Source organism: Panthera pardus, unplaced genomic scaffold, assembly GCF_024362965.1.
Source record: "Panthera pardus isolate Hobbes unplaced genomic scaffold, ASM2436296v1 HiC_scaffold_11, whole genome shotgun sequence".
Taxonomy (NCBI): domain Eukaryota; kingdom Metazoa; phylum Chordata; class Mammalia; order Carnivora; family Felidae; genus Panthera; species Panthera pardus.
The window spans coordinates 75286017-75561712 of NW_026526666.1; the positions used below are offsets into that span (position 1 = coordinate 75286017).

The 275696-nt window shown below is 42.6% G+C and overlaps 7 protein-coding genes, 1 long non-coding RNA gene and 1 pseudogene across 25 annotated transcripts; 1 reads left to right on the forward strand and 8 right to left on the reverse strand.

The window, feature by feature from the left end:
• Window positions 1-26387: 26387 nt before the first annotated feature.
• LOC109254865 (zinc finger protein 214-like) lies at window positions 26388-78181 on the reverse strand. 8 transcript variants are annotated; one of them, XR_008420186.1, is made up of 5 exons: window positions 56775-57371; window positions 56214-56272; window positions 44402-44525; window positions 31302-32614; window positions 26388-27718 (listed from the first exon to the last, which is right to left on the reverse strand). XR_008420186.1 is itself a non-coding variant. In XM_053896938.1 (4 exons), exons 3-4 carry the CDS (start codon window positions 44496-44498, stop codon window positions 32268-32270), a joined length of 444 nt encoding a protein of 147 aa, XP_053752913.1. In that variant the 5' UTR covers window positions 44499-44525; window positions 72855-72981; window positions 78052-78181; the 3' UTR covers window positions 30508-32267. The 8 variants fall into 8 exon arrangements, 3 of the variants coding, with proteins under 3 accessions (XP_053752913.1, XP_053752916.1, XP_053752900.1); XR_008420185.1 differs by lacking the exon at window positions 26388-27718 and adding an exon at window positions 28362-28880; XR_008420187.1 differs by lacking the exon at window positions 26388-27718 and having other exon boundaries at window positions 30508-31571; window positions 32205-32614; window positions 56775-57372.
• On the reverse strand, window positions 67541-77164 carry LOC128775937 (zinc finger protein 684-like; annotated as a pseudogene).
• A 6145-nt stretch (window positions 78182-84326) lies between the features above and the next one.
• Window positions 84327-113899, reverse strand: LOC109254863 (zinc finger protein 684). Of its 2 annotated transcripts, none has more exons than XM_019429125.2 (5): window positions 113796-113899; window positions 97590-97628; window positions 92037-92163; window positions 91611-91706; window positions 84327-86096 (listed from the first exon to the last, which is right to left on the reverse strand). In XM_019429125.2, the coding sequence occupies exons 2-5, from the start codon at window positions 97602-97604 to the stop codon at window positions 85192-85194; spliced, it is 1143 nt and encodes a 380-aa protein (XP_019284670.1). In that variant the 5' UTR covers window positions 97605-97628; window positions 113796-113899; the 3' UTR covers window positions 84327-85191. The 2 variants fall into 2 exon arrangements, with proteins under 2 accessions (XP_019284670.1, XP_019284672.1); XM_019429127.2 differs by lacking the exon at window positions 113796-113899 and adding an exon at window positions 99354-99510.
• On the reverse strand, window positions 108839-114540 carry EXO5 (exonuclease 5). Of its 2 annotated transcripts, XM_019429130.2 has the most exons (3): window positions 114508-114540; window positions 113885-113965; window positions 108839-110353 (listed from the first exon to the last, which is right to left on the reverse strand). In XM_019429130.2, the coding sequence occupies exon 3, from the start codon at window positions 110340-110342 to the stop codon at window positions 109221-109223; it is 1122 nt and encodes a 373-aa protein (XP_019284675.2). In that variant the 5' UTR covers window positions 110343-110353; window positions 113885-113965; window positions 114508-114540; the 3' UTR covers window positions 108839-109220. The 2 variants fall into 2 exon arrangements, with proteins under 2 accessions (XP_019284675.2, XP_019284674.2); XM_019429129.2 differs by lacking the exon at window positions 114508-114540 and having other exon boundaries at window positions 113796-113903.
• An 8781-nt stretch (window positions 114541-123321) lies between these two features.
• On the reverse strand, window positions 123322-139346 carry ZFP69 (ZFP69 zinc finger protein). Of its 6 annotated transcripts, none has more exons than XM_019429120.2 (6): window positions 138698-139346; window positions 137110-137268; window positions 135713-135798; window positions 130107-130233; window positions 129685-129783; window positions 123322-124642 (listed from the first exon to the last, which is right to left on the reverse strand). In XM_019429120.2, exons 2-6 carry the CDS (start codon window positions 137234-137236, stop codon window positions 123510-123512), a joined length of 1572 nt encoding a protein of 523 aa, XP_019284665.2. In that variant the 5' UTR covers window positions 137237-137268; window positions 138698-139346; the 3' UTR covers window positions 123322-123509. The 6 variants fall into 6 exon arrangements, with proteins under 6 accessions (XP_019284665.2, XP_019284666.2, XP_019284663.2 ...); XM_019429121.2 differs by having other exon boundaries at window positions 129685-129780; window positions 137110-137592; XM_019429118.2 differs by having other exon boundaries at window positions 137110-137592.
• Window positions 139347-145300: 5954 nt separating this feature from the next.
• Window positions 145301-158045, reverse strand: ZFP69B (ZFP69 zinc finger protein B). 3 transcript variants are annotated; one of them, XM_019429114.2, is made up of 6 exons: window positions 157915-158042; window positions 156980-157405; window positions 154188-154273; window positions 152341-152467; window positions 151992-152087; window positions 145301-147431 (listed from the first exon to the last, which is right to left on the reverse strand). In XM_019429114.2, exons 2-6 carry the CDS (start codon window positions 157104-157106, stop codon window positions 146266-146268), a joined length of 1602 nt encoding a protein of 533 aa, XP_019284659.1. In that variant the 5' UTR covers window positions 157107-157405; window positions 157915-158042; the 3' UTR covers window positions 145301-146265. The 3 variants fall into 3 exon arrangements, with proteins under 3 accessions (XP_019284659.1, XP_019284660.1, XP_019284662.1); XM_019429115.2 differs by lacking the exon at window positions 151992-152087 and having other exon boundaries at window positions 157915-158045; XM_019429117.2 differs by lacking the exons at window positions 154188-154273; window positions 157915-158042 and having other exon boundaries at window positions 156980-157087.
• A 20457-nt stretch (window positions 158046-178502) lies between these two features.
• Window positions 178503-226518, reverse strand: SMAP2 (small ArfGAP2). Of its 2 annotated transcripts, none has more exons than XM_019429113.2 (10): window positions 225987-226518; window positions 195010-195143; window positions 193655-193740; window positions 192602-192680; window positions 189093-189179; window positions 187976-188057; window positions 186617-186726; window positions 185647-185812; window positions 184872-185188; window positions 178503-179882 (listed from the first exon to the last, which is right to left on the reverse strand). In XM_019429113.2, the coding sequence occupies exons 1-10, from the start codon at window positions 226087-226089 to the stop codon at window positions 179757-179759; spliced, it is 1290 nt and encodes a 429-aa protein (XP_019284658.1). In that variant the 5' UTR covers window positions 226090-226518; the 3' UTR covers window positions 178503-179756. The 2 variants fall into 2 exon arrangements, with proteins under 2 accessions (XP_019284658.1, XP_053752889.1); XM_053896914.1 differs by lacking the exon at window positions 225987-226518 and adding an exon at window positions 216457-216471.
• Window positions 226519-243076: 16558 nt separating this feature from the next.
• LOC109254859 (uncharacterized) lies at window positions 243077-271445 on the reverse strand. Its single transcript, XR_002074998.2, has 5 exons — window positions 271037-271445; window positions 270836-270940; window positions 267452-267587; window positions 251389-252074; window positions 243077-244435 (listed from the first exon to the last, which is right to left on the reverse strand). It is a non-coding gene; the product is annotated as an uncharacterized LOC109254859 (long non-coding RNA).
• On the forward strand, window positions 259202-274677 carry COL9A2 (collagen type IX alpha 2 chain). The gene is made up of 32 exons (XM_053896867.1): window positions 259202-259369; window positions 260567-260641; window positions 261859-261894; window positions 261981-262043; window positions 263071-263124; window positions 263237-263272; window positions 263375-263398; window positions 263721-263774; window positions 264126-264179; window positions 264286-264333; window positions 264519-264575; window positions 264658-264711; window positions 265016-265069; window positions 265408-265461; window positions 265559-265612; window positions 265734-265787; window positions 267379-267432; window positions 267849-267902; window positions 268136-268189; window positions 269166-269210; window positions 269571-269624; window positions 270230-270283; window positions 270597-270650; window positions 270740-270811; window positions 271064-271099; window positions 271202-271246; window positions 271353-271385; window positions 271601-271747; window positions 271989-272043; window positions 272366-272554; window positions 273355-273432; window positions 273885-274677. Exons 1-32 carry the CDS (start codon window positions 259298-259300, stop codon window positions 274082-274084), a joined length of 2067 nt encoding a protein of 688 aa, XP_053752842.1. The 5' UTR covers window positions 259202-259297; the 3' UTR covers window positions 274085-274677.
• Window positions 274678-275696: the final 1019 nt, after the last annotated feature.

Below are 275696 nucleotides of genomic sequence, written 5' to 3' on the forward strand. Positions count from 1 at the left end.
TAATGAAGGGTAGATTTGGAGTTGAGAGGCAACAAATTGATAACTGTCACACCTAGCAACAAGTGCAATGGAAAAACAATTTGATGTATTAATATAATGGGATCCCGTTCGGCACTAACTAGAATGAACTACTGATAGACAAAATAACATCGATGAATGGCAAAAACAGCATACGGAGTGAATGAAATCAGACATGAAAGGGTAAATCCCGTTATATGAAATTCCTGACCACACAAGACTAATCTACAGGGATAGAATGCCAATCAATGTTTCCTGAGGATTTGGGGTGGATGGTATTGACTGCAAAGGGTCATAAAAACATTTGGGGGCGATCCTATATCTGGATGTGGTAGTGATTCCCTAGGCATACACCTTTAGCAATGCTACCTTGTACATTTCAGGGTGAGGGCCACTTGAAAAGATCATGGCTTTGATACAAACATTGTAAACCTTCCCTCTTCCTGCAAAAGGTGCGTTCTCAGCATGTGAAAGCCTTGGTGGTCACAGAGGACTTTTCTGGATTTTTCCGGGATACAGATGAGATGGTGCACCTGGAAGGAAGTTACCCAGGACCCCCCATCCATGGTCTCTCTGAGGGCAGGCCCCTGCATTCTTTCCGGCTCGGCCATCACCAGTCCCGCATCTTCCATGGTTTAGCCATAAGCCCAGGTGGTATAAGAGGACAGTTACCGGGGCGCCTGGGTGGCTCAGTCGGTTAAGCGGCCGACTTCGGCTCAGGTCACGATCTCGCGGTCCGTGAGTTCGAGCCCCGCGTCGGGCTCTGTGCTGACAGCTCAGAGCCTGGAGCCTGTTTCAGATTCTGTGTCTCCCTCTCTCTGACCCTCCCCCATTCATGCTCTGTCTCTCTCTGTCTCAAAAATAAATAAACGTTAAAAAAAATTAAAAAAAAAAAAAAAGAGGACAGTTACCAAGGGAGACTGGCCAACCAACCAGACAAGGATTAGGGACACAGGGAAAGTAATCTGCTTGAGGAAAAGGAACTTACCAAAGATCCCAACAGCTTCTGAAAGTGTGAGGCATTATGGACTGGCATAGAGCAGCAACTACTGTAATTAGTAATACTCAAAATTACAAGAACAAATGGCAAAGACGTTGCAGAAGATGTCCAACAAGCAGTTCTTTTTTTTTTTTTTTTTTTTTTAATTTTTTTTTTCAACGTTTATTTATTTTTGGGACAGAGAGAGACAGAGCATGAACGGGGGAGGGGCAGAGAGAGAGGGAGACACAGAATCGGAAACAGGCTCCAGGCTCTGAGCCATCAGCCCAGAGCCTGACGCGGGGCTCGAACTCACGGACCGCGAGATCGTGACCTGGCTGAAGTCGGACGCTTAACCGACTGCGCCACCCAGGCGCCCCAAGCAGTTCTTTTGTAAATAAAGGCCAACAATGAGGCATTGACCCATAGCTAATGTTGGCCAGTGCTGGCGGTCAAGTAGAGTGTCTACAGTCTTGATTCATATGCGTGTGCACTTGCCTCGAAACTCCAGAAACTGATTAAAAAAAAAAAAACCCATCACCTGAGATCCAGGAAAATTTGTGAAATGTAGGCTGGTTATTAAAGGCCAAAAGTCATCTTATAGGTTTGATAAAATCATTTCACTTCCTAGGTCTTGGGCATAGATGGCTCAGAAGGAGTTTACTGAACTCACTTTATGAATAACATTAAATGAACAGTTTCTCATCCCAACAAGAACACTTGTTTGTGAATGATGGAAGATGAGGCTCTTTAACTCAGTGCTCTCAGTGCTGGGCACCCATCCCTGAGAACTCTCACATGGCGTCACAAGGGGGCCTATACAAGGACGGTTGGTTTGGAATTGTCCACAGTGGTGAAGAGTCAGAGCGTTGGGGGTGTGTGACTGTCCCTGGGGAAATGGATGAGCGTCCTCTGGGGGAGAAGCTCGGCAGGAGACAGTGCAGAAGTTAGAAGCAGAGATCACACACACACACACACACACGTAGGCACATCCTGAAAATAGAGTGCTGGGTGAAAGCAAACAGAATGAAACCTAGTGCCTAATCTCATGTATGAAAATTAAAAATACAGCTCACAAAATAACACCACAGATTTTGTGAGAATACATACACATACCTGTCAAAATATTTTGAGCAGTGTTTACATGAGGAAAGAAGTGAGAAATGGGCATAAAAGTGAATAAACAGAACACGAGAGGGGCCTTTCTCAGGCCAATGATACAAGCATGTTGGGAACCCAAGAGAATGATTAACTCAGCTGACTCTGCTCCTGGTGTTAAAAAAAAAAAAAAAAAAAAAAGGTTCCTCAGAACACCTGGGTGGCTCAGTTGGTTAAGTGTCTGACTCTTGATTTTGGCTCAGTTCATGATCTCATGGTTCTTGGGATTGAGCCCTGTGATGGGCTCAGGGCCAGCTTGGGATTCTCTCTCTCTCTCTCTCTCTCTCTCTCTTTCTCTCTCTCTCTCTGCCTCTCTGCCTCTCTAAACAAACAAACAAACAAACAAACAAACTTGAAAACAGAGTTTCCTTATCCCAGGAGAAAGGTCTTCTATGACCAAATGGACCTCAACCAATCAACATGATACAGAAGCAAACTGAGAGATCAGAACCAAGTTTTTCAGACTGCGTAAAAGGGCTGGAAAACAGAGCATCTCGGAACATTCCATTCACACCATCATCAGGCCAAAGCTGCCTGGACCTCCCGTGCTGATCTCTGGTGACCTGGACCTGGGGGTGTGCACAGATACCTGTGTGTGTGTGGGTGTCCGTGACTTAAGTGTTGAGATGAACAACGACCATCAGAATTCAGCAATCTTCCCCAAGCTCTATTCCCTGCGGAGTCTCTTAAGTAAAAATAATAAGATCCTCATTTTTATATGATGTAAGGAATGGATATGGAGGCATTTGCTATCCTCAGGCAGCAAGATAACCAGGACATGGGGGAAAGAGACCTTTACCTGAGGGAAGTGCCCCTCCTGGTTGTGTGCCTGCTGGTCATCATCCAGTGCCCCCCATGTTCACCATGTCACCAGGATGCTGGACATCACCTTCCCAGGAGTTCTGGGAGGGACGCGAGGCTTCCATGATGGAGTGTGGGAATCATCAGGCCTGGTGAGGGCTGGTTGGGGGCAGATGTCCTAGCAGGAGCAGGGGAGGCCTATCTGGGCCCAAGGCCCATGAAGGTGGGGGAAGAAGTAGGGTGAGGAGGAGGGGCAGGGGTAACGGGAGAGGGGTGGAAGGAGAGGGGGGCCAGTCGGAAGGGGCGGCGGATGCAGGTGACAGAGAGAGGGGGGAGGCGGGTGGTGGGAGGAGCAGGGGGGCAGGCAAGGGTGGAAGGGCCCCAGGCAGGGAACTGGGAAGGGGTGAAACCCGTTAGAGGAGGCAGGTGGTCTGGGCATGAGGTAGGAAGAGAACCAGGTTGGTCTGAGTAACTGGTGACCGAGGCAGGCATAGGCTGGAGAGGCAGGGAAGTCACAGGGACAAGAGGTGGGACAAGGGGCAGGGAGGGGGCAGGATGAGTGCGATGAAGAGGACGCTGAGCAGGAGTGAGGCCAGGCAGCTTCTTCTGCATGGCTCGCAGTTGAGAAATGAGGGTCTGTATGATGGCCTCAGCGTTCTGTATTCTTTCTTTGCTTGATTCCATTGTGACTCCGACTCCGTCAAAAGAGAGTCCAAGATTCTACAACATTTTGACTTGGAAGGCACTTTTGAGATCCTCGAGTACAGCTTTCTCCACCTGACAAATTAAGAACCAAAGGCCCAGAGGGTTGTCCCAAATCACCCACCAGTCAGTTAGAGACATGGTGTGGGCAGAACCCAATCCAGAGCTCATAAAACCAGTTCTAGGCAGACTGGCAGTGGGTCATAGGACAGGGCTCTCCAGGGAGTGGCGGGGGGCCCCTCTGCCCATTAGGGTCCGCCCTAGGTGGCCCACAAGGGAGGTGGCCACTCTCTATCATCCTGGAAGGAGCCTTGACAGGCGCCTTCTGCTCCTGTCCAGGCATTGCCGGAATTTAGAAGAAGCCCCTTACCTCCCTACCATGAGAAAGCCTGGTGCATATGCCAAGGAAAGAGATTGAACATGAAATGAAAAGCAATACTGACCCACTCACCGAGAAACCACTGAGCTCCCATCCAGGCCTGGGTATGGGGAGCCGGGGAAGAAGGTCCTGGAACAGAAGAAGGAATGAAGGAGAGTTTAGAGCTTCCCTCTGGTCATTGCATTAGCTGTTCCCATACTTTTCTCACTCTGTCCCACTAGAATGTCACAGGGCAGGCGTGTTACCTCCATTTTAAGGAAGAAGAAACTATGCCCAGAGAGAGATAGACAGCTGCCCAGGGCCACACGGCCTTGGAACAGTCCCAGAACCAGAATCCGGACACCTGGTTCTGTGCTCTTGTCATTAAATGACCACTTGGGGAAATGGGAAGGGCATATAAGGGGACGTGGATGTAATGACAGAAGCCACAACCACCCCTTCTGTCTCCGTTGTGCCTCTTTCTTTTATGATTTTAGAATTCCTCAAATGTGTGGGATTCTCATGTACTCATCTTTGTCGCTGATGTGTCCCTGTTAGCCAATCTAGCTCTGGCTTTCAGGGATTCCTAATCGTCTCTGGTCCATCAAGGAAACCCCTTCTTGGTTCCCAGTATTATAATAGATTTAAAAAAAATTTTTTTTTTAAGTTTTTGAGAGAGACAGAGACAGCACAAGTAGGGGAGGGGCAGAGAGAGAGGAGACAGAGAATCCCAAGCAGGCTCTGTGCTGCCAGATGGTGCCTGATGCGGGGCTTGAACTCACGAAACCGTGAGATTATGACCTGAGCCCCAACCAAGAGCCAGAGGCTTAACCGACTGAGCCACCCAGGTGCCCCTGAGCACCTCTTCTTTAAACCAAGATACCAATAGTAGCCATTTCTGAGGGTCTTCCAGAGGAAGAAAGGCCGGATGGCTCAGGCAGTTAAGCCTCTGGCTCTTGGTTGGGGCTCAGGTCATGATCTCGCGGTTCGTGAGATCAAACCCCTCGTCAGGCTCTGTGCTGATGGTGCAGTCTTCTTGGGATTCTCTCTCTCTCTCCCTCCTTCTCTCTCTGCCCTCCTCCACTTGTGCTTGCTCTCTCTTTCCCCCACAATAAATAAATAAAAACTTTAAAAAAATATTTTTTTCTTTTATTCCTCTGATTCAGGGCAGAAGCGGGAGGTGATAGGAGTACTAAGCCTCCCACCTTGGAGCAGAACCTCTGCTTTATCAGTGAACCCTGTCCTATTTCTGTCTGTATGTGTGTGCATGAACTCCTGAACTCCTAATAGACCGTATTCATCATGGCTCTCCAGAAAAACAGAGCCAGCAGGACAACAGCCCTCTGTGGTCGCAAAATGGTTACCATCTGACGGGACACGAGCAAAAGGTCATCAGAAACCCCTGTGAAAATTGCCGATAGGGGAGGCCCAGGGTGCCATGGAAGCACATAGAAGGGTGCCAAGCCAGACTCGGTGGCTCTGGAAAGAGACAGAGACTTCCCAGGGGACACCTATAAGGAGACTGAGAGCGGGACGCACGTGGCTGGAGTGGAGGCAGCACTGTGGCCAGATCACATCAGGAGTCCTTGCCTGGGCCCCAAAATTAAGGGTGGGGGGGGGGGAGAGAGGTGCAGAATTAGCAGAGCTAAAGACGTGGGGTTGTTATGGCAGCAACATCCGGGGAAAAGAAACGACACAGAAGAAGATCTGGCATCGAGAGAGCACTCTGTAGTGACACGGTCATTGCCAGTGGAGGTTTTAGGGAGTTTCTGCAAGAGAGATGCCGAAGAGCTGAGCTGCGGTCTCTCCTGGTGGGGCTCCGTAAGCCACCTTACAGAGAGTGGACTTTATCCCGTGAAATGTAGGAGGCTCGGAAAGCTTTTGAGAAGGAGAAAGGCATGGCTACAATCACGTTTTAGAAACACTGCTCAGATCCCGCGTGTGGACTACACCGAAGGAGGAAGCAAGGAGTGCAGGGAAGAAGCTATCGCACAGAATCTAGACTGGTCTCCGCTGTGCCGGGGGTGAGGATGGAGGGGGCCATCTGAGATGAATTAAGGAGGCAGAATGGGCAGGACTTACTGACTCGTTGGGAGCGAGATACAGGGAGAGGTAAGCTTAGCACTCGAGTTTCTGGCTTAGGCAGCAGGGTGGATGGGGAAGATTAGAAGAGCAGGTGAGGGGCACCTGGCTGGCTCAGTCGGTTAAGTGTCTGACTTTGGTTTCGGCTCAGGTCACGATCTCACGGTTCGCGAGGTCAAGCCCCACATCGGGCTCCGTGCTGACAGTATGGAGCCTGCTTGGGATTCTCTCTCTGTCCCTCTCTCTCTCTGCCCCTCCCTCTCTCTCTCTCTCTCTCCCAAGAATAAATAAAAATTAAGAAAAAAAAAGAGCAGGTTTGTCTGACGGGACAAAGAATGGGCAGGTGGAGGGTGCTAGCTTTGAGCTATTAAGAATCAAGTGCACTGTAGGACATGGGTTGACATTTGGGTGTCCTCCAGGAGCTCAGAGAGAGAACTGAGCGATGCGTGCCATTTGAGAGGTGTCTGCAAACATATACCCTTCAAAAGGGATATTAAGGGAGGAGGGACAGCACCTAGGAGCAAGGAACAGCATTTATGGCCCCAGACAGACTGAGGAGTCCACCAAGCGGACTGGAGATGAGCACCCTGAGAGGCAGAAGGAAACCCAGGAGCACGGGGTGTCATGGGGCCCACGGCAAGAGAGTGTTTTAAGATGAAAGGAATGATCAGAGAGGTAAAATAGGGACTTTTTGTTTCTTTTTTTTTTTAATGTTTATTTTTGAGAGAGACAGAGACAGAGACAGAGCGTGAACAGGGAGGGACAGAGAGAGGAGACACAGGATCCGAAGCAGGCTCCAGGCTCTGAGCCATCAGCACAGAGCCCCATGCGAGGCTGGAACTTGCGAAATGAGAGATCATGACCTGAGCGGAAGTCAGAAGCTTAACCGACTGAGCCAGCCAGGTGCCCCAAATAGGGACTTTTTGTATCCAAACAGGGGACAGTAGGCAACTTTAGTCGTGTGATTGGAAGCGGTTAGTCAGGGGCTTGGAGTTGACATGCCCATGACTCCTCAGAGCGCCTGCATCTTGTGGCCTTACCCGGGGAGCAGAGGCACCCTGCCTTTCACTTGAACCTAGCCGGCACTGGACAGTTAAAGGAAATGAGTTCAGTGGATTTAAAATAATCCGGTGAGCTCCCACCATCACTGGTATGCTGGGGGAGATTTCACCTGCAATCGAATCAAGGTGATGGAATGATCAGGCCAGAGGTGACCGGACCCAATCAAGGAACTCCCTAAAGGTGGCAAGAAACCCAGGTGTGGTGAGTAGAGCCCTTCTCACTTTTAAGGGAGGCAGCCTGGGGCGGTAGGTGTAACCCTGGCTCAGCCGAGACCGCCCCCCAAGCTTTCAGTCTGCGCAGGTGAGTGCTGGCCTGCCCGCCCCCCCCCCCCTTCCTTTCCTAGAATTCTGCTCACTCCGCACTAGGTTGCTCCTTGCCTGGGGCAGGAGAGGGCACTCGGAGAGCTTATCTTGAATGTAATTTCTCAGCTCCTTCTGGTTTGAATGGCTTTGGATTCGATTTGAACGGAGTCGGAAGGTTTCTCCACGTAGGCCTGAGAAAACCTAGCGGGGCAGGTATCGGAGTTGTGGGGGAGGGGGGTCGTGCCACACGGGCTTTAGGAGCCTCCAGGCGGGATTGCTCTGCCGGCACCCAAAATATAGGCCTGGAACCCGCTAATCCTGGGGGCCTCGACGCCTCCTCCCAGACCACCCAGGTCACGGTGGCTGTCCCCGTGCTGGGGCCGAGATAGCAGGGAGGGTGGCCCCAACCTGGAGGGGGGACTTGTCCCTAAGGGCCTCTACTTTTGTGCCCAAGCGTTTTCTCCTGGTCAGGAGAGACTGGCGGACACGTTAATGAAAAAAAATATTAAAAGGGAGAGCGCGAGCCCATTAGAACTTGCCAGCCGGCAGGCAGAAGACGAAGGCGTCTGGTTGATCAAGCGGGATGAGGCTACAATATAGGGAAATATTGAAGTGACTTACGTGAATTGTACCTCGGGTTTGGATTCCTAATTGTTGCCTAAAAATGGCTTTTGAAGAGATTCCCTTCTGGCAGCAAGCACAGCAGGAAAGTTTACCATAATAATAGCACCAAGAACACTAGCTAACGTTTATGCGCTTGCTGTAAGCTAGGTGCTGTGCTCAGGACTTGACGTTGTTTATTAGGTCATTCTTTTCTCAGTAACCCCATGGCGGAGATGGGGGGCTCTCTCCTTTCTTCCTCCCTCCATTCTGCAGAGCCTGCCGAGGGACGCAGGGTCGAGGAAGGGCTTGGGATTTGTTGTTGTGGTTGTGGTTTTTGTTTGTTTGTTTGGGATCTTGTTCTAAAAGTTCTCTCTGCATGCACTGGAAATGGGGGGGGGGGGTCAAGTCCCTGAAGGGAAACGGGGGTGGCGTCTCGAGCACAGGTTGGGGCGGGGTGGGGGGTCGGCAGGGATAGTTTCAACGGGCAGAGGAAGGAAACAATATCCGCACGGATGCAGGCACGCCGGTAGATTTGGTGGCCGGAAGAGGAGGGCTTCCCTTTCCGGTTGTCTTATTCTTTCGTCAAAGGAGGGAAAGCCCTCAGGAGACAGCGAGGAGTTGCACCTGCTTGCCAGAAAGGGCAGAGAGTAGTAACAGCTGGCACCGAGGGCGCCCTAGACGGCAGGTGGCCTTCTAAGCACTTCGCTAGCGTCCACTCGTTTCACCCTCCTACCGCTGAGAAGTAGGTGCCGTTTTGAGCCCATTCTGCAGATGGGGAAATTAAGGCACGGAGAAGTTAAATAAGTTGCCCGAGGTTAGCCAGCTGCTAAGCGGGCGGAGAGAGCCCTGCATTTCAGGCACCTTTGCCCCGACTCTCCAGTTGTCTTGGAAAGCCGGCAACACGCTGATGGGTGAACTGTAGGATTCCTGTGGGGCGGGGCGGGGAGGGGAGGGCGTGGCTGAGGCCTCTGCTAAGTGAACCCAGTTGTTAAAGTTGAAGTCTTGACTTGGCAACAAGATACAGCTGATGCAAGAGTGAGGGCCCAAGTCGCCCTATGAAGACCTACAAAGAATGTGACCTAAGGATCTTTTCCAGAACTCATACCTTCTGCCAGACAATGGAGGCAGAGAGGAGACGTGTGAAGGGTCTTCTTCAGGGCAATGTTGCCGATGCCAAGCTGAGGGTCCTCCCTCCTCTTTGGCAGCCGAGTGGGAGGATGCCACTCTGGAATCTCAGCCTAGTGAAGGGGGCTTCAAAAGCACCCACCTAAGCCGGGAGCAAAGAGGCTGGGGGGCGCCTGGGAAAAGGGGACGCCCAGTGCAGCGGCCTGTGGATGTGGAAGTCTGGAGGGCTGGAGGGGGTCTGTCTGACGGGCATCTTGCTGCCCTGGGGCAGATCCCATGCCTGAATGTGCCCAGGCAAGAAGATACAAATGTTTCCTGTGCCAGAAGCTAGAGAGGAGCTGTCGTAGTGTTGCCTTGGGTCTCCATCAACGGCACTGTCTAGCGGGATGAGGAGACCTTGGCGGACAGAGGCTGAGACGTGGTGCCAGGGCTGAGGAAGGAATCATAAACGGCCACCTGAACAGAAGTGCGTTCCAGAGTCCAGCTCACCGAAGAAGAAACGTGTCAGTGATGTGAAACCTCTGAGTAACAGAGCACCACAAGAGCATTGGCTTTCTTCATCTACCAGAAGCAACCGGAGAGCCAACTTGCACCCAAGGGCTTGAGACCAGTTTTCAAGAGCACTCATTCACATACTACTTTTATTCCTCCTCCTCTTCCTCCTTCACCTCCTCCTCCGACCTTACACTCTAATGGGTCCCCAACAGTGATTAACGGATAGGGGAGGAGGTGAGCGGGAAGAGAGGAGAGAGCACAGTGATGAAGCCCTTTCCCACCGCAAGCTTCCTACCAGAAGCCGTTCCCACCTGGGGCAGGTGGGAAGGCTCCACGCCAGGTCACGTCTGGACATTCTTGTCACTGTAGCCAGACTGGGTTTGGGACCAAAAATGAGGGTAGGACTGTCTGTTTGCTAAGAGAAGAAAAGTTACAGGTCTGTTGGACTCCCTTCCAGGAAAGGAGATTACCTCCACTAAATATTTAAAGGGATGGTAAGAGGCAAATCGGTTTATGTCGCGTGTGGTACTTACTCCCCACATCTGTAGTCGGGGAGGTAAAGCGAAGGCAGTCATTGTTCTGTGGGCCTTTCTCCGGCACTGATCAGCTGCTTGAGTACAGGCCCAGAAGTCAGAGTTGGGTTTATCAAGGCTGGAGATTTCCTAGATTAGTATGATGGGTGGAGAGGGGAGAGAAAAGGTTGAAGTTCTTCAAAAAGACCGTGGAATCTATGCCGGGAAAGGTAGAAAGTGGAGACAGGAGGGGAAGACTAGTTGGTGGAAAGTCGTGCGTGTCCAGTCCTGGAAATCCCAGTGAGACTGAAGAATTATTAGAATGTGGGTATCAGGGAACCTGAACTAGAAAGACAGGAAGTGGGGGTTAGTGATGCCAAGTAACTACTGTAAGGTCCTAGAACCACCAAGAGGGGAAGCTGGTAACCTGACAGCAGATTGGCCTCTGGTTCATGGTCTCTGTGCTTTTCAGAACCCTTGGAATAACTATGACCTTTCTATCTTCATAGCACTCTTTCTCTCCTAGAAGCCATAGTGTCGGTTTGAATAAATACTATATTGTATACTACAAATTTCCTCGTTTTCTATAGTTTTTTCTAGGGAAATCCTGTCCTTTCCTATCGTAAGCTGCTGAGCTGGGTCTCCATCAGTCTATGACTGAAAGAGGCAACTCCTTGTGAGCACTTCCTGCTGTCACACACTTTCTAAGTAATGTTAATGTCTCTGCCAAATTTTCTACCCGAAACATCCAATGTTGTTTATTCCACATCTGGGATAAATCACCTTAAGTGATTCCTTATTCACTGCTTTAAGTCACAGACCTCTACCTAATTTTCTAGGCCATCCATACTTTATTCTGCTATCCTGAGCGCCTTCCATGAAATCTGAGTTCTAGTCAGTCCTAGAAGATGCATAAAGGAAATCCTGCTTTAAGTGATCTCATTGATGTCTGCAAAAATGACCATTCTTATTGAAATTCCAGAATGCACCAAGTGACCTGCCTCGTGCTTGCCAACCTCAGCTGACTCACAGAGAGGACAGGCGTTTCCAGACCACACAGAGGGGTGCACGGAGGGGGAATGAGTAGGCCAGCCTTTACCCATCAGATTGCCTGGCCCAGGACTGGCACTCCACGAATGCCTCTTACATGCGTGAATGGCTTTCAATGCAGGAACATTTACTAAATATATCCATCCAATTAGACTGTCAAGGACAATTCATGGTTGAATTTAAGTCCATTTGAATGGGTAACTGAAGCTCTGGACATTTTAAGAGCAAGTGCCTAAAGTGGCTCTGAGGACTTTCTGGCTGGGAGGTTAACAATATTTGGAATTAAATGAATATCAGGATCACATAAATTCATTTGGAGGGTTGCAATTCATTTCCCTAGAATAATAGGATTAAATTAAGCAAAGCTTCGCTCAGTATCCCAAATGTAGGGATGTGATAAAATTGTATTTGGAACTGGTGGAGAGGGGGGCGCCTGGGTGGCTCAGTTGGCTGAGCATCTGACTCTTGATTTCAGCTCCGGTCATGATCTCATGGTTCATGAGATCGAGACCCATGCCAGGTTCTGTGCTGAACATGGAGCCTGCTTGAAACTCCCCTTCTCTCTCTCTCTCTCTCTCTCTCTCTCTCTCTCTCTCTCTCTCTCTCAAATTAAAAAAATGTTTAAAAAAAAAGGGAGTGAGGGGAGGCTGGGAGAGAGGGCCAGCTATGTGGTACTACACAAGTTGCTTTCTGTATAGCACTTCCCTCTAATGATACCATTTAAAAAAACTCAGTGCTAACCAAGACAAGTGTAGTCACTGTCACCATACAATGTTATTACGATATTATTGACTATATTCCCTATGTTGTACTTCTCATCTTTACAGCTTATTTATCTAACTGTACGTTTGTACCTCTTAATTCCCTTCACCAATTTCACCCATCCTCCCAACCAGTTTCCCTCTGGCAACCACCAATTTGTTTGCTGTAATTAAGAGTCTTTGGGGTTTTTCTTGTTGCTGTTTGTTTTATTCTTTAGATTCCACATGTAAGTGAAATCATATGGTATTTGTCTTTCTCTGATTTATTTCATTGAGCATAATACCATCTGGGTCCGTTCATGTTGCAAATGGCAAGATTTCATTCTATTTTATGGCTGAGTAATATTCCATTGTGTATATATATACTACATCTTTTTTTATCTGTTCATCTATCCATGGGCACTTGGATTGCTTCCATATCTTGGCTATTGTAAATAACGCTACAATAAATATAGGGATGCACATATCTTTTTGAATTCGTGGTTTTTTAAAAAGTTTATTTATTTTGACAGAAAGCAAGCATGAGCAGGGGAGGGGCAGAGAGAGAGAGAGAGAGAGAGAGAGAGAGAGAGAGAGAGAATCCCAAACAGGCTCCACACTGTCAGCATAGAGCTGGATGTAGGGCCCGAACTCCTGAACTGTGAGATCATGACCTGAGCTGAAATCAAGAGTCAGACACTCAACTGACTGAGCCACCCAGCTGCCCCTTGAATTAGTGTTTGTTTTCTTTAGGTAAATACCCAGTAGTGGAATCACTGGATCATAAGGTATTTCTATTTTTAATTTTTTGAGGAACCTCCATACTGTTTTCCACAGTGGTTGCACCAAAGTACATTCTCAGAGTGTATGAAGATTCTTTCTTCTCTGCCTCCTCAACGACACTTGTATTTCTTGTCTGTTTGATACTAGCTATTCTGACTGGTGGGAGGTGATATCTCATTGTAGTTTTTTTTTTGTTGTTGTTGTTGTTTTTTTTTTTTTTTTTTTTTTACTGTTTTAGTTTTATTTTAGAGAAAGAGAGCATGAGCAGGGGAGGGGCAGAAAGAGGGGGGGGACAGAGGATCTGATAGCAGTGAGCCCGGTATGATGCTTGAACTCATGAACCGTGACATCATGACTTGAGTGGAAGTCAGTTGTTCAACTGACTTAAGCCACCCAGGTGTCCCTCACCGTAGTTTTTTTAAATAGAATGTTTTATTACTTATTTCATGTTTATTTGTTTTGAGAGAGAGGGTGCATATGAGTGAGGAAGGGGCAGAGAGAGAGAGAGAGAGAGAGAGAGAGAGAGAGAGAATCCCAAGCAGGCTCCATGCTTCTAGTGCAGAGCCAGCGTGGGGCTTGATCTCATGAACTGTGAAATCATGACCTGAGCTGAAATCAAGAGTCACATACTTAACTGGCTGAGCTACCCAGGTGCCCCTCATTAGTTTTGATTTGCATTTCTTTGATAATTAGTGATAATGAGTATCTTTTCATGTGTCTGGCCATCTGGATGTCTTCTTGGAACAATGTCTACTCAGGTTCTCTGTCCATCTTTTTTTTTTTTTTTTTTCCAACTTTTTTTTTTAATTTATTTTTGGGACAGAGAGAGACAGAGCATGAACGGGGGAGGGGCAGAGAGAGAGGGAGACACAGAATTGGAAACAGGCTCCAGGCTCCGAGCCATCAGCCCAGAGCCTGACGCGGGGCTCGAACTCACGGACCGCGAGATCGTGACCTGAGCTGAAGTCAGACACTTAACTGACTGAGCCACCCAGGCGCTCCTTTGGTGGAGTTTTTAGGGATGTCTATATATAGTATCATGTCCTCTGCAAATAGTGAAAGTTTTACTTCTTCCTTACCAACTTGGTTGCCTTTTATTTCTTTTTCTTGTCTGATTACTGCAGCTAGAACTTCCAGTACTATGTTAAATAAAAGTGGTGAGAATGGACATCCTTATCTTGTTCCTGATCTTAGGGGCAATGGTTTCAGTTTTTCACCATTGAATATGATGTTAGCTGTAGGCTTGTCATACATGGCCTTTATTATGTTGAGGTATGTTCCCTCTAAATCCACTTTGTCAAGAGCTTTTATCATAAATGGATGTTGTTTTGTCAAATGCTTTTCCTGCATCTATTGAGATGATCATGTGGTTCTTTTCTTTCCTCTTGTTAATGTGATGTATCGTGTTGATTTTGCAAGAATTGAATCACCCTTTCATCCCCAGAATAAATCCTACCTGGTTGTGGTGAATGATCCTTTTAAATATGTTGTTGAATTTGGTTTGCTACTATTGTTGTGTTAAGGATTTTTACATTTATGTTCATCAGGGATATTGGCCTGTAGTTTTCTTTTTTGCAGTGTCTTTGGTATTGGTATCTGGGTAATGCTGGTCTCATAGAATGAATTTAGAAGTTTTCCTTATTCTTCTAGATTTTGGAACAGTTTGAGAAGAATAGGTACTAACTGTTCTTTAAATATTTGGCAGAATTCACCTGTGAAGCCATCTGGTCCTTGACTTTTTGCGGGGAGTGATTGGATTGCCAATTCAATTTTGTTACTAGTAATCAGTCTGTTTAGATTTCCTATTTTTTCCAAATTCAGTTTTGGAAGATTATATGTTTCTAGGAATTTCTTGTTAGGACACCCAATTTTTTGCATATAATTTTATATTAGTGTCATAATTATATTTTGTAGTGTTGCTATTTCTTCATTTCTGATTTTATTGAAGTTCTCTCTCTTTTATTCATTTTTTAAGTTTATTTATTTTGAGAGAGAGCGAGAAAGCGGTGGAGAGACAGAGAGGGAGAGAGAAAGAATCCCAACCAAGCTCCACACTCAGTGCAGAGCCCAATGTGTGGCTCAAACTCATGACCTGAGCCAAAATCAAGAGTTGGACGTTTAACCGACAGAGTCACCTAGGTGCTCCTCTCTCTTTTATTCTTAATTTAAATTTTTTTTTTTTAATTTTAGAGCGCAAGTCGGGGAGGAGGCAGAGGGAGGGAGAGAGAGAGAGAATCTTTCTTTTAAAAAGTTTATTTTTGAGAGAGAGAGAAAGCACAAGTCGGGGAGGGACAGAGAGAGAGAGGGAGACACAGAATCTGAAGCAGGCTCCAGGCTCTGAGCTGTCAGCACAGAGCCCAACACAGGGCTTGAACCCACGAACCGTGAGATCATGACCTGAGCTGAAGTCAGATGTTCAACCAACTGAGCCACCCAGGAAGCCCCAAGAGAGAAAATCTTTGGCAGTCTCCACACTCAGCAAGGAGCTTGACACAGGGCTCGATCCCACAACACTGGGATCATGACCTGAGTCAAAATCAAGAGTTGGACACTCAACTGACTGAGCCACCCAGGTGCCCCTTCTCTCTTTTATTCTTAATGAATCTGGATAAATGTCTATCAATTTTGTTTATCTTTTCAAAGAACTAGTTCTGGTTTCATTGATTTTTTTTTTTTTTTTTTTTTTTTTTGTCTCATTTGTTTCCACCATAATCTTTATTATTTCCTTCTTTTCACTAACTTTGGTTCTGTTTGTTCTGTAAGGTTAGATTATTTGAGATTTTTATTTCTTTATGTAGGCCTGTATTGCTATAACCTTCTCTCTTACAACTACTTTTGCTGTGTTCCAAAGATTTTGGACCTTGTGCTTTCATTTTCGTTGGTCTCCAGGTGTGTGTATTTTTTTTTAAATTTCCTCTTTGACTTCTTCATTGACCCATTGGTTGTTTAGTAGCATGTTGTTTAGTCTCCATGTGTTTGTGTTTTTCCAGTATTTTTTTTCTTGTAATTGTTTTCTAATTTCATATCATTTTGGTCAGCAAATATGCCTGATGCAATTTCAGTCTTTAAATTTATTGAAACTTATTTTGTGGTCTAAAATGTGATCGATCCTGGAGAACGTTCCGTGTGCACTTGAAAAGAATGTGTATGCTGCTGTTTTTATTTATTTACTTATTTATTTAATTTTATTTTTATTTATTTTATTTTTTTAACTTCCATCCAAATTAGTTAGCACATAGTATGCTGCTGTTTTTAGATAGAACGTTCTGTGTATATCAGGTCCATCTGGTCTAATGTGTCTTTCAAAGCCACTGTTTCTTTATTAATTTTCTGTCTGGATCCTCTATCTGTTGATGGAAGTGGAGTGTTAAAGTCCCCTGCTATTGTATTATTGTCAGTTTCTCCCTTTATGTCTGTTACTATTTGCTTTACGTATTTAGGTGCTGCTATGTTGGGTGCATGGATATTTTCAATTGCTATATCTTCTTGCTGAATTGATCCCTTTATTATTATGTAATGTCCTTATTTGTCTCCTGTGACAGTTTTTAAAATCTATTTTTTTCCAATGTAAGTATTGCTACACTGGCTTGCTTTTTCCCCCTGTTGCATGGAATATCTTTTTCCATCCCTTCGCTTTCAGTCCGTATGTGTTTTTAGGTCTGAATTGAGTCTCTTGTAGGCAGCACATATATGGGTCTTGTGTTTTTATTCATTCAGTCACCCTGTATCTTTTGATTAGAGCAATTAGTCCATTTATGTTTTTTAAAACGCTTTTAATGTAATGTTTTCTAAATATACATATACACATACTTATATATGTATGTGTACATGTGTATTTGCATGTATAGTTCATTTACATTTGAAGTTATTAAAATATCTTATTGCCATTTAACTTTTTTGGGAGGGTTGTTTTTGTAGTTTTCTCTTCCTTTCCTCTTGTTCGCCTCTCTTGTGACTTAGTGATAGCCTTAGATTCCTTTCTCTTTATTTTTTTGTGTGTATATATTTTAGGTTTTTAATTGGTGTTACCACTGGATTCATTTATAACACCCTATGTAGATAACAGTCTATAATAAGTTGGCCACTTAAGTTTGAACAACATTCTAAAAGCACTAAAATTTTGCTACCCCATCCATGTTTTATGTATGTCATGCTTTAAATCTTTTTAAAAAATGTTTATTTTGAGAGAAAGAGCAAGAGAGCGAGCGAGAATATGAGTGGGGAAGGGGCAGTAGAGAAGGAGAGAAAATCCCAAGCAGGCTCCATGCTCAGCGCAGAGAGTGATGCAGGGCTCGATCTCAGAACCCCGAGATCATGACCCAAACCAAAATCAAGAGTCGAATGCTTAACTGAATGAGCCACCCAGGTGCCCCATCTTTTTATTTTGTGTACCCCTTGACTAATTTTTGTAGCTATAATTGACTTTACTAATTTTGTGTTTTAACCTCCATACTGGCTTGTAAGTGATGGATCTACTACCTTTACAATATGTTCGCTTTTACCTATGAATTGTTTTCCTTTCATGATTTTCTACTAGTTGTGATCTTGTCTTTCCACTTAAAGATGTTCCTTTAACATTTCTTGTAAGGCTAGCTTGGCAATGATTAACTCCTTTAACTTTTGTCTGGGAAACTCTTTATCTCTCCTTCGATTCTGAATACTAACCTTCTGGAGTCGAGTATTCTTGGTTGCAGATTTTTTACTTTTATAACTTTGAATATATCATGCCAGTATCTTCTGGCCTGTAAAGTTTTTGGTAAAAAATAAGCTGATAGACTTATGGGGTTTCCCTTACATGTAATTGTTTTCCTTTTTCTTGCTGCTTTTAAGATTCTCTTTTTATCACTACTTTTTGCCATTTTAATTATTATGTGTCTTGGCATGTACCTCCTTGGCTTCTTATTAGGGTCTCTGTTTCCTTGACCTGGATGTCTGTTCCCTTCCCCAAATAAGGGAAGTTTTCAGCTATTGTTTCTTCAGATCTACACTATTGTCTCTCTCTTCTCCTTCTGAGATCCTCATATTGTGAATTTTATTATGTTTGATGATGTCACTTATTTTCATTTCTTATTTTTTATTTTTTGCTGTTTGGCTTAGTTGCTTTCTATTACCCTGTCTTCCAGATCACTGATCCATTCTTCTGCATCCTTGAATCTGCTGTTGATTCTCTCTAGTATATTTTTTCATTTCAGCTATTGTATGCTTCAACTCTGGTTCTTTCTTATATTTTTCTATCCCCTCTTTTTTCAAGTCCACGGAGTATCTTTGTGACTATTACTTTGAACTCTTTATTGGGTTTATTGCTTATCTCTAGTCCATTTAGTTCGTCCATGATTTTGTCTTGTGATTTCATTTGAGACCTATTCCTTTGTCTCCTCATTTTGTTTGACACTCTGTGTTTGTTTCTACATACTAGGTAGGTCAGCTACATCTTAGTTTTGAAAGTAGTTCCCATGGTGTCCTGTAGCACAATCCCTTCTGGTCACCAGGACCAGGCTTTCCAGGGGTGTGCCCTGGGTGAGCTGCAGGCACCTTTCTGTTGTGGCCGAGGCATGATTGCCTTCATCTCACCAAGTTGCAATGACCAACTTTGTCTGCTATGGGTGCACTGAGTAGGGTTTACTCACCCTACTGCTGAGAGGCCCAGCTGCTGCCGCCATGGGCTCTTTGGTGGGTGGGGTCAGCACTCAACCTAGTTGTCAGCAATTAGCTTCTCTGCCATAGCTGAAGGTGCATGGAAGGGCAGAAACTACAGATGTACTGGTATCTGGGGTTATCTCCTCCCTTTCCTAGGGCAGGAGTCACTTTGGAGTGCTGCTAGTCCTGGCCAGGCATGCCTGCTAGATGTGGCAGGGCAGAAGCCACTTCAGAAGAATGGTTACCCAGTCAGGCAGGTTGGGTAGGGCGGGTGCGTACAGGAATGCTGGGGCAGGGCATCCAGCACAGGCAAGGTAGCAGTGGATGGAGAGTGTTAGAGCTGGCTTCTATAAGCATCCATCTACCTAGGCTGGGGGAGGGCAGAAAAAAATGGTACCTGCGAGCGATTTTGTTCCTGGAGAAAGCTGCAGATCCTTAGAATCTGGCACACATTCTAAGATGAGTCCATAAATCTCCTTCACCTGTATCCCAGGCACTTTTCAAACTACTGTTTCTGTGCTTTACCCCAGGCTGAGTTACTTAGCTTGCTGGCTCTTTAAAGGAGGGGACTTCATATTATCCTTTTGCTCTCCCTGAATTAAGCTGCACCAATTTCTAAAGCTCCTGGAGTTAAGCCCTACTGATTTCCAAAGCCAGACACGATAGGGAGTCATCTCAGTGTGGGTCCTCAGGTCCAGGGCTTCCCAGTGTACAGTCTGATCCCCTTGTTCCTGTGTTTGTGGTGTCCTTCTCATTTATAGCTAGTCAGGCTGGAGGCTTGGTTCCTGACCACATCTCTGTCCCTTCTACCCTTTTCCACGTGGCTTTCCCTCTACAACTAGCTGTGAAAGATATGTTTGTCAGTCTTCAGGTCATATACAGAGTTAGCTGCATAGATGTAGATGTTGCCCTGGTGTGTCCATGGGACAAGGTGAACGCAAGATTCTCCTAGTCCACCATTTTCCCTGGGAATCCCGTGGCCACTTTCATGATTGCAAATATTTTTATACTTCTGCCATCCACAACCCACTCATCTGTAAGTTCACTGTGTGAACTCTAAGATAAATTCTGCTGAAGCTCTTAACATATTTTTTCACAAATACATAGCATCTCCCCTGTGCGGATTGTCTGAGGTAATCAAAAATCCACACTCGAGCTGAAGCCCTTACCATACCCAAATTTTTGCAGTGTTTTTCTCATTTGTGGCGTGTCTGAATTTGAAGATAAGTGCTACGGGGCTCAGCTAGATTCAAGACATTCATATATATATATATTTTTTTCATATTATATATATATTCATATTCATATATATAATTTAAAATTCATATAGTTATATACAATTCATGTATATATAATAATTTCTATGAATTATTTTATATCCTTTTAAGTTTGAGGTTTTATAAAGGATGTTTCCATGGTTATTACAAATTTAGGACCTCTCTTCTGAGTAAGCTCTTTGGTGCCTATTTATGACAAATTATGATTTTCAGTTGCAAATGTTCTTATACTGATATACATAGAGCGGAATGAGGTTACCTAGTCATTAGGCAATGAAGAGTTTTGCTCTGTAAGCTCAGGCAACAGTTGACCTTGGAGCTTCTCTGAGCAATGGTCTGTGGGAGATGTTCTTTACCCCCCATTTTACTTCTCCTTCAACATTTTTCTGGGTCCCAAAGTAATCTTTGCTGCCTGAAGAATGGATTTTAGTCTTTACTCACATAGGATTTTACACAAGGCCCTGGGTGGGCAGATCTCTATTTTTCAAGGTAGATATTCTTGGTTTTCTAGGTTCTTAGAATCAGCGTGCGGATACTACATGTTTTTGAATCTGCAAGTCCTCCTTCCCGTCTATAATGGGGCAAGATCTTGTTCTATGTTTCTAAAATCCTTCCCCTTGAAGAGTCATAATGTAGTTGTGACTCCCACTTATTTGACTGTCACCTTTCCCTAGATATGCTGGCAAGGAAGCTCTATCTGTAAAATTTCCTAAAGTTACCTGAGGATTTCCTAGACAGTTTTAATTCCAGCCTTCTGTGAGAATCAGTGAGGGCAAGTAAGTCCTCCCTCACTGCCCCCGTCCCCTCATCCCCCAGACTTTAGTATTCCAGAATAGGAAGACAAGAACGTTCAAAGACAGGCCTGGGTTCAAATTCTGAAACTATCACCAAACAGTATAACATGGAACATGGTATGAAATCTCTGTCCCTTGGTTTCCTTTTTCCGTAAAAAAAGGAATAGCAACCTGGTTCCACCACTAGGGCTATAATGAGGATGATAAATGGTTTTGATTATAAAACCTATTGCACCATGGCTGGTACATAAGGAATACTAACAATACCAATTTCCCGTTTGGGTTCTTACATTGCAAAGGAAGCACAGAAGAAGAATTAAGAACATGGCTCTGGGGCCAAGTCTTCCTGATCTCAAATCCTTATTAGCTGTGTTATTTTGTATAACTTCTCCTTGCTTCAGTTTCCTCATTTGTAAAGTGTGCATAATAATGGTCTCTGCCTTTTGGGATTGTTGGGAGGATTAAATTAATTAATACGGGCAAAGCACTTCATTCCTAGTATGTAGTTAGCATGCAATAAATGCAACTGTTATTTTCAACTCTTCACTATTGCCGTCTCTACCCTTTTCTATGTCTATTACAAAAATATATATTCACTTCTCAAATGTCTAGAAGATTAAATCTTTCCCTAGTACAAAATCTCTATGGACTTAAGGAGCCCTCCCTGATGGAATAAAGTTGGTGTCTCACTGGTCCCAGCAAATGTGCTCTGCTTCAGTCAAGGAGAAGTATCTATCTAGGATGTGCAACTGTCCTGGCAGATATTTTTTTTTTGCATGGCCCCTGTCTTTAGAAACAATTTTATTTTTGAGTACATCAACAATTTCATGCGTTCATGTAATGCATGGTGATATACTGATGAAGATTTAGACCAGGTAGAGAAGACGTATTTATTGTTTAGTCAGTGTTTATTGTCTAGTCAGCGCCCATGAAGATTCCTTATAGTGTCTGGGTACGCTCTCTTCCTCTTCAGGTTCAGAAACCATCTCTGTGCTTTTTTTATTGTCAAATATACTATTCCTGGCTAATTTGTATTCAGACTCCTCCCCCTGTCCCTAACCCTAGCAACCACTGATCTGTTCTCTATTGATTTATTTTTGCCTTTTCCAAAATGTCCTATGACCTATACATGAAATCATACAGTATGTAACCTTTGGGGACTGAGTTCTTTCACTTCGAATAATTCATTTGTGACTCATCCATGTTGTTGCATGCATCAGGAGTTCATTTCGTTCTCTTCTGCTGGATAGCGCTGGATACCACAATCTGTTTATCCATTTACCCATTCAGGGACATTTGGACTGGTTCCAGCTTTGGGCGATTATCAATGCTGCTTTATACCTTTGGTACGTGTTTTGTGTGAATGTAAATTTTCATTTTTCTAGGATAAATATCTAGAAGTGGAATTGCCGGGTCACATAGTATATGTTTAACATTTTAGGAAACTCAGTTTTCCAGAGTGGCTGTAACATTCTGCATTCCCACCAGCAGTGTGTGAAAGTGCTGTTGCTTTGCTCCCTTGCTAGCCCTTCGGATTGTCAGTACTTTAAAATTTTAGCTCATCTAAAAGGGGGGGGGGGGTAAGGATGCTTCTCACATGGCTCCCATAGTGTTCATTCTTCCAGATAATCACATCTTTGGATAATCCCCTCCTCTTGAATTTAGGTTGGACCTAATAACTTGCTTCTAACCAACAGAATGAGAAATACTAATGATATTAATTTCCTTTGCATTTTCTTAGACTGAAATGATTATGGCAGCAGTAACGGGGCGGGGGGGGGGGTGGTATTACTTCTGTGATTAGATTACAAAAGAAAAAGACTGTGACTCTTATCTTGCTGACCTTCTCCTTCTGGCTTTTCTTGAGAGAGAAAAATCTCTCCCTGATGGAGAGAGAAAAATCTCTCCCTGATGGAGAGATTCGCCTGGCAAAAAGGATTAAGGCAGCCTTTAGCCAAGAGCCAGCAAGGAACTAAGGCCCAAAGTCCAATAGTCATCAAGTAACTGAATCCTACCTATGGCCATGCGTGGCAGCAGGTCCTTTGCCAGTGGAGCTTCCATTTGAGGCTGCCCCCATCTCTGGCAGAGCCAACATCCTGATTGAAACCTTACAAAAGACTCTAAAAGAGAGGACCCAGTGAAGCTGCGCCAAAAACCATGACCCACAGAAAGTGAGATAAGAAATATATGTTGGTTAGGGGCGCCTGGGTGGTTCAGTTGGTTGAGCGTCCAACTGCGGCTCACGTCATGATCTCGTGGTCTGTGGGTTCGAGCCCCGCGTCGGGCTCTGTGCTGACAGCTTGGAGCCTGGAGCCTGCTTTAGATTCTATGTCTCTCTCTCTCTCTCTCTCTCTCTCTCTCTCTCTCTCTCTCTCTTTCTCTCTCTCTCTCTCTCTCTCTCTCTCTCTCTGCCCCTCCCTTGCTCATACTCTCTCTCTCTCTCTCTCTCTCAAAAATGAATAAACTTAAAAAAATTTTTAAAAAAATGTATGTTGTTTTAAGTTGCTAAATTGGGGGATCATTTGTTATAGCAATAGATGACTAAGACAGTATGTCATAATACCTCATTGTGGTTTTAGTTAGCACTTCCCCAAGGGCTAATAATATTGAGCATCTGTATATTCTCTGCTGTACTGTCCATTCATATTGTTTCTCTTTTTTTTTTTAATTTTTTTTTTTTGTTTCTCTCTTTTTAAATTGAGTTCTTTGGTTGAGTTTTGGGAGGTTTTTTAAAAGATGTATTCTGGATATATCCCTTTATTTATGTGTCATACAAGTGTTTTCTCCCAGTTTGCGATTTTGTCTTTTTATCCTCTTTACAATGTCCTTCCCAGAACAAAAGTTTTAAATTTTGAGGATATCAAGGTTTTTTTCTTGCCTTCTTGCCTTTTTTCTTGCCTTCTTGCTTTTGGTATCCTAAGAACTCTGCTTGACTAAAGGTCATGAAGATTTTCTATGTTTTCTTCTAGGGGTTTTATAAACTTACGCTTTACACTTAGGTCTCTGATCCATATTTAAAAAAAATAGCTTTATTAAAGTATAATTTACACACCATACAACTCACCCATTTAACATGTACATGTAATGTTTAAGATTTTTACTTTATTTTTACTATATTCAAGTTGTGTAATCATCACAACAATCTACTTTTGGAACATTTGCATCCCCACCTCAAAGAACTCCTTGCCCGTTAGCCATCAATCCCCTTCTCCACTTCCCATCCTTAGCCCTAGCAACCACTAATCTATCTTCTGTCTGTATAAATTTGCCTGTTCCGAACACTTCATGTAATTGGAATCATACAATGTATGACTTTTTGTGACTGACTCCTTTTCACTTAGCATATCTTCAAAGTCCGTGTTGTGACATGTATCAGTACTTCATTTCTTTTTATAGCCAAATAATATTCTATCGTACGAATACTCTATGCTTATGTATTCATCAAGGGAGGGGAATGTAAAAGTTGATGAACATTTTGGTTGTTTCAACCCCTTAGCTATGATGAATGCTGCTGCTATGAACATTTGTGTACACATTAAAAAAATTTTTTTAAATGTTTATTTTTGAGAGAGACAGAGACAGGATGCGAGTGGGTTAGGGGCAGAGAGAGACAGGGAGACACAGAATCCGAAGCAGGCTCCAGGCTCTGAGCTGTCAGCACAGAGCCCGACGTGGGGCTAGAACTCACAGACCGCGAGATCATGACCTGAGCCGAAGTCAGACGCTCAACCGACTGAGCCACCCAGGCGCCCCTCGCATTTTTATGTGGACATATATTTTCATTTCTCTTGGATATACCTAGGAGTGGAATTACTGGGTCTTTTGGTAACTAACTTTTTGAAGAACTGACAAACTATTTTCTAAAGTGGAAAACTTTACATTCCACCACGGATATATGAGAATTCCAACCACCATCACTTGACTATTTTGACTATTGCCATGATAGTGGTGGTAAAGTGGTATCTCACGGTGGTTTCATTGTGATCCGTTTTGAGTTAATTTTTGTATAGTGCAACGTGTAGATCAAGATTCATATTTTTGCATATAGATGTCCAGTTCTAGCACCATTTGTTGAAGACTGTCCTTTCTCTGAATTATTATTGTACCTTTGTCAAAAATCAATAGATTCACAGGAATATAATCAATTTCTGGATTTTCTATCCTGTTCCATTATTCTACACTATCCTTCAGCCCATAATACACTGTCTTGACTACTGTAGATCTACAGTATGTCTTACAAATCATATACAGATCCTTCAACTTTGTTCTTCTTCAAAAAGTATCTTGGCTAGGGGCACCTGGGTGGCTCAGACACAGGAGCAGATGACTCTTGATCTTGGGGTTAGTTCAAGCCCCACAGCAGATACAGAGATTACTTTGAAAATTATATCTTTAAAAAAAATTGTCTTGGCTAATCTAGTCCCTTCACCTTCCTATATAGATTTTTTTGTTTGTTTGTTTGGGATTGCATTAAATCTATATATTAGTTTGGGTAGAACCAACATCTTAACTATATTGAGTCTTCCCATCTGTGAACATGATAGGTCTCCATTTTTTAAGTTTTTTTGTCACCTCTCTCATTAACACTTTGTATTTTTTATAGCCTGTAGAACCTACATGTATTTTATTACATACTTAAGTATTTCTCTTTCTCTTTTGGAGCTTTTACAAATGGTAGTTTAAAAATTTTCAGTTTTCACTTGTTCATTGGTATAGAAATACAATAGATTTTGTATATGGATTTTGTATCCTGCAACCCTGATAAACTTATTAGTTCCAGGAGCTTTATAGGTTCCTTGGGATTTTCTACAAAGACAATCGTATCAGCTGCGAATAGTTTTACTTTTCCTTCTCAACCAGAATGCCTTTTATTTTTCGCTAGCCTTATTGCATTTGCTAAGACTTCCAGAGCAATATTCAATAGAAGTGATAGTGGACATTTTTGTCTTAGTTTCCAATCATAGGAAGAAAGCATTCCATCTTTCACTATTAAATATGTTAGCTGTAGTATTTTGCATATGATCTTTACCAGATTGAAGAAGTTCCCTTCTATTCTTAGTCTGCTGAATCTTTATTATGAATGGATGTTAATGCTTTTTCTGCACCTATTGATATAATCATGTGGTTTTTCTTAAGTCTGTGGAGAATTACATTGATTTTCAAGTGTGACACCAATCCTGTATTCCTGGGATAAATACCATTTGGTTGTTTTAATTTTTACATATTGAATTTGATTTGCTAATAATTTGAGGCATTTTTGCATCTATATTAATGGGGGATGTTGGGCTGCAGTTTTCTTGCATTACTCTTTGTCTAGTTTTGATATGAAGGTACTCTTAGCTTTATAAAATGCCTCCTTCTCTTCTGGAAGAGATTTCGAAGGATTGCTAATTCTTCCTTGTATGTTTGGTAGAATTCACTAGTGAAATTATTTGGACCTGGAGTATTCTTTTTTGGAAGCCATGAATTAGATTTAATAGCTTTAGTACTGTTCACTTTATTTCTCCTTGAATGAGTTTTGGTAATTTGTGTCTTTCAAGGAACTGGTCCATTTCATTTAAGTTGTTGCATGTATATGTAGAGTGTTCATAGTATTTCCTTATTCTTTTAATGTTTGTAGAGACAAGGGTAATGTCCTCTCATTTTCGTCAATTTGTCTTTTTTTTCTAGGTCAGTCTGGTTAGACATTTATCAACTCTCTCTTTTTAAAGAATCAACTTTTGGTTTCATTGATTTTTCTCTTTCTGTTTTGGATTTCATTGATTTCTTGCCTTTATTATTTTCTTCTGCTTGCTTTTGAGTATATTTTATATTTGTTTTTATAGGTTATTTGGGTGAACTACCCCATTTTTGAGACTGTAAAACCATAATAACAAATCCTGACTAAAATAAAAACTCAGACAAACCTATAGGTGCAAAACTTATGTATATTTTATTAAAAATAACATAAAATAGGGAAGCTGATGTAATATCAATAAATGCTAAAAGCCATTGGCTTTCATCCAGCATTGTTTTAAAAATACCATGTTCAGGGGCGCCTGGATGGCTCAGTCATTAAGCATCCAACTTCAGCTCCGGTCCTGATCTTGTGGTCTGTGGGTTCAAGCCCCGGGTCAGGCTCTGTGCTGTCCTAACAGCTTCAGATTCTGTGTCTCCCTCTCACTTTCCCCCGCCCCCACTTAGGCTCTATTTCTCTCTCTCTGTCTCTCTAAAAATAAACATTAAAAAATTTTAAATAGCATGTTCAAATAAAAACTATATTTAAAAATACAAAAACAGAAAACCCTCACTCTGACCCCTGGTCCCCAGACAACCATTTCATTAGCCCCTTGTTAATCCTTTCAGTGTGACATTATGCAAATATAAGCAAACATGGATATACTCATTGTTTTTAATAAACTATATTATATGTTTTACACACTATACTTATACATGCATATATGCACCTTGTTCTTCACCTTGTATTCATTTCATATTCTATCTTGGAGATCTTTCCATTTCAGCATGAGACCTTCCTTTTCATTACAGCTGCACACTGTACGTCCACAGAATAGTCTATTAAACCAGTCCTCTATTGGCGGACATTTGTGGTGTTTTCCATTTGTTACTATTGGAAACAATGTCAGATATTTTCAAAGCACACATGCAGGTGTATCGATAAATTCTCAGAAATGGGATATCGGGGGGGGGGGGGGGGAAGGTAAAAGTATCTGTAGTTTTGGTAGACACTATCAAATTCCCCTCCCTAGGAGTTCTATTTTATAATCCCCACAGCAATGCATGAGGATGCCTGTGTCTCTATAGCCTCATTAACAATGAATTTAACTTTTCCATTTTCTGCAAATCTGTTAAGTGAGAAATGGTATCTTAGCATGGTTTAGATTTGCATTTCTCATATTAGAAAAGTCTGACACCTCTGTACATTTTAGAGATAATATAAATGGCCCTTAATAATCTCTTCACATTTTTTAATGCTTTGCTTGATTTCTAAGAGCTCTTCATAAATAGGGAGATGAATCCCTTTGTGATATGGATTGCAAATACTCTCACCAGTTTATAATCTTTACTTAGTTTGGACTCTTCTTCAGGGAATTGGTGAGGGAGAAAATCCTCCTCTTTCCTAAAGCCCTCCGTCCCTTGGGGCCTCTCTTTCCCACTCAATATTCATTCAACCCAGCAATCAATCAGGGGAATTCAACAGAATTCAACGAGTAAAGAATTCACAGCATGAAGGCAGTGGCTGAAAAAAAATAAAACTGTTTCATGATCTTATATGCCCCACTGAATTGACACTCCATAGTAAACCAGTTACTTTTGCTTCATAATATTGTGATATTTGACAACAAAAGAACCAGCATTTTTTGTCAGTAGGGACTGGGAAGCATTAGAGACTGCTTGCAAAATAATGAAAAGCACAAAATAGAAAATAAAAAGCAAACATTTACACTGTTAATATATTAGAGGGAAAAACTTGAAAAATACACTATTTGTGTCTTTACATCTGCTATATTGGGTGCATTTTTCTAAGTCATTAAAAATGACCCAGAATATTTTTCTTGCTGAATACTGCATTGTATAAATCCTTTCCTTTTTAAAAAACAGTAGAAATGAAATGGTAATATATGCCTTTTATATATAATTCATCTGATTATGTCCTTAATATAGATTCTTAGAGGAGCACCTGGGTGGCTCAGCCTGTTAAGCGTCCAACACTTGGTTTTAGCTCAGGTCATGATCTCACAGTTTGTGGGTTTGGGCCCTGTGTCAGGTTCTGTGCTGATGGCAGGGAGCTTGCTTGGGATTGTCTCTCTCTCCCTCTCTCTCTCTCTCTCTCTCTACCCCTCCCCTGTTTGCATGTTCTTTCTCTCAAAATAAATATATTTTTTTAATTAAAAAAATATATATAGATTCTTAGACGTGAAATTTGAGTCGATGGTATAAACACTTTAAAGGCCTTTGACACAGATTGCCAAACTGTGTTCTGGAAAAGATGCTGCCAAGGTATTCACAGGAAATTTAAGTCACTGAAATACAGAAAATATTAGAAAATAAATGCTAAAAATAAATAAGCTCTAAACATGTAACTCAAGCTAGAAAAAATGACAAACCTAAAAGTACAAGGATAGAATTAAAAAAAAAAAAAATAGAAAATAGCACGCAGAAGCACAATATGTCCTGATTAGAAAAAACAGAAGTAAACCCACACCTAGATATATTTCATAAAATGGCAGAACACTTCTCTACTTTTCACGATTTTGCTAAACCTTTTTAAAGATAAAGTAATCTGGGTTGTCTGGATGGCTCAGTTGGTGGTGTGTGTGACTTCTGGTCTTGGGATTGTGAGTTCAAGCCAAATGTTGGGTGTAGAGATTTCTTAAAAAATAAGATCTTAAAAAGGTAACCTGAAAATTGACCAAAGACAGTGTCTCAGAGGGAACAATAAATTGGTTAATTATGGACTTTCTTTATTTATTTTTGTATTTATTTTGGGGAGAGCGCAAGTGGGGAAGGCTCGGAGACAGGGGGACAGAGGATCTGAAGTAGGCTCTGTGCTGACAGGTTGACAACAGTGAGCCCAATGTGGGGCTCGAGCTCACAAACCATGAGATCATGACCTGAGCCAAAGTTGGACATTCAACCGAGCCACCCAGGTGCCCCAATTATGGATTTTAAAAAGCAGCCCCAGAGGCTAAGGCACTGCTAAGTAAAAATAAATGTCAATTTAGAATTCTATGCCTTGCTATGCTATAATTCAAGAGTAAGGGAGAAATAACTTACACTCAGGGAATAATTTACTTCTATAAGAAACTCTTATAACGCTTACTATGGGCCAAGCACTATTGTAACCATTCCACAAATATTAATTCATCTGATCCTTCTAACAACCCCATGAAGTAGATACTATCATCATCCCTATTTTATAAATAGAAAAACTGAGGCACAAAGAGATTCAGTAATCAAAGTCAAAGGTCACAGAGCTCGTGATCAACAACAGAGCTGCATAGCCACCACAGGTCATCTGGCTGCAGAGTCGGTGTTTTTGACCAGTGCACAAGCTGTCTCTGCTCTAGGATGCCGAGGAGTGGAATTCACAAGGAAGGAGGAAATACAAGAACCTGTGGTAAGAAGCTGGCAAATGTGCAGGTTAATCTAAACTTGCACGGTCTACTTACAACAAAATAGTGACATATTACACAACCATAACATGTAAGGAGAAGCAAAGCGAGTGTTCTAGTCTCTACCGTTAATAAAGTTTGCATTAATGCCTCTTCTTAAGTTATGAATGTTAACAGCAAACAAAAAGAGATCAAATGTAACTACTATCTTCTAGAACAAAAGAGAGAATAAATAAAACATAACCCAACGGAAGGAATGAAAAGAAGAAAAAACCCAAAAATCCCAATCTGACAGATTTTTCAAGGACTTTGACAAGCTGATTCTACAACTTACATGAAAGAATAAAGGGCTTTAAATAGCCAGGATGATTTTTATAAAGCTAGATCACTCAAAAATGTATTATTGGCACAGAGGCACACAAATAATGTCTTCGGTAGATCATCTGATAGCTTAGATGACAGAAGCTGAAATCCCTTAATTAGATCTAAAACATCAGCATAAAAAATCTCAAAAATGTAATGCTTGGGGCATAAAGCAAATTGCAAAAAAAAACAAAAACAAAACTAAGATATCATGGACACACAGGTAATTAAAAAAAAAAAAAAAACCCGAACACACACAGAAATAATACACAGCAACTTGAGCATAATGGTTACCTCTGAGCAGGGCTGAGGGAAAAGACAGCATGAGGCTGCAGTTCAATCTGTTTTTTCCTTACCACCCCCCACCCCCCAAAAAAACCTGATGCTAATGTGGCAAAATTTAACATACTATTGTTATATTTTCTGAACTTTTCTGTATGCCTGAAATATTTTATAATTAAAGTAGTTTTTAAATCTAAAAACAGAAAAGAGAAGAAGAGTTGGAGAGGAAAAAGCAAAAAGGAAGAAGGAAAAGAAACTAATATAAATGTGAGTTGTTGGAATTTTATTAATACCCTCATTCAATATTTGAGGGCCTCTCACAAGCCAGTTGCCATTATAGCCCTTGGGCATACCAACACCAGCTCCCAGTGTGAGCCGATGGTCTCTGGTCAGGTCAGCTGACAGTCCTCCTAGAGCCCCAAAGTCTTTCTAATGGTGGATATCCTTCCCCTTGCAATGGCTGCCTAGGGGCACAGAGTACAAAGAATTTAGACAAACCGCTCTCTTCCTTACTCACATTTAATGATGAAGCTGGGTCCCTGACCTCTTCCTAACCTCCACTGGCCCCAGTCTTCCTGCTTCATGGCCAGGCCCTCAGGCTCTGTCTCTGATTAATTTATGCCTCCTGAAGGGAGTCAGCCTTATTACTGCCTTCCTATAGGATCCCTCCTTCCATTGGGCGGTTGATGGTCCCACCTGACTTGGGCCACTTGGGGAAACAATGAAGCATGGAGTTGCTTTCCAAGGCCCTTCACAGCAGCTTTTCCACCTCTGGTCCCAACTGGCCCTAACGCTGATGGGGTCCATCTCTACCCACTACAGCTCACCCTCTACTCAGCTCAGACTACTCAGGGAAAGCCCTGTACTGGGGTCACCACACTTGTTTGAAACTCTGGAGAAGCCTCTGGGCTTTCTACCCCCACCATCCCACAACCTCCCTCCTACGCACCGTTCTTTTTCCTTTCCCTCTAATCATTTCCTTTCAGGCTTGCTTTCCTCTCCTGACCCAGCCCCTTTCTTTAGCTGTCTCTTCTACAGACATCTACTCTGAAGATGCCTTACCTGGAGACTTCTATAATCCATGGTGCAAGGCACCCAGGAGCCTGGTGACACGATGGACGGGGAGATGCTCAATTAGAGCCAGGAGGCTTTCAGTCTAGAAGGGCCTGTGCCAGGTAAGGGGCATCTTTCCAGGAGGAAAACCTTGTTTGGCACGGGTGCTGGGTTACTTATTGGTTATGTCTAACATAAACCTCTTTGTGATGGAATCAACCTTCTGTGGAGCTTGTCAGTCCAGAGCTTGACACATAATTTCATGTCACAGGATTTTTCCTGAATAATACAATAGACACATGTTTTAGCATGAGTTTTGACAAAAGTATTTTTACAATTGATAGTTTAGGGGTGAGAATTCTTAGGTTGAAGGCATATAAATTTACTATAGCGATTTAATAACACGAATATTATCTCAAGTCCATTAGTATATTCATCAGTTTGCCAGGACTTCTCCCCTGCAGGGATTAACTAACGATGAGACCCATGATCTGACTGAAATCTTTACCGTGCAGTATTTCAATGTGTGGACTGTGAGGTCTTTCCTGCACATCACACTTAAAGGGGTTCTCTCCCAAGTGGATCTGCATTCAAGAGATATCTGTTGAATAGCTACTTGTACCAGGCAGTATGTCAGGAGCTGGGGGACAAAATGGCGAGCAAAGCATGTGTAACGAGACGCTCGTGGGGCTCACGGAATTGTTGCAGAAACAGACTCTGGTAAAGGGGGAGGGATGCACTCTAATAGAAGTTCTGACCACACGTTCCACACCTGTAGGGTTTGCCTCCCACGTGGGATCTGATGAAGATAAAGGTAACGAACTCTTACAACATCTATCCTATCTAATGGTTTCTCTGTGTGGATTCTTTGATAAACTTGGAGATCTATGCTCTGACTGAAGAAGTTCTTACCACACACACTCGTAGAGTTTCTCTCCTCTGTGGACTTTCAGATGAGCATATAAGTCTGTGTTTTCAGAGTTTCACGTTTGTGTGGACCCTCTGATGCACTTGGCGATCTACGTTCCGACTGAAGCCCTTACCACATTTATCACATGTGTAGAGTCTCTCTCCAGTGTGGACCCTCTGATGGATGCGAAGGTTGGAGGTCTGAGGGAAGCCCTTGCCGCACTCACACTTAAAAGGTTTCTCTCCTGTGTGAACTCTCCAATGAACACGAAGATTTGTGTTATAACTGAGGCCTTTGCCGCACGTATCACATATGAAAGGTTTCTCTCCAGGGTGAATTCTCTGATGGTAGCGAAGATCTGTGCTTCGACTAAAGCTCTTCCCACATTCAGCACAGTCGTCAAGTTTCTTCGCTGTGTGGAAAAGAGGATGTTTTGAGAAAAAGAAAATGTTAACTAAAAATCTCAATCAAGGCTGCAAGCAATAGGATATCAGACTGGAGAATGTGGAAAACTATCTTAGTTAAAAAACCAACTTGAAGAGTTCTACTAGGATTCAAAGGGAAAGGATCAAGAAAGTGAAATTGTGAAAATGAAATTATGAGAAAAATATTAAGTCGTGAAGGCTAGATCTAGAAGATCTTACAAGTGTGTAGGAGATCCAGAAAGAGAAAACAAATAGAAGAATTCATGAAAGTGTACTTAATCTGAAAGAGACTTTCAATCTAGAAAATCAAATAACCCTCCCCACCCAGTACCATGTAGGAGTTGAAAAAAGGACAAACATATTCACATATCTAGATGAAATTTCTGAATTTCAAGGATCAAGAAAACAAAAGCATATACAACATTTTAAAAAAATAAAACAAGTTACTCCCTTGAAAAGAGAGTAAGATTGGCAGAAGACAATAGTACAAGGTCTCCAGTATCCTGAAGGAAAAAGATGATACTCGATAATTCTAAAACCTCACCTGATGGTTCCTTTACATAGGCAAAAGGAAGATACCCTCAAAAAAGCAAAGACAACCAAAATTAAAATAAAAACTCATGAAGAGGGAAAACACGAAATATAAAAAGTAGAAATAAATAATAAAAATGTAAAAGCTTGGGGTGTCTGGGTGGCTCAGTCGGTTAAGCCTCCAACTTTGGTTTCAGCTCAGGTCATGATTTCATGGTTTGTCAGTATAAGCCCCCCATCAGGGTCTATGCTGACAGCACAGAGCCTGCTTGGGATTCCCTCTCTTCCTCTTTCTCTGTGCCCTGCTCATTCTCGTTCTCTCTCTCGTGCGCAAAATAAATAAACTTAAAAAAAAAAAAGTAAAAGCTTTACCTTCTTTTCACCCAACAAAATCTCATAAAACAATAAGGGGAAACTTCTCTGATCTGAAAGATTCAGAGATGAACAGGCTCAATGACTGGCAAACATGATTACTTAAAAAAAATTTTTTTCACATCTAGATATATTCTGTTAAATTTCAAAATTCCAAGGAGAAAAAGATGAAAGTTCTAAATGTTTTCAGAAGGAAGGGGGAAAAAAAGAACAGGTTAAACAAAAATGAGAGAATTACTAAATGAATGAATCAAATTGGAGTAAGCAATATCAGGAGGTTAAAAACAAAGATAGGATGGCTAAAACATTCTCAGGGAAAAATGATTTTGAATCTAGAGGTCTCTACTCCGCTACACTAGTATCCAAGACTGGGCTGAATATAAATACCCTTACAAACGTAGAGATTCAGAAAGTTTGTTGGCAAATGAAAAATAGATCCAAGCAAAAAACAGATGTGGGATTTAAGAAATTGTGGAAAAAATTAAAGCCACCTTAATCTCTGAAAAAATAAAGACACAATGTAAAACAATTAAGAATCATATCTTGTTTCAACTAAACACAGGCCATGGGGAAAAGGATGTGTGTGTGTGAGAATGCTAAGTGAAAGTTTGTTAATAGGTCTGTATTGTTCTGGAAAGTAGAAGTTATAAAGAACTGTTTAACACTTGCCACTGACAGAAAAATATAACTTTTAAAACCTGTTAAAATCTTAAGGGTAATTAAAGAATAAAAATGGAGGGGAAAAAGGAAAGTAACAATTCATTTAGAACTCCCAAATAAGGGAAGGGGGTGAGGAATTAGAATGCATAAAATGTCAGGAATCAGGGGCACCTGGGTGGCTCAGTCGGTTAAACGTCCGACTTTGGCTCAGGTCACGATCTCACGGACCGTGAGTTCGAGCCCCACATTGGGCTCTGGGCTGATGGCTCAGAGCCTGGAGCCTGCTTCCGAGTCTGTGTCTCCCTCTCTCTCTGCCCCTCCCCCGTTCATGCTCTGTCTCTCTCTGTCTCAAAAATAAATAAAACCTTAAAAAAAAAAAATGTCAGGAATCATTATTACAGTAAATGTAAAAGGACTAAATTCCCCAAGAGTCTTATAGACTCCAAGATTAGGTTTAAAAATACAGCCATTTTCAGCTTGCAAGAGACAAATCTATAGCAGGCAAATGCTAACTAGGAGAACAGAACAACAACATTAATATCTGACAAAGCAGAATTCAAGGCAAAACACACTAGGGGATTTCTGGGGAAGATGGTGGAGTAGGAGGACCCAGTTCACCTCATCCATGGCCACAACTAGATAACACTCATATCAGTATAAGTAACCCAGAAAACAACCCAAAGAATGGCAGAACAAACTCTACAACTCAATGTAAAGAAGAAGCACATCAAAGAGGGTATAAATAATATGGCAGGGAGCTAAACATAAATTGTGGGATACCCGAGGAAGGGAGGGAGCAACAGGCGTGGAGAAGGGGGAAAAAGATGATCACACTAGGGAACCTGTACAGGGTACATCAATCACCATAGCATTTGGCTCTGAAAACTGGAGGGGCCAAATTTTGTGGGTTCTTACAACCAGCAGAACTTGAAGCCTGGAACATCAAAAATCAGCAGGCTTGGGGCGCCTGGGTGGCTCAGTCGGTTGGGCGACCAACTTTGGCTCAGGTCATGATCTCGCAGTCCGTGAGTTCGAGCCCCGCGTCGGGCTCTGTGCTGACAGCTCCGAGCCTGGAGCCTGTTTCGGATTCTGTGTCTCCCTCTCTCTCTGACCTTCCCCCATTCATGCTCTCTGTCTCTAAAATGAATAAACATCAAAAAAAAAAAAAATCAGCAGGCTTTGCTCTGGGAGAGCCCAGAGGGCAATAGGAAATAGAGTCACTGCCATTAAAGAGCTAGCATGACAGACAACCCATGGAGACGCAGTGTAGAAGCAGCAGCTGGAAAAATGTCTGGGGCATATGGGAGGGAGAAAGATATCCAGATCCAGGAGGCACTGAGATCTCCCAACAAAATCAACCCGAGGAGGTTCGCTCCAAGACACAGTTATCAAAATAGCAGAAAGTAGCAATGGAGAATTTTGAAAGCAGCAAAAGAAAAGACAGTTACATACAAGGGAAACCCCATATGGCTATAAGTGGATTTTTCAGTAGAAACTTTGCAGGACAGAAGGGAATGGCATGATATGTTCAAAGTGGTGAAAGAAAAAAAATCTACAGCCAAGAATACTCTATCCACTAAGGCTATCATTGAGAATAAAAGAGAAAGAATTTCCCAAACAGAAGCTAAAGGAGTTCTTGACCACTAAACCAGCCCTACAAGAAATGTTAAAGGGGACTCTGAGTGGAAAGGAAAGATCATAAGAATAAGAAAAGTAGGAAGCACAAAAGCAGTAAAAATAAGTGTATCTGTAAAACTCAGCCAAGGGACTCACAACATAAAAAGATGTAAAGTATGACACCATGTACCTAAAATGTAAGGGGTAGGAAAGAGTAAAGAATGGGCTCAAACTTAAGTGACCACCAACTTAGTATAGACTGCTATATGTGGAACATGTTATATACAAACCTAATGGTAACCACAAATCAAAATCCAGTAATAAATGTGCAGAAAGGAAAGGAATCCAAGTATATCACTATAGAAAGCCAACTTACGGTGAGAGAAGAAAGCAATGGAAAAAAGGAACAGATAAGATCTACAAAAACAACCCTAAAACAACAAAATGGCAACAAAATATCAATAATTTCTTTGAATGTCAATGGACTAAATGCTCCAATAAAAAGATATAGGGTGATGGACTAGATAATAAAAACAAGACCCATCTATATGCTGCCTCCAGGAGACTCATTTCAGATCTATAGGTACATGAAGATTGAAAGCGAGGGGATGGAGGTGCCTGGGTGGCTCAGTTGGTTTAGTGTCTGACTCTTGATTTCAGCTTAGGTCATGATCTCACAACTCATGAGTTCGAGCCCCACATCAGGCTCCATGCTGACAGTGTAGAGCCTGTTTGGGATTTTCTCTCTCCCTCTCTTTCTTCCCCTCTCCCGCTCACACTCTATGTAAGTAAACTTTTTTTTAAAAAACGAGGGGATGGGAAACATTTATCACGCAAATGGATGTGAAAAGAAAGCCAGAGTAGCAATACTTCTATCAGACAAAATAGACTTTAAAACAAAGATTGTAACAAGAGACAAAGAAGGATATTATGTAATCATCAAGGGGACAATCCAACAAGAAGACATAACAATGGTGAATATTTACGCACCCAGCATAGAAGCACCCAAATACATAAAATAATTAATAAACACAAAGAAACTAATTGATAGTAATACAATAGTAGTAGGGGACTTTAAGACCTCACTTACATCAATGGACAGGTTATCTAAAAGGAAAATCAATAAGAAAACAGTGACTTTGAATGACATACTAGACCAGATGGATTTAGTAGATATATTCAGAACATTCCATTCTAAAACATCAGAATACACATTCTTTTCAAGTGAACATGGAACATTGTCCAGAATAGATCACATATTAGGCCACAAAACAAGTATCAACAAATTCAAAAAGATCAAAGTCATACCATACATCTTTTCTGACCACAATGCAATGAAACTGGAAATCAACCACAAGAAAAAATCTGGAAAGAGCACAAATACATGGAGGTTAAATAACGTGTTACTAAACAATGAATGGATCAACCAAAAAATCAAAAAATACATAAAGATAAGCGAAAATGAAAACACAATGATTCAAAATCTTTGGGATGCAGCAAAAGCAATTCTAAGAGGGAAGTTTACAGCAGTACAAGTACCTACCTCAGGAAGCAAGGTTGGGGATAGGGTTAAGGTGAGGGTTACACAACCTAACCTTACACCTATAGGAGCTAGAAAAAGAAGAAAAAACCCAAAACTAGCAGAAGGACAGAAATTATAATAAATATTAGAGCAGAAATAAATGATACAGAAACTAAAAAAAACAATAGAACAGATCAATGAAACCAGGAGCTAGTTCTTTGGGAAGATCAACAAAATCAATAAGCCTCTGGCCAGACTCATCACAAAAAAAGAGGACTCAAATAAAATCAGAAACAAAAGAGGAGAAATAACAACACCACAGAAATACAAAGGATTGTAAGAGAATATTATGAGAAATTATATGCTAACAAATTGGACAACCTAAAAGAAATGGATAAATTCCTAGAAAGCTACCTAGGAATTGCTAGACTGAACTACCTTCAATCTACCAAAATTGAAGCAGGAAGAAATAGAAAATTTGAACAGACCAATTACCAGCAGTGACTTGAATCAGTAACCAAAAAACTCCCAGAAAAAAAAAAATAAAAGCCCAGGACGAGTTGGCTTCACAGATTAATTCTGCCAAACATTTAAAGAAGAGTTAATACCTATTCTTCTCAAACTTTTCCAAAATATAGAAGGGAAAGAAAATTTCCAAATTCATTCTATGAGGCCAGCATTACCCCAATTCCAAAACTAGACAAAGACATCACAAAAAAAGAGAACTATAGGACAATACCTCTGATGAGCACAGATACAAAAATATTAGCAAACCGAATCCAACAATACATGAAAAAATCAATCACTATGATCAAGTGGGATTTATTCCTGGATGGCAAGGGTGGTTCAATTTTCACAAATCAATTCAATGTGACACATCACATCAATAAGAGAAAGGATAAAACCATATGATCATTTCAATAGACACAGAAAAAGCATTTGACAAAGTACAACATCCAGTCATGATAAAAACACTCAACAAAGTAGGTTTAGAGAGAACATATCTCAACATAATAAAAGCCTTATATGAAAAACCCACAGTGAACATCCAATTCAATAGGGGAAAACTGAGAGCTTTCCTCCTAAGGTCAGGAACAAGACAAGGATGTCCACTCTCACCACTTTTATTCAACATAGTGATGGAAGTCCTAGCTGCAGCAATCATACAAGATAAAGGAATAAAAGGCATCTAAGTTGGTAAGGAAGAAGTAAAACTTTCACTCTTTGCAGATGACAAGATACTATATATAGAAAACCCTAAAGACTACACCAAAAAACTATTAGAACTGATACATAAATCCAGTAAAGTTGCAGGATACAAATGCAATATATAGAAATCTGTTGCATTTCTATACACCAATAACAAAGTGTCCGAAACAGAAATTAAGAAAATAATCTCATTTACAATTGCACTAAAATGAATAAAATACCTAGGAATAAGCTTAACCAAGGAGGTGAAAGACCTATACTCTGAAAACTATAAGACATTGATCAGAGAAATTAAAGACAACACAAATAAATGGAAAGATACAGCATGGTCACGGATTGGGAAAACAAGTATTGTTAAAATGTCCATACTATCCAAAGCTTTTAGAATGTTGTTCAAACTGGGATGCCCAGGTGGCTTAGTTGGTTAAGCATCTGACTCTTAATTTTGGCTGAGGTCATGATCTCACGGTTCACGGGATCAAACCCCACGTTGGGCTCTGTACTGACAGCATGGAGCCTCCTTGGGATTCTCTCTCTCCCTCTCTGCCCCACTCACATGCTTTCTCTAAATAAATAAATAAACTTAAAAAAGAATATTGTTTGAACTTAAGTGACCATCAACTTAATATAGATTGCTATAGAGGTGCCCAGGTGGCTCAGTCGGTTGAGCATCCAACTTCGGCTCATGTCATGATCTCACAGTTTATGAGTTCAAGCCCTATTCCAGGCTCTGTGCTGACAGTTCAGAGCCTGGAGCCTGCTTTGGATTCTGTGTCTCCCTCTCTCTGCCCCTCCCCTGCTCGTACTCTGCCTCTCTCAAAAATAAATAAACATTAAAATTTTTTTTTTATCCTCAAAAAACTAAAAATAGAACTACCCTACAACCCAGCAATTGCACTACTAGGCATTTATCCAAGGGATACAGGTGTGCTGTTTCAAAGGGACACATGCACCCCCATGTTTACAGCAGCACTATCAACAATAGCCAAAGTGTGGAAAGAGCCCAAATGTCCATCGATGGATGAATAAAGAAGATGTGGTATATATATACAATGGAGTATTACTCGGCAATCAAAAAGAAGGAATCTTACCATTTGCAACTATGTGGATGGAACTGGAGGGTATTATGTGAAGTGAAATTAGAGAAAGGCAAAAATCATATGACTTCACTCATATGAGGACTCTGAGACAAAACAGATGAACATAAGGGAAAGGAAACAAAATAATATAAAAACAGGGAGGAGGACAAAACAGAAGAGCCTCATAAATATGGAGAACAAACTGAGGGTTACTGGATGGGTTGTGGGAGGAGGGATGGGCTAAATGGGTAAGGGGCACTAAGGAATCTACTCCTGAAATCATTGTTGCACTATATGCTAACTAATTTGGATATAAATTTAAAAAAATAAAAAATAAAACAATAAAAAAAATTTTTAATAAAAAAATAGATTGCTATCTACACAGTCTATGATGATAACCACAAATCAAAAACCTAAAATAAATACACAAAAAATAAAGAGAAAAGAATCCAATCATAATGCTAAAGAAATCCAGTAAGCCACAAAGGAAGAGAGCAAGAGAAGAGGAAAGGAATAGAGAAGAACTATAACCAGAAAAAAAAAAAAAATGGCCATAAGTACATGCTTATCTATAATTACTTTAAATGTAAATAGACTAAATGCTCCAATCAAAAGACAGGGTGACTGAATGGATTAAAAAACAAGACCCATCTATATGCTGCCTATGAGAGACTCACTTCAGACCTAAAGACTCAAAGAGACTGAAAGTGAAGGAATGGAAAACGATACCCATGCAATAAAAAGAGAAAAAGAGCTGGAGTAACAATACTGATATCAGACAAAATAGACGTTAAAACAAAGGCTGTAGCAAGAGACAAATAGGGTAGTACATAATGATAAAGTGATCAATCCAACATGAGGGTACAGCAATTGAAAATATCTATGCACCCAATATAGGAGCACCTAAATACATAAAGCAAATAGTAACAGACATAAAGGGAAAAAATGACACTAACACAGCAATAGCAGGGGACTTTCACACCTCACTTAAATCAATAGATGGATGATCAAGACAGAAAATCATTAAGGAAACAGTGCTTTGGAAGATACATTAGACCAGACAGACCTAAGAGATATATACAGAATGTTCTATCTAAAAACAGCAGTATACACATTCTTTTTGAGTGCACATGGAACATTCTCCAGGATAGATCACGTTAGTTGACAAAATAAGTCTCAATAAATTTAAGGAAGACTGAAATCACATCAAGCATCTTTTCTGACCAAACGATATGAAACTAGAAAACAATACTAAGAAAAAAAAAACACGAAAAAACACAAACACACAGAGGCTAGACAACATGCTACTGAACACCAATGGATCAATGAAGAAATCAAAGAGGAAACAAAAAATACTTGGAGACCAATGAAAATGAAAACATAATGGTCCAAAATCTTTGGAACACAGCAAGAGGAGTTCTAAGAGGGAACGTTATAGAGATGCAGGCCTACCAAAAGAAACAAGAAAAATCTCATATGAACAATCTAACCTTATACCTAAAAGAATTAAAAAAAGAACAAACCCTTGGGTTAGGAGAAAGTAGGAAATAATGGAGTGGAAATATATGATACAGATAAAAAAAAATAGAAAAGATCAATGAAACCAAGAACTGTTCTTTGAAAAGATAAAAAAAAAAAAAAAAAAAGCTGAGAAACCTTTAGCCATACTCATCAGGAATAAAACAGAACTGAAATAAATAAAATCAGAAATGAAATAGGAGAGGTAATAACTGAGACCACAGAAATACAAAGAATTATAAGACACTACTATTAAAAAATTATATGCAAACAAATTGCACATCCTAGGAGAAATGGATAAATTCCTAGAAACACATTCATCCAAAACTAAATCTGAAAGAAATAAAACATCTGAACAGACTGATTACTACTGATTCAATTAACAAAATTGAATTGGTAAATTCCCAACAAATAAAAGTCTGGGACCAGATAGCTTCACAGATAAATCCTGCCAAACATTTAATGAAGAGCTAATACCTGTTCTTAAACTATTCTAGAAAATAGAAGAGGAAAGAAAGCCTCCAAATTCATTCTATGAGACCAGAATTACCTTGATACAAAGATAGACAAGACACTATAAAAAAAGAAAACTCTAGGCCAATATCCCTGATGAACACACATGTAAAAATCCTCAACAAAATAATAAGCAAATCAAATTCAACAATACAATTAAAAGGATCATTCACCATGATCAAGAGGGATTTATTCCAAGGATGCAAAAGTGGTTCAATATTCTCAAATAAGTCAATGTGATACATCACATTGACAAGAGAGAGGATAAAAACCACAGGATTATTTCAATAGATGCAGAAAAGGCATCTGACAAAGTAAAACATCCATTCATGATAAAAACTCTCAACAAAGTAGGTTTAGAGGGAAAATATCTCAACATAATAAAGGCCATAAATGATAAACACAGTGTTAACATCATACTCAATGGTGAAAAACTGAAAGCATTTCTTCAAAGATCAGGAACAAGACAAAGATATCTACTCCCACCACTTTTATTCAACATAGTAGGGGAAGTCTTAGCTGCAACAATTAGACAAGAAAAAGAAATAAAAGGCATCCAAATTGATGAGGAAGTAAAATTGTCACTATTTACAGATGACATGATATGATATGTTTAAAAACGCCACCAAAAAACCCTTCTAGAGCTGATAAATGAATTCAGTAAAGTTGGAGTTTACAAAATTAATATACAGATATCTGCTGCATTTCTTTTTTATCTTTGCATTTCTATACACTAATAATGAAGTAGCAGAAAGAAAAATTAATCCCATTTACAACTGCACCAAAAAGAATACCAAGGAATAAACTTAACCAAAGACATGAAAGATCTATACTCTGAAAATGATAAGACATTGATGAAGGAAACTGAAGACAACATAAACAAATGGAAAGATATACGTGCTCGTGGATTGGAAGAATTAATATTGTTAAAATGCCCACTGTACCCAAAGCAAGCTACCAATGAAATCCTAATCAGAATACCAATACTATTTTTCATGGCAGAACAAATAATCCTAAAATTCATATTGAACCACAAAAGATCTTGAACAGCCAAAGCAATCTTGAGAAAGAAGAATAAAGCTAGAGGTATCACAATCCCAGATTTCAAGATATACTACAAAGCTACAGCAATCAAAACAGTGTGATACTGGCACAAAAATAGACACAAGATCAACAGAATAGGATAGAGAGCCCAGAAACAAACCCACGCCTATATATGGTCAATCTATGACAAAGGAGGCAAAAATATACAACGGGGGAAAGATAGTCTCTTCAATACTGGACAGCTACATGCATAAAAATGAAATTGGACCACTTTCTTATACCATACACAAAAATAAACTGAAAATGGATTAAAGACTTAAATATGAGACCCGAAACCATAAAATTCCTGAAGGAAAACATAGGCAGTAATCTCTTGGATGTTAGCCTTAGCAACGTATTTATGGATATGTCTCCTGAGGCATGGGAAACAAAAGCAAAAATAAACTATTGGGGCTACACCAAAATAAAAAGCTTTTCATAGCAAAGGAAACCATCAACAAAACAAAAAGGCAACCAACTGAATGAGAGAAGATATTTGCAAATGACACATCCGATAAGGGGTTAATATCCAAATATTTAAAAACTTCTACAACTCAACACCAAAAAAACAATCTGATTAAAAAACGGACAGAAGATGCGATTAGACATTGTTCCAAAGAAGACATCCAGATGGCCAACAGACACAGGAAAAGATGTTCAACATCACTCATCATCAGGGAAATCCAAATAAAAACCACAATGAGATATCACCTCATACCGGTCAGAATGGCTAGTACCAAACAGGGAATTAAGTGTTGGCGAGGATCTGGGGAAAAGGGAAGCCTTATGCTCTGTTGGTGAGAATGCAAACTGATGCAACTACTATGGAAAACAGGATGGAGGTTCCTCAAAAATTTAAAAACAGAAATATCATAGGATCCAGTAATTCCACTACTGGATATTTACCCAAAGAAAATGAAAACATTAATTCAAAATGATATATACAGCCCTATGTTCACTGCAGCATTATTTACAATAGCTGAGATATGGAAGTAATCCAAGAGTCCACTGGCAGATGAATGGATAAGGAAAATGAGGTATATACATATACAATGGAATATTACTTAGTCATAAAAAAATAAGATCTTGCAATTTGCAATAGCATGGATGGAGAATACTATGCTAAGTGAAACAAGTCAGACAAGAAAGACAAATACTTTATGATTTCACTTATAGGTGGCATCTAAAAAACAATACAAACGAAGTAACAGTAACAACAACAACAACAACAAAAACCCAGAGAACAGATTCATAAATAGAGAACAAACTGGTGGTTGTCAGAGGGAAGATGGAAAGGGGGATGGGCAACATAGGTGAAGGGGATTAAGAGGTACAGACTTCCAATTACAAAATACATAAGTCATGGAGATGAATACTACAGCATAGGGACAGTCAATAATATTGTAACAACATTGCATAGTGACAGATGGTAAGTGCACTTATCATGGTGATCATTGTGTAATGTATAGAATTGTCAAATCACTATGTTGTGCACCTGAAACCAATACAACATTGTATGTCGACTATATTTCAATAAAAATTTTTTTTAAATAGTGATTTGGATACTCTGATATTTGAATCTCAAGCCCTTACTTAGTTAAAAACTTTAAGAGCCCACAGATTTTAAACACCATGGTAGCAAAAATCCTCCAAAGAGTGGTCGTCCTTACCCACTAAGACCAGGTTGTCATAGATTTCCAGCATCACCTCTTTATGTAGGGCCCTTTGTGTGGGGTCTAGTTGCCTCCACTCCTCAGTGAAGTCCATGGCCACATCCTTGAATGTAACAGGTTCCTAAAATACCAAAGAACAGTAATTCCTCTTAAGCATCTACACCAATGATTGTGGTACAAAAGGCTAAACTTGGGAACACTGACAAAGGTAGACAGAATAAAGAAAACTTCAGAGTTCTGCCCCAAGACATAAGAATAATTAAAAGAGAGGTGCCTGGGTGGCTCAGTTGGTTAAGCGTCCAACTTCAGCTCAGGTCATGATCTTGTGGTTCATGGGTTCAAGCCCCGCGTCGGGCTCTGTGCTGACAGCTCAGAGCCTGGAGCCTGCTTTGGATTCTGTGTTTCCCTCTCTGTCTGCCCCTCCCCTGCTCATGCTCTGTCTCTCTCTCTCTCAGAAATAAACAAACATTAAAAAATTAAAACATTTTAAAAGATAACATCTTATGCAGAGGTTCACTAACCCTAATAATACGAAGAGCTCTTAAAAGTCAATTAGAAGAAAAAATTGGCATTCTCTCTCTCCCTCTCTCTCTGCTCCTTCCCCACTCATACGTGCACTCTCTGAAAATAAATAAACTTAAAAAAAAAAACCGTACAAGTGAAAAGTGATCTGAATAATCTCTAAAAGAAAAATAAATGGCCAATAAACACCAGGTAAAAACTTTGGAGAACAATTTGGCGGTATCTATCAAACATATACTTTGATCTAACATTCCCAATTCTAGAAATTTATCCTCATTAAGATAATCAATGACTTCCTTGCTAATAGATCCAATGGAAAGCTTTCAAGCTTTTTTATGCTTGACTTTTCACATTATTTGGCTCCACCCACATGGTCTTCCTCAAAACTCTCTCCTCCTAGAGCCTGGATATTATAGTAACCCAGTTTTTCTCCTGACTCTCTGATCACTCTTTCTCAATCTCTTTTTCTACTCATCAATGTTGGGGTTCCCAGGCCCTCCTCTCGCTCTCCCTATGTGATCTCATCTATTCTGACAACTTCAAATGCTTTCAAATACTGGCAACTCTCAAATGCACTTTGGCAGCCAAGACCTCAAGCCAGACCTAGAGTTCCAGACCCCATTAGCTACATGATGAACATCCAGTGTGAAGTAGGTAATCTATTAATATCTACCAAATGAAATAAATACCCACCTGCATGTTTCAAAGCCATCTAAATCAACCTGCTCAATTCTGACTTTATCTCCCTTTCCAGATCTGCTTCCCTCCCAATGTTCCCTAATTCAGGCAACCACACCTCCACCACTCAGATGTTCAAGTCAGCAAAAGAGGCACCATCATTTCCTTCCTCTGTGTCCTCTCTCACACCTGCTCCATCACTAAATCTTCCTAAAGATCTCTCTTCTCTCTGCTGACACCACTTTTCTGAGCCACCACCTCACCTAACTAGTTTATACCATCTTGCCTCCCTGCAACATAACCTCTACTCTGGCCCCTCTTATTGTGACCAGTCCTTAAATAGTTGTGTTCCTCAAGGCTTTTCTCTAGTTACCTTCTTTTTCTTCTTTTGTCACATATTGGCTGGATGATCTTAACCAAGCCCATGACTTTAGTCACCACATACATGGTGACAACTCATAAATTTGTATCTTTAACCTGGATCTGTCTCAGACCTTGATATCTTTCTTCTAGACTTCTTTAATTGGATGTCCCAGAGGCACTTCAAAGTGTCTTCTAACTCCCCCTCCACACACACACACGCAAACACACAAGTACATACACATTCCATCTCCTCTGTTTCTTATCACAGTGAAGAGTTCACCATTCACCCAGCCGCCCAAAACTTGTGTTGCAGCCTTAACCAGGCCCCTTTCCCCCACTCCCCACAACTATACACAGACCCATAGTGTTTTATCTGTTTTAGATACAAACTTGAAGATGTCCACATTCTTTATATACTTATTTATCTACACAGCCAGCTTCCATTTCATTTCAAAGTTATAGTTCAACATTAAGTTCACTGAACTCTGCCTAATTAGGCACGCTAACAGATACATTTATTATTAAACAAATCTAAGGATTCCTTGATCTATCATTCTTTTTTGGCAACCCAGCAATTTTAAACACCCTAAGTCTAAGGAATTTTTCACCTTATGAATCTGTGTGTCCTCAAGATAAAAGCCAGAAACTTGCTTGCCAGCATCCCTCGTAGCTTGATCAGCCAACCAGAGGTACTTGCACAAGTTTTTAATTCAGAAGCTAATGGTTGGAAAGAGTAAGGACGGCATCAGAGGCATCTAGTTACAGAAGCAGTCGAAGCAAATGTTCTAGGGGTGGTGTTTGCAGCCCTGGGTCAGCAATGCAAACTGAGTGCCCAGCAGAAGTGGTTGCTCCATTGGGATGGTCCAACTGTGGGATTTGAGCATCGTTCCAAATTGTGTGGCTTCCAGGCCTATCTTTCTGGCCTTTGAAGAGAGTCTGCGAGCTACCAAATATCCCTCAATAAATTCCTTTTAGCTAATGAGGATTTTGGCTATTTGAACAGTTGGCATTAGAAAATCTATTACTTATGTAATCATAGCAAGTGAAAAAGGAAAACTTATGTGATCATCTCACAGGATGGCAAAACAACATTTAATAAAATAAACTTCTGTGTCAACTATACTTCAATTAAAAGAAAGAAAAAAGAAAATAAACGTCCAATTTAAAAACCCTTCTAAAGGACAATGGTTTAGGTAGTTGGGATGCATTGGTGAAATAAACAGAGGAAATATAAACCAAAATGAGAATAACATATCAACATGCGATGATGATTTTTTTTAAAACAACAGCCATTTGCTTAGGAGTTCAAAACCCTTCTGATCATATTGATGATCTTTTGACCCCCATTTTCACAAAATTTATAGTTCTTACTTGACTAGGAAGATATCATTCCTATTTTCAAGCAAACTTATAGATTCTTGAACTATCTTATAGGCTAACTACTGACTGTAAACATAGCTGCATTCATACCCAAATAGAGTGGCTAGGTATTAAAATGCCCTTCATAAGAACTGGCAGTTTGCACAATAGACGAGCATGTGTCCTATGAACTGAAAATGATTTTATGGGATTAATGAAAAGCTAGTGCTTTTCTTCCCAATTACTGTACTATAAAACAACCAATATGAATAAGGATGTGACAGATCTTTTAGTGTGCTTATTTGTATTTATTATGGTTCTAGAAGAAAGATTAAGTTGTACTGTAGGAAGACTCTAAGAATGAAATTCAATGCCTTTTATAAAGATTTAAAATAATTCACTAATGATTTGTCAATCTTGAAATTCAAACATCAGCATCAATAATATTCAGTGTATAATAATCATAACTCATTTTCTAGGACTATGTATTATATGTGACTTAAAGACTGAAAATTAATAAAGGAAACCTCGGTTAGAATGGAGTCAGGAGGCCAGCAGGGGGACTCTCACACACTACCAGCCGATAAACTGCAGACCCAACAGAAGCACCTGTACCTTGCAAGTCCACACTACTTTAGCTACTACTTCGCTATCCCAGCAGAAGGAAGAAAGGTTTCCTCCTTCCCTGACAACAGCCCAGCCAATGAGAGGCTGTCACAACTCAGCCACTATATGGGGCACCTGGGTGGCTCAGTTAAGTGTCTGGCTCTTGATTTTGGCTCAGGTCATAATCTCACAGTTCATGAGATCGAGCCTCACATCAGGCTCTGCACTGATAGCATGGAGCCTGATTGGGATTTTTTTCTCTCTCCTCTCTCTGCTCCTTCCCTGCTTGTGCGTGGGTGCTGTCTCTCGCGCACACGCTCTCTCTCTCTCTCTCTCTCTGAAAATAAATAAATAAACTTTAAAAAGCCACTATTCAAAATTCCTAGTTTACTCCAATGGACTTTTTGTTTATAACAGCCCTCCCAACTTCCCCCACCCCCTTCCTCTATAAAAGAGCATTCCTCTCCTTTGTTCTATAGACTTGACTATGGCTTTGCCTTAGCTTGCTTGTCTCTGGTTGCAATTCTCTGCTATTCTTGAATAAACCCATTTTTTGCTGGCAAAATAAGTGGTAGTTTTAATAAGACATATTTAAGACATATGTTCTAGATAACTAGCCCCTATCTTAATTCTGTTTCTCAATCATCACAAACTTATTTCCTCTATGTCATTTGTTATTCATGCAGTGAATTAATGCAAAATTGCTACATCCAGAGATATAGCAACCTCAGAAACAAAGCTGATCGAAATAAATTCCCAGTAATTAGGCGTGTTCATACAGTAGCCCTCATTTTCTTTCTTTCTCTTTTTAATGTTCATGTAGTTTTGAGAGAGAGCGAGTGCGAGTGGGGGAGGTACAGAGAAAGAGGGGAACAGAGGATCCAAAGCGGGCCCTGCACTGATAGCAGAAAGCCCAATGCGGGGCTAGAACTCACAAACCATGAGACCATGCCTGAGACAAAGTAGGATGCTCAACCAACTGAGCCACCCAGTTGCCCCTGTATCACCCAATTTCAATTCTTAATCATGAGAAGTGTTTGGGAACTCCCTGTAAAAATGAAAATATTCACATTGGTCTTGAATATAGAAACAATGCTAATATTTTGGCTTGGTCTTGAATATCAGGATATTGACAATATTTGTTAAAGAGTCTGTTTTATAAATTTACAAATATAAAATTGGATTTATCTGTAGTCAATAATGAATAATCACATCAGTTACATTTTGTTGTTTTCTAAAATGCGTTCCTAAATATAATAGAGATGTATCATTATAAATGCCTAAAGCCACAGTTTTTAACGCCCAACGCTAGGTTTTATTTCGGCTGTTAAAGAAAAAGTAACATCAAGTGTATATACAGCTGTACCACTACCAAGTATGTGGAAAAACCACTGGCAGTGTTGAAATGTCTCATGTTTATAAAGATCCTACACTCAGTGAGCAGTACTAACACACATAAATTAACTGCTGATATAAATATATAGTCTAAGTCTCTGTTCTGGTTGATCTTATGTAAAGAAAGTACAACCTCTGGTTCTTCTTCATATTCCTTGTTTCTAGAATGTCTGTGCAATACAGCTGTACTACCACTTGGTTGGGGATTTTTTTCTCAATGCTGCGTACTCTCTTTACATATATAAAACCCCACCAATGTAGCTCACTAATTTGGCAGAGTGCTAGCTTGCATTCTAGGCTAGACAACTTAAATTATGACCTCCCCCCCACGCCAGGGTATGTACTAATATAATTACTATTCATATATGGTAAGAAAACTTGATAATAAAACAACAAACATCTCTAATAACCCTCTGCCCCCCAAAAGGGAGTCACATTTCATTTGCTATTTTTTTCTGATAACAAAAGTGCTATAGAAAATAAGAGAAAACTACAGGAAAAAAAAATACAAAATACATAATCGCATTTTCCAAAAGAACTGCTATTTATATTCTGGCATACATATGTAGATTTTTTAATTGGGAATATTCTTTACAGCTTAAAAATAATTTTCTCTTAAAATATCATGAACATTTTCCCTTGTTAGTAACTATTCTTCTACATCTTGTTTGTTTTTTTTTTTAATTTTTTTTTTAACGTTTATTTATTTTTGAGACAGAGAGAGACAGAGCATGAATGGGGGAGGGGCAGAGAGAGAGGGAGACACAGAATTGGAAGCAGGCTCCAGGCTCTGAGCCATCAGCCCAGAGCCCGACACGGGGCTCGAACTCGCGGACCACGAGATCGTGACCTGAGCTGAAGTCGGAGGCTTAACCGACTGAGGCACCCAGGCGCCCCCTTCTACACCTTGTTAATAGCGACAGAGTGGTTCATGTTATGGTTACATCATTATTTACTTAACAATTTCCCTATATTGAACACCTCAACTTCTTCCCAATTTTTATTACTATACTGATACTGCAAGTTTTATCACTGTATTTCAAATGTATTTACTTATCAACTTTTTCCTTTGGGTAGATTCCTAGAAGTAGGATTGCTAGGGCAAAGATATAGGCACTTTAAAGACTTCTGACACATATTTCCCAAAGCCCTCCAAAAAGTTTGTGGCAAAAGGACATTTAATTTAAAAGTATTTGGCAGTCTCAGTTTACCAGAAAGTGTTTTTAAAAAACACATACCTGGAGGCGCCTGGGTGGCTCAGTTAGTTAAGAGTCCAACTCTTGATTTCGGTTCAGGTCATGATCTCATGGTTTGTAAGTTCAAGACCTATGTCAGGCTCTGCGCTGACAGCATGGAGCCTGCTTAGGATTCTCTCTCTCCCTCTCTCTTTCTGCCCCTCCCGCACTTATGTGCGTGCACTTTCTTTCAAATAAATTTTTAAAAAGCACTAAAAAACACCTATCTGCCAATTTGATAGGTGGCAAAAATGCCATTTCATTATATTATAATTAACATTTCTTGGATTACTAGTGAAGTTGAAAAATACTAAACCAGATGTAAAAATATTTATAAGTTCACCACAAAACACCTAGGAATAAACCTATCCAAAGAGGTGCAAAATTTGTACACTGAAACCTATAGAAAGCTATAAAAGAAATTGAAGAAGACATTAAAAAATGGAAAAACATTCCATGTTTATGGATTGAATGACCAAATAATGTTAAAATGTTGATACTACCTAAAGCAATCTCCACATTCAATGCAATTCCTATCAAAATAACATCAGCATTCTTTACAGAGCTAGAAGAAACAATCCTAAAATTTATACAGAACCAGAAAAGATCCCAAATAGCCAAAGCAATCCTAAAAAGAAAACCAAAGCTGGAGGCATCACAATTCCAGACTTCAAGCCATATTACAATGCTGTAATCCTCAAGACAGTATGGTACTGTCACAAAAACAGACACATAGATCAATGGAACAGAATAGAGAACCCAGAAATGGACCACAAAAGTATGGCCAACTAATCTTTGACAAAGCAGGAAAGAATATTCAATGGAAAAAAGACACTCTCTTCAGCAAATAGTATTGGGAAAACTGGACAGTGACATACAGAAGAATAAACTTGGACCACTTTCTCACACCATACATAAAAACAAACTCGAAATGGATGAAAGACCTAAATGTAAGACAGGAAGCCATCAAAATCCTAGAGGAAAAAACAGGCAACAACCTCTTTGACGTTGGCTGCAGCAAATTCTTACTTGACACGTCTCCAGAGGCAAGGGAAACAAAAGCAAAAATGAACTATTGGGACCTCATCAAGATAAAAAGCTTCTTCACAGTGAAGGAAACAATCAGCAAAACTAAAAGGCAACTGATGGAATGGGAGAAGATATTTACAAATGACATATCAGATGAAGGGTTAGTATCCAAAATCTATAAATAACTTATCAAACTCAACACCCCAAAAACAAATAATCCAATGAAGAAATGGGCAAAGACATGCATAGACGGTTTTCCAAAGAAGACATCCAGATAGCTAACAAACACATGAAAAAATGCTCAACATCACTCATCATCGGGGAAATAGAAGTCAAAACCACAATGAGATACCGCCTCATATCTGTCAGAATGGCTAAAATTAACAACTCAGGCAACAACAGATGTTGGTGAAGATGCGGAGAAAGAGGAACACTTTTGCACTGCGGGTGGGAATGCAAACTGGTGCAGGCACTCTGGGAAAACAGTATGGAGGCTCCTCAAAAAATTAAAAATAGAACTACCATACAACCCAGCAATAGCACTACTAGGTATTTGTCCAAGGGATACAGGTGTGCTGTTTCGAAGGAGCACACGCACCCAATGTTTACAGCAGGGCTGTCAACAATAGCCAAAGTAAGGAAAGAGCCCAAATGTCCATCAACTGATGAATGGATAAAGGAGATGTGGTATACATATATATATAATGGAATATTACTCAGTGATAAAAAAGTGAAATCTTGCCATTTGCAACAATGTGGATGGAACTAGAGAGTATTATGCTAAGCGATATCAGTCAGTCAGAGAACGACAAATATATGATTTCACTCATGTGGAATTTAAGATACAAAACAGATGAACATAAGGGAAGGGAAGCAAAAATAATATAAAGACAGGGAGGGAGACAAACCATAAGAGACTCAAATACAGAGAACAAACTGAAGGTTGCCAGAGGGGCGTTGGGTGGCGGGATGGCTAAATGGGCAAAGGGCATTAAGGAGGAGACTTGTGGGGCGCCTGGGTGGCTCAGTCAGCTAAGCGTCTGACTTCAGCTCAGGTCATGATCTCACGGTTTGTGGGTTTGAGCCCCGCGTCGGGCTCTGTGCTGACAGGCTCAGAGCCTGGAGCCTGCTTCCGATTCTGTGTCTCCCTCTCTCTCTGCCCCTCCCCTGCTCGTGCTCTGTCTCTCTCTCTCTCTCTCAAAAACAAATAAACGTTAAAAAAAAAAAAAAAAAAAAAAAAAAGGACACCTGTTGGGATGAGCAATGGGTGTTATATGCAAGTGATGAATCACTAAATTCTATTCCTTAAATCATTGTTAAACTATGTTAACTAAATTGGATTTAAGCTAAAAAATACATATTTGGGAGTTCGACAGGTCAATCACACTATTTTACTGAAACAAGTAATTTCACCTAACTAGAAACGATGAAAAAGGATTCTTCTTTTCCCCCAAAACCGAAAATGAAAACTATAACAAAACCACAGAGTGAGCTGAAATTACAGGGGGAGGCAGCTGGAAGGCATAGGTTTGTCCCACAGAGAGATGCCGACAGCAGCACTATTATGTGACACAGAACCTTGTGCCAGCTGCGGGGTGGGGGGTTTAGACTGACTCTAAGGAACTGGAATCATCCCATGTTAGTAGCATCCTCTAAGCTACTACCAGAAATAGAAGCAAATTCCCTCTGGCGGAAAATTTCTCATAGGACTCATGTATATTAAGATCAATCAGTGAGTTCACAATTTAAGTCACCAAAGGTGAGGGTCAGCAGAAAACAAATTTAGACTACCAACAACTATAGATATTTAAACCACCAGATACGGAATCAGAGCAGCAATACATGAATTAGTTGAAAAAATTAAAAAGGCAACCATAAAACGATCAAGCAAAGAAATTACCTGGAAATCACATTCAACTGTGAAAAAACAACAAATTGAACATCTAAAGAGGGCATTAAAAAGCAACTTCTAGGGGGACCTGGGTGGCTCAGTTGGTTAACCATCTGACTCTTGATTTCAGCTCAGGGCATGATCTCACAGTTAGTGAGATCGAGCCCTGTGTAGGGCTCTGTGCTGACAGTTCGGAACCTGCTTGGGAATCTCTCTCTCCCTCTCTGTCTGCCCCTCCCCTGTGCTCTGTCTCTTTCTCTCTCAAAATAAATAATAAACTTAAAAAAAAAAAAAAAAAGAAACTTCTAAAGAATGGACTTGAGGAAAAAGAAAATTGATCCCAAAAGGCTAAGAAGGAATGGCAAGCAAATAAGTGATAAATATGTACATAAATCCAGACACTGTACAAAATAATAATTCTAATAATATCTAATTTATTAAGTTAAAAAACAGAATTAAAATGCAGAAAATAATAGCTTATAAGTCAAGCAAGGATACAATCAGTAACAAAGAGTTTTAAAGTCTCTGCAATATTCTTAAAGTTGTTTATTACCTTTTTTTTTGAGAGAGAGAGTGAGAGAGTGAGCGGTGAAGGGGCAGAGAGAGAGAGAGGGAAAAGGAGAATCTTAAGTAGGTTCAACACTCAGCACAGAGCCCAACGCGGGGCTCAACCTCACAATCCTGAGATCATGACCTGAGCCAAAAGCAAGAGTTAGATGCTTAACCAACTGAGCCATCCAGGCACCCCTGAAAGTTGTTTAAATGTAGACTAGCAAATATATGGTACAATTTCAAGGATAATCACCAAAAGAACAGATTTAGGTTATAAATTTAAAACAAGAGGGGGGAAAAAAAACCCTTGCCACTTAAAAAAACAATATATAAAAAAATCAAAGGTAAGAAAGGAGGAAAAAAGCAAAAAATGGACAAATATAATTAAAATGTAAGACAGTATAAACACATCAAATATATCAATAACTACACTAAATGTAAATAGACTAAACTTGCCAGTTAAAAAAGCAGAGATGATCAGATTAAGGGGGAGGAGGGAGAATTCAGCTTTAAACTGTTAACAAGAGGGGTGCCTGGATTGCTCAGTTGGTTATGCATCTGACTCTTGATTTCTCCTCAGGTCATTATTTCATGTTCATAGATTCAAGCCTCGAGTCAGGCTCTGTGCTGCCAGTGCAGAGCCTGCTTGGGATTCTCTCTCTCCCCCCCTCTCTCTGCCCCTCCCCAACTCATGCTCGAACTTTCTCTCTCTCTCAAAATAAATAAATAGTTAATAAGAGATATACCTAAAGCATAAGGCCATGAAACAGTTGAAAGTGTGGAAAAAGATAAACCAGGCAAATAACAACCAAAACAAAGAATAGCTATATCAATATCAAACAAAGTAGATTTCTAGACAAAAAGCATCACTAGTGAAATAAAGGTCACTACATAGAGATTTTTTTAAAAATCCAATTCTCCATGAAGATATCACAACTCTAAATTTGTATATACCTCTTAAAACATCCATGAATTACATTTTTTTTAGGTTTTTTTTTTACATTTATTTATTTTTGAGAGACAGAGTGAGACAAAGTGAGAGTGGGGGAGGGGCAGAGAGAGAGGGAGGCACAGGATAGGAAGCAGACTCCAGGCTCTGATCTGTCAGCACAGAGCAGGGCTCAAACCCACAGACCATGAGATCATGACCTGAGCCGAAGTCGGACACTCAACCTACTGACTGAGCCACCCAGGTGCCCCCATGAATTGCATATTTTTAAAGTGTAAATACTGTACAGAGAAACTGACATACCTACTACTCAAAGAAATTCCACACATTTTTTTTTCTCAATTATTGATGGGTCAAGCAAACAAAAATAAATGAACGCATATAGACATTGGCACCTAACATTAGAGAATACATAATTTACTCAAGCACACATGAAATGCTGTAAAAATTGATCATATATTAGGCCATAAGCAATTATCAACAACAAAAAAAGTAAAGACTTGAAAGAGGTATGGAAGTTCATATACTCAAATCTTCTCTTTAAGAAACAAAAGTTCACCGAAGTCTTCCTCGGGCACCCTTCTCTCACACTGATACCACTGACACTTAAATATAGCTTCTTTCATTTTACTTAGTGTATACATGAGTCGTAATCACCACTTTACACATGTATATATAAGTCTCCCTCAAAGAAACCACATACTTTGAAGAACTGTATCTAAGTCAATTTGTCTTGCTCTTACAAATAAAAAGAGCAACCATAACTAAGTGGACAAATGAAGGAGCAACGCGTTAGGTAGAGAACAAACTTAAAAGGAGGGCATCAGGCCAGAAGGGAGCATTCTCTTTGGAGTCCTTAATTTCATGGATTAGACCCAGCCCTTTGGATGTGGACGATTTACCCCCAGTCCATGGATGAGAAGACCTGTCCATTGACAACATGTACAGCAGACACAAGGGACCTAGAGATGAATACTGGCTTCCCCATTTAATAGCTTAGTGAACTTGACAAGTCTCTAAGCCTCACTGGGCCAGTTGATACGTCTGCAAAATGGGAATAATATCCACTTCTCACACCTATTGTGAGAATTAAAAGAAAAGTCAATGTTGAGTGTACCTAGCAGGCAGTAAGTGCTCCATAAAGGTTTCCCTCTCCTTTCCCAAGGGAGAAAGAGGAACTTATGTTCTTCCTCAAGAGTCGGGACTGAAAAAAGGAAAACTGCATCTCACCTGGGAATTGGTCATCTCTTCTTCCTCCTGGGCAAGGTCAGTGAGTTAAGGAGGCAGAGCTGGAGGAGAAAGGAGCCATGAGACATCAAGCCTTCCTTGTAGCTCCCAGAGTGGCCATTGTTTCTGCCTTGCCTGAACCGTTCCCTCAACCATCCTGCCCTATGTTGCTTTCTTTTCTCCACACTGCAGATGGTTCACCATCTCAGCTAACTCGTCTTTCCTCTGTTCTGAGTCAAAACCTCCACGGTCTCTCCCTGTTCTCCGCAAGTGGTCATGTGACCCAAGACTTGCAGCCCCAGCAGCTCCCAAATCCCATCTTCCTCCACACCCCAGTCTTGGCTCAGTTTTGGCAAGGCTCAGGTCACAGGTGTGCCCCCTCAAGGATGGGTTCCAGCTGCTGTGGAGCTGCGGCCTTCATTCATTACAGCATGGCTGGCTCCTACAGCCTGTCCTCGACTGGCATCTATGTCCTGGGCTCCAAATCTCTGTACCCTCCAGCAAGAGTCTCCGGAAACCCAGCCGGGGTCAGAGTTAACGCTAAGCACCTCTCAGGATACATACCTGCAGGAACTCAGGCTAGGGACCACTGGACACAGGAATGGCAAAGCAGGAGACCTGAGGCACCAAAGAGGGGAGGCCCCCGGGGTACACTGCTCTGTGGGGAGACGCGGGATCGCGGGCCAGACCTGGGGGCGCGCTCAGACCCGAGCGGCCGGCACAGGGTCGTGGAGCCAAACTTGGACTCGGAAAGAGAAAGGGGTCCTGGAGCCACTGGGGCGGCAGATGCCACTAACCCCAGTCGGAGATAAGCAGAGCCAGCTGGAGTGCTTTAGAGTACCTGGAAGGTTCCCACCCTCCACAGCCAAATCTCGGCAGCATATTCTTTTCAGGACCATAGCTCCCGAGGCCCCTGATTTGGAGGTTCAAGTCCCTCCATCGCACCCGCACTCCGATCTCCATCTTCCTGCTGACACAGGGTGCCCCTGTGAGCCCCAGTCTCTCCGCGAGAAACCGCGGCGATGTGAAGGACCACCCGGACTCACCAGCCCGCGCCGGCCTGCGCCAAGCCCGCCACCCGGCAGCACTGCGCCTGCGCCGAGCGAGCCCAGGGCACCTCCCACAAGACCCCGCGGCGCACCGCCCCACTGCGGCCTCAGGCCCCGGGTGACCGACCTGCGTGGTCCCAGGGTCTGCGGAGGTTCCTCGGCCAGCCCTGTCGGTGCGGAGGTGGGGGTAGAAAAGTCACTTTAAAAAATATATATATTTATTTGAGAGAGAGAGAGAGCACCAGCAGGGAAGGGAACAGAGGATCTGAAGCGGGCTCTGCCTGGACAGCAGAGAGCCCGATGGGAGGGCTCGAACTCACAAACCTCAGATCATGGCCTGAGCCCAACTCATCTGCTTACCTATTGGAGCCACCCAGGAGCCCTGAAAGTCATTTTTAAATTTCAGTTCCTGGGATCCTGCAATGGAAAAACGGCCTCCCTCCTTCGATGTGGAAGCTAGCCCCGCACCTAGGACCTCGGGGCCCGCGCCTGGCACTTGAGAGTCTGGCTGCTTAGGGGTTGGAGCTAAGAGACGGGGATACTGGTGCCCCTCATTTGGCCGGTGGTCCTATCTGGAATGTCACCGCAAAGGCTCCACTGGGCGGGCAGGTATTCTCAGGGTGGCCCTCCCTCCTGCACGGTTTTCTGATGCGTAGCCCCGCCTAATGTGACCCTTGCTAACCCCTGGGCCCGTCCCCCGCCTCCAGCCAGTACGCTTAAGGTGATGTCCATTTGGCCGGCCCACCTCCTTCCTGATTCTATACAGGCTTCCAATCTCCTTGCAAGCAGTCCCAATCTCCACGTGGAATCTCTTGGAAACCTTCTCACTTGGTTTTTGGAGCCAAACTCGGGAGGCGCGGGGCTGCTTCTCCAAGGCTGATTCGTGGCTGCTGGTTCCCATCCCCACCCCCTCTAACTAATCTTGTCGTTAGGAATTGTCTAACTAATCTTGTAGTGGAAATTGTCAGGTCTGGGAAAATGGTTGAAGATGGAGAAGCCTGTTTGGTCACCTTTTAGTAAGTCCTGGAAGTGGAGAGGTTGTCTGGCCCCCGGTTATTTATGGCTCTTTTTACATTGTAGGGTACTTGATGCCTCACCTCTTAATCCTACTTTCCATCCTGGGCTAAAGGACAAATCCCAGTTAACATCATGTTCTGCACCTGTGACTGTAGTAGTCACAAATATTCTGGATTCCCACTTCTTTCCAGGATGTGGTAGACCTGCAGTTTCCCATCCCTTGGAATTTAGCGGTGACAGTGCGACCTGTTTGGCCGCAAAATACAAGTAGTAATGTATGCCACTTTCAAAAGGAGTCTTTTAAGAGCCAATACACAATTTGTCCTGTTTCTTTTGTCTCTGCCCCCAGAAATTGTAACATTCGATGTGCAGGCAGCCTCTAAAATGGCTCCCTGTGCACTTCATGTCTCTGACACATTTTATTAATTTCACAAAATTTCATACTTGCTCATTATTATATTTGTTACGATAATCTAAGATCGGTGATTACCATTTGCTGAAACCTCAGATGACAATTAGCATTTTTAAGAAAAAAATTTTTAAGTGTATTTATTTATTTTGAGAGAGAGAGTACAAGCCAGGAGAGGGACAGAGAGAAAGGGAGAGAATCCCAAGCAGCCTCTGTGCTGTCAGCATGGAGCCTGACGCGGGACTCAATCTCATGAACCATGAGATCATGACCTGAGTCAAAGTCAAGAGTTGGAAGCTTAACGGACTGAGCCACCCAGGCACCACAAGCAGCATTTTTCAATTAAGGTGTGTATATTGTTAGACATAATGCTATTGCACACTTAATAGACTATAATATACATAGTATATATATACATATACATGCTTATATAGTGTGACATGACTTTTATATGTACTGGAAAACCAGAAAAATTTGACTTGCTTTGTTGCAGCAGTCTGGAACTGAATCTGCAATATTTCCAGCATATACCTATATTTCAATGACAACCCCTATGTCAGTTATAGGAGACTAAACTGCTGTCACAAATAGACTTCCCAATGCATTGGCTCAGCCAAAATAGAAGTTCCTTATTCCTCATTTCACAGTACAAGGCAGGTGGTCCGTGTTGGTGGGCAGCTTCTTTTCCACGTGGTTTTCAGTGACATAGTCCATTAAGGCTGCTATAACAAAATGCCATAGACTGGGTAGCCTATAGGCACAGAAATCTCCCACAGTTCTGAAGGTTGGAAGTCTGAGATCAGGGTGCCAGCATGGTCAAGAGAGGACCTTCTTCAGGCTGTCAGACTTCTTATTTCCTCACACGGCAGAAGGGGCTCGTGAACTCTGTGGGGCCTCTTTTCTAAGGGCACTAATCCCAACCATGAAGTCGCTGCCCTAATGACCTAATCATCTTCCCAAGGCCTCACCTCCTAATACCATCACCGTGGGCATGAGGTTTTCAACAGAGGAATTTTGAGAGGACACAAAAACCCAGACCATAGCAATGATCCAGACTGACAATGGCTCTACCCTCTTCAACACGTTGCTTCCAAGGTTGCTCTGGCTGACACGGTCCAGCCCCCCCAGAGGAGCATCTCCACTCCCAACACCCTAGTCCAAAACACCATCATCTACTGTCTGGGCAATTCCCTCTTACCTGGTCTCCCTATTTGCCCTCTTGCCATCCCTACTGTCTATTCCCCACACACAGCCAGGGAAAAGTTTTCAAAAGTAAATCAGACTATACCACTCTTCTCGAAATCTTCAAAACCTTCCCATCACATTTAGAGTGAAATCTCACATAGTCTGGCACCTATCTAATGCACAGAACTCATCTCCACATCTTTCCTCCAGCCACACTGAACTTGCTGATTTGCAACAGGCTAGACTCAATCTTGCCTCAGGACCCTTGCAGGATCTTTCCAAGGCTCTTCCTTCATTGCATTCAGGTCTCTGTTTAAAGGTTCCTTCTTCTCAGAGGACTTCCTTAGTCACTCCAAATTAGTTTCCTATCATCTTCAATCTCCTTACAGGTTTTAAAAAGTGTTTTGCTTATCGTTACCTAAGATGATCATTTATTTGTTCACTGTTGGGTCGCATGCTGGTATCTTGCCTTTTTTGCTCACTGCTGTATTATCAGTATACAAGAGAACAGGGGTCAGCAATCTACATCAGATCTGGTTTTATGCCTGTTTTTGGAAATAGTTTTATTAGAATACAGTCACACTCATTTGTGTACACGTCTTCAGCTGCTTTCATGCTACAGCAACAGAGTAGTTGTACCAGACTGAATTGCCCACAAAGCCCAAGATAATTAATATCTAGCCCTTTACAGGAAAAGTTTAGCAACCCCTGATCTATAGCAATTATTGATATATCAGCTTTCTATTATTTGCTGAGTTGATCTTGTACCATTCCTTTATTTTCTAACCTTTCTGAATGACTTGGTTTCAATCTTGTATGCAGCTTATATTTGGATTTTAAAACACAATCTGATAGTCTCTGCTTTGGAAAAATATGGATTTTCAGGCCTTTCTTTTGCTAAGACAAAAGATGGAGGAATAAAAAGTATCTCCTTCTCCCTCTTGATTAAAATGGAACAAACTGGGGCGCCTGGGCGACTCAGTCGGTTAAACAACCGACTTCGGCTCAGGTCATGATCTCACAGTGTGTGAATTCAAGCCCTGCATTGGGCTCTGTGCTGACAGCTCAGAGCCTGGAGCCTGCTTCAGATTCTGTGTCTCCCTCTCTCTCTACCCCTCCCACTCCCCTGCTCATGCTCTGTCTGTCTCTCTCTCAAAAATAAATAAACATTAAAAAAAAATTTTTTTTAATGCAGCAAAGATGGAGAACCTGATGTAAAGAAAACAGTAATTCCTACCTTAAAGACATTTGTACTGCTGCTGTGTGAAGGGCCTAGCTCAAAAATCAGACTACATTAATCCTTTCTCTGCCCAACATAAAGATAACTCTTAAACTAATTAAACGTGCTTACTGCTTTATTAGCTATAACTAATTTCTAGAATTGAAAAAAATTATTTGAATAAAACATTTCGTGTTACAAGAGATAGTATTCGTTCATGAAATAAATCAATCACATCACCAATTTACCTTCTTTCTTCCTTTTCTCCAAAAAGGTATCAGCTTGATTGATTGATTGGGGTTTTTTGTTGCTTTTTTTTAGTTAATTTTTTTTTTTTGCTTTTTTAATATGAAATTTATTGTCAAATTTGTTTCCATACAACACCCAGTGCGCATCCCAGCAGGTGCCCTCCTCAATGCCCATCACCCACCTTCCCCTCCCTCCCACCCCCCATCAACCCTCAGTTTATTCTCAGTTTTTAAGAGTCTCTTATGGTTTGGCTCCCTCCCTCTCTTTTTTTTTTTCTTCCCCTCCCCCATGGTCTTCTGTTAAGTTTCTCAGGATCCACATAAGAGTGAAAACATATGGTATCTGTCTTTCTCCGTATGACTTATTTCACTTAGCATAACACTCTCCAGTTCCATCCACGTTGCAACAAAAGGCCATATTTAATTCTTTCTCATTGCCACATAGTATTCCATTGTGTATATAAACCACAATTTCTTGATCCATTCATCCGTTGATGGACATTTAGGCTCTTTCCATAATTTGGCTATTTTTGAAAGTGCTGCTATAAACATTGGGGTACAAGTGCCCCTGTGCATCAGCACTCCAGTATCCCTTGGGTAAATTCCTAGCGGTGCTATTGCTGGGTCATAGGGTAGATTTATTTATTTAGTTAGTTGTTATTTTTTGGAGAGCACCTAATTATCTCCCTTTTGCAACATAAGTTTTAAAGTGTTTCTGACGTGTTAAAAAACTAACCCTAAAATATAACAGACTTTATTATTCCTCAGGATAAGTGATTCAATCCATTTGCCTTTCTTGTGATTAGTGATATACTTGGACACATCCCTGAGTTCTGCCTTCTATTCACTGTGCCTTTCCTTTGTTGCTTTAGTTTTCCTTTCCTGTGTTCTACTGCATTTATAGTTCTCTTTATTCCCTTTCCTCTCCCTAGTGACTTGTGACATAGTCTGTTTCTTTTAGTGGGTAGCCTTCAGTTTTTGTCATGCATCTTCAGTAAGGTATGAATTTAATATCTATCCCAGAACACGGACTTTAAAAGACTTTAACCCTGATTCCTCCCACTTTTCTAATGTTATTATGTATAATATTCATTTCACCTTATTTCTAGCCCTCTCCCAAATTAATCCTTATTTAAATTACTCAGACCCAACATAAATTCAGATTTAGCAACATGTTTACAATTTGTTTGTTCACCAGTGCCTCTTGCATTCTATTCCCCCCAGTGGCCTGATGTTAATGAAGGTTTTCTCAGAAAAATGAGATTCCAGGTGGTATTTTATTAAATAATTTTTTTTTGTATTTTATATATATATTTTTTAAACGTCTATTTTTGAGAGAGAGAGAGAGAGGCACAGAGTGTGAACAGGGGAGGGGCAAAGAGAGAGGGAGACACAGAATCCGAAGCAGGCTCCAGGCTCTGAGCTGTCAGCACAGAGCCCAATGCAGGGCCCGAACTCACGAGCTGTGAGATCATGACCTGAGCCAAAGTCAGACACCCAACCAACTGAGCCACCCAGGCACCCCTGTATTTTATATATATATATATATATATATATATATATATATATTTTTTTTTTTTTTTTTTTTTTTTTTTTTTCTAATGAGGTACATCTGGGTGGCTCAGTTAAGCATCCGACTTCAGCTCAGGTCACGATCTCACAGTTCATGAATTCAAGCCCCGTATCAGGCTCTGTGCTGACAGCTCAGGGCCTGGAGCCTGCTTTGGATTCTGTGTGTCCCTCTCTCTCTGCCCCTCCTCCACTTGCTCTCTGTCTCCCTTTCTCTCAAAAATAAAAGTAAACATTAAAAAAATATTTTTTAATAAGCAGGTACTATATAAGTATAAAAAAATAAATCTATCTTCATACTGGAAAAAAAAATAAGCCTAACGTCTGCGTGTAAATGCTAAGCAAGGAAAAAAGTAGCATATCTGAGTGTTCTTGTCAAAGGGGGAAAAAAGTAAAAGTAAACATATCTCCACGTGTAACATTCTGGAGGGAAGGTGAGTGTGAAAAAGGATATTCTGCTAACATTATACATGACCATTTCAGAAATAGTTGACAACCAGGTAAAGGTGCAGACTTCAAATAAAGAAAAAATGGGCTTCTGGGGCATCTAAGATCATGTTTGAGTGGAGTGTAAATAGCATTTTGGTTTTCTTCTTGCCAAAATCATGTTCTGGGATTGAGGTTATAAAGGAAAAGAATGAGGGGCACCTGGTGGCTTGGTTGGTTGAGTGTGTCTGACTCTTGGTTACGGCTCAGGTCACGATCTCGTGGTTTATGAGTTCGAGCTTTGCATCAGTTCTGTGCTGACAGCGTGGAGCCTGCTTGGGATTCTCTCCCTGCCCCCCCCTCTACCCCTCCCCCACTGGGACGCTGTCCCTATCTCTCTAAAAATAAATAAAAAAACTTAAAAAAAATTTTTTTAAAAGGAAAACAATGAGGTCAATGGTACAAAGCTCCCCATATAGCAACATGTATGTGTCTAGTACTCGAATACGAGGTATCAAAGAAGTCTGGAAATGTGGGGAAGTGATTTTTTTTTTCAGGTTAATGGTCTACTTATAACTTTAAATATAGAAGTACTTTGCCCACAAATGTGTCTGAGATTGAAAGAAAACACATTAAACATATCACTTGAAAATACAACTAGTTACCGTGTGAAACTTTTCTTGCAGCATGATTTATAATAACCATGACACAGAAGCAGCCCAAGTGTTCATTGGTGGATAAGTGCACAAAGAAGATGCCATGCACACACACATACAGTGGAACTGTTATTCAGCAAGAAAGAAATCTTGCCATTTGCAACAACATGGATGGAACTTGAGGGTATTATGCTAAATAAAATAAGTCGGACAGAGAAAGACAAACACCATACGAAGCTAGTTCTTTGCAGAATCTAAAAAAGACCCTGAACTCATAAAGAGGACAGACTGGTGTCTTCCAGAGGCACGGGTCAGGAGGTGGGGAAAACGGGTGAAGGGGGTCAAAAGGTGCAAAGTTCCAGCTATAAAATAAGTAAGTCCTAGAGATGTAACGTAGAGCATGGTGACTATAGTTAACAATACTGTGTTGTATATTTGAAAGTTGCTGAGAGATCAATCTTAAAAGTTCCCATCACAAGAAAAAAATGTTTACCTATGTGTGGTGATGGATATTCACTAGGCTTATTGTGGTGAACAGTTCATAGCATATATGAGTATCAAATCATGTTGTACATCTAGAACGTAACGTTATATGTCAGTTCTTTTTTTTTTTTTTTAACATTTATTTTTTATATTATTGAGAGAGAAAGAGACAGAACATGAGTGCGGGAGGGGCAGAGAAAGACGGAGACACACAATCCGAAGCAGGCTGCAGGCTCCGAGCTGTCAGCACAGAGCCCGACGAGGGGCTCAAACTCACAAACTGGGAGATCGTGACCTGAGCTGAAGTCAGATGCTTAACCGACTGAGCCACCCAGGCGCCCGTGTTATACGTCAGTTCTATATCTCAATTTTTTTTAAAAGATAAATTTAGCAACATATATTTTTAAAAACATATTCAAGAAAGTAAACACTACAATAACACGTGATCACACAAATCATTAACAACAAACAGTCTTGTCTTAGATGAGAGTCTTCCAATTCAGTATAAATACCTAGTGCTCCTTGTAACCCTAAACATGATGCTTTAAAAAAGAACCTTAAGTTCGCTCCATTTTACTTAAACATAGTTTGCATACTTGATTAATGGACATGACGTTCTGCAGGCCTCACAATTAATCTCAAAATGTTGCTAATTTATGCACTTACCTATTTGTACCACAGTGGGACCCAGTTTCCCCTTCTCAAACATGAGCTCTGGCCCCATGAAATGCATCAGAAATAGCGGGATTCATGACTTTTAGTGCCTGACAATGACTTGGTTTAAATAGGAAAAAAAAGCGGGGCGCCTGGGTGGCGCAGTCGGTTAGGCGTCCGACTTCAGCCAGGTCACGATCTCGCGGTCTGTGAGTTCGAGCCCCGCGTCAGGCTTTGGACTGATGGCTCGGAGCCTGGAGCCTGTTTCCGATTCTGTGTCTCCCTCTCTCTCTGCCCCTCCCCCGTTCATGCTATGTCTCTCTCTGTCCCAAAAATAAATAAAAAACGTTGAAAAAAAAATAAATAAATAAATAGGAAAAAAAAATTTTTTTTTCTGTTTCAACTTTTCAAACACCTCTTTGATTTTGGTTCATACCTAGCTAATTCTTTCACTCTATTAATTCCAGCATTTAAGGAAGGGAGCAAACAGTTTAGTTCATGGAGCTCAGGCGGTAACGTCAAATAACACTCCCAGGCTCCTTGTCCTCAGTTGGCCACCCTGATGCGCAAGACGGACTCTTAGGGGTCTCACATCCTTCTAGAGGCAATGACACACTCCACATCCCTAAGGGAATCTTCTTGCTGTCTTAAAGTTTGGGTTTGTTCAGATGCTATTACTGCTAAGGACAGGAGCTGAAAAAGAACTAGGAGGGGAAGAGTAATGTTAAATAAAGCGAAGTGACAGCTTTAAAGAGGAAATGAGAGACAAGGCAGGGGAACTTGAGAAAAACTCCCTGAGTTTATAACTAGTTTACATATACACCTTTGTGGTTTGCCAAGAGGTCTGGAGTGGCTGCCTGTTTAACTAGCATGGAGTCTTAGTATTGGAAACTTTGCGAGACACGGCTTAACTTTAGATCTGATGGATATTCAGAAAATCACTTAGGTATAGTAAGTCTTCACCCATCATCACCCTGCAAAAATGCTCGTGACATTAAAACAATTCCAAGTTCACACATTTAATCCAATAACTTTGCTTGCAAGAGAAAACCTGATTTGGTGAATTTAGGTTCAAGTCCAATGCTGTCTGTACCTAAGCCTCACAACCACTGAAAGGCTTGAAGACTTTTTTACATTATCAAGTAACACTTAAACTGAAATAAAAAATTTCCACTTAAATCACTGTTGGTTCACGTGTTTCTAAAAGGAAAACACAAAATTTACACAATGTCAAATTATACAAGAGCTGGTAAGCAGCTCAAGAAAGCAGAAAAGCTTTTCAAAGAGCTGGATTTGACACCTGTGCTAGTCACCTGGAAACTTCCAACCAGGCCTGAGAGACCTCTGAATCAATTTCCACAACAAAAAAGTACTAATTTTCTTCCAGAAGTTTCTGCAAAGTATCACGATGCCTAATTTTTCCAAACAAAGTACCCCAGTTACATGCTGCTTGAGCTAGGTTCTGTCCCACTAAGGTAGCCGTGCCAGTTAAATAGGATGGCTTTTATTTACATGACTATTTACCTGAAGAAATGCCTCTCTTCCCGTACTAAGTGCTCAGAGTATTACAAAACACAGCTGATTTCTTTCTTCAGTATCCAGTTAATCAGGATTAAATACACACATACACACACGCTTTGGTGTTCTGCACAGACAAGAAAACATATTACCCAATGTCTTCAGCTCAGCAGAGGCAGTGCAAGATTTCATCACTGTCCCTGACTTCTATTATTTAAAAGGAGGCTCCAGAAGGCTCAGTAAAAACCTCCACTACTATTCACAGGTGCCAAGAAATGGTCAGAGATAAAATTCATAGTACTGAACTTCATTCTACATAATAAGGCACTGATTTCACTTATAATTAGCAATTCTGCATATGGTGATTTTAGATTTGAAGAGACAATGACGGTGTTTACCAGACATTTTACCAGACATAGTTTTGGTTTTAAGTTTTATTTATATGTTTTTTCTTGCAATAAAATATACACACCATAAAATGTACTATTTTAACCATTTTAAGTAATTCATGGCATTAAGTACAATCACAATGCTGTGCAACCATCGTCATAACAGATATAATTTCGTGTAATGTGCGTAGCACATATTTCAAACCTATGGTTATACAAATTTCTTAAGCAATGCACTTGTATAACGTATAAAAATCATAAATTGGGGCAATACATATATGTAATTACAGTCAGCTTGATGCTTTGATTTTGAAATTGTTTACAACTTCTTCAGTTTTATGCTATGCAGTAAAATTCTCAACTTGTAAACTCAAAATCTTCTGTTATCTTCTCAATAAAATTAGCAGTACCACTTACAGAATATGAATTTCAGAACATGTTTTTCCACATTCATCCAATTGGTGGGGTTTTTTTCTCATTATTAATTCTTTGCTGCTTTATTAAAAGGCTAACTGCACGTTCTCCCACATTCACAAAGCTCCCATGTGTTTATGAGTTCTTTGATGGACAGTGAGATGTGTCTTCCGGTTAAAACATGCTCTGCTGTAGGAGTTAAGTAATGTTTAAGATGTGACTTCTTGATGAGGGCTTTTCCACAGTTCGTACACCCGTGGGGTCTCTCGCCTGTATGAATCCTCTGATGCTTGACAAGCACTGAGGCTTTGCCACATTCTCTACATCTGTAGGACTTCTCTCCTGTATGAAATCTAGAACGTTTATAAAGGGATAAACTGTACTCAAAGGTTTTCTCGCATTCCTTACATTCAAACGAGTTCTCGAGTGCATGAGATTTCACGTGTTGGGTAAAGGAAGAGTTGTGAGTGAACAACTTCCCGCACGGATGGCATTCATAAGGCTTCTCTCTAGTGTGAAGTCTCTGGGGGACCGACCACCAGTTGTGCTTCGTGCACAAATGCTTTCCCACAATCACTGCACGCAAAGGATCTCTCTCCACTATGAATTTTTTGATGGGCTACAAGGTGCCCCTTACTGTTAAAGGCTTTCCCACAGTCACTGAATTCAAAGGGTTTTTTTCTCTTGTATGCTTTTTTTCATGTCTAACAAGATGAGACCTCTTTTGGAAGGCTTTCCCACATTCAGTGCAGCCAAAGTTTTTTTTTCCTTCTGTGCTTTTTTCTCATGTCTAATAAGACAACTTGTTTTTGAAGGCTTTTCCACAGTCCTTGTATTCATAAGAATTTTCTCCGGTATAACTTTTATTATAACTAAGCCAGTGTGAATTAGGTTGCAGACTCTTTCCATTTGACTCACATTTATGTTGTGTTTGTCTTGAAGAAATACATTTTATACTCAGGTTACAATTTTGGACTCTCTTCACGGTCAGTGTTTCCTTGAAGGTGAACATATCTTGATTCAAAAAATTGTCTTTGCTTCCCTCCTGTCTCTCTAGTGCATCATCAAGTAAGCAGATAACTTCTAAAAAGGTATAAAATTAAACATTCCCAGTTACTCTTTCCAATCTCATGTTAGGAAAAGAAAAATTTTAAAGTCTATAATATCAACAAGGATGCCTATTCTGACCACTTCTATTCAACATAGTCCTAAAGCCCTAGCTAGACCAATTAGGTAAGAAAAAGAAATAAAGGCACCCAAACTGGAAAGGGAGGCATAAAGTATCTCTGTTCACAGATGACATGATCTTATATGTAGAAAACCCTAAAGAACACACACACACACACACACACACACACACCTATTTAGAACTAATACACAAATTTGGCAAAGTTGCAGGATGCAAAGTCAATATACAAAAATCAGTTGTGTTTCCATACACTAAAACAAATAATCCAAAAAGGAAATTGAGAAAACGATCCTATAACAGCATCAGAAAGAATTAATTAGGAATAAACTTAACCAAGGAAGTGAAAGACTTGTATATGGACAACTACAAAATACTGCTGAAACTAAAGACAAGTAAACTGACTTCACAGACTAGAAGACTTAATATTGTTAAAAATGTCCATACTTCCCGAAGCAATCTACAGATTCAATACAATCCCAGGGGTATTTTTTGCAGAAATACAAAAAAACAATTCTAGAATTCATATGGAACCACAAAGGACTCAAATCGTTAAAACATTCTTAAGAAAGGGAACAAAGCAGGAGACTTCATCCTTCCTGACTTGAAACCATTACTTCAAAATTACATTAATCAAAATAGTATAGTACTGGCATAAAGACAGGCAGGCACCTAGACCAATGGAACAGAAGAGAGAGCCCAGAAACAAACGCACGCATATATGGTCTTCAACAAGGGAGCCAAGACTACACAATGGGGAAAGGATGGTCTCTTCAACAAAGAGTGCTAGGAAAACCAGATATCCACATGTAAAAGAGTGAAATTGGACCCTAATCTTACACCACACGCAAAAATCAACTCAAAATGTATTAGAGACTTAAATGTGAGACCTGAAACTGTAAAACTCCTAGAAGAAAACACAGGGGGAAAGCTTTGTAAGGTTGGTCTTGGCAAGAGTTGTTGAATGACTCCAAAAGCGTTGGCAACAAAAGCAAACAGACAACTGGAACCACATCAAATCCAAAGGCTTCTGTGCAGCAAAGGAGACAACCAACAAAGTGAAAAGGCAACCTACAGAATGGGAGAAAAAAAATGTTTAAAAAACACTTGCCAGGTAAGAGGTTAATATCTCAAATCTGTAAGGAACCCCCACAACTCAATAGCAAAAAATGGGCAAAGGACGTTAATAGACCTGTCTCCAAAGAAGACATACAAATAAATGGTCAACAAGTACATGAAAAGATGCTCAACATCATTAATCATCAGGGAAATGCAAGTCAAAACCACAATAAGAGAACACCTCACATCTGTTAGGATGTGTATTATAAACAACAACAACAACAGAAAATAACCAGTATTGGCACAAACACATGGAGATAATGGGACCTTGTGCACTGTTTGTGGGAATGTAAAATGGTACAACCACTGTGGGAAACACTATGGAGTTTCCTCAAAATACCAAAAAGGGAACCAACATATGATCCAGAAATCCCACTTCTGGACATTTATCAAAACAACTGAAAACAGGATTTCTAGAGATGTTTACACTCCCGTGTTCACTGCAGCATTGTTCACAATAGCCAAGAGTTAGAAACAATCTAATGTCAATTAAAAGGTAAAGGGATATGGGGCACCTGGGTGGCTCAGTAGGTTAAGCGGCTGACTTCGGCTCAGGTGATCTATCTCATAGTTTGTGGGTTTGAGCCCCGCGTCGGACTCTGTGCTGACAGCTCAGAGCCTAGAGCCTGCTTCACATTCTGTGTCTCCCTCACTCTCTGTCCCTCCCTGTCTCGCGCTCTGTCTCTCTCTCAAAAATGAATAAACATTAAAAAAAAATTTTTTTAAGGTAAAGGGATAAAGAAAATGTAGTATCTACATACATACTATTTAAAAAAAGAAGGAAATTGTATCATAAGCTACAACATGGATGAACCCTGAGGGCATTAGGCCAAGTGAAATAAACCAGTCACAGAAGGATAAATACCGCAAGATTCCACTCATATGAGGAATTTAAAATAGTCAAACACGTAGATATAGAAGGTAGAACGGTGGTTGCCAGGGGCTGGGAGGGGTGGGGAGATGGGGAGTTGTCATTCAGGAGGTACAAAGTTTCAGTCACGAAAGATGAAAAGGCTCTAGAGATCTGCTGTTCAACGATGTGCGAACAGTTAACAAAATTGTACTGTACACATAAAAATCTGTCCAGAGGGTAGATCTCATATTCTGTGTTTTTTTACCACACACACACACAAATCTCTCTTGGAGTCTACTTCCCCATTCTGGACAGCAAAACAAAAGAAATTTGTATTTGCCCTGCCCCTGGGCTTTAAGAACAAATTGCTGAAATGGGGTCTTGTGGAAAACAATAATGACAAATAGCTTTTTCTTTCTTTTTTTTTTTTTTTTTAATTTTTTATTTTTTTAACGTTTATTTATTTTTGAGACAGAGAGAGACAGAGCATGAATGGGGGAGGGGCAGAGAGAGAGGGAGACACAGAATCGGAAGCAGGCTCCAGGCTCTGAGCCATCAGCCCAGAGCCCGATGTGGGGCTCGAACTCGCGGACCGCGAGATCGTGACCTGAGCCGAAGTCGGACGCCCAACCGACTGAGCCACCCAGGCACCCCGACAAATAGCTTTTTCTATTTATAAACAAGACTTTCCAACCTGTGGAAGACGGTGAAACGGGAACAAGGTAAAGTTATAATGACAAAGGATGATGTTAGAAAGCACTCTTAACAAGGACACAAAGTTTTGAGCTCTGAGAACAGAAGAGCCATGTCAGAGAAATGAAAGGGTAATCAGAGGAGCAAGGCATAAAAGTAGCATGGGGAAATGAGAAGATGTGGATTGGTTTGGAGAAGCTTAATAAGAGTCAAGGCCAACAACATCTAAAAACTAGATTATCCTGGGGGCCCCTGGGTGACTCAGTCGGTTAAGCGACTGACTTCAGCTCAGGTCACGATCTCGCAGTTCGTGAGTTTGAACCCTGTGTCTGGCTCTTATGCTGACAGCTCAGAGCCTGGAGCCTGCTTTGGATTCTGTGTCTCCCTCTTTGCCCCTCCCCCATGCTCTCTCTCTCTTTCTCTTTGTCAATAATAAATAAACATTACATTAAAAGAAACAAGATTATCCTGTTAGGATCTTCCTAATTTCCTTCATACAACTCTCTTTCTCCTTCCCCTGCACACAACCACCAAATGACTATGAAACCATTAACTCCCTTTTATCCGTAAGCACACTCCTATATCCTCTCAAATCATCCAAATCATGGCTGAGGCCTCTGTGTATAAAACTGTCCAACTCCACTTCCAGCTAGGATTCAGCCCCCAAAGCCTGCATATACCCAGGAACACAGGGAGGGGCCCAGAGGAACATTTGAGAGACCAGCCATAAATTTTTGTTTGCGTGTATCATCAGCTATTTCTACCACTTTTCATGACTTTGTCCTGAAAATTAACTGCTTTTTACAACCTCTTTCAATTTCCTAGATACAACACTCTCCAGAACCCTGCTTTGCCCATGACACCACACCCTTCAACTCAAAGTTTCCATTTTGGTTTCCACACTTATGATTTCTATTAACTTTGGGGACCTGAAACACAAGGCTTCTAGTTTATAGCAACATTTGCCTTTATATATTTTGAGGTCAAGGTCAATTCTGATGGTTACCATGAAGTCAATGTAACCTTGTCCGATGTAACAAAATCAATGCCAAGCTCAAATCCCTACAAGGCTAAGTCCGCTGATAATAATAATGTTAGGGAAATGGGGAGAAGATGGTTCTTCACTATTTCTGAGATTTGATTCCCTTCCATCAAGATGGAGTATTATTAGTGCAACACTCTAGACTCTTACCTCATTCCTTGTTTCTGAAAACCACACAATCTGACTACACTGTAAGAGCCAGATACACAGAAAATATCTGCGATCACATTTAGGAAGGAAGAAGAATGAGGATTTGGAGAATTAAGAGAACAAAGCAAGGACCTACATAAAACAGGCAGCGTAGGAGCCCGGGCAGAGAGGAGAGGAGGGAGGTGGAAGCATAAACACACATCCTCTGTTTATGCTTCATCTCAAAGGGGATCAAGAGTCTGTGACCACTGACATTCAGGGCCAAACTCCGTAATGCTTTAGAATGTCCACACGTCCCACAGGAAGGGCACTATGAGTACATGCTCAGTTACAGTGAAGAGTTAGTTACCACCCACTGTCCTTACCCACTGCGGTGAGGTTTCTAAAGTTCTCCAGCATCACATCCCAATACAAGGTTCTCTGATCACAGTCCAGCAGCTGCCACTCTTCTGGGGTGAAGTCCACAGCCACATCCTGGAATGTCACCGATCCCTGTAACGGCACATTTGTCTTTAACCTGTAGTGAGTACCGCTGGGGGACGTGGAGGGGATTCAGAGCAATTGCTCTGATTATGTTCATTGTTCTCAGTCTGCAATAAGTTATACAGGGTAACTAAAAACTACTATGTACTAGACTCAGAATTAAAATTTGTGAGAGAACAAAATCATATTCAAATTGCCCCACTACATACACATATACACACATGTATATACACACACACATATATATATACATTCATATATAATGGGGAGGTACAGAGGAAGAGAAGGAAAAAGAGAAAATATTAAGTTCACTGAGCATGGCCTTGGCCTCATGTATGTTTAGATAAAAAGGACACCAAAAATGGTCATATGAAAACCCCTACCGCATTTATAACAAATCTCCTACATAATAAACACTTATCAAATTTTTTCTTTCATAGTACATGCGAGGCAAACCTTATCTATGGAATTGTTATGCCTTATTCTCTAGGACAAGGCCAATAATTCATTGATTGGCTATGTTTTTTCTGACTGATTAATCACACATTTGCATTCAACATTAGTGTGCAGACCCTATGACCTTCATATCAGCTTTCTAAGTGTGTGTTCAATTTAAATTTCTATCTATATTTTTCCTGTTTCTTATATATTTATACTTTCCCATTGCAGTATATGGATTCTTGTAAGTCACTGCAAATTCACGAGGAAACAAAGTGAAATTTGAATGAATAAATGGATGAACAGGTGGACGGATGGATAAGTGTCTTGCCTAGAAATTGGTCATTTTCTGATGCTCATGGGAAAGGACGCAGATCTATGAAAACAAGACTAGGGGGATTTCTCTGCTTTTCCAGCCTAGAAATAAGTACAGTACTCATATGCCTGCTAGAATAGGCTACTGAAGAATGAAATGAATGATTATTCAAACAAGTAACACAAGTCCACATTCTGGAAGCACCAACTTGTCCACTTTTTTTTTTTTTTTAATTTTTTAATGTTTATTTATTTTTGAGACAATGCGAGAGACAGAGTGCAAGCAGTGGAGGGGCAGACAGAGGGAGACACAGAATCCGAAGCAGGCTCCAGGCTCTGAGTTGTCAGCCCAGAGCCCGACGCGGGGCTCAAACTCACGAGCCGTGAGACCATGACCTGAGCCGAAGTCGGACACTTAACTGACTGAGCCACTCAGGCGCCCCACCAACTTGTCCACTTTTAATTCTGCTATGATCATAGGAAAGTTGGACAAGGATGTGCTCTCTTGGGTAGATGTATACATTTCTTTCCATTGATATATTACAACTTATTGTTAATTTCTTATCTAAGGATTTCTTTTCACCCAGAAATTTATCCTAAAGAAATAAAAACGGACGGATACAAAGATTAAAGTTTGGGCTCTGGAGCCAGGCAGCCTGGGTTCAAATTCAGCTACTCCTCTTACTAGCAGTGTGACCCTGATAGAGTTACCTTAACCACTCTGTATCTCACTTCTCTTATCTGCAAAATGCTGGTAATAATAATACACGTCATAGGATTTTTATGACGATTAACTAAGTCAATACATGTAAAGCATTAAGAACAATATATGGCACATGGTAAGCACTCAATAAAATTGTAATTATTTTTAAAAATAAAAAAGGCAAGGAGAGATAAAAAGTAATGTTTTCACATCATTGCTTACAATATGAAAACACTGACAACAGCTTAAATGTCCGTTAATATGGTGTTGATTTTTCTAAAAATGCTATAGAAAGATATTGTTATGGAAAGAGTTTCCATTTATATTTGTAGGTGAAAAAAGTACATTAAAGTACATAATATGATCCTTCCCTGTGTTTTTTTTTTTTAAATATGCACCCAGAGACACACAACCTTGGCGGTCCTATATCAAAATGTAAATAATTATTATTTATGGTTGTAAAAACAGCAGGATCATAACTTTTATACTTGTACTTTCTAAATTTTTTATGAAGCATTACTTTTTCAGATACACATACATATATACACATACACATAAGAAATAGATATGCATATACAATTTACAAATATACATATAAACTTTAAGCCAAGGTCTATAAGTCCCTACACCATTTTGGTTCCACCTCTTCTAATCTCATCTACTTTAAAAAAATTAATTAGGGGCACCTGGGTGGCTCAGTCGGTTGGGCGACCGACTTCGGCTCAGGTCACGATCTCGCGGTCCGTGAGTTCGAGCCCCGCGTCGGGCTCTGGGCTGATGGCTCAGAGCCTGGAGCCTGCTTCCGATTCTGTGTCTCCCTCTCTCTCTGCCCCTCCCCCATTCATGCTCTGTCTCTCTCTGTCTCAAAAATAAATTAAAAAAAAAACGTTAAAAAAAAAATTTAAAAAAAATTAATTAATTAATTTTTTATTTTAGAGAGAGAGTGAGTGAGCAAGCCTGGGAGAGGGGCAGAGAGAGAATCTTAAGCAGGCTCCACACTCAGCGTGGAGCCCCACGCAGGGCTCGATCCACAACCCTGGGATCATGACCTGAGCAGAAATCAAGAGTCAGATGCTCAACCAACTAAGCCATCCAGGTGCCCCTAATCTCTTTTACTTTAATCTTTCAATCACTCTCTGACAGGTCATCCTATCAGACTTTACGTTTTCTTGCTGTTCCTCCAAAATACCAAGGTTGATTACTCACGATCTCTGTACATTTCTTCTACTTGGACTGTTCTTTCCCTGGAAAAACTCGGATACTGCACAGCTCACTCTCTAAATTCTTAAATTATTATTTTTTTTAATGTTTTTTTTTTAATTTTTTTTTAACGTTTATTTATTTTTGAGACAGAGAGAGACAGAGCACGAACGGGGGAGGGTCAGAGAGAGGGAGACACAGAATCTGAAACAGGCTCCAGGCTCCGAGCTGTCAGCACAGAGCCCGATGTGGGGCTCGAACTCACGGACCGCGAGATCATGACCTGAGCCAAAGTCGGCCGCTTAACCGACTGAGCCACCCAGGCACCCCAAATTATTTATTTTTTAATGTTTACTGTAGTGTGTTGTTTTGAGAGACAGAGTATGAGTGGGGGAGGGGCAGAGAGACACAGAATCCGAAGCAGGCTCCAGGCTCTGAGCTGTCAGCACAGAGCTCGACGCTGGGCTCGAACTTGTGAACTGCGAGATCATGACCTGAGCCAAAGTCAGATGCTTAACCGACTGAGCCACTTAGGCATCCCTCACTCTCTAAATTCTTTTAGGTCCCTGCCTACATGTCACTTAGCAGTGAAGCTTTTCTTGACCCCCTCATATAACACAGCTTCTCTCACTGTCACCATCAGGCCATACACCCTTACTCCTTTTCCTCATACCACTTGCCACCAGGTGACAGGTTATTTGGTTTTTGCTTATTTCCTTCCACGAAAAGAGACTCTGTTTTGCTCAGTGTGGACTCTGTTTTGCTCACCAAGCAACAGAACCGTGTTCGGCTCACATCAGATACTTAGCAAATGTTTGCCAAATGCATTAATGGATGAACCGCTTTTAGTGCTGGTTCTCTCCTTGCTACGCATTTTCAAAAGAAACTTATTAAGCAACTTTGGCCCAAATGAACTGTGGGGCAGGAAAAAGTCAATGATCTGGGAATCAGAGACTGGACTGGCACCTGACTTAGCCACTAACAAGCCGTTTAGTTCCAGGCACTCAATTGCGATCTCCGGGCTAGTTTCATTCCTCCTTAAAATGAGGAAGCAGAACTAGAAGTTGCCTAAAAAAATCTTCTGGCGCTACCAGTCTGTGATTACTCTGTAAACTCTTTCTGCATTTAGGCAAGGGGACAGAGGGAATCAGTACACCAAAAGGCAAATGTAACAACTCCAACAGTATGGAACCAGCCTTGAAAGAACCAGTGGACCAATAGGAAATGAAAGGGATGCACTGGTGCTAATGTGTGTTTGTGAGAGCCCAGAGAGGGAGAGAGAAGGGGAGAAAGAAGGACAGGCTGGGGCAGGCAGATGGGGAGGGGAGGAGAGAAGGTGTTTAGGAAAGAAACAATGTATTCTGTAGCAGTTCTTGATTCTTCCTTCCCTTGATCATACCCTCAATTTCCTCCTGTGAGTTTCCTTCTCCTGTGGAGCCAACCACATACACCCAACTCTCCATTTTTCTGTAATTCTCAGCTCTCTCCTCAAACACTTAGGACAACACCTCTGAAGGCACTCACTTGTAATGCCATGAGTCAAGCTCTACTCTCACCAGATAGGTGGAATGAAAGACGATTCCTGTCTCTCCTGAAATGGGATAAAAAGTCCCAGGTCAGGAGAGTCTTCCCAGGATTAATCTCTTTCTTCTTTCCTTCTTCTAGAAAAGATGGACTGGAGGACAGAGAAGCAACTGGAACCTTCACCCTGGACCCCAAGACTGTAAACTCACAATCATCTGTGGCCCTAGGTTGGCCTTGTGTAGATTTTAACCAGGGCTGCTGGAAACTGAAACAGGCAGGTACATGCAAGAAGGACCCACAGGTTCAATTACAGTCTTCCTGCAGAGACACTAAGGGTTCTCTCAAAAACAAACAAACAAACAAACAAAAAACAATGATCACAGGTCGAAATTCACTTAACATTCACTCCTCTGAAAGAATACAAACTAACTTTATTGTTTCAGAGTACTATGCTGCAAAAAGGAATGAAATTTCAGGTAAAACTGCTCTGGGTTTGAACACCATCTCCTCCACTTACTACCAGCTGTGCGCTTTGAAGCAGGTAACTCCACATCTCTCTGTGAAATGATGAGGACACTTAACAACGCTGAGTAACCATGATAAATAAATGCACTTTGAAAAGTGTTTAACAGTGTTTGGCTCTCGATGTGTTGGCTCTCGTCTCCGCCACCTTGAGGGGGTTCACTGCAGTTTGAGAGTCAAAAGGCTCCTAGAATAAGGTGAGGGGCAGTTCAACGCCCAGGCGTGGGCTCCCTACGCAGTGCACAGCACCTACAACACGGCGACGCAAACAGATCCGCCGCACCCCAGCCAGACCTGGGCTCCACCCCAGGGCAGCGGGAGCCTCGTCCTTCCTCGGCTTTCTGAGTCACATGCTACCGTGCAGCGGGGTTACCTACAATTTTTACTTCCTTTGCATGAACCAACACGCCGGTCTTTGCCCTTCAACTGTCCCTGCAGCCCTTCACGATCACTAGCAGCTCAGCACCCAAGCACGCCGAGGAACATAAGCCACTTCCGGAGGGCCCTCCTGCGCGTGCGCGGGAATAACAATCCGCCGAGAGTTCGCAGGGTCTTCCCGGCAATGCCACCTGAGACTACATTTCCCACAAGGCTCGTGGAATTTATGTCGGCAAAGCCTTAGGGGTTTCCCCTTCACCTGGTGGAAATTTCTAGTTTGGTGGCACTTGAGCTTCAAGGAGCGCTCTGGTTATATTGAAGAGAAACGTGTATGTAATTTTGAGTTATTTATATAGAGATGACATATGGAAAATATATAGCATATCGACATGGCAAATAGGAAACAGTAATTAATTTGAAAGGAAAATGTATCATGGCCAAATATGATTTCTTCTTTCATTTTCTTTTTAAAAACAAACTTATTTTAGCAACACAGGAATAACATAAATATGTTTTTATTTTAAATAATTTTTAAATATTAACTGTTTAATGTATTAGAGCCCTGCTAAAAAGGTTCTTTACTTTAGACAGCCTAATTATGAGTAAGTTTCAGTCTTTTTTATTACGGTCTTGCTGTAAAGTAACATTGGCAGGAGTCCAATTTCAAGTTTCACTCAGGGAAAAGACTTTATAAAAGGAAAAGAGAAGGATTACCTAATCATTTTTGGCTAGCTACAAAGAGGAGAGTGTATCTCTCAGGAATCAAGGTGGGGAAATGACTAGTTTCTAGACCAAGTCTTTTTAATTTTTAATTTTTTATTTTTTAACGTTTATTTATTTTTGAGACAGAGAGAAACACAGCATGAACAGGGGAGGGTCAGAGAGAGGGAGACACAGAATCAGAAACAGGCTCCAGGCTCTGAGCTGTCAGCACGGAGCCCGACGCGGGACGCGGGGCTGGAACTCACAGACCACGAGATCATGACCGGAGCCAAAGTCGGCCGCTTAACTGACTGAGCCACCCAGGCGCCCCTCTAGACCAAGTTTTAATCAATGAAAGCCATTTTAAAATTTCTTATTAGGAATGATAGTTTCTCCCAGAATTGTACCAGAATGATAATTTTCCCCATGAATTATAGTGTGCAAAACAAAAACAAAACCCTTTTGCCCAGAGTGGGTTTGAGACACTTTCTCTTTTACATGGTTTTTTATTTGTTTGTTTTTTGTTTTTTGCAGATCTTTTTACCTCAATCCTCTGCCCCCACCCTTTAAAATAAAATGTGTGGAGGCACCTGGCTGGCTCAGTCCGTTAAGCCTCCAACTTTGGCTCAGGTCATGATCTCACTGTTCATGAGGTTGAGCCCTGAGTGAGACTGCACACTGACATCACGGAGCCTGCTTGGGATTCTCTCTCTCTCTCTCTCTCTCTCTCTCTCTCTCTCTGCCCCTCCCCCATTCATACTCTCTCAAAAATAAATAAACATAAAATAAAATGTGTGTATACTATCAGGCCTTATTGTAAGCATATATCTAATATTCATTCAACAAAAACATGTTGATCAAGCTCATGTTATGTACCAGGCATTGATTTAGGTGTGTACTAATGAACAAAACAGATGAAAATACCAGCCCTCATGGAGCACTTGTTGTATTTTATTTGATACTAATAAATTTTTGATGAAAAACAGGATATTTCTCCTACAAATTACTTAATTACAAAGGAAAAAAATGGTAATTTTGCAATGGAGAAACCTGGTAGATGCCACCTTAACCAAGTGATCAAAGTTAAAATTACCAGTAATGAAACAAGTCAACATTGTGCCTCCTGTCCTGAAATGCTGAGAATATCACTTATGTAATATACTTGCCGAAAATGCATTCCTTGAATCTAATTATGAGAAAACATCAGACCAACTGAACACGAGGGACATTCAACAAAATAACTGGCTTGTACTTTCCAAAAATAACAAAGTCATGAAAGATGTTGAAAGGATGAGGAATTATTTCAGATTAAGGGAATCTAAAGAAATGCAGTGGGAAAAGACCCTGAATAGCCAAAGTAATGTTGAAAAAGAAAATCGAAGTTGGAGGCATCACAATCCCGGACTTTAGCCTGTACTACAAAGCCGTAATCATCAAGACAGTATGGTATTGGCACAGAAACAGACACATAGACCAATCAAACAGAATAGAGAACCCAGAATGGGACCAAAAAATGTATGGCCAACTAATCTTTCATAGCAGGAAAGAGTATCCAATGGAAAAAAGACAGTCTCTTTAGCAAATGGTGCTGGGAAAACTGGACAGCAACATGCAAAGGAATGAAACTGGACCACTTTCTTATACCAGACACAAAAATAAACTCAAAATAGATGAAAGACCTAAATATGAGACAGGAAGCCATCAAAATGCTATAGGGGAAAACAGTCAACAACCTCTGACCTCAGCTGCAGCAACTTCTTACTCAACGCGTCTCCAGAGGCAAGAGAAATAAAAGCAAAAATAAACTATTGGGAATTCATCAAGATAAAAAGCTTCTGCACAGCAAGGGAAACAATGAAACTAAAAGGCAACCAACGGAATGGGAGACGATATTTGCAAATGACGTATTGAATAAAAGGTTATAATCCAAAATCTATAAAGAACTTATCAAACTCAACACCTGAGAAACAAATAATCCAATGAAGAAATGGGCAGGAGACATGAATAGACACTTTTCAAAAGAAGAACATCCAGATGGCTAACAGACACATGAAAAGACGTTCAACATCACTCATCATCAAGGAAATACAAATCAAAACCACATTGAGATACCACTGCACCGGTCAGAGTGGCTAAAATGAACAACTCAGGCAATAATAGATGTTGGCAAGGATGTGGAGAAAGGGGAACCCTCTTGCACTGTTGGTGGGAATGCAAACTGGTGCAGCCACTCTGAAAAACAGTGTGGAGGCTCCTCAAAAAAATTAAAAATAGAACCACCCTATGACCCAGCAGTAACACTACTAGGAATACACTACTAGGAATGTATCCAAAGGATACAGGAGTGCTGATTCATAGCCCCAATGTTTATAGCAGGGCTATTAATAATAGCCTAAGTATGGAAAGAGCCCAGATGTCCATCAACTGATGAATGGATCAAGATGATGTGGTATATATATATACAATGGAATACTACTTGGCAATGAAAAAAAAATGAAATCTTCACATTTGCAACAATGTGGATGGAACTGAAGGGTATTATGCTAAGTGAAATAAGTCAGTCAGAGAAAGATCTATGTTCTCACTAATACGTGGAATTTGAGAAACTTAATAGAAGACCATGGCGGAAGGGAAAGAAAAAAAATAGTCTGAGAGGAAAAAAAACTGAGAGGGAGTCAAATCACAAGACTCTTAAATACAGAGAACAAATTGAGGGTTGACGGCGGGGCCGGGAGGGAAAATGGTAATGAGCATTGAGGAGGGCACTTGTTGGGATAAGGACTGAGTGTTATATATATAAGTGATGAATCATGGGAATCTACTCCCGAAGCTAAGAGCACACTGTATACTCTGTGTGTTAGCTAACTTGACAATAAATTATATTTAAAAAAAATTTAAAAAAAGTTATGCTACTAAAGAAATAAATTAAATAAATCCATAAATCCATATGGTCTTTGTGAGAGAAAGAAAGAAGAAAGAAAGAAAGAAAGAAAGAAAGAAAGAAAGAAAGAAAGAAAGAAAAAGAAAAGAAAGAAAAGGAAAAAAGACATGCAATGGTAATCCTGGTTTGGATCCTGGACTGGAAAAAAAAAATTTGTTAAAAAGAACATTGTTGGTTTAAATACAATGTGGTATCTTGGATTGGATCGTAGAACAGAAAAAGGACATTTGTGGGGAAAGTAGTGAAATATGAATAAAGTGTAGAGTTTTTCTGCACTTTTCACTTTCCCTGATCTCTGTTGGATATATTAAGTTCTCATTATTCCTCTCTTCAGATTTGTAAGTTACATATTCTATTTCTATGCTTTTCTACTCTTAATTTTTTACATCTTAGAAGGCCTAAATGTTCTCCTTTTTTCTAGAACATGAGGACTCCTAAACTCAGATTTCCCTTTCCATTTTTTGTTTTCTCATTACATTTTTCATATTTGATTCTTAAAAATTACCATATATAATCAGAAAAATGAACAGTTTCATTGGGGGGGAAATGCCAATACACCACCTATGTATAAATAAAAGAGAGAAAAGGCATTTTGAATTATCTTTTTATAGAGTAAAACAAACAAACAACAAACCCCCGGAAAATCTCAAGGTATGACAAACTGTAAAGAGGTGGTAAAAATCAAGGGATTTCTCACCTAAATTGTGCGTGGCTGTCTCAGCCACAGAGCACAAATAGACTAGGGAGTTCTGGGAATCCAAGATGTTTAGATGAGTCCAAGCATAGTTCTGTTTTTCTTCTTGCCAAAATTTTGTACAGCCTGACAATGAGGTCAGTGGCAAAAGCTGTCTAGGAGGCAGTTTATATCTGTCCAGTACTGGAAATATTTTTTTCTACTAGTGCATTCCTACTTCCACTTACAGAAGGGAGCAAAATAATTTATGAACCCCAGATTACATGCTTCCTGATATATTACAATTAAAACTCCCTTGTTTTATTCCCTTATCCCCAGAGCAGATCACCGCACACTTCTTGCCACGTTGACCCACACAGCTGCTCTTTCAAGGGGCCTCACATCATGCTGGCAACAGTAGAGCCCCCTACCGCCTCTCTCCCTAACTACTACCTTTAAGTAGTTTGGAGTTTCTCAGATGAGAGATAAGGGCTTGGGAAAGGGAGACAGGATGGGAATGGTAAAACTAAGTAGGACAAAATGAGGATCTCATGTAGGAAGTGAGAAAAACGTTGAGCTGAAAAAAAGGCAAGTCCTGTGACTATAAATACCTAAAGAATTTCCGGCATGGCTATCAAACTGATTCTGAAAGACAATTCCAAAAGAAAGGGGTTCCAGACATTTTTGGAACTACGAGAGTAAAACCAGCCTGTAGCCTCCGGAAACACTTGGGGAGTATGAAAGAAAGAAGATATTCGGGGCATCTGGGTGGCTCAGTCGGTTGAGGGTCCGACTTCAGCTCAGGTCATGATCTCGCGGTTCCTGAGTTTGAGCCCCGCATCGGGCTCTGTGCTGACAGTTCGGAGCCTGGAGCCTGCTTTGAATTGTGTCTCCGTCTCTCTGCCCCTCCCCCGCTTGCGCTTTCTCGAAAATAAAAATTAAAAAAAGAAAGAAGATATTCAAGGTCACTTGTTAAAGATGGCAAGACAGGACCATTGCAATAGGTATAAGGACCACTGTATTGAGATTTCAATTGGGTAGAGAGATTGGTCTTAACTCTGAATACAGCATGGGCAAGTGGGAATTTATAGCAAAGGAGCAAGGTGGGAATCAGTGGGTGGAAAATCAGAGGTAAGGAGGATTCTGGCTAAATCGACCTAACAAACGCGACTGTTGCTGAAGACAGGCCAGGGTGATGGATGGTAGAGGATGAGGAGTCTGATCAAATACCAAGGGTAGGGAGTTCTGGTTAAACTGACTCCATGAGATTCTTGCTAAAACCATTTTACAAGGAAGTGCACAGAAGAGAAGGCCTAGAAGGTGCAGGCGACTGATAAAAGTTTGGTCAAGCGAAGAATTCTTGTCAGTAGACAAGATTTAACTTAGTTCCATAAGTTCTTCTGTGCTTGTTCAAAAAAGTACTATCTCTCACAATCATTACTCAATGTTACTCTTCAAAAAATGGCTAATGAAAGAAAAACAATGCAACAGTTATAACTCAGCTTAAACTTGAAAAGGCTTGATTTCCAAATTTAGGTTCAGGTTGTTTTGTCACTACTCAGGAAAAGGCATAAAGTTTTTTTGACATTATCAAGGAACACTGTGGACAGCAATTAAAAACTCCAGCTTAAATAATGGGTGGTTCATCCTTTTTAAGGGACTATGCATAACTTACATAATATCACATTCCAAAGTGAAGTTGCTAAGGAGGGAGACGCTCTCTGCAACTTAACGCCGCCTATGCTGTCACAAGGACAACTCCAGGCACCCGTAAGAGCTAAGCCTGTCTCAATTTCTTACAAGAAAACAAAAACAGACACAAAAACTCACTCCCCCAAAGTTGCAAAGTATCAGGACACCCTAGTCTATTAAAATCAAATACAGATGGTACCTCAGTTAAACATTACTTGAGCTGTGCTTACACCTTATGTAGATACACCAGTGAAAAAGAACAGGAATGTGTGAAGGGCAAATGTTTTATTTACAAACTTATTTTCAACTGAATGCTTACCGTAATACAGAATACAAATGCTTTTCCCTCTCAATTGGTATATTGTTTTGCTGCTTACATACACAGGAAAACATCTTTTTAACAAGTTTTATAATTAAATTTTTTTTTTAACGTTTATTTATTTTTGAGACAGAGAGACAGAGCATGAACAGGAGAGGAGCAGAGAGAGGGAGACACAGAATCCGAAACAGGCTCCAGGCTCTGAGCTGTCAGCACAGAGCCCGACGCAGGGCTCGAACTCACAGACCGTGAGATCATGACACGAGCCGAAGTCGGACGCCCAACCGACGAGCCACCCAGGCGCCCCAACAAGTTTTATAATTAAAGAGGAGACTGAGACTCAGTAACACTGCCTTGCCCATTAAAAGTGCCAAATGGATGAAAATATTACTGAAATTCATACTTCGTATTAAACCACATTTTTTCACTTGCAGGTTTTTAGGATTGGAAGAAAAAATGATATGTGCTTCACTCTTAACAGATATAATTTAATACGTAAACCTTTTATACTCACACTTGCATATTTGATAATTTGTTATAAAAATAAAAATCAGAGACGGTAAATGTAGTTTTCACTAATTCCTTCATTAATTTATGCTACTTTTTAAGCTCCATGCTCTATTATTTATAAATCAATGTTTTCTGTGATCTTTTTAACACTTTATTATCACTTTCAGAACATGACTGGCATTATTTTTTTATGGGAATCTACTTTGCCAAATCCAAATTGGTGGATTTCTCTTCACCATGAATTTTCGATTTAATAAGATTTATCTAATATTTAAGGCTTTGTCATATTCACAGCATGAATATTATGTATGAGTTTTCTGATGTACAATAAGATTTGACTTCTGGGAAAAAGCTTTCCCACATTTGTTACATTGATAGGGCTTTTCTCCTGTGTGAGTTATCTGATGTCTAAGGAGATGTGACTTCTTGATGAAGGCTTTGCCACATTCAATACACCCATATGGTTTCTCTCCTGTATGAATTCTTTGATGCGTAACAAGCACAGATGTGTTACCAAAGGCTTTGCCACATATGATACATCGGTAGGGTTTCTCTCCTGTATGAAATCTAGAATGTTTATAAAGGGATGAGCTATACCTGAAGGTTTTCCCACATTCTTTACATTCAAACGAGTTTTCGAGTGTATGAGATTTCACATGTTGGGTAAAGGAAGAGTTCCAAGTGAATGACTTCCCACACTGATGGCATTCATAAGGCTTCTCTCCAGTGTGAAGTCTCTGGTGGACCACCAGTTGTGCTCTGTACATAAATGCTTTCCCACAATCACTGCACACAAAGGCTCCCTCTCCATTATGGATTTTCTGATGAGATGTAAGGTGAGACTTCCTGCTATAGGCTTTCCCACAGTCGTTGCATTCAAAGGGCTTTTTCCTCGTATGATTTTTTTCATGTCTAATGAAATGAAACTTCTTTTTGAAGGTTTTCCCACATTGAGTGCATTCATAAGAGTTTTCTCCAGTATAGTATGTATTATAATTAAGTAAATCTAAAGTAGACTGCAAACTCTTCCCATATGATTTACATTCATATGGTTTTTTTCTTGTAGGATTAAGGCTTGTGCTCATGTTATAACCATGGTGTCTCTCCGTAGTCAGAATTTTATTGAAGGTGAACAAAACTGAATTCAAAAAATTGTCTTTGCTTTCTTGGTTCTTCTCTGATTCATCAACAAGCAGCCAATCAGCTTCTAAAAAGGAGTACAATAAGACATGCCTCGTTAATTTTTTCCATCAACAGTTATTGAAAGAAACATGATTTCAAATCTAGTATCTAATTCTGAAATAAATCCTGTATTTGCCTTGCTCTTGAGCTTTAAGAATAAAACTGCTGAAGAGGAAATGGGAGATGAATGACAATGAGAACAGATGGCTTATCTTGTGACCTATGGAAGACAGTTAAATAGGCACAAGTTACAGTGAGTAGGGCACAAAGGAAGTCAAAAGGTTGCTCAACAATTGATGCATGGTTATCTCACAGAATGGAGACCTATTGCAGGGATCTACCCATGGATGAGTGACCAGAGGAACAAGAGACTCTGGAGTTAAGGGAAAATATCAGAGGAAAAACCAGATCTGGAGGCAGCAGATCAGAATCAGAGTCCCCACCACCCCGGTCCTAGATTACCCTGGTAGGACAGCTCCCCGTTTCCCTCATTCACATCTCTTTCTCCTCTTAATCACCTGGCACAATGGCAGTTACCTTCAAGAACATTCTTACATCTCCAGTCCTCTAACTCCATCCAAATCACAGGTGAGACACGTCTGCAGAGGGCACCAATCTACAACAGCTGGGATTCATTCTCCTGTGTCCTTGGAAGCCCAGGCACAGATTCTGTCTGCTTGCTATTGCTTTTATTCTGGTTGGGTTTCTATATACGACAACTATTTGTTGTATTTGTATTTGACAAGTACAGTTTTTACATTTTCTTTCAATCTACCCAACAACCTAGTCCTTAGAAAGCGGAAGTCACATTTTTTCATTCCTATCCTCAAGACACTACAAATCTCCAGTCGATCTCTCCACTAAAAAGGGGGGGACCGGGTGCCTGACTGGCTCAGTCGGAGGAGCACATGGCTCTTGATCTCGGGGTCATGAGTTTGAGCCTCATATTGTGTGTAGAAACTGCTTAAAAAAATAAACTTAAAAAAAGAGGGAGAAGGGGTTAAAACCCCCCTCCTGAATTTCTCTCCTTGTGGAGTGTTAGTACAACACCCCAGCTTCTAACCTCATGCCTTCTTCTCTGTGGAGCTGCTCCAAGCAGTGGGCTATAGCCACCAGTACACATTTTTTTTTTTTAATTTTCTTAACATTTATTCATTTTTGAGAGACAGAGAGAGACAGAGTGTGAGCGGGGGAGGGGCAGAGAGAGAGGGAGACAGAATCCGAAGCAGGCTCCGGGCTCCGAGCTGTCAGCACAGAGCCCGATGTGAGGCTCGAACTCACCAGCAGAGAGATCATGACCTGAGCTGAAGTCGGACACTCAACCGACTAAGCCACCCAGGCACCCCTTCGGTACACATTTCTTTATGCAGAGTGAAGTTCCTGTCTTCTTTCCTCACTGCTTCAACTAATGGGAAGCAGCAGCGTCCTGGGTTCCCTCAACTAATAGTAACCAACTGAAATATCCAGGGCAATCAGCCTGGTGAACAAAACTATACATTATAATGAATTCATTCATGGTATCTAAGCACGCATTTTTCTAGTCCTGAACAAATACCTTCTGTTCCAAGAATTCTAGACTCTAAATAATTACAATATTTTGCTCATGTTCCTTTCCCATCTTAACTTGCTCTACCTCATCACCTCTCACCCTATTTAGTACTTACATATTCTTTAGGGAGGAGCCATTGTTCCATAATCTCAAAAAATGACTCCTCTCATCTTTGCATACTTTAACTTTAAGCTCCATTTTCTCTGAACTTCCAGGACAGTCCCACTGCTGCCCGAAACCACTCATTCTGACAATTAGCTAGAAAAAAACTGCAATGTTATTGTACATCCAACAAATCTTCCACACTCATAAAATTTTAAAATATCTGATATGGCTGTTTTGCCTCTCAACTACAATTTTCACACCTTGGAAAATGGTAATGGGTTTTTTTGCTTTCTTTGAATCCTCCTCAGGAAACGTAACAAAAGCTTCACTGAAAGAATAAGAAGCATCCCACAGTGCCTGACTTTACAACAGTAAATTAATGAAATGTTCGTTAAATATCCAGTGTGTGCTCAGCAATGGTATAAAAACAAAAAATGATATAGGACTTTCTCTTCAGGGCATTATCATGAGAAAAGATGCCTTAAAAGCACACAGGGTTTTAAAAAAAAAATGTTTTTTAACATTTATTTATTGTTGAGAGACAGAGAGAGAGCACGAGCAGGAAAAGGGCAAAAGAGAGAGGGAGACACAGAATCCAAAGCAGGCTCCAGGCTCTGAGCTGTCAGCACAGAGCCCAACGCAGGGCTTGAACCCACGAACCATGAGATCATGACCTGAGCCGAAGTTGGACACATAACCAATTGAGCCACCCAGGTGCCCCATGAGCATACAGGGTTTTAAACTGGTGCAGACACCCTGGAAAATAGTATGGAGGTTCTTTAAAAAATTAAAAATAGAACTACCCTACGACCCAGCAGTTACACTACTAAGTACTTAGCCAAAGGATACAGGTGTACTGTTTCAAAGGGGGCACATACACCCCAATGTTTACAGCAGTGCTATTGACAATAGCCAAAGTATGGAAAAGGCCCAAATGTCCATGGACAGATGAATGGATAAAGATGTGGTATATATATATACAATGAAGTATTACTCAGCAATCAAAAAGAATGAAATCTTGCCATTTGCAACTATGTGGATGGAACTAGAGGGTATTATGCTAAGCGAAATTAGTCAGAGAAAGACAAGTATCATATGACTTCACTCATATGAGGACTTTAAGACACAGAACAGATGAACATAAGGGAAGGGAAGCAAAAATAATATAAAAACAGGGAGGGGTCAAAACATAAGAGACTCTTAAATACAGAGAACAAACTGAGGGCTGCTGGAGGGGTTGTAGGTGGGGGAATGGGCTAAATGGGCAAAGGGCATTAAGGCACACACTTGTTGGGATGAGCACTGGGTGTTATACACAGGGGATGAATCACTGGAATCTACTCCTGAAATCATTATTGCACTATATGCTAACTTGGATGTAAATTTTAAAAAATAATAATAAATAAATAAATAAAGTTTTAAAAAAATCTAAAAGAATATATGTCAAGTTTTCATGAAAGAGCCATAGTAGAGCTGGGACGGAGCTTCAAATAGGTAGAGATTAACACAGGCTGGAGTTATCATGAAAGAGGAGAACACTGAATTCAGACTTAGTAGCATGCTGGTTTTAGAGCACACCAGTATCAAAAGAACTGACACACAGAAGAAAATCGTGTACAAAGTTCACTAAAGAGCCCAACTGCCATGGAATAGGGAAAAGATGGACCGTTCCAGATAAACAGAATGGGATCACATTAAAGAGACCTTAAAAGCCATTTAAGTATCACTTAATAAATGTTATAAAGGAATAACTCCTGCTAATTTGTCAGAAGAGTGACTCAGAAAATGAAATGATTTGGATAAATCTTGCACGAACATCTAATATAAAACAGAAAATAGAACAGAATTGGCAACATAGAATCATGAATGGCCTAGACACCATAGCAGGAGTTAAAATTCACTTGGTTTGTATTAGAAGTTGGGGTCCCAGGAATGTAAAATACACTTAATTGGTGTCTTAATCATTTGAAACATACTTCTTTTACGGGCTCTGTGGAAAAAGAAAATTTTATTTTAAATCAGTCTTGGATAACCTAATAATTGAAATCACCAGTAATAAGTCTAACAGTATTTAAGGAAACACTCGTGACACAGAAAAGCTAAGTTGCTTACCACAGTGATTCAGAGACTGCAAAGCAGCAGGCCAGTCATTATCCTTGATTATAATTTAAAGAGAAAGGTGAAGGTTGAAGCATATTAAATATTGGTTACTATGAATAAACGGAGATTAAAGCCAGGTGGGGAAAATTACGGGAATGGGAAGTTGGTGAGGCACAGAGAGCACAAAGAAAATCATGCAAGTTCTTCAGAGGGATGCAGTTTCTGAAGGAGTTACTGTGGGAGAAGTTCTGGAGAGAGACACGAAGGCAAGAAACAAAGGTGGATAAGCAGGAAGTGAGGGTGAGGGCAGATTAGCGAGGAACCAACTCAAATGAAGCTGGAGAATTTCCAAATGACATCAGTATCACCAAGTGAAGCGGACAGATGCACTATAAGGTAGATACCCCAAGTCAGCAGTGAGATGAAAGATGAGCAAGGTGGGGTACAGAGATGGGGTATATGCTATAAGAAAAGGTTTTTTGGGTTTTTTTTTTTTTGAAAAGAGGAATAATTAGAGCATAAGTTCCTGTAAGTTTTAAAATAAAAATCTCTTTAAAAAATTAAACAAAAAAAATAAAAATAAAAATAGCCAACATATACTGAACTCTTACTATCTGCCAACTACTTGAACGGGTTTGCATGTAGTAACTCACATAATCTTTAAAAGAAACCTGAAGTGAGGATTAATATTATCCCTGTTTTATAAATAAAGTTGTGCTACAAAATAATTAGGTTAGACAGTGACTGGTGGAGTAAGACTTCAAATCTACATGATCTGACTACAGTGTAAGAATTAGACGTATAGGGGCGCCTGGTTGGCTCAGTCAGCTGAGCTTCTGACCTCAGCTCAGGTCATGATCTCACAGCTCATGAGTTCGAGCTCCGTGTTGGGCTCTATGCTGACAGCTCAGAGCCTGGAGCCTGCTTCAGATTCTGTGTCTCCCTCTCTCTCTGCCCCTTCCCCGCTCATGCTCTGCCTCTCTCTGTCTCTCAAAAATGAATAAACGTGGGGCACCTGGGTGGCTCAGTCGGTTAAGCGTCCAACTTCGGCTCAGGTCATGATCTCGCGGTCCGTGAGGTCGAGCCCCATGTCAGGCTCTGTGCTGACAACTCAGAGCCTGGAGCCTGTTTTGGATTCTGTGTCTCCCTCTCTCTGACCCTCCCCCATTCATGCTCTGTTTCTCTCTGTCTCAAAAATAAATAAACGTTAAAAAAAAATTTAAAAAAAAATGAATAAACGTTAAAAAAACAAAAAACTAAAAAAAAAAAAAAAAAGAATTAGATGTATAAAAAAAGATCTGGGATCATTTTTTAGTTTTGTTTTGTTTTACAAAGTAGGCTCCATGCCCAGTGTGGAGCCCAATGCGAGGCTTGAACTCACGACCCTGAGATCAAGACCTGACCTGAGATCAAGAATCGGTTGGTTAACTAAGCCACCCAGGCACCCCAATCTATGATCATGATGAGGAAAAAAGAAGAATGAGGACTTGGGGAATTAAGAGAACAAAGCAAGGACCTACATAAAACAGGAAGCATAGGGAGCCTGGGCAGAGAGGAAAGGGACATTCCTCCATATAAGAGCTGAGCAAAGACAAAAAACAGCTACGTGGGCCGAGTGAGTGAAGGTGTCATCTGCGGATCTGACAATGAATTGGTAGGTCAAGCATACCCAGTCACTTCCAAAGGTGTGGCTTTTAAGAGGTGCTTCAAAGGTACCTGTCCCTCACTGACCAACTGGAATCTCAGTTCCAAAGACTCCCATCTGCCTAGCTTTCTCTCACTCACCTGGATAGCGCCAACATGGGTTCTCCCCCTCCACCATCCATGACTCCTGTCCTTGCTCCTCCTTGAAGATCACTTTTGTTTTGGTAACTGGACCCCCTGTTCGTGGGAAACAACACAGAACTGGAGACAAAGTGCGAGACACAAACAACTACCTCACAATTCAGGTCTGCCTCCTTGAATCTCAGAGCCTGGAAAGGATGACAGACTTTAGAACAAAAAAGACCTTTCTCCGCCATTTGGAAGGTGGAAGCATAAACACACATTCTCTGTTTATGCTTCATCTCAAAGGGGATCAAGAGTCTGTGACCACTGACATTCAGGGCCAAACTCCGTAATGCTTTAGAATGTCCACACGTCCCACAGGAAGGGCACTATGAGTACATGCTCAGTTCCAGTGAAGAGTTAGTTACCACCCACTGTCCTTACCCACTGCGGTGAGGTTTCTAAAGTTCTCCAGCATCACATCCCAATACAAGGTTCTCTGATCACAGTCCAGCAGCTGCCACTCTTCTGGGGTGAAGTCCACAGCCACATCCTGGAATGTCACCGATCCCTGTAACGGCACATTCATCTTCAAACTAAAGTGTGCATTATCTGTTGGTGGGAATGCAAACTAGTGCAGCTGCTCTGGAAAACAGTGTGGAGGTTCCTCAAAAAATTAAAAATAGAACTACCTTATGACCCAGCAATAGCGCCATTAGGAATTTACCCAAGGGATACAGGAGTGCTGATACATAGGGGCACATGTAACCCAATGTTTATAGCAGCACTTTCAACAGTAGCCAAATTATGGAAAGAGCCTAAGTGTCCATCAACTGATGAATGGATAAAGAAGCTATGGTTTATATATACAATGGAATACTACTTGGCAATGAGAAAGAATGAAATCATGCCATTTGCAGCAATGTGGACGGAACTGGAAGGTATTAAGCTAAGTAAAATAAGTCAGTCAGAAAAGGAAGATATCATGTTTTCACTCATATGTAGATCTTGAGAAAATTAACAGAAGACCATGAGGGAAGGGAAGGGGAAAAAATAGTTACAAACAGAGAGGGAGGAAGGCAAACCACAAGAGACTCTTATATACAGAGAACAAACTGAGGGTGGATGGGGGCATTGGGGAGAGGGGAAAATGGGTGATGGGCATTGAGGAGGGCACTTGTTGGGATGAGAACTGGGTATTGTATGTAAGCCAATTTGACAATAAGTTATGTTAAAAAAAAATAAAACAAAGTGTACATTATTTGGGAACTTGCAGGAGAATCATGGGAGCCTCTTATGATCATATATTCATTGTTAAGTTTTCATAAAGTTATATATGATAACTACTGTATGCTTGACTCAGAAATATACTTTGTGTGAGAAACAAAAATCACATTAAAAATATTCACTAGTGTCGGGACAATTAAATCGAGTAAAGATCAGTCTCTTTAATAAGTGGTGTTGGGACTAGATATCCACATGCAAAAGAATGAAGCTGGACCGCCTTAAACGCACATAAACACCTCACATCATATATAAAAATGAACTAAAAATGGGGGCGCCTGGGTGGCTCAGTCGTTGAGTGTCTGACTTCGGCTCAGGTCATGATCTCACAGTCTGTGAGTTCGAGCCCCGCGTCGGGCTCTGTGCTGACAGCTCAGAGCCTGGAGCCTGCTTCGGATTCTGTGTCTCCCTCTTTCTCTGTCCCTCCCCAGCTCACGCTCCGTCCCTCTGTCAAAAATAAATAAACATTTAAAAAAAAAATTTAAAAATGAACTAAAAATGGATCAAAGACGTAAATGTAAGAACTAAAATTATAAAATTCTTAGAAGAAAACATTGGAGTAAATCTTCATGAGCTTGGATTAGGCCATGGTTTCTTAGATATGAAAGGAAAAGTGTAAGTGACAAAAGAAAAAAATAGATAAAATGGAAATCACTAAAATTTAAAATATGTGCTTCAAAGGACACCATCAAGAACGTGAAAAGACAACCCACAGAATGGGATGAAATACATGTAAATCATATATTTTGGTAAGAAATTTGTGCCTAGGATATAAAAAGAACTCTTACAATACAACAGTGAAAAGACAACCCAATTTAAAAATGGACAAAGGATTTGAACAGATTTTCTCCAAAGACATAGACACTCATATGAGCATGAAGCACATGAAAAGATGCTCAACATCATTAGTAAATAGAAATCAAAGCCACAATGAGATATTGCCTCACACCCACAAGGGTTGTTAAAATCAAAGACAAACAATGACAAGTTGTGACAAGGATGTAGAGAAACTGGAACTGTCATACACTGCTGGTGGGGTTGTAAAATGGTGCAACAACTATGGAAAATAGTTTTATAGTTCCTCAAAATGTTAAACATTGAATTAACCATATTACCCAGCAATCCCTCCTAAATATATACCTAAGAGAACTAAAAATATAAAACCTGTAGACAAATGTTCATAGAGAAGTATTCATTAATAGCCAAAAGTGAAAACAATATGGGTATCCGTCATCTGATGAATAGATGGAATAACAAAATGAGGTATATCCATATAATGCAATATTATTTGACATACGTGTAACATTGATGACCCTTGAAAATACTGTTACTAGGTGAAAGAAGCTAGTCAAAAAAGATCACATATTATATTGTCTTAGTTACATAAAGTGTTCAGAAAAGGCAAATCCATAGAAACAGAAAATAAATTAGAGCTAGGGGATAGGACAAATAGGGAATGACTGCCAATATGGGGTTTCTTTTGAGGGTAATGAAAATATTCTAAAATTAGATTGTAGAGATGGTTTTACAATTCATGGACAGACTAAAAACCACGGAGTTGTATATATCTTAAATGGGTCAATCTGTAATATGTGATTATGTCTCAATAAAATTATTTAAAATACTGCTTATATGTTCTTCATTCATTCATTCATTCATTCAGACAATGTCTAATGAGGACCTACCAGACACTGTATTAGTGATACAAAAAAGAATAAAAATGTTACTGGTCTCAGAGATCTTACAATCTATTACATACTACAAAGTAAATATATATAAGTTAGAAGGGCTATGAGGTTAACACGTCAGATTCACCTGACCATAATAAAATAGAATATAAGACCTTTTTTTACATAATAAAATATATCCTCTCAACTGTAATGTTAAAATCATGTTTAACTAACTTAAGCTGAAATTAAAAAGGCATGTGGCTACATGTCTACCACAAAGACATAGTTAAAACCATATAGAACAGGGGTCAGCAAACTACAACCCATACCCCGGCCTGATGTTTCTGTAAATAAAGTGTTACTGGAATATTTATACCCACTCATTTGCTTCAGATGCAAAGTTAAAATTGAGTAGTTGCCACAGAGGCTGTATGGCCTTCAAGCCTAAAATATTTACCATCTGGCCCTTTAAAAAGTTAGAAGACTAGGTAGGATTTATCCCATGAATGCACAGATAGTTCAATATTGAGAAATATATTAGAAATTCTCTGAATTCCTATATTAAAGATAAAACATTATTTTACCAACAGGTATTTTATTTACTTATCTATTTTTTTAATTTTTTAAATGTTTTATTTATTTTTGAGAGAGTGCAAGCAGGGGCGGGGCAGAGGATCTGACAGCAGTGAGCCTGATGTGGGGCTTGAACTCAGGAACCATGAGATCATGACCTGAGCCGAAGTTGGACACTCAACTGAATGAGCTATCCAGGTGCCCCAACCAACACATATTTTTAAAAAAACATATAAGAAAAAAGGTTTCCACTTGATGAAAACAATGTTCACAAGCTAAAAATCTTTAACTTGATTAAAAACAAGAAAACAAAAAACAAAACAAAACTATTTACCAAAATACAAGAGGAAACAATGAAACACTGGAAACATTCCCATTAAAATTGGAACAGAAAGATACTCGCTAGCAATTTATAGTTCCTGGGGCACCTGGGTGGCTCAGTCAGTTGAGCATCCAACTCGATTTCAGTTCAGGTCATGATCTCACAGTTTGTGAGATTGAGTCCCAGGTTGGGCTCTGTGATGGAGGCACTGAGCCCGCCTGGAATTCTCTCTCTTCCTCTCTCTCTCTCTCTGGCCCTCCCCTGCTCACACATGTACACTCTCTCAAAACAAATAAACATTTTTAAAAAATTATAGTTCCCAAAAAACCTTGTCCATTGCAATAAGACAAGAAAAAACATGAAGACATACATACTGAGCAGTAAGGAACAAACTCCATTTGAAGAGTGTATGATTGTCTACCTAGAAAACCTAATAATCAACTAAAAAAATCTTGAACTTAATAAGAGTTCTGCAACATTAAAAAAAAATTTTTTTTTAATTTTTAAAGAAGAAACAGGGGGAACCCGGGTGGCTCAGTTGGTTGAGTGTCTGACTTTCGGCTCAGGTCATGATCTCGCGGTTTGTGAGTTCGAGCCCCGCATCAAGCTCTATGTGGACAGCTCAGAGCCTGGACCCTGCTTCGGATTCTGTGTCTCCCTCTCTCTCTGCCCCTCCCTTGCTTGCACTCTGTCTCTCAAAAGTAAATCAACATTTAAAAAAAATTTTTTTTAATTAAAAAAAATTAGTTCTGTAAGTTGACATAAAGTCAAATAGATAAATGCATACTTTCCTATACACCAAAATAACCAATTAGAAAATACAATGAAAAAAGATCCATCCCATTCTCAACAGCAACTTAAACCATACGTAAGAATAAATATTACAAGAAATTCTTATACGAGAAATGTATAAGAATTATAATAACAAACCTATAAAAATGTAAAGGACCTATATGAAACATTAGAGAATACATTATTGAAAACTAATGAATTTTCTACAAATTAATGGAAACATATACTGCAATCACAATAAAAATACCTAAAATACTCCTTTATAGACCCTGACAAGCTAATTCTAAAGTCCACATGGAACAGGGCCCATGGGTGGCTCAGTTGGTTGGGCATCTGACTTTGGCTCAAGTCATGATCTTCCGGTTCTTGAATTCAAGCCCTGAATCGGGCGCACTGCTGTCAGCACAGAGCCTGCTTTGGATCTTCTGCCCTCCTCTCTCTCTGCCCCTCCCCTGCTCACTCTCTCTTTCAAAAATAAATAACATTTTAAAAAATACTAAAATAAAATAAAATTCACATAGAAGAGAAAATGCTCAAGAATACTAGCAGACACTGGAAAAGATATAAGATTTACTTATGGTTCCAGAAGAATATTAAAAAAGATATGTACCTGAACTTACAAACTGAGTTCGCATAGTGCTGCTTATTGGCACTAAGCTCTTTGCTTACTCTAGGAAACATTTTAAGAAATACAGCATGCTATATAAAATGTGATGTTATATTTATCACAGAGTTGTTGCTATGAATGTTATTTCTCTTTTTTTTAAACTTTTTTCCCCAAGTTTATTTATTTGAGAGAGAGAGAGAGAACAAACACGAACAGGAGAGGGGCAGATTAAGGGAGAGACAGAATCCCAAGCAGGCTCCACCTACAGTGGAGTGTCAGCAGTGCAGAGCCCAACACAAGGCTCAAACCCACAAACCACAACATCACGACCTGAGCTGAAATCAAGAGTCAGAGCTTAACCAACTGAGCCACCTGGGCACCCCTGTGAATATTATTTCTACCATTATCTCCATGAAAACCCATTATAAGATATTTTCTTCAGAGAACTGCATCAGGAAAATCTGTACTTCTCTAAGGGATTGTTTCCTTTATCTTTGTGGACAATACCAATACGTTAACTGGTTGACTATCCATTTTCTGTGATTGCTATAAAGACTGGGTACACATATGCAGCTCAAATTTATTCCAACTATGTACAGACCCTGTGACGTGGATATCAACTGATCAATTTTCTAAATTTTCTTTTGCACCTGATCTATTCAATCTATATTTTCCCTATACATGTCTATACATGTCCTTTTTATATAGATTTTTGAGAGTTTTAAATGACTCAATAAATGGATACCTACCTGGAAGTTGATCATTTTCTGGAGCTCTTACACACAGATCTATGAAAGTAAAAATAGGAAAAAGAATAGAAAGACATGAAAAACCAAAACGCAATGTAGAAAAGAAAAGAGGCACTATTAGAAAAGAACTCTTGGGGTGCTTGGGTGGCTCAGTTAGCCAAGCGTCTGAATCTTAATTTCGGCTCAGGTCATGATCGCAGGGTTGTGAGATTGAGCCCCACATCAGGCTCTGTGCTGAGCATGGAACCTGCTTAAGATATTCTCTCTCTCTCTCTCTCTCTCTCCCCCTATCCCTCTCCCTGCACCTCCCCCCATGTTCTCTCTCTCACGCAAAAAAAAAAAAAAAAAGTTAGAAAAGAAAGACTCACATTGCAGCTTCAGTAAATGTCACCTAGTGAGAGAATGACGATTCTAGGAGATGTCAGGAAAGTCCATATTTTATAAGTGCCGAACTCTACTGGTGGATCTGTTATGAATCTATGAAATTTAGGTAAGTATGTTGTACATTTTTGTCCTACTGATCTAATGGCAAGTTGTTAATCTTAGAACTAGTGACATTTTTTTCTTCCCAAAATTTTATCCTAAGAAAAAAAATAATAAATAAGTCTAAAAACTAACTAAAACCCTGGTTTCTGAAACTCTGAAACTCAGTATATCTCTGGAGTCAGTCCTTCCTGTGACTCTCTGGTCTCTGCTCTGAAGCTGGGAGAAGAGAGCTCAAATTAGGTTGGGTTTTCTTGAGAAGGCTGGATTGAGGGATCCAGGAATTTTTTTTTTTTTTTTTTTTTTTAAAGACAGAGCCTTCAGTTTAAATTCTAAATCTGTCTCTCTCTCTTTCTTTGGAAATTCACCGTCTTCTATGAGCCAGTATAGTTTTTTAAGAATTTAAACCAGCAAAGTTGGGGCCATAGAAAGGCTAAAATATGCAAGAGGGACAGCTTTATTTACACAGTCTTCACTGGAAGATCTGCAAATTCACCAAAGACTATTAACAACACCAACAAAAGACTACAAATCAAAATTTATTCTGCATTCATTGCTCAAATATTTCAAAAGGAGAATAAATACAACTCTTTTTTTTGCAGGGTCCTAACTACACTTGTGGCGATCATAGCACAAGGTAAAACTTGTCAAATCACTAAGTTGTACAGCAGAAACTAATGTAAGATTGCGTGTCAACTATACTCAAAAACAAACAAACAAAACGCCAGAGTAAAATTCGGTAAAACTCGTCTGGTTCGACTCTCAGCTCTTCCACTTATTGTCAGTATAAGCAAGTAACTTAACCTCTCTCTCAGCTTCAGTTAATTCATATGCAAAATGGAGAGAACACTTACTTCAGACAATTGTGAGAATATACTGAGAACATGGCAAGTTTCTCTAGAAATACTTCCTAGATCCCTTGGAATGGTTTAATATTGCCTTTTGCGGGCTCTGGTAGGGCCAGCGATGTTCTTGTAACCAGGAAAGGTAAAGCCTGAAGCACATATTCCTGCACTGTGATCTCTACCTACAAGGTCAGGAATACAAACTGAGCCTGCCCCATCCCTACTCGGGATCCGGGAACCCACTTGAGTGGCAGTTAGCCCCTTCTCTTGCTTTCTCTGAACTCCAGAATTGGACAGGACCCACACATCCAAACACTAAATCGCTGCACGTGGGGGTTGTGAAGTTTTACCTTCCTTTGGGTACGCCAATAAAAAGGTGCCTATCTTTCTCCCCGCCCTTCCCTTACGTCCCCAAGCTCCGCAGAGTCATACCTACCAGTCTTTCACCACCACACTCCCATCTTTGGTTCTAAAAGATCAGATTACAGAGATCTCCCACAGGCTCTCGGGGAGAAAACCCCGTTCCCCCTTCACCCGGCGCAGGTTGGAAGATTACTGAACACCGGCTACCGCCCCACTGCGCGTGTGCGGAAGTAACTGCCGCCCAGGTTCCCAGGTCCCCCCGCGGTGCAGGCTATTCTTAGGGGACTACATTTCCCATAGGCCTGTGGAGCTCGTTTCCGGAAGGCTTCAGAGGCCTCTGCCTCTTTGTAGGGAGAGTCCTGGGTTGGTATCTCTGGGACTTCCATGAGAGCCAAGCTCATTTATAAGAGGGAAGTGTATATATCATTTTCGTTTAAAAATACAAGACACCAGAATTTTTAAATACTAGAAAATCTAAATCAGCACTATAAGATAATAATCTACCCTTAGTTCAGTTTCTTTTAGCAATGCACTAGCTTAGGTCCCAAAAAGGTGAAGCGGAGGACCCAACAAAGAAGACTGAGAAGGGATAAGGTGTGAGACAGATGTAAAAGTAGAAGAGTTTGGTTCTGCAAAATCAAGGGAAGAAAATGTTTCAAGAAGTGGGGAATAATCCAGCAGTATTAAATGCTGCTAATTAGTTAAGTAGGATGATCACTAAGAATTGACCATTGGATTTAACATTGTGGAGGCTGTAGAAATATCCCATTTTGGCGTAGTGGTAGAATTTCAATAAAATCTGATAAGAATTTGATAAGAGTGGAATGAGTGGAATTTGATAAGAGTGGGAAGAGAGGAAGTGTGAAAAGCAAGTACAGGCAGTACCTTTAAGAAGTTTGGCTTTTTTAAGATGAGTAGAAAAAGAAAGCTGTCGTTGCATATAGATTTGGGGTCCAGAATTTTTTTTAAGATGGAAGAAATTATAGTATGCATGCTAATTAAAATTATACAGTAGAGGGAGAATACAGGAGAAATGGGATAGTTGCAGGAAGAAAAGTCCTTCTGGAGAAAAGGGATGGGATTCAGTACACTGTGGAAGGATCAGTTGTGAATGTGGACGATTCATCCATTAAAATAAAAAGGGAGACAGAATTTACAGGTACAGGTGAGATACAGATTTAGTGGTGGGAGAATGAGCCTATCTTCTTCTGAATGCTTGTATTTTCTTAGTTAAATAGGAAGCTGAAAGTGAAGGAAGGGAGAAGGTATTGGAGATTTGAGGAGAGAAAAGTAATACTGTATGACATTGATTCTAATATACACTTTTTTCATATTTGAGCATCTGCAAAACTGGTATTTTACAAATGATGGCATGCTATAGTTTAACTGGCAGCATGTTTTTTCTCTTTGAAAGTATGTGAAATAATTATGCATCTTATAATCAATGGCATCTGAGATTCTAATGTTATTTAGGAATGTGTAAGAGTGGGGGCACCTGGGTGGCTCATCGGTTGGTGTCTGACTTTGGCTCAGGTCATGATCTCATGGTTCATGGGTTTGAGTCCCCTGTTGGGCTCTGTGCTGACAGCTCGGAGCTTGGAGCCTGCTTCTGTGTCTCCCTCTCTCTGCACCTCCTGTTCCACACTTGTGAGCCCTCTCTCTCTCAAAAATAAACGTTAAGGTGCGGGGGGGAAAGAATGTGGAAGAGTGAATGGATTAAGGAAATACAGTACTATTGCTTGGTAGCATTAACAGCCCACTTGATATTAGTAGCAACTGTATTCATTGGCATTTTCAATGTCATAAAAATGTTTTTTTATATCTTAAAAAAAAAAAAAATCCTTTCTTGGAGCGCCTGGCTGGCTCAGTCGGTTAAGCGTCCAACTTCAGCTCAGGTCATGATCTCGCGGTCCGTGAGTTCAAGCCCCGTGTGGGGCTCTGTGCTGACTGCTCAGAGCCTGGAGCCTGTTTCAGATTCTGTGTGTGTCTCTCTCTCTGACCCTCCCCCGTTCATGCTCTGTCTCTCTCTGTCTCAAAAATAAATAAACGTTAAAAAAAAAATTAAAAAAAAAATCCTTTCTTAACCTGTAGCCCATTTGAACAACTGCACCATTTCCTAACTTTCCTTCATAGAAAAATCTTTCTAAAGAGCTGCCTCTTGTTGCTGTCTACATCTTCACACCTCCAATTCTCTCTGCAGTCCACTCTAATAGCTTCTTTACTCTACTCTCCTAAAACTGATCTTGTCAAGTTACCAATTAAATTCCAATTCTGTCCTCATTACATTTGACCTCAACAGCATTCAACACAATTAAAATACGTCCTTACCTTGGTTTCTAGGACATCTCATAAAAGCTAGTTTCTCCACTTCACTCAGACTACTTCTGTATTTCCTTTACTAAAACTCTGTTCCTCTGTTCCTCCTCCAAATGTTGGAACACTCAAGGGTTTGACCTTCGGCCTTTGCTTTCTGAAATTGTCCTCTAAATGATCTCATTCAGTCCCATGGCTTGAAATACCATTTATGTGATGATGAGTGAGTGATGACTGAAAATCTGTATTTCCATCTTTCATTTCTCCCCTGAACAGCAGACCCCTAATTCCTTATGCCTACCTGAAATCTCCCCTTAAAAATCTAAACATCACCTCCAACTTCACACTTCCAAGCCAATTAATCCCTGCCTTCTCCCACCCCCAATCTAGCACTTCTAGTTCAATAAATGCACCATCACCACCTCATTACTCAAGCAAAAATTTAGGAGCCATCCTTGATTTCTCTTATTCCTTTTCTTTTTCTCATAGTATATATGTTTATGAAAGCACATATTTTTGTTTGGCAATACTGTGATTTATAATAAGAAATATATATTTGATCTTCATCCCTGTTTTTGGTTCAGAGCTCCTAAAAGTCTTGGAATTTCCTAAGTGATGAGAGCAATAGCGGTGTCTTTTGTTATATTACTGAAGTGATTTTGTACTGTACCTAAGCATGGGGGCTGGCTGCCAGGAGAACCAATCATATGATTGGAGATTAGAGAGTTGAAACTTTCAGTCCCAACTCCCTGGCTTCTGGGGAGGGGAAGAGAGGCTGGAGGTTGAATCAATTGCCAGTGGCCAATAACTTAATCAATTGTGCCTATGTAATGAAGCCTCCATAAAAACTCAAAGGACGGGGCTCACAGACTTTGTGGGTTGGTGAACACACGTAGGTACAGAGAGAGTGTTGGCCCAGAAAGGGCATGGAAACTCTTTTCCCTTTCCCCATACCTTGCCCTATGCATCTCTTCCATATGGCTGTCCCTGAGTTATATATCCTTTTATAATAAACTGGTAATCTAGAAAATAAAAATGTTTCTCCAAGCTTTGTGAGCTGCCTAGCAAATTAGTCAAACCTAAGGAAGGGGTTGTTGGAACCTCCATTCTACAGCTAGCAAGTCAAAAGCACAGATGACAATCTGGACTCGTGATGGGCATCTGAAGTGGGGGGAAAAGGGTAAGCTTGTAGGACTGAACCCTCAACCTGTGGGATCTAACACTATCATCAAGTAGTATCAGAGGATTGTTTGGTGGTGGGGGAAAGCCCACACATTGGAATTTGTGTGAGTAGAACCCGGCACATAATAGGTGCTAAATAAATATTTGCAATACTGAATATACAATTGTCCATAGTTTTATCTCCATTAAATGTGTCATAGAACTTGTTTCCCATATCTATGAGTCTATTTCTGTTGTTCTATTTGTTCATTTGTTTTGTTTTCCAGATTCCACATATAGGTGAAGTTATTTGATATTTGTCTTTATCTGATTGATTTCACTTAGCACAATACTGTCTAGGTCCATTCATGTTGTCACAAATGGTAAGATTTCATTCTTTTACGGCTGAATAATATTCCCTATTCCTGTGTGTGTGTGTGTATGTGTGTGTACACACATCACATTTTCTTTACCCATTCATCTATTGATGGGCACTAAGATTACTTCCATATCTTGACTATTGTAAATAATGCTGCAGTGAATATGGTGGTGCATATATCTCTTCAAATTGGTGTTTGTGTTTTGGCTTTTTTGTTTTGGATAAATACCTGGATGTGGTATTGCTAGATCACCTGGCAGTTCTATTCTTAATTTTTTGAGGAATTTCCATATGTTTTTCCATTGTGGTTGCACCACTTTACATTCCCACCAATGGTGTATAAGGAAGGGTTCCCTTTTCTCCACATCCTTGCCAACACTTGTACTTGTTCTTTTTTTTTTTTCTTTCTTTCTTTCTTTCTTTCTTTCTTTCTTTCTTTCTTTCTTTCTTTCTTTCCTTTCTTTCTTTCTTTCTTTCTTTCTTTCTTTCTTTCTTTCTTTTTTTCTTTTTTTTGATAATAGCCAATCTGACAGGTGTAAGGTGATCTCATTGTGGTTTTGATTTGCATTTTCCCTGTTGATAGCTGACGTTGAGCATCTATTCGTGCACCTGTTTGCCTCACGAGTGTATAAGTGTTCCTTCCTCTTCAATGTTTTGGAATAACTTGAAAAGAAGAAGTACTAACTCATCATTAAATGTTTGGCAGATTTCACCTATGAAGCTGTCTGGTCCTAGGCTTTTTGTTTTTGGAGTTTTTAAAAATATTGATTCAATTTCATCGCTTGTATTGGTCTATTCAGATTTTTTTTATGTTTTTTATTTTGAGAGACAGAGAGACAGAGCGAGAGAGAGAGAGAGAGAGAGAGAGAGAGCAAGCAAGCAAGGGAGGGGAGAGAGAGGGGGGAGAGAGAATCCCAAGCAAGCAAGGGGCAGAGAGAGGGGGGAGAGAGAATCCTAACCAGGCTCCATGCCATCAGTACAGATTGAGCAGGGGCTCAACTCATGAAGTGTGAGATCATGACCTGAGCCAAAATCAAGAGTCAGACAGGTAACCAACTGAGCCAACCAGGCACCCTGGTCTATCGAATTTTCTATTTCTTTGTAAATCAGTTTCGGAAAGTTATATGTTCCTAGGAATCTATCCATTTCTTCTAGGTTTTCCAATTTGTTGGCATATAATTGTTCTTTGTGGTTTCTTATGATCCTTTGTATTTCTGTAGTGTCAGTTGTAACTTCTCCTTTTTCATTCCTGGTCTTATTTAGGCCCCCTCTCTTTTTGTCTTGATGAGTGGGCCTAGAGTTTATCAATTATGTTTATCTTTTCAAAGAACTCATTGATCTTTGCTATGGTTATTTATTATTTTAAAAGTTTATTTGAGAGGGAGGGAGAGAGAGAGTTCAAGTGGGGAAGGAGCAGAGAGAGAGAGAGAGAGAGAGAGAGAGAGAGAGAGAGAATTGCAAGCAGGCTCCGCGCTGTCAGTGCAGAGCCTAAAGCAGGGCTCAATCTCACAAACCGTGAGATCATGACCTGACCTGAGATCAAGAGTCAGATGCTTAACCAACTGAGTCAACCAGGCACCCCTTTGCTATTGTTTTTAAAATCTCTATTTCACCTATTTCTGCTCTTATCTCCTTTGTTCTACTAACTTTGGGCTTTGCTTACTCTTCTGTTTCTAGTTCCTTTAGGTATAAAGGTATTTATTTTGGATTTTTCTTGTTTCTTGAGGTAGGTAGGCCTATATCAATATAAACTTCCCTCTTAGAACTGCTTTTGCTACATCCCATAGATTTTGGAATGTTGTATGCCCATTTTCGTTTGCCTCAACGTGATTTTAACTTCATCTTTGATTTATTCATTGCCCCATTAGCTGTTTAGCAGCAGGTGTTTAGTCTCCATGTGTTTGTGTTTTTTTCCAGTTTTATTCTTGTAATTGATTTCTAATTTCATACCACAGTAGTTGCAACAGATGCTTGATAGGATTTCAATCTTGAATTTAGAGACTCATCTTGTGGCCTAACCTGTGATGTATCCTACGGGATGTCTCATGTGCTCTTAAATGAAAGTAATATAATAGTATGGGGCTTTAATACCCCACTTACCTCAATGGATAGATCATCTAGACAGAAAGTCAATAAGGATACATTGGCCTTATGACACCTATCAGATGGATTTAATAGGTGTCATAAGGCCAATGTATCCTTATTGACTTTCTGTCTAGATGATCTATCCATTGAGGTAAATGGGGTATTAAAGCCCCATACTATTTTGTATTACTTTCATTTTTATGGACTCTCTCTCCTATATGTCCTGTGCAATGAATGTGAATACCTGTGCTGTGACTGAAAACGTTGGTACATTCTTGACTTTCATAGGTCCCTATGTGTGAAAAGATTATTTTGATCATCTAAGCTTTGACCAAAGCTCCTTAAACTCCTCTGCGATGTACTTTCTGATGAATATGAAGACTTGAGCTCTGAAGGCCTCAGCACAATTACCACAAAGTTTTTCTCCGGTGTGGACTGTGATGTACATGAAGAAATATTTGCATTTTGGCTGAAGCTCTTACCACGCACAACACACTTCTTTGGTTCCTCTCCTACTATACTCTAATAGATGTTATGTTTTGAGCTATCACTAAAACCTCTATCTCTCTTCACACCTTTATGGGGCCTTTCTCTCATATAATCTCTCTGAAGAACTTGAAGGCCTATATTCTACCTGTGGCTCTTGTCACACTCACCACACCAGCAGGGTTTCTAAACATATGGATTCTCTGATGAATATCAGAGAATCAAAACAAAACAAAACAAAACAAAACAAAGAAGCAATAACCAAAGCAATAGTTGAAAAATGTTAAAGGAAGTAACTTATTCCTTACATTTTAATGTACTTTTATAAGCATGTATTATTTAATCAGAAAATTCCACCATGGGGGAGCCTGGGTGGCTCAGTTGGTTAAACGTCTGACTTCGGCTCAGGTCATGATCTCATGGTCCGTGAGTTCGAGCCCTGCATCGGGCCCTGTGCTGGCAGCTCAGACCCTGGAACCGGCTTCATATTCTGTGTCTCCCTCTCTCTCTGCCCACCCCCCTCCCTTGTGCTCTGTTTCTCTCTCAAAAACTAAACAGTGAAAAATTTTTTTTTAATTAAAAAAAAAAAAAAAAGAATGGGGTGCTTGGGTGGCTCAGTTGGTTACGCGTCCAACTTCAGCTCAGGTCATGATCTCGCAGTTTGAGGGTTCGAGCCCTGTGTTGGGCTCTGTGCTGACAGCTCAGAGCCCCTCCTCTGCTTCGGATTCTGTCTGTCTGTCTCTCTCTGCCCCTCCCCTGCTCATGCTCTGTCTCTCTCTGCCTCTCAAAACTAAATAAATGTTAAAAAAAAAAAAAAAGAAAAAAGAAAAATCCACCATGGAGAAAATTAAAAGACATGCAACAAACTGGCCTTTAAGAATAATTTTAAAAGATTAAACTCCTCATTAAAAATAAGCAGAGGGATGCAAATTTAATAAGATTAAATTATTTACTAAAGGAAGCAAATTTTAAAAAATCAAGAAATAGCTTTGTTATGATATCTCTTTTCATTTAACTGCTCACTGAATATTCAAGAGGTCCATAATTTTGAGTTCAGATACCTTTAGGCAGAATTTGCAAGGAAAAGATGACATTATTAGCTATGTGGAGGCTGCAAACCCGGGAAGCATTTGTTGTAGAGAAGAGCATCAATGATCCTGGGGTGACCCCAACTACAGATGTCTCAACTTACCTTGTGAGAAACCATAAAGTGATGACTAGGAGATGTTAACTTAAAATAAAGATCTGAGGTGCTCCTGGGTGGCTCAGTCGGATGGGCATCTGACTTCAACTCAGGTCACGATCTTGCGGTCTGTGAGTTCAAGTCCCGCATGGGGCCCTGTGCTGACAGCTCAGAACCCGGAGCCTGCTTCAGATTCTGTGTCTCCCTCTCTCTGCTCCTCCCCTGCTCACACTCTGTCTCTCTCTCAAAAATAAATAAACATTAAAAAATAATAAGGATTTGAGAGCTCAGGGTATCACTGAATTACAGAACTACTGAATTCTGACAATGTCACTGTCTGAAACCAACTTATTTTTCTTTTCCCTCTTTTTAAACCTTCTAGTATATCCAACATGATGCCATCAGAACCCTGACAAGCTGTTTTCTTGAAGACTGTTAGCTTAATACTCTTGATCCTATAAAGTCCAGTTTATTTACTATGCCCCCAATTTGATTCCAAACTTCCTAGGGCCTAGAATAAGATACCATGTAGGGGGCTTAACAACAGCAAGAAATACTTTACAGCATAATGGTTAAGAACATAAGCACTGCAGTCAGACATATCTAGGCTGGAGTCTACCACTTTCAAACTGTGTTTTATAACCCTTCTAAGCCTCAATTCCCTCATCAGGGATAATTAATGGATATATAGATTTAATCATCAAAGTGCTAAGCATGATGCCTGGCACATAATATTTATTCAGTAAATGAGAGTTATTACCCCAAGATTCCCATTGTCCATAAGAAACGTTGTGTGTAGCTCAAAACACCTCCACAGGTAATCTACTGTAACTCCAAAAATGTCCAGGTTTTACCAGTTCACATAGGACATGGAGTCACATTGGGGCACCTGGGTGGCTCAGTTGGTTAAGCGTCCAACTTTGGCTCAGGTCATGATCTCGCAGTTCATGAGTTCAAGCCCTGCATTGGGCTCTGTGCTGACACTTCAGAGCCTGCAGCCTGCTTCAGATTCTGTGTCTTCCTCACTCTCTGCCCCTCCCTCGTTCATGCTCTGTCTCTCACTCTCTCTCAAAAATAAAGATTTAAAAAATTAAATTAAAAAAAAAAAAAAGAACATGGAGTCACATTAACAATATTCACCATGTTCTGCTGCCTCTTGACCTTCTAGTTCATATAGAAACTCCACTCCCGGGGCACCTAGATGGCTCAGTCAGTTATGTGTCCAACTCTTGATTTCAGCTCAGGTCATGATCTCGGGGTTGTGAGATCAAGCCCCACGTTATGCTCCACACTGAGCATGGAGTCTGCTTAAGATCCTCTCTCTCTGCCCCTCCCTGCTCACACACTCTTTCTAAAATTTAAAAAAAAAAAAAAAAAAAAAAAAAAAGTAAATAATAAGAATAAAATAAAGAATAAACAAAATAAAAAATAAACTCAACCCCTGCCAACTCTTCTCCCCCTTCCACCTATATATGCAAATTCTCCAGTAGTGACTGCATAAACAAGCCTTTTCCTTCCAGGTGATGTCCATATCGTTCTTTCCTCTGGCCTCTTTGGTGATGTTCGCAATCAAGAGCTCCACTATCTTCTAAAATGCACTGAGATTCCTCTTCACTATCTTCACAATTTCCTTAAAATGTGTTTAATTTTTTGGTTCTCCCTTTATAAAAAGGGCACCATACTGTATGTAACCTTTGGGGACTTTTCACTTAACTGTGCTAACCACACTGTTGTGTGTCATTGTGGCTCATTTCTTTTGGTTGCTGTACACCGTCCACACTCTTCTGATGATGGGGACCTGGACAGTTTCTAGGGTTAGGTTTTGCTATTGTGAAAGTACTATGAAGCATATGCTTGTTCATATTTTCTGTTTTACACATGTAAGACACAACTATTTATTGTGGTCATTTTTGAAGGATTGAGATTATGAAAAAAAATCAGTTCGACTGACTTGGACAGCATTTCATTCTATTTTATTATATAAAATGTAGAAAGTGTTAACTAAGAAAAAACAGGGAAGGGACTTAACAGAAAGTTTAGGATCTTCTTAGGAAAGCAATGATTGCTGAAGGATGCCCTTTGCTCCAGCCATGATGAGCAACTGTCTTCTTGGCAATTCACAGCAAAGTTCCAGGGACCTATAACCTCAGATTCCTCCCACTCACCCCTGAAACTTGGTCTTGACTTGAGTGGTTAGAGTTTGAGAAAATATGAAAAGAACCAAAATAAGAATATTCTCCATGAAAGCTAAGTTCAAAAATTGGTCCTCTTTTCCTCTGCTGAGTACATTAGAAGCAGGGAGGCTGAAAGTTCCTGAAGGCATGCCCTTCTGTTCATTTCACTTTTTTGGCTAGGGGCTCTAGAATGGAGCTGGGCACCCCACCACCCCTCCTCCATTCACAGATATCTGCATAGTTGCATGTCCGGCACTTCCAAGCCTCCTCCACATCAACCCCTTGAGGCTCTCGGTGGCCCATCCAGTAGGCCATATAGTGCTGCACCTTGCCTCTCACCTCCTTCTCTTCAAAGGCCACAATCTCTGTACCCAGCACTGTGGCAGTCTCTTGGTGGATGTACTCAATCTTTAGGATATCAATAACTGGGAGGTCAGACAGTGTTAGAGACAAGAAGACTAGCTCCATGAGGTCACCCAAGGACTTTACAGAGAAGCCTCCCTGCCGGGCATGCCTCAGCACTGAAGGTCCCAGTGGCTTGTCTGGACACAATTTTGTGTGGTGGATTAGGCTAGCACTGGTCACTTTCCCTTGAACCATGGCATCAAAGATATATTTGTATAGGCTGATTTGAAAACAGTCTTTTTTCTTCTGAGCTTCCAAAGGGAGCATAGGGCGCCTGCGTGTCTTAAGTTCAGCCAGTTCCAGTTCCCCCTTGGGGGTATAGTGCAGCTCATCAATTACTCCAACAAGCAGCACACCCTCCACTTCTCCAAACACTGGAAACTCTCTGATGCGTCCTTCTGACTGCAGGACAGGAATCATTGATAATATATTCAAAAACTTAACTGCCCAAGCATCTTCTTTAGTGGTGGTGGGGACAGTCACAAGATCATGAACTTCTAGTTCTCTAGCTAGGTGGATGCTGGCACCGGTGTCCAAAACAGCTGCCTTCTCAGGAGCCAAGAAACCAGGAAGCTCCTTCCCATATACCATTTGCTGTTCACACCAGTCTTGAGTAGACAAGTCAGTGACATACAAATGTTTAAGGTGGAATCGCTCCATAGGTGATGAGACATCCAATCCTCTTTTCCATTTTGGTAAGCTTGTGAGCTTGTCATCCTTCCCGGGGAGTTCAGAAGAAGGACCAGGCTTGCTAAGTGATGCACTTGACTCCTGAGTATCTTCCAGGTCCAGATACTCTAGCAACTCTGAGTCACTCAAGTCTGAGAACCCTGAGGCCTCTACTGACCCCATCTCCTCTTCCCCATTCTCTGCCATGGCACAAGGCCCTGCAATATCATGTTAAAGAAATGTATTATCCAAATAACAAATTTATCCAAAGCACTTTCAAATTCTAATAAGGTAAAAGGAATCACGACTATTTATTTACATTCTTTAAGAAGCCTAGCTATTTACGACCAACTAGTAACACAACAGAATTGCATTGGCCTCGATTTCTTCATTTAAAAGGAGATTTGAGGTTTGCTTTTTCTGCTTCAAAGTTCTACTGACTTGGAATATTATTTCATTATTTAGAAATGTATAGGTCTTTGTAAATGTTGGAGCAATGTTGGTAAAAACATGGCCACTTTTATGATTCTTCTAATACAAAATCCTTGACTAAGAAAATGAAACTCAATTACAAACTATTCCTTGAGAAAAATCAGTTCTACGATGACTGTTTTACAATGTAGTTTTCAGGAACATAGTATAGCAAAATTCAAAGACTAACTATAGACAAATACCAATAGATCTGCTCATACACAAAGTAATAGCATACAGCGTGCCCAGGTAGCTTGGTCAGTTGGGCATCTGGCTCTTGGTTTCAGCTCAGGTCATGATCTTACGGTTTGTGGGTTCGGGCCCCATGTCAGGCTCCGCACGGAGCCTACTTGGAATTCTCTCTCTCCCTTTCTCTCTCTGCCCCTCCCCTGCTATCACTTTCCCAAAATAAATAAACTTATAAAAAAAGGTAATAGCATGAAGTCATGAGAGTGGACGTTCACAGCAACATGTGGAAATCAGTTGCTTTCAAGATTTGAAATATACTAAGGAAATGGCAAGGAGGAAAAGCTCTTGGTGGGTTTTACTTTATCCTTACTGACTTTATAAATTATCCTAACAGAAATTGGTGTTTCCCACTAAGTTTATTTTTTCTCTCCACAAGAAATTAGCTTATGATGGAAAATATCTGTCAATAAGCACTAATAAAATACTACAGTATTTGCTATAATATTGAATATTGTGCAGTTATTGAGTGCTAGACATTGAGCCAAGTGCTTCACATCCAATATCTCACTACTCTACTGTGGGACAGGTACTCTTTTTTTTTTTTTTTTTTTTTTTTAATTTTTACTACAAAAAAAATTCACACAAAGAAATAGAACAATGAACATCTATATATATACACAACACCTAGATAAACAACTGTTGACATGCTGCTGTATTTGCATTTTTCATGTGTGCATTTTTGGCTATTTTAAAGTAAACTATAGATCTAACACTTCAGATATAAATGCTTCAGCATTCATTTCCAGATAAAGACATTCTCCTACATTAACTACATTACTGTTATCACAACTAACAAAATCAATAATTCCCTAATACTCCCCTCCTTATTCAAATTTCCCCAGCGGCCCTAAAATGTCTTAAATAGCTTTTCTTTAAATCAGGAAACAAAGACCACACGTTATGTTTGATTTGTTTTGTCTCTCAAACATTTTTAATCCTAAGAAACTAGGCAAACTATTTTGTAAAGATACTCTTTTTAAGCCTTCTTCCTAATCTCACATATCTAACCTAGCATAGGTTAGAAACAAAACAAAACAAGGTATGACCAGTCCACCAGTATTGGACTTTGGGTGCCAGGAAAATAATCTGACACAGAATTTAAACTGATTGAGGTAACTATGAACTAAATTTCCTCTTTGCTATTAAGCAATGAAGAAACTGAATGCACCAAATTCCATATTAAAAACTTAAGAACTGATATATTGAAAATGGTATTAATATTTGCTATGGTTGTACTTAACTCATTTTTAAATAGTCTAAATGTCCCTAATGAAAGAAAACATATACAGCTGGCAGAGAAGTTATTTGCAATGAACAAAAGTAATGCAATGCTAAGATTTCTGCTTATATCCTATAAAGTTATTGTTTTAGAGGATACTTCAATAGTAATAAAACACAGAAGACGCACATTTACCTAAGTGTCTCAAATTATAAATGTGCCTTGGATGATGACAGTTTCAAAATGAGTAATGTTATTTGGACCATGAAGTCCCTGAAAGTTGGAAAGAATCTTCATCTTCTGTCAAGAAAATGAAGTTAAATGGCAATTAACATGTACACTTTGGGTGTTTTTCCCCGCTGGGGGAGGGCACTAAATCTAAATCTAAATCAACTGACCTTGAAAACATTTTATTTCAAATATATAGATCTGGGCTGGCCAATATGTAGCCACCAGCCACATACAGTTACTTAAATTTAAATTAACTAAAATAAAATAAAATTTAAAACTCAATTTCTCTGCTGCATTAGGCACATTTCCAGTAATTAGTAGCTATATGTGGCTAGGGGGTATCACATTATAAGGCAAAGACATAGAACATTCCTCTGACTATAGAAATGTTCTTTTTGGACAGTAGTGATTTAGATTATTCTATGTGTCTGTACTAACTCCCTGGGGTGGGGGGGGGGGGGGGGGGGAGAGAAGGAGAGGCAGAGAGAGAGTAAGCTCCTGAAAGTTATGAACTTTGTTACTCGTTTTACATACTGAGAATAGGGTAGCCCTGAACAGGTTAAGCAAAATGTTCTGTAGAGAAGAAACAAAAAGGAGGCATTCTCTGTGAAACTGTTCATCTAAAGGAAGAAAACAATACACTGGGGATGAGCAAATTAGACTCAGATGTGTTGCCTGGACTTTCCTGCACAGAAAAATTCCAGCCAAGGGCATAATACAGCACATTGTCTCCGAATGCAGTTTGTATTTTTCTGACATGAGATGATTTCACATGGTTCACATGAGATGATTTCAAACGATTTCAACATTTTTAGACACATCTTAGCATATAAAGCTATATTCAAATGCATAAATCCAATGCATCATTTCATGGAGAGTGTTTCTTAGGACAAGTGTGGTCTTTAAATAAATGAAATTAAAAAATTTTAAACATGAAAATAACAACACAGGTAGTACACAGGAATGGCAACAATCCTCAGGTGGTAAATGAATGTAATGTTTGGGAAATACCAGCATAGTGTCAAGAGTCTGGGGGTCGTGGGGATCTAGATTCTAAACCTAATCCTGACTAGGTCAGTAGTATTCAGTAATATGCCACTTGCCTTATGAGTGCTCTTGAGCAAGTTCTTCATTTTCCTGATGCTACTGACACAGTATCCCCTCCAACTGTCCTCAGCTACTCAAAACAGTGATAAAACAAAACAAACATACTAGCATTCAACAAATGTGGATCTCCTTCCCCTACCCAAGGAAGAGACGGGATAGCATTTCTATTCCTTTTGACAAATTGAGTTTAAACTTTAGGAGAGAAGAAACTTCTACTCCCCTGGGACTTGGCTGATCTTTCCCCTTACCAGGAAGTGCAGAATGCTGAAATGACAGGGGTCGGGGAGGAGAAAGGAGCTCTGAAAAACCAGGTCTGCACTGAAGAATCCAGATTAGCAACTCTGTGCCTTGCTGTGGTAGAATGGGGACTTTTCCTTTCTCACCTGTCCAGTCCCTCACATTGTGGCATTTCCTCCTCTCTGATCCACACTGCACAGGCTGTTGTCCATCCCAGAAGCTAGGTAACGCTTGCCTCTCTCCTGGATCAAATCCTCCAAGACTTCTTCGTTTTCTCCACACTCCGGATGTAGTTACTTAATTCAATCCTCGCTCCCTGCAAACAAGAGAATCAAAAATAGCCAAAGTCCCCCAGGAGCTCCAAGACCAGTTCCCTCTTCCAGCCCCAAACCTCAGCCCAGGTGCTGAGCAAAGACCCCAGGTGAGAGGTTTTTCTTCTCTAATGGGTTCCTGCTGCCTGTGGCACTGCCACTACCTTCACCCTCTACGTTCTGACTTGTGCGGTGCAGCCCGGACTTGTGGGCTCCGACAGCGCTTGCCTTCAGCCAGGACCTTTCCACCGGCCCCAGCCCACTGTCGCCCCAGCAATTCCAAGCCCGTCCTAAAGTTTACTGAGCACTCCCTACAATGGCTTGGAGGAGCCGGAAATGACAGCAAGGGGTCGCCGGCCTCGGGAAGAGGTCCCAGCGGACCTCCACGAACGGGCCAGAACCCACAGGAGTCCGGCCTGCGAAGGCAGACACGACAAGCCGCTGCCCGGGGGCCGCTCCCGCCCGGGGATCGCGGCAACCGCGGGAACAGACCCCAGGGCTCCACACCGCAGCCGCTCAGCCACCCATTCGCCGGCCTGATCCTAACCTTGGCTACTCCTCCGAAACCCGGGCTCTCCCCGGCTCCGCCGCGGCCTCGTTACTGCTCCCGGGCTCCACCGCGGACCTGCAGGGGGAGCTTGAGCACAAAGCTCTCCGCTACGGGGTGGTGCGCACTGACGCGGCTGGAGCGCTGGCCCAGAATGCCCAGCGGCCGCCCGAGGCCCGCCCCCTCCCAGAGGCCGCGGCGGCGCAGCACGCTTCTCGAGTCCACTGCGGGGCGGACTCCCTCTAGCGGCGGGGCGAGCAGGGCGCTAAAGGCGAGCGGCAGCCTTTGGGCGGGCTGTCCCCGCGGACGGCTGGCTGTGCGTGTGGCTTATCTCCGGACGGAACTGCGCTGTCACCTGTCCCAGAAGCTCTCACTGCGGCCCCTCCAAGCGGGGGTCCGGGAGCGTCGTGGGCGCGTCCCTGTCCCCGGTGCACCCGCTGCGTCTTGGCTTTGCCTCTTTTGGACTCCGCACCCGCTCTGCCCCTCGCGCCAGCTTTCCCAGCTGAGAACAACCACAAACTCCCTTTGCAAAGATGCTGGCGCCCGTCTTAGCCTTTTTATTGGGAAGTATAACAGCTCTATTCTGAAATAGGAAACAAAGGCAAATAAAAGTATTGAAAAGATAGGTCACCGTTAGATCAAAAGCAGAAAAGTGACAAGCCCTTTTCAAATACACTCCCATGCCTCCTTCCCGAGGAAACTACTAGCCTGATTTTTATGACAGTCACTTCCTTGCTTTTCTTTATGTTTTTATCACATACGAGACACTTGATTTACGATTAAGGTAGCATCGCATAGCAACGGAGAAAAGATGGTCTTTCAATGAAGGTTCTGTGACCGCAGGGTATCCTTATGAAAAAAATCTATAAAATGATACCTCTTATCTCACTTCCTCACAAAAATCAATTCCAGGAGTATTAAAGTCCTAAATGTGAAAAGCTAAACTATAAAGCTTTTAGAATATAATACAGTATTGTTTGGACTTCAAAATAGGGAAAAGATTTCTTTTTTTTAATTTTTTGAATGTTTTATTTTTATTTTGAGACAGAGCGCAAGTTGGGGAGGAGCAGAGAGAGAGAGAGAGGGAGACACAGAATCCAAAGCATGTTCCAGGCTCTGAGCTGTCAACACAAAGCTGGACTTGGGACTGGAACCCACTAACCACAAGATCATGACCTGAGCCAAAGTCCCACACAACCAACTGAGCCACCCAGGCGCCCCAGGATCTCTTAAAAGTAAAATAGAAAATACTAGAAAGGATAATTAGGGAAATTAAATGTGACTTGTATATTAGATAATAGTATCTATCAATTATAAGCATCTTGGTATGATAGTGATTTTGTGGTTGGGTAGGAAAACATCCTTGATCTAAGAAATATGAAAGTTGAGAGAAATCTTTTTAATTAAGTGAAATGAGTAGGTGTTGCTGGACTGAGGCTGGAGGTTTCTGCCTCCTCCCCACTATAACCTTCTGTAGCCAAAATGTAACTTCCAATGCCAGGCAAGCCTTTTTGCAACCCTTTCCCACATGCACCTATCTTCAAATGAAGTTTGGGGGAGGGGTGATGCAGAGGGGAGTGAAACGGAAGAGATTCCCAAGACAGTAGGACCATGTTACCCAAAGCTTTCATTCTCAACACTGAGGGACTCAAATTTAACAATGCCATGCCCTTTCCCCAAAAGGCTATCCTAAGAAGTGCGGGCATGTCATTACATATACATTGTATACACTGTATACAATGTATACGCTGTGTATACATTGTGTTCCTCACAGGTGCTAGAAGAGGCAAAATTTGTACCTCCCAACATAGCCCTGATTACAGTCTACCATGTAAGAGTCTATAGGATAAAAGTGTTTATCTGTATGATTACTCTCTAGAGCTGCACTGGCCAATGAAGTAACCACCAATCACATGCGGCTCTTGAGCGCTGGTAATGTGGCTAGTCCAAAATGAGATGACTTAATACCAGATTTTGAAAACTTAGTACCCCCCCAAATGAAAATAACACATTAATTTTTTATATTGGTTACATGTTGAACTTGTAATATTCTGGAAATATTGGGTTAAATGAATATATTATAAAATTAATTTTCCTTATTGCCTTTTATTGTATTACTGTGGCTGCCCAGAAAATTTTAAATTGCATATATGGATCACATTTGTGTTGTGGCTCACATTATATTTCTCTTGGACAGCACTCCTCTAGGGCATCAGAGTCTAAGGGCAGGGAATTTATTTTGCTCAAGTTTGTGTTCCTCACAGGTGCTAGAACAATAATTGACAGAATTTTTATATGTTCAAGAGAAGCCCACTGGCAATATTCTGTATTTGAGAATCTTTTCTTCCACATATTAAGATCAGCCTCTCAAAAAACAAAACAAAACAAAAAAGATCAGCCTCTCTTCAGCCAAACACCTATTTCTGATCATTGAAAAGGGCATTGCTTACTTGGAGAAAGCCAGAGGAGATAGCCCTAAGGAAGTTGAGGGAGTTGGAAATGAGCCAAGGATATAAGACTGAGGCCTTTTTCTAAACACAGGCAGCTTCAGATGTAGGACATTTGAAGACTTCAATCAATTAGAGTTTATTCATTTTTAAGAGATTCAAAAACCAGGGGCTCTACCTTCAGGTGAGGCTTGATCCAGGGTCAAATAGTGTGATGGGATTTAAATTTTCTGTTCATTTCTTGGATCAGTTTCCTCTGTGTTTGCTCATTTCTAAGCAACCTCCCTCCTTTTATACTGCCGGTAGCTTCCAGGGATATAGCCTTCCAGATTTGTATCTAGTGGGGAAAAAGGAAGTCTATTTCCCTAATACCTCAAAAACAAATCCAAAAATTCTCCCTTCTTCCTGATTAATCCAACTGGGGTTATAACTTGTCTTAGCCAGAGTCTTCCAGAAAACAGAGCCTAAAGCAAAGATTAGATGTTTTTTTTTTTTCTTTTTCTTTTTGAAAGTGCAAACCCATGGTAGCAAGGATAAGAAAAGAAAGTTAAGCAAGCAACAACTTGAAGCAAATTGAAGTGGTGCACTATTTTATGGATATTGTTTCATGTTGACCCCATAGTCTTACACACTGATTCCAGAATAATATTATAAAGTTAAAACCCCATGGTGTCATTCTCTGATTAAAAAAAAAATCCTTGAATATAAAGCCTATCACTTTATTTAGTAAATTCAGCCAAGAATTCCAAGTGCTCCTCCAAGAAGACATAATTTTGTATAGTAGTCCCTGATGACGTGACACAAGTCACATCTGGGAGGATGGGGAGCTAACTGAACAAAGAAATTAGGCAGAAGGAAGAAAAATAGCACAGCTGAGGACCAGAAACCATGCAATAGTATGGAACATTTGCAGGACCATGAGATCCTTATGGCTGGAGCAAAGTATGCTTGAGGGGAAATTTGGAAGACGCTGCCAGAAAAATAGGCACTGCTCTATACCAAGTGTTCTGTATTAAGAAGAATACAGAAGATGAAGTTTATCTTCAAGTCATGAGAACCCATTGGGGGATTTTAAGCCATGTAATTAGATTAATTTCGACTGAATATGTTTTAGAATGATCATGTTAGCAGCAGTGGGGAATATAGAAAGATGAGTCCAAGTCTGGAGGTGAGGCAGAACTCCGGGAAGGTTATCACTTCTTGGATCTGCTCTGAGATGGTTGCCAACAAATCAGAAAGCTTACTGCCTGCTGGCTGCCGGCATGGAGAGGCTGTAACCAAGAGTTTGCTCCAACTTCAGAACTGTGTGGACCATCTCCTCATGTTTTTGCACATCTCTCTCAATCTCTTTACTGATCTTCAGGCACTCTGCCACAGGAGCGGTAAGCAGTGAGTCAAATGTTTGCACATATGGAGCACTGTCTCCATAACCACAGTGCATGTCAGAGGCATGAGATACTGCCTCCAGGCGGCCCACTGCCCTCTCCAATCTTTCTACCAGATTTTGCATGTCAGCCATAACGGACGACCTGCTGAAAGAAACCAAATGTCACTTAAAAAAAGTTTTTTTAATTTGTTTTGAGAGTGTGTGCAGCACGAGTGGGGGAGGGGCAGAGAGAGAGGGAGAAAGAAAATCCCAAGCAGGCTCAGTACTGTCAGCACATGAAGCCGAGGCAGGGCTCAATCTCATGTACTGTGAGATCATGACCTGAACTGAAATTAAGAGTTGGATGCTTAACCAACTGAGCCACCCAGGGGCCCCCAAATGTCACTTGTTTTAATAGCACATAGCTCTAATAGTTTAGTGGAAGCAAGCATTGAGAGAAAAGTGTAAGATTTAATCCCAGCTTCTTTTGGAGCTTGGATTAATACCATTTTTTTTTTTTTCCCAGAATGAATTCCCAGTCCCTGAGCAGTTGAAGACCCTATGGAACGGGCAGAAGTTGGTCACCACAGTGACAGAAATTGCTGGATAAGCGAAGTGCCACTGGGTTCTTTGCCCTCTCCCTTACACCGTGGGATAAATCTGTATCAAGATGGTTCTTTTCTAGATTTCCTCTACCTTTCTGCTCTTAAACCGCTTCTCTGCTCTGAGAAGCACAGCTACCTGCCTTCACTGAAATATACCTCAGGCTGAGATTTGGGTGGGAGAGCAGGTCAGTTGATCTTCTGCGGGAAGGTGCGGCTTTTCCCTGTCAGCTCAACCACACCACCAGTCCATTCTTAAGGAACTGCACACCAGGACTGCTGTGTTTTAGCTTTCAGCCTTTGGGGGTTATTTGACCAACAAACAGTCATTGGGGAAGAATAAAGCGGTCCCCAGGAAGCAACAGATCAGAATGTTCACACAAGTTCATCTTTTTCTAACAATGCCCACGAAGGTAGCAGAGGCTGGTGTGATTCTAGCTGGTTCTTCTAACCAAACTAACTTTTCACTGTTGACAGGCGAGGCAGGGGTCGCGCTGGACCAAAGGCTGAAGCCTGGCCATCTAGCATTCCGAGCAAAATTGATTCCTGTAGGCATTCCTTTTATTCTGCATTCCATCCTGGGTCTGCCTGAACCTGAGAGAGTAGGTTGTCCTGTATCGGCCGCTGGGCAGAGCCCTGCACCCAGGCCAGTTAAAGGAGTCTTGGACCCTTTCTCTCACTGGGATCCCTGCCCAGCACCTTCCTACAGAGACGACTTAAACAAAAACAAAACAAGACAAAACAAACAAACAAGGAAACTACACCATTCCAAGGAATCTGGAATTCCTTCCTTCTTCCATGCTAGGTGCCTGCCCTCCGTCTTCACTGCCTCCTTTGCCCTGTCATGCCCAACTGCTTTTGGTTTCTGTCCAGGCACCTGAACAAAGGACTAAAATCTCCACTGCAGCCTGGTTTTAGGTCTTGTGTAAGAATCTTGCACAGCATTGCTAATGTAAATTACAGTTTTTCTCTCTAGGACACTTACCAAAATATGCAACTTTTTTTGGTGGGAAGAGAGATTGTCCTGTGACTTCTACCCATTTCCTGAGGCCCGTGGAAATAAACCTTTATGCACTTAAAGTTATACAGAAAATAGAATAAAATTAATACCAAACTTGAAAAAAAAAAAAAAAAGAGTCCAGATTAGATATAGAAATACCAGTTGGAACCCTATTTAGGACGTGCTAACAGTCTAATTAGAGAGCTGACGAAGGAAATACAGAGGAAGATATAGAGTGAACAGATCCCAAATAGGATATATAGGACTTGGTGACTGGGGGAAGGTGATGGATGAGAAGAGGAAGTCTAAACTGGAGAATTGGGTGGAGGGTGGTACTATTTACTGTATTAAGGACACAGATTTTATTGAAAAGATTGAGTTGGGTTTTGGACATACTTTGAGAGGACTGTAGTATATGCAAATAGAGATATTAAGCACAATGTTGAATATAATGTTCTAGAGCTCAAGAGAGACTCCTAAGATATAGATGCAGATTTAAAAAGTGTTGAGAGGTTAACAAGATCAGTTAAACAAACTGTGTAGCTTGAGAAAACAACATGGCTAAGGACACAGTCCTGAGGCACAGCATTTACGTGATTAGCAGAGGAAGTGCCAGTAAGATAACCAGAATGAAGGAACAGGCAATGATAATAGGCAAAACCAATGGGTAAGCTCGAAAATCACAAAGGCCTTCTGAAGCAGTAGCAGATCTAAGAAGAAAAACTTGAAAAGAACAGCTTTGTGTAGCCATTAACGGCAGGTGCTTGGAAAACTAGGCTAAACCTGGAGAAAAAATGCTCAGAAACAACTCAAGTGAAGGACAGGAATAATCATAGAAGGGGACTCTCCATTTCTTCATCTACAAAGTGGCGAATTCTAAATAGGTGGATTCCTAGACCCTTTCCAGTTCTAAAATTCTGATCCTATGAGCTGGTGTTGAAGATTGAGCAGGATCTGGGGTGCCTGGGTGGCTCAGTCAGTCAAGCATCGGACTTCAGCTCAGGTCATAATCTCACAGCTCGTGAGTTTGAGCCCCACGTGGGGCTCTGTGCTGACAACCCAAAGCCTGGAGCCTGCTTCAGATTCTGTCTCTCCCTCTCTCTCTGCCCCTCCTCCCTTTGATCTCTCTCAAAAATAAACATTAAAAAATGTTTTTTAAAAAGAGTGGGTAGGATCTGGAGTTTCAAGAACAGTAACCCTTTCTGCTCTCTTGCCCCTCCAGCCACACAGCACCCTCCCCCTGCATTCACACCAACCACATGGTTCCCACAGTTCTCTTTCTACAATTGACTTTAGAGGTGCGTACCTCACTGGACTGGGCCAATGAGACCTTTCCCAGGATTTAAAGATTGGAAGTGAGAAAGACATTTGTCTTTTTATGTTTTTATTAGAGAGAGAGAGAGAGAGAGAGAGAGAGAGAGGAGGGGAGGGGCAGAGAGAGGGGGAGACAGAATCTGAAGCAGGCTCCAGGCTCCGAGATGTCAGCACAGAGCCTGATGTGGGGCTTGAACCCACGAACCGTGAGATCATGACCTGAGCTGAAGTCGGACGCCCAACCGACTGAGCCACCCAGCCAGGCGCCCCAGGAAAGTCATTTTTTTTCCTTTTTTCTGGGTGACGGAAAGAATATATGTGAAATCTGGAGCTGATGGTAACTGATTTGTAATGAGGTGCTAAAAAACAAACAAACAAACAAACAAACAAAAAACAACAACGAAGACACAAGCAAAGGTGAGAGATGGAGAGAAAGCTGCCTGGGTTTTCTAAAGTGCTTCAGGTCCTAAGCCGAGTCTGCTGTTTGAATGTATTGCAACCCATGAATTACAGGATACCCCAATATCCCTCTAATAACACCCCCACATTGAGGCTTAAAAAGCCCCAACTGATTTGTTATTTGACCAAAGAGTCTCAACTAATCTACTGTGTTTAGACAGAGCCCATATAGGAAGGAGGAAAATGGGACATGGAACTATAAAGTAGCAATAGCTATAATGGAAAATCTAAGTGCCAGGCTTTGGTTTATAACCTTAGTGGATGGAGGTGAGGGTAAATCGATTAACATTTCACAGAATTACTCACTAAAACTTTAATAAACATTTACCAGATTGAAAAATGAGCATGTACAAAACCATGTGGCCCCGATCGTGGTGCTCAGCTTTCACAACATAAGCAATGTTAATTTTTTCATTGATCAATGCTTATTAGACAGTCATGCCCTACCTCTTTTCTCTCTTCCTCCATGTATTAACTATAACTTGCTAACTTAACCATCCGGTAAAATGCTGTGGTTGATCATCCATAGTACACCCTGCCATCTTAAGTCTCCTGACTCAATTATCAGTGTTCCTCCATTCCATCAGAGGGGTTGCGGCCAAGATTTGACTTACTAAGATAGGTGGGTTGGTCTCTTTAAAGGGACTCTCATTGATCAGGCAGCTCCAGCCTAGAGGTCAAGGACTGGAGCAGCTGGTGGAAAGAGGGCTTCTCCTTTTCCAGCTGAGATTTTGGTAGGCTTGGCTATTGTTCAGTAAGATGCAGACTCCTCTCTGGCTCCAGGAATGGCAAGCAGCGCTTCTTCTGGGGATGCAGCTCAGCTGGTACTTCCACACTAGTTATTGAGACAAATGGATACTTCTTTGATGACTAACAGGGCTGTGGGTCCAGGACATGCTTCAGCGTCAGGTGGCTCCTAGTCCTCTTGCTGGTGGGAAAGTAAATTGGCCCAACCTCTATGAAGGCCAGTTTGGCACTATCCATCATACAAGTGCACATACCCTCTAGTATAGAGACTCCAGTTCTTGGAATTTACCCTACACAAACACATGTGTAAGAAAGAAAAATGCGTAAGACTATTCATTGCAACAAAAGATTAGAAATCCAAAAGTCCATCATAGTGAACTGGCTAAATAAATTAAAGTACATTCAAACCACAGGATACCATGCAGTTATAAAAAAGAATGAGTAGGCACTTTATCTACTAATATGGAATGACCTCCATGATATATGGTTAAGTAATAAAAGTAATGTGCAGATGTGTTTACATAGGAAGCTGCCATTTATGCTTAAAAAGAACTCTGCATATTCTCTTGGATACAAATAAAAAAGATCTCTTGAAGGGTGCATAGAAAGTTATAAAAATGGTTGCCTCTAAGGTAGAATTTGGTGGTGGATGTAGGAAAAGGATTTTCACTTATACAACTATAAGTCTATAGTCTATAAGTTTCACTTATCAGATTTGTAAGTTTCCTCATTTAAAAAAAGTAAGTTACTTAAAAAACAGGGGTGATTTTTTTCAACAGTACTTCCCAAATGTTAGTCTATAAATCAGAGAATGCCCATGGAGAATAATTCACCCTCCATGAAATCAGGTAACAATTATGTGTGCATCACAATCCTGAATTTAATTTAATCCTTATTCTTAAGTACTTTGTATGGAGGTGTTAGTAGATAATAGTTATCAATGTACTATTTACACAACAGGCAATATTAAAGGCTGGTATCATTATATCAATTCCTCAAATTTGGAATCCTGGAATTTAAAAGCACTGATTTAGTTAGCTTTTGTTCTCATGTTGAATAATCTATTTTTACACATTATTTCGAAAGGCATTCCTCCTGTGTATTTCATGATGTCGACTAAGTGATGAATTATAGCTGAAGGCTTTTCCACATTCATTACATTCATAAGGCTTTTCTCCAGTATGGTGTCTCTGATGTTTCTTAAAGGATGAATCATGCCTGTAGGCTTTTCCACAGCGGTTGCATTCATATGCTTTCACTCCTGTATGAACAGTTTTATGGTTGCTAAGGTGTATCCTCTGTCTAAAGGCTTTCCCACATTCCTTACATTTGTAGGGTCTCTCCCCAGTATGGATTCTCTGGTGATGCGTTAGATACGCTCTATGACTAAAGGTTTTACAACACGCAGTGCACGCATAGGGCTTCTCCCCAGTGTGAATTCTTATATGTTCACTAAGGTGTCTAATCTGTCGGAAGGTTTTCCCACATTCATTGCACGTAAAGGGTTTCTCTCCAGAATGAGTTCTCAAATGCTGGATCAAGCTAATGTTCTGGCTGAAAGCTTTCTGACATTTATCACATACATAGGGTTTCTCTCCAGTGTGAGTTCTATGATGCTGATTAAGAGATGAGCGATGCCTAAAGGCTTTGCCACATTCTTCACATTCAAAGGGTTTCTCGCCAGTATGGATCCTCTGGTGTGTAGTAAGGGATGCACTTTGGCTAAACGCTCTTCCACATTCCTTACATCTGAAAGGTTTTTCACCAGTATGAATTCTCATGTGTTCAGTAAGATGAATGGGTTGTTTGAAGTTTTTTTCACATATATTACATTCATAGGTTTTTGTTCTTATGTAACTCGGATGATTTATCAAGTCTAATTTGTATTTATTCCTCTTTCTAGGTGTATCACATTTACGGTGCCTCTGTTCTATCGTAACATTTGAACTGACAATATTTTCCCCGAATTTGTTAGTTTCCTGGTCACTCTTCTTGTGGGTCAGGATGGCGTGTCTTATATCTCTTCCATGGGATTCCTGGTGCTCTTCTAACTCGCCATCATATTTAGAGACTTTTCTCAATGTGGAATAAATGACATCATCTCTCAGGAACCCTTCCATCATAATGCCATGATATAAGTGTTCCTGTAAAATATCATTCTTTGAAGCTGATGTACTGGTTTCTGTTTTATTTTTCAAATCTGAAAGAAATGGAAAAAATGCACATAACTCACATTCATTATGCTTCAAAAAATCAATTACTATAGTGGATATGGAATAGAGATTTAGACAACTACACATATAAAACACATGAGACTTTGATTACATTTGACCCTTGCACAACATGGGGGTTGGGATATCAACCTCAACACAGTAAAAAAAATCCATGTATAACTTCTGATTCCCACCGAAACTTAACTACTAATAGCTTACTGTTGACTAGAAGCCTCACCAGTAAATCAATTAACACTTACTTTTTATGTTATGTGTATCATATACTAGATTCTTACAATAAAGAGAAAAGAAAATGCACTGTAAAAAATCCACATATGGGGTGCCTGCGTAGCTCAGTTGGTTAAATGTTTGACTCTCGATTTTGGCTCATATCATGATCTCACAGTTCAAGAGATCGAGTCCTGTGTCGGGCTCTGCACTGACAGCATGGAGCTTGCTTGGAAGTCTCTCTCTCCCTCTGTCCCCACACACCCCCCCACCCCCACTTGTGTTCTCTCTCTCTCAAAATAAATAAACATTAAAAAAAGTTGACAAATCATTTCATTAAAAAGAAAAACTCCAGGGGTGCCTAAGTGGCTCAGTCTGTTGAGCGTCCAACTTTGGCTCAGGTCATGATCTCATGATTGATGGGTTTGAGCCCCACATCAGGCTCTGCGCTGACAGCATGGAGCCTGCTTCGGATTTTCTGTCTCCCTTGCTCTCTGCCCCTCCCCCACTCACCCCCTCCCTTTCTAAAATAAACATTAAAAAAAATCCACATATAATAGGTGGACGCATGCAGTTCAAACCAGTGTTGTTCAAGGTCAATTGCACATGTAAAAATGGTTATGCAACATGGGGAGGTAATGGGAAGTTAAGAAACAGTAAATAAGGTAAATGTGTGATTTTATACAGAGAGTAAAATTTGAGCACTTCAGACATGCTCTAATACTAAATAATGAAATTTCAGAGCTATGTCTTAAGAATATCTTTTCTTGACAACTACTTTTAGAAAACAATCTCAGAAAGATAAAAAGATGTCCCTCTCCCCACACCAGCAGGAGATGCTCATTCAAAAACTAAGGTCTGAACTAAGAACTTTCATGAAAACATTAAGCTGTCTTTTATCGAAACTTGTATTAACATTTGCTTTGTTCTATTTCCTGTGGTTATTAATCTGTCCCTAGAAATGTTATTTATACAAAGGAGACTTGTAAGAAACCCAAACTGCTGTATTACTATTATTGCTATGTTCTCTGAAAATATCTTTTAATCTCTACAGTTTTGACTGGGTTTTTTGATAATCTGTTATACCCATTACTAATATTTCAACTGATACATCTTCTTTCTTGAAAAGTATAACTTTTTGTAAGATTTTTCGGTCAACACAAAAGGATCAATAATACTTCCAAATTCTTAATGAGTTAAAGGCAATAATAGAGTCTATGTTGTGTAGGCTTCTGATTCTGGTCCTGAAAATGGGAGGTGGAAGAAAAGAAGACAGAGCAAGAGAGAAGAAGCCTTCTATGTCATGTCCCCTTTCCCAATTCAATATCCAGGCCTGAAGGACCAAACTACAGAAGAAGAGATTTTTAACATTTTTTTAAAAACGTTTATTTCTTTAAAAAAATTTTTTTAACTTTTATTTATTCTTGAGAGAGAGACAGAGTACAAGCCAGGGAGGGGGAGAGAGAGAGAGGGAGACACAGAATCTGAAGCAGGCTCCAGGCTCTGAGCTGACAGCACAGAGTCTGATGCGGGGCTCAAACTCATGAATTGTGAGATCATGACCTGAGCCGAAGTTAGACGCTTAGCTGAGTGAGCCACCCAGGTGCCCCAAAATGTTGATTTACTTTGAGAGAGAAAACACACGCATGATGGGGGACTGTCAGAGAGAGAGACGGAGAGAGAATCTCAAGCGGGCTCTGCGTGGACAGGGCTCAATCTCACAAACTATGAGATCATGAATTGAGCAGAAATCAAAAAGTCCAATGGATAACCAACTGAACCAGCCAGGCGTTCCAAGAATTTAACTTTGAATGAAGTTGTGAGTTTTTGTTATTGCAGTAAACTAAAATGTTTTAGTAAAATCAAACTGTTCTTATTATTTAAAGCGACTGGAAAATCTAAATGAAATTCATGGTAGCTCTTATTTTCATTATTATAAGCTGAAAAAGAGAAAACCCAAGAGAATATATAAACAAATTATTGGAATTAATAATGGAATGAAACAAGATGGCTAGCTATAGGATCAATATACAAATCCAACTGTTCTATTATTATACACCAGCAACAAACAGAAAACATAATTTAAAAATATATACCATCAAAATAGCAAAATAAAAGGTCTTCAAGATGAATCTAACAAAAGAGATGCAATAGGGACAAGACCTTTATACGGAAAATTCTGAAACTTTATTAAAAAAAAAAAAGTTAGGAAATACTAATGAATGCAGCAATATTCCCTGTTTCTAGATAGTAAAAAAAAAAAAGTTAGGAAATACTAATGAATGCAGCAATATACCCTGTTTCTAGATAGTAACACTCAATATCATAACATTAATTCTCCCTAAAGTTGATCTATAAATTCAATTCTCTTCCAATCAAAACACCACCAGAGTATTTGCATGTGTGTGGGTGTGTGTGAAATTTCATGCATTCATTATATAATTTGCATGGAAGAGCAAGGGGCTAATAATGAGGACAATTTTGAAGAACAAAGTGGGAGAACTACCTTGACCACATATGAGTTTCACTATGAAATACAGTGATTACAACAGCTTGGCATTACAGTAGGGCTAGAAGAGAAAAATGGAACAGAATACAGTGCCCAGAACAGACACAAGTATATAAGGAAACTTGATAGGTAACAGAGTGGTATTAACTATTAAATAAATGGTTCCTGGACTGATTATCCATGTGGAAAAGGCACCTCACACTACACATAAAATAATTCTAGGTGAATTAACTCTAAATATGAAAAGCCAAACTTAAGAATATAAGATGATATATACATCCTTTCTATAGATCAAGAAAAAAAAACAGAACTGGCAAAGTAATTTACGTAAGAGAAATCTAGATGGTCAATAGCCATGAAAAGTATGCTCCTCTTGCTGATAATGAGGAAAATGAAAGAAACGGTAAGATACCATATTCACCCACAAATTTACAATAATTTTAAAGTTTGACAAAGCCAAGTGTTGACAAAGATGCTGCACTCTGGAAAGTCTTAAGGCTTGCCGAGGGGAGGTACATATTGGTGCAACTGCTTTGAAGAGCAAGTTGGTAATATCAAGCAAAAGGAAGGTGCATACACTCCATGACCCAACAGTTTTGCTTCCACATCGCAGAGAAATACTTGCATGTGTACACAAGAAGACACGTACAGGAAGACTTACTGCATCTTGGTAACCCCCAAATTTAGAAACAATATGTCTATTAACAGGAAAATAGATAAATAAATTTATTTATTTATTAGTTCAACAGAAATAACTAGAAGAAGATGGATAAATATCAATTGTGTTGACTGAGAAAAGCAAGTAGAAGTATATACACCATTTATTTAAAGAATAAAAACATGAAGGGGCACCTGGGTGGCTCAGTCGGTTGGGCGTCTGACTTCAGCTCAGGTCACGATCTCATAGTTCATGGATTCGAGCCCCACACTAGACTCTGTGCTGACAGCTCAGAGCCTGGAGCCTGCTTCAGATTCTGTGCCTCCCTCTCTCTCTTTGCCCCTCTCCTGCTTGTGCTCTCTCTCTCTCTCAAAAATAAATAAATAAACTTAAAAAAAAAAACCCATGCAAAATAATACCAAATATTGTTCCAGGATATACACACGCAGTGAAAGTATGAAGACATATAGGAGAATGACAATATTTAAACTCTGAAAAGTTGGTTATTTAAAAAAAAATTTTTTAATCTTTGTTTATTAAAAAAAAAAATTTTTTTAACGTTTTATTTATTTTTGAGACAGAGAGAGACAGAGCATGAACGGGGGATGGGCAGAGAGAGACGGAGACACAGAATCAGAAGCAGGCTCCAGGCTCTGAGCCATCAGCCCAGAGCCTGACGCGGGGCTCGAACTCACAGACCGCGAGATCGTGACCTGAGCTGAAGTCAGACGCTTAACCGACTGAGCCACCCAGGCGCTCCAATCTTTATTTATTTTTGAGAGAGAGAGAGACAGAGCACGAGCAGGGAAGAAATAGAGACAGGGATAAACAGAATCCGAAGTAGGTTCCAGCTTCTGAGCTGTCAGCACAGAGCCCAACATGGAGCTCAAACTCATGAACTGTGAGATCATGACCTGAGCCAAAGTTGGATGCTCAACTGACTGAGTCACCTAGTTGTCCCCGAAAAATTGGTTATTTTAAAAGGTAAAGGGGGAATAGCAGGACTTCAACTCTTTTTTCTTAACCTAGGTGGAAGCTACATAGAAATTTGTTATAATGTTCTCTATGCCTTTCTGAACACCTAAAATATTTCATAATAAAGCAAAGTTTAAGGAGATGGTTAAAGACCACTTAATTGTCCTGTGGCAATTTCTCTTGCAAGAATTTTCATACAGTTGTTACAAAAAATACAAAAGGTAGATAAATAAGTTAAAAAGAGAGTGAGAATCAAAGCTGAAATTGTAAAATGAAAATTGGTGGAAAGTGGAAACAGAATGTAAGAGAGAAAATTAAAGATCTGTCGAATGCAGTGAGCCCTGAAAAAGAGATGTGTTTTCCGTGAAGAGAGACCATGTACATCTGACTGCTCAGAGAAAGGCGCTTTCGATTTGCAGAGTTCAGGATACTGAAGAAAAGAGGAAAAGTCGAGTTCAACCTAAATTAAGACAAGACTCCCTGCCCTCCAACTCCAGAGAGACTTTTGCAAGGTGAGGTGAAGGAAAGGGATGATGGAGGGAGGGGTGACGTCAGGTTTAGTGCATGCCCTGTCCACTGACTTCAGCCTTCCCCACAGCCTGGGAGACTTCGGGGACTCTGGCCTACATATTAAAAGGTACTATCTGACTTGGTCTCACCTGATCTGGGATCTCCTGGGCCTTCTTTCTCTGTCATCCATGGCTCTTGTCCTTTCTCCAACTGGGATATCACACTAGGTTTAGAAAGTTGATATCCTGCTTATAAAGTAAAAAAAACAAAAACAAAAACCAAACAAACAAAAAAAAAACCAGAGTATGAATGTTTACACTGAGTTCTAAGAACATCCCCAGAATTCTTTCTAGTCCTCTGGCAGTCAGGGTCTCTGAAGATGGAAAGGGACACCACAGAATGTCTTTCTATTCTCGCTCTAACAAGTAAAGCGGTTCCCCCAAGGAATGAGACATCTCTAATACAGAACTCAAGGCCAAGCTCGAAGGCATCCACAACATTTGATAATTTGGAATTAATGACTTTCCTGTAACAGACAGGTTTTCTGGGTGAATGTTCCGCCCATCCTTACCCACTGACAGCAGGTTCCCATAGTTCTCCAGCATCACCTCCCGGTATAGATTCCGGTGAGCAAGGGGCAGTTGTCCCCACTCCTCCTGGGTAAAGTCCACAGATATGTCCTTGAAAGTCAGCAGTTCCTAGAATATCAAATATATTCCTTTTCAGACAAAGACCACCTCCATCAAGGTCCAAGGAGTTCTGACAGTATTCTAAGTTCTGAGAGATTTTAAACTAGTTTTACTGGCAGCCTCCTCTGGATGTGTCTGAAGACCCTCCGGAGATTACCATAAATACATAGAAAAACAGAAGGTCATATGGGCCTTAGAAAAAATGAAGCAGGATAAGGAGGAAACAGGGAGAACCACATGAAGGTAGCGGAGGATCTTTTATGCAAGGTGGTTGGGGAAGGTCTCTCTAAAAGGGTGAGATTTGACCACAGACATGAATTCAGTGAGGGAGACCTATGTGGAAATCTGAGGGAAGAGCATTCCAGGCAGGTACAAAGGACCTAAAGTGAGAGCATCCTTGGCTTATCTGAGGAACAGGAGAGTGAACAGCATCACTGGTGGCAGGTTGGTGAAGGGAACAGGAGGAGAGGAGGACAGAGGGGCCAGAGGGAGAGACAGAGAGGCTTTCAGCAATTATTGTCACAAAGCCAATGTATTGCTACTGAGCTTAAATCCTGGGGCTCATTGAACTGGAGTTCAATGCAAAGATGAACAAAACTGGAACTGTAGTCTAACCCCATCCTAGCTCAAATACTTGAAGAGATAATAAAGATCAGCCCCCCAGCAGTGGTGGCATGGGTGTTTGTAGTTGGGTTAGTCAGAAGTGAACTCAATCAAATAAAAGCTGTGTCTCAGCCAGAGCTCAGCCACAGCTCTAGGGAGAATATGAATAATCAGTCCCTCACTTTAACCACCAGACAGAGGAAAGGACTTAGTCTTTTGTAAATAAACAAACGACACACATATGTGTATACACACACACACACACACACACGTGTATGTATACATATATATGTGTGTACATATGGATGTGCGCACATATATAGTTCCTCCCCCACTATTTTTTTTTTTTTAAGTTTATTTTGAGAGAGAGTGCGTGTGTGTATGAACAGGGGCGGGGAAGAGAGAGGAGAGAGAGAATCCAAAGCAGGTTTTGTGTGCACTGTCAGCACAGAGCCTGATGTGGGACTCAACCTCATGAACTGTGAGATCATGACCTGAGCTGAAATCAAGTGTCCCTCCCACACCTGACTGACTGAGCCACCCAGGTACCCCTCCCCACTGTTCTTCAATACCCAATATCTCAACTACTAGAAAAAACTGTTACACATGTGAAGAAGGAGGAAAATGTGACCTATAATTAAGAAAATAAAAAGGCACCTGGGTGGCTCAGTCGGTTAAGCGTCCGACTTCAGCTCAGGTCATGATCTCACGGTTTGTGAGTTCGAGCCCCGCGTCAGGCTCTGTGCTGACAGTTCAGAGCCTGGAGCCTCCTTCGGATTCTGTGTCTCCTTCTCTCTCTGCCCCTCCCCCCTCACACTCTGTCTCTCTCTCAAGAATAAATAAACATTAAAAAAATTAAAAAAAAAAAAAAAGAAAAGAAAAATCAATAGAAGCAAGCCCACAGGTGACTAAGTCTTTGGAATTAGCAGACAAGAAGTTTAAAGAAATTATTAAAATGTTAAAAAATTTACAATAAAATATGAATACAGTAAGTGAAAACATGGGGGTAACTAAGAGGAGAGAGTGAGAGAAATACTAAAGAACTATATGAAAATTCTACAAATGAAAAATACAGTATCAGAAAAATCCACTAAATGGACTTAATGGCAGCAGAATGGCCTGAATGGCCCGATGAAGACAAGATCCGTGAAACTTAAGATAGGTCAATAGATATTATTCAAATTGAAGCACCAAGAGGGAAAAAAACCAAACCTGGGATAATACCAAGTGGTTTAATAATATATATAATTAGAATCTCAGAAGAAGATAAAAGAATGGGCAGAAAAAATATTTGGAGAAATAAAGGCTGAAAATTTTCCAAATTTGATGGAAAAAAATCAAGCCACAGACCTAAGCTCAGCAAACCCCCAAAATACTAAATTCAAAAAAAACCAGCCCTACACACATCACAGTAAAACTGCTGAAGAGCAACGACAAAAGATCATGAAGGTAGCCAAAAGAAGGTAGGAAAGGAGGAACAAAAAAAACCCACAAGTTGGTATAAAACAAACAGAAAGGCAGGTCGCCTATAGGGAAATAATAGTAACAGCTGACTTCTCATTCCAAACGATACAAGCTAAAAGATCATGGAACACTTGTAAAGTGCTTCAAAGAAAAAAGTCACCCTAGAGCTCTCTATCCAGTAAAAGATCCTCAAATAGAAGACAACAGAAAGACGTCTTTAGATCAGCAAAAGCTGTGAGAATTCGTCAGAACACCCACACTACAAGAAACGTTGAACGACTTTCTTCTGGTTGAAGGGAAATGATGCCAGGCAGAAACTTGGAATTAAAAGAAGGAATGAAGACTGCAAATTGGTAATTATGTGATGGTTATGAAAAGAACTTTTTTTTTTTGTTTTCTTAATTGCTTAAAAACTATTTACTGCTAAAAACAAAAATAAGAACAGGGGCACCTAGGTGGCTCAGTTGGTTAAGCATCTGACTCTTGATTTCAGCTCAGGTCAGGATCTCTCGGTTTATGAGTTCGAGCCCCAAGTCAGGCTCCTCACTGAGTGTGGAGCCTGCCTGGGATATTCTCTCTCTCTCTTTCTTCTTTTCTCTCTCTCTCTCTCTCTCTCTCTCTCTCTCTCTCCCTCCCTCCCTCCCTCTCTCTGCCCCTCCCCTGCTCATGCTTGCTTTCTCTCACAAAATAAGTGAACTTTTAAAAAACAAAAAACAAAAATAGGAACAATGTACTGTGGGGTTTTAATGTGTAAAGTGAAATATATGATGACAATATACAAACAATGGGGAAGAGTAAATGGAAATACGGGGCTTCCATGCCACATGGGAAACAGTATAATATTAATTCAACTGTGATATGTTAAAAACACATATTATAACGGTCAGAGCAACCACCACAAGCAAATAAAACAAGTATAGCTAAAAAGTCATTAGAGGGCATAAAGTAGAATACTAAAACACCATGCAATCCAAGAGGAAGCAGAAGAGGAACAAAGAAACAAAAATGTGTGAACAGCAAAGAGTAAGAATATACATTTAAATCCCACTGTATCGATGATTATGGTAACTGTAAATGCACTAAACAAGCAAGACACAGCTATATCTAAGGCCATACTTTAAATATAAAGATACAGATAGGTCAAAAGTAAAAGAACTGAAAAAGCTATACCATACAAATAATAACTTAAACAACAGTGGAGGAACTATAATAAATCAGACAAAAGTGGGCTTAGGAGAAGGTATATTACTTGCCATAAAGAAGAGACATCTCATGATGATAAAGTGTCAGTTCATCAAGAAGACAACAATACTACTTGTTAATGTATCTCATAACAGAACTCGAAATAGAGCAGAACTGACAGAACTGAAGGAAGATACATACAAAACCACAACAGATTTCAACATTCCTTTCTCAGTAACTGATACAAGCGGACAATAATGCATCAAGGATACAGATTTGAACCATCTATCTGTCAACTTAATGGACATTTATAGAACACTATACCTATCAACTGCAGAATATACATTCTGTTTTAAACTTTTTATTTTGAGGTCATTATAGATTCCCATGCACTTATAAGAAATAACAAAGAGAGGCGCCTGGGTGGTTCAGTCGGATAAGCATCTGACTTCAGCCCAGGTCATGATTTCACGGTTCCTGGGTTCGGATTCTGTGTCTCCCTCTCTCTCTGCCCCTCCCCGGCTTGCTCGTGTGTGCTCTCTCTCGCTCTCTCTCTCTCTCTCTCAAAAGTAAATAAACATTAAAAGAAAGAAAGAAAAAAAGAAAGAAAGAAAGAAAAGAAAAGAAAAGAAAAGAAAAGAAAAGAAAAGAAAAGAAAAGAAAAGAAAAATAACAAAGAGAAGCCATGTACCCTCTACTGGGAGCAAAGCAAAGTTCTGATTGGAAAGGAGCCGGAGGGAACTTTCTGAGATGGTGGAAATGGTGTATATTTTGGTTACATGGTATATACACATGTCAAAATAGAACTACACATTTTCGGGGTGCCCAGGTGGCTCAGTTGGTTGAGTGTCTGACTCTTGATCTGAGCTCATGTCATTATCTCACGGTTCTTGGATTGAATCCCACATCGGGTTCTATGCTGACAGCACAGAACTGGTCCCTTCTTGGGATTCTCTCTCTGCCCCTCCCCCACTCATGCTCACTTGCTTGCTCTCTCTCTCAAGATAAATAAAAAAACTTAAAAAAAAAAAAAAAAACTATACAGGGGTGCCTGGGTGGCTCAGTTGGTTAAGCATCCGTCTTCGGTTCAGGACATGACCTCACAGTTCATTGGTTTGAGCCTCATGTCGGGCTCTGTGCTGACAGCTCTGAGCCTGGAGCCTGCTTTCGATTCTGTGTCTCCCTCTCTCTCTGCCCCTCTCCCGCTCACACACTCTCTCTCTCAAAAATAAACATTAAAAATTAAAAAAAAATTTAATTTCTTTTCCCAGCAGTAAGAATACCATCAGTTTTTGATACATGTCAAGAAATGAGGAATTCCAGATAAGTGGAATATAGAGAGAACTCTTTAAATAGACTATTACTCCTTATTCTTATTGCTTCTTCCTTATTACTGTAAATAACTTTGAAAAGCATTCAATCCTAGAAAAATATTAGCATCTGAATCAGCGGAGGAAACTGGGATTGTAAACAGCTGAAAAAAATTGCCCCATTACCAAGCAAGTAAATACTTAGAGATAATTTCAGATCCTGTACCATCTAATTACAGAACCCAAGTCCTTTTCACTTAAAACTCTCCTGCCGTCGGATAATATTTCATTTTGAATAGTCTTCCTTTCTCACTCATTCTACAATTTTTCTCCTGTCTTCCCTATGCTTCCAGTCGACAGTGAGGACACCCTGTAATAACTGTCCATTTGTCTAACGTGTGTGTGCTATGTGGCCACACCATTTCTTCCCCACTCACTTCTCCTTTGGTTTGATCTCTACTCCTAATACTATACGAAGGGTTACCACATGAAGTCCACCAGCGAAATGGGTACATCGCCTAAGAATGTCAGAAGGTTCTTGTCACTTTACGAAGTTTGTTTTTTGAGTAAAAATACTCAAAAAAGAAAGTTGACGTGTATCTGAGACCCCAAGTGGCATCTATTTGTTTTTAGGGGCTGGAATTCTAGCATTCATTTCTCTTTCTCTACAGAAATTAGCATAATGTTAAATCAAGATGTTGGCCACAAACAAGAGTTGCAAGGAGGGAAGCCACCATGAGTAGGGGAATCGCCACCACTACAGCCCAGTTTTCTGTACAAGAGCAACTTGCACAGTTCCCTATGTTGAATCTGTTAGCCCCACACTAACAAACACCTCCAAACTCCTCACACTCAAAAAAAAAAAGGCGAGTTATAGCCTTGAAAACCAAGCAGCAGGTCCAAGAAAATGAAAGGAAAACCCAACCCACCTGGGATTCTGCTGCTGGAGGTCCAGAGGTGACTTCAGCCTTCAAACTTTCTCCCTGGGTCTCCTCAGCATCCTGAGAGAGCAGAGCTAAAGAAGGAAAAGAGCCATGAGGTTTATATCTCCCCAAATCCCCCAAATAGAAAAACTGCCTGCAGACCTGCTGAACAGGCTCCTCTCTCAAAACATTCACAGAGAGGGACATTTCGAGCAACTCAGAGCAGAGTGGGGGGCCTCCTTAATAAGCAGGGTCTGCAGTGCACTGCTTTGAGCACTAATACTTCCCAAAGGGCAACACTGGTCCAAAAGCTCAGACCAGGCCACTCCTCTGTTCAAATGTTTCTGGTTAAGAAAGAAAATCCAAACCTTTCCCATGGACATCAGGCCCTCTACAACTCGCCTAAAACACATTTCCCCAAGTGTTCGTTTTCACTAGCCACCATCCTTTATCCATTGTACACATACACTGACCACATTCTTAGCCCTCAGACTCGACTGGTTCCCATTCTCTGAACCACTCTTCGAGGCACTCATTTCTGTATCCTTTTCCCAAATCTTCTACAAAAAAAATGGAAGACCTCTTTCAAGGCCCAATTCAGTGCTATCTGCTTTGTGAAAATTTCTCCAATAAATGTAATCAGAAGAATGTTTCCAGTCTTTTGGCTTCCCAAAGAAATTTACCATAGCACTTTCTTAGGCTACCTTCTATTATTTTGCTCGGGGTATGCGTCTGTCTCCATCAATTAATAATAAGCACTGGAGACCATTATTCATTTTTCCATCGGTCAAGACGCTTTAGCAAAATCCCTGCCTCACGCCGCTAGCTTCCATACCGGCTGAACTTGAAATGTTAAAGGTGTGACCTACGAGATCATGTGAGACACGCGAATTCCTCTGTCCATCTATCTATCTATCCAACCAGACCACCAGATAATGTATAATCTTGGACGTTTCCCCCTGACCTCCTGGAAATCGAGAGTCATCAAGTAGGTCATTCCTTCCTCTCAGAACTACTTGTGGAAAACACTGGCTTTGGGCCAAAATGCCCAAAACTTATGAAGGAAAACCTTGGGGGGGCTTTAAGGAGTAGAAGCCTTTGACCCCACTGTCTGTGACAATCACAATACCTGGGAGCCGCTGGTGGGGAACACTGTATTGTCCTCCTGTTTCGTGCTTTATCCGGGAACTGGAGATGGGGGCAGCACGGAGCACATGGCACAAGGAGCTGAGAACCCAACATCTGCCCTCATAGCTATCCTCGTCCCAAAAGGCACAAGCACGAACCCCAGAGACCTGCTTTCCTCCAATTTTCTCCCCAAGAGACACCTCAATGAAATGGGTACCTATCCTTTCACACACGAATTGAGAATTCTGCTTTCCCTGCCATCAGTCTACTCTCACCTCCTCCTTCAAACATCTTCGTTACATCCTCCCACAGGGGTGCCCCCTCCTTGGCCTTCTTTGGATGGCGCAACTTCACCCAGGTGCTGGCCTCCGTGGGCAGGGTGATCAGGAGCTGCTGTAGCATGATGATGCCCACCCAACCGGGCGTGTCCACTTCTGGTGACGAAAGTGCCAGAATCTCTGCTGAGAGGCTTCACAGGTATGCGGTCTCCTCTGACCACAATCTCCCGCCCCCAGAACTTTGTTGTGTCCCTGCAGCACCAGAACCCGGGGGTTCCTAGAGGCTGATGTGACCTTAACAACTCTGAAAAACTGACTTCTCTCTTAAATTAAGGAGTGCCTTCTTGGGAGGCAGCCAGTTGAGCAGTTTGGAGTGCATGCCTCTATAGTCTTCTAGAGGAGCAAAAGACAGAAGAGGAGGGATCCAGAAGCACCGACCACACATCCAGAACTCCAGAACTTGAGGAAATATATTTTAAACTGCAAAAGATCCGAAAATAAAGATTTGGCATCAACGTGGGAATAAGTATAATCAGTCTTCTTGGATGTGGCTGTCTCCCAGTTCCATACACACATCCATAAACAGCCAAAAAGGTATAAAAACAAGCATAGACCCTCTCTTGACTTCCCTCCCAGTAAGCTGCACCCATCTTCTGCCTGGATACAGACTTAGTGGAGTTAAGAGGGCAAGCTTTGAATTCAGTTTAGGTGAGAATCCTGACACTTGTACTTAAAAGCTCTAAGACACTTCAACTCTCTGGAGCTTCAGTTTCTTCATCTATAAAATGGGAATAACAATTGTACTTTATAGGGCTGTAACATTAATTGAAACAATGTCAAGCATACAGAAAACCCTTAGTAATAAATATTGCTATACAATTTTTGCTTTACCACAGCATTACCTTTTCCAGCTACTTTTAAAAACAATTAGAGATCTACATTTAAAGTTCATTTCAAGTGTCAGAAGTGATGGAATAATCACACAGCTGCATTTTCACCTGACCAAACAGCAACAGGTACATTCCCCAACCACGCAGATGCCCAGCAGCGGGCAAGTCCTTTTGGCCTGTGAAGATGCCTCCTGGTTTCAGAAATGTTAAAACTGGGGGAGGGGGAGGGGTTCAGATGGAGGAAATACAGCACTTCGAGTATCATGAGGACTACTGCACAAGTGTTTGCAACAGGGAAATCCGGAAACAACTCAAATCTATCATCTCATCCAAAGCCCCCCGCATCTGAGCAGGTGCCTCCACAGCCACCTGGTCCAGCGTAACTGGGGCCCCGCGCACAGACCGAGCTCCGTATAAAGGGAGCTGGCCCAACTTTTTGAAGTTTGCAAGGGAGGGTATGTAGCTTACGGGCTCCCCCCACCGGGCCCCAAGCTGTGCCCGCTGCAGAGAAAGGAGCTGCATCCTGCAGGATGGAGCATGTGGAAATATCCTGCCCCCGGAATACATAAAAGTAAACGTCTAGTTACCAAAGTGGGGAAACTTTCGAAGCAGCATTTGGAAGCTGCCGCTCCTCACCGCTCCCGGCCGTGCCTTCCCGGGACGGAGGCTGCACACCCGCGCATCCTCCCACTCACCAGCTCGGCCCCGGACGCTGCTGGGACCAAGGACGCGGCCGCGAGAGCGCTCGCTCCCGAGGCTTTCGGCGCCACAGGGTGTCTCTTCAGAGGACCGGGCGGTAGCGGATTTTGTTCTTCCCCCGCCTTCGTAGACCGCATGCCCCGCTCACCGACGATTCTCCAAAGCACGCCCAGCGTTCCCGCAGGCTTCCTTCGGGAGCCCGCGGACCTCGGCCTCCGCCCCGGATGCGGGGCTTTTCCCGGTCCCCCCGGGGAGCCTGTCTAGGGCCGGCCGCCGCACCGCATCTCACCGCCGCCCTCCCAGGCGGCCTTCCTCGGCCGCGCTCCGGGGCGCGGGGCTCCGCGGGCCGCAGTGGGAGGGCTGTCCTGACCCCGCTTCCCGCAGACGCGCGCGAGGATACACCTCGCGGGCACTCGCTCTGACGCCGGCCCGGCGGCGGCGGCAGCCGGCTCCACCCGCCGCCCCGCCTCGTGGGCCGCAGCCCGGCGTCGCCCGGGGCCTCCGTCCTCCCGCCGCGCCCCGCCGTCGCCCACGCCTCAGGTCGCCCCCCGCGCCGCCGGGCCCGCCCCGGGTCCGGCCACCCCACGCGGCCGCGCAGCCCCCCGCCCAGCGCGCGCGCCTTCCGGCGGCCCGCACGCCCAGCTGCCGACTCCGCCCACGAGGGGCCGCCCCGTGCCCGCCCCCTCCCGGGAAGCCGGCGCACCCGAAAACCCGGCGCTGGAGCGGCGGAGCGCGCGCGGGCGCCCAGACCCCGGGGGCAGCCGCCAACCGGCCCACCGCGTGCGGGGCCAGGCGGCCTCTGGAGAGACCACTTGGCCCTCCAACTCTTCCGTGGGGAAACCCCTTGTCATTCAGTCATTCATTCCTTCAGCAAGTATCTTGAGTGCGTGTCGTCCGTCCTACATTGTTACAGGCTCTAAGCATATGGCAGTTACCAGAATGGTCCCTGCTTTTTTGGATCTTAATGCATGGGGAATTAAATAGATAATGTTACACAACAAAAATTCAGCCCAGTACAGTTGAAGATCTAATTCGCTTTATTGATTCACGGAATGGGGTAGCATCCCCATCTGGCAAGTGGAAGGGAGCACTAGGTAGTTGTATAAAATAGGTTTTTATAGGAGGGAGGGTGGGACAAGGAAGTTATTAGCAAAAGAAAAGAAAGGATTGGTCCCGGTAAGGTCACCTTACCTTAGGGACTAGGGCCCAGGGTCTAACTGGGGGGATTAACTCATTTTCCTTTGGGGGTTGGGGAGGGCCCATGTGACATACTAGCTCATTTGTGCTAGATCAGGAATCTCCTGATTGACTTGTTAAGACTACATTTCTGGGGGTGGTTGGAACTACAATTAGCTTAGGTATTAAGCCCCGGTATAACGGGTCCATTTGGAGCCTGTGGTTTTTCTTTTTAACAGTAATAAATTTACAAAACAGGTAGCACCCCAGATGATGATGAGGGCTATGAGGAAAGGGAAAGCAGTGTGTGAAAATGGGATAATGACTGGAGTTTCTCTTCTTGGAATAGTGGAGCTAAGATATTTATATCAAGCCACCTCAGAAAACAAGAAACACTAAAGTCTGGAATATTTATTTTTAATGTTCTTAGAGGAGTGCATTAGTTTGCTAGGGCTGCCGCAATAAAATACCACAGACTGGGTGGCTTAAACAACAGTAATTTATTTTCTCACGGGTCTGGAGGCTAGAAGTCCAGGATCCAGGTCTCAGCAGAGTTAGGGAAACTGAATGGACTCTATTTTAGACAGGCTTCATCTCTGCTATTTCTCTGCCAGGCCCCATTTACTTCTGTTCTGTATTTCACCTTGCATCTGAGTAAACCAAGGAAGGTATGTTCCCACTCCAAGGGGGGAAGCAAGAAAGTTATTCATTCTCTGAGTTTCATCCTAGGCCCCCATGTACCTGATAACATCTAAGAAGAACCAGATCTCGAGCTCCAGGACATTAGGTTTGAACAAACTTCCATTGACACTGGCACCCATAATCCCTATCTTCAGTGACTTATAGAATAACAGCTATTGTCCACCTGACAGTCCTTTGATCAGACCTAGATTCCTAAAAGAACACATACCCTGGACCGCTTACCCCCAGCAACAGGCAGACTCACTTCTCCCTTTACGAGTCTCTCAGATACTCTGCCTACTATGCTCTATCACTTATGCTACTCAGTAAACTCTGCTCTCACTTCCTCCTGGCTTGAGTTTCATTTCTATCCTGTGCAAAGCCAAGGACCCTCTTGGCTGGTCCTGCAGTAACCCCTCCATCCCCTGCCCTCTGCCCTGATCCTCAGACCAGGCCTGCCTATGTCAGCAGAGTTGGTTTCTCCCGAAGCTCTACTTACTCCTTGGCTTACTAATGGCTGCCTTCACTCTATGTCCTCATATGGTCTTTCCTCTGTGTGCTTGCAGGCCCCTGGTATCTCTCTGCGTGCAAATTTCCTCTTCTTATAAGGACACTGGTCAGGTTGGGTTAGAGCATACCCCAATGACTCATTTATCTTAATCGCTTCTTTAAAGTAATTAATAAATGTGATCACTTAAATATGGGATTAAATACAGCCACATTCTCAGGTACTAGAGGTGAAGGTTAGGGTTTCAACATATGAATTTGGCAGGGGGCAGGGCAGTGGGGAGGACGCAATTCTGCCCATAACACAATTCTGCCCATGTTATGGTGCCCATAACATAATGTCATAGACAAGGCATCTAAGAGATGGCAAGACAGTAGGAAATTACCAGACCAAAAGACAGAAAGTCAGGATCCAGGAAGTAATCCAACTTGTAAAATGCTCTTGCCCCGAGTAAAGGCGTTAACAATAAACATATATGGAGTGGAGGGTGTTTGCTCCTGCATCACTAAAAGCTGCATAGGGAGAGAAGGGAGGACATGACCAGTAAAGGGAGTGAAGACGTGATATGGCATTGGTACAAGTGGGTTGGAAGAATTTTTCAAACTGGGTACTAGAATGTGTTTGCTGTAGAGACATACATACAAAAATTGTGTGTGTGTGTGTGTGTGGTAAAAAAAACACAAAACACAAAACAAAAACAAACGTAACATAAAATTTACCATCTAACCTCCTTTAAGTGTACAGTTCAATAGTTTTAACTGTATTCATATTGTGAAACAGACTTCCAGAACTTTTTCATCTTGCAAATCTGAAACTCTATGCCCATTAAACAAGAACTCCCCTTTTCCCTCTCCACCTAGTACCTGGGAACCACTAGTCTACTTTCTGTTTCACTGAGTTTCATACTTTTGATACTTTATATAAATGGAACCAGACAATGTTGTCTTTTTCCATCAACATTTTAACATTGGTAATATCTAGGTTCTGTCATGTTTGTTTTCTTTACACATCTCTGTGTTTTCATAAATGAGCATTTACTTTATAACAAGGAGAAAACACACAAAATGCAATATTAATGGTTTGTTTCTGAATGATTAGGTGTACCTAGCATAATAAATGTGTTGTGTAGTGCCTATTAAAAATGCCTCTTGACAGGGGTGCCTGGGTGGCTCAGTTGGTTGAGCGTCCGACTTCAGCTCAGGTCATGATCTCATAGCTCATGAGTTCGAGCCCCGTGTTGGGCTCTGTGCTGACAGCTTGGAACCTGCTTCGGGTTCTGTGCCTCCCTCTCTCTCTGCCCCAACCCACTTGCATTCTGTCTCTGTCTCTCTCAAAAGTAAATAAACATTAAAAAAATTTTTTTAAAATGCCTCTTGACAGATGAAAAAATAAGTTTGACTAAGATCACAAAGTTAGGGGGTGGTAGAGTTGGAATTTGAATACATATTTTTAGGATTTCTGAATGCAAACTCTTCACCACTCTGCTATGAAGGCTTAGGATCTGAGCACAACCTAATGTTCAGTGAAAAACAATTGCAGTTCAAAAGACAGCTAACCCATGATTCTAATTAGGCAAAAGCACACACAAAGAGGACTCAAAATAACAAAAATAATCCTCTATGTTATCCCTGTAATGAAGGACAGGGAAACGTTATTTTAGCTCTATAGTATTAGGTACTGAATTGCCCAGGCTGGTGCTCTCCTCCCACCTCCAAACACCACCCATGAGTAAGTATTACATCTTCAATATTCTGAGAAAATTAGTGAAAACAGTGACCAAAGAGTTAAGGGGACTAATTGCAGCTGCAGAGTAATAAACTCAACTGCAACTTTTTACCCTTTTTGTTTGCCTTTAAACCTCCCTGTCTCTCCTTGGAGAAGATGATTTAAGATTTGCCCTCCCATTTCCTTATTTTACTGCCTCTCGAATAAACCCTTTCCTTGCTGCATACTCCATTATCTGATCGTCTTTGTCGCCCATCCCATGGATAAATTTGCGTTCGGTTACAAACTTGGGGAGCCATCCAGGAGCTCTTTGCCCATGGTCATCGGCCCTCAGCCTATAACAGGAATCCAGCGATGAGCCCAAGCAGTACCTAGGCTCTTTGTCCTGGGGACTGTCCCCAGGCTCCAGTCCACCCTGTAAAAAGGAGACAATTGGAAATTGGGCCTTTCAGCTTTTGTTTGCATCTTGTTCATGTACTTGTTTCTGTGTCCATGAATGTTACGTGAGATGTTTTCTGTACCTCCCAATGGTATTGCTAAAATTAATTTGTAAAAGAGCTCTATTTAGTTGGTTTAAAGATAAGTGCTTGTAAGAATTGGGCATTAAGCAAGGAGAGCACACACAGGTGGGGGAGAGGAGCAGAGGGTGAAGGAGAGAAAGAGGGAGAGAGAGAGAGAGAGAGAGAGAGAGAGAGAGAGAGAGAGAGAGAGAATTCCAAGCAGGCTCCACGCCCAGTGCACAGCCCAACTTAGGGCTCAATCCCACAACATTGGGACCATGACCTGAGCCAAAATCAAGAGTCAGATGTTCAACTGACTGAGCCATCCAGGCGCCCCAAGAATTGAGCATTCTAAAACTCAAAGATAGAAACTAACCCAATGTTTTACAAGTTCACATGATCTTGTATTAGGTATTTAATTAGGTCTTAATTAGATCTTTAATTAGGTATTAAAGCTTATTAATTTAAGGTTGTTGGTTTAATCAAATGGATATGTCTTTAGAATTTCTGCATTAAATGTAAAACTTTTATTCTATGTTTACTGAAATTCAAATAAGTTCATGTTATCTCCATTGCAAAATTTGTCAGGAAAGGGGGGAAAAAACCCTTAGAACTCTAATGCCTCATGAATTTTATGGGTAATCTAAGAACAAACAGATGTAATTCAAGGAAAGCAAGACTGTTTATTTAAAAAGGAAAAACTTAGATCAAAATCTGAATGTAAAAAGGAAAGCCTGTATGTTTGTGAGAAGGGAATCTTCGTTAAGAAATTTTGTGTGCGGTTAGGACTACGGTTGTGGAGATTAATGTGTAAAAAAGTTTATTAGGGAGTGACCAACGCCTGGAGAAGGGAGAGTAAGAGAGCAAGATTAGGCAGAAGTTGAATGATCATACAATATCAACACAAGACTCCATTGATTCTCTGAGGAGTTCCAAAAGTTGGATTACCCTTCAGAATCACTCTAAATTAGGGCAAAAGGGCTGGACTTTTATAAGTCATTGTTTGCGACAACCTGGGAAGAGGGTATGCCTTGGCAAGGCAGCTGTCTTCAGTTAAGGTGACCCCTCATGGCATGTGAGAGTTGAGGACTGTTGGCCACGATCTCTACAGCTGAGAGTCCTTTATTCCTGATGGGGATTCTGGTCAGCACATCACAGCTCCCACCACAAAAACTCAGATCCATGCAGCACCCTGGATGTCCTTGTCTCAAAATGTATGTATCAACATGGGAGATGCTAGGGAGGAAAAAGGAAGGACTGATTTACTTATTCTTAAAAATTCACCTTGTTGAAATAAATGAGTCTTAATATGGAAGTACACCAGTATAAGATTGGAATTTGGTTTTTCTTTGTTAAAATGTCAGTTTTCTTAGATCTATGTTGTAAACAAAGATCTTTGTAAACAAAGATTATTCTATATCTTTAACCGGCCTGGAAAAAATTTCTGTTTTGTTTTTAAAGTTGAATTTTTTCAACGTTAAGCTAAATTTTAACAACTATGTAATCCTCTGCATTTTCCTTTCTTATTGCCACCTTATGGCATAATAAGATTTCCAATCTTATTGCCACCTTGGCTAAATAGATAATTATTATAATTATTAAGTTTTAAAATGATCTATAATCTTATTTAGACACATGCTTTAAAACCTTCTGATATTTCAAACTTCCCAAAATTCAACTTCTAAATGAAGTCTTTTTGACAAGTTAGGCTTATTTGATAGGTCACATCATAGGGGAAGCATTGTCAAATAAGTGATGATAAACTTCCTTAGGCCCTATTATATGTTTGAGTGCTAGAGCTGTTTGAGAGATTATATAAAATTTCTAACCTTTTGATATGACATTATAGAAGGACATATCAAAAGTTCCAGAATCAGATAAAAAAAAAAATAACACTACTCAACCCATATTCTTGCTGTGCTTATTCAGGGGCAAGAGTGGGGATAGTCATTTATGTACTCTATAGCAGGAACAGTAAACTACAGCTCTCGGGCTAAATGCAACCCAACACCAGTTTTTTAAATGAAGTTTATTGGAACAGAGCTACACCTATTCATTTATGCCCATGGTTCTCAAGTACTTCACAAGTACAATCTTGACCCCCAGGGCACCTCTAGCAATATTGGGAGATGTTTTTGGTTGTTACAATGGGTGGGGGGACTATTGGCATCTAGTTACTGGCATTTTGTGGCCAGAGATACTGCTAAACCCACTACAGTGCATAGGACAGCTTCCCAAAACAAAGCATCTGGCCCCAAATATCAGAAGAGCCAAGGTTGAGATATTCTGATGTATGTATTTCTTTAGATGTTTTTACACTAAAATGGTAGAGTTGAGTGGTTCTGGCAGAGCTCATATGGCCCACAATGTCTAACATATTTAATATCTGGCTCTTTATAAAAGCTTGCCAATTCTCTACAAGAAACCATAAAATATACTTAAGTATCCCTTGTAATAGTAGGTTATCTATCAATTCTGGAAAGCTTCCTTTAATATTATTTCTTGTAGAAATGAGCCAGGCAGTTATTTTTATCTATGCCTCTTCTAGCCATATAAAGGGCTATAGTAAAAAGTTATACTATATTTTAGTCTGATTATTTAAGAGATACTTAAAAGTGATTCTCAAAAGCCAATCCAAGTTATCAGTAACTTGCCACGATGAACCTTCCATTGGCCCATAATGAAATGAGAAAAATAAGGACAAATTTGGGGGATTTTCATAAGGCTAACTTAATTCAATGTTAAGGGCTATTCCTACTGAATATCCCTCCTACATTTTAAAATATTAAAATGCCCTTTCTTTTCTGAAACGATGTTGATGACAGGTAGTTTCTTTAATATGGCAAAACTGATAGTGGTAACACCGCATCAAGTCATTAAAAAAAATCATTGCTTCTTGAAACCAAAAAGTCAAAAAGCCTCTGATTTAGAGGCTTTTGCTCCATTAGGAGGAGTCTTTGATGTTGCACATATGTCACATATCACTGCTGAAGGTATTTCTTAAATGTGTTTTGCAATGTCTAATAAGTGATGAACTACAGCTGAAGGCTTTTCCACATTCATTACAATCATAAGGTTTTTCTCCAGTATGAATTCTCTGATGTTTAGCAAAGGATGAATCATGCCTAAAGGCTTTCCCACAATGACTGCATTCATAAGGCTTCACTCCCGTGTGGACTCTCTGATGAATAGAAAGATGAATTCTCTGGCTAAAGGCTTTCCCACATTCCTTACATTTATATGGTCTTTCCCCAGTATGAGTTCTCTGGTGTTGAGTTAGGTATGTGCTATGGCTGAAGGTTTTATTGCATACATTACAAATGTAGGGTTTCACACCAGTATGAATAATCTCATGTTGCCTAAGGTGTCTAATCTGGAAAAATGCTTTTCCACAGTCTTTGCATGTAAAAGGTTTCTCTCTAACATGAGTTCTCAGATGCTGGATCAGCCCAATGCTCTGGCTGAATGCTTTCTCACATACCCCACATTCGTAGGGCTTCTCCCCAGTATGAATTCTAACATGTTGAGTAAGAGATGATGGGTGTCTGAAGGTTTTTCCACATTCCTTACATTCATAGGGTTTCTCACCAGTATGGATTCTCTGATGTGGAATAAGGGATGAACTTTGGCTAAAAGCTTTTCCACATTCTTTACATCGGAAAGGTTTCTCTCCAGTATGAATTCTCATGTGTTCTGTAAGGTGAATGAGCTGTTTGAAGATTTTTTCGCAAATATTACATTCAAAGGTTTTCAATCTGGTATAACTCCTTGAATGATTAATCAAATCTAAATTGTATCTACTTCGCTTTCTAGATACACCATATTTATGGTCTTTTTTTCTCGGAGAAATTTCTGGTCCCGGAATAACTTTTGAGCTCACATTAATACTTTTCTCAAATCTATTAGATTCTCGGCCTCTTTCCTGAGTGAGTACTTTGTGGATCAAGGGGATTTGCCCCTCACCCATTCCTTGGTTTTCCTGGTGGTTTTCTAACTGATCACATTTGGAGATTCTTCCCAATGTGGAATATAAGGTGCTTCCTCTTGTGGACTGTTCCTTCATTAGGCCATGGTGTAATTCTTCCCAAGAAGTATCATTCTTTACGGCTGACTCCTTGGTTTCTGCTTTACTCTCCAAGTCTGAAAGAAATCCCAAAATACAAATGACCCATATTCAGTGTACTTTAAAAAATAAGTGGCCATAGTGAGAATAGGAGGGGGGAAAATGAACATGTACTAGGCATAGAAACCTTGGACTATCTTCAAATGTAATTCTGCCCCCTAGAGAGCTAATATAAAAGGAAATGAAGAAATCAAAGGAAAGAAGCTGTTAGGGTATGTGAGGGGACTTTAAGGAACTGGGAGGAGTTCATCCATGTGAATTCGAGGAAGTGCACTAAGAAGAGAGCATTGTTGTAAGGGCAAATATCAAGAGATAAGATTAAGGAACACAGTATTCTAGCACCATATCATCTCAAGCCCGTATTTCTATGACAAAATTGTCCCTATTAAAAAAAGTTTTTTTCAAGTATTAATCCATACTTTCTACATATTAAAACGTTAAATAATCTAGGAACTCATTCACTAAAGAGGGATAGCCTCTCTCAATTTCATCCCCATTCCCTCTACTCTCTTAGGATTTTGGAAAGCATCCATTCAGACATTCCCAACAATATGTATATGTGAATGTGTGTATTTATGTATGGTCATAAATATACATTTGCACAAAAAAGGGATCATAGTATACATATAGCTCTGCATCTGTTTTTTTTTTCTGCATCTGTTTTTTTTTAAGTATTTTTTAAGTTTATTTATTTTAAGAGAGAGAGAGCCGAGGAGGGGCAGAGAGAAAGAGAGAAGAGAATCGCAAGCAGGCTCTGTGCTGTCAGTGCAGAGCCCAACATGTGTCCCAAAACCATGAACCATCAGATAATGACCTGAGCCAAAACCAAGGGTCAGACGCTTAACCAACTGAGCTACCTAGGTGCATCTGTTTTGTATTTTAACTCAACTTTATCTTGTAGGCTCCCTCCCATCTCTGTACATTTAGATTAATCTCATTATTTAAAAAAAAAAAGTTTATTTATGTTGAGAGAAAGAGTGAGTGTGAGCAGGGAGAGGGGTAGAGAGAGAGGGAGAGAGAGAATCCCAAGCAGGCTCCGTGCTGTCAGCGCACAGCCTGACATGGGGCTCAATGTCATGAACCATGAGATCATGACCTGAGCCGAAATCAAGAGTCAGACACTTAACCAACTGAGCCACCCACGAACCCCTATCTTATTCTTTTTAACAAGTGCAATACATACCACTGCATTGATATTGATATTCCATTGATGGACATATCATAACTTGACTCTTCTCTACTGAAAAATATTTAGGTTGTCTCCAGTTTCTCATGTTACCATCATGCATACATTTGCGTACACTCCTGTCAATATTTCATAGGCTTTACTAAAGAGGAATTATTGGGTTCTGGGTATGTGTGCTCTCGGTAAACATGGGTGCCCTTCCCTACAAGTTCACTGGATCTTTATCAATCTTCATAATTTTTGCCTGTATCTGTACATAAGAGGTGAAAAATGGGCTTCTTATTTGTAACACATTATTAGCTATACTGTAAAATCTTAAAGGACAGAGACTATATGGACTATGCATGGTATACATGGGACAGTTTGGGGTGAAGGAAATTCTCTTTCTATTCGCTTCCATCCATTTGGACCCTGCCATCCTAAAGCACCAATATTTCCTGTCTACAACAAACTCTTATTCCCCAGGATTTCTAACCTCACCTTAGTAACAGCACATACAAAGTGCTCAGGAATAGCTGGGTAAATTTTGGAGTGGACTTAGAAAGCCAGCAGAGATGTTGACATCACTTATTACAGGGGATAAAGAGTTACTTAACTTTTCTTTTCAGGGTAAGAACAAAATAAATGTCACATTTCAAGAGGTCAACTCTGATAGTAACATGCAAAATGATTCAGAAAAATAATAAAATATCAACAAATACAACTAAAAATCAGAGTAACAGGCATGAGATGATGGGAACTTGGCTTAGCACTGCATCAGCACATATGAAGAGGAGAAGTGGATCTAGCAGGTACTATCAGAGAAGAAACCATGAGGAATGAGGGAAGAACTGAGAGTAGAAAAACATAACGCATTCTTGCTGATATCATGATTTCTGGTCTTTGAGAATGAAAGAATAGGAGGAGTCAGGATGAGAAATTTGGGAGAGAAAATGGTTTCTGTTTTTGAATGTATTGGGCTTGAAGTGACGACAGTGCATCTAGACAGAGATGTCCTAAATACCAGGGATATGTGGGAATCGATAAAAATAGGGAGAATACAGGTCTCAAGGGACAACTGAAACCATCACAACGCATTTGTGGACATTTGTGCAGCTACAGAATAGCAGCGTGCAAGACAGAGACCCCTCAGGGATTGCAGCAGGAATTGCCGGATATGCACCAAATCTGTTCTTCCCATTTTTGGACACACACCTACATCTTCCTTGATTTGGATTTCAGCGAAGTGACAAAGGTTTCTCCTGTAAGTGAACCAGAGTGAAAGTCATGTGAACCACTCCAGGAGGCTGCCCCGTAAAAACCTCCTAGATGTGGGATGCCTGAGTGTTTCAGTCTGTTAAGCCTCTGACTTTGGCTCAGATCATGATCTCACAGCTCGTGAGTTCGAGCCCCAGGTCAGGCTCTGTGCTGACAGCTCAGAGCCTGGAGCCTACTTCGGATTCTGTCTCCCCCTCGCTCTGCTCGTGCCCCGCTCACGCTCTGTCTCTCTCTCCTTCAAAAATAAATAAACATTGGGGCGCCTGGGTGGCTCAGTTGGTTAAGCGTCCGACTTCAGCTCAGGTCACAATCTCGCGGTCCGCGAGTTCGAGCCCCGCATCGGGCTCTGGGCTGATGGCTCAGAGCCTGGAGCTTGCTTCCAATTCTGTGTCTCCCTCTCTCTCTGCCCCTCCCCCGTTCATGCTGTGTCTCTCTCTGTCTCAAAAAAAAAATAAACGTTAAAAAAAAAAAAATTAAATAAATAAATAAATAAACATTAAATTAAAAAAAAAAAAAAACCATCCCAGATGAGCTCCTTGTGTGCCCTCGTTCTGCTGCTGGCTATACTTAGATGATGAGGAGGCCCTAGCGAATGACAGAGCCACCATGTAGAAGAAATCTCAATCCCAGATGCGTGAGGTGGAAAAGAACTGTCCATTGAACTAAACAGTTCCCCCAGACCAGCGTACAAGCAAGATTTCTGGCTATTCTGTTCGAGCCACATTTTAGAGTCTATTTGCTATAGTAGTGTAGCCTGTCCTAACAGAAGTGGAAACGATGTATCTGCATTAGAAAAGATATTGATGAGGGCAGCTGGGTGGCTCAGTCGGTTAAACATCCGACTTCGGCTCAGGTCATGATCTCATGGTTTGTGGGTTCAAACCCCACATCAGGCTCTGTGCTGACAGCTCGGAGCCTAGATCCTGCTTCGGATTCTGTGTCTCCCTCTCTCTCTGCCCCTCCCCTGCTTGTACTCTGTCTCTCTTTCTCTCTCTCAAAAATAAACATAAAAAAAAAAAAAAAAAAGGATATTGATGAGAAGCATTGAAAAAGCAGTAAGAGATATGTAGGAGATAAAAACTGTGGAGGAAAGGTAGCAAGGTCTAGAAACCTAATGCTGCCATGTAGAATCGTGCCATAAGAACACAAAATGTGGAGTCAGAAGGATTGGAATTCAAATACTGGGGGCGCCTGGGTGGCGCAGTCGCTTAAGCGTCCGACTTCAGCCAGGTCACGATCTCGCGGTCCGTGAGTTCGAGCCCCGCGTCAGGCTCTGGGCTGATGGCTCGGAGCCTGGAGCCTGTTTCCGATTCTGTGTCTCCCTTTCTCTCTGCCCCTCCCCCGTTCATGCTCTGTCTCTCTCTGTCCCAAAAATAAATAAAAAACGTTGAAAAAAAAAATTAAAAAAAAAAAAAACAAATACTGACTCCACCGACCAGTAGCTAAGTGATGCTGGACAAATTTCTTAACCTATGAGCCTTCTTTTCCTCCTCTGTAAGATGGGGCTAATGTATGCACAGGACTCACAGAGGCCAGCCTGATGAAAAGCTGTCATTATTACTGTTCTTAGATGAAGAAGGTTGTTAAAAGCTATCTGATTTGGTCAGAAGGAATTCTGTGGTGATTTTTCACAGAGGCATAAGTTATCTGAAATAAAAATCTAAATTACACAAGTTAAAAAGAGAATCAGAATTGAAGCTATGATCACAGAATAAGATTTAGGAAGAAGTTTTAACCAGAACCATGAAAGAGTAAAATCCATAATAAAATTACATAGGAATCCGGTGAAGAGTGCTGTACTTAATGAGGGGAGATCCACGAATACCTGAATGTACAGGAGAAAGAAGCTATCATCAGGGCAAGGTTTGAAATGCTGGAGAAAACAAGAAAATCATGCAACTGGGTCAGGAGAATTAGTTAAGGAAACTAACCCTGATAAGAAAGGCATCTCTTTTCCTCTGACTCCAGAGAAACTAACAAGAAAAGGCAAGTTCAGGAAAGGGGTAACAGGGTGGTAATCAGGTTTCAGGTCAGGTCCCATCCAGATGGCATGGGCTTCCCCACAATCTGGAGAAGGCTTCAAGTGGAGCTTTCTAGCAAACATGACAAAAGACCCCAACTGCCTTGCTCTTACCTGAACGTGGACCTCCTGAAACCTCTCTCTCGATCAGCCATGGCTCTTCTCCTTTCTCCAACTGGGAAATCACACCAGGTTTGGAGAGCTGATATCCTGCTCATGAAGAAGAAAAGACTGCATGTGCTGAGGTCATCCAAAGAATTTAAAGACAGTTTTTTGGTATTCAGGCCTGCTGAAGGGTAGAGTAGAAAGACCAGGGCAGAAAAGACCACAGCAATGCTGACTTGCTATTGAGAAGGAACTAGAAAACTCCAACACAACCCAGAGCCCAAGCTAACACTTCGGTTAGAAATAAAGATTTTTTTCCAAAAGGCAGGTTCTAGTTATAAGGGGAACTCATCCTTACCCACTGAGACCAGGTTCCCATAGTTCTCCAGCATCACCTCCCGGTATAGACTCCGGTGAGCAGGGGCCAGTTGTCCCCACTCCTCCTGGGTGAAGTCCACAGATATGTCCTTGAAGGTCAACAGTTCCTAGAACATCAAGTATGTCCCTTTTCAGCCAGAGTTTGGGAGGTTGTTCTAACACTGTCTACATGCTAAGAGATTCTATCTGAATTTTCCTGGATACTCTTGAAAACTGGTTGGCTGATTCTCTGCTACACGTTACAACACAATGCACAAAGCGTGTAAGCTGTCTTTTATAACTTACAATTTGGCTAAAGGAGAAATACTCATGAAATATTAAAGAAGGTCTCAGAACAGTGTATAATAATTTAGATTAAGGACAATAAAGATCAGGAATATTTGAAGAAGGTGAGAGTTGAAAAGAGGCCAAGGCCACAAGAGAAGCCAGGGACCTTTGTTGGGCTGAAAGAATTTGTTAAAACAAGAACATTTCAGCATGGGTAATATACCCTTAACTGAGTACTTCGGTTAGTAAGAAAAGTATGTGAGAACAGGTTTCTGTAGGGAGCATGAATTCTGCCTACTAAAGGAAGATCCCTTGACCAAAGCAGACACTGTGTGGTGAAGTACAAGAGCCTGTCATGTATGATCTACAAAATTAAATAACCATTTTGTAATTATTTTAAAAAATATTACCAAATGCAAAGAGCACCCAGAAGCCAGAAGGCTGAGATAAAAACACATTCCTTATGTATGGAGACAATTCTAATGCTTTTTTTTTTTAAATTTTTTAACGTTTATTCATTTTTGAGAGACAGAGACAGAGCATGAGCGGGGGAGGGGCAGAGAGAGGGAGACACAGAATCTGAAGCAGGCTCCAGGCTCCGAGTTGTCAGCACAGAGCCAGACGCGGGGCTCGAACCCGTGAACGGCGAGATCATGACCTGAGCCGAAGTCAGATGCTTAACCGACTGAGCCACCCAGGCGCCCCTCTAATGCTTTTTATATATTGTAAATAATTCTGGAAGGCACTTGAGGCCTATTGGGCTGACAACAGCATCCACGTGAGAAAACTGAATTTGAGGAATGTTAAGGATATGGGATTAAACCCTGTGCCATGTTATCTTGGAAGCTAAGAGCATGCCACTACAAAACTCTTCTGGTTTCTAGGAAGATCTCCTTCTATATTGATTTTCTCTGATTACTGTAGAATTTTCTTGAGTTTCCCTACGCTTCTGGGGTTTGGTAGCACAGAGCTCTGCCCATTGCCAGTGCCGCTGGTTTTCTGATTAGCTCGTTTACGATACACAGAAACTATTAAACTGCTCTTGGAAGTTTTCCTTCCTTTTCCAGTCAGCCTATTTAGTTTGTGCCCTTTGTGACCTGCCAGCAACTTCTCATTTCCCTTTTCATCTACAATTCTGCTCCAAAACATGACCAGAAATCATCTTTTAAAGCTCATTAGTGAAGTGTATACATCTCCAAGAATATCAGAACTGCATTCTATTAATTTTCAAATGTTGCTTAAAATGTTTTACAATGTTTGTCTTTCCCCCAGATGACATCTGTGAGGTTTCAGGGCAAGAACTATATTACATACTTTCACACACACACAAACACACGCCAGCACAAGTTTTAAATGTGTTGGATAAATGGCCAGAGGTTTGCTTGAAATAAGAAGGTTCCCGAGGAAGGTTACTACCGGTGGGACAATCACCTGTGAAATCAATCAGTGTGGCCTGATTTAGAACAGGCTAAGAAAATCCAATCCAGCAAGCTGAGTCAAAGAAAATCAAAGTCCAGGGCTCAAACAATTTTAAGAAAGTGACAGGAAACTCCAACCCACCTGGGATTCTACTGTCAGTGGCCTAGAGGTCACTTCATCCTCGAAACTTTCTCCCTGGGTCTCATCAGCATCCTTAGAGAGCAAAACTGAGGAAGGAAAAGAGGCATGAGGTTTGCATCTCCCAGACCTAGAAAAATGGCTTGCAGACCAGACCTCCTGAATATGGCTCCTCTCTTAAAACATTCACAGAGAGGGAGATTAGAGCATTTCAGAGCAGACCGGAGACTCCTTAATGAAAAGGATCTAAGGTGCACTGCTTTGGGCATTAATACTTCCCAATGGGCAATGTTGGTCCGTTAGCACAGATCTACCGGCCACTCCTCTGTTCAAAAATCCTCAAAGCTTCCCCACTGACAAGAAAGAAAAATCCGAACACTTTACCGTGGATTTCAAGATCCTCCACAACCAGTCCGTCACTGCTTCTCTCCTTCTTTATCCATGATCTCCTTCTAAACATCCTCCTTCAACCACTGGACACACCCACCCACATAATCCCAGTCACCATTCTTTGAACATACCTGCATAGTACCCACCTCAGTATTTTCCCAAGTCCTACTCAGTGAAAACCTGAGATATCCTTCTGGATCAGTTCAAGTGAAGTTTTCTCAAACACTCTTAATGAGAAGAAAGCTTCCTCTTCTCTGTATTCTTCCAAAGCTTATTTTTATCTCTATTCTGTTATCTATCTCAGACTGCCTATCATATTTATTTGTATAATTATCTCCCTCAATTGAATATTAGCATGAGTATATGGGTAGAAAGTTTTTTTATTTCCGTCTGGCTCATTTTTTCCCATCTCCTAAAGCGTTAAGCGTAACACCCTGCCAGGTTGCTAGAATTCCAACCTGAATTTGAAGTATTAAAACCTGGCTGAATTTGAGGTATTAAAAATATGAACTAGGAACTGAGGTACATGAATTGTTGTCCTTGTATTTTTCCCCAACTTTTCATCATGAATATTGAACATGCATATATCCACCACCTGTATTCAGTGATTGTTAACATTTGCCATATTTGCTTCATCTATATTTTTTTCTGAACCACTTCAAAGTTGCAGACATCATGATACTTTGTCCCTAAATACCTCAAATAAGGATCTTCTCCTGCATAACCACAATACCATTTATCACACCTAAGCAAATTAACAATAATTCTGTATTCACGGGAACCTGGGTGGCTCAGTTGGTTAAATGTCAGACTCTTGATTTTGGCTCGGGTCATGATATCCCAGTTCGTGAGTCTGAGCCCTACATCACGCTCTGTGCTGACAGTGCACAGCCTGCTTGAGATTCTCTCTCTCTCTTTCTCTGTCTGCCCCTCCCCTGCACATGCACGCAATCTCTCAAAAATAAATAAACACTTGAAAACAATAATTCCATATTCAGATTTCCTCAGATCTTCTCAAACTGTCTTTTATTCTGGATTTCTTCTCAACCCAGGAGCCAACCAAGGTTCACACATTCAAAGCGGTTATCTTTAGTCTCTCTAGAATAGTACTCCCCTGCCTTTTTAAATTTTTATTTATTTTTGAGAGACAGAAAGAACATGAGCAGGAGAGGGGCAGAGAGAAGGAGACACAGAATCTGAAGCAGGCTCCAGGCTTCGAGTTGTCAGCACAAGCCAGACGTGGGGCTCAAACCCGTGAACCGTGAGATCATTACCTGAGCCGAAGTCAGATGATCTACCAACTGAACCACCCAGGTGCCACACTTCCCCTTTTTTCATGGCACTGGCTTCTTATGAGACCAACACAGTCTGACTGTGCTAGGGTTTACCTTATTTCTCTGTTCCCTGTATTTTCTTTAAACCAGAAGTTCAGCCTTTAAGCTCAATTTAGGATCAGATGAAACATTTTGGCAGGAATTCCTCATGGGTGATACCATGTGCTTTATAATACATTACCCAGAAGGTACAAAATGTGAGGTTATCCCATCATTGTCACACTTGATTAAGACAGTGGCCACCACATATCGCCATCGGAAAAACGTGCTCTTTCCTTGGCTTTTAGCAATTTGTGGGGGCAATACTTTGGCACCCTGTGAATACCCTGTTCCTCATCAACTTTTCAATTACTTCATTTATAGTAATATAGTCTATCGTTCCTTCCACTTCTTTATCGGCAGATATTTTCTGTAAAAAGCTTTCCCTCAACAAACGGAAATGATCTTTTAAAAAGCAAGATGAATGTATTCTTCACTCTGATAATAATTTATTTTCAAGGTAAGGAATCAGTGTAGGAATCACCACCAGTGTTGGCAAGTAAGTTTTTCCCCTTTCTCTATTTTAAGTGCCATCATGAACTTACGGAATTTTATTTATTCAAAGTGTTACAATCAATCTGGATATTTAAACAGTCCTAAGTTTGTCCAAACTTGCCATCCTGCTGACATGCATCTTTGCACTCGTCCTTGCTTTCTAGCGCGAGACACTCCAGGCTCACCTGGTACTTTCCCTGCTGCCTTTTACTTCTGGCCTAGCCACCAAGTGCCTAGACTGGTCTCTCAGTTGATTCAAATTTCCTCACTGTAAAATACAGAAAATCAGGCAAGTCTTCCCTGCCCCACACGCCCATGGGGGAAATGAAAAGAGGTAACATACACAGTCATGACACTTACATACTGGTTTCAGGTTGAAATGACCATTACTGAAAACGCAGGCCAGGAGCCATAATCAAGAACCCCAGAAATCTTTTCCCCAATTGCCTACCCAAGGGGTGCTTTAGCTCAGGTGTCTACCTTCCTTCTCAAACTAGATGCTGCTGCTTTTCCTCCTTCCCGCCAGTCTATTCTCACCTTCTCCTTCAAACATCTTAGTCACGTCCTCCCACAGGGATGCCCCCTCGGTGGCCTTCTTTGGATGGCGCAACTTCACCCAGGTGCTGGCCTCCATGGGCAGGGTGATCAGGAGCTGCTGTAGCATGATGACTTCAGCACTCCTTTCTAGGGCTCTCTGCCTCAGCCCACGAGGCAGAAGGTCCTATCTGGACCTGTCCACTTTTGATAAAGACACTGCTGGAAACTCGGGCTTCACAGTTGTGCTGGAGTCCTCTACTCTCAGGAACCAGGGGGAACATACAGTACCAAAATCCAGAATCTGGACCTTTTCATGTCCAAGTTCACAAGGAACATCCCATCTGGAGCTCCGTCTGTCTCCTCAGCAGGCAGCTGTTTGGCTCCAGGTGTTTTCTACGCAACCACCGCTACGGTCCCCTGATGATGCTGGATAGAAAACATTAGAGTCAAAAAAAAAAAAAAGAAAAGAAAACATTAGAGTCAGCAAAAGGATCTACAGTGCTCAGTCGCACGGTCAGAATTCTAGAACTTAACGCCAATCATCAAAAAATTTTTACAAAAGGTATATGGAGACGGTGGATATACACAGCCCACGCGGTCCAAGCCACTGTGCTGGTGTCACGAAGCACAAAGAGACGAATAAAACCCAATTTACTATGGTTAAATTAGCCTTGAGATTTGGAATCACAAAGGAGCTGGGTTTGAATCCCACCGGCTCCTTCTCTTGGCTGTGGCAAATCACGGATGCCTTCCAACCCCGTCCCTTCCTCCCAGAACCGAGAGGCTAAACCTTTCTCCAGGCCCGGACCTCGCTGCCTTTGTCCGAGCGCGACCCCGGGCTCCTGGGCACATCACGCGCCACGGGGAACCTCGGGCGGTGTCTCGCCGGCGCCTCCCGAGGTCCCCGCCCCAGACCCCGCACCGCTCCCGCTCACCCCGCTCGCTGGCTCGCCCGGCTCGCCCCTGCCCTCTCGCCCGGCCGGCGGCTCCCTACGTAGCGCCGAGATGCCTCCGCGTAGCGCAGCCCTGGCCGATGCGCCTGCGCGGCAGCGGCCTCCGCGCGTGGTTCCCAGCGTCCTCCGGGGCAGCCTCCCGCTCGCGGCGCCTCCCGAGATGCTCGCCCGGCGGCCCCGTCACTGTGGGTTCCCTGCGGCCCGGGGTCCCAACCCCGGGGAAAGCAGCCCCGCTTCTGCGGCGGGAGCCGGAGCCGGTGCTCTTGTCCCCAACCCCCACTCCAAACTACCCGTCTCCCCTCTGCCGGGAAGAGGCACGTGAATGTTTCCATTGGGAGGTTTGGAAACCCTTGGCAAAAGGGAAGCATCTGTGTCACTTTTTTGTCCCGACAACATTGGTATAAACGAATCCATACCGCTTTCCCTTCACATGTACATGGAAAAGGCTGAAAGTGGAATGGAATCTTGTTTTATTAAAAGAATACCACGATCCATAAATCCAATACATTCTTACGGTGGTTGCTTTCCTTGCATTTCTGAAATGCCAGAAAATAACTACACAAAAGCAAAATAATTACCTCTTAGAATCCCATCAAGCAGAGATAACCATTGTTAACATTTGGTACACAGACTTACCTACACACACCCCCACACACATCCCATCTGGGTTTTTTTTAAATGCATTTTTATGCATTTTCTGCAAAAAATGATTAACTGTCATGCTCTTTTATTCGTGGGTTTGCTCTCCTCAAAAACATAGGAGTACATCATTCCAAATACGCTTCTATATCAATAGCTTACAAAAACAACAATTTAGAAAATAAAATGAAACTATGTACTTGCTGTTGTGGACTGAATAGTTGTGTCTCCCCACAACTCTCGGCAATTTCCTATGAAGCCCTAACCCCCTACGGTAGAGCTTTATGTGGAGTAAGGAAGTAATTATGATTAAATGAAGCCATAAGGGTGGGGCCCCAGTCCTATAGGATTAGTGTCCTTATAAGAAGAGACACCGGAGGGCTCACTCACTCTCTGAAGTTCAGGCCGTGAAGAAAGGTCATGTGCGGATTTAGCAAGAAGGTGTCATCTACCTGCCAGAAAGAGTTCTCACCTTAAACTGACCCTGCCAGACCTTGATCTGGAACTGGTAGCCTCACATAGGCTAGAAGAAAATAAATGAGAAATAAGTGAGAAAATAAATTTCTGTTGGTTAAGCCACGCAGGCTATGATGTTTAGTTATAGTAGCCCCCATAGATTAGTGTACTTGACATACAGTATTTACAGAGCATGAGTCTTTGTTCTCAGTGCATTACATATTTTAACTGATTTAGGCCTCATACCAACCCCTTGTGGCAGTTCCCAGTTTGCAGATAAGAAAGCACATTTGGAGAAGTTAATCAACTTGCCTTGCATTATTCACTTTGCAGGTGGTGAACCCAGGCAGTCTATGCTCTCATTTGCTACCCCCCCCCCCAAAAAAAAACCCACAGTAAAATAGAGTAAAATGTTAATGGTAGAGTCTAGGTGGTGATGCATGGATGTACACTGTAAAATTATTCGACTTTTCTGTATGTTTGAATATTTTCATAATAAAATGGGAAAATATAGCTAAACAAAAATTACGTGGGACATTATAAATAAAACTACAGGGGTGCCTGGGTGGCTTAGTCTGTTGAGTGTCTGACTCTTTATTTCTGTTCAGGTCATGATCACACGGTTGTGGGATCAAGCCTCACATCAGGCTCCATGCTCTGCTTAAGATTCTCTCTGCCTCTCTCCTTTCCTCCCTCTCTCCCACTGTCCCTCTCCCCCACTTCCACTCTCTTTCAAATAAAACAACAACAACAACAACAAACTACAAAAGTTACTGACTCAAATAGAGAGAATAGTAACAAGCACCATATTCAGGGTTTGAAACAGCATTTTAGATATGTCACCTTCCCTTCACTTGAATGTTCCCACACTAAAGCTCAACTTTTCTTTTTCCTAAATTAAATGATTCTAAAGCTTACTTGGAATGGTAGGTATTCTCGAATGGCCGGTAAAATTGTGCAACAATAATAAAGTCAGACTTGCCCTACCAATATAATTGGTATAAATTGCCCTACCAATATGATACAAGAAAGGGACAATTATCAAAGTAAGATAAAACCAGTGCCAAAAATATACTCATAGATTAGTGAATTGAATTGGGAAGCCCAGAAACAGACCTGACAATTTATTTAAATTTAATATATTATAAAAGTGACATTTCAGAATAGTGGGGTAATGATGGATTATTCAAAAAGTGGCATTAGGTCCCTAGTTTGCTATCTGCGGGAACTGTATTAGTCTGCTTGAGCTGCTTTAACAAAATGCTATAGACTGGATGGCTTAAACAGCAGAAATTTGTTCTTTTGCAGTTGTGGAGGCTGGGAAGTCCAAGGTCAAGGTACTGGCAAGGTAGGTTGCAATCTGAGGCCTCTTCTCTTGGTTTGAAGATGGGTGCCATCTCAGTGTGTGGTCACGTGACCTCTTCTCTTGTGTGGATGGGAAGAGAAAAGGAGCTCGTTGGCATTTTTTTCTAATAAAGGCACTGACCCTATCCTTATGACCTCACTCAACCGTAAATACTTCCATAAAGGCCCTATCTCTAATTATAGTCACTTTGGGGCTTCAACATAAATTTGAATTTGGCTGGGACGCCAAACACTCTTCCATAACAGGAACAAATCAAATGAGGTTTCTATTGCACGTGTTACACAGTATGTAATTTTGGAAAAGTTAAGCTTTGGCTTAAAGCAAAAGCAAAACTATTGAAATATTCGAAGAAAGGCGACTCTATACACAGTTTTGTGATTAAGTCTCTTTTATTTGCAAGCAACAAGTTCACCAGAATTGCTTTCTAAGTTAAAGAGATGGTGGCGGTGGTGATGGTGGTGGTGATGGTGATAACTATTGGAAGGATTCTGGAGTGTCTTTGGGAGTCCAAGGAAGAAGTGATTGGCCCAGTCTGTGGAAGTTTAGGAACCAGTGTATCTCTGACCATCGCAAAGTAAAGTGCCCAGAGGGATGCCTCTGAGCCACCCCGCTTAATATGGTTCAGTTGTAGCAACTCCCAGTGTCTGTTGCCCAATTCAAAATTCTAGATCTTGGCAAGATCATTTAATCAGGGAGCTGTGACCAGGTTGGCAGGCAGTGTCCTAGTAGACCTAGTTTCTGGGCTCTCACGTGAGTAAGGGGCAGTTCTCAACAAAGGAGTGTTCTAGACTAAGAAAAAAGATGTATGTTCCTTGATTCACTTAATGACACAAAAAACTTCAATGCTAAAACATGGTTTTTTAAGTACAAAAGAACAAATAGATAAATTTATGAGTTCATTGCAAATTTTCTAAATAAAATGTTAACAGGTAGAACCAGAAATGCACTAAAGACATAATATATATGACCAAGCAAAGTTTTCCCATGGTGTTTCAATACCAGGAAATATATTCACACAATCCATAAGGTCAAGAGGAGAACTGTATGATCATGTCAATAGTCACTGAAAAGGGCATTAAAAACCTTCAGCATTAATATACCTTTATTTGTTTAACAAGTAGTCATCGAGCACTTGCTCTTTGTCAAGTACTGTTTTAATTAATATACTGAAAACTCAAAGTAAAATGGGAATAGAAGGACACTACTTGAATCTAACAAAGACTATTTATAAAAGACCATAGCAAATAGTATTCTAAATGGTTGCAATACTAAAACCATTTTGATTAAAATCAGAAACTTGCCAGCACGTTACTTCTTAACATTGTCTTGAAGGATTTATCAAATACAATAATATAAGGAAACTAGCAAAAATTTTGGAAAAGAACAGTTAGAGCTATATATATCCTTATGCTGATAATATGATGGACCATCTAGAAAAACCTAAGTCTCATATAAAAACTTCTAAAATTAATAGGGGACATTCATGTGAGGAACTTACCTCATCAGAAATACATATAAAATAAGTATCTTTCTTGCTCTAGAAACGAGCATCTAGAATGGAATATATATGAAAAAAGTGAAAACAAAAAGTGTTAAAAGCCATAAAACAAGATTTGAATGGCTGTAAAAGCCTATTATACTTGAGGAAGGTTTAATATCATACCTGTCAAATAATATAAAACTTCATTGCGGTTCCTATTAGAATTCCAACAGGATTTCACTTTGATTTCTGAACTAGATAAAAAGATCTTAAGATTCATATGCAACAATAAGGTCCAAGAAGACACGAACAAAAAAAAAAAAAAAAAGTGAGGAAAAGAACGGTGATGAAGGGCTTGCCTTCCAGATACTACAAGGCACTGAGAAGTCGTTATAGCTATGTAATTATGATACTGGTGAGAAATGACAAAGAAAACAATGTAACAGACTAGGGAATCCAAAAATAGATTCTGGATTCTGTGAGATTTTCTTAAATGACAAATATGGTAGTTTAATGAATGAAACCTATCAAATTTAAATATTTAGCAACCTGAAAGAAAATAAAAATGGATCTCTGTCTTAAACCATATTAAGAAATAATTCCAGCTGCATTAAATCCTTACATGTAAAAACAGAACAAAAATCTTGCAAGAAAATCAAAGATAGTGAGGGAAATGCTTTTAACCAAGTCTGGGAACCTAATCAACATGCTTGACTATATAAAAATTAAAACGTTTGTAAGTAAAAATGCCTGAAACAAAGTCAATTTGACACAGAATATATTTGTTTTAAATTTTTTTTAACGTTTTATTTATTTTTGAGACAGGGAGAGACAGAGCATGAACAGGGGAGGGTCAGAGAGAGGGAGACACAGAATCTGAAACAGGCTCCAGGCTCTGAGCTGTCAGCAGAGCCTGAGTGGGGCTCGAACTCACGGACTGCGAGATCACGACCTGAGCCAAAGTCGGCCGCTTAACCGACTGAGCCACCCAGGCGCCCCGACACAGAATATATTTGTAAGGCCGATGGCAGACAAAACATGTATTTGATTGACTCCAAAATACCATTTATGTTAAAATACACCATTATGTATGTACCACTAATACAGAAAAATTCTGCAATTAAAGTAATGCACAATGCTTTTTTATAGCTCAGAATTTTATGTTATACTTAATGAAAGAGCTCTTTAGACTATTTTTAGACACTGATTTTTATCACATCTGATGCTGCTGTGTTTCTGTGCCTTTATGAACATGATAGTTGTTTTTTTTTTAATTTATTTTTAAGACAGAGAGAGACAGAGCATGAGTAGGGATGGGGCAGAGAGAGAGGGAGACACAGAATCCGAAGCAGGCTCCCGGCTCTGAGCTGTCAGCACAGAGCCCGACGAGGGGCTCGAACTCACAAACTGTGAGATCATGACCTGGGCCGAAGTCGGACGCTCAACCAACTGAGCCATCCGGGCGCCCCAAACATGATAGCTTTTTTCATTGTAATGCCAAATCACTTTGTAACTTAAGACATTTAGAATAGTACTCAAATTCAACACATCTAATACCAATAATGCACATAACTGATGCCTGGGCAATCACAGTCGATGACAATATCTTAACTACTGATTTCAGTTTAGCTTCAGGCCGCTAAAAGAGGTGGAAGCAGGAGGAGAAAAAATAACCTGATAGGACAATGGGCAAAGGATATAATTAGATAATCCACAGAAGAGAAATCCAAATAGCAAGCATATGGAAAATAGCCAAACATGCAAGTTAAAAGTAATAACGAGATACCACTTTATACCCAAGTTGGTCAAAAATAAGAACGCTTAACCTACTGAGCCACCCAGGTGCCCCAAGCTGGCAATATCTCTTAAAATAAAAAAATATAGACTCCTTTTTTTTTTTAACGTTTATTTATTTTTGAGAGAGAGAGAGCATGAGAAGGGGGAGGGGCAGAAAGAGAGGGGAACAGAGGATATGAAGCAGGTTCTTTGCTAACAGCAGAGAGCTCCACGCAGGGATTGAACTCGTGAACCGTGAGATCATGACCTGAGCTGAAGTCAAGCCACCCAGGTGCCTCTAGACTTCTTTTGACAAAGCATTCCCACTCCTGAGGATCTATCCCTTGAAAGCAAAAGCGCTGTTACAAAGGACAACTGCAGAACTGTTTCCATACGCAGAAAATAGGAAAGTAAATGCCGACGACTACAGAAACGGCTGAATGATAATACACCCACACATCAAGGCCTTCGACAAGAATTAATTAGAGCTATACATCACTTGGCAGGATTTCCATGAAGTAGTTTTAAGTGAGACAGTATTAGATTAAACCATATGAACTTCCTGATATTTAATCATTTTTAACATACAGAAAGGCAATTTCATATGTTTTAGCCTAATAATTATCCCATAAATATGTATATTCGTGTGTGTGTGTATATACGCACATACATGTTAGTGAGGATTATCTGAATATAGAGAAAAATACATACTAAGTTGTTAACATGTACAAATGAAACAAAAGGCATATAACATGATCTAAAAAAAGCAGGCTAGTATCTCATAACACTGAGCTTGAACTGGGGACTTATGCCAAACGATGTTGGCTGTATCATATTGAAGGTCTCAAATCCCTTTAAAAAAAAAATTTTTTTTTTAAGTAGGTTCCATGCCCAACATGGGGCTTGAACTCGTGATCCAGGATCAAGAATCAGATGCTCTCTACCCACAGAGCCTGCCAGGTGCCCCTCAAATCCCTTTTTTATTTCAACAAATGTATTAAAAAAAGAGAACAAACTTGTCTACTGTAAATAGGAAAGCAGCAGTGTCACAAAATATGATAAAAATATTAAATCCAATACATTAAATTTTTAAATAAAACAATGAAAATAAGTGATGATAAATCCAATTTCTAAAGTACATATCTGAAAATAAGTCTCAATGCAAAGAATAGAATCGTTTTTCAACTTAAAAGGGGAGATATATTTAGGTTGCTGCCACTTACTTAAAAAAAAAGTTTGGGCTTTTGTATTAATAAGAGGTTTCCATTTTTCAGTATGGATATGAGCCAGCACTGGAAATCCATGCATAGTTTATAAGGGCAAGATACTCAACTGTATTCTCTGATGGAGCTCGACACTCACCAAAATTATTAGAAATTTTTGTTTAATAAACTATTATTTCCATAAGACATCTAATACAATATCTAGAATTGGTTCTTCAAACTATGCCAGGCTATTTGCTTATGTATACAAAGATGCTAGGGAAAGGACTCATCTATTCCTGCCATTAGATTCAGAAAACCCTTATGACGACACCTTATTAAGTCTTTCCAAAGTCTCTTCGAATCTTCAAAATACAGACTCAAGGAGTAGTTCAGAGGAGTTGGTAACCTTATCATCCAAAGAAAAGGCCCCAGCTCACCCTTTTAAAGAGGTATGCCCCACAACTCCGGTTACACAACCTTAATACACTTGATCTCTCAAGTGGAAAACAGGTTTAAATCTTCCCTTGCAGGACTGGATTTCGATTGTTTGCACTGGCAACATTCTGAAAGGAAAAAATAAGCAGTTCAGCCAGCGAAATCGAGTTGACTTGGGAATAGCAGAAAAACTGTAATTCAGGACAAGCAAACTGTGGTGAACCACAGGCGAGTCCAAAGTACAAAGGAGGAGAGAGCGTCCTTTTACGGAGGCAAGAAGGAAGCCGGGAGGGGTTGTTTTGAACAAAAGTTCACTGGAGGAAAATGAGAGTTCTAGCGGTGGTACCTTCTCACTGACTTGCAGGAGGCGGAAGTGGTTACGACCTCTCACTGACTGCTTGCTGTTGCCAGGCCACAAGGAGATCTTCCTTCTTCCTGCTGGACGATGCAAGCTGTGACTAGGGGTGCTCAAGTAAGAGCCCTCCCCTCCTGGCCTCTCAACTCCACTTTTTGAGTTAGGTTTCCTTAACGCATTTTCACAAAGTGATACGTGGATCTTGAGCCAGTGCTGTTATGCACGTGCTCTCACAGAAGTGCATGTGTTCCAGAAAGATGAAGCCATTTCATCATCCCGATGAGACAAACGGGGGATTCTTCAGCAGAAAAACCAATGAGCTTCTGAATGAAACAGAAACTGTTTGAAATCATTGCCCATCTCTTAACGGAACTGAGAAAAAGGGAGAATTCAGTGACCCACTCTCATATAAACTGACCACCTGAACAGCCTCATCAGGTATTTGTCACAAATGTTCGTCCTCAGGTTCTCCTCATGCATAGTCAGTATATTTTCTTCAAGCCACCATAACTGTTCATGTTTTCATTCCAATTTTCAGTCTTTTAGAAATACCTTTTTTTTTTTTTTTAACCCCAGATTTATGATAGGGTCACGAGGAAATTAACATTATCAATACAGAGTCAGGCTCAATTCCAATCGACAATTATAGAGTCTTCTACGCATTATTGGTAGCAAATGATTGTCAATTTCCAGCAGGAGAACGTTGAAGAGAATGCAGAAAAAATCCATGTTGGCACTCAGCATCATCTGTGCTCTCCATGCTTCCAAGCATTTAGGATGGAAAACGTAGTTACGGTAGCTAATGCTGTTGGTGTCCTGTGCATGTCCTTCAGACCTTCCAGTGTGCTCCAGTGGACGTCAGCTGCCAATGTCTGCACCTCTGCGCCTGAAGCTGGGCTGCCTCAAATGTCCGGGACTGACACTGACTCCACCCCCCCCCCCCCACCCCCCCCCCCCGCCTCAAACCATGACTCTTGGTAGTTGGTAAGAGAATGCCCAGTCTGCTCACCACTAGGTGGCATCATTCTGAGCTTTGTATTTTGCAGTCCCAGAGTTTCAGTGAGACTGAGCTCCAGTCTCCTACAGTGGTAACCGGCTTAATAGTACGCACTTGACTGGCTCTCTTCCTTTGCCTGTATTGTTTCTTCTACTTGCCTACAGGTATTTCCTGTATCCCCTAAATAAACTGCTTGCACATCAATCCTCGCTTCAGAGTCTGCCTTGGAGCGGCCCCAGATGGAAGCATGAACAACGATCCTGGAAGTTATACAGTCCTTGTAAGGTGAATTATCGTGCCCTACCAGACTATGTTAGCCTCATCCCAAGCAATATTAATCTTAAAATTCCGTGTTTGATGTCCCAGTTATGGTTCTTCAAATACAAAGTAAAAGTAGATACCTAGCCACTTCATCAAGCTGTCTACATTTATCGTTTGTGTACTTTCCTCTAGGTAGGATACACTTCAATCAAACAGTTAAAAAGATGAATACATAACTACTAGAATTGCCTTTCCAAGCCGCAGTCACCCCTGGCTCTGAGCTTCTACTTCCAGTGAATTCATTCAGTTTATAAATTATCTCACCACTCCACTTAAATAATCCAGAATTTTGCTGGAGTCCTTCTTTCTGCTCGGGGAACAACCTTCACTAACACATGAGAGTGCAGAGCAGTTATTCTCTCTTCTCTGGAAGAAGCTCCAGAGTTTTGTGTTTCTTTACAACTACTGGTTTCACTAGGGGTGGGTTCTCAATACTATTTAATGCCCCTTCTCCATTCTGGGAAACCATAGTATAGAGCAAAGCCATCTTCATTTTGCTTTTCTTAAGCCTCCACAAAATGAGTAAGTCAGACACTATAGTTTTGTGACACTTTTTATGGGAGAGTCAGAAAACTTCAGAACTCAGTTTGTAATTAACTTGAACTCTCGTAAAGAGAACGTACTTGACAACATGGGACTTTTCAAAGACTGTGGTCACAACCCACATCCTACAGGTGCCTCTAAGTTTGCAATTCCCTCCCCTGAAAAAACGACACACCTTCACAAAAAAGGGTCTCACCCCTGGCCTTTCTGCTTTCCCAGCCTTTGTCTTCTGGTCTTACAGGCTAGTTAAAGGGAACAGATGAAATGCCCCACTCCCTCCTCACAAGACCCCATCATAACACAGAGAAAGGGATTTGAAAACAAAGCCATAAACTCACAGGGACAAACTGAATAGAGGGAAAAAAAAAACCAATAAAATTTTGGAAACTAGAAAATGGATGAATGATGACAGACTTGTGAGTTTTGCAAAGGCTGGATCCTGCACGAGCAGTGGAGAAAGCCAAGAAGCAATCCAGTATATATCACAGAATCCCAAAAAGAAAAAAAAAAATTGGTTGCCTGGGGAACCTCTGAAAATGGGGAGTGAAAGTGAGGCTAAAAAAAAGAATATTGATTGCAAATCTGCTGCAGGAGCAGTTAGATTTCCAGCACCCCCCACAGTATCTAGTCAAGTGACTGTCCTTCTTTTAGCTTTTTGCGGGAGAGTGGAAGACTAGTCTCAGGAGAGGGTAAAACAGAGAAGACTCTGAACTGAAGGACACCAGGCACAGTGGAAGCAGTGGAAGAGGAAAGGGTAAGGACACATGAAAATGTACACATTGAACTTAAGACTCCCAACCTTCTTTCCAGAATGCTTCCAACCAGGTCCATACTCCCTGGGCAACACATGTGAAAAAAGACTTCTCCAGTGACTCCAATTGGCTTATGAGAAAAAGATCTAAGTAGATTGACACTGATGGTTTCCCAAGGATATGGCCCAGGCAGACCACCACTCAGTTCATGATGGGTAGCTGCGGTCCCATGGCACCTAGGGTCTCATGATCTGGGATTCAATGCCAACCAGAGCCAGGTAGGAACATAATTACTTGCCCAAGAGGGCGTAGCTTTGAAAACCATAGTTGCCTCCTTGGTGGTTCTTTCATTGGAACTGGAAGAGTCCCCACGCAGAATCCTGATCTGCTACTGATGTACAGAATCTTAAGGGCCAAGGGCAGAGCTGCCTAGAGCCTGAACTAGGAGAAACCTCTTTTATTCTGGGCTCTTTTCGGGAGGCCACTTTTCAGGTCAGTCCAATAATTGGCTGGGCCAATACACCCAACACAATATATGTGCTAACAAATCCAAAGAGACTCACCAAGTACTGTACTTCTCTTTTGATACAGAGGATAGAGAGTTCAGGACTTTAAAAGGGTTATCCCTTGGAAACCAAGTTGACAATACATTTCACATTAAAAAAAAAAAATCAAAGGGTTATCCCTGAGGCGCCTGGGTGGCTCAGTCAGTTAAGCATCCGACTTCTGCTCAGGTCATGATCTCGTAGTTCATGAGTTCGAGCCCTGTGTCAGGCTCTGTGCTGACAGCTCAGAGCCTGGAGCCTGCTTCGGATTCTGTGTTTCCCTATCTCTGTGCCCCTCCCCCACTCATGCTCTGTCTCTTTCTCTCTCAAAAATAAATAAAAAAATAATAAAAGGGTTATCCCAACATGCCTCAAATGATTTATTGATGTAGCTGGATTCCCTATATATTAGATTATATTACAGATTGCCTATTACTTCCTGCTTAAAACAACAAGAATCATGTACTATCTCTCATAGTTCCCATGAATCAGGAATTTAGACAGGGTGCACAGTGAAGGCAGTTTGTCTTTGCTCTGTGACATTGGGGTCCTAACAGAGAAACTCGAAGGCAAAGAGCTGGAATCATCTAAAGGTGTATTCATTACCAAATATGGTGTCTGGGTTTGAAGGAAAAGAGTCCTGAGTGGGGTGAGGAGTGGTAAGCCATGGTGCCCTTTTATAACCTAGCATCAGAAGTCATACTGGGTCATATCTGCTGCCTTCTATTGGTCAAGGCAGTTATAAAGGTCTACTCATTCAAGGGGAGAAGAAATAACCCCACCTTTCAATAGAAGAATTCCAATCTCACCTTATAAGATAAACATGTGGAATGGGATACGCATTGGTGCGACCATCTCTGGAAAATACAATCTACCATAGTGATGGAGTCCAAGCCTCTATAGACTAGATTATGGCAGAGATCCGCCATATTCCCCATCTGCTGGACCAGCTAGACTGACAAGTTAAAAATGAACATGTAATAGGAAGCATCACTGCTGCATCTGTTATGCCTCTCTGGTCACACTCATCTCTACAGTTCCCCTGGGCATGTAGTACTGCCACTGACTCATTATTTTGGTAGGGAGAAGCTCTGGGAAAAGCGTCCTCTTCTCCATTCATTTCTTAACAGTTCTTACTTCACAGGCCAGCAGAACAGTGTGTGAATTCCATCAATTGCTAAAGACAGCTTTTCCCACTAGAGACTCAGGAACTTAGGGGAACTACTATAGGAGGCGGTTAAGGTTCCACTAGGCCTATGATGAGGTTGACTTGGGTCCAAACTCCATTACCTGATCCCCACGGGCTCCCACCCTAACATGCGGACAGTGACATTCTGGGCAGTTAGGAATTAGTGATAGCTAACAGCCAGTACCCAGATATTGTCCAAGTTTTTGTATAGTTTCCCCAGTGTAGTTACCCAGATCAAATGGTAATGGGTCCCTTTGGGGAAAGCCAGGAGTAAGATACACATTATGGACTTACAGAGCTCTTACTAAGCTTCCTCCTCAAGCAAACCTGGCCTCCACATTATTCAGTAGGCTCTATGGCAGGTCTAACAATAGAATGCAGGGCTCCATTTCTACCGTGATGACCTCTGTCACCAAACGTGGAGAAATTTCAGCCATATAGTCATATAGGACTATAGTGTACTGCCATTTATCTGGGACTCTATCCTCAATTAATCACCTCCAAAGATCTTGGTATCCATTCTGCAACCATAAATTGCAGGCCAGTCACTGTTGAAGACTTCTATTTTGGAATATCCCAACTCCACCAAAAATAGGAACTACACATTGCTAGCATTCTTGACCTACAGGGAACATCTACTAAGTCATGTTTTAATGATTCTAGTACTTCTATAACAAAATATGCCTCATGCCTTTGGTAAAGGGAAGGTCTTCAGGGTTCTTCCAGGGACAGTTTGGGGGAAAGGGGTGACATATTTGGTAATTCACTTCAGAATCCTTGAGTCTTGGATTCTTTTCTCCATATTATACAAAGAAATTCCATCCTCTCAGCTTTTTGGGATTGGTCAATATTATGTTTAGTTTTGTCTACTAAAAACATGCCCAGATGCTAGATGAAGGGCATTATTTTGTTTGTTTGTTTTTTTGTTTTTAATATATGAAATTTATTGTCAAATTGGTTTCCATACAACACCCAGTGCTCATCCCAACAGGTGTCCTCCTCAATACCCATCACCCACCCTCCCCTCCCTCCCACCCCCCATCAACCCTCAGTTTGTTCTCAGTTTTTAAGAGTCTCTTATGCTTTGGCTCTCTCCCACTCTAACCTCCTTTTTTATTTTTTCCTTCCCCTCCCCCATGGGTTCCTGTTAAGTTTCTCAGGATCCACATAAGAGTGAACACATATGGTATCTGTCTTTCTCTGTATGGCTTATTTCACTTAGCATAACACTCTCCAGTTCCATCCACGTTGCTATAAAGGGCCATATTTCATTCTTTCTCATTGCCACGTAGTACTCCATTGTGTATATAAACCACAATTTCTTTATCCAAGAAGGGCATTAAATCTAAAATCTATGGTGCATCCATATCAGTACATACCACTATACTATAAATTATATCTTTCTCTTCTTGATTGAACACCCTTAATATTTTCATATTAATGCATCTTATTTTTGCCAATTACTGTATAAGCCCCTTCTGGGTATCTTTTGCTCCCTGGAGTGATAAGATGTACCCCAAATAAACTATGAGATATTCCTGCCAACATATTTAACCTGAATCTAATTGGTCCTCTAGACCTAGTTTCCAGTTTCCAGGTAGATAAATAATGTAGAAATTTTTGGGTGCCTGGGTGGCTCATTTGGTTAAACATCCAACTCTTGATTTCAGTTCAGGTTATGATTTCATGGTTTGTGAGATGGAGCCCAGTGTCAGGCTCTGTGCTGACATCCCAGAGCCTGCTTCGGATTCTCTCTCCCCTTCTCTATCTGCCCCTCCCCTGTGCTCTCTCCCTCAAAATAAATAAACAAGCTTTCTTTAAAAAAAAAATGTAGAACTTTTCAACAATTGGATTGAGTCCTTCAAAAAGGCAATGGCTTGGGGGGGGGGGAGAAGTTGACACGGCTTCAAACTAAAAGAAATCAAGTAGACATAGTAATCAAATGCAATGGTTAAAAAAAAAAAGCAACAAAGGACATTCTTGGGATAAGTGGCAAAAGTTGAAAATGGACTGAATTTTAGGTGATACAGAATTATTAATTTACAATGGTATGAAAATGGCATTGTGGTTAGATAGATAGGAGACTATATCATTCTTAGGAAGTGCATGCTCAGATATTTAGGGGGGAAGCATCACTACGTCTGCACCATACTTGCAAATAAAATAGTGAAAAATGTGTTCAGTGTTAAGTTTGTGAGATTCCTCTATGTGGTTATATAGAACTGTAGTTCGATAATATCCACTGCTGTTTAGTATTCTATTGTATGAGTATACCCCAGTGTATTCATTTTTCTGCGGATGGACGTTTGGGTAGTTGTATCCATTTATACTCCCACCAACTGTGCAGGAGAGTTCCCCTTGCCCACGTTCTTGTCAACACTTGGATTACCTTTTTCCATTTTAGCCATTCTGGTAGGTGTTCAGTAATGTCTCATTATGGTCTTATTTGTATTTTCCTAATTACTCGTGAGATTGGGCATCTCTTCATATATTTGTTAGTTATTTGGATATCCCCTTGAAGTGGCCAATCAGGTCTCCATTCCCTAGTTTTTGCTAGGTTGTCTGTCTCTTTCTAATTTTGTAGGAGTTCTTCATATACTCTGGATACAAGTCCTTAATCATGCGTTTCAAATATATTCTTATTCTGTGGCAAGCCTTTCCACTGGCTTAATGGAATCTTTTGACAAACAGTTCTTAGTTTTAATCTAGTCAACTGTATAAACCTCGTTATGATTAGTGCTATTCAGTTTTTTCCTTCTACCACAAATAGATATTCTCTCATATGACCTTTTCGGAGCTTTATCATTTTGCACTTCACATTTAGATGTGCAATCCACCTAGAGTTCATTTTTGTTATGGTGTGAGGTAGAGGGTCAACTTTCACTTTTTTCTAAATGTATATCTAATGTCCCAGCATCCTTTATTTGAACAACTTTCCTTTCACTACTCTGCATTGCTGCTTTCGTAAATCAACGTGCCTGGGGCTGTTACTGGGCTCTATATTCAACTGTGTTGATCTATCTATTCCGCACCAATTCCACACTTACTCTAGTTTCAGAATAAATCTTAAAATCTGGTAGTGTAATCTCTCCAAATGTTTGTTCTTTTTCCAAAATTATCATGCTATTCTAGGTCCTTTGCAATTCCAGATAAATTTTAGAATCAGACTGTCAGTTTCTACAAAAAAGCCTGATGGAGATTGTTTTATGCGCTGATGGTAGATCATCTCTTTCCCCTTGAAGTTCTATAAATGTCTACTTTATTTTGAGGCTGTTAAAAATGCATACTGGTTTAGAATTATATTTTCCTTGTGAATTGAACTGTTAGTTATTACAGAAATCCTCTGTTTCTAATACTGCTTTCTGCCTTAAAGTCTATTTTGTCAATATATTGACCTCTGCTCACTTTTGATTATTTGCTTGATCTTTCTTTTTCCATTCTTTCATTTTAAACATTTTCCTGTCCTTATGCTTCTGGCAAGACTCAAAAAGACCTTCACTAAAGGAACTTCCAAAGGATACACTTCAGTTTAAGGCAGGTGGTCTTAGAAGAAAAAAGGTCTAAAAAGCAAGAGAATGGATTTTAATTATCCAATCTGACAATCTCAATATTTTGAATATTCCATTTATTGTATTATTAATTCTATTCTACCTTTCTATTTTTACTTTTTATTCTTAGTTCGTCTTAAGCTTACAGACTCGATATTTTTATTTATTTGCATTTTCTTATTCCAAAGTTTCCCTCTTTATTGGTTTGTGATTTACATACCCTATTTCTATTCTTTTAAATTATTATTTTTTATTTTTATAATGTTTATTTTTGAGAGAGAGAGAGAGAGAGAGAGAGAGTGTGTGTGGGAGAGGGTCAGAGAGAGAGGGAGACACAGAATCGGAAGCAGGCTCCAGGCTCTGAGTTGTCAGCACAGAGCTCGACGCGGGGCTCGAACCCACAAACCGTGAGTTCATGACCTGAACCGAAGTCGGACGCTCAACCGACTGAGCCAGCCAGGTGCCCCCCCTATTTATATTCTTAAGAGTAATCATTAGGGACACCTGGGTGGCTCAGTCGGTTAAACGTCCAAATTTGGCTCAGGTCATGATCTCGCTGTTCGTGGGTTCAAGCCCTGTACGGGGCTCAGTGCTGACAACTCAGAGCCTGGAGCCTGCTTCGGATTCTGTGTCTCCCTCGCTCTCTGCCCCTCCTCCGCTTGTGCTCTGTGTCTCTCTCAAAAATAAACATTAAAAAAACCTAAAAACAAAAAAGAGAAACCCTTAAAGCTTACCACGTACTGAACAGAGCTTGTTTCTCTACTTTTTCAGCTCCTTCAATTCATTCCCCAGCCCACCATACTCTGGCTTCTGGCCCCACCATTCCACAAAACTGTTTCTGCATTAAGCTTCCAAATGCTGAATTAAATAGTCCTTTTATCAATCCATTATCTCACTGAATTTTCCTGCTAATTTGATATTTGTGATCATCTCTCCTTCTTGATATTCTTGTCCCTAAGGCTTCTTGACATTGCACTTTCTTGGACTCGTTTTGTTTTGCCAGGGGCGCCTGAATGGCTCACTCAATTAGGCACTGGACTGTGGACTGCAGCTCAGGTCCTCATGAGCTCAAGCCCTGCATCCGGTGAACTCTGCTTCTCTCTCCCTCCCTGCCCCTCATGGGATTCTCTTTCTGCCCCTTGCTCACTTGTGCCCCTTCGCTCTGAAAGAAAGAAAGAAAGAAAGAAAGAAAGAAAGAAAGAAAGAAAGAAAAGAAAAGAAAAAAAGAAAAAGAAAGAAAGAAAAAGAAAGAAAGAAAGAAAGAAAGAAAGAAAGAAAGAAAGAAAGAAAGAAAGAAATGGAGATAGAGAGAGGGAGGGAGGGAGGAAGAAAGAAAAAGTCATAATTCCCCCAAGATTCTGTGCCCAGCCCACTGCTCTTATTTTTTTTTTAAGTTTATTTATTTATTTCGAGAGAGACAGAGAGAGAGAGAGAGACGAGAGAGAGAGAGAGAGAGAGAGCGCGCATGAGCAGGGGAGGGGCAGAGAGAGAGAGAGAGAGAGAGAGAGAATCCCAAGCAGGTTTCACACTGTCAGTGTGGAACCCGCCAATTGCGAGATCATGACCTGAGCCAAAACCAAGAGTTGGATGCTTAACTGACTAAGCCACCCAGATGCTCCTGCTCTTATTTAAAAAAAAAAAATCCATCCTGTATGATCCCCTCCAATCCCATGTCATCGATTACCACCTCCATGGGGCTGACTCTCAAGTTCATTTCTCCATCTTAGCTTCTTCCTTGAACAAACCTCAGACTCAAATCCATTTCCAGCTGGTCAACCAGACCTGAATATACCACAGGCATTGCAAATTCACCATGCCTAAAACCAAACTTCTAATTTTCTGTAGCTGCCCTCTGAGAGGGAAAAGCCAGCTTTTCCTCCTATTAATTCTCTCGAACAAGCTAGAAACGTGGGAGATTTGATTCCTTCTCTCCCTCCATCCCACATCTCATCCATTACTGAGACCTCCCAATTCTCATTCCTAAGATATTTTTTTCTGGTTGTTTTCCCCAAGTAATATTCTATGGTTATTAGATATTCCAGATAAAAAATGGATTTCACGAAAAAAATAAGTCTTGGTAAATGCTAGAAAAACACGAAAAAAAGGTCTTACTCAAGAAAATGAAAAGACAAGCCACAGACTGGGAAAAACTACTTGCAAAAGAACACCTCTGAAAAAGGACTGTTATCCAAAGTACACAAAGAACTCTTAAGACACAACACTAAGAAAACAACCTGATTTTTAAAATCGGCAAAGACCTGAACAGACGCCTCACCAAGGAAGGCATATGGATACCAAGTAAGCATCTGAAAATGTTTTCGACACCACGTCAGTAGGGGATTACAAATTAAAACAATGAGATACCACCATACCCCTAGTAGAATGGCCATGATAGAAAACACCGACAACACCAAACGCTGACGAGCATGTGGCACAACAGGGACACTCATTCATTGTTGATGGGAATGCAGCATGGTTCAGCCACTTTGGAAGAGTTTTGGCAGTTTCTTACAAAAGTAATCATACTCTTATCATATGACCCAGCAATTATACTCCACGCTATTTACTCAAATGAATTAGAAACTTATGTCCACACAAAAACCTGCACATGGGTATTTACAGCAATTTTATTCATCCTTGTCAAAACTTGGAAGCAACCAAGATGTCCTTCAGCAAGTGAACTGATAAGTAAACTGTGGGACATCCAGACAATGAAATATTATTTAGTGCTAAAAAGAAATGAGCTCTCAAGCCATGAGAGACATGGAAGAATCTTTTTTTAAAAATGTTTATTTATTTTTGGGCGCCTGGGTGGCTCAGTTGTTTGAGCGTCTGACTTCAGCTCAGGTCATGATCTCACAGCTTGTGAGTTCGAACCCCACGTTGGACTCTGTGCTGACAGCTTGGAACCTGGAGCCTGCTTCAGATTCTGTGTCTTCCTCTCTCTCTATCCCTAACCCACTCACATTCTATCGCTGTCTCTCTCAAAAATAAATAAACATTAAAAATTTAAAAAAAATGTTTATTTTTGAGAGAGACAGAGACAGAGCGTGAGTGGGGGAGGGGCAGAGAGCGAGGGAAACAGAATCCGAAACAGGATCCAGGCTCTGAGCTGTCAGCACAGAGCCCAGTGTGGGGCTTGAACTCACAAACGGTGAGATCATCACCTGGGCCGAAGTCAGAGGCTTGACCAACTGAGCCACCCAGGCGCCCTGGCCTATTGATTTTTTTTTTTTTTTAAGTCTTTACCACAGGACTTTTCAGAGCCATTACTATGTGGATATTATATTCTAGATGCACAAGAGGCGATATAACATGAGGTCTTTCCCAAACTTATTTCGGTGTTGTGGGACACCTTTTAGCATCTCACATGCCTCATACGCAGTTCATGAAATGCTGCTCTCACTCCATTCTCCCCTACCCCCACCTACCATGGCCTGGGTTCAGCTTTCGCCATCTCTCTGGTCCACTAGATCTGGTCTCGTTCCCTCGAACACATTGTTCTCAGCAGTGGAAGAGTGAGCAGCCTCAAACGCAACTCTGTGTCACTCCACCCTTTACAACACTAAGGCTAACTCCTTCCTAGGGCATAGGAAGCCCCCATGATCTGGCTTGGCCATACCTCAGTCTCACTCCTCCCCGTACCGACTCACATCAGACCATACAATGAACTGCTTGTGCTTCCCCAAATGTTCTTGCTCTTTATCTTTGTTCACAGGGTGCTGTCTTTTATACTTTTCTCCCCGCTCACATCCAACCTGCTGGTTAACTCCTACCTCCCCTGTAAGACTAGTTCTGACACCCTGATCCTTAGAGAGGTATCCCTGACTGGGCTAGGAGCCCCTGAGCTCCCGTAATATACCGTATAAGCAATTCTAAATCTGTTGTGCCATGAGACTGTGAACTTAAGAGCAGAAACTATGTCAGATTCATTTTTGCTCATCTGTTCTTCCCAAATTCTACAAGCTGATGGGTCCCAAGGCTCAGTCCTCTTCTCTCCATGCTTTCTCCTTAGGTACTTCATCTGGTCTCACGGCTTCACACACCATCCATACCCTGATGACTCCCAAACCAATACCTCCAGCCAAACAATTTCCAAGGCAGACATTTACGCTTGCTCTATTGTCTTTCCAAATCTCCACAGAAGTGGCTGCTTATTCAGGTCTCAGTTCAAATGTAACTTCCTGACTACTCACTCCATCTTGGTGATCACGCACCCACTCTCTCCTCTTGACTTGTCCTACCTTGTACTGTTACTATCTGAAATTAAACAGTCTATTTACTTGTTTTCTGTCTCTCCTGCCACACTTATCCCATGAAATTGAGGAGTATTGATTCATTGCTTAGTGTTTGGCATATTGCGAAAACACTTATGAAATATTTGCTGAATGAGTTAATGCCCAGCATAGGCCTGGCACACGATCCTTGTTAACATTTGAATGCTCAGGGTCCAATACCGCGCAGAATGTACCACAGGAATTGCTTCATTTGACCATTGGGTCCACTTTACACTGAGACCCAGGGGTTCGGTAGCTTGCCCAGGAGGGGATATGAATATTGGCAGCCTGATCCAGAGCTTACTTTCTTCGCCACTGTGCTATCCTCTCATTACCTCTGAAGGTATTTAGAAGGTGTCCTCAAAGGAAAGAAGGGAGGGCGGCAGGAAGGGAGGTGGCTCTCGGCTTCTCTATCTGTTGGGGAGTAAAGGACTTCTGGGTTCCGTGTTCTGTGGCTCTAGCGGGAGCGGATAAGCACGGTTCCCTCAGCTCACGCCTCCAGACACCACTGGACAAAGGACAAAGCTCCCCTCTCTGACCACCGGAGCCTGGGCCCTGTCCTTGGGGCATGCCCAGTATAGAATTTTTTTAGAATCCAGGAAGTGGGGGAACTGCGCTTGGAAAGCAGAAAACCTAGGTGCGGCTCCCCCTCCTCCGTGAGTGATACACAGCAAGAGCCAAGCAAATGGTCCTTCCCTGCAATATTTATTAAGGAATTTACACATACACAGGAGAAAGGCAACCAGGAATTGTGGTTCCCACAGGTGAAATCTTTTAAGCAAAGTTTTCTCGTTTTAATTTTCACGTAGGGTGAATAATGACCGAGAGGAAAGCTCCAGGCTCTCTGCCTCACACACCTGGAGAAGGTGGGGAAACAGCAGCCTGGGATACCATAGGCATGAGAGAGTGACTGGCGGATTGGGAGAGAAGGGGGAGGAGGAAGAGAGCGATCTGTGAGACTGCAATTTTTTTAAACTATAAGAAAAAGTGGCAACAGTTTTAGGCTGTTGATAAATTAACTCCTCTCTGTGTAAACCTAAAACAAAACAAAACACCCAGAGCAGATGGGGAGAGGATCCACGCGCACACACGCGCGCACGCACACACACACACACACACACACACACACACACACACGCAGTACACACATTAAGCTCTGCATTCCCGCTGGAGGGGCTGGTCCTCCAGCCATACAGCCAGATCCCACTGCAGGTAGCATGGAGGCGGGGCAGGGTATGTGTTCTCGTGTGGGACCTTCGTAAAGTCTTTGGTGCTAATAAATGCTGACTGAAGCGGCGAGTCCTGAAGCCTCGATTCAGGGCAAAGCAGAGTAGTATTTTTGCTCATCCCTACAGCAGGGTGTTTGCCTCAGCTCAGGGCTAGGGCCAACCTGACCTAAGACGCAAGGGGTATTTAATTTGATTTCAGTACTTCTTCTTTCCCATAAATTATGGGAGCATGATGCCTCCCTCTTCAACCAAAAATTTAAACATGCAGAAATAGCTTAGCAACACATACGGAAGTACCTCTACACCTTCCCCTCTTTGCCTAAAAGACAACACCTACAGACCTTCCTGAGAGTCTGATAGGAGGTTTAACCTCACGGGAAAGGTACTCAAAGGTGTGCACTTTTCTCCCACAGTTTAAGTGCCTTCTGCCAACAATTCCTAAGGTGCTGGTGCCAGGAGAGGACTGGGGCTGAGGCTGCAGAGGAAGGCGGGATGGCGAGGGGACATGTTCGTCATAAAGCAACAGAGAGGCCTGCGTGTCCGGGAAGTGGCTGGGCTGGGCAGAATGCCAACCCCCAAACGACAGATTGAGTAATTTCTAAACCAAACAGAGAGGTAGGAAAGGGGGATGGGGTGGGAGGAGTTGGGGAAAGAGGAAAAGTGGGGGAGAGAGGGCTGAGGAGAATGGTAGCCATACAGGTGTTTTGTTTTTTATTTCCACATCTGAGGGCTGAGAGTCTGATTTGCTGCCTGTCCATTTCCGCCGTTCATCGACTGTCCATAGCTCAGCATGCCATGGGCTCCACAGAAGTTCATCCCAGCCATCTGCTGGGTCATCTGAAAGGGAGAGAGGAGACTTTCAGACCAGGCTGTGGGCATGCAGCCAATTACTGCAAAAAGACAGGGTAGGAGTCCTTCTGTCTGCGGGGAGGGGGCAATGAGACAAGGGAAACTGTTATGGGACAGATCTGCCCTGAACCTTAACAGATCATTTTGAGGGCTCCAGATCACGTAAATGAAGGACTTTTCAGAAAAGAGATGTTGACAGAGACGAGTGCTCAGGGAAGGAAAGGAATCCTAGGGCTAGTCAACATAAAAGCATCGTGAGAAGCTGTTCTCTTTATTCCTTTCTAATCTTTCATCCTAAAAAGAAGGGGCCTATTGTTAACTTGCCGGCCCCGAGAGTTACAGAGGAGCCCCGGACCAGCACTCCTGTCCTATCTCCAGCAGAGTTATTACTGTCAGTGTCAGAGAAAAAGAAAGAGAAACTGGACTGTTCAGAATGAACAAAGGAAGGCAAAAAAAAAAAAAAAAAGAAAGAAAGAAAGAAAAAAAGACCAACGTGTCTTCAGTGTGTGAGAAGGGAAGTTGCTGGGTGAAAAGAACCAGTGGAATAAGGTCTGGGTGGGGCTGAGGCCTCTTTATGAATGAGACTGAAAGACTGGCCTCTGGAAGTGAACAGAAGAAACTACTTATCAAGAAAAATGCCTTAAATTTCCCAAGCCTGGTACATTTCTGTACAAGTGTTTTTCTTGAGAAGTTCTATTTTTCTCCCACCAATATTTTTTAAAGAAAACCTCAAGCTTATAGAAAAGCTGAAAGAATATAACAAAACCGATATATCCTTCCTTAAATTCACAATTGTTAACACCTTGCCATATTTTCTCTCTGAGATAGATATATCTTGTGTGGGATCTTCATATATATATATATATATATATATATATATATACACACACACACACACACACACACACACATATATATATATATATGAATTTTTGATGAGCATTGAAAATTACAGAACATAACATTTCATCTCTTAGTAAGTTAGGAGGCATCTCATAAGAAAGAACACTTTCCTAGAACCACAATACAAGAAATTTGATATGAATACAATAATATATGTTACAGTTCATTTTCATGTCTCTTGTCTCCTTTAATATAGAATAATTCCCCCACCACTTTTTCTTTCTTGACACCGTTTTAGGAATCCAGGCCGTTATTTTGCAGTAAATCCTCTGATTTGGATTCACCTTACATTTTCTCATGATTGGATCCAAGTTAAATACTTTTGGCAAGATTTCTATAGAAGTGATATTGTGTCCTTCTTGGTACAAGATACCAGGAGGCACATGATGTTAATTTGTCCCATTGTTGCTAATCTGATGTTTGAGCACTTGGCTAGGGTAGTATCCACTGTGTTTTTTTTCCACTGTAATGTGTATGTAATCTAAAGGGTATTTCTTGGAGAATATGTGAATACCCTATTCTTTCTACAATTACTAGATGCCATAAGGCATCTAGGCACTGTAAATCTAAGGCACTGTAAATAAGGCTTTCCCTCCCTCTCTCTTGCACACCCATTTAAAAATATGAGGGGCGCCTGGGTGGCTCAGTCGGTTGAGCGGCCGACTTCAGCTCAGGTCACGATCTCACGGTCCGTGAGTTCGAGCCCCGCGTCGGGCTCTGGGCTGATGGCTCAGAGCCTGGAGCCTGCTTCCGATTCTGTGTCTCCCTCTCTCTCTGCCCCTCCCCAGTTCATGCTCTGTCTCTCTCTGTCCCAAAAATAAATAAACGTTAAAAAAAAAATATGAATCACTATGGACTCATGGATTTTTGTTTTCCCTTCAGTGTTATAATCCATCAGTATGACTCTTTTGTATGTTCACACTATCCCACGTTTGGACAGTGGGAGCCTCTGGAAGTTGGCTCATATGTCCTCTTGACATGTCCTAATCAGTTTCACAGCACTTCATTACTTATACAAATAAACATGAAGGACTGAAAATAGGCAAATTAAAATCCCACCTATGAAAGCTAGAAAAAGAAAAGCAAACGTGAATCAAAAGACAGCATAAGAAGGAAACAATAGAGATAAACCAGAAATTGAAGTCAAAAACAAACAAACAAAAACTTGTGGAATAAATAAAACAAAATCCTGTGGGTTTTAAAAAATATATATATAATTAACAAAATAGACCACCAGTTAACCTAATTGAAAGCAAGGGCAAAGGGAAAGGAGAACACAAACATACAAAATAGGAAATGACAAGGGAGAAATAACTACTGAAACAGGAAACTAAAAAGTCATGAGACAGACTGCTTGGTATAATCTTTGATAAATGAATTTGAAGCCCTAGGTTCACTGGCTAATCTAGGCACCTAGAGTTTTCCACAGCTGACTTTCATAGAACAGAGAAAGCTATCAAAGAATTAGTACACACAAAAAAAGCAAAAGGCCCACACAGTGGCACACGGGAATTCCAAATTCCACCCCATCTCCAAAGACCAATACTATATAGATGATTCCAGACTCCAGAAAAAGGAAAGCACGAAGACAGTTTTTATAAAGCAGTTAAACATCGCCTCCTAAACTTGAGAAAGATAGCAAGGGCATGCGTATGTGTGGACATGCACGCACGCTGCTCCACCGATACTCCTTCGCCCATCTCTTTGCTTTCAGACTTGGAATCACTCTTGTTTCAGTTGGGTTTCTTTGTATCTAGTGTAAAATCAGCCATTGCTCTGTGAGCCAATTTAAACATCTTTTTCTTTTCATAGAAGAGCTACCTATTGATATGACTGATGTGTTTGGTCTTAATTTTATCACATTACATTTTTGCTGTGTTTATTATATTTGCTGTACTTCATAGTCTATGCATTCCATTTTCTTCTAAAATATTTGCTTGGCATTTATAAAGTTTCATTTTTGTTCTAGTGGTTACCTTTATGCTAATACTTTCTTTTGCTTGCTTTAGTCTGTACTCAAGCTTCTACCATTTGGTTTGTCAGCTTATTTCACCCTTGGACTTCCACCTATTTCCTAACAATCAGTTTATTCTACTTCCCCCTTCTCACTTTCTCCTCCCATTATGTTCAGTTGCATTGTTTGTTCAGAATACAATATATATTCTTCTACCCTTATCATTACCTTAATTTTAGATTCTCAATTAAATATTTAATCACCATCGGTCCTTCTGCCAAAATGTCCTCAGTCATCTCTTAAATGGATGAAGCTTGTCTTCTGGTATACTCCTCAGGAAAGACTTATAAGTCTTGACTTCTTACATATTTAAGATTTTTTTAAAGATTTTTTTAATAGCTTCAATCCTTGAAGGATGATAGCTTGTCTAGCTATAAAATACCTGTCTCATGTGTACGTGAGTACCTTGAAAACCCTACTCCCATTGTTGTTGTTTTGTCTGTTGCTGTTATAAGTCTGTTCCTTTTGCTTTATAGATGGCAGATCTTGGGGGTTGGGTGGTGGTAAGGAGAGGGTTGGACCCCTGAGAATTTTTCTTGTTCCATAAAGTCTCAAAGTTTACTGAGATGTATGTTAGAGTTGACCATTCTGGATCAACTTTTCCATACACAGTAGGCTCTTTCAATATTGTATTCAAGTCTTTTATTTATAGGAAGTTTTCTTGTATTACAGATTTAAATATATTAATTCTGCTCCACTATATTGTTTTTCTTCTTTGGCAGTCTCCAAATATATTTATGTTAGGCCTTCTTTGCTTAATTTCTGTATCACTTTCTCTTGGATTTATTTTCCTGCTTTCTATATTTAGTTTCCATTCTCTTACCTGTTTCATGACTTTCTTCAATGCCAAATGTATTTTCAGTTGAATCTATTCTCCTCTGGGTAACCTGTAATTCAGTCTTTATTTCTATGATAATTGTCTTTTTTCAATTTACTTCCTGAATTTAGTAGTTTCATTTCACAACTTCCAGTTTTTTGTCGATTTTGGTTCTAAGCTTTTAAATTTCTGATTCAAGCTGTTTTGTCTTCCAGTATTAAAGGGCATTTCCTTCAGGCTGGTGGTTTGTGTAACAGTTTTCTTCTGTTCATGGCGGTTTTGGGGAGGAGAATTTTCATTTATTGAAATGTTTTGATTTTCATTTTCTAGTTTCTTCCCATAGGAGTTCTGTATAAATGTCACCTGCCACCTTCTGTTTATCTTGTAGTGCCTTGTTCTTCTGAATCAGCAATACTACAGCCAGGTGTGAGGGTTTGGGGAGGCTTGCTAGAGTTCTTAGTTCAAGAGTGCCCTCTTCTGTCACTATAGTGAAATGATTATTTGGATGGGGGGGAGAGGATGGTTTATCTTCTCATCTTGTAATTCCTTCTTTCCACTTCTCATTTGTTACTTTCCCTTCACGACCAGGTCCCCAAAGAGCACCTCTTCCTTCTAAGTCACCTCCATTACCCTAGAAGCAATACTTTTCCAGAGCTACCATGTATTACCCTGTATATTTCAAGCCCCTCATTTTCGATTCTCCACGTAACCAGAGTTCTAGTTGCTAAGTCTCAGACCTCTTCTCAATGTGCCCCTGATTGAGATACATCTTTCTCTTTCTAGGGGATGATTTTATCTATGTTCTGTCACCTCTAGCCCCCTGCACCTTCTAGTCTTTCCACACAAGTCTCTCTGATGACGGCTCTGCTGGATTTGGTTGATCACCACCATGTAACTTGAAGTTTGGAGTATTCTGTCTACTGGATGTGGTAGTCATGGGTTATGAGTGGTTTTATTTGCACTCCTTGTTTATCTGTATAGGTTGTTTCTGCTATTGTTTTAATATAAGTGTGGAGAAATTTAGACTTAGGCAGTTGCCCTCATTTTACAGTAACCCGGAACTCCTCAGAAAATCTGCCATTGGGCAGATCTGGAAAAGAAAAGGGCGTGGCAAACCTAAGAAGGTCTCCGCATTATCTATCTCATCTACACTGTAAAGGTTCAAAGAATAAGGAAGAGACAAAATGAGATGGCCTTGAGGAAGGCTCAAAAACCCTCGTCCCAAGTAAATGGGGTAGCTTACCTGAGTAAGGTTCCACTGCAGCTGCTGAGCTGGCTGAACCCCATACATTGTCTGGGGCACAGCTGCCATGCCTGCCATGTAGCCAGCTTGCTGGGTGGTCATCATTCCATTTGGCACACCCATCATTGAAGCCTGCATGCCACCCATATAGCCTGCAGGCATGGCCATGGGGGCAACCATCCCAGAAGCTCCTGGCTGAGCTACCATGCCTACTGGAGGGGGCATCATGCTCCCCATTATGCTGTTAGGAGGTGTGACCCCAGGGAAGCTGGGGTAGGCTGTGGGATACGCCATCTGAGCTGGAGCCATGAACATTGCTGCCAAGAAAACACACACACAGATCGGTTTAAGAGGAAAGTGCACAAAGTCAATCTAAATTCTCACTGGCTACTCCTTTCCAGCTAGAATTTCTCAGTAGCATTTCTACTCAACTCAGAATGCTCGTTTACATAGCAAAGTAGATTCCCTACAAGGCTTGCGACAGCTTACCAGTGGGCTGCCGACTTAGCCACTTTCTTTTTAGGGTCCAGGTCCAGACCTTGAGTCAGACTTCACACAAGTGTGACACCAGACCCCACAGGAGTATGGCTCTGAGTTACATTACTACCCATCTGCTGACACTTCGTAGCTTCACAAAAAAATGTCAGGTTCAGGTTTGTTTGCAGTATAACGTCCTGGCCCCCAAAGCAATTGCTCTCTGTTACAACAAATAATTCTTGCATAGAAGTCCTCTTGTCTCTATCTGGCATTTTGCCACCACCCCCATGAAATCTACCTTGGGCAGGCATTTGAGGTGTCTGGGATCCATACAGTGAAAGGATGGAGTCTTTTGAGAGCTGTTTCTTGCCTGTTTCTTCTGATTTGCTCCCTGGCTCTGGAAACAGGTTCAGGTTTTCAGGAACAGAGCCAGCACTCCCTGAAGTTGGCATGGAACCTACAACCTTAGGGCAAAGAGGGGAGGGGGAGAATTGGAATGGTCCTCACAGGGGTCTCGGTAAGGACCTCCCTCATCTCTCTGCCGCTTCTAACATCTGCAATAAGAATTCACGGCTCAAGTGAATAGCTTCCTAACATTCCTACCATACAAATATGTGAAAACACCGGATAGTTAAGTTCTGGTACAATTCTTTGATCTACAGAACAAATCTACAGATTTGGTGAAAAACAAACAAATAAAAACAACCTACAAATGACGCAGCCACAGAGAACGGAGTTTAGGTCCCAGCACAGCCATTTACTAGTCGCATAATGAGAGGCTAGTCACATAACCTTTCTGAATTCATGTTTCCTCATCAATAAACTACCTGTTTTGTAGGGTTGTGGTAAATATTTTAAATTATAAAAGAAATATGCAAGCTGGTATACAAAATCCCCTAGCACTGTGCCTGGTCCTAAGCAGGCATTTCCACAGATGGTGGTCATTAACAGTTTCAAGTCTTTCAAGCCTGCAAATTCTCTGGCAGTAACTCACGCTGAGGAGCTGACCTAAAGTAGCAGCCTTTATAAGGTGACACACCTTCAACAGAAGCCCACTCAAAGGACTCACTCTTTTGGGGCAGGAGACAAAATGGAATGAATAGTAATCTTGGGCTGTAACAGAGATGACAATATTAAGGGAAGAATCAAGAAATCAAGAAAACCGAAGTCCAATTCCACCAAGGAAGTATGACTTGGCTCCATTACCAAGTTATCAAAATTACCCTTTTCAAAATGCTCTTTAATTCGGAGGAGCCCACGTGACTCACCTTTCTGGAAACTGAAGAAGAGGGGGATGGAACAGAAGCCAAAAGATCTAAATCCTTCTCTAGAGTATTGCTGGTCTTACTATTTGCAATGGAGCAGGACACAGGAGCATCTGGAAAGAGAGATGAAAGCTAACCTGTAGCACTGCTCATTAAGTCCATGTCTTTCTTCTATTCTAGACGCGAAGCAGACAGAGTAGGCCTATGCTCCATCAGGGCCCTGGAAATCTAGGCTTCTGAAACCACCCAGCTTGGATGGGACCTCTCAAAAAAGACCTCACCCTATGTTCCCAGGAGCATGCCGGAGAAGCCTGCAGCCCAGCTATCAGGCACAGGGCAGCAGAAACCCAGGCCTGAAGGCTATATTAGCGCCACAGCAAACGGGCTGGCTGGCTCCCTTCCAGCTATGTGAGGGGTAAAGCTGTGTAGCTTTTATCTCTTTTTCAGAGATAAATGAAAATGAAAGGTACAGAAATTATAAACCTAAATAGCCAATAACCTAAATCAGCAGAAATGTACTAAAGTATAGCCATCAGATCTGTGAAAGGTAAAGAGTACTCTATTTCTGAAAGGGGCAGAACTGCTAGTTCAGGGTTTCAAAGGTTTGGAGAAAAATAAACACAGGTAATAATAGGCCATCTCAGAAACAGGCTGCACCTGAAAAATGAGAGGGCTGGGGCATGGCTCACAGGGGCTGCTTTAGTGAAGCCTGCTGACCTTTACTGAATGATTAGTATGTGCCAGGTAAGAGGCTAAGAGCTTGAGAGGCACTATCTCATTTAATCCTTCCAGCACTTTTGAAGTAGAGACTCTTATCGTCTTTGCAGACACAGATTAGGAAAGTACTGTTCAGAGGTTAAGCAAACTACCCAGGGTCACATAGATAGCAAGTGGAGAGATGGACCTCTGACTCCAAAGGCCATGCTCTTAAACCACGACACTATACTGTCATTCTGAAAAGTGTAAACACTTCTTAGAACAACTGCTCAGACGTAAAACAACAGGAAAAACACGAGAGAACAATCTAAATGATGAAGACACAAACTGAAGAATCCCATCTCCACCTATCTTCCCAGGGTGACTGAGAACTCATCATAATTTGTTAAGATTATGGGAGTGGAAAAGTCTGACTTTTTTTAAAAGTTTATTTATTTATTTTGAGAGAGAAAGAAAGTGTGAGTAGTATAGTAATCTTGGGCTGGAGGGGGGGGTGGAGGGGTGGAGAGAGGGAGAGCTCTGTACTGCCAGCACAGAGCCCCATGTGGGGCTTGAACCCACAAACCACGAGATCATGGCCTGAGCCGAAGTCAGATGCTTAAACGGACTGAGCCACTCAGGCGCCCCGAAAAGTCCGACTCTTACCAAGGCCCAACAAATCCATGACAGGTGCTGAGGATTTCGGGGAGCTTTTCCGAGGTAGCTGTGGATCTTCTTTTTTCTGTGGCTAAGGTGAAAATATGTTAAAGAAAGAAATAAGTAGGTGTTTTTGAAATGCTTTTTTTCCCCCTCTTCACTGTAAAGCCACAGGTATTCTTGTGGTATGGCTGCTGTTATTCAAAGGGTTACCAAAGAAACAAAACTCAGGAAGTGTCAGGTGAAAGAATCAAGTCAGGAAGTACGAGTGCATGAACCAAGCCTAAAGTGAAAAAAATATCGTCTGTGCTTGTTTGGCTTTCTGAAACCAAGACAACCACAGACCAGGAGGTCCAACCAAAACAGCAGGTTTGGGTCCCAGGAAAAGCCAAGAACAAAGGTGTCTGATGGTGTAAGAGCCAAGAGCCAACAAATCTCCCAGTGATTAGAAAACCTTTGATACCAAAAGGGAGATCAGTTTAAAGATTACCTAATTCACTCTGCCAATATCATTAATGACTATGTTCTGCAGGCAGTGCGACTCAGAGTGATGATAAAAGACTCTTCCTTAAGCAAATAGTAAAAAGTCCTCTCTCCCAAGATTCCAAGCTCTTACATTAGGGTATCTACTACTACAGCCACAACGTCCTGTGAAAAAAGAAAGGTGTCTACTTCAATATGACAGAGCAAGAATACAAGAAGGAGTGCAATGGATTAGTACGGCCAGGCTTCTGGACTGTTCTTAACTGCAACAGGAAAATGAGGCAGAGAGGGTCTAAAGAGAGAAGGATTAATGTAGCATCTGCTCAGAAGGTATCACATAGCCTAGGCATTCCGGCATGGAACGTGCCTCCTGCTCAGAAGGGCAGATGCAGTTCCCAAACTCCCAACCAGCCCCAAGGAGAAGAGTCACGGAGCAGCTGAGGCAGCAAGAAGGCAATGGGAAAGCAGCAGAAATGGCAGCAGGCAACTAATGTAAATGTGGAGCCCTTGGGCCCCAGGAAGAGTGGTGCAGTATGCTATCAACCGCACCCCACCCACCAGAAGGCCACCCTCCAGAGGCCCTCCCTTCCACATGTAAACACACCTGAGGTCATCCACCCAGTGCAAAGACTTTCCCACTTACCATTTTAACTTTCTCAAAAACAACAGGTTCCATTTTTTTCTCTGGAGCTGGTTCACTCCCTCTTTTCCACTTGTCATCTTTTTCTTTCTATAATGATTTAACAAAACAAGACAAAGAACACACGTGACTAATAGTTTGAAAATTATAATTCCAAATGTGCAAAAAGGACACAAAATATTTCTGTTGAACGGATGCAGAGTCTGACAAACTTGGGGGTTTCTTCATATGGGGCATGAGAGCTGGCCTCTTCCACATTAGCCTTAGTGCTGTAAGAGACATCTTTCACATGCCATTAAGTACCTCCTCATTCTGTCTAACTCATTTGTGACTCCTGAACTGTGAGTCTAGGCTATCTATAGAAGTTAAAAACGTTTTACCAGTTTGCTGCCCCTTTGTGACTCAAGTTTAACTTGCTCATGCTTGGAGGGGAGCTGCCTCACCTTGGTACAACAGTGAATAAGTTCATGTTCATCTTACTTGACATATATCCTTTGTGATTTTATTTTTTTTTAATGTTCATTTATTTTTTAGAGAGAAACAGAACACAAGTGGAGAAGGGACAGAGAGAGAGGGGGACACAGAATCCGAAGCAGGCTCCAAGCTCCAAGCTGTCAGCATAGAGCCTGACGCAGGGCTCAAACCCACGAACTGTGAGATCATGAACTGAGCCAAAGTCGGATGCTTAAACAATTGAGCTACCCAGGCACTCTCTCCCTTGTGTTTTTAAATTCAATCATAAGTCTTCCCAGTCTTTATCTCCTTTTTTAAAAGTCAGGAAATAAACTGTAATTTCAAGCTTAAGGATTTTTAAATTCAATCATAAGTCTTCTCAGTCTTTATCTCCTTTTTTAAAAGTCAGGAAATAAACTGTAATTTCAAGCTTAAGGATTAGGGACACAAAAATCAAGGAAATAAGGCAAAAAAAAAAAAAAGAGCAAAAGGATTAAAGTATCCCTTTTAGGGTGTCCTGAATAAAACCAAAAGCACTTCAAAAATAAAAGATCAGAATGTCTCAGTTTCTGTTACTTCCAGAGGCAGTTTCATAATGCTTTCATAGACTATAATGTTATTAGTCACATTTTTAACAGCAAATAAATGTTGTCACATTTTTAACATTTAAATGCAAAAAAACAAAAACAAAAACAAAAAAAACCACAGAGTAAACTTAAGACAGGCGTATAAAAGGAAGTACATTTAAAAAAATGTTCAGCCTTGCCTGTGATCAAAAAATGAAGTTTAAAATACTTTTTTGAGAGGAGAAAGATCTCAGTAATACCTAATGTTGATATGGATGAACTAGCCCTCTTACATGACGCTGAGAACAGAGTATAAAACAGTACAACTTCTGGAAAGTATACTAGCAAAAGGAGGAAGAGACAAATACTGAAGCCCTTCAACCTAGATAATACCATATCTTGTAACGTATCTTAAGAAAATAATCTAAAATATGGAAATATAACTCTATGCAGCAAGAAGTTCACCCCAGAATTATCTATGCTGAAGGAAAATTTAAACGATCTCTCTTGTCTCCTATATTGTCTCTTCCACAGAAGGAAAATGGTAAAATATACTGTGAGCTCGTTACTCACTGAAGGATGTAACAATTAAAAGCTATGAACACTATATAAGTACATAAAAACATATGATATGCTAAATTGAATGAAAATAGTAGACAATCTATATAACTATTATAATTAGGCCTCCAGAAAGTAACTACATAGGAAAAAGGAGGGAACACACCAAGGTGATAATCATTGGTAAAGATAAGAGTAGGCATAGATGTTCCACTTCAATTTTCATATTATCTGTAATATGATATTTTAATCACAAAAGAACACGTGTGGCTATGTCTGTTCCATACATACACATGCACACATACATGGTGCAATGTTTTAATACAGAACACTTAATTTCTCAAAGTTAAAAATGCTTTCTCTGTCCATTTAAAAATAATACTCTTTAATTAACAGAACCACTTTCTTTTCAACTTGATACTGTCTTCACTTAGCAAATATTAATTCTTGGCATATAAATCTTCACAAGGATATTTTTAAAACTAAGTACATCAAATAAAAAATTTTTGGAAGAGATTTTTGGTAAACAGGAGGTATTTCCTTCCTAAGTGAAAACATTCCGTGATTAAAACGGGCTGTTTACATGGGTACAGTACAGCAGCAACATAATTATGAATGAACACTATCTTCATACGGCCACTCTTCCCTCCTCCCCCATCTTCTGGATTGTCTCAGATACTCTTTTCTGACCTTGTATGATTTCTTATCTTTTGGTACAATTAACAGAGTTAAGCAGACCATAGTTTTCTACAAATAAAAGGAGATGTGTGTGTTTTGGTTCCAAACTCTTTTTGATGATGCCATCCAAGCTGTGGCTATACACTGGGTTAATTCTTTCTTGAAACAGTTAGGATAAATTCCAGGTTCCTTTTCTGGATGACCACAAGTAAGAGTCCCTCACACTGAGTTCAGAAGGAATCATCTTTACCCAACTAAATGTATTACCTTGCACTTCCCTGCCTACATTGAAACTCACCTACAAGTTGATGGCCCTTTTCACACAAACCCAAAACATCAATCTGGAGTATGTTCCAATTAGTTTGACTTTAAATTGCCTGGAAGGACTTAGACCCCTGTGAAAATTTAAGTGATTTCACAGGCTAGTACATCCCCCATTAAAATGCAAAACTAGATAGATGATAGATAGATAGATAGATAGACAGACAGACAGACAGACAGGCAGACAGACACAGACAGGGCTCGTGCGTGCGAGAGCTGGAGAATCCCATACTCTCTTCTCTATACTTCTGCAAAGAAATAGTCAATTATTCCTAAGCAAATTTACTGTAGAATCTTGTCAAAAGTTTTTTTAGGTCTAAATAATTATATTGGTTCTCCTTTAGCTGTCATTAGTCAGACCTATCTTCTTCTTCCAGAAACCATGCTGTATTTCCTCTTGTATATTATACTTGCCCTAGCTGTCAGACATCGTATTTGATTCTAACCACATGCCTAGGATGGAAAGCGAGCTTGGCAACCAGAAGTTTCCTCCTAAAACCCTTCTCAGGAACAGGGTCCCACTGGCAATTAGCCCATCAACACACTGGAAATACATGCTGGCCAAACTGAAGAAAAACTCGTGATTTCATTAATTTTGTTGACGTCATTTACAGAAAAAAATGCATATATACACACACATGTTTACACATATTATTGTTTGATCTAGTATGCCTAATATGTCCATTTGAAGAAACAATTTGGAAGTAGGAATCACTAACACCTAAATACAGATCAAGGCAAAGAACTCACTAATGATTTGCCCTATCTGTCCCTGATGCAGAAGTCTGCTCCATATTTCATGGTCTTGACCCAATAATTGGTTTTTTTTCTACTTTTTAAAAATGGCTTTGGAGTATTTCAGTGGCTCTTCTCAAATTCTTCCCTGGCCTGATTAATAAGCACACTACTCATTATGAACAAAGCTTGATAACCAACCCTAAAGGCATTGATGTCCAAACTTCGGTCCATGTATTTCTTCTTCTCATATTTATCTCGAATAAATCCCTCGACAGCTCTGCAGAAAGCTTATTAAGGATAAGTCAAACAAATCCTTCCTACAGTATGACTACAATAGGTCAATCTGTATTCAGTGTAATGTTGTTCTCCCCCTCTCCCTCCTGCCTGGTTTCTCCATATGGTTCCTGTTTCTTCACATGCAGTTTCCCTGACCAAAACCTTACAATGCCTCCTTCACCGTTACTGCCATTTCCTATGACTTTCCTTCAGGGTAATGATAGCAGCAAATGGGATTATTCTTCACATGGACATCAGAGGAACCTGTGGCTCTTCTAGAATACTGGTACAGCAGTCAATTATCTATTTTAAAACGCTTAGGTCAATAGGCCTTAAATAAAGGCAACTGAGTGCCCTTAAAGCTATTAACTCTTGTGCCCCACTACCAGATTCTGCTGCATATCTTTTGCAGGGCCCCAAATCTACATTTTAACAGGTTCCTACTGCACCCAACAAAAGGAAAAATTCTAGCGAGACAGTCTACAAACCACATTTGAGAAGCACTGCCTTTAGGGGGTTTGGTGTTGTGAGTAGGGTGCTATCCCCTGTTGACAGGGGAAGAAGGTTATTGATTAGCTGGTCAGTAACAGTTAATTCTTTCACATAGGACACAGAAAAGGCATTTACAAATGAATGGTAGTTTTACTGATTCAATACAGCACAGTAATCTACTCTTTTCAGCACACAATAGTTTCAGAGATGCCAAGACTATCAGAGATGTCACTTTGTGGGAGAATTCAGTGAACTACTGCAGTCTTAATTCTTGAATGAATCTTCCCCATGTGACGGCACCATTCCGACATCAGAAAGTACACATATGCTTTTTGTATGTGTTGGTGGCAGGAGAGAAGAAAGAAAGACTTTGACTAAACCACATGGAGACGGCCCAGTCAGATCACGGGGCTTGAGTCTTGTGTGACTTTCCCCAAACACCAAAATACCACTCAGCCTTCTAAGTTGCTCCAAAAAAGATACGGGTCTATTTGAGGTCGCCGAAAAGTCTCAGGAAGATAGGCTTCATAGAGTCGGTTTGCCTTTCCATTCCCCATCTCTTGCATGCACTGCAATCAAAGAGATGGGGACACATGGAATGTCAGATGAGAAAAGAACTGGAAAACTCACCCAACTGCAGCATTTTACAACTGAAGGACCAACCAAACAATGGCAGAACCAAGATCTACGTGCATACCTGATTTCCAGAACACCATTCTCTCCACTGCCAACCATTTGCCCCCATGGTTGTCGTTCCCACCTCCCTCCCTGAGTTCTTTTTCTTGAAAGATTCATCTGACAAGATGCATTTAATTCAGTAATAATTCAAGATCCCATTTGAGGGCCCAAGACACATTAACTACCAATCAAAATGTCTACTTGATAGGCAATAATCAGTACCGAATCAGGCAGGCAATAATTGGGCAATAACTACAATTCTGAGTTTATACTATTAATTAATCTATTCAGCTTTATTACCAATAAATGTGTTTCCCATGAGGCCTTTGAAATAGATTCCTTAGCACTTGTGAGGGACAAATCCCAAGAGTTTTTAAATCTTCAAATTCCCAAATACCTCTATGGCATGTAATTTCCTCCATAAGATAAAATAAAGTGTAACTGAAAAATACAACTAATCTTTTAGACTTTTACTGAATCAATAAAAGCAGTCTAATTTCTAAAGCCATTTTCTGGTTAAGAATAACCTCTTATTTCTATTGCCAACTTTAGCAACTGTTTTCTTTAGATCCTTTCTCCACCCCCCAAAAAAGAAAAAACAATTTAATTACGTTTAAAAGTTTCAAAGCAGGAAGAAAATAGACAACAATGAAGCCATATCACGGTGCAGATCTTAAGCCATCTAGTCTCACTAACTTAAGTATCTCATCCCCAGCCCAACAACCTAACAGCAAGCAAGATTTGCATAGACATTTTAGCAATAAAATATTGTAAGTCTAGAAGTTGGAGGGTGTGTGTGTGTGTGTGTGTGTGTGTGTGTGTGTGTGTGTGACTATCTAAAACTACAAATGTTAGATCTGCAAATGCTAGGGGTCTCATAAAATAATCCAAAGATCCCCTTTATACCTTGGGGATATACCCATGGGATCCTAGACCATAGACTATGTTTTGAAGAAAGTAAAATATAAGTAGAATAACTTGTATCTTAACTATAAAGATTACAAATTTCTCTATTAAGGTATAAGAATTTGACATATGTGTTTGACAACTAAATTTTCCTTTATTTTCACCTTTGTGCCCAGTCTGACTGAAATTCATCTGGAACTGCTCTTACATGGAAATATGAGAGCAGCTGACATACTGTTGGGCTATTTAAGTACCTGAATCTGCTCTTGAGTCCACTGGTCGAGGTTAACTGATTTTACCCTGGATATGTGCACCCCCAGATTCCTGTGGATTCCAGCACATCGAATGCAGATGAATACGCCAATGTTCCAGGAGGCCCATCGTGGCCCTGTGAAGGTCGAGAACAGGGCATTAAAATACAAATTAAAACAACATTCAAGGCCCAAGCTGGAATATTTAGATTATCAGACATTTCTGCTAGAACATAAATGAGAGAATTGTTACCACATTCACCTTTTTTTATTGATTTTGTTCACTTCTCCATGGATCGACACTTTTTTTTTAAGTTTAGTTTAAATTTAAGGGTACAGTACAGTGTTTTTTTAGTACATTCACACAGTTGTGCAACCATCACCACTATTTAATTCCAGAGCATTTCAATCATCCAAAAAGAAATAAACTCCTTAACAGGCACTCCCCATTTCCTCTCAACTCCTCCCGCCCCCCCCGCCCCTCCCCCCCCCCCCCCCCCCCCCCCCCGCCAGACCCCTGGCAACCACAAATCTCTTTCTGTCTCTATAGATCTGCCAATTCTGGATATATTATATAAGTGGAATTATACAATATGTGGGCATTTGTGTATGGAGTGGCTTTGTACAGTGTCTGAGAACATGACTGTTTGAATGCAGAGTTACTATACTGTTACTTATATAAAAAATATCCCAGGGGAAAAGTGCAAATTCATGTCACATTCTATTTAGTAGCTTACATGAATAACCTTCTCTCAAGAAACATTTCAATGGTGGTGGGGCCTGGATTCAATTTTCCTACTAGGAAAAAAGATACAGGCATGCCATGCCAGCCCAAGTCTCAACCTGAAATTTAAAACTTTATTATCTTCCCTTCCCCACCAGGCCTATAAAATATGCATCCTGATTAACTTAATAGCATCCTTTCCCTTCGAGCTGATGTCCCTACTTTACCCAACTACACAATTATCTCAATTCAAGACTGTCAAATAATAAAGATGCTTATTGCAATAAAAAAGAAATCTCAGATATAAATTTTAATAAAAAGAACTTGCCAACTTTGCTCATCCTAATAATCACTCTGGAAAATCATCAAACTCCTCTTTATAATTTTTATACAGGAAAGAAACAACTTGCTTTTATATGATACCCGCCAAAAAAATTACTGAAAGTCACTAATATTTCTTTCTCCGTCATTCCACTAGAAGAAATTTGCCACATAAAATAAGCACGCTATCCCAGTTAGAGGTTGCATTGAAGAGTGAAAAGACACCCACTGATTTTTTACAGAGATAAATGGGGCCTGTGTTTGGAAGAACCAAGGGCACCAGACTTCAATTCTGCCAGACACAATCACTTGGTTGGTCTGCAGGTTTTGACAGCAGGGTTAAAAAAAGAATTTTTTTTAATATTTATTTATTTTTGAGAGAGAGAGAGACAGAGTGCAAGCGGGGAAGGGTCAGAGAGAGAGGGAGACACAGAATCTGAAGCAGGCTCCAGGCTCTGAGCTGTCAGCACAGAGCCCATCATGGCTGGAACTCAAAAATCATGAGATCATGACCTAAGCCGAAGACGGATGCTTAACTGACTGAGCCACCCAGGCGCCCCTGACAGCAGTTTTAATGAAGCAATGCTAGAATCGTATGGCAGAAAATTATTCTTAGAAATCTGAATTCACCATTATTATAAATAAGAATGTAATTTCTTTATAGCATTCAGACATTCTGAAAAATACTACAAATGCAGAAAGCTCAAATCCTCCCTATAACCACCAGGTGGTGTTCTCTGCCTGAGATTTTATCCCAATAACGTCTTACTGCTATTATCTTGATAGGCTCAGATTGATCTTCAGCCCCTTGAAACCCCTAGATTGATTTGCATAGTAGGCCTGCCATATAGTTAACACACACAAATCATTAACACACATCTTTCAGTGGCAGGGAGCTATATAAAAACAAAATGAAAAGCCTAAACAGATGTGAATGTGGTTTCTTAAGGGTGTGGTGTGTCTACTTTGGGCTATAGTTTTCATAAAGGAATTCAGATAAAACTTAAGTTATATAGGATTAAAAATGGGACCAAGGGTGCTTGGGTGACTCAGTCAGTTGAGCATCTGGCTCTTGATTTGGGCTCAGGTAATGATCTAAGGGCGGTGAGATCAAGCCCTGCGTCGACTTTGCACATGCACCCACTTTCTCTCTCTCAAAAAAAAAAACCAACAAAAAAAAAAAAAGAAAAAAAAAGAAAAAAAAAACAAAGAAAAAAAACAAAGAAAAAGAAAAGAAAAAGGGGGACCAAAAGCTAACATTTCATGTTTCTTTACCATTTTCTCTTTGCTCTAGATTCTAGAACTAATGACGAGATAGTTAAAATATATTTGTTTCCTAACACAATCAAAAGCCACAACACTAATTAAAAGTTAGCTGTGGAATGTTCTGCCGTTTGCTTCCTGGCTCTAAGTCCAGAGGGTGATTCCCAATCATCTAAGTCACTGCCACTGCTGTGGACTTTCTCCAGCTCTCATTCCAGAGTACGTAAAGTCCTTTTGCCTCTGAGGAATACATTACCGAGACCTGATACTCTGGAGCCACTGACGAGGCCTCAGTACAGAGACAATAATAATTAATGCAGGCAATAATATTTTCATGAAAGTCAGAGGACAGCCTCCTCTTCTCCCCTCCCACATCTCTCCATAACCTTTTCCCAATGAAATAGTAACAGTTCTAACTTGGCCACTCAGCATCCTTTAGTGTTCAGCCACTAGATTTACTAATCAATAACTGCATGCTCCATAAAAGATTATGAAATTGCAGAAGAGGAAAAGACAAAAGACAAAAGTTACTTTATATGGCTGAAAATGTAGGGGAAAGGTGTCGTTATTAAAAGTACAATCTATACAGCCAGAAAAAACTTTGGTTTGAATGTCAGCTCCATCAATTATTAGCTGTGCAGCCTTCAGAGATATTTAAATTTTTTAAGCCTCAGTTTCTTCATCTGTAAAATGTGTATCTCACAGAATACAGACGGACAATATGAGAGAGCCCCACGTAATAACATGGTACAGAATGAGATTTCCAGAACCCATCTCCCACTCATCTTCACTGTAAAGGCTGGTTAACTCATTCGTATACATATACGAACACTATGCCCCATCACAGAATGCTTCTTTTTAGACAGGAATATGAGTTCCAGTCCTAAAATGTCAGAACCAAAATTGACTGACTAAATACCCCAAAGAAGAAATCTACCCTGGATCCCATTTCAAATCTTCTAAAACACATGAAATTTTAACCAGCTTCATCTCCCTGAAAATATTCTTTGAAAATACGCTATCTAAACCCCCACCTATTCCCCTTCTCTGCTTGACTCCCCCACTCTGCCTTTGTGCCCACACATGTCTTCATGATACATGCAAAGGCCCAAAACTGTCAACCCGACACGCTTGGATTGCACAGTACCTGGTACTGGTGCTACCAAGGCCTGCCTACTTAAATCTGGTAAACTTCATTGTTCGATACACACTGGTCATGGCAATGAAGGAGAAAATACAAAAGATACCACTCCGAAGCTGAAAATGGAGAGAGACTCTGAGAGGCAATATTCGGAACTATTTTGAAAACAAACAAAATAGAAAAGCAATATAAATTGATAGTAATTAGCACAACACAAGAACAAGGTCATGGATAAGTGAACATATTCCACAGGTGCTTCACAGCAGACTCTGGAAGCATTAAACAGTGTTAAAATTAAATGCAATCACTCTGCAATAAGCAATCATGAAAATTTAAAAAGTATATGAATTTGGTTGATCTACCAAGAATTTGACTGTAGTTGGTACTAGGCCAGTATCAGGGAAATCTAGGTTTACACTGACTAGTTGCATGTGTTTTGACAAGTCTCTCTAGGGCTTATGTTTCCATTTGTAAAATGTAAAGCATGTAATTAAATACTATTTACGTTCAACTACTGGACAGGTTCTACATACCAACTACTGCTGCCCTGCTGTAAATTTCTTTTGCTACTCCAACTTCCCCCGCCACCAAAGCTGCTAGCCTTAGTGGGTTCTGGGCTTGAGAAGTCAGCAGAGAGAAGAAAACTAGAATTACAGATAGCTTGAAGCTACTATTATGATAATTACAGCTTGTTGATCTCTAACCTATAGAGTTCCAAACAAATAAATATTGAGCAAAAGAAAAACACACTGAGTGCTTGGGTGGCTCAGTTGTTAAGCATCTGACTTGGGCTTAGGTCATGATCTCACGGTTCATGAGTTCAAGTCCCACATCAGGTGAGCACAAGCCCCACTTCGGGTGACCCACACTTCTCTCTCTCTGCCCCTCATGCGATTCTCTCTCTCTCTGCCTCCCCCCCCCCAAAAAAAAAGAAAAACACACTAATAAATTGATGGCTACCCATAGGGAGACTTGTCAGCATCATGGAACTGTTGAAAAGCTCTTCAACAGGAAGGGTCAAGGAAAAGAAAATCTCTTTCATCTTACTCCATCCAAGCCCTGTTGAATCTACCCTGGAAACTCCCTGAATCTATCAATCTCTACCTAAACCTATAAGCATTCATTCTTGGAGCATTATTTGCTGAGTACCTACTATGTGCCAAACACTCTGCCTACCTAAGTACTAGGGATACAAAGGCAGAGACAGTACAGATGAGATCCCCAGATTCAAAGAGCTCACAGACTAATTGGTCTCCAGCCTCCCGCCAGAATAAACTTTCTTTAAAAAAAAAAAATGTTTATTTATTTATTTTGAGAGAGTCCTTATTTTGAACATTCCTCCCCACCTCCTTGCAAACGAGCAGGGGAGGGGCAGAAGAGAGAGGAAGACGGAATGTGCTGTCAGCGCAGAGCCGGACTGGGCTCTAAATCATGAACTGTGAGATCATGACCTGAGCCAAAATCAAGAGTTGGATGCTTAACGGACTGAGCCACCAGGCACCCCAGAATCTTTCTAAAACTTAAACCTGTACAGATCAGAAGCCCGAATATTAACTTTACACGTGTCTCATATATAGGTGTGAAAATGTTAACTGGTGCAAATTTTCTGAATGGCATATTCCAAACTGAGCTCTCAGTCTTGACACAAAACCTGCTCTTCCTCCATCCTTCTTAGGGTCTTAGTCAGTTACACCTCCACCCATTCAATTGCATCAGTCAGAAATGTACACTTTTCTCCTTCTATCCCCATATCTACATCATCACCAAGATCAAAATATCTTTCAGTTCAGTATCCCTTCTCTTCATCGGCAACCCTATTTCTCTAATACAAAGTCTCCAGACTGCCTGGACTGGTGCAATAACCTCCTGATGCCTCCCCACTTTTATGTTCTCTTCTCCTCCAGCCCCAAACCAAAACCATTCTCCACAAAACAGCCAGCTTGAACTCTTAGAGAAGCAAAAGGGACCTTTTGTAAAGGGCCACGTAAAACCCTTCTGTGAAAGGCTTCCCTCTCTCACTGTGGGATTAAACAACAAAATCCTTAACATGGTCTCCAAAGTCCACGTGATCTGGCCCACGCCTACTTCCCCAGTCTGTCAACTCCAATACCAGTCTTCTTTCATTTCCTCAAAGCACCAATACATTCCTTACGTGGCTTTTGGCCTTTACACACTGACCCCAGTGCCTAAAAAGCTCTCTCCCCAACCACCATCTGCCACTTATAGCCCGGTCAACTCCTGTATCTATCAAAGATCTCAGCTGAAAAGTTTCTTCCTCAAAGGAACTCCTCGGCCTCCCAATCAAAACCAGAGAATAATCTCTCTTCCATCTTTTCTTCTGGTTTTTGCATTTTATTACAGACAGTGTCAAACACACAAAAGCAGAGTATAATTAACCACCACCTTCTGCAATTATCAACCTCTGGCCAATGTCTTTTCAGTTATACTCCCACACACTTTCCCTTTCTCCCAACCGTGGAACATTTTGAAGCAAATCTCAAATATTATACCATTTGATCTGTACATGATTTGGTGTAAGTCAGTAAAAGATAAGGACTTTTTAAAGATTATAAACCTTCATTTACCCTTTAGTTTCTTAAGCTGTACAACATTTTGTCATGTTTTTATTTGTGCAGCTGTGTACCACCTCTTTTCCACTAGACTGTAAGTGCCACAAGAGCAGACAGCAGATAATATTTTAATTTTAATATTTTAATATGTAAAATACCAAAAGATATTTTTTTCTGGGGAGTAGCGTTGTGAAATATCTATTTCCTTCTCTATATTTTTATGTACTTGCTGAATGGTTTGCAATGAACCTGTGTTACTTCTGTGATGAGAAAGAACAGTACAGGTATTTTAAAAACAGCACAGCCATCCATGCCTCCTTATTGGCTGCAAGAGAGGTTGAAACTCCTTAACATGACAGATAAAGCCCTCTAAAAGCCTGTGCTTTATACATGCTGAGGAAATCATCATTCTGAAATTTGCCACGCGCTCACACCTGTTTGCCTACACCATTCTTCCTACCTGGAATGGCTTTCTTCTCATTCCCTGCTTCACAAACTTCAAATCCAGTCCAATGCCACCTCCTCTGTGAAGCTCTCTAATGGAATAAATCTCGACCTTATTTATGGCTAATAGTGTCTATGTACTTTGCTCTTCTAATACTCAATATCTTATTATAGCTAGTTGCTTACGGTCTCTCTTGCCCTAAATAGAATGTGAGCTCTAAAAGGCAAGGACCACACGCCTTCATCATTTACCCCAAATACTTAGCACAATGCAAGCAACCAGTGTATCCAAAACTAATATTTTTTTAAATGAAGTCATCAATAAGATAAAAGTAATATAATTTTTTTTCCTGTTTTGCAAAATGAAGGGAGCTGTTTTCAAACACCTTAAAGGTGAAGCTACCACACAGAAAAGGGATTAAGTTACTTTGGTGAGGCTCCAAAGGCAGGGCTAGCACCAGTGAGTAGAAGTGGATTTTAGCACACTCTGGGGAAGAGTTCTGAAACAATTAAGGCTGTGTGAAAACAAATGCAGCCTATCCTGAAATGGCAGAATCCAGTTAAGTGCAGGTGTTCAAGCAGAGGCTGGATGATCCTTTCTCAGGGACGGCAGAGACATGATCCCTGCATGATCTCTTCTACTATCATAGTTCTATTAGCTGATTTGTAGGTAACGGTGGGGTTCCTTCCTGCTTGGCATTCAATGGTTCTGAAGATGCAACATGAGACAATCAATTTATGAAGATGTTAAGGCTCGATGAACTTAAAGAACTGAGTCAAATTCAGTTCACGGAGCTTGTGACCGGCACTGAAAACTGGTTTGAATGTGATACACACGTGAGGAAGAAGCCAAATCAACAAACTCTGGATTGAAAACAGGTTATTTCTCTTTGACTTGGCCTGTCATTAACTCCAACATGAAATTTGGGAGGCAAAGTGATGAAGATGCAGTGATTGTTTTAAGAACAATTCTAATGATAGTTACCTCATTTCCACTCACCATATCCCTTCACCCCCTGTTTCACTACGAAGAAGAATACACAGAAAGGCCAGTGCTTCTTGGAGAAATTAAGTAAGTCTGCTGAGAGGTATGTCTACCAGCCTATTTTCACCTATACAAGAGAGAATTCACTTAGTTCCTTGTTCCAAAATAACAATAAACAGTAACTTTGAACTTCTGTAAGCACGAACATTTTAAGGAACCAGCACATCAGAACAAGGGCTTACTCAATCAACCTCTGCTCTCAGAATGTTCTGCAAGAGAAGTTCCTTTCCATCTGGTCTCTCTTGCAAGAATGTTATTTCCTTTTTTCAAAATGAGACACCATTCACATTCATATATTTGAAAGAAAAACGGAAGTTAAGCTTTTTAAATGTTTGAGACAAAGCAAATTTAAACATTTCTGAGCAATTAGAGAATAAAGGTAAATAGTCCCCAAGAAATGTTAATTTGGGAAATCCGAGGTAGAAAGAACCTCAGAAGTCACTAAGTCTAAGCCCTCACTGAATGTGGGCAATCCTTCTTCAGGTGACCACCTGGGTCATCCTTGAACAACTCCAGTGCTAAGTCAGTTATATACCATTTCAAAAGACAGTCACTTTTACTGTTAGATGGCACTCATTATTAGAGATGCCTTATACTGAGTCCCATTATTCTGCATTTTTATCTCCTGGTGCTACATCTACACTCCTCTCATATTTACATAAAATAACACGGTATGCAAGATAAAGACGTGCAAGATATGGGGCGCCCGGGTGGCTCAGTCAGTTAAGCATCTGACTTCCGCTCAGGTCATGATCTCACAACTCGTGAGTTCGAGCCCCATGTCAGGCTCTGTGCCGACAGCTCAGAGCCTGGAGCCTGCTTTGGATTCTGTGTCTCCCTCTCTTCTGCCCCTCCCCTACTCCCACTCTGTCTCTCTCCATCAAAAATAAATAAACATTGAAAAAAAAGACACGCAAAATAAAGACGGAAGTTTGGAGATTCTAGTAGAAGATAGCAGCTGTCATACACTCAACCAAAATATGAGATAAGTGAACCAACTCAACTCAGGACATCAGTGATAAAACAGAGACAGCAATCAGCTTGCTATGACATCAGTGGAGATGAAGCAGAGCAACATTATCCTCCTACCAGGTAACCAGAAAAAGGTTAGTGAAGTACAACACTGCTAAGTACTCACTGATGAAATGATTGGTCAACTTAAAATGGCTTTTCTCTAAAGACATTAAAGCTAAGAAATCAGTAGGGAAGCAGACACTCTTCATCTTTCTGTACGTGTCAGCAGTGCTTACAGACCTGGATTTGCCTGGACTTTGCTCAGCCCTGGGCAAGGGAGGACCAAAAAATTAAATACAACTGAAAAAGAGCCTATAGGAATTACATAGCCAAAGGGCCCAAAACAGGGCACATGTCTATAGCTGAGTGCAGCAACTTTCCTCAGCAACTCTATACAGTGGCTATTCATTTCCTTTAAATCCTAGCAAAAACAGTAATTGCTCTGAACTAGTCCAAAACATGCTTGTACATATCTCATGTTATTTACTTAGCCCCTGCTATCCACAGAGCTAAAAATATCGGTTATCTAAGCTGTACCACAAAATCAGCTGTTTGACTTCAGGCAAGTCAATTCACTTCTCCAAGAGTCAATTTCCTTACCTAGATTAGAGTATCTCTGAAATCTACCTCTTCTAAAATGTAGTAACAGTATCTCTAAAATTCACTGAACTACTCTGAAAAGACTATACTCTGAAAAGTATACTCAGATTATACTCTGAAAAGACTATAGGAAGGGCAGTTAACTTTTAGTAAATGTAGGTTCAAGGTCCACCCCAGTCTTATTTTCCTGGTCCATAGTAGGTAGGGATTCACTGTAGGTTAGGCTATATAACTCATCCTATCTGCCAGTAGATAACTAGTGCATACTTAGGTGATCTTACTGGTAATAAAGAACTACCAAATCAACCAACCGGTACCATTATTATTCAACTCTTCAGAACAATTCAGAAGGGAAAGGGCAGGGTCCTAGTTTGGCCTTTTTCCTGCCCCCCCTCCGAAAAGGACATTCTGGCAAGGTATGTTCTGATGATGTCATTACCCCGTTCAAAGACATGTAACTGGACCTTCGTGGTCAAGTGAACTCCAAAATCCTAAGTGTGGCTTAAATTCTTGCCTGATCGGGGCCCTTCTAGAATCAATTCTTATTACCCCTCTCTTCACCTATATATGCCAATGAAGACATCACTCCCCCCTTAAAACCATATACACAGGTGCCAGCTGCTATGTTCCAGCCTCACAGAGAAATGTTGGAGGGTCAATCCTACCCATAGACACCCAGAGGCCTTTTTCACACTCAGGGACAGGACACAGACAGAGGGACTCCTGGGCGTGGTAAGTCCCTGATTCCAAACAGAGGGCCTCCTGACTGCCACAAAGTGTCTTTCCAGCCAGTCCTGGACCAGCTGTTCTTGGTGGTGCTGTCTGAAAGCTTGAGACAAGGCCCAAGTCTCTTGGGGTTTCCCTGGGAGGTTCTGGTATGTGCTGCTATGACTGTTTTTATAGTAAAGAACAAACATATTTTAAGGAGAGGAAAAGAGTTAGTCAAAAGATTTTCTGCCCGGGGTTGAAGAATCTCATAAAGTCAAGGAGAAGATTAGGCTGATTGCACAAGCTGATGGCTCCAGTGGAGGCTAGTCTTCTGATATTATAAACACAGAGTATGACAAAAAATACAAATCTAAATATATCCACCTCTTCACTTTAACACACAATAGGCTTTCTCAAAAAAAGAATAGAAAAGTGAGCCCCCTAAACTTTCATTTCATGCAGTGATGACAGCTTGCCTTCGAGGACACACACGGTCACTCAAAGATACATTGAAATCTCTCCAATTCCTAGAGACTGGTGCCAAAACACTAAGAGCATCTCAGAAGAATGTAGAACAACTTCAGAGGGAAAGAACGGATGGTGTGGTTGAAAACACGCATCTTCAGGAAAGCCTAGAGTTGCTTTTCCAAGAAACCGCAGGACGGAAGCAGAGTACGGGAACGGGAGGAAAAAAAAAATGTTTGAAAACTCAAAGACGCAAATGAAATAAGTTGTAAATGATACAGAGAGCCAGCTAAAAATCTATGACTGAAGTGTGCTGGAAATGATAAACCTGCCTGCTCTCTAGAGAATATTATGCGAATGACAGCAATTTGGGATTAGACAAAGAGAGTGGATCAGAAAATGGAGACCACCTAGACTATGAGTCCAAAGGCAATTTGAAGAAACTCATCCATGCCGTTACCTTAAATGTCCCTTTCAAAAGGCTTGAAGGAGAAAAGCCAGGAACATTTAAACAATTATGTGAAGAAAGTCAAACGAAAACAAGAGCCTGCAGGTCCAGTGAAATTTCCAAACGGACAGGCAACTACAGCAAGAACATATAATGAAACATGCAGAAGGTTCATTAACAAGGTAACTTACTGCTTAGAAATAAAGAAACTTCCCAAAGTGTACAAAACATCAGCAGTGTATAACAGAAGTGCAACTCCTACAGAAAGAGGGCCAAAGACCTTGAGAGAGAACTGGAAAGAAATATTTTTCCTCTGCCAAAGATGGATTATGTTCCATGAGAAAAAAGCTCAACAAAGTTGGTTGGCATCCCTGTCGACTGGGAGGAAAGCTCAATGAGCCAAGAAAAGAAAATGGTCCCAGCAGACAAATACTGGCTCACAGAAAGTTTAAATTCCAACTTCTCCCAAGTGGCTAATTCATCAAGCAGAAGCCTGAGAGGGTCAGGGCACGCTTTCCCTTCATCAGGTTTCCCAGGAATGAAGAGGGTTAAACTGTGAGGCCTGAGGGTCACATGCAAATTTGATTTAGCTTCAACAGCAGTTGCCTCCTGAGCATCCACAACCACAGCAGGACATTTGCCTATTTCTCTCTTTAAAAGTAATTTCGATTTACCTCTTTTTTAGGAAATGGCTGTTATTTAATTGATACTACATTTGCTCTCATTATAATTCCTGAGCCAGTGCTTAATAGAATTCTTAGGAACACGTTATTACCAATTAATTGGACTCTCTAGAATTGGGCAGTATAACTGTTGCACTTTGACAGTAATAAAATATCCACTATTACTTAAGCCATTAATTGAAGTTTGACACAACCAGGTAGAGACACTTGAAACAATACAGAAAATGCAATGAGCTAGTATTTAAAAATCTACAAAAGTAACTTAATATTTATCCAAACAAATTTTGATTTGTTTTTTAAGTTTTACTTATTTTTTTTTTTTTTAGTAATCTGTACACCTGACGTGGGGCTCGAACTCATGACCCTGAGACCAGGTGTCGCACGCTCCACTGACTGAGCCAGCCAGGTGCCCCGTAAATTTTGATTGATTGGTCTTAAAAACCATGCAATACAAACAAAAAGTAAACAGCAACACCCCCAGCTAAATTTAGTAATATTTATATCCATTTACTTCTAACTTCATAGATTAGGGGAACTGACATTTTACAATTATTTGTTTCTTAATTGTTAAATTTCTTTATAACCTTTGTTATTTTGTTTAGAATGTGCTTTGTGGGGCACCTGGGTGGCTCAGTCGATTAAGTGTCTGACTCCTGATTTTAGCTTAGGTCATGATCTCATGTTTTGTGAGATCGAGCTATGCTGACAGTGTGGAGCCTGCTTGGGATTCTCTCTCTCCCTCTCTCTCTGTCCCTCTCCTGCTCGAGCAGATGTGCACTCTCTCTCTCTCAAAAATAAATAAACTTTAGAATGTGCTTTGTTGTAGGGGCGCCTGGGTGGCTCAATTGGTCGGGCGTCTGACTTCAGCTCAGGTCATGGTCTCACAGCTCGTTAGTTCGAGCCCCGCATCGGGCTCTGTGCTGATGGCTCAGAGCCTGGAGCCTGCTTCAGATTCTGTGTCTCCCTCTCTCTCTGCCCCTCCCCAACTCATGTTCTGTCTCTCTCTGTCTCAAAAATGAATAATAAAAACATCAAAAAAAAAAAAAAAGAATGTGTTTTGCTGTTAAAAAGAAGAAGAGGGGCACCTGGGTGGCTCAGTCGGATAAACATTTGACTTCAGCTCAGGTCATGATCTCATGGTTCGTTGCTTCAAGCCCCGCGTCAGGCTCTGTGCTAACAGCTCAGAGCCTGGAGCCTGCTTGGGATTCTATGCCTCCCGTGCTCTCTGTCCCTCTCCCGCTCGCACTCGATCTGTCTCTCTCCTTCAAAAATAAATACAAATTTTTTTAAAAAGAAGAAAAAGATGAAGAAGAAAGAAAGGAAGAAAAGAATGTGCTTTTGTATTTAACTGTTTTTAAATTTCATGCAGCCAAATAAAAGTTTCCCTTCTAAAAAAAAAAAAAACCCCAGTGTGTACACAGTTCTTGTTAAATAAATGCTCCCTGAGAAAGCAGTACAAGTTGTGGCATATGCTGCTGGGCCTCCAAGTGGAAAGCCCCACTCTTTCTGGAGAGTGTTGAATTTAACCCGGAGGATGAGGTCTCCTATGTCAACAACCTCAGGAAGAGGCCTGGATGCCTATCTACTAAGAAACGAGTAAAAGAGCCCTAAGTGAGCAGCAGCACAAGGCTACTTTGGCTTTTATCTCTAGGTCAAGTTCTCTAGAGCATAAACTCCTGCGTGGTGGGTCCTTAGACAGCACCTTTCACAAGGAGGAGAGCCTGGTGCTGAGCAAAAAAAGAAATCAAGCAAGGTAATCAAGAAGCTGGTCCCATAAAGCTAAGGCACAGAGACCTCAGAATTGGGAAGCAGAACAGGGACTAGAAACAAGCCAAGGTAGGATCAGCAATTAAACTTTGAAAGGGCGACTATTTTTTAGTTTCGTATATATTTTGTAAGAAAGTCCCTTTTTTATTCTCCCTTTGTACTCAAAGTTCTAAACAGTCTTTTTTTTTTCTTTTCTTTTTTGAGATGGAGAGGGAGAGGGAGAGGGAGAGGGAGGGCGAGGGAGGGAGAGGGAGGGAGAGGGAGGGAGAGGGAGGGAGAGGGAGAGGGAGGGAGAGGGAGGGGGAGGGAGAGGGAGGGAGAGGGAGGGAGAGGGAGGGAGGGAGAGGGAGGGAGGGAGAAAGGGAGGGAGGGAGAGAGGGTGGGAGGGAGGGAGGGAGAGAGAGAGGGAGAAAATAAATCTTAAGCAGGCTGGAGCAGGGCTCAATCTCACCGCTATGAATGAGATAATGAGCTGAGCCAAATCAAGAGCCAGATGCTTCACTGACCGAGCCACCCAGGCACCCCAAAGTTCCAAACAGTGTTAACAGGGCTAAGGGGAAAGAATGAGAGGAAGTGACTGTGTCTCTATGTGAGCCAGAGCTTTAGAGTAGACGTGGCAACATGTGAAAGCACTGATAATCCAGAAGAAGCTACCCAAATTGGGAAAGAGAAACAGGACACACTGGAGTTCCCTGGGATTCTCTCCCTGAATTCATATTCTGGAGATTCTAAAGTTTGGGCATAAGGAAAACTGGATTACTCATACTTTCTGATCAACTTAAGATCTCTCACAAATAGCTGTATCTGGGCTATTACTTGTATTTACAAAACATCATTTTATGAAAATCTTGCTCCATCCACTTTCCCAATCGAGCCTCTTCTCCTTCCTGCCCTGATTCCCACAGCATCTTATTGTTGTCCTGTGGCACTCATCTACGGTTGTTTTGTGGTTCAGTTTTATTTTTAGTTTTGGTTATTTCTGTGAGCTCCTTTAGGTAACAACGGCCCAATTTAGTATACTGTTAAAAAACCTAGTATTTTTCTTATGTGGACTTGAGGTTTAAATCACTTATTACTCAGAAAAATCACACAAAGGTAATTTAAATATTCCTACACAGAAAGTTGGGGAAAGGGTGTCCTTACTGCTCTTTGTCTCCTAGTTAGCCCATGATATTTTGGCTCTAGCCAATTTCCTCTGCACAAAGACCCTGCTTAAAGCATTTATGAATACGATAGAAGAGTGGGGGCTGAGATACAGCGTCTCCAAAAAGGGAGGGAGGAAATAAAAAATAGCTGCTTTCATTGGGGGCAGGAAGGAGATTGTTTCATTAGGAGCTAAACAGTGAGACTATCTCAGTACAAACAATTGTTTGGCTTGAAGGCTCTATGTGGGCAATTACTCCAGCAAAAGCTCAGCTGGGATGGAACATAGAGCCTGCCAGGACCGAGGGATAGGGACCAACACAGGCTTAAGCATTTAAATCATGGCTTTGGGATCCCACAGCATCCCAGCAAGGATGGTCACGAAACACACTCTACCCCAGTCAGCCAACAGCATCATTCTGTACCCAACCTAGTCAAGACTGTAGATTTATAAGAAATGAGGAAAAGATGGCACTGGGGGCAAATGCAAAATCATTCAACCAAAACCCAACATATTATAGCAAAAATAACAAGTATTAAAATTAGGTCTCATAAGGGAACTAGTACATTTCAATCACTACCTCAATGGTGTGAGGGAGGAGGTGGGGAGGAGGTATGTAGGGGAGGGATGGCTGAGCTAACAGCTAGGCAATCATTTCAAAGTCTGCAAGGTGGGGGCACCTGGCTGGCTCAGTCAGCAGAGCACTGGACTTTCAATCTCAGGGTTGTAAGTTCAAGCCCCATGGTGGGTATAGAGACGACTTAAAAATAAAATCTTAAACAAACAAACAAACCCCCAAATCTCCCAGGTGGACCTGATATTTCAACATTTGATATTATGATTAAACTATCACTCATGACTTCACTTTAGGCAGCAACAGCTAACTTGATCCACTAGAAGTCACAGTCTTCACTCCCTGGGGACACTTACTTCTTTACATTTTTTAGGTTGTTTCAGGTTAAAGCCTTAACTTCCTCTTTGCAACAACCAGTATCTACTCATATCCTAAAAATAATTCTGAAGATCCAAACCGAGCCCACTGGCTGGGAAATGCATATTTCTTCTTCTTTGGAAGAATTTCTTTAGTAGCTAAAGAAGAGTGATATAGCTCTTGACCAATGAGGTTGCTCTTCATTCACCACCCCCAGGATAGGTAATAAGCAGAAGAGGAACAAAATGAAAATAGATATTAAGAATAGCCCACATTCAATGAACTACTGGGACCTCCTCAAAATAAAAAGCTTCTGCACAGTGAAGGAAACAATCAGCAAAACTAAAAGGCAACCGACAGAATGGGAGAAGATATTTGCAAATGACATATCAGATAAAGGGTTAGTATCCAAAATCTATAAAGAACTTCCTAAACTCAACACCCAAAAAACAAATAATCTAGTGAAAAAATGGGCAAAAGACATGAATAGACGCTTCTCCAAAGAAGACATCCAGATGGCCAACCGACACATGAAAAAATACTCAACATCACTCATCATCAGGGAAATACAAATCAAAACCACAATGAGATACCACCTCACACCTGTCAGAATGGCTAACATTAACAACTCAGGCAACTACAGATGTTGGCGAGGATGCGAAGAAAGAGGATCTCTTTTGCATTGTTGGTGGGAATGCCAGCTGGTGCAGCCACTCTGGAAAACAATATGGAGGTTCCTCAAAAAAACTAAAAATAGAACTACCCTATGACCCAGCAATTGCACTACTAGGCATTTATCCACGGGATATAGGTGTGCTGTTTCAAAGGGACACATGCACCCCCATGTTTATAGCAGCACTATCAACAATAGCCAAAGTATGGAAAGAGCCCAAATGTCCATGGATGGATAAATGGATAAAGAAAATGTGTTATATATACATATATACACACACACACACACACACACACACACACACACACACACACAATGGAGTATTACTCGGCAATCAAAAAGAATGAAATCTTGCCATTTGCAACTACGTGGATGGAACTGGAGGGTATTATGCTAAGTGAAATTAGTCAGAGAAAGACAAAACTCATATGCCTTCACTCATATGAGGACTTTAAAAGACAAAACAGATGAACATAAGGGAAGGGAAACAAAAATAATATAAAAACAGGGAGGGGGACAAAACAGAAGAGACTCATAAATATGGAGAACTGAGGGTGACTGGAGGGGTTGGGGGAGGGGGGATGGGCTAAATGGGTAAGGGGCACTAAGGAATCTACTCCTGAAATCATTGTTGCACTGTATGCTAACTAATTTAGATGTAAATTTTAAAAAATAAAAAATAAAATTAAAAAAAAAGAAAGAAGAGCCCACATTCAAACAGTACCACTCTTTGCCCTCAGAGCAGTGCTTCTCAACTGTAGCAACTTCCCCCCAAGAGGCAATGTCAATGTCTGGAGACATTTTTAGTTGTCACGATTGGCAGGGGGTGGGGACTGTCATGACTGGCATCTAGTGGGCAAGGCCAGGGAAGCTGGTAAACATCCTACAAGGCACAGGACAATCTCTCAACAAAGAAGTAGCCAAAATATCAATAGGGCTGATATTGAGAAGTTCTTCTCTACAGGAATTATTTCTAGGCCATTTAGTCTGAAGCACGTGAGATTTAAGAATATATCAATTCTGTGAAAAAGCCTTCTCTCTTGTTCGGTAACAAACAGATAAACATTAAGTACAGAAAGAACCATAAGGATTGTCTAGTCCAAGCACAGATGGAGAAACCAAGACCCAGAGAGGTCAAGTCATTTACCCAACTTCATAGAAGAAATCACCAGCTGGGCTGGAGCCAGAATCATCTTTCTATACCCCCAAAAGTGTGTTACACATAGATGCTCAATAATGGTTGCTAAATTGATACCCTGTTCTTTAGATGTTCTTTTCTATTACAACATACAATTCACTCTCTGCTACTGGGATGCCCAACAACTGAGACTGTGTGTGAAGGCTTATTCACACCTCTTCCTACCCACATTCCTCTTCCTCAAAAGAAGCCCAAAAGTGGAGAAGAGTGGAACATACCAGGGCTCCAGAACAAGTGGCCAGGCAGAATATGCCTTTCCATTATTTGAAGGGAAGCTCGTGCCTTTCACCCAGAAGGAGGCTTTACACAAAATCTGAGTCAACAAACAAACCCTTGTGTAAGACCATGACACATGGCCTTCTCTCTGCAACGGTGTGCAGCAGCTTTCCTAACACATCACTGGATCCCCAACCAATGGCAAACAGACGGAAAATCAGGTCCAGTTTAACTGAATCACAGTTGTATCCAAACAAGCTAGAGAACTTTCATTTTCAAACAAACAGCATACTAGAAATGAATTCTGGGATCAAAGTACAGACAGTCCAGTGGCAAGGTGAATGTTAGTCATCTAAACAGTCCTGGCTTAAGGGAGGAGAGCAAAAGGTAGAGATTTGCCCTTTCAAAAAGAAAACACTCACTACCATGTTTCAAAACTCTATGTTTCAGAATTGGGCATAATGAGATACGGGTCAGAAAGTGTGGGGCAATGGGGTGAGGCAAATGTCAACGGTGTGGACAGAAAGATCCTGCAAAAGGAACAGTGTGTAGAGGAACCCAGGGCAGGCCTCTAGGAAAAAAAATCGCAGCTTCAAAACAGCTAAAGCAGGGTTCTCCCAATTAAGTAAACCTGTTCCAGTGGGTATAAGAAGAGCTTCTAAAACTGCTGCAAGGTTATTATTAATTTCTGTAGCACCTGAGAGCAGTGTCTAAACATTTACTCCCATCCCACAAAAAGGCTAAAGGAGTGCTTTTTCAGCCTCCTGTTTCACACCCCATGCTACATTTCTCCCAAGATGATGTGTCACACGAAAACCTCCCACTGAGAGGGCAGAGTACTGGCTTCGTGACTGGCTCCCTCTTTCAAGGCGGCACAGATGCCAGAAGCACAAAAAAGAAAGAGATGGCGCAAAGAAGTAACCACAATAAAGCAACCACGAAATTCACCTGCTCGGCTTCCTGGACTGTCACAGGTCTTCAAACATCAGAGTTAACTGCATGAGGATGACTTTCAAAAGCCAAAACAAAAAAAGCATATGATCCGAACACACATTAACAGAATAATAGTGTTCGTGGTGGAGACATGGCCAATGTGCGCCAGATGCTGTGCATTAGGTATACAGACATACATGGAACACACAGTCCCTGTCCTTGTGGAATTTACAGTCCAAGGAAAGCTCTTAAAACAGAACCAAAAAAATCTACCGCAAAACAAACAAAAAATGCAACAGTATCACCCCCTTTCTACCAATGGAGGACTTCTAATCTACCTTCCCAGTGGACTGGTTAAGTGAAGGAGGGCTGTATGAACAACAAAAGATGCTCATCAATGAACAGCAACATGTCCATATATCAAGCATATAATGTGGAAGACTATGCATAAAATAAGAATATATCTTGGGGGGCACCTTGGTGGCTCAGTTAAGTGTCCAACTCTTGGTTTTGGATCAGGTCATAATCTCATGGTTTGTGGTGAGTTCGACCTCTGAGTCAAGCTCCACACTGACAGTGAGGAGCCTGCCTTGGGATTCTCTCTTTTCCTCTCTCTCTCTCTCTCTGCCCCTCTCCTCCTTGTGTGTGTGCTCTCTCTCTCAAAATAAATAAATAAAACTTAAAAAAAAAAAAGAATGTATCTTGGCCCATCTTGCTGTGATCATGTCCCATAAATTTGTTCTTTATGGTTAAGCCAGGATTCTCTGCAGCTCTCCACTCCTCACTTCAACAGATGTCTACTGCAGTGAAGCAGTTCACAATGACAACCCCACAGCAAGGCCATCTCTGCATGGGCTCAGCCAAGAGAACTCCCTGACAACATTTTAAAATTAGAGGGCCCACGTGACCACTCAACTCTGAACACACAAATAACCCATGAGTCTAACAACAACACAAAAATTTACATTATACCATTATTTATAATACTGAATAACTAAAAACCCAAATGTTCAACAATTGGGCAAGAACTAAATAAGCAATGACATATTCAAATGATGGAATACAGTAAAGGTACGTAAATGTTTTTAATGTCATGAAATACGCTTATGATAAGTGTTAAGCAAAACAATGATATAAAATTATTATGGAATAATTTCAAGTAAAACAATGGGTGATAGGGATTATGTGAAATATCTTCTGCATCATTACCCTTTTTCATACTTCCCAATCATTTTTTTTCACAAATATGAGTAATTTTCAAAAGCAGAAAAAAAAATAAAGTTTGTTTTTTAAAGAAAATAACATTTAAAGATGTTTAACTAATAGGCATAAGGACCTTCCTGCTTCCCCACTCCCCAATATCCCACAATACAAAAAATAATTGGTCTATGGTGATGTATTTTTTCTTTTCCTTAAATGCATTAAGAAGTCTAATGAGGGGTGTCTGGATGGTTCGGTTGGTTAAGCATCCGACTTCAGCTCAGGTCATGATCTCAGTTTGTGGGTTTGAGCCGTGCATTGGGCTCTGTGCTGATGGCTCAGAGCCTGGAACCTGATTCAGATTCTGTGTCTCCTTCTCTCTCTGCCCCTCCCCCACTCACGCTCTCTGTCTTTCAAAAAAGTGAATAAACATTAAAAAAATTAAAAAAGAAAAAAAGAAGTCTATTGAAACTGAGCCCTATTTTTACTCTGCCCACAATATGGGCCTTTGATTTGACTCACTCGTATCAGACAAACCAGCTTCAGAACCTAGTCAGAAGGCTCAGAGGAACTGCTCTGGAATCTTCCTTCCAATGCTGCATTGAATGATTTTTCCTTCTCTCACATACAAGCTGGGATGTTCACACAGCACTCACACTACAGGAAAGTTTTTCTCACAATTCTCCTCTAGTCTAAGACAGTTCCTCTAACCAAACTCCTCAGGCCTACCTTCAGAGGGACAGGGCCCCCAGTTTCAAACAGCTGTTCTTTCAATACAAATGCTTTCAACATAGCAGAAGAGCCTAAATCTTTTTCACTCTTTCTTTCTCAAATCAGCTGCCACACATAAATTGGTTTCCACTAACCGCTGCTTATCGCTACTTTGAACAAAAGCATCCTGGTAAGAGCACGGAATGTCCTTCCTATTATTCATCGAAGAGCTTGTGTCAATTATAAGGCAAGTGGCAAAGTATCAGCAAGAAGACACTGACACCCTCTCCTTCACGATCTTTAGATTGCAGCATAAGATGTTACCAGTTCACACAGAAAATTCTGTAACAAATTATTTTTTGAAGGCAGAAGAAGAAAAGCAACCATCTAAACAATATTAAGACAAAATGTTTAACTCAAGGCTTGAAATTCTAGAGAATTCATTTCTAAATCTATACATTGGGGGACTTCCAGTAAGGCAAGGAAAGAGGAAGAAGCTTAATAAAATTAACTTTGAGTGTACTTCAGTAAGTTACGTTGCAGGATTAATGTGCAGGCCTTAAAGATGTAAGCCAGGCGGCCCCAGTAAAGGCTTGGGGATTTTACGGTCTTTCCATCACTAGCTGTGAAAGACAGCATGCTAATTTAAAAAAAAAAAAAAAAAAGGAAAAGAGAAGGTGCTCTATTTTCTCAAATCATTACGGTAGGCCAGGCTTATGAGCTAGAGCTGAGAGTAGGCCTCCTTTACTCCTGTATTCGCTTTATTATTTTCAACGCATCATAAAATGAGAACATTACACATTTGTTTTTTGGGTGAGGAGAAATGAAATGGTGCCTGAGGGATCCAGTTCTCAGTCTTTCAGATTAAGAAATTTCTTTTTGAAAGTTCTGACTTGAAATTAAGAAAAAAAAAATCAACAAAGTATTCTCCAGTTGGGCTTATGAAATCCAATACTTTCTAAATAAACCATATCCTATATGCATTCAAAAGCAAACCGGAATACCCATAAGAAATATACAAACTGGGTGGGGAAAAGAGGGCTATGGTCAACAAAAACAGTCAGAGAACTATTTAACATTACTTGAAAACGAAAAGCAGCAGCGGTATTAAAATCTTATTACTACCCAGTGACATGTTACAAAGGCGGGATTCCAGGGCAAGTTTCAGCCACACACGAGGGAGGATGGGGGGAGGGGGAGCAAGGGAGAGGAGTGCTGGACAAACTGAAGACAACCGCCAGGCAACCTTACACTGATGGATGGCCACAGCTGAAGGTAGATTTGGCTCATCTCTGGGGTTTTCCACTGGGAAGGGACCTGCAGTTCAGCCATCAATGGACCAGCATCCACAAAGCCTGTGGGGAAATACAGGAGCCAGAAGAGTGGGGTAGGGAAGGAGAAAGTTTGGAAAATGGAAGAGTCAAATACAGTAGCAAAGTGTTGTAATTATTAAACATGAGGCTTCAAAAAATGCATAGATGTACCTCATAAATCGAAATGGACTGGCTGAAAAGAACTGGTACTTTGGGAAGCAGTCTGATACGCTTTTTAGAATACCAAATTACACTTTAATTACATCTGTGAATTGTACCTGCCAAGAGGAAATTAATTTTGGGAGGAAAGAGAAGAACAATGAAATCTGCAATTTTTATAGACGGTAACTTTACTCAGAGTCCCTTACCCCGTCACCTCTGTGGAAAATAACAGCCTGAAGAGAAATATACTCACACTCTACTGAAAACCTTTGCTGGCCTAGTTCCACCAATTCCATTAATGTAGCAGGGGCCCAAAGGCAGGTGACCTGATTGACAAAAAAAGCCCTTCTAGAAAGTGCCAAACTTCTATCTTGTAACTCATTAAACATTTTATAATCAAGAAGAAAACTACTAGCAGTACCTTGGAAAGCTCTGCCTTTAAATGGAACAGCAGCAACCTTCCTTAGAAGACAAAAAAATACTTTTCAGGTCCAGTATAGAAGAAAGTGGATCAGGTGATCTCACCTCCCTCCCCCAGTGCTAACCTATCTGAAGCTGTGGGGGGAAAACCCCAGACGAACCAATAACACTAGTTAAAATGGTGTGTAGCACAAGGAAAATTAGCTCCACTGCAATTACTTTAACTGTCAAGGAAAGTCTCATCTGCACCATGTTAGAAGGCTGAAATCCTTAAAACTTTCTTTGTACATCTTACGTGTTATTGACTCAAGTCTTTCAGTTGTAGATGAGACAAGCTTAGTGTATGTGTATACACACACACACACACACACACACACACACACACATACACACACACACACACACACACAATCATGCCCAACACTTCCCAGGATTGACGGGGTGGGAACTTATTTTCTGAGTACCCAAACTGATAAACTGCTCCTAGAGCAAAAAATAGTGAAATACAGATTCAACAGAAGCCAATTTTCCTGGTCACACATCCTAATTATATAGGATGCCAGCTCAATAACTGAGTTGTTACGTTACTTCCTGGGACTAATTATTTTTTCAGCAACCCTTAAGATTCTTTAGAAGCACACAAGGTCGTATCTGCCTGAAAACACTTATCTCTTGTCCAAAATAACTCAACTCTTTACCTATAAAGAGAAAGAATAACATCATGGAGATTTTTTTTAAGTGTCCCTGTGCCTTGCCTGTTTCCACTTGGATCCTACCCCTGCTCCACTCTGTCAGTGGGACCTACATCTCCCAGGCTCCCTTGCCAACCGATTTCTGGGTAAGTTCCATCAATGGGAGGCACCGATGAGGATAAGAGGAAGGAGGAAGAGGGAAGCCAGGGTAATGCTCTCTTACAGGGTCACAGTTCCAGCTGTACCACACAGCTTTGCTTTCTGTGCGTCTAGCTTACACCAGATAGCTCAGACTTCTGGCCTTTGGTGACACGAGCACCTTGTCATTTCCTTAGGGTCACAGTAGCTCCCAGGTGTTGCTCATATCTGGGTTGCCTCACCAGCCCATTTGCCTGCTAAGCTTTTACATCATCCATTACGTATGTTCCTATTACGTATGTTAGATCCCCTCTGCTTGTACTACCTACAGTGGTTTCTGTTTCCCTGACAGGTCCCGGACTTTAAAATATATTTTAAAACTTAACTTTCTTAAGAATTAAACAACTATTCAGATAATCTGTAAAAGATTTCTTCTAGTAAGAAACAAAGGATTTATAATGACAAGATCAATTCATTCCTTCAAACAAATATTTACTAAGAGCTACATCTATGCCTGCCCCTGTAGAGCTTACATTCTAGTGGACATGTTAATTGTGGCACATTATAATTTTTTTAAGTGTATCAATATAGGAATATTTCTTTAACAGTAGAGGAATTTGGTAAAAGTGAATTAACTTTAAAGTGTTCTACTCTACATAGATTGGTTCCTACCTTTTCAGTGTGGTAAGCTGAACTGTCACATTCCAGGGCCAATACAGAACTTCTTCAAAATTAGTATCTACATAAACTGGCCACTTGCTCAAACAGAAGTACAACTGTGATAAGGATTTAAGCAGACACAATAACAGAAGTTAGGCACTGTATGCTCAGAATGTAACACATGTGTGTGTGTTATGCAGATTCTTTCTTGGCATCTTTATTACGAGGGGATATCATTTGAAGGAATTGAGTCTGAGTCCATTTAACAAGTCACTTTATCCCTTGTCTATGGCGTAGGTAGGTTCCATCAACATAACATACAGAGCAAACTGCAATGTGCATAATGAGTAAAGTGTTGCAGTCACCAACTGCATGACATCATTTCCAAGAGGGAATTTTCAGGCAGAAGAATAGGAACAGACAATGACTCATGTGGTGAACAGTTATATAGACAACTGTGCCCAAGAAAGCTGCCACCTACATATCATAATGACATCACATGAAAAATGCAGAAAGAAAGTAATTTTCTGGTTTATTGGAAAGCAATATGTTTGCTGAAAAGTGCACTGAGAGATCAGGCTGCAAGCTACCTGCTTACACCTCCTAAGCACTCAGCAACCAAGAGCACACATCAAATATTCAGCACTCTTAAACCGCTTGAGTATCTAAGCATGCTCAGCCTCAAAATCAACGTCGTCAACTCCAGAAATGACATAGTATCTACTGCTGGCATTTCACTAGACTTTTCTAAGATCATTTAATGTACTCGTGACGGCACACTTCCATACTGATCTTGTGGGCACAATATTGAGACCTTTCTTACTACTCATCAATTAGAAAACATTTCATGTCTGCAATACTTATTATTCCATTTGAGTAGCAGGTAGACTTCCAATAGTATGGGCTTCTTACACAGCAGAGGGTCTAAAGCATATCCATAATCTCAATACTATACACCAAATCAACTACAGGGCTAGGATTTTAACCTTATTGGCCCCTGACTACCTGTCAAAAACTTTATCCCTTGCCACTCTCCAACATGTAGTCAAAATATACTAGAGAATCAATCTCTCTCTCTCTCTCTCTCTCTCTCTCACACACACACACACACACACACACACACACACACACTACTTTGGAAACTTTGGACATTCCATTTTCCTCTGCTTAGAATGCAAAGTCCCCTAAATTCACCTAGCAAAGTCATGCTTATCATTCAAGACACAGCCTACACAGCCTTTGAAGTCATGACTTCCTGAGGCGGACTTGTTTGCTTTCTCCAGTCTTTCCTTTCTCCCTGCACACAGTGCCATCATGATAATACTACATTGCATCATTATCAGTTTACACATCTGCTTCCCCATTCAACTGTGTAATCCTTCAGACCAAAGGCCCTAGCTCTGAATCTACCACATATCCTGATACAGTGTCTGACGCAAAGTAAGTGCTGAGAAATATTTTCAGAAAGAATATATATGGTGTGGATTTGAGGCTTGCAGAGTTCCGCTTAAATGATAAGGTATTTTGTACCCTATCCCACTGCCACAGAATGTTATTTAAAGGACAAGGAGAACAAATAGGAAAGCATCTCCCAGGGAACAGGCTTAACAAGTTGATATTAAAAGACAGTCTAATGAGGATTTTGATAAATTACTTTCAGTGTAACTGTGTCAACCCAGCCATGACTGTTAGAGTTAAGGTGCATTTGCTGTAAAAACCCAGAAACTTATTTGATCTTGGCCGGAGAAGAGTGTTTAACAACTAGAGATGGACACAAAACTTCTTCTGTTGTCTAGATTTGATGGAATTTTTTTAACCTCTCAAAAGGTGTCACAAATATAGGTAAAATAATTAAAAACTGATAGGAAAGTTCATGTTCTAAAAAATGTTACTTAACACGCAATGACTTAACTACCAACACAAAACAAATATAAAGCAAAGCCAGAGATTAATTTACTGGAGTTAAAATTTAGGACTACTTTAGAAAATCTCTACATAAAGTTCCCTGGTCTAATCTTTCATACAATTTTGAAGAGTGAGGAAAAAATCAGAGACCATCCTCAAGGGTACCATAAAGTACATTTGCAAAAATGCCAGAACCCCCATATATAGGAAATGGTTTTGGCTTAAAGACTAGGGAATTATTGAGTGAGTCATTCTAACCATGGCTTCCAGTTACCAGAGTATTTAAGGGCATAAAATCAGAAAGTGAAACAACTAAAACCAAGGCCGCATCAATCAGACCAGCGATGGTGATAAGCAAGTGATGCTTACATTTGTGGAACATTTATTTTACAAGGCACTTTCATTTTTCAAATGAGGAAAATTCAGGGCAGTGCTGAAGGCCACAAAGCTAAAATAAGAGTGAAGGAGTTTCATTGGATGTTTCAACATCAAGTCTGCAGCCCCTTCCATTCCTATACTTCTTTACCACCTGAAATGTGGTAAATATGTGCTATGGACAGACCTAGGACATTTTCTAAAATGACTTCAACAAGAGCAGATGTTTCCAAATCACTTAGGCATATCTTTGAACTTAATCAAAATATCCTAGGTATCACCTTAGAAAACACCTGGAGAGAATGAAGAAGCTCCTGAATGAATGTGCATGGACAGAGCACCTGCATGCTGTCCATATTATACTACTGATTGAAAATGCAAGGTGCTATGAACTGTAATATTACTCCCTGCATGAAAGCACTGAAAAAGCATATAATTAAATGTAGTTGCTTGTAGGGTGCTTGGCTGGCTCAGTCAGAAGAGCTTGTGACTCTTGATCTTGGGGTTGTAGGTTCAAGCTCCACACTAGGTACAGAGATTACTAAAAGAAGTACACTTTCAAAAAAGTAGTTGTTTGTGTATATATCATCTCTCAAAAATCACATAAGGTATTACCAAAAGTGGTTACTTCGAGGAAGGGAAATGTGGCTAAGGGATCAGGGATTATCTATTTTTCATTTTTTTAACATTTATTTATTTTTGAGAGATGGAGAGAGATAGAACAGGAGCAGGGGAGGGGCACAGATAGAGGGAGACACAGAATCTGAAGCAGGCTCCAGGTTCTGAGCTGTCAGCACAGAGCCCGACGTGGGGCTAGAACTCATGAACTTCGGCTCATGATTAGAGCCGAAGTCAGTGCTTAACTGGCTGAACTGCCCCCCCACCCCAGGTGCCCCAAGGGATCAGGAATTCGAATACAACTTTTCCTGTCTATGGCCACACCACCCTGAATGCACCTGGATCTAGTCTGATCTCAGAAGCTAACCAGGGTTGGGCCTAGTTAGTAGTTGGATCGAAGAATACAACTTTTTCTTGTACATATTTGCCTTTGAAGCTTTTACATTTTGAACCACATGACAGTGATATCTCTTACATTTAAAAGTATAGGGGCTTCTGGGTGGCTCGGTCGGTTGAGCTTCCAACTCTCAATTTCAGCTCAGGTCATGATCCCAGGGTTGTGGGATCGAGCCCTGAGTTGGGCTCCACGTTGAGCGTGGAGCCTGCTTAAGATTCTCTTTCTCCCTCTGCCCCTCTTCCCCGCTTACACTCTCTTTCTCTCACAAAAACACAAAATTTTAAAAATAAAATAAATTTAAGAACATATAATGGAAACTGGAACAGAAGCAATTGTTAGGTAATTCAAGGTAAAACATTTCAGAGACAGGATGCAGCAGAAGGGGAAAGTACCAAATATTACAAAGTTTCCGTCAAACTCCAGAATTCCATGTGGTATTTCACAGTCTGTAGTAAATATTCCACAAGACCATCAAATCTCTTCCATTTTAATTCTCTGCTCATTAAAAAGCTCTGAATTTTTTTTAAAAATTTGATACTGAGAGAGTAACGTCCCATTAGTGGAAACAGGTATTCAGGTCATGATGAAGATCCTTACATGGTAAGTAAGATAGTGTCTAGTTTAAACCAGTCTCTGAAGAGGTTGATTAGTAGGAGTCATTCCAGGGCCACTGACTATGGAACTGCAGAGTTAAGATTAAGCCTTGGACTAGTACAACCCCACAAGGTTCTATCCAAAAATGGGACCCAGCCTCAACTGAGTAGAGCTACCTTTGGCATATCTGGAATTTTTAGTAAGCTTGTCCTTTGTTCTATCACTACTTAAATCAGTCCAAAAATTTACCCAAAAGGTCACAATATCCTTGGGTGATGAGGAAACCATATCTTTGGACCTAAAAGTAAGTCAAAGCACTTTTTAAAAGGTAGTAACAAAAGTAACAAAGCAGCTTCCTTTGCCACACAGGAATCACTTCAGTGCCTTAGAAGTCCCAGAAACTGGTGAGTCTTGTGTTCAAGAGAGTTAAAAATCCCAGGACCAACAAAGCTCATACTACGTAAAGAACACACATGCTTGTTTTCTACTCTGGTGTTCACATTACATATCTAAAGATAGTAACACCCTTAAGCAAGTATAAGATTTTAAACAGAAGAGCCATTACCAAAGGGTTGTTTTAGAACATCACAAAAATACCTGCTCATAGGTCTGCAGCCCAGGGCTATATTATGTGATTTAATATTAATGGATTAGTAATCACTCACCAAGTTCTGTATAGTTAGATCTCAATTTCTAAGTAAGAAACAACATGAGACATAGGGATAAATAAACTCAGATCTGAATCTCATTTTCCAAACCCAATAGTTTTTAAATACCTCCTCCCACTACATGTATTTTTTACCAGAGCTAACAGGTAACTTAATCTCCTGATATAAGTGTCTCTTCCATGGACACTTCCATGGAAGGGTCAACTTCCATGACCCGGTAGTTGTCTACATGATCATTATGGAAACCAAAATTAGGAAAGAGGAGGAAAATGAGTGACAAAGATTGAAAGAGTGGAAGGAGCTAGATTATTCACAAAATGGATAAGCTGAGGCTTCATCAATGTGTAATTAAACTGAATTGAGAGATGACTTGGGGCACCTGGGTGGCTCAGTCAGTTAAATATCCGACTTTGGCTCAGGTCACGATCTCAGAGTCTGAGTTCAAGCCCTGCATCGGGCTCTGTGCTGACAGCTCAGAGCCTGGAGCCTGCTTCAGATTCTGTGTCTCCCTCTCTCTCTGCCCCTCACCTGCTTGCACTCTGTCTCTCACTTTCAAAAATAAATAAATATTTTAAAAAATTAGAAAGATGACTGACACCTTGTCATTACATGTCTACTACAATGGCCAAGTCACTGAAGCCACTAAGCCAAAATGTGAAGCTAATTTGTGGTAAGAAATCATTTCAGGAGGCAGAATTCTACCATTAATAGCAGTTAAGAAAGTTCACAAGCCAGTAGTTACTAGTTCTCATTAAGAATTAACTAATATTTCATTACCTGATTCCCAGTAATGCTATTAAGAAAGAGCAGTGGAAAGTTTGGGGGAAAGAAGTGATGAATCGCGCTCTCTCTTCCATATGCTATATTTCATTGGAATATGAGTAAGTATGAGTAGTAGGAGAAATGGGGGGTTGAAAGCAGTACTAATCATCAAAATGGCATCTGACTCCCCAAATGTAGCAATGCTCACTCTCGTGGGTTGCTTCACTGTGACTCCAGATCTGTCAACTAAGGACATAAGGGAATGTGAGTAAAGCCAGGAGATACACTCCTAAATTTTAAACTGAATCTTCCAGTAGATCTAAGACAAGATTTAACAAGAGTCAACTATAAGAAATTAACCTACTCAATATAAATTGACTCTAAAATACTTTTTTTTAAAGTTTATTTATGTTTTGAGAGAGAAAGCACCAGCAGAGGAAGGCAGTGAGAGAGGGGGAAGAGAGGATTCAAAGCTGGCTCTGCATTGATAGCAGAGAGCCTAATGTGGGTCTTAAACCCATGAACTGGGAGATCATGACCTGAGCCGAAGTCCACCGCTCAACCAACTGAGCCACCCAGGCTCCCTGATTCTAAAATACTTTTTAAAGCAAATTCTTGCTACAGCAAAAATTCAGGAAAGAAGTCTGGGGACCTTTTTCCTAAGAGCACATGCCATTTATCTATTAGCAGAGGGCATTAAAATATACTACTAGGTATTTAAATCTACGTGTCCCTGTTCTCCTTTCATAACCTCATTTTCTAAAATAAAAGGTAATTACCTAAAGGTATGAATTAGGCATGTCCTTCCTTTCTCGATATTGATAAATACAAATACATTTGAATCTTTCTTGTATACTGTGTGCCCAATATGCTATATGGCAAAGGACTGTGGTAAATCCACTGCATTATGAACAGAAGCAAATTAACAATAGCTCCCCAAATAGAACTATCCCCTTCTCCCCAAAGGGAAAAGTATTTTCCCAACTTCTCCAATTGTATTCCAAAGAATTCAGAAGGAAAATAAGGAAACAAAATATTTACAGAATCTTGCATCTATACATTTTGGGTGCATATAACCAAGCTTTCACTTATAACCAAGCTTTCCTATCATACTGATTTTTAATGGGATCAAATCATGAATCTTTGAGGACACAGAAAACAAAGACTAAATGGCTTTGCCCATTTACAATGATCGCATTTCACCTTTGGAAGGGTAAGCATCATGGAACAACATATTTGATGCATCCACTGCTTCCTTCTCTCCACTGACTAAACAGGATCCTGCACTTCAACCACAATGTGCCAGTTTCTGCCACCACACACACACACACACACACACACACACACACACACACACATACATTAGTCCTCCAACGCACTCCACGGCCAGGGCCAGGCTGTCTAGAAATCCGCACTGTGTCACTGCATAAGGCAGGTACCCACTTCACATATCCAGAAAGAAAGCTACCCATGCACTCTGACAGAGTTCAGCAAGGCTGTAAAATGACAGAAGGAGCTGCTACGCAAGTAGCGGGCAGCAACAATCACCACCTTAAAAAATTATTTAAGCAGTTTTTCTACCGTCATGTCACTTCCCTCCTCCCCCTCCCTCCCTCTCTTCCTCCCCCGCTCTCTGCCTCTCCGCCCCCCCACCGTCTCCACACACACACACACACACACACACACTGCAGTTCCTCCTCCTCCCCCCCCCCCCCCCGCTCCCGCCCCCAGCTTTGCAAGTGGAAGGCGGTGAGCTCTGGGCTGCCTCTAAATGACAGTCGGCCCAGAACTCCTTCGGAGCCCTGGCATACAGACATTCTCACCTGCACACACCACGCCACTTCCACCCCCATCATCACCGGCCCTCCCAGGCACTCACACTCGCCCTCGCAGCCTCTCCCCACACCATCCCGGCGCCGCAGAACACGCGGCAGCCTCATCAGTAAGAGTAGCACGCCTTACCATTTAACGTGATTCGGGCGGCCTAAGCTCCAGAAACCCCCTCCCCACACAGGCCACCTCCCAGGCGCGGCCGGAGGCTAGCTGCACCCCGTGCCCGCCAGGAGGGATGCGCTACCTTTGGACTGGCAGTCGGCACAGAACTTGTTATCCTCCTCCAGCAGCAGGTTGGCCAGGACCGCCTGGTACCGATCCACGTCCTTCACCGACTTGCCCGTCATGGCCAGGGTGCCGGCGGGGGCAGAGGGCGAAGCGCCCTCCTCGCCCCCAGGAACCCCTGCCTCAGTTCGGAGGTGAGGACTCCGGGTCCCCCGCCCAGGGGCACCTCCTGAGCGGGGGGAAAAGCCCTCCCCCTCGGGCCGGACCGGGCGCCCCCTTCTCTTGTCAGCCGCGCCCGCCCCCCACTCTGCAGCCCCCTCAGTGCGGCGCCCCCTGGCGGGCTCAGGGAAAGGCCCGAGTCCAGAGGAGGCTGCCGGACCAGAGACCCTCAGCCCAGGCAAACGGGGCACTCCTGGGCGCGCAGAGACGCCGCCTGGCCTGCCTGTCTGCGGGCCGTGCGTCCCGCGCCTCGGTTTCCCTGGCAGCTGCCGCCTGCTCTGCCACCACCTCGGCCGCCTACTTCCGGCAGCTCTTCCTCTCCACCTCCACCCAGCCCAGCCCGCGCATGCGCCCCGCCCTTACCGCGTCGCCCTGGGCTCTTCCCTCGGCTCCGCCTCTCAAGAACCAAGCCAGGCAGGAGTGAGGGGCGGAGCTTGTGGTGGGCGGAGAGAGGACAGGGCACGCCCCCTAAGTGTCCTTGGAAAAGAATGAATGGAGCCTGGCAGAAAGCTAGTGGAGGGAGTGGAAGAAAGTGAAGAGAAACAATTAACATTTGCTGAGTTCTTACTATGTGCCAGGCTCTGTGCTAAGTGCTTTATATGAATTATCCCAATATAATCCTCAAAACAAACGTCTCTATGAGTTAAATATTTATCATTCTTATGTAACCTGAGGGTTGTGGCTACTCCAAAGTCGTCCAGCTTATTCTTTTCTTCAACAGCCAAATGGAGGGCCAAGCCCCTAATCCACCATAAGGGGGACAGCACATCTTCCCCCACATTTTCAGAGGATTCTGGTCACCTCTCACTGGTCCCACTGAATTCTGGGTTCCCCTGTTCATTAGATTTCCTGCCATCTTTGGACATTGTTTGCCTAGATACTTTTTTTCATTTCTTAAATCCTCCCCAAACAGTGCTGTTTTGTGCAGCAGACTTTCACTGAAGGTTATTTGGGGGGATGCGGTGGAGAAGAAGGGTGATTACAGCAAAACAAATGGGGAACTACTTAAAATGACTATTAAACATCAGTGTCCAAAACCGCCCTCACTACACAGAACTTCTCCACAAAAGTCTCTTTCTTTAGGGATCCACCTGCTACCTGGCAAGTGTTTTCATTCATTCATTCACTCAGCAAATTGTTACTGAGAAACTTCTAAGTATCAGGCACTGGACTAAGGGAAAGGGAACAACATGATCCAATTAGTAGTTTTAAAAGATCACTCTGGCTGCCGTGGGAAGAATGGACTGGGGAAGCTGGTAAGACCAGATTCTCATAGTTCTTTCTAGTGAAACCCTCTCCTCCATCTCTTTACTTTCTCCCAAGCCCAGGCTTTCCTCAAAACTTTCATCTCATCAGTAGAAAACCAACACTTTCTATTTATTGATCAAAACTATTTACTTGTCAGGTGCCTGGATGGCTCAGTTGGTTAAGCATCCAACTTGAGCTCAGGTCATGATCTCACAGTTCATGAGTTCAAGCCCCACATGGGACTCTGCACTGACTGCTCAGGGCCTGGAGCCTGCTTCAGATTCTGGGTCTCCCTCTCTCTCTGCCCCTCCCCTGTTTGTGCTCTTTTTCTCAAAACTAAATGAACATTAAAAAAAAAAACCCACAAAAACATTTACTTCTCTGTCTAATCCTCTTCTCTTCTATTTGTGCTTAGGAGACTTGACTTTCATAAACACATAAGTTTTTCCTAAACAAAATCTCAGTTCTTTCTCTGGAAGGAATTCTGCCTTTCTCCTAAGCTAATTAAGCTAATTTTCTCAACCTGAATGAGCTTGTAATAATTTTTCAACTTATTTAACTTTTCTGACATTAACGTGTGGTTTTTTAATGTTATTTATTTTTGAGAGTGAGAGAGAGACAGAGGGCAAGTAGGAGAGGGGCAAAAGAGAGGCGGAGACACAGAATCCAAAATGGGCTCCAGGCTCTGAGCCGTCAGAACAGAGCCTAATGCGGGGCTTGCACTTACCAGAGGTGAGGTCACATCTGAGCAAAGTCAGATGCTTAACTGACTGAGCCACCCAGGCACCCCAACACGTGTTTGTTTTTTTATCTGTGTTTATTGGGGCCCCTAGGTGGCTCAGTCGGTTCAGCATTGGATTTCAGCTCAGATCATGATCTCCTGGTTCATGGGTTAGAGCCCTGCATCAGGCTCTGTGCTGACGTCTCAGAGCCTGAAGCCTACTTTGGATTCTGTGTCTCCCTTGCTCTATCTCCCACCCCGCTCGCACTCTGTCTGTCTCTCCAAAGTAAACAAACATTTAAAGAAAAAAATTTTTAAGTCGTATTTATTTATCATGAGTAGGACAGAGAGAGAAAGCATGAGCAGGGGAGGGGTGGAGAGAGGATCCCAAGCAGGTTCCACAGTGTCAGCACAGAGCCCAACACAGGGCTCAGACTCACAAACCACGAGATCAGGACTCCAACCGAAATCAAGAGTGAGATGCTTAGCCGACTGAGCCACCCAGGCGCCCCTAACATGCGTTTTATAAACGAGCAAACTGAGACTTAGAATAATGAACTCTGTCATCCAGTGAGTAGTAGAGCTGGGATTTTTAATGTAGATCTCTGTAATTCCAGATAGTAGTGCCAGGTTTTGCTTATGTTATTTTTTATAATGCTCAGAAAAACCCATTAAGGTAGGTATTACCGTAATCATGTTCAAGAAATGATGAAACAGAGGCTCAAGTTGATGAAACAGAAGCTCAAGATTATCCCATTAATTGTAGTAAATGTATCTTAGCTCAATCCCTCCTCATCTCCATCCCTTCGCTATGCAAATAGCCGTCCTGCCTTAGTCTAACCCTACAGTTTCAATTTCAATGAGACCTTTCTCAATAGCAAATCTAATTGAGTCACACCCTCTTGCTTAAAAATCCTTTAGTGGCTCTCCATCATCTATGACAGCGCTTCTCAAAATTCCCCATCTAGTGAGAGACTACATAGTCTGGTGGTTAAGCTCACAGGCCACAGGACCAGAATGGGTAGGTTTAAATCTTCAGCTTCACCGTTTACTGTCTGTGTGACTTTGATCAGGTTACTTAGCCTGTCTGTACCTCAGTTATTTCATCTATTAAATGGGGATGATAATAATATTAATAGGACCTATTTCGCAGAATTGTTATGAGGCTTAACTAACGCCTGCAATATATATTTTTTAATGTTTTATTTATTTATTTTCGAGAGAGAGAGCACAAGTGGGGGAGGGACAGAGAGAGAGAGAGAGAGAGAGAGGGACACAGAATCTGAAGCAGGCTCCAGGCCCTGAGCTGTCAGCTCAGAGCCTGATGCAGGGATCAAATCCTGAGATCATGACCTGAGCCATAAGTCCAACGCCTAACTGACTGAGCCACCCAGGCACCCCGTGCCTGCAATATATTTGGAACGGCTCTTGCCACAAAGTGAGTGATAGACAATTAATTCTCTTCACTAAATATTTCTGGCTTTCTGCCTTCCGGGCTCATGGTAGGATTTTCTTTCTTGGCTCTCTTATGGTTGGTTGTGGCCAACGAGTTTGAGCAAAAAGGATGTGTCACTTCATGTCCAAATCATTTATTTGCTGCTTTGAGACTCCTCTGATTCTCTTTCCCCCTGGCATGGCAACCATCAGCCTTCATGATGGTGGTTGTCTCAGTTCAGAATGCCATAATGGAATATCATAGATCGGGTGGCTTATAAACAACATAAATATATTTCTCACAGTTCTGGAGACTGGGAAGTCCAAGATCAACATACCAACAGATTTCATGTCTGCTGAAAGCCCACTTCCTGGTTCATAGACAGTGACTTCTTGTTGTATCCTCATGTGGCAAAAGCTGCGAGTGCTCTCTGGGATCTCTTTTATTTATTTAACAAAATTTTTTAAAGATTTTTATTTATTTTTAAGAGACAGAGAGAGCCAGAGCAAGTGTGGGGGATGGACAGAGAGAGAGGGAGACACAGAATCCGAAGCAGGCTCTAGGCTCTGAGCTGTCAGCACAGAGCCTGACGCAGGGCTCAAACTCGTGGACCGCGAGATCATGACCTGCCAGAGTCGGTCGCTTAATCAACTGAGCCACCCAGGCACCCCTCTGGGATCTCTTTTGTAAGGGCACTGATCCCATTTATGAGGGCTCCATCCTCGTGACCTAATCACCTCCCAAAAGCCTCACTTCCTAATACCATCACATTGGGATCTCAACGTATGAATCTGAGGAGGTAAACATTCAGTCCTGAATTCCAGAGGGGCTAATAAGCAAGAGCCCTCTGTCAACACACAAAGGAAGGTAGGTAGCATGAGCAAGAAATGAGTCTTCTTTCTGTCAAACCACTGAATTTTGTTTGTTTACCATGGCATAACCTACCTTTTTTTTTTTTTTTAATCCTTATTTATTTTTGAGAGAGAGACAGAGCATGAGCAGGGGAGGAACAGAGAGAGAAGGAGACAGAATCTGAGGCAGGCTCCAGGCTGTGAGCTGTCAGCACAGAGCCTGACGCGGGGCTCAAACCCACAAACTGTGAGATCGTGACCTGAGCTGAAGTCGGACGCTTAACCGACTGAGCCACCCAGGCACCCCATAATCTATCTATCTTAACAGATACATCAAGTATTTGCTATTATTATTATTATTATTATTAGAGGAAAGTGAATGCATATCCCAGGGTCTGAGGATATGGCTAAAGCAAATTTCTTCTCTTCCCAAGTACAGATTTTGTTTTTGAAGTCTTGAATTTTACCTTGACAATTCTTACAAAACAGTTCCCTTTATTCCATAATATGATTGTGTTATTTTATCATAAAAGTGATTCACATTAGTTACCGCCAGAGAGAAGAGCCTCCTATCTGTCTCAGTGGCTACTGAACCAAATTTGGTCACCTTGTATCTGTGGATTTCAAAAAACTGGGATGAATTGGAGAAACCTAACACCACATATCATGCTTGACTTCCAGATTGTTTCTCTCCTTGGTCTTTATATCTGAGTATTTTGAAAACCCAACTCTTAGAAATAAGAGGACTAAACAGAAACTTTTTAAAACTGTTATATTATAGTAACCACTGTGACAAAATGCCCAGAATACTACCAGAAAGGTGGTATGGTGAATATTTTGGGACTACTGCTATTGGAAATTTTCATTAGTGTATCATCATCTTGTTAAGAGGTCAACTCTTGAGTCATATGTTGAACTAAACCAGCTTCTTTATTTATTTTTTAACGTTTATTTATTTTTGAGACAGAGAGAGACAGAGCATGAATGGGGGTGGGTCAGAGAGAGAGGGAGACACAGAATCCAAAACAGGCTCCAGGCTCTGAGCTGTCAGCACAGAGCCCAACGCGGGGCTCGAACTCACGGACCGTGGGATCATGACCCGAGCCGAAGTCGGACGCTTAACCGACTGAGCCACCCAGGTGCCTCAGAACTAAACCAGCTTCTAATCGACTGGTCAGTCACTTTACCTGAATAGGGTACTATTCATGAAATGACTTTCATTAAGAAAGTTGGATAATGGGGCGCCTGGGTGGCTCAGTCGGTTAAGTGTCCGACTTCAGCTCAGGTCATGATCTCGCGATTTGTGAGTTTGAGCCCCGCGTCAGGCTCTGTGCTGACAGCTCAGAGCCTGGAGCCTGCTTCGAATTCTGTGTCTCCCTCTCTCCCTGCCCCTCCCCTGCTCATGCTCTGTCTCTCTCTGTCTGTCTCAAAAATAAATAAAACATTAAAAAAATTTTTTTTAAAAGTTGGATAATTATGTTCCCCCACTTTACTGCTAGCTCTGTTCTATTTGTCACGTGTAAATAAATGAACTAAGGGTCTCAAATAAACTCATAGTCCTTCCAATCAACTCTCTTCAACCAGCCCTCAAACTTTTTTCTTAGTGTAGAGAATTTGTGACATTTGAAAGCCTCCCCTGCCTTGCAGTGGATTGAGTGTTCAGCCTTGAATACATATGTCTGCTGCACAAGCCAACTCTTTGAGCCCTGGGGTTGAGCTACATGACCCTCCTCTCCTCTTCCAGTTCCTATGTGTCAATTTTCACAGCCTGACACTCTTGGAAGAGCGTCAGTTTTCCACAGCTAATGGAGCCCACTGTGAGAAGGCTGGTGTCCTTGTCAACTTCTTGATACTCACAGCACCAAGACTTCTCCGGATCCCAGGCAATCCCTTGCAAAGACAGAGTGGCTTCTCCCTACCTATGGGTCACACATTGTCACTTAGGCCCCAGATTACTTGTGTGCAGTCTCATAGTCTTTGTTAAAGACAGCTTGGCTGGCTTTTGAACCTCTCCCTCTAACCTGGGGGCTCAGGCCCATCACCAGAGACCCGAGGACCCTGGTGGGCCCATTGTTCATGCCATACTAACCTACCACTTTCTTCAAAACAATTTGTGCCCCTTCCTTCTACTGAACGTCTCCCTCTTCCCTCCTCGCCCCTAGTTTCACAATATAACTGCCCATTACTATCAACCAGCACAGATTCCAGGAGAGGAGACAGAGCTGTCTGTATTACCAGTGTCTGAATCCCAGCCTAACTCACCACCATTGCAATCTTGCTGCATTGTCCACAGATGCATAATAATGGCCAAACATCACACATGAGCCGTTGCGCTGCACCTCTGTAATGATGTAGGAGAGTGGGCACCTGTATCCATATTTCTTACATTTTCAGGGCCGAGGAAGGACAGAACAAGTATACCTGGCCTGGGCCTACTTTGGGGCCCTGTTGTATAATGATAGGAACTCACCCCTCATCACATAGCAGAACACTGGGGAAAAAGACAGGATCTTAAGCTTCCAGGAAGGAGAAACACAAGTCACATAAAAAGCATTAGGAATCAGAATGGCACAGAGTTCTCGACAGCAATTCTGGAAGCCAGGAGACAATGGAACATTGGCTCCAAAATTCTGAGACAAAAGAGTTGCCAACCCAGAATTCCATACCAGCCAAAGTGTTACTCTAGAGGCAGTTTTGAACAGAGCGACTCTCAGATACACTAGATTTCAAACTTTTACCTCCAGTGCTGGCTGTGCTCTGTTGGCCTTTCCACGTCCACTTTACTCTTAGCCCTGCTGTGTGCCCCCCAGGTGCAGCGTAAGGCATCAGTGCAACTCGAGGGCAGGCTGGCTTCAGCCAATGGGAGGCATTCTGAGGGAAATCGGAGGGCAGCGGTGGAGGGAGGTTGAATAATTTTCTCTACTCCCTCCCTGCTGGCTGAGCCAACACACCCTAAATGACAGCGAGAGTCTTGTGAGGGTGACCCTCTCCTACAGCTGTGGCCTTTCTGAGAATACCCTCTCCTCTTGCCCTTTTAGGCTTTCTGCTGTTGCTCGCCCCAAGGTACATCATGCCCCTTATTGGTGTTTTTTAACCCTGCCCATGCTTCTTTAAACTGTCTTCAATTGCCTCGTTTGCATCAGCCATATGCTTCCTCTTGGAACCCAAACCAGTTCTCCTCCCGTGCATACTTTGTCAAAAATGACAGGGGCGCCTGGGTGGCTTGGTCGGTTAAGCGTCCGACTTCGGCTCAGGTCATGATCTCACGGTCCGTGAGTTCGAGCCCCGTGTCAGGCTCTGTGCTGACCACTCAGAGCCTGGAGCCTGTTTCAGATTCTGTGTCTCCCTCTCTCTCTGCCCCTCCCCTGTTCATGCTCTGTCTCTCTCTGTCTCAAAAGTAAATAAACGTTAAAAAAAAATGACAAAGTAAACCTAGGAAAATGGAAAACACCAAATCCCGAAAGCAAAGCATTTAGTACAGGAAAAAGATAAAGGTCATTCCCAGTGTGCTGATGAAGGGAAATTCCAGGATGATGGTTATGCAGAATGCCTACTCTTGATTAGAGGCGTAAGACAAACTTTAGAACAGAAAGTGCTAAGAAAAATGAAATTTATAGATGAGCTGATGTGTTGGAACTAAGAGGAAGTTCTCTTCTGTCAGAGGATGAGCGGACGAATTAATCATAGATTCACAGGAAATTTTTAAAAAATTTAAATGGGGCAATTATGGACTCCAAGGCAAAAAAAGTTTAACCAGAAAAGAAGTGTAAGCAAGGTTCATCTATCAATACTATTTAGCCATGCTATCACAGACATCGAGCATTAATTTAACAAAACTTTGTTATTTAACTATATGGGGAAAAGGTGGGAGAGGAAGTTTATGGCACGGAAGGGGGGGGCAGAAATACAAAAAGAAATCTAAATTCTTATCTTCCATAGCAGGAAGTGAATAAACAAAGACTAAAAGGTATATAATACTAGCATAAGCATGTCATTTAGGTAAATTTGTAAATTCCGGAGGAAACATTACAAGAGTTGAGAATGTGGAGCACCTGGGTGACTCAGTCGGTTGAGCGTCTGACTCTTGTTTTCGGCTCAGGTCATGGTCTCACAGTTTCCTAGGTTCAAGCCCCATGTCAGACTCTACGCTGACCATTCACGGAGCCTGCTCGGCATTCTCCCTCTCTCTCTGTGTCTGTCTCTCTCCTGCTCGTGCTCTCTCTGTCTCTAAATCAATCAATCAATCAATGGGTTGAGAATGCTTGCTTGGGAGGAGTGGGCATCAGGGTGGGTAAGGGCGGGGCAGGGCACTATCATGTGTCATTAAGTTTTACTTTGATTTTAAAAATTTTAATTAACTTAATATTTTAAAACTCCCACAATCTTACTATTATCAACAGTCATTGACACTAAGAGATGTTTCAAAATATTTCCTGTTTGGGTGCCTGGGTGGCTCAGTCAGTTAAGCAGCCAACTTTTGATTTCGGCTCAGGTCCTGATCTCACAGTTCATGAGATCCAGCCCTGCATCGCAGGCTCGGCACCCATAGTGTGGAGCCTGCTTGAGGTTCTCCCTGCCTCTCCCCTGCTCGTGTTCTCTCTCAAAATAAATAAATAAACTTAAAAAAAAAATATTTGCTGTTGTGGCCATTTTTACCTCATGCTAAGTTAGCCTTGGATGAGCATCCCTCTGGATTTTTCTCTCTGGCCCGCGCCACAGTGTCCAGCTCTCTGCAAGTTCAGAATGCTTTTGAATGTAGATCATGAGAAACCCAACTAACCAAAGCTTCAACAAATAGTGGTTTTCCGACAGAACGAGAATTCCAGACACAGGGGTTATTTACATGTATTCAGTTACCTGACAAGACCATCAGCATCCAGACTCTACCATTCTGTTTTGCTATCAGCAGCCTATGGAATTTTTATCCTCATGTTCAGTGGGTCTCAGAGTGTGTTCCCAGCCCAACAGCATCAGCATCACTTGGAAATTTGTTAGAAATGCAAATTCCCAGGCCTACTCCAGACCTGGGAATCAGAAACTCTGGGGGTAAATAACAGCAGTCTATATATTAAGAAGCCTTCTGGACGATTCTGATGCACATTCAGATTTGAGAACCATGGTGCCTGCGAATCATCTCGTGGTCACAAAATAGTTGTCAAAGCTCCAAACATCACAACATCGTTGAAGGCAGGAAGAGGAGAAAAGGAGTGTCTCCAATCTGACTGTTCCTTTTTTTTTTTTCTTTTTTTAATCAGGAAAGAAAACATTTTCTTGGAAACTCCCAATAGACTTTCCCTCACGACTCCTGGGCCAGAACTAGACTTCATAGCTCAACACCTAACTACAAAGGCAGTCAAAAAAGCGTGTATCTGGCTCTCCAGCCCCTATAGGGGGAGGCAGCAAGAGAGAAAGGGCTGGGAATGGCTGTAGTCAGCTAGAAGACAATGTCTCCCACAGGGTCTATGGTGGTCAGGGCCACAGATAACATCATTCCTGATTCCAATCTGGAAAAGAAGCAGAAGATCTTAAAACTCATCTGCGAAAGTAGGCTTCTTACTTCCAAATTCCTCAGATGGAAGAATCAGGGACATAGAAATCTTATTCTTATTGATGTTATCTGCCTCTCACGTAACAGTCGTTCTGATCATAATTCATTATGTTAAAATAATCCTTTTCCATCAGAAATGGCTAGGGGAGGGGCGCCTGGGTGGCTCAGTCGGTTAAGCGTCCGACTTCAGCTCAGGTCACGATCTCACGATCCGTGAGTTCGAGCCCCGCGTCGGGCTCTGTGCTGACAGCTCAGAGCCTGGAGCCTGCTTCCGATTCTGTGTCTCCCTCTCTCTCTGCCCCTCCCCCGTTCATGCTCTGTCTCTGTCTCAAAAATAAATAAACGTTAAAAAAAAATTTTTTTTTAAAAGAAATGGCTAGGGGAAAGAAGAAGGGGGAAGAGAGAATAGAAACCCTGTCCTGCCACACTGGCTTAAAGAAAACTTTTTACATTTTAACATAGAGATTTGACATTGTGGCTACTTTGCCACCATCAACCAAACAGCCCATCAAAATGCCCTATTTAGGTTCACATCACACACAAAAAAGAAGTGCTTAACTCTGCCTTAATAGAATTAATCACAGTTTCCAGGTAATCAAGGAGAACATTCCAGGCAGAAAGATAAGCACGCATTAGTGACAAAGGACAACTGCAAGTTGTTGGACAGGATGCATGTGACCAGCATCAGGAGAAGCCAGAGAAGGAGCAGAGGTCAGATCACAAAGGGTATTGTGGGTTGTGCTGACGAGGTTGGACTTCACACTTTTACTAATATCATTAAAGCATGGAAAGGATCTTTCCTAATATCACTAAAGCATGGAAACATGGTATACAAATGGACTTTGGCTCTTTGTCAATGCCCTGCAATTATATGACAATTTCATGGCTGTGTGGGTATGTATACTTTTCTGAGGAGTGGGTGCTAGATTTGCAAAGACGTGTATAACCTAGATTAATTTAGGAATTACTTCTTTGAGGATTCAAGGGATTAGTCATTAAATCTTTTTATCACTGGAATTAATTCAGACTCTAGATTCTAGATCCAGGTTAACTAGAAAGGGACAGAGCCCAGACTAGAACCAGGATTCCATTTTTCCATCCAGCACCCTTTCCTGGGCAATTTCCACAGCAGACAATCTCCAACAAGTGCCAAGAGAGGGACAGGTTCTCCTCCAGTATTTGTCAGGTCACAAAGTTCCTCCTCGCTCCAAAACCTCTCAGTCTTGTCTCTGACACCATTCTCAAACAATGAGAAAGGAAGGGATGAGACATCTGCAAAGAGAGATCCACCAGCTTTCCATCAAAGCTGGGGCACTCCAGAATGGCACCCCAGGAAGACACCGGAAAGTGGAACAGGAGGGGATTTATCCAAGGGAGTGGGATGAGTGCATGGGCATTTGTCTGTGATTTGCCCCTGTGACTCCTGGTAAAGAATAGAGTCATTTGGCTCTGCTCCCAACCTTGAGTCTTCAGAAGCCTCAACTCTGGAAGCTTGCAATCATTAATTGCAACAAGTGGGCAAGCACGGTGGGGCAGAAGATTATCACCTATTTTTCTTAACTCAAAAAGAAATTGCTTTACAAATATCACAAGGAACAACAGAACTTTAAAAACATTTGTTTAAAAATTTTGTAACGTTTATTTTTGAGAGAGAGAGACAGACAGACAGAGCACAAGCAGGGGAGGGACAGAGAGAGAGGGGGAGACAGAATCCGAAGCAGGTTCCAGGCTGCGAGCTGTCAGCACAGAGACCAACATAGGGCTCGAACTCATGAACCATGAGATCATGACCTGAGCCAAAATCAGGAGTTGGATGCTTAATCAACTGAGCCACCCAGGCCCCCTTAAAAACATTTGTTTTAGAAGAAGACACAGAAATGTCCTTCACATGACTAAACCTGCTCACCAATGGTGTTATTTTGGTTCTTTTTGATTAATTCCTGAGTAGAAGGATCCTTTTAGGTTCTTAGCCCTTTATGTACCACACACCAGAAATATTCATCCAAGCAGACTCAACAGGCCTCCAAGTAACTTCCTTAGTGCCCTTGATTAGGGGGGGATGTCCCTTGACCCAGCTAGTTGGGGCCCTGCTTATGCAAACATAGGATACAACTAGTGCCTGAACAGGAAGTGGCCCAGATTTGCAAACCACCACACAAATTTGGCTTTGCACCAATAATACAGTCTTCCTTTTGGTTTTGTCTCTTACCAGGAAACAAACATGTCACCCATTCTTGCTTGCCCACTTTCCTCTATTCCTGAAGGCCTCATTGATTCCTGGACCTCTTCTGGCCAAGTTCTTACAGTGTCATGGGGTAGGGACCTCAAGTTTGTACACTGCCCTTCGTATCCTTTGCTGATCTCCAACACAATGTGATGAGTCTGATCTGAGTCTTATGTATTTGGTGCTAATGCACCCCAAGATACAGCTGGTTCTGCTCAGGTACACTGCCGATCCCTGCTGAAGGTCATGACTGGGGAAACCAGTGATTTCTCTGCTGGCTTGCCTGTTCTGGCCTCTGGTACTGATGATGTATACTATTGGCTTCATCATGTGGCTCATTCAGTGAATTCAGAGCACCTAACCAGGCTACCATTCCATGACTTTTTGAGACAGGGATCCCCTGGCCATATACCCACTGATCCTCACTAGAGGGAAATTCACCCCTTAGCTTCTTATAGGGCTGGAGAGTCCACCCCACCAACCTTGTCTCGGTGGAAAGGTTTGAGACAATGCTTCTCTTCTGACTCAACAGCCCTCTGCCATTCCAACAACTGCCTACAAGCTACCATGTTGGGAAAGGTACTCCTGTAAGTAACCTTAGAAAGGAGGGGGAAAGGGTACTTGGACTGCAGAGAAAATAACATGAGGATTAGAAATAATAAAAGAACTGTTCATTTATTTTCTGTGTGACCCCAGGCAAGATACTTAACCTCTATGTGCCTCAGTGTCCTCATCTTTAACATGGGATTAAAAGAATAGCTATGGGGCACCTGAGTGGCTCAGTTGGTTGAGCGTCCAACTCTTGATTTCAGCCTAGGGCATGATCCCAGGGTTGTGGGATCAAGCACCACATTGGGTTCTGTGCTGAGCATGAGACCTCCTTAGGATTCTCTCTCTCCCTCTGCCCCTCTCTTCTGCTCAGTCTCTCTCTCTCTCTCACGTAAAAATTTTTAAAATTTTATTAAAAAAAGAAGGGCTATGAAAGTTAGAAACAATGTATGAGAAGATTCTGGGATATTGTAGGTGTTTAACAAGTGGGGCTTATCCTTATTATTATTTTTTTTAAAATTTTTTTTAATGTTTATTTATTTTTGAGACAAAGAGAGACAGAGCATGAATGGGGGAGGGTCAGAGAGAGGGAGACACAGAATCTGAAACAGGCTCTGGGCTCTGAGCTGTCAGCACAGGGGCCCGATGCGGGGCTCGAACTCACGGACCGCAAGATCGTGACCCGAGCCGAAGTCGGCGCTCAACCGACTGAGCCACCCAGGCGCCCCTTATCCTTATTATTAACTATGAACAGTAGATCTATTTTTGACCTCTACTTTATCACTGAAGTATGTGCATTAAATAACATAGCAACAGCATCAACAACAAAAAGCAAAAATAGCAATCTCAAAAAAATTCACAGTAATGCAATTGTGAGAGAACTTAATAAATTAAAAGTCCCAGTAGGAAAATACAGTAGGTGATAGGAGAAGGAACTTTGATTAAAGACAAACAAAATGATCAATTAACATGAAAAGATTTCACTCTCACTAGAAACTACAAATTAATGGAATAATAAAATTGGTTTCATCTGTCATGTTGGCAAAGGTTTTAAAATTATAATACCCTCATTTGGGCTGGGAGATAGAAAACCAGTAATCAGACCATCTTTTTCCCATTTCATAATCTTTCCTCCTTTGTCAAAGATTAATCAACTATATAATCGTGGGTTTATTTCTGGGCCTTTTATTCTGTTCTATTGATCTATTCATCTATTTTTTGTGCCAGCACCATTCTGTTTTGATTACTACAGCTTTGTAGTATGTCTTGAAATCCAGGACAGTGATATCTCCAGTTTTGTTATTTTTCAAGATCGCTTTGGCTACTTGGAGTCTTCTGTCATTCCATACAAATGTTACAACTATTTGTTCTAGCTCTGTGAAAAATGTTGTTGGTATTCTGATAGGGATTGTGCTACATGTGTAGTTTGCTTTGGGTAGTGTGGACATTTTAACAATACTCGTTCTCCCGATCCATGAGCATGGGATACCTCTCCATTTGTTTGTGTCATGTTCAATTTCTTTCATCCATGTTTTATCATTTTCAGAGTCCAGGTCTTTCACCTCTTTGATTAAATTTATCCAGAAAGCTGATTTCTAAACCTCCCTCTGCTGCTTGTGGTGCAGCTCTAGGCAACTCACTGGACACTAGATGTGTTGAAGTCATGAGGTCTATAAAGCCCTTAGTGTGATTCTGATTAAAACATTTATATTCATAAACACAGGGTGAAAATATCAGCGAGATCAAAACGGTGCGATCAAAATGCCTTGCACAACCTCCCTGATAACGAAAGGAAAAGAAATTCCTTGGCTCTTGCATGTTTTTCCTATCATAGTAGCAAACTCATCAACGATAAATAAAGACTAGTGTTAGTGAGGGTGTAGAGAAATGGCCAAGTTCATAAACTGTAGCAGGAGTAGAAACTGGTTCCAAGCTTTTTGGCAAGTAGTTTGAAACACTTTTGGAGTGGTATTTCAACGCACACACTGCAGGACAAGTGACTCCTCTTGTGGGGATTGATCCTCCAGAAACAATAACAGGGGCGCCAGAATATGCATCTCCAATGGCATTCACTGTAGCATTGCTTGTGTAATCCTAACACATCCTGGGACTCCAGGTAGCCCACTCTCTACATGGAGTCACATTTGAAGATGTTCAGTCATCAAAAGTAAGCGCCAGTAGAGAGGAATTGCAGTCTTGTGTCTCTCAGAGTGATAAGCTTTTTCATAAGCTGTGGCCACACTTCTCCCTAACTTCCAGGGAGACCAGTCCTCTCCCTGGCCACACCACCAAACGCAAAGCTCTAACTTTCTGTTCCCCTCCTCCTTTCCTCCTGCCTCTCCTGCCCCATCTCTCTACCTGTTCCTGATCCTGAAGCACAAAGCCCGGAAAAGACAGAACTTTGAGTAGGAGGCAAGATAGTGGCAGGGTGAGGGGAGAAGCTAAGCAAAAATGAACCTGAATTTGGTTGCGGAGGGAGTGTTGCTAAGGTTTAGATCAGAGACAGCGCGTTAGTAACTGCAAAAAAAAAAAAAAAAAAAATGGAAGCAGTATCAGTGTCCTTCATTAGTGGGAGGTGGCTTTACTATGATGTTGTTATACACAATAGATGCAGGTATTTTAAAAGGAGGGAAATTTTTATGTGCTGATTAGGAAAGAAATCCATGATACGTTGATACGTTGAAGAAAAGTAAATTATATGTGTGTGCATGCATGCGTGTGTGTGTGTGCTTGTGTGTTTATAGAAAGTACTTGAGAGGAGGGGGGGCATTTTTAAGAGGTGGGAGTCTGAATGCTATTTACTATTTTGTTTTTCACAGAGACAATAAAAATTAAAGCGAATAAATGTCAACCTTTCAAGCTGCGGAGTCTCTTTTCCATCAATGGAAAGGAAACTCCTTGACTAGTCCGGAGAGTGACAGTAGTAGCTGGTTGTGTTGCCTCCTGAGCTGGGAAACAGCTGAAACCAGCAGTCATTAGTGGTCTGGCCCCGTGCTCAGCCCTCTCGCTTCTGCTGCTCCCATTCACAGCTCAGATGGCTCCCACTAGCATGATGATGGCCTTGGACACCTCTGCCAAAATCCTCAAGCAAGTCTTGCAACGACAGCTCACAGAACAGAAGGCGTGAGCTGGAAGGAACTGAGACCATTACTTCTCAGAGCAAACAGTCATGACGGGCCCATTGCATAGTGGACCCTGGCCGGGCAATGAGGACACAACAAAGAGGCAGACACAGTCCCTGCCCTCGGGCATTTAGAGTCTACCAGAGGAGGCTGAGAAGTCCACGGTCATGCCAGGGCCATACGATACACCCTGATGGGGGAAGCACTGGAGCATGTTGTGGGGAGGAGGGGGAGACACATAACCCAGGGAAGGCTTCTGGAAGCGGATGATGCCTAACCTAGACCCAAGGTACGGTAAGAGTGAGCTAGCTGAACAGTGACCTTGATGTGATCATGGAAGCTGTGAGGCTGCCAGCAGGCAGTGTGGCTGTAATGCAGGGTGCTTGAGGCAGGAGGGAGGGGAAGGTGAGAGGTGGTGTTTAACAGCAAGAACAACCACATCACAAAGCTGTTCTCCACCAGCCGAGGTAGGAATTTGGTCTGTATCTTGAAGTCTGTCAGGAGCCATTTAAGAGTTTTAAGCAGGAGAGGAACATGACTGAGTTTGTTCAGAGAGACCACCCTGGCTAACTTCTGGAGGGTGTGGAGACAGAATAATCAATCCCCCCTTCAGATGTCCACATCCTGATCCCTGGAACCTGTGATTATGTTACATTACATGACAAAAGGGGTTCTGAAGGTGTGATTAAATTAAGGCTCTTTAGAAGAGGAGACTCTCCTATAACCACGAGCATCTGTGCAAGTGGAAGAGGGAGGAAGAAGAGAGAAGCAGAGGAGATTTTGTGATGGAAGAATCTCCAGAAAGATACATCATTGCTGGCTGTGGAGACAGAAGAAGGGGGCCACAAGCCAAGGGATGTGGGAAGCCTTTAGAAGGGAGAAGAAGAGGGGCTCCTGGGTAGCTCCGTCAGTTAAGCTTCTGATTTCAGCTCGGGTCATGACACCATTCACGGGTTCGAGCCCCACATTGGGCTCTGTGCTGACAGCCAAGAGCCTGGAGCCTGCTTTGGATTCTGTCTCTCTCTCTCTCTCTCTCTGCTCCTCCCCCACTTGTGCTCTGTCTCTCAAAAATAAATAAAGGTTAAAAAAAGAAAAGAAGGTAGAAAAAGAAAGCAAATAGACTCCTGCAGTCTCCAGAAAGGAAGGCAGAGCTGCCCACATTTTGATTTCATCCCAGTGTCCAACTACTGACTTGCGGAACTCTTAGACACCACATCTGTATTGCGTTAAGCCTCTCAGTCCGTGGTTATTTGTTACAGCAGCCGTAGAAAACAAATACAGATTTTGGTGGTGCTGGACCAAGCATCTCAACACGTGGAAGAGGCAGTGGAACTGGACAGTAGGGAGAGGACAGTAGGGAGTAGGGACAGTAGGGAGCATCATAGAAAAAGCTTAGATGACCTTGAACAGACTCGGTGGCAACAAGGGAGCTAACGACGACTCTGCCGCTGAGGACTCAGAAGTGAGGGGCGCGGAGGAGAAAACATAAACCAACTTTGAGCAGGCCCACGTCATCGTGCACAGACTTGGTAGGAATATGGCTGTTACAGGTGCTGCCCATAAGAGCTAAGAAGGAAATGAACGCCTTACTGGAAACTCGTTCCTCGGTGGCAAGAAGCCTCGAATCACATGCCCTGCAGTCGTGTGGAAAGCAGAACTTACAAACGATGAACTTGGATGTTTCGCCGAGATTTCCAAGCAAAGCGTTGAAAGGTGTGGCCTCGAGGCTTCTTGCCACTTGCCGTAACCAACCGGGAGGGGACACAGACACACGGAGGAAAGAACTATCAAACAAAAACAAACCGGGGCTTGATGACCTGGGGGAATTCTCAGCTTATCTAGATTGCAAATGATATTAAAATGGAGAGATTCACTGTCAGGGAAAGTGCACTTGAGAAAAAGCCGATGGTGCGCCTGGACAACCTTTCGTTAACATCCCTGAAAGATCCAAAGGTCCAAGCATTTGGTCACGTGAAGGGAGTTTGAAGAGAGTGTGTGACTCATAGATCACATCAGCTGTCTCAACGAAGCCAAAACCAGAAATGGAATTATCCAGGGAACATCTGTGAAGGAGCCTCTGGTGTAATGGAGTGAATCTCTGAGACATACATGAGAGGCCCGCAAGGTTCTTGAGTCTTATATCTCAGGAGAAACAGTGGAACCTGGACTGGAAGGGACAGAGAGGGCCAGAAATGAAAGAAGGCTACAAGCAGGAAGCAGGCTGATACAATGGCCCAGCTGGAAACAGGTGCTGTCTCTCATGAAAAAGAACAAACAACTCAGAGGGCTAAGCCTTGAGCTACAGAGGATTATCCTTAGGCCTTGAAGCCTAATAAAGCTTGTCCAACTTAATTTTGAAATTACCTGGGACCTGTGACTCCTTTATTTCTTCCATCTTCTCTCTGTTTGCACAGGAATGCCTTTAACTGTTACCATATGCCAGTCCTGACATTCTATTCTGGGAGCAGAGAACTTGTTTTCTAGATTTCCGGGACCACAGATGGGGAGGAGCTCCACCCCAGGAGAGATGACACAGAGTCTCATCTGATACCTAATAGAGATGATATTGATGATGAGATTTAGATTTTGGACTCGGAATTGATACTTCAATGGGCTGAGACTTTGGGGCACTTTGGGGAATCATTTGGAACGAGGTAAATGTATTTTGCATGTAGGACAGACATGAATATTTTGGGATCAGAGAGAGGACTGTGGCGGGCAGAATAAGAGCCCTCCAAAGATGTCCATGTCTTAATCCCCAGAACCCGTGAATCTGTTATACTATATGGCAAGAGGGTCTTTGCAGATATAATAAAGGATCTTGCAATAGAGATTATCCTAGATTATCTGAGTGGGTTCGAGGCAACCACAAGGGTCCTTAAAAATGGAAGAGGAAAACGGAAGAAAGAAGAAAGAACCCTTCCATCTGACTATGGAAGAACAGTCCAGACGTCCAAGAGGTGTGATGTTTCTGCCTTTGAAGACGGAGGGAGGGTGCCCAAAATCCAGGAATGTGGGAAGCCTCTAGAAGGTAGAAAATGTTAGGAAATGGACTTTCCCCTACAGCCTCCAGAAGGGAACACTAGGAGCAAAGATGGGTAAAACTGAGGCAAAGAGTCCAATTCAGAGGCAGGTGTAATAATCCAAGCAAAAGAGGATGGTGTCCAGGGTGAGGCAGTTGCATTAGGAATAGAGAGAGGTGGAAGGACTAGATAAACATATATGAGGTATAGCAGCTGGAACGTGGTGATAAAACTGGGGGAGGGGTGAGGGGAGAGTCAAGGCTGACACTCATATCTTTGGCTTAAGCAATAGGGCAGAGGGTGAAACTATTGGCTGACTGCATAAGCCACACAGGAAGAGAGCAGGTTTGGGGGGGTCTGCAGATACTTTCATTTTGGACTTATCAACTGCCTGTGGAACATCCAAGAGGCAGTTGGATAAGCAGGTCTGAGGCTCTGTGGAAAACATTCAGGTGATAGTTAAAGTCAGAGGAGGGGGTAAGATGGTCCAGGAAGAACACGGGGAGTAAGAAGAGAAGGACAGGACAGAACCCTGTGGAGTGGTAAGTAAAGGCGTGCAGAGAAAAGAAACCCACGAGAAGCCTCAGAAGGAACTGCTAGAGAGGTAGGAGGGAAACCAGGAGAAAACAGCTCAATGAAAGCCAGCACCATAGTTGCAATGTTATCAGTGTTGCACCAGCACTGGGAAAGAATCAGCTGGAAGAAATATGGGGTCAGATGAAGGCAGGAGCAGGACTGGGCAGCTCAGAGGAGAAGGAAGTGCAGTGGTTGGCATTTTCTGCCCAGGCATTTGAGGGCAGCCAGAGTCCAGGTAAGCAAACCTGCTTGGGACTGGAGCTCAGCCTGGAACAGGCAGCTGGTTCTCTTCCAGGAAGGGGTTCTAGCAGAGAAGGGGATCATGTCACCTCTTCTGTGTTCCGAGAAACTAGTCCTGTGCCCTGCCTTTGCTGACAAAGTTCCTTCTGCCTAAAATAAATATCCAAAGCTTGCTTAGCACTGTGATAAGCACTTCCTGGACACCAAGAGGCACTGGTGTTTTCCCCATGTTACAAATGAAGGAACCAAAGCTCTAAGAGGTGAAGTGACTTGCCCGTCGTCACACAACTAATATGCAGTAGAATCTGGACCCAAGTCTAGCTGAATACAGGCTCTAACCTCAAACTCCCCCCAAAGCCATGATCTCTCTCTCATTGGGTTCCCACCATCTTTTATCTTCTTCTCTCTGCATTTCATCTCCAGAAGGATTTTCCTCCCCGAGAAAAGGGCTTTTATTCAACTTGTCAAGTTGTAGGCATTCTGCGCTGCGGCAGAGAACCACTAGGTGGCGCCAAAGCCCCAGACAGCCTGATACCCTGCTGACCAGGAGTTAGACTCCCTGAAGAACAGAACAGATGGGTGAGGGCGGGGGAGGGAGGGAGGGGGGGACGAGGGAGGCTGGACTTTTCTTCCTACCTTCCACGCCCACCCCTCCTCCCCATCAGAGCTGAGGAGAAAAGAGCAGGAGATTGGAAGGTTAGAGATTAGAGGTCTGAGGATTGTAAGCTGCAGTGCCCCAGACCTCCAGTCAAACAGAAGATTCTAAGTCTCTAAGAAGGGCAAAGACCAGCAAAATAAAAGCTTGTGACAAGCTGGTGGCTGAGAGGCTGGATTTCAGCCCCACTCTCCTCGCTATCATCCTTGTTTGTGCAGAATCCCAGCTGCACAACCATATGCTGTGATCTTTGTGGAAAAGGGAGGAAATGCACGTTATTGGTACTTACCATGAGCCGGAAACGGTGGGAATACAGCTGCGTGCCCTTGGGAAAACCACTTACTCCTCTAAGCCTCAGTCTTTACCGAGGCTTACATAAAATGGGGATAATCACAGGACCTACTTCACTGAGAGGTTGTGAGGACTTAACCACAAAATGCACAGAACAGACCAGTTCAGTGTCTGTCATATAGCCGGTGCTCAAGAAGTATGATTATAAGTAAATGATAATTATAATAATATAAATATGTAAATGATAAATTTTAATATTAATATTTCGTAGTCCCTAGGGGCACCTGGCTGGCTCAGTGGAGCGTGTGACTCTTAATCTCTGTTCAGGCCACGAACTCACGCTCAGGTCATGATCTCACAGTTCCATGGGATTGAGCCCCGCGGGCTGTGCACTAATAGCATGGAGGCCGCTTGGGATTCTCTCTCTCTCATCCTCTCTCTCTGCCCCTCCCCTACACGCTCCCTCTCACTCTCAAAATGAGCAAATAAATATTTTTCTAAATAAAATAAAATCTTTACAATAATTAGCAATTCCTAGCTACCCTTTCTCTGATGATGTCAGTTATTTAATTCTTTCCTCACACTACAGGCCTGATACACAGCAGGTCCTGGGGAAATATTAGTGGGATAAAACATTGAAAAAATGAATTTCAGCCATGTTCTGTGGGTTGATCCAGCTTATAGAGTCTGGAAAGACCTTCTGGAAGTGGAGTCTTTAAGGACCAAATAAGGATAACCACACCCTCTTGGGTTACAGTGCCTGGGGACAGAGAAAATGCTCACTAAATACTTGAGAAAGAAGAGAGGGAATGAGGAAGGAAGGAAGGAAGGAAAGGAGGAAATGGGGGAGGAAGAGAGAAAGGAAGGAAAGGAAGGAAAGAAAAGTTGAAGGAGGTGTTTTAGCTGAGCTAAGGATCTCTGAGAAGGGACTGCAAACAGGATCCCCAGCAAAACGCTTAGTAGAGAGTTGATAGCAATATATGCTGGGTCCCCACAGTCCCCCAAATTTCCACTAATACAGCCCTCAGCACACGTCTTTCCTATTTGAGCCCCTATCCCCCCAGTGTGAGCTCTGTGAAGACAGGAACTGTGTCTGTATTATTCAAAGGTACACAGCAGATGTTCACCAAACAGTTGTTTCATTGCTACATTGGGCTGAGTTCCAGTCCTGGGAATGGTGCAGCAAATTGCCAAAATAAGTCACAAAATTGAATTAGGGCACGGTAAAGTAACCAAAAGCAGGCACAAACTGGAGGAGGATTCAGCATTTAAATGAAGAGAACCACACGAGACATGGTCCACATTTATATGGATTTTCTGCCAAGGGGACCCCTTAGTCTCCATAGCAAAGACAAGCTAAAATTCAAGTAAAAATCCAGAATCCTCTGGGTTTGGTGAATCAGAAGACGGAGTTCAGGGCTGCCGCTGGCTAAAAATTTGAGGGAAAACCACAAAAACAAAAGAGCCACGAGGAGGGATGGCCAAAAATCTGTATGTCAACTCCCTTCAAATTCGTGGCTAACCTCCTAACCGCACGTGCACAAACGAGACTCCAAATAACCCATGTGAAAATTAGTGGCTGGAAGGATGAAATTGAGCAAAGATTTCAGCTGCTGCTCACTGCAAGAAGACAGTTTGGAGCTGAAATTATGCCAAGTTAGAAGTGCTTGGTTAACACCCGGGACATTCTATTAAAGTCCCAGAAGGGTCTCACCTGAGGAGAAATTCTTATATCATGTAACTAAGAGGTATCCCCTAGGATTAGGAGCAAAGCCAGAAGTAGAATTACCCTAACAATGAATAAAACTAAGCATACACAAGTTCAAGACCATCCACCAGAAGATCCAAATGGCTGAAAAAAACAGTTGACACTCTCCAAAGGAATATAACCCAATTCAGAGTCTTTATAACACATCATTCATGCTCCGTATACAATAAAAACTAATAGACATGCAAAACAACAACAACAAAAATAACAACAAACAAAAAAAAAAACCCAGGAAAATGTGATCCATATTCAAATAGAAAAGTAAGTCAATAGAAACAGAGCCATAGACAACCCAGATATTGGAATTCACAGCCAGGGACTTAAAAATAACTGTGAAAAATATGTTTCAGAATCTCTCAGAGAGCTCCCACCATAGAATGTAGAAACAGAGTAAAATCCAAAGCAAGAAGAATGAAGTAATTAACAAAGATGACAAGAGAAATAAAATTGAAACAGAAAACAATAGAGAAAATCAATAAAATAAAGAACTCGTTCTTTGAAAAGACCAATAATATTGACAAACGAGGTTTGTGAGTTCAAGGCCTGCGACGGACTCTGTGCTGACAGCTCGGAGCCTGGAGCCTGCTTCAGATTCTGTGTCTCCCTCTCTCTCTCTTCCCCTTGCCTGTTCACACTCTGTCTCTCTCTCTCTCTCTAAAATAAATAAACATTAAAAAAAATTTTTTTTTAAAGATTTTATTTCTAAGTAATCTCTACACCCAATGTGGGGCTCCTGCTTATAACCTTGAGATGAAGAATTGCATGCTCTCACCAACTGAGCCAGCCAGGCACCCCTCCAGCCTCAGATGGTTTCACTGGAGAATTCTATCAAATCTTTAAATAGGAGTTAACACCAATTTTATATGATCTGTTCCAGAAAATAGAAGAGGAGAGAATACGTTTCAATTCATTTTATGAGGCTAGAATTATTCTGATATCAAAACTAAAGACGACACAAAAATTAAAAAACTATAGACCAATTCCCTCATGACTACAGACGCAAAATCTTTAACAAAATGTTCGCAAATAAAATACACCAATATATTTACAAATTCTATGTCATGACCAAGTGGGATTTATTCCAAGGATGCAAGGGTGGTTCAATATTCAAAAATCAGTCAATGTAGGGGTGCTTGGGTGGCTCAGTTGGTTAGGCATCCAACTTCAGCTCAGGCCATGATCTTATGGTTTGTGGGTTTGAGCCCCACGTTGGGCTCTCTGCTGTCAGAGCAGAGCCTGCTTCGGATCCTTTGTCCCGCTTTCTCTCTGCCCCTCCCCTGCTCTCTCTCTCTCTCTCTCTCTCTCTGCAAGAGAGGCCAAATTTCTTCCTCTTCAGGGAGCCCTCAGTTCTGCCTTTCAAATGATTGAAGCAGGCCCATCCAGATTACCTAGGATAATCTCCTTTACTTAAAACCAACTAATAATGGACTTGAATCATATCTACAAATTATTCCCACAGGGGCACCTGGCTGGCTCAGTCGGTAGAGCATGTGACTCTTGATCTTAGGGCTGGAAGTTCGAGCCCCACATTAGCTGTAGAGATTACTTAGAAATAAAATCTAAAAAAAATTTTTTTTTTCCACAGCAACAGCTAGATTAGTGTTTCAATAACAGAGGACTGTAGCCTGGCCAAGTTGACACAAAACTGTCTATCACACCTCTTAAGACCAGGAACAAGGCAAATATGTCTACCTCCACGACTCTTTTTTTTTTTTTTTTAATTTTTATTTATTTATGAGAGACAGAGCACAAGCAGGGGAGGGACAGAGAGAAAGGGAGACACAGAATCCAAAGCAGGCTCCAGGCTCTGAGCTGTTAGCACAGAGCGCTATGCGGGGCTCAAACTCACAAACTGTGAGATCATGACCTGAGCCGAAGTTGGATGCCTAACCAACTGAGCCACCCAGGCGCCCCAATCACCTCCATCACTCTTGTTCAACATAGTATTGCAAGTTCTGACCAGTGCAATAAGGTAAGAAATGAGAATGAAAGACATATGGATAGGAAATATACAACTGTCTATTTGCAGATGGCTGTTTACATAGAAAAATGTTTAAATCTACCCCCAAACCAAACCTGCTAGAATTGAGTTCAACAAGGTATTGGGATATAACTATACAAAGATCAATTGTATTTACATATGATAGCAGTGAACACGTGGAGGAGAAATTTAAAATACAATAAGAGGGTGCCTGGGTGGCTCAGTTGGTTAGGCATCAGACTTCATCTCAGGTCATGGTCCCACAGTTTGTGGGTTCAAGCCCTGCATCAGCTGCCCACTGATGGTGGGGAGCCTCCTTGGGATTCTCTCTCTCTCTCTCTCTCTCTCTCTCTCTCTGCTCCACCCCCACTTGCATGTGCTCTCTCTCTCTCTCTCTCTCTCTCACTCAAAATAAATAATAAACTTTAAAAATAAAATAGGGGCGCCTGGGTGGCTCAGTCGGTTGAGCGTCCGACTTCAGCTCGGGTCACGATCTCACGGTTCGTGAGTTCGAGCCCCGCATCGGGCTCTGGGCTGATGGCTCGGAGCCTGGAGCCTGCTTCCGATTCTGTGTCTCCCTCTCTCTCTGCCCCTCCCCCATTCATGCTCTGTCTCTCTCTGTCTCAAAAATAAACATTAAAAAAAAATTTTTTTTTAAATAAAAAATAAAATAAAATAAAATAAAATACCATTCACAATCACTTAGAAATTATATATTTATAACATATAACTAACAAAACTACTACCAAAACCCATCCAGTACAGGTTTGCTGAAAATTACAATGTGCTTGAATTATACTGCAAATTTCCTGGTTTTGTTATTGTTCTATAGCTATGCAAGACACTATGATTGAGATATATTGGATACAGGGAACATGGGACTTTTCTATACTATTTTTGAAGCTCCTTGTGAATTTATGATTATTTCAAAATTAAAAAAAGATTTTAAAATCTTTTTTAAAAAACTCACAACTGTAATTGAGGCTTAGCTGGGCAATTCTTCTGTTCCATGTGGAGTTTCCTCAGGCCCTCGGTGGCGTTTAGCAGATGATCAGGCAGGTCTGGAAGGTTCAAAATGCCTGGGGCTTTGGTGTGGACAGCTGGAAGGCTGGGCTCGGCTGGGCATCTCTCTCCGTGTAGTCTCCCCAGCAGGATGGTCAGACTTCCTGCACGGTGGCTCAGGGATCCCAGGGTTGATTGGTTTAAATATTTCAGAGCTGAGGCACTCTGAATGAAGCCAACGCCCCAGGTATGGCCTTGAGAATATGGCTGAAGTGGAGTTGAGGAGATGATCACTAGAAATGAGGTGGTTAAGGCAATGGGATCTGGGATGTTGAAAGGGTCATCCAAGAAGATGGTGAGGCGCCCCAGATGGCAGGACCCTGAGAGGAGGGGAAGATGTGACCCAGGTGCCCAAATCATTAGTGAGGGAAAGGACCCAGAGAAAAGAGGAGGGGTGATAGAACCAGTTGGCGCCTGAGGGAGTAGAGTCTCCTACAAGCACATTTCTGGAGAAGCACTCAAAGAAATAATGTGGATCCTGATCCCACATTCTGACCCTGAGGGATGTGACGTTTCCATCTGTGACAGCTGCAGGACAGCAGGTTGTCAGGGAGCATCATGTGGAGGTCCAGGCTTGGAGGTGGACAATGTGCCCTGAGAAACTGAGAACAGTCAGATAATTTGCTAATCATTGAACCAATGTTCCAGAAGACGCAGTGGAAAGGTTGGGATGGGAGATTGGCTGAGAACTTGATGTGGGGTTGGGGGAGGGGAAACGGAGAAGCAAGGAGGTAAGTATTTCGGAAAATGACTGAGGAAACAAAGTGGGTTTGGTCAGGTGTAAGAGAATTTAGTCATTTACTCCAAATTGAGTCCTGAGAACCTGCCCCTGAGAGAGAAGGGCATGGTTAGGGAAGGTCCTGAGGAAAACTTCAGTCCATGGATCCAACTTGGGGGTGATTCAGTGATCAGTCACTTTCTCCAAAAATCTGTGGACACCTGCAGCTTGATAACAGAGGATGAATCAGACTCAGTCTCTGATCAAATATAAAATATCTCTATGATTAAAACAAAATTTTATTGAAAAAAGGAAAAGAAATCTTGAGCTCCTTCAGATGAAAAGGCACTCTTTGGGAGAGATGAGGTTGATGTGGGGGCTGGGGTGTCAATGCTCCCTCTGGTCCAGGACCTGGGATTCTTGGGCTCCTATTTTCAGGTTTGTTCGTGCAGAGTAAATTACTATGGTAGGTGGGAAGACAAAAACAGAGTTTCTTTTTTTTTCCCCTCATCTTTGAGATGATCTTAAACTTTTCTTCTTTAATCTAATAATGTGGTAAATTAGATTAGTAGAGTTTCTATTTTTTTTATTTTTTTAACGTTTATTTATTTTTAGTATATGTGCTGCCGAAGTGAGCACAACGTTTATTTATTTTTGAGACAGAGAGAGACAGAGCGTGAACAGGGGAGGGGCAGAGAGAGAGGGAGACACAGAATCTGAAGCAGGCTCCAAGCTCGGAGCTGTCAGCACAGAGCCTGACGTGGGACTCGAACTCACAGACCGTGAGATCATGACCTGAGCCGAAGTCAGACGCTTAACCGACTGAGCCACCCAGATGCCCCAGTAGAGTTTCTATTTAAAAAAAATTTTTGAGAGCAAGAAAGAGCATGAGCAGGGGAGGGGCAGAAACAGAGGGAGACACAGAATCGGAAACAGGTTCGTGGCTCCAAGTTGTCAGCACACAGCCCAATGCCAGGCTTGAACCCACAGGCCAGGAGATCACGACCTGAGCCGAAGCTGGATACCCAAACGACTGAGCCACCCAGGTGCCCTGAGATTTTCTTTTCTTTTCTTTTTTTTTAATTACACTTATTTATTTTTGAGAGACAGAGTGAGACAGAGCACGACTGGGAGGGGCAGAGAGAGAGGGAGACACAGAATCTGAAGCAGGCTCCAGGTTCCGAGCTGTCAGCACAGAGCCCGACACGGGGCTCGAACCCACGAACTGTGAGATCATGACCTGAGCCAAAGTTGGACACTTAACCGACTGAGCCACCCAGGCGCCCCATAAATTTTCTATTTTTAAAAAAAAAGTTTGTATATTTTGAGAGAGAGAGTGTGTGAGTGAGCAAGGGGGGGAGGGGCAGAGAGAGAGGGAGAGAGAGACCCCCGAGTGGGCTCCATGCTGACTTCGTGGACAGCATCTACTACATTAGTCGCCCTGTTTCCACTTTTTTTTTAAATTTTCTTTTTTTTATATATTTATTTTTAGAGAGAGACAGAGCACAAGCAGGGGAGAGGCAGAGAGAGAGGGAGACACAGAATCCAAAGCAGGCTCCAGGCTCCCAGCTGTCAGCACACATCCCAATGCAGGACTCAAACTCACAAACTGTGAGATCATGACCCGAGCTGAAATCAAGAGTTGGATGCTTAGCTGACTGAGCCACCCAGGCACCTCAAGATTTTCTAACTTTAAATAATCCTTATTTTCCTGCTATGAAACCAACTTGGTCATGATGTATCATTCAATAGTTCACTATATTCAATCTGCTAATACTTTAAACAGGATTTTTCCATCTGTGTTCATAAGACAGATCGGCTGCTAATATTCCTTTCTCGTACTGCCCATCACTGGTTTGAAACTCAAAGTTATTATTAACCCCATAAAATGAGTTTCAGTGTTCTTTGTTTTTCTATCCTCTAAAAGCTTGTAGGAGATTCAAATGAGATATTCCATTAAATGTTTGACAGAGCTTGCCTTATTGATCTGTAAGACCTCTTTGTGTGTTATCCATATTAGTTCTTTGTCTGTTAATATATATTATAAATATTTTTCTGTCTTTCAACTTTCTCCATACATTTTTATTGTAAAGACATGTTAAAGTGTTATGAAGTCAAACTTAGGCATCTTTCCATGGTTTTGTGTATTGCTCAGGAAAGTTTTCCCCACCACAAAATTATTTTTATTTAAAAAAATTTTTTTACCACAAAATTATTTTTAAAAGAAACACTTTCCAGGGGCACCTGGGTGACTCAGTCTGTTAAGCATCTGGCTCTTGGTTTCAGCTCAGGTCATGATCTCATAGTTTGTGGGTTCAAGCCCCGCATCGGGCTCCGTGCTGACAGTGAGGAGCCTGCTTGGGATTCTCTCTCTCTCTCTCTCTCTCTCTCCTTCCCTCTCTCTCTGCCCCTTCCTTGCTTGCTTGCTCTCTCTCTCTCAAAATAAATAAACTAAAAAAATTTTTTGTAGGGACGCCTGGGTGGCTCTGTCCGTTAAGCGCCTGATTCTTGATTTTGGCTCAGGACATGGTCTCACGGTCGTGAGTTCGAGCCGGAATCAGGCTTTGCACTCACAGCATGGACCCTGCTTCTGATCCTCTGTCTCTCTCTTTCTGCCCCTACCCCACTCACGCTCTCTCTTTCCCTCTCTCTCAAAAATAAATGTTAAAAAAGGGTTTTTTAAATTTTTTTAAAGAAACATTTTCCATTTTCCTTTAGGTATAGTTTGTTGTTATTATTATATTTAGGTCCTCAATTAATTAGTCCAGGAATATATTTTTGTATACTAATATAGAAATCTAACTTGAATTTTTCTCTAAATATGTATCCAGTTGCCTCAATATGTATTGACTAGGCTACTCTTTCCTCAATGACTTTAAATTTAACCTTTATCATAAACTAAATATAAAGACCTTTCCCATAAATTAAACAGATGTGATAAATGTGTGTGTGTGTGTGTGTGTGTGTGTGTGTGTGTGTGTGTGTCTTTTGTCTTTCTCTTTTCAAAAAAATCTATTCTTGGGCTAATAGAACACTATTTGAACAACTCCCTTACAGTATGTTTTGATCTGTGGTGGGGAAAGACCTTTCTCATTTGCTTTTTCAAATTTTCTTGGCTATTTTCATGTAATTTCTCTAGTAGAATATCTTTAGAATCAGTTTGTCAACTTTCATGAAACCTACATTCCGATTTTGCCTGATATTGCATGGAATTCATAGATCAATTTTTAAGATTTATTTTATTTTATTTTTAGAAGTTAGTACTTTTTTTAAAAGTTTATTTACTGGGGCGCCTGGGTGGCTCAGTCGGTTAAGCGGCCGACTTCGGCTCAGGTCATGATCTCGCGGTCCGTGAGTTCGAGCCCCACGTCGGGCTCTGTGCTGACAGTTCAGAGCCTGGAGCCTGTTTCAGATTCTGTGTCTCCCTCTCTCTGACCCTCCCCTGTTCATGCTCTGTCTCTCTCTGTCTCAAAAATAAATAAACTTAAAAAAAAATTTTTTTTAAGTTTATTTATTTATTTATCTTGAGAAAGAGAGAGAGAGAGAACCAGTAGGGGAGGGGCAGAGAGAGAGGTAGTCAGAGGATCTGAAGCGGGCTCTGTGCTGACAGCAGAAAGCCCAACGTGGGGCTCGAATTCACAAACTGTGAGATCATGACCTGAGCCAAAGTCAGACACTTAACTGACTGAGCCACCCAGGTGCCCCTAAGATTTTATTTTTAAAATAAAAATTTAAAAATCTCTACACCCAACATGGGGCTTGAACTCACAACCCCAAGATCAAGAGTCATGTGCTCCACTGACTGAGCCAGCCAGGTACCCCTAAATTAATTTGACATCTTTGCAACAATGAGTCTTCCTATCCAGGAATGTGGATATACAACTCTCCACTTATTCAGAGTTTCCCTGCTCCTTAAGATTTGTATGTGACTGGCCTGAACCTCTAGTCCATGTCTTGTGGGACAATTTCTCTTGCTCAGGGCCTGCTTTGAGCTTCAGTTTCCACTGAATTGGTTCAGGTTATAAGCCCAAGTATGGTAGGTTGCATTTTCTAAAGATGGCCGCACCCATATAGGTTCCACACCCCCCCCACACATACACTCCATGCTCTTCTTAAAATGTTACATTGACATTCGTTCATCAGGAGGTGGAGTCTCTGTTCCCTCCCCTGAAACTGGGAAAACCTTTGAAATTGCCTGGACCAAGAGCCTGCAGTGACATTGATGCTGTATGACTTCTGAGGCTAGATCCTGAGAGGCAATTCTGCTTCGGTCTGGTGTTGTCCCTCTCTCTTTGAGCTGCTATGTTTGAAGTTCGGCTACCTTGAAGCTGCTGTGCTGGAGAGACCCTGTGGAAATCCCACAAATAGATAAAGGAGAGAGCTTCCCGAGAAATTCCAGCTGTTCCCGCCCCAGCTCTCGGAGGCTTCCTAGTACAGAAACCAGATGCATTGAGTAAAGAAGCGTTCTAGACAGGCCGAGCCCAGGCACATCTGACTGTAACCTCATGACAGACCCGGAGTCAGAGCCAACCAACAGAGCCACTCCTGAATTCCTGATCCAAGAAATTGTTGCTTTAAACCATCACATTTTTAGGTGACTTGCTATACAGCAAAAGACAACTAATACACTAATATGTGCTATCCAGATGTGAAGCGCATCCCCTTTCTGTAATTTCCACCCACAAAAGAAAACTTACACGAGGCCCATGCGTATTTAGCTCACAAAGAGATGAAGAAATGAGCAACGTAAAAACCAACAGCTTTGGGGGCGCCTGGCTGGCTCAGTCAGAAGAACATGTGACTCTCGATCTCAGGGTCATGAGTTCGAGCCTCACGTTGGGCATAGAGATTACTTAAATAGCAAAAAACCATGGTGGCTCATCGGTTGAGCATCTGACTCTTGATTTCATCTCAAGTTATGATCTCACAGTTCGTGGGATCTACGATGACAGTGTGGAGCCTTCCTGGGACTCTCTCTCTCCCTCTCTCTCTCTCTCTGCCCCTCCCCTTCTTCCTTTCTTTCAAAAATAAATAAACAAATATTAAGAATATCAACAACAGGGGCACCTGGGTGGCTTAGTCGGTTAAGCGTCTGACTTCGGCTCAGGTCATGATCTCGCGGTCTGTGGGTTCGAGCCCCGCGTCCGGCTCTGTACTGACGGCTCAGAGCCTGGAGCCTGTTTCAGATTCTGTGTCTCCCTCTCTCTCTGCCTCTCCCCTGTTCACACTCTGTCTCTGTCTCAAAAATAAATAAACATTTAAAAAAAATTTTAAAAATATATCCACAACAGGGGCAACTGGGTGGCTCAGTCACTTGAGGGTCCTACTTCAGCTCAGGTCATGATCTTGAGGTTTGTGAGTTCCAAAGAGCCTTGCATGAGGCTTGCATCCTGTGTCCCGCTCCCCCCCCCCCGCCCCCACCCCACCCCTCCCTCACTCGTTTTCTCTTCAAAAAAAAAAAAATTTTTTTTTTTTTTAATTAAACAACAACTTTGGCCATCCCATTTCTGAGATGTCTGTTACAAATATTACCCTCCTACCCTGGGCAATGCCATCATCCTTCCCTCACTTCCTCCTCCTCTCTTCTTACCTCCTCTAAACTCCAAATTCCTTCCCACTCTGTTAGGCAGATCAATTAAATTCTCTCAAGCCTTCTCTCCCAAACTAAGCTCCAGGAGCACGTCTCAAAGCTCAGGGCCCTTTGCCCACGTGCCCCATGGGGTTGGACTTTCCTAAGTTCCTGAGAGTTGACTATTTTAGCTGATCTTGTGGTCCTCTCCCTCATACTGGGTACAGGATGGTAAAGAAAGTGTCCTCCATAAATCACAATAAAAGCGAAAACGTATCAAGCACCTAGTATGTGTGTCTGCTAGGTTAAGTACCTCATATACATCATCTCATCCAATCTTCACAAAAACCCTGTAAGACAGGGACTATCATCATCCCCTTTTACAGATGAGGCAACTGAGACATCATATAGTGTCAGGTGCCTGTGGTCATGGTTAGTGACAGTCTGATTCCAAATCACCCTACCAATATTACTTAAGTGAATGGAAAGGAAGCTAAGACTGGGAGAGAGGTGATGCTGGGTAGGTAGGCTTTGGAAACTGGTAAATAAGGTGGTGGCTGTTTCCATGAAGGTGGAGGAGATCACCCCGAATGAGAAAGAAGGCCCAGAGCTAGAGACTGCGGTGCTTAAAGATAAAGCTGCAGTGAAGAAAAGGCAATAGAAGAAGGCAATAGAAGGAGGAGGGCTGGACGGTGAAAGCTTCAAGGAGAGAATGGCCAAGGGCAGCTCCAGGAGCCAACAGCCTCCTGGGCGGTGGGGGGTGGGGGGAGCGGAGAGAGGGTTACTAAAGAGGGGCTGGGCCCCACTGGTGACCTCCAAGAGACGTATCTCCCTGCTGGGGCGGAAGCAGGGAGATGAGAGGGAAATGAAGGAGTTTGGAGGTGATGCACAGTTAACTCCACTATAGAGTTGGGGGAGGGGGGAGGGAAGCAAGAAGGAAAAGGTGGACAGGGGGTATTCACGGGATGGCTGATCCAGGAAGGGTTTGGTAGGTTCTCATAGAGAAGAGGCCTGACTGTGTGTGAAGTTGAACAAAGTGGTGCCTATGTTACAGACAGGATCTGCAGAACCTAAAACTCACTCTGGGTCCGGTTCCTGGAGGAGAGAGGAAGGACCCAGGCCAGGGTTCGCAGGCAGAAGTGGCTGACCACCCGGCCAGCGATGGGGCGCGGGCTGCGGGTCCGGGGGAAGTTGCTGGGCCTTGAAGGTCAGGCTGGAGGGGGACCTCGGACGGCCTCCCGGAGAAATGGGACGACGGTCTCGGTCCTGCACCCCGGCCGCTCCTCGGAGGGCAGAGGGTGGGCACTGGCTGCCGGACGGAGCGGGGCGGAGCTGGGCGCAGGGCGCCGGCCTCCCTCCCCCGGCCCTCTCAGGTGACAGACCCCGCGGGTCCCCGCCCCGCCCCGCCGCATATCCAGGCGGCCCGGCCCGGCCCGTCCGAGAGCAGCCAGCGCCGCCGCGCCCGGAGCCTCTGCGGGCCGGTGCGAGCGTGGACCCGGGCACCCGTCCTCCGCGACCCCGCCGCCAGCCATGGCCGCCGCGGCCGCCCCCCGCAGCCTCCTGGTGCTCCTCCAGGTGCTCGTGCTCGCCCTGGCGCAGATCGTAAGTCCCGCGGCCGCCGCCACGCCGGGGCCAGGGTGCGGGGTGGGGGGGTCCGGGGTGCGGGACCCAGGAGGCTGGTGAAGGGCTCGGCCTGTCTGCCCGCTACCCTGGCGCCCCCCTGCCGCCCCCCTCGGGTTCGTACGGCCCCGTGGCGCGCGTCCCCTCGGTGGGTGCGCACGGGGGCGCGTCCAGGCGCCGTGAAGGGAGGCGGACGAGCCGGGGAGCCAGAGGGACCCTGTCCGGGGACGCTCGGCCCGGCCTGGGACCGGCAGCGTGGCCAGGAGCTGGCGCCCAGTCCTGGCAGCCCCGAGAGCCCAGGTGGCGGGGGAGACAATGGTGCCCATTCACAGGGCTCCGGAGCCTCCGCCCCGCCTCCTCCCCGGGGGCCCCGGCTCCAGCCAGACGCCGCTCGGGCCCGGCCGCTGCCCCTCGGCCCGGCTCCCACTCCCGCGCCCCCGTCGCGCTGCTGAGGGCCGCCGGGGGTGGGGGTGCTGGGGGCCTAACGGGACAGGGGCGCGATGGGGCCGGGCCCGGGCACCAGCCTGGCACTTCTCGGCCAGGGAGGGCGCGGGCACCAGGCAGGCGCGCGACCCCTGCCTGGGTCGGGGCTGGCCCCCAAACGAGGGCAACCCGAGGGAGGAACGGCGCTGGGAGAGGGTTGCTCTGAAGGGAAGGGAGAACGGGCCTCCCTCCCCTACGCCCCCTCTCCTTGCGCCTCCCCCACTTTCCTTTCGAGCGAGAGGGAGGGGTACCTACTCACCATGTATACCTGTTGTTCATCTAAAAAGAATAATACGAGCAACCGTTCACTGGAGCCAGCAGTCTGCTGGGCACCGCCTCGCCTACCATCTGTGATTCACTTGCGCCGTCGGCATCTCCATCTCTTCCCCACCGCGACAGCCCAAGGGCAGCGCGGTCCGGTGGAAGGAGACCGGCGGCCCCAGCTCCACCACTTACTCTCTGTGATCATTCATAATCCTTCTGAGCCTGCTTCCTCAACTGCAAACTGGGGCTCGTAATAGTATCCGCCTGACAGTTCTGAGCGTTCCAAAAGACGGTACATGTAGTGGTACACAGTGCGGTGCACACTAGGTTCTCAATAAACGCAAGGGCGCTTGCGTTTCCCGGGGAGGCTCGCCGCTGGGACGCCCGGCTCCCTGCACAGTCTGAGGGCTGCGCCCCTCTGTGTGTTTTCAGAGAGGCCCGCCCGGAGAACCTGGGCCCCCGGGCCCCCCAGGGCCGCCGGGAGTGCCTGGATCCGACGGCATCGACGTAAGTCTCCAACCTGGGCGGGTGGGGGGGCGGAGTCGGGGGGAGGCCGCGGACAAAGGCGAACTTTGTGAGCGGCGGCGGCGGTGGGGTGGGTGCCTGGAGATGCAGCGCCCCCTGTTGTCAGTAAGCGGCGCCGGCCTGCGCCACAAGGAGCCCGTTTGTTCTGGGAAACCTCAAAACTAGCGCTGAGATGCAAAGCCCGTTATAGCCGCCGGCGGACAAGGAGCTGCTGTTCCGTCTGCCGGCCGCAGCTCAGAGCGATTCCTTATCCCCCACCCCTACTCTCCCTTTTTTTGGGGGGGTGGGAGACGCCTTGCCCTGCCCCCTGGCACGTCTGCATTCTTCTTCAGGGTGGCTTGGGAGCCTTGGTCAGACCGCTGACCAGCTGAGCCAGACTCCTGTCTCTTCCTTTGCATTTTCCTCCCCGATTTAGAATCAGCAGGGTTTGTTCCCTGCTCTCCCTAGCATGGTGAGGGTTAAATGCCTCATTCAGGAGGCTCCCCCAGGAGGTCAGCTCCATGTTTACCCATCTGGACAGACTTCTATTCAACCTGGCGCCCCCACCCTCCAAACACTGGGCGCTGGGTCCCTGCCAGACTCTCTGGCGGCTGCAGGCCCTGAACTGCCTGAAGTCCTCTCGGCCTGCATATAACTCCACAGGCCCTGGCTGTCCTCCACCATGGGTCCTTTGTCACCGGGGAAGGAGATCCTTTCTGCCTTAGGAACAGATTGAATCGACCCTCTTCATAGGCCGTCTTGGTCCTTGCTCTGGCCCCAGTCTCTTCTTTTCCTGACCCCAGTCCAGAAAAGAGCTGCTCCCCACCCAGTTCACCTCCCTTTCATGTTTTTCTGAAAGTCCCAGTTTCTCCCACACTTGCCCAAATCCAAGAGACACCCGCTCTCTGAGGTAACTTGGAGCCCACAACCTTATCTGCGGGTCTTCTAACTGGCACCTTACCAACATCTGTGTGTCTATAACCCGCTTGCACGTTAACAGCAGCTCTCCAACCTGGCTGGGGTTGGTCTCAATCCATCTATGATTTTTTTTTTTTTTTTGAGGGAAAGGGAGCTATTTTCAAAAAAAAAAAAAAAAGCAAGGCTGAGGGGATGCAGGACAGAAGAGAAGAAAGTGAGGAGAGGGGACGTGGGGCCAGCCGGCTGCCCATTTGGGGTAGCATGAGCCACAGGGTGCTGTCTAACCGACTTCTATCTTACAGGGTGACAAGGGGCCCCCTGGGAAAGCTGGGCCTCCGGTGAGTGCTTTTTTTCTTCTTTGACCTTTGACCTTTCTAGTTCTTGCCCTCCTCTGGCTAATATTTGCCCCACCTCTGTTGTTAAGGGACCTAAAGGAGAACCTGGCAAAGCGGGGCCAGATGGGCCAGACGGGAAGCCTGGGATTGATGTGAGTACCTGAGTGTCTGGTAAAGCCAGTTAGAGCTCCACTCACTGACTTCCAGAGTCCAATTCTGACATCTTCTCTCTCTTCTGTTCAGAGCAGGGCAGCAAGGTGGAGACTATAGCTATGAGTTCCCTTCACCTCCATATGACTTGTGACCCCACAGCCACCCCAGGAGCATGAATCACAGGCACATGGGGGTCCAAACAGGGGTTCTGTTCATCTGTAGCAGCCAGGATTTAGTCTCACATTTCCAGCCTCCAAGTAGCAGATTGAACACTGTGCATGGAGCTGTCCTTTCCTTCCCCATTCCCTTCCCTACTACCCCCTCGCGGCCCCAGGAGCAATGCAGGAGAGGAACATTATTCGTCGATACCACAGAATTCCCAGGAGCCCCAAGGTCACAGGCTCCTGGACACAGCCAGAACCATTGAGACAGTCATCTGATTGAGGAATACACCTGGGTCAGTCACTAAAAGATGGGAGGAGAAAGAGGTCCCATGAGTTGCCTTTGCCCTGTTGGCTCAAGAGGGTCATCATGGCTATGAACAGCCACCAGGACCCCTCCAAATTTTCCACAACCTGCAAAGATTAAGAAGCACATTGCCTTCCACTGGCATATTGGTTCTCACATCCATCCAGAGAGGTAAACATGATTAACCCATTTTGGAGATGTGAACACTAAGTCTTGGAAAAAGTTGCCAAGGGCAGACAGACGTCAAGAAAATGGCCAATCCAGACCTACATTTAGGTCTTCTAGGCTCCTCAGCTGGGAGGTGTGAGGCCTGTGCAGACAAATCTTAGGGCCTTGGTTTCTCATCTTTCATAAAAGAGTATTCCTTCTGCCTTCCTGTCTCCCAGGGTTGCTGTGAGCACTGGGGGAGGGGAAAGCAGTGTTGCAGTCACTTGACCTTCATGGAGTGAGGTGGGAAGCAGCTGGGGCCTGCCCAGGAGAGACTTCAGGCCCTGCCCTCTCCCGTGGTTCAGGGAACAAGTTTGCCCTTCACTAACCTACCTTCTGTTTCTTCCCCAGGGTCTAACTGGAGCCAAGGGGGAGCCTGGCCCCATGGGGATCCCTGGAGTCAAGGTAAGTGGCCTGCTGGGGACTCAGCTTGGGCCATCCAAGGAAGGGTCTGTGGTAGAGAGGAGCAGAGACCTAGGAGACTCCAGCCTCTGAACCTCTCCCATTGCTCTTGCAGGGCCAGCCCGGCCTCCCAGGTCCCCCTGGCCTGCCAGTGAGTATAATAACCTGCAAGGGCTTCAAGGGACCCTTTGTGGGTAGAGGGGGGGACTTGCAGAAGGAGCCATGAACCCAATTTCCTTTCCTTCTGTTCCAGGGCCCTGGCTTTGCTGGACCTCCTGTAAGTCCTTCTGGATGGGACAGGGTCCCTGGGACTCTTGGGGATGGAGGATACAGAAGGACGGGCCATCAAGGGGAGGGGCCAGCATCCTGTGATGGTGTCCAGAACAGGCAGACTTCCCAGAGAACTCTGGGCCAGCTCACTCTGGGCCTACCTGCTGCCTCTGGGGTTCTATGGCTCTTAAAGCCCTAAGTTGTCAGTCTCTCTGGGCTTGGTTCCAAAGTAAAAGTGGAGAAGGGGCTTCTAGGTGCCTATCCCTACCTTGGTATCAGGGTGGGCTAAACCTCCAAGGCATCCTAGCCAGTGACAGCTTTCCTCCTAGGGACCACCTGGACCTGTTGGCCTCCCTGGTGAGATTGGAATCACAGGCCCCAAGGTGAGCCCCAGCCACCCCTCTGCTCACTCTGCCTCCTGCCCTCTAACCTCCAAGCTGGCAAGCTGGAGTGTCTCTGCAGCAGCTCCTGGGCCTGCTTCTGGCCAGCAGGAGCTCCTTCAGGTCTGGGGCAGAAGCCTCTCCCGCTGAGCCCACCTTGCTGTAGGTGGTTCAGGAAAGCCAAGGGCTGGGGCCACTCTCTGCAATTAGGCCTCTTATCTCCCCAAGATCTCAGATCTCAGAAGGTGACCTGGAGGACAGGGTGGACAGGACAGTATCGGGGACTGGAGGAGGGGGCAGAGTGACCCTGGAAGAGCTGGACAGGAGTATGATCTTGGCCCATCTTGTTTCCAGGGGGATCCTGGACCAGAAGGGCCACCAGGGCCCCCGGGGCCACCTGGCAAACCGGTAAGTGTCCCCAGACTTCCCGCATGGGGAAGGATGAGGGTCTTTGGCACAAGCCTGAGGTGGGAAAGGCTCAGGTCAGGCTTCATCTCCATATATCTCCTCTCAGGGCCGCCCAGGAACCATCCAGGGTCTGGAAGGCAGTGCGGATTTCTTGGTGAGAGGAGGCCCTGGGGCGGGTCTAATGTGGGGAAGGGGTGGGTCGGCCTTGGAGGTAGAGTCAGTGGGATGGCGAGGGGTTGCCCCACGGAGGTTCAGCCAAGTGGGGTGAGAGGAGGTTCTGGGAGTTGGCAAGACAGGGCAGGCCAGTGACCACAGAACCTGGCGGGATTTTCTTTCCAGTGTCCAACCAACTGTCCGGCGGGTGTGAAAGGCCCCCCAGGACTGCAGGGAGTGAAGGTGAGCTACTGGCCCAAGTCCTTGGAGGGCAGAGCAGGTGGTTGGGAGGTGACCTCACACTGAGTTCCCTCCTTCCCTTCAGGGGCATCCTGGCAAACGCGGGGTTCTGGGAGATTCTGGCCGCCAGGGGAGGCCCGTGAGTATGAGGAACAGAGGGCTACAGAGGTGTGTGTGAAGAGGGTCTTACAGGGACCGCCCCTTCTTCATCCCTTCTCCTTTCCCTGTGGGTCTCTTGGCACTGAGCTGAGAAGTAAGAGGCCTATATTCCAGGTCAGCGTGTCTCTGGACAAGTACCTTCTCTTTGCTGGGCCTCCATTTTCCCACGGGTTCTAGGGTCCTTCCTGTCTGCTTTTTCTGGGAAAGGGATGGTATCTTTGGATGTCTGTATGTTTTTCTCTCGATCTGCCTGCCTGTCTGATCACTCATTCCTGCCCCCACAGGGTCCCAAGGGAGACGTGGGTGCCTCTGGAGAGCAAGGCATCCCTGGACCACCGGTAAGGAATGCTCCTCCCGGGACCCCCCTCTCCTCATCCTAAGGGATCTTAGTGGCGCCATTCCCTTGCTTTGGCCTTTAACCTGTAAAAGAAATGCCTGTGTCCAGTCTCTGGGTGGAGAGAGGGAGGCTGACTGTCAGAAATTGAGGGACAGACACCAAAGCTGTCAGCCAGAAGACTCAGCTAAGGCCCAGGTTTTGCCTCTGTCCCCTTGAGTGACCCTGGTGAGTCCCTCCCCATCTCGGAGCCTCAGTGTCCCCTCTCTGAGATAGGGACTATGCTGCCCGCCTCAGAGGAGCCTTGAAATCGCCATTGCTGTCATTCTTGTGTCTTGACAGGGTCCCCAGGGCATCAGGGGCTACCCAGGCATGGAGGGACCCAAAGGAGAGACGGTAAGTAAGTCGGAGGTGTCCTGCAAGAGCTGTTGTGAACAGCCCCCTGGCCTCTGGGGTCCAGCCAGAACTGACTGTAACTCTTTTCTCTCCCCAGGGTCCTCGTGGGTACAAAGGCATGGTGGGCTCCATTGGTGCTGCTGGGTCACCAGTAAGTGTCCTCTTGCTCCTGCACACATACCTCCTCCAGGCTGGAGCTCCTGGGGCTGCAAAGGGAGTGGGGCCCCCGCTGAGCCCATGTGATCTGGATGCCTGTTTGTCCTTCTTGCCAGGGTGAGGAAGGTCCACGGGGGCCGCCAGGCCGAGCCGGGGAGAAGGGCGATGTGGTGAGTCCTCAGCCACCCTTTGTCCAGCCAGGGTCCCTGGAGAGTACTGGGGGGGCCACCCACGGCTCGTGTGCAAGTGTGTGTGTGTGTGTGTGTGTGTGTGCATTACTCTGTCTATACGAGTGTGTGTGTGTGTGTGTGTGTGTGTGTTACTCCTTCCATGCAGATGCATGGTTGTGTGTGCATGCATCACTCTGTTTGTATGGGTGCGCACGGACGTGTTGCTTTGTGTGTGTCTTTGCAGGTGCGCGTGTGTGTGTTACTCTGAGTGTCTGTGCGAATGCATGGGGGTGTGTGCGTGAGTTACTCTGCGTCTGTACTTTGTGTGTCTGCAAGTGCGTGCATGTGTGTGTGTGTGTTACCCTGTGTGTCTGTGCAGGCGAGTGATCTGTGCGGGGCAGGAGCCTCTGTGCTGGGAGCCCAGGCACCCCACCAGCCCCCACTCCTGCAAGCCCAGCCTGTGCTGATCACATTCAATTTGGGAGAAGGCATAGGATCCAGTCCCACGCTCGCTGTGGCCAGACAATGAAATTCCAGCAAATCAGCCATGGGGCTAATGGGATTTGGTCTATATCCCAGTTCTCCTAACTTTTTAAAAAAATTAATAGACTATTTCTTTTGAGCAGTTCTGAGTTTATAGAAAAACCGAGCAGTAACTAAACTTTCTTAAAAGTTTTTTATGTTAAGTTTTTAAACACATATAAAAGTAGAGAGAATTATACGCTGAATTTCTATATACCTGTCTCCCCAAATTGACACTTTGCCCTATTCAATCCACCACTTTGTTGCTGATATTTTATATCCTTCCTTTTTTAAAAAAATATTATTTACTTTGAGAGAGAGAGAGAGGGAGAGAGACATAGCTCTAGTGGGGGAGGGGCAGAGAGAGACGGAGAGAGAGAATCCCAAGCAGGCTTCATGCTCAGAGCAGAGCCTGACACGGGGCTCGATCCCACGAACTGTGAGATCATGACCTGAGCCAAAACCAAGAACTGGGCACCAACTGACTGAGCCACCCAGGTCCCCTGTTGTTGATATTTTCAAGCAAATCTTTGCCTCAACAGCATGTCATTTCACTCCTAAATACTTCTGTCTGTATATCTTAAAAATAAGGGCTTTTTCTCACATAATTATATCATTCACTTTCATACCAACAAGATTATCAATTATTCCTTAATATCAGCAAATATCAGTTATTCCTTAATATCAGTCTATGTTCAGTGTTTCCCAATTGTCTCAAAAATGTCTCTTCAGGGTTCTTGTTCAAATCAAGACCCAAAGTCCACACATTGTATTTGGTTGTGTTCCTTCATATAAGTGGAGCTCAGAGCCCAGGTGAGGTCTCAGTGAGTGCCAGTTCCTATCCCTGCACTTGCCCAGCCCAGCCCAGCCCAGTCCCATCAGCTTGGCGCTGACCTCTACTCCCTCCCCTCTGGGCCTCAGGCCGCTCTTCTCCAGCCCCTGCGCAATGTGGCCTGTACCAAGAGGGACCCTGAGAGCTGGAGGTCCCTGTTCTCAGCGCTCCCCTCTCTGATCAGCCCGGCAGGGGTTCAGCATCTCGAAGGTGACCTCATTGCTATCTACTTTGCAGGGCAGCCAAGGTGTTCGAGGACCCCAGGGAATAACAGGCCCGAAGGGAGCAACCGTAAGTGGCCCAGGCTTACCCAGACAGAGAGCGGGGTCAACTCTGTCCAAGCTTCAGAGGACGAGGAGCCTGAGATTCTGGATTGAGCTCTGTTGCTGGCGGGTTGGCTCTGTGACCTTGGGAGAGGCCCTCTTTCTGTGCCTTAGTTCTTTCACCTGTAAATGGGGTGGTGATGTAGCAGAGGTTTGGGGAAGCTTGCAGCAATCTGGGACACTTGTCATCCACTGAGGAAGGACTGTGGCCCATCACCCCAAATCCTCTTCCCATTTCTGTCCCCCCCCCCCAACTCAGTTGGCTGGTGGGGGTTCCTGAGATAACCAGACCCACTTCCTACCTACACACTGACTGCAGCTGTCACAGAGGGACATGGGTGGGTAGCCTGACCCCAGGCATCTCCCCACTTTCCTTCTGAGCAGGGCCCCCCAGGCATCGACGGCAAGGATGGGACCCCAGGCACACCTGGCATGAAGGTATGAGTGGGGATTGCCGGTAGAGTTGGGGAGTGGTCAGGGTCCCTCCCAGCTCAGGCCCTGAGTCTCATCACACTGATCCTGGAGGCGTAGGAGCCTGGGATCCTCAAGTGTGCCACTGACGCATCCCTGCTTGCCTCTGGGCCTCAGTTTCCTTACTTGCACGGGGGCAGAAGCCATGGAACCTCTAGCTGGAGCTTTCACTTGTGCCCCTGGTTCTCTGTCTCTCCCAGGGCAGTGCAGGACAGGCAGGGCGGCCAGGAAACCAAGGGCACCAGGGCCTGGCGGTGAGTACGGGTGGAGTCCCAGGGGCGGCCCCAGGGGCAAATTGCTTCTCCTGCTCAGTGTTGCCCACTTCCACATGGTGGCATGAGTGGTTGATGAGGTGGAAATCCACACACCCGGGGATCTTGCTCTAGTCCTTGTCCCCACCCAGCCCAGACCTCATCACCACCTCTGTGGCCCCGGCCTGGCTTAGGCCTCATCATTTGGACAGTTGCTCTAGCCTTCTCTTTGATCATTCCAATTCTCCATGTTGGTTATTTCCCACTAAGGCACTTTTCATGGCCCTCACTGCCTCCAGGAAAGTCATTCCATCCAGTCATTCAGGACATGGTTACTGAGTCCCCAGGGTGCACTGAGAGGCAGAGAAAGTTGTGAACAGGACAGCTACAAGGCTTGTCCTCACAGCTCATTTTAGCATTCAAGGCCACCATAATCTGACCCCACCATACCCTTCCATCCTTACCAGCCACGGCCTCTCCGTGTCCTCTCCTTTCTCAGGGAACCCTGCCTTGCCTCTTCTACCCCTACACCTTCAGGCCTTTGCAGGCGCTTCTGCTTGGAATGCCCTTCCCTACCTCTCTGTGCCTTCTCACCATTCAGGGCCACCTCCATCGCACACCTTCTGGAAGCCCAGTCCATGGGACGCCCCCTGCCTCCCTGCTGGAGGTGCTGAGGCCAAAGCCTGATAACATGCCTGTGTGCAGATTGTGTTCCTGTAGTCATTTACATGTGCCTGTGAACACAGGGTGCTTCTCTTCTCCCCATAGACTATAGGCCCCTCTGTACCCCCGTCCTCTCCCACCAGGGCTCAGGGTACAGTCAACTTTGTGATGCCATGGCCGGGCCTTCTGTTGTTCAGCTCCCACAAGCCAGGGCTGAGGAAGGGAGGGGATCTGGAATGGGGATGGGAGGTAAAGCAGGAGGTGCCTGGGGCTCCCCAGTGCCAGGATAGAAACTGATGTCATCTTCTTTCTCCAGGGTGTGCCGGGCCAGCCTGGGACAAAAGGAGGCCCTGGAGACAAGGTAAGGTGACCTCAAGCTGGGGACAGGATTGGCTTCATCTGAGCAAGGGAGCCTGGGGGCCAGGGTCCAGGGGCATGGCTAAAAGACCCTAAGGCCCAGGCCTCACCCCCGACTCAACAACAGTGCCCAAGCACCTCCTTCCTGCCGCTCCCCCCTCAGCCCTCTGTGGAAACAGGATGGCATGGCTCCCAACCAGAGGAGAAACAAACAGGAAAATAAATGGACTCCAAAAGACCTGACCAAGAACACCTTTTCCCCAACTCATTTGGTTCTAGATTCTGTTTAGGGTTCATCAGGTTTCTGCAAGATCAAGAGCTTGACTAGACCCCCCAGACTGACCTGAAAACTGTTTTCCTGCAGGGGGAGCCAGGCCAGCAGGGCCTCCCTGGATTCTCTGGTCCTCCTGGGAAGGAGGTAAGTGTCCCTTCCCTGACACAGGGCTCTTGCATTAGTCCCCCTCCCAGGTCTGAAGACCCTGCACTCAGCATATGCAGCCTGGGTGAGAGTGTGGGGTGAAGCCCTAGTTTAGGGGGGCCTGAATGCCAGTCTGGGCTATGCCACTGACCCACTGACCCAGGGAGACACCCCTTTTCCACTCTGGGTCCTTGTTTCTCTATGTACAGTGTGGTGATGGCGGGATTGGTTCTGTTCTATATGGGTATGACATCCTCAGATGGCCAAATTGACTGGGGCTAAGAATCCAGCAGAGTCATTCATTCATTCATTCATTCATTCCATAAACATTCACCATTACCTGCAACTGTGTTAGATGCTGAGATAGTCTCGTACTCAGATGGAGTTTACAGTTTAGTGGAAAAGGCAGATATTAAATAAATGACTACATGATGACTGACTACAACCATGTGGGGTCCTATTGAAAGAAAAGGACAGGGACCCAAAGAACAGGGGATAAATGATGAAGTGAATTAGCTGAGACCCAGGGAGGGTAGGGGTTAGCCAGCCGTGGAAGGGAGGGATGCACCAGGCCCATTGCCTCACTCCCAGTTTCTGTCCCCCAGGGAGAGCCAGGACCTCAAGGAGAAATCGGACCCCGAGGCATCATGGGGCAGAAGGTAAGTGCCTGGCACAGTGGTCCCTCCCTGGGGGCCTTTGCAGCAGCTGGCACCACTGGACCCAGGATCTGGGTCCTATCCACGGCTCCAGCACCTGCCTAGTCCTGCCCAGCCTTGTGAGGCCTTCCCGGCAAGGGCCCCAGTTTGCTGGTCTGTAAAGTGGAGCAAAGGACCTCAGTGCTGGTGTGGAGGAATGGAGGGCATCCTGACCAGCAGGGTCTGGGGTCTGGAGGGGGAGACCGAGGAGGGGGTGTGTGTCATCCTCTGGCCTGTGTGTCATTGGCCTGTGTGTCATCCTCTCTTTCCATTTCAGGGTGACCAGGGTGAGAGGGGGCCGGTGGGGCAGCCAGGCCCTCAAGGACGGCAGGTTAGTGGAGGCGGCCAGCTGTGATGGGCAGTGGGGAGCATGTCTGGACACCTCATTTGATACACTACTCTGGGTTCTTTTCTCCTCAGGGACCCAAGGGGGAGCAGGGGCCTCCCGGAATTCCAGGGCCCCAAGGCTTGCCAGGCATCAAGGGAGACAAGGTACCAAATGGGGCTGGAAAATACCTGGGCAAGAGGCTTCAGGACCTGGGGGGGCTGGAGCTCAGTTAGGTCTTTCCTCAGCCCTCCAGATCTTCGCGGAAAAATATGTCCGGCGGGTCCCAGGCGGCCCTGGGGGACAGGGAGGAGCTGCAGAGGGGTGTGGCCAGGACCGGGGATTGCGGGGGAGGGGGGGGTACCCAGACGTCCCGGGAGAGGGGAACTCACCAAGTCCTGACTGCCCGCTTGCTGCAGGGCTCCCCAGGGAAGACCGGACCCCGCGGCGGCGTGGTGAGTACCAGCGTCTCCCCTCCCCCCGCGTTCCGGGCGGCGGCGGCGGCGGCGGCGGGTGGGGGTCCGTCGCCGCTCTGACTCGCTGTGCTCAATTTGCAGGGCGACCGGGGGGTGGCCGGTCTCCCGGGAGAGAAAGGCGAGAAGGTGAGCTGGCCGCGCGGGGGCGGCCGGGGCGGGGGTGGGGGGGGGGGGAGAGGGGGGCGGGTTCTGGGGCTTCGGCGCCCGTGACCCGGCTTCCCTGTGCCTGCAGGGCGAGTCTGGAGAGCCGGGGCCCAAGGGACAGGTGAGTCCAGCCCCCGCGATGCCGCGCCCCGCTGCCCGGCGACGGCTGCTGTCCCGGCCTCCTCCCTCTCCTCCCGCACCTTCCCCTCCCCTTCTCCTCCCTGTCCACCCCCTCCTCCTCCCAGCCCCCACTCTCCCCTCCCTTCCCCCTCTCCCTCCCCGGCGCGTGCGAACTCTCACCGCCGCTCCGCACCACCCCCACCCCCACCCCGGCAGCAAGGAGTCCGCGGAGAACCCGGCTACCCGGGCCCCAGCGGGGATGCGGGCGCCCCGGGGGTGCAGGGCTACCCCGGGCCCCCCGGCCCTCGAGGACTAGCTGGAGACCGAGGCGTGCCGGGACTGCCGGGGAGACAGGGCGTGGCGGTGAGTCGGCCCCCAGGAGCGGGGAGTCTCCCGGTAGGAAATCCCTTTGCGGGCGCGGCTGACCCCTCAAAGGCTGGGAGTCCCCGGAGCCAGCTGGCTTCCCTGAGGCCCCACCTCGGACGGCTTGGGGGTGGGTGCGGCGGGGGGGGGGGGGGTATTTCTGTCCGATGCCGCACAGACTTCCGTGGGAGAATGGGAGCCGGCCAGGGGCTTCTTCCTGGAAGGCCTTCTCTGCTCGCAGGGCCGAGATGCCAGTGACCAGCACATCGTGGCGGTGATGATGAAGATGATGCAAGGTGAGGGCAGGGGCAGCACCCCCTCCTCCTCCCAGTCCAAGCCGGCGTGGCGCCACCCCTCAGGAGCTGCTCCACTTGGCCCTGCCCGAGGGTCTGCAGGCCTGGGTGCTCATTCCAGCTCTGCTTCCAAGAGGCCGGGGACCTATGTACATCTGTCCACGCTGGATCTCTGACTTCTGCAAACCGGGGGGAATGGACATTAAACACCGGGCTTTCTCCTCTGCACACCTAGGGGCCCGGCTCGTGGGGGACGCTCTGCCTTCCCATTTCACTGAGCCCACCCCCATCTCACAGACCTCTCCTCTCCCTCCCTCCCTTCCAGAGCAACTGGCAGAGGTCGCTGTGAGTGCCAAGAGGGAGGCCCTGGGTGCGGTCGGGATGATGGGTCCCCCAGGACCCCCTGGACCTCCTGGGTACCCAGGCAAGCAGGGACCCCACGGGCATCCTGGCCCTCGGGGTGTTCCTGGCATCGTGGGAGCCGTGGGTCAGATTGGCAATACAGGGCCCAAGGGTGAGTGCTGTTCTATGGTGGGGGTGGGGACTGGGCAGGTATGGACTTGGCCAAGGCCAGACCCCAATTGGGTTATGGGTTGTGTGGTCTGATGGCTCAGCCTCCTGTTTTCTCTTTCATCATTCCCCCTCTCCGGATGAGGTACACTTTCCCCCACTCCCTCAGCAAAGTTTTCCAGAAGTCTCATGTGACTCCTGGGCTTGCTTTCTCAGTAGAAAATTGATGGAGATGAATGTACTATTTTATAACTTGGGTATTTGGGGGGGGGTGTTGTTATAAATTTGCTTAGTGGTACTCCATAAACATCCTTCCATGTCTCTAGAAGCGGGGAGGTAAGTTAGCAAAGTAGTAAAGCATGCAAACTTGAGAGTCACAAGACAGGTGTCTGTCCAGACTCTGCCACTTTCTCCTTATAGACCTTGGACAAGTTACCTGATAATCTCCCTGGGCCTTAGATTTATCATCTGTAAAATGGGGGATGTTAATAACAACCACCTCATAGCATTGTCCTGAGGATTACATGTGGAGGTAATTTACGTAGAGTTGGCACATAGTAAATATTAGCTATTATTATTATTATTAGATGCTTTCCTGTAATGAACTTGATTGGCTGTAGCCTTTCATCCTGTCTGGACCTTCCCTTATTTAACCAGTTCTGCAGACATTTCCAACTTTCCCCTATTATAAACTAGCATAAAACAGGAATAATTGCTGTGTGTGAAATAGAAATGAAATAGCAACCAAAGTAGAAAAAACATCCTCCAATTGTGAAAAGTGAAGGCTTCTTTCTTTCTCCGCAGGAAAACGCGGCGAGAAGGGTGACCGGGGAGAGATGGGACGTGGGCATCCCGGGATGCCCGGGCCCCCGGGGATCCCAGGTAAGACCTTGGCCCTGCCGAGCGGCAGTTCTGTCCCTCAGCTCTGGGATTCAGGACCCGCAGACACTTGGGTCTCTGCCCTGGCGGCCTCTTCCTCAGCCAGCTCATTCTCGTACATCCAGCTTTTGCATCCCTTTGGAGCACCCGGGAGCTGCTGGGTGGGGTCTGGCTGGGAACCAGACAGCTGAGATTCTGAGGACATCCTGGCTTGTACCAAAATCTGCTTCATGTAGGAAAATGAAAAGGCATTTGCTCCCAAGATTCACTAATTGGGAGGTGGGAGTAATGGATAATGCGACTCTCTCAGAACCCGTCTGGGGCAGTCCCTTTTTCCTGGCCTCATCCTTGACCTCATCCCACCCCCACCACTTCCCTGAAAAACGGGACTGAGAATCCTACAGCCAGCAGAGACAGGAGGCAGCCCTGATGTCCCGGTCTTCTCCCTTTCACAGGACTCCCTGGCCGGCCCGGCCAAGCAATCAACGGCAAAGATGGAGCTCGAGGATCCCCAGGGGCCCCGGGAGAAGCAGGCCGACCAGGCCTGCCAGGCCCCATGGGGCTGCCAGGCTTCTGTGAGCCTGTGGCCTGCCTTGGAGCCTCGGCCTATGCCTCTGCACGCCTCACAGAACCTGGATCCATCAAAGGGCCATGAGCATGAGGCTGGGACAGAGCCCGGTGGGCACCCTGGGGGGAAAGGACTGGGTTCCCTCTGGATGGACACATACCCCATCGCTCAGCCCAGGAAGCCAGTTTTCCCAGGACCTTCCATCTGGGACCCAGGAGTCCTGAGGAAAAGGAAATTCTAGAATATGGGGGAAGGAAAGGGAGGGCATTGGAATGAAAAGGTGAGACCGACAGGGCAAGGGTCACCCGAAAGTCCCAGCTCCAAAGCAGATGGGTGGCTTTCCTTCCTGGAGCACGACTCGGAAGTTACCAAAACAAATGTCTCCTTAATCTGTGCCATCTTCCAGGGGCCATCTTCTTTGGGGCAGGTGGACTGAGGTCTCTGCCCGTCCCTGATCCCATCTTCCTCCCCTGGACTTGCTGGGTGATGGCTGGTGGGTGACTCCCCAGAGGTGGCCATCCATAAGCCAGCCCCACCACTTCCTCCCTGCCTCCCTCCCATCTGAGTATTTAAACACCCATCTCCCCTCTCTTCCTGGCATTATCCCCTCCCATCCTCACCCCTTCCCCGAGATCCATCCAGGCCTTTCTGTAAATAAAAGCCCCCGACTTGGATACGAACTAGGATGGGAGTTTCCCTGCTGCCACTGTCGGGGCAGGGTGGGCAGGGGCTCCTGAAGGGGAGGCACGTTTGAGGAACATCTGTGGGAAGACCGGATGGTGACCTGCTGTGTAACTTTGGGCAGATCCCTTCAGCCATGTCCCAGCTGGGGACACCCAGCGTCTTGCCAAGGCCCAGAGCACAGAAGGTCCTCTGTGAGACCTGCTACCCACGGTGGGCTAGCCTGGGGCAGGAACTGGTAATGAAAGATTGAAAGACTTGGTTCTTGCCTTCAGGGGTTCCCAGGTCTGTGGGACCTGGATCACTAGAGCAGAAGTGACATTCACTCATGCCACTTTCACTCGGGACGTCTAGGGGAGACTGGCTCAGATCTGATCTGATCTGAGTACCCCTGGGCACTCCCAGCCTCACAGCTTTGTAGGCCAGCAAGGCCACCCCAAGCAGCAGGAAAGGGCATGGTGGGTACCTCGGACCCGTGCAAGGATGGGAGCCTTTGATTTTCAGGGAGTGACCGATCCCAGTGCTCCATTATTGATTTGGGTATTTGTTCCCCCAAATGAAGCATTCTACTGGCCTCAGCCCCTCCTGAAGGTACAGGACTCCAGCCTGAGGTCCAAGCATTTGCTGAAGCCTGGACCCTCCTACACCTCACCCTAAACTTGGCACTAGGTCCCCACACAAGCTGGGCACCCTTTTCCTCCGAAGAGCAGGGCAGAGAACTCCTCTCACTAGTCCACCCCCGGTCCTCCCTCCCCTGCCTCAACACATGTGTGCGCGCGCACACACACACACACACACACACACACACACACAACCAGTGACATCTCAGCCCCCTTATCCCAAATGACAAACAGGACAGACAAGGAGACAAGGTGAGGTAGCCCCAAGGACCACAGGGGTGACCTCGCCCTCAATTCTTTAGCAAATCCTGTATCCCAGCTTCCCAGCTCCCCTGTCCCTCCCCCAGGAGCCCCCACTGCTGCTGTGGCTGCTGGAACAGGCTCAGTGGGTGAGGGGA

Bases quoted from the DNA above. Each gene is read 5' to 3' on its own strand.
- LOC109254865 (XM_053896925.1), bottom strand. The intron at 32,615-44,401 runs GTAAGGACGACC...TTTTCCACACAG, and splicing joins TGACAACCTGGTCTTAGTGG to CGAAGAAACTTGACGACTGT.
- LOC109254863 (XM_019429125.2), bottom strand. The intron at 91,707-92,036 runs GTAAGGACAGTG...TCCCACGAACAG, and splicing joins TAGAAACCTCACCGCAGTGG to GGGGTCCAGTTACCAAAACA. The intron at 86,097-91,610 runs GTGAGTGAGAGA...ACTCCTTTTTAG, and splicing joins CCCATGTTGGCGCTATCCAG to AAGCTGATTGGCTGCTTGTT.
- EXO5 (XM_019429130.2), bottom strand. From the start codon at position 110,342: ATGGCAGAGAATGGGGAAGAGGAGATGGGGTCAGTAGAGGCCTCAGGG.
- ZFP69 (XM_019429120.2), bottom strand. From the start codon at position 137,236: ATGCTACAGCAGCTCCTGATCACCCTGCCCACGGAGGCCAGCACCTGG. The intron at 135,799-137,109 runs GTGAGAGTAGAC...TTCCTTCTTTAG, and splicing joins GAAGATGTTTGAAGGAGGAG to CTCTGCTCTCTCAGGATGCT. The intron at 130,234-135,712 runs GTGGGTTGGGTT...TTGATATTCTAG, and splicing joins CTCCAGCAGCAGAATCCCAG to GAACTGCTGACTTTCAAGGA.
- ZFP69B (XM_019429114.2), bottom strand. From the start codon at position 157,106: ATGCTACAGCAGCTCCTGATCACCCTGCCCATGGAGGCCAGCACCTGG. The intron at 152,468-154,187 runs GTGGGTTGGAGT...TTGATGTTCTAG, and splicing joins CACTGACAGTAGAATCCCAG to GAACTGTTGACCTTCAAGGA. The intron at 147,432-151,991 runs GTAAGAGCAAGG...GATTTCTTTCAG, and splicing joins TTCAGGAGGTCCACGTTCAG to ACTTGGAGAGTAAAGCAGAA.
- SMAP2 (XM_019429113.2), bottom strand. From the start codon at position 226,089: ATGACGGGCAAGTCGGTGAAGGACGTGGATCGGTACCAGGCGGTCCTG. The intron at 188,058-189,092 runs GTAAGTGGGAAA...TTTTCACCTTAG, and splicing joins TTTTTGAGAAAGTTAAAATG to CCACAGAAAAAAGAAGATCC. The intron at 179,883-184,871 runs GTAAGCTACCCC...TCTCCCTTTCAG, and splicing joins TGCAGTGGAACCTTACTCAG to ATGACCCAGCAGATGGCTGG.
- COL9A2 (XM_053896867.1), top strand. From the start codon at position 259,298: ATGGCCGCCGCGGCCGCCCCCCGCAGCCTCCTGGTGCTCCTCCAGGTG. The intron at 264,712-265,015 runs GTGAGTATGAGG...CTGCCCCCACAG, and splicing joins CTGGCCGCCAGGGGAGGCCC to GGTCCCAAGGGAGACGTGGG. The intron at 273,433-273,884 runs GTAAGACCTTGG...TCCCTTTCACAG, and splicing joins CGGGCCCCCGGGGATCCCAG to GACTCCCTGGCCGGCCCGGC.